Source organism: Oncorhynchus gorbuscha, linkage group LG12 (genome assembly GCF_021184085.1).
Source record: "Oncorhynchus gorbuscha isolate QuinsamMale2020 ecotype Even-year linkage group LG12, OgorEven_v1.0, whole genome shotgun sequence".
In the NCBI taxonomy this organism is placed as follows: Eukaryota; Metazoa; Chordata; class Actinopteri; order Salmoniformes; family Salmonidae; genus Oncorhynchus; species Oncorhynchus gorbuscha.
In genome coordinates this window covers 24,233,350-24,477,142 of record NC_060184.1, presented here as the reverse complement: position 1 = coordinate 24,477,142, position 243,793 = coordinate 24,233,350, and the positions used below count along the sequence as shown (strand labels likewise).

Genomic DNA, 243,793 nt, shown 5'->3' with positions numbered 1-243,793 from the left:
TCCCAGACAAGATTGTGTCAAGGCTCAGATCTGGGGAATGGTACCAAAACATTTCTGCAGCATTGAAGGTCCCCGAGAACACAGTGGCCTCCATCGTTCTTAAATGGAAGAAGTTTGGAACCACCAAGACTCTTCCTAGAGCTGGCCGCCCGGGCCAAACTGAGCAATCGAGGGTGAAGGGCCTTGGTCAGGGAGGTGACCAAGTACCCGATGGTCACTCTGAAAGAGCTCCAGAGTTCCTCTGTGGAGATGGGAGAACCATCCAGAAGAACAACCATCTCTGCAGTAATCCACCTATCAGGCCTTTTTGGTAGAGTGGCCAGACGGAACCCACTCCTCAGTAAAAGGCACACAGACAATAAAGACTCTCAGACAATGAGAAACAAGATTCTCTGGTCTGATGAAACAAAGATTGAACTCTGGTCTAAATGACAAGAGTCACTTCTGGAGGAAACATGGCACCATCCCTACATTGAAGCATGGTGGTGGCAGCATCATGCCGTTGGGATGTCTTTCAGCAGCAGTTACTGGGAGACTAGTCAGGATCGAGGGAAAGTTGAACAGAGCAAAGTACAGAGAGATCCTTGATGAAAGGTTCACCTTCCAACAGGACAACAACCCTAAGCACACAGCCAAGACAACGCAAGAGCGGCTTTGGGACAAGTCTCTGCATGTCCTTGAGTTGCCCACTCAGAGTCCGAACTCGATCGAACATCTCTGGAGAGACCTTAAAATAGCTGTGCAGCGACACTCTCCATCCAACCTGACAGAGCGTGAGAGGATCTGCAGAGAAGAATGGGAGAAACTCCCCAAATCAGGTGTGCCAAGCTTGTAGCGTCATACTCAAAAAGACTCGAGACTGTAATCGCTGCCAAAGGTGCTTCAACAAAGTACTGAGTAAAAGGTCGGAATACTTATGTGATATTTATAAAAACCTGTTTTTACTTTGTTATTATGGGGTATTGTGTGTAGATTGATGAGGGGGGAAACAATTTAATACATTTTAGAATACTTTCCGAATGCACTGTAGCAAAATGAGATGACGAGATACAGGTATGTGACAAGTACATTTGATTTGATGTGAGGCTTAGCTCAGGGACTCAAACCCATCAAGTAGTGTCCCTGTACTACCCATGCATCTTTAGTAGCCTGTATTTCTACTGCTGCCCCTCACTTCACTGATGACAGAGGCTGACCTCTCAGGGAGGTGAGGCGCCCAGCGCTGCTCCACTGCAGTGTTCAGATAACCTTGCCCTGTCATTGCATTCTCCTCTTATCAGAATCTTTTAGCAGCAGCAAATGCAATTTCCCAAGCTCTCCTGGGTGCCTGCTTCAAATCCACCACAGGCAATCTGGAGGTTTGATCTGACATCTTTAAGAGGGACTTGAACCGTACCAGTGTTCGTTTAAAAAAATAAATCTTCATAACTATTAGTCCAAAACTCAAAACAGATCATCAAAAAGGCAGTTGTTTCATTTTTTATTGACGAAGAACAACACACAAAATCACCTTTTCACTAAACTTAAATCAGTGATTCATCTAGAAATACATGCTTTAATTAACCCAATTACTCTTAATTGATGTTCACCTAACAGTTTGTTAAACCTGTTGATTTAACATGTAAACTGGCTTGTCTAGTACAGATTATGAGAACTACATCATGAAAATAGATGTCTAAAGTAGAAACATAAAAAGTATGATAAATACTTGAATGTACTACTATGATGACGACTACTATGATTTTACTTCACAGTAAGTGAATTGATCGCATACACAGATTAGCAGATGTTACAGCAGGTGCAGTGACATGCTTATGTTTTTAGTTCCTACAGTGCAGTAATACAATATCAATACAATACATTACCAACACGCAAACAATCCAGAATTAAATTGCTGGGCTCTATTTTGTGGGGGAACTCACACTGCTATACTAATATTGCATTGGCCAATACACTACTATAATACCATAATATCTGACATTTATGTAGCAGATACTTTTATCCAAACTGACAAAAATCCACACATTTTGGTATCTGACACCAGTGGGAATCGAACCAACAACTAGTACAGGTACACTGTACAATACAATATGATTACAATACAAGTGGAAAATTGATTGCCATCTCCATGAGCGTACCACACTCCTTCAGGCCATGGATGATGCATGCAATGATTTCAATTCTGTAATACGTATGTTGGATTTCTACCCCAGGTGCATGATATTTACTGCGATTTCGATGAGAACCTGTAGCCAAATGCTCAAGACAGGTTTCATGCAAACGGGTGCCTGCTAAACATGATGCTTTCATTTATTTTAATAAATTACACTGTGAAAGATGTCTTCAATGATCACACAATGGGATAGAAAGTATGTAAATGTGATGTTCAGTCAATATTAATGTCTAGTGCAAGTGTATTGCCTATTGTGAAAACGGTGTAATGTAAAGGGACATTTTGAAACATGTATCTGACATTTTTTCCTTTTTGGGTTAACTGGTTGTTAGAATAACTAAATGGGTAGATATCATGTTCTGTTTTGGTGATTAAACCAATGTACTTATATTTCACAGTAAACATATATTTTTGTTCAATGGTTGTGTGGTGAAAGATGTCTACAAACAAAATGAATACACAATGAAAGGCTTTGAATGGAAGACTGGCTGTGCTGCAAGCAATGTTCCTTGTGAAATGCGTGCAGGTGCACAGCCCCCCAGGACTGCAGCCCAGAAGAAGAATCAGCCAGTGAAGCACGAGATTGAACTTTACTCACCTTCCTAGTTTTAACATGAACTAATTTAACATTATCAATGTTTCCCTTTACTGTGGGAATTGTGATCAAATCAATTAAATATTAGACACTTTCAATGCAACATACAGAAACAAAACGAACTATGCAAGACTTAGTATGCAAAACTAACTATGCAAGAGATTTTGCTGTAGGCAATCGGAGTAGGATTCTATTGCTTTGACAGGTATGACTCAGGCCCATACTACACAGACCGGTGCACCATAACCAATCAGAGGTGCAGTAGGCCTATATGCAAATAGACCATTGCCATATATGGATCTGTGCCATTCCCTTTGAACAGGACTGTTTTTACATGAACAGTCGTGAGTAGATGTCTCCCTACATGTTGCGATGTGTGCATATTTGTTCATAATTTTGCTAGTTAGTGAGTTATTAGCCCAGTTATAGATCATTTTTAGTCAGCAATAGTGAAGTGATTGCTTCTTAAAAGAGCAGAAAACGTGTACATTTCGAGACATCTTTGAAAAGCTAGTCAGGTAAAGAGCTTTTTATTTTGTCTAAATGGGCAGTGTTGTATTTTGAGACAGGCTTGAATAAGATAAGTAGCCAATAGGAAGAGGGTAGCATCATTTGTCTGATTCTCTAATAATGGTATTGTGAATGGACCATTTCAGGTCATCAGTGATACGCACGCAGAGGAACTTGAAGCTTTTCACCCTCTCCACTACGGCCCCGTCGGTGTGGATGGGGGCATGCTCTCTGCTGTCTCCTCCTCTTCAGCTCCTTCGTTTTTTTGATGCTGAAGGAGGGATTGTTTTCCTGGCACCACACTGCCAATTCTCTGACCTCCTCCCTGTAGGCTGCCTTGTTGTTGTTGGTAATCAGGCCTACCACTGTTGTGTCGTCAGCAAACTTGATGATTGTTGGAGACGTATGTGGCCACGCAGTCATGGGTGAAGAGGAAGTACCGGAGGAGGCTGAGCACGCAATTCGGTGGGGCCCCTGTGTTGTGGATCTGCGTGGCGGAGGTGAAGTTGCCTACCTTCACCACCTGAGTTCAGCTCGTCAAGAAGTCCAGGATCCAGTTGCAGAGGGAGGTGTTCAGTCCCAGGGACCTTATCTCAGTGATGAGCTTCGAGAGGACTATGGTGTTGAATTCTGAGCTGTAGTCAATGAACAGTATTTTCACATGGGAAAAGAATAAACACCTCAGTGGGAAAGAGCAGTGTGGAGTGCAATAGAGATTGTGTCATCTGTGGATATGTTGGGGTGGTATGCCAATGGGAGTGGATCCAGGGTGTCTTGAGATATGGTCCTCTGTAGCTCAGTTGGCAGCGTATGGCGCTTGCAATGCCAGGATAGTGAGTTCGATTCCCACGACAAACCATATATAAATGGTACGCACAGTGACTAAGTCGCTTTGTGTAAAAGCATCTGCAAAATGGCATGCATTATTATAATGGTGGTGTTGATATGAGCCATGACTAGCCCTTCAAAGCATTTCATGGCTACATATGTGAGCGTTACAAACTCTCTACTGAACTGTACATTCATAATTTCAGTGGATTAGTTATATAGAATTGTTTTTAAAACATTGTAAATATTACTTATTTGCAATGCAAAAAAAGCCAAATGGAGATATCCAGTGGGGAACACCAAGCGATACCAATCAGGGACCTATTGTAATTGGCTTCCTTTCTCTCCCACATACATTCCCAGTCATTGTCTGGGAGGGAGAATGGAGTCCATGCGAGTCACTCCCCATCAGCCAGCAGTGTACCCCTCAGGCCATCTGAACACTGATGTTTCACCTTCATATGTATTCCTCTGCAGACGCGATGCAACGTCAAGTTGGAATGGGAGAAGGACAATTGTCTGCAGTGAGAAGACTTCACTATTTACCCCAGTCTACTGCTAGAATGAATCACTAAAGTGTCTGTGTGGTATCTGTTTAGCCTGTGTTCACTGGAGCAGAAATAGAAGGGCTATATGCACCTGTGTTTTGCTGGCAGGAGGACTGCAAAGTCAATTAAAACAGCCAGAGGTTGTTGGTGGATGGATGTACAAACAAGGAGAAACATGCAGGCCCTATTCAATCAAATAATTCAAATATCACCCATCCTCATGTCTCTCTCATCAGAACCTAATAGAACACTGATCCAATTTAGGACTTAGGATGTTTCAAATGAGAGTTGATCAAACCACTATGACAGTGCAGCTCAGAAGGCTGATATCCATATTTTATATATAATCACTCTCATTTACCATAGCATCAGACTGCTATCCTCCTCCCTATACACCCATACAGGCCTCTGGAGACAGAAAAAGAGAGGATCAGTGTAATTGTAATTATGAAAACTATTTTGGCAGCCGAGTGCACTCATAAAACGAGAAGGGAAGTTTACCTATCCACTAATTTTAATTAACTAAAGGTTTGCTATTCACTTAATGAAAGGGCTCATTGAGACCCAATGGAACTCATTTTGTCATGCTAATTGGGAAGGCCACAGCCAGCAAGCCTAATGCTGTGTACCCACTAATTTGAATTGTGCTGATCAGCCTGCTGCTTTGTAATTTCATAATTACATTTCCTGTAATGCAGAAATGCACTTGCCCGAGGATACGGCTAGGCAATGCATCATGAACCGACTTTGATTAAATATAGCGAGGGAATATAGGAGGTGGGAGGAGGAAATCCAGAAGTTAACTCCAGTAATGTGCTGCATGTAGCCTACATCCATTGTGCAGACATTGTTTAGTTTATATAACAAGTCTTCTCTTCAATCTGAGCATTACCCAACCAATTGACATTATCTCAGTTTAGAAAGTTGCTTGCTTTCCTTCTGAGACATATTGAATACAAAAGAGCATTAGATGTAATTTCCTTTCTGTGGCTTATGCACTTAACATATATAACTCCCCATTGGGCCCAGCAATCTGCATTTTCCAAAGCAGGAAATAGTAGAATTACGGGCTTTTTTTCTATACCGGGAGATTATTAATCCATAGGTTAGAATGAATATACTCTATTATATTGGGAGGTATGAGTTAAGGAGCACACAGCTTAATGCTGGGCCTTCACAATTATTTACCTTTATTTAACTAGGCAAGTCAGTTAAGAACAAATTCTTATTTTCAATGATGGCCTAGGAACAGTGGGTTAACTGCCTTGTTCAGGGGCAGAACGACAGATTTGTACCTTGTCTGCTCGGGGATTCGATCTCTGAGCATTCGGTTACAAATCCAACGCTCTAACCACTAGGCTACCTGCCTCCCCAATGAATAGATTACCTTCCCACATCTTGTACCTTCATCAATGTCTCTCTGTACTGCAAAGGAAATAACAAATTGAGAGGATGTTCTTTGACAATAATGACATCCAGGGGGTACAGAGAACAAGACAAGCCCACAGACACGGAGAAGTTGGCACTTTCTAATGAAGTGTAGATAATGGCATACTTTCTCTGCATATTGAATGGACCTGATAAATGCAACCTGATGCATATAAGGCCTTGTATTTATATGAACTATGGCATATGAAAGGAAAACAGCTAAAGACAACACTTAGTTTAAATACAATATACAGATACAAAAAACATAGAATGGATAAACATTCATGTCATCATTCCCCACATATTCACGGCAGATGCTTTATACTTTGAGTACAACTTTGTTTAACTCATCTGCATCAGGCCCAGGTGGGTGTGACGGTGTTGCAGGAACACAATATGGCAGATCTATTAGTTTACCAAATACTTTTTTTTCCCTTTATAAATGTGTACTTCGAGGATCATGACAAAAATAAAGAGGGCTTGATTGCTCTCTGAGGGGTTCCGGCTCACCACTTCAATTAGATTGTATTGAATTGTATTACATTTTCTCCAGGCTGTCACTTCATCGCGGTCGCCATCTGAGGATTATTATGTCTATTCCCGTCAAACTTGCATCTCCAGAAATCCCACAGAACCGAGACACTGCTCTGAGAGGGGAGTAGGGGAGCAGAGGGCGGTGTAAGAACTGACTGCTAATGGACACACTCCCTGGTGAAAGTTAAAACAATGTGTTCAACAACGTGGGACATTCTCACTTGGCAGACATTTCGAATTAGACTCCTAACACGCAGGGGCAGGGGGCTGGCTCTCAGAGGAGCGTGGGGAGTAGCATGTCTCTCTGCCATGTCAAGAACTTCGCTCTCTACTTAATGATGTCACTGACTGCGTGTCATGAAACAACATGTTTTGTCTTTTGAGTCTTCAAACAACTACTCCCAGTCTCTGCTGCTCCAAACAAGGTATGAGAGAACTGAACTGCAAAGCATTCTCATATATTGTCATACAGTGCATTTGGAAAGTATTCTGACCACTTCCCTTTTTCCACATTTTGTTACATTACAACCTTATTCTAAAATGTATTACATTTTTTTTAAATCATCATCAATCTACACACAATACCCCATAATGGCAAAGTGAAAACACTATTCACACCCCTTGCTGAGCCTCGAAATTGAGCTCAGGTGCATCCTGTTTCTATTGGTCATCCTTGAGATGTTTCTAAAACTTGATTGAAATGCACCTGTGGTAAACTCAATTGATTGGACATGATTTGGAAAAGTACACACCTGTCTATAAGGTCCCACAGTTGACAGTGCATGTCAGATCAAAAACCAAGCCATGAGGTCGAAGGAATTGTCCATAGAGCTCAGAGACAGGATTGTGTTGAGGCACAGATTTAGGGAAGGGTACCAAAACATTTCTGCAGCATTAAAAGGTCCTCAAGAGCACAGTGGCATCCATCATTCTTAAATGGAAGAAGTTTGGAACCACCAAGACTCTTCCTAGAGCTGGCCGCCCTGCCAAACTGAGCAATTGGGGTAGAAGAGCCTTAGTCAGGGAGGTTACCAAGAACCTGATGGTCATTCTGACAGAACTCCAGAATTCCTTGATGGAGATCCTTTCAGAAGGACAACCATCTCTGCAGCACTCAATCATTCAGACCTCTCTAGTAGAATGGCCAGACGAAAGCCACTCCTTGGTAAAAGTCACACGACAGCCTGCTTGGAGTTTGCCAAAAAGGCACCTAAAGGACTCTCAGACCATGAGAAACTAGATTCTCTGGTCTGGTGAAACCAAGATTGAACTCTTTGGCATGAATGCCAAGCGTCACATCTGGAGGAAGCCTGGTACCATCCCTACAGTGAAACATGATGGTGGCAGCATCATGCTGTGGGGATGTTTTTCAGCGGCAGGGACTGGGAGACTAGTCAGGATCGAGGGAAGATGAACAGAGTACAGAGAGATCCTTGATGAAAACTTTCTCCAGAGTGCTCAGGACCTCAAAATGGGGCAAAGGTTCACCTTCCAACAGGACAACGACCCTAAGCACACAGCCAAGACAACGAAGGAGTGGCTTCGGGACAAGTCTCTGAATGTCCTTGAGTGGCCCAGCCAGAGCCCGGACTTGAACCCGACCGAACATCTCTGGAGAGACCTGAAAATAGCTGTGCAGCGACACCTCCCATCCAACCTGACAGAGCTTGAGAGGATCTGCAGAGAAGATACAAGTGTGCCAAGCTTGCAGCATCATACCCAAGAAGACTCACGGCTGTAATCCCTACCAAAGGTGCTTCAACAAAGTACTGAGTAAAGAGTCTGAATACTTGTAAAATGTGATATTTCTGCTTTTATTTTTCATACATCTTGAAAATTTATAAAAACCTGTTTTGATTTGTTATTATGGGGTACTGTATGTAGATTGATGAAGGGAAAAAACAATTCAATACATTTTATATTTAAAGCTGTAACAACAAAATGTGGAAAAAATCTGAATACTTTCCGAATGCACTGTATATGTTCAGGTGGGTATTACGCCACGGTGCAAATTGCCAAGGCTAATGGTGTTTGTATTTAGGCAGGATGTATTCAAGGAAATTAATGAAATCAGACTGTCCAAGGTTAACTACTAGGCATCAACCCATTTCAGCGACTATATCTCACATTCATGATGAGGCCACAACTCCCAGTAGCACACAGAGTAATAGGAAAAGCAAAGATGGGTGTTAAAAACATTGTTTTATTTTTTAACTGCACTTCCATAGATGGGAAAACCCACCTGAATGGCCTAACCTGTTTCCCACAGAGCCCCAGCAGCAGCACTTCAGTTGAACAGAGTTAATCTGGTTCATGCCCCTTAAATAAAGCATGTCATGAGAAAAAAAATCTAAGTGCTGATATAGCTGTTAAAAGAGCTCAGAGGCCTGGATTGAGAAGGTAAATAGAGTGTGGTGACTTTAGAGAACCCAACAGTATGTCAGACAAAAATTGATGGAAGCTAGGGGATTTGCTGGCTGTATTATCTTACTCAGCAGCATGACCACAAAACAACATGATGGAAAATACTTCCCTGATATGACACGTCCATCCACATTACTTCCCTAGAAATCAACAACCTACAGCATTTCATAGAAGAGGAGCAAGCCTGCCATCTATGGGAAGGTCATAAACATTCCTGCCTATAGATAACCACAACATTCCCCTAGTCCTCAGAACAGTCAGACCATCTACCATTATTTCAAATTCTTTATTCTGCTTGTAGATTTACTTCAAAAAGCATCATTGATCACAGTTAACTGCCACACACTGTCATATAGTTCAATGTTACATTACTGCAACAGTAGTCATTAATGTTAGAACAACATTAATTCCACATCAAAAACACATACACATTGCACCCTACTGTACATGACAGAATGGTAGGGTAACATAGACATGTATACTTTGGCAGGAGACTAACAGTCATAGCATCTGCTGCACTTGGTAACAGAGATCATGGTCACATTCTTCATGTTTTTGTCAAATCCGCATTATAAACAGTCATATCAAAACAGTTCAGAAACATACTTCGGTCACAATAAACAAACCAGGAAGTATAGGAAAGGAGAAATTACGGTAAATCCTCAGTGGTCAGGTTACCTTTGTGATCTTAGGTCTTAAGATGTAACTGAGTATTCCACAATAGGCATCCTATATCAGAGTCACAATGATGCAGTTGGATATGTAGCGCTGCACATGTGTATAAAACAGATGTAAACAACATATGGCTCTCATGTTTGGATATTATACCATCAGCATATCTGATGAAATCCCAAACTCTTTGGCTTTGATCATGAGAGGGGGTGTTTCTACTCCAAATCCAAATATGATATAATAAAATAGTGTAAATACAATTTATTATCTACTCAGTGTTAACGTTGCATAAATAGGCTGGTATCCTCAATTCGGTCTGTAAACAACATGATGCGACCCCATTTTTGTAACAATGATTTCTCTGAAAAACACACAAAGGCAACGATCCCAGAGGAGGAGAAAGGGAGAGGTCCACACCAACACAAACACAATACAAACACTAACAGACTACACAAGCAGCAATACCACATCAGACGCCATAACACCAAAATAACAAATGAAGATATTAATGAGTCCAAGCAGTGTTAGAAAACAAACGGGATTGCACAAAACGTGTTAATTAAAATGGTTACTATTTAAATTACTTTGGCAACCTCGGAAATGTAAAACGTCTCTAGACAGACACGTAGTTAGTGTGAGCGAAGATCTAAAATAAGTATTTTGGTGTTATTTGTCATATAAAACAGTGTCCCAGATGGCAAACCAGTGAAGTTCCTTTTAAAAAAACTATGACAAACAACCTTTGTAGTCAGCAAAGCTATGCTCTCCTGGAAAATTTGGCATTATGGTAATGAAGGCAGAGTTTACTCTCCAGAGTTTTCATTGGCCCGCGAAGTGAGTGAACTACAGTCGAGCGAGGAGCGCTTTCTGTGTGGGAAGTTTGCCTCCTGAAGAAAGTAAAAACAAAATCAACCATCAGGACTGTGTAATGGAACATCCACTATAGGCTAGCTGTCATGCATGTGCCAGTGCCACATCATCCAAACTGGGTCATGACAACTGCTGTAACAAAAATTGTAAGTAGGCCAGCCCTCAGTACCTGATGCAGCCATTTGAAATGAAACAGCACTACACAAGCCTGTGAGACTTAAATAGAATTAAATATACCATCATCTTATATAACTTGGTGTCAACCCATCTCTATACAGATCTTCTGCTACAGCAACAAGAGAGAGACTTGGGCTGATCTGAATCTGATTGATATGACTGATCATTCTATTCTTACCCAGTATATCGTCTATAGAGTTCACAGCCATCTTGTTCACTATGAGAGTGACTTGATCAGCTCTGAAATTAAAGAACAAAGTATTCACAGTGAGAACAAACATTCCCACAGCAAAATGGGACTTCACAACCCAGATATAGGAGTAGTTGAACTGGACTTACACTTTGACCTTTCTTACAGCATCCATACGCAGCAAAGCGGCAAGAGCATTCTTCTGCATGTCTGACGATAGCACCTCATAGCACCTCAGGTTTCCTGTGAAAACACACAACACAGAATGCTCACTTCTAAGAGTTGGCAGTAGCATCTAAAGCCACTAGATGGCAGTTTTCATTTTGTCATATAAACCAAGAGCAAAGGTGTAGACATGAAGCTGCCCACTGGGCACACACTGGTTGAATCAACGTCGTTTCCACGGCATTTCAATTAAATTACGTTGAACCAATGTGTAATAGACAGATGTCCAGCTAAACCTACCCGCTGGGCATAGGCGTGGACATAAAGCTATGGTTATGACTAGGGTTAGTAGATAGTAAGTTAAAATGTTGTTGACAGACAGCTGAACATCTACAAACCATGGGACTATCCAAATAAATGTATACTGTTCCACTTGGCTGTAAAATACATTTGTTATCCTGCTGACTGAACCCAGACCACACTCAAAACATTTCAGAGAGTGAAGTGAAGGCACCTGCTAGGATGAGTTTGACAGCGAAGCTGCGGACAGCAGGGATGTACTGCTTCTCTGTCAGGCCCTCACTGGCCTCCTCACAGAGGTACCGACACACCACCTAGAGGAGGCCCACACAAGAATTCAACACCAGTCAACTCACACACAGCCACCGAAGACCACGGAGTGGCACTATCCAAAGGAATGTGCAGTGCTGATTTGTGGACACCCATCAAGTAACACCATAACGTGACAGTGCTCTGGTTATAGAGCTCCCTCTAGTGGAGACCGGTCATGAAAATTCATATTTCACTGAGGATTCTCCTGCAAGACAGTTGCCACTGTAAAAAAAAATACAACTTTTGGGAACTCCAATGTCCACAATACTGCTAAATCATCAGGCCACTGTTAAAGTCTCTTGAGTGCTTTGAGTAAAATGTAAGAAAAGTGTTTTAAGTTATGATAAAGTAATAAAGCTACTATAAAGCCATCAGGAAGTATCATGCTCAGATAAAAGGTTTACATTAGTGCTAGACTGAGGGCCAGTGTACCTGGTAGCCTTGTAGGAATGGTTCCAGCAGGCCATTGAAGAAGGAGAGGGTGGGCTGACCTATGTCTGTCATCACTATGTCCTGCTGCGGCATCTGGACAGCACCAGTCTTCACCAGCAGGTAACACGCCTCCTCAAAGTCCTGTATGGATATTCACCATAGGAATAAGTGCATACTAAGAACTTATTACGATTTTAAATTATTTTAAATTATTTGTCACTAAGCATTTAAGTATTACCTGGACAGTGTCCCCAGGACAGAGGATGAAGTCATTGGAGAACATGTCCCAAAGGAAGCTGAAGCAGTTGTACACTTCATCTGAAAGATGCAGCCTTCATTTAATTAAGTGGAAAAACACACATTCAAAAACCTCAGCCATGTATACTAGCTAGCACCCTATTGGGACGACATAAAAGCAGGAATATTGAGTGGAAACTTAAACTGGGGCTATAAACTATATTTCAACCCTAAGAAATTTGTTCTAATAAGCATTTTTGAGTCCATGAAGCACTATATAAAACCCATGAATGTACTATTATTATTAAATTAGATCAGAGTTGGCCTACAGCCAGGCCACTCACTCTTCTTAGAGGAGGCTGCAGTGTGCATGGCCACAGCCAGCATGGCGGGCCGGAGGAACACGTGAAGGACCTGGTTCCTGTAGGAGGCACAGGAGAGCACGCTGACGGCTCTGTTAAAGAGAGCCTCCTCTGGGGTCACCGGGCCCAGGGGCTCCCCTACCACCAGACTAACCCGGCCCCCTGAGACACACGCCAAGCCCCTGTGGAGAGCCAGGCTGGACGACACCACCTTCGCTGTGGGAGCATGGTCTGGAAGAGCGAGAGAAAAGAGACAGAAACAAAGAGTGAGACAGAGAAAAGAGAAGGAAGTAACAAGGTGACGAGGCCCAGCAGTGAGCTCTGTCTAGACGGCACACGCAGGGTGTCTGAGATGATCCTTCAGATCCTGTCACAACATCAGTGACTCATTAAGGATGGCAGGGGAAATCCCCAGAGCAGTGACAAGGGACTGATGTCTGAGGCCTGGAAGGGCCATGAGAGCATCATCTGGGTGTAGTTAGCAAGCCCAGAGGTTCACACAGAGCTAATTATAAAGCTAGATCAGTCACTCATACTCAAACATGTATTCTTTTGACATCAAAGGGAACTGGATATCAAACATCATATCGCATCAGGAGCAGTGGGTGTGGTAAATATTATAGGGCCTGTCAAAGTCAGTGAGTGAACAGATTCTGCACTTTCAGGTAGAGAATGTTTTTAGGGCTCATGAAACACTTTCGTCCAAGAAAGACCTTGGCGAGGAAATAACGTTTTTTTTTCACTGGGTCAATTCCAATACGACCATACCGCAATCAACCCCCGATTACATGTGGGGCAGTAAATACATTTTAAAAAATTACTTTGCCTTTGATTAAATTCCAATGCAATAAGTATGACATTCACTTGTTGCCTGGAGGTGAACCAAATGTGCTGCATTTATATTTGGCCAGCAACATACCACTGTGCATTCTACTGCTGGCTTGCCTCTGAAGCTTAGCAGGATATGTCCCTAGATGGGATATCAGATGCTGCTGGAAGTGGTGTTGGAGGGGCCAGTAGGTTTTTTAGTTTTTTATTTCAACGTTATTTAACTAGGCAAGTCAGTTAATAACAAATTCTTATTTACAATGACGGCCTAAGAACCGTGGGTTAACTGCCTTGTTCATGGTCAGAACAACAGAAGTCAACCTTGTCAACTCGGGGATTTGATCTTGCAACCTTTTGGTTACTGGCCAAGCAATCCTCTCACTGTCAACTGCGTTTATTTTCAGCAAACTTATCATGTGTAAATATTTGTATGAACATAACAAGATTCAACAACAGACATGTGTCCCTGAACAAAGGAGGGGTCAAAATCAAAAGTAACAGTCAGTATCTGGTGTGGCCACCAGCTACATTAAGTACTGCAGTGCATCTCCTCCTGATGGACTGCACCAGATTTACCAGTTCTTGATGTGAGATGTTAGTCCACTCTTCCACCAAGGCACCTGCAAGTTCCCGGACATTTATGGGGGGAATGGCCCTAGCCCTCACCCTCCGATCGAACAATGGAATTGAGATCCGGGCTCTTCGCTCGCCATTGGCAAAACAACGACATTCCTGACTTGCAGGAAATCACTCACAGAACGATCCCGCTCCAGAGTACAGGCCTCGGTGTAACGCTCATTCCTTCGACGATAAATGCAAATCCAACCATCGCCCCCTAGTGAGACAAAACCGCAACTCGTCAGTGAAGAGCACTTTTTGCCAGGCCTGTCTGGTCCGGCGACGTTGTTGCCGATTATGTCTGGTGAGGACCAGGCCTACAAGCCCTCAGTCCATCCTCTCTCAGCCTATTGCAGACAGTCTGAGCACTGATGGAGGGATTGTGCGTTCCTGGTGTAACTCAGGCAGTTGTTGTTGCCATCCTGTACCTGTCCCGCAGGTGTGATGTTCGGATGTACCGATCCTGTGCAGGTGTTGTTACACGTGGTCTGTCACTGCGAGGACAATCAGCTGTCCGTCCTGTCTCCCTATAGCACTGTCTTAGGCGTCTCACAGTACGGACATTGCAATTTATTGCCCTGGCCACATCTGCAGTCCTCATGCCTCCTTGCAGCATGCCTAAGGCACGTTCACGCAGATAATCAGGGACCCTGGGCATCTTTCTTTTGGTGTTTTTCAGAGTCAGTAGAAAGGCCTCTTTGGTGTCCTAAGTTTCCATAACTGTGACCATAATTGCCTACTGTCTGTAAGTTGTTAGTGTCTTAATGACTGTTCCACAGGTGCATGTTCATTAATTGTTTATGGTTCATTGAACAAGCATGGGAAACAGTGTTTAAACCCTTTACAATGAAGATCTGTGAAGTTATTTGGATTTTTACAAATTATCTTTAAAAGACAGGGTCCTGAAAAAGGGATGTTTTTTGTTGTTGTTGCTGAGTTTATATATATCCCAATACCCCAAAGCAGTGATTGGGGACATTTCCCTGTGTAAGGTGCTGTTAAACGGGTCTCGTGAGTAGCGGTGTTAATCCCGGAGTCCTGGCTATATTCCCAATCTGGCCAGTTAATCATCGCCAGCTTCCAATTGGCTCATTCTTCTCCCCTGTGACTATTCCCCAGGTTGTTGCTGTAAATGATCATGTGTTCTCAGTCAATTTACCTGGTAAAATAAGGTTTAAATAAATATTTAGGCCAAGTTGCACTGAGGCTACAAAAAAAAACTAAGCAACAGCATCAAGAGCTTACTGTATCATTTGAGGTCAACAAGAGTGTTAAAGCACAATCAATGGTGTGTTAAAGTTAAAGGTAAGAGTTACACTGGGATCAATGTGCATTGCCCATGGCTGGTGTGGATCCTACCAGGCCAGTCCAGGAAGGCAGCATAAGACAGGGCTAGGCCTCGGAGCCAGACGGTCTGCTCTGTCAGCACAGACAGCTCCAGGCCCTCCAGGTTCTGCAGGAGGAGGGAGGCCATCAGGACCCAGGGCTTCAGCACCATGTTGTCCTCCTGCAGACGCACTATCCTGTAGGCAGTGTCATTCACAAATGACTGAGTCTCCTCCATGGGCTTCCTAGGGATGTGTCTGTAACAGGATAAGACTCCAGTGATTACTGAAGAACATGACTAACCATCTCAAATTAAAACAGGGTCTCAACTGAATTGTATTCATTTTTTAATCTTAGAAAAAAAAAGCCACTTAAGTATTAGCTAGTGGGGAGAGTTATGAGTCAGACTTCAATGTTAATCCCTGAAAGGCACTTGCCCATCAGGCATGTCAGGAATATTTTTTTGGTTGCCTGAAGATCGAAAAAGTACATTTGCTATTTACATGCAAAAGTGCCATATATGGCCTGCCTTTCACCTACACATCAGAAAGATCAGTACTGAAGTTTTGTATCTTTGTTGTTATCATTTTTATTTTTTAAATCAGAGCAGTCTTAACATGTCCGATTGCCTGAAATTACACAAATTGACTGTTTTTGACTTAACATTGGGGACGAACCAGAAATATACGTTTTAGTGAAAATCTTCGCAGTTTGGTTGTTTTTTTCAACACCTGCCCAATAGGGCAACATACAAGCAGGCTCAACTTATTCCCCGGGGATTAAGGCAACACTTAATGTCAATCCGTGTAAACTATTGTAAATTATAACTAAGGTTTACCATAAATAGACAGCACAGTGTACCTTGGGAAAAGGTTGTACGTAGAGCGGTTGACCTTGCCCTGGGCCAGACTCCGTACTGACACTGGTTGGCCAAAGTACACATGAATGCTGCCATAGTCTTCACTGAGGATTCTCCTGGCTTTCAACAGTCCCTGAAAGGCAAAATAGCAGCCTATGTTTGAGTGTCAATATGCAATTGCCTGGCATTGTGCTGTGTTAACACAGGTGCATGATATCAACTAAGTGAGGTGAGATATCAATGTATGCAGGAAGTAAGTTATTTTCAATCAATACTGAAAAACCGATGAAATCAAGTGAATGTCTAATCCGATCCATCAATACAGTACAGGACTAGACACATAGTAGAGACTCACAGAGGTGGACTCCTTAGGCTTGGGCACTCCCAGGAGCTCCCTGGCATAGAGAGATTCCTCTAGTATCCTCTCATAACTGATGCTGACAGGCACTAGGTTGACATCAAACACTTCTCCTTTGAAGAATGGTTCAATCACGATATTCAGTAATCCTGAAATGATGAGAGCCATGGTCCAAAATGATTACAGTGGATTGGTTTCTCATACATCTGCAGACAAGAGCATTGTGTTGTTTTGAAATAATGCCACTGCAAAAAAATGACATTTATTGGGGTCAATTCTGGCACCTCTCCCTGGGTATATAACAGAAAATTTGGCAATGGTAGCAGAAAAGCTATTTCCTGTCACCTAAAGGTTTTTTGCTGAAAGAAGAAAATGTCATAAAACAAAACACTTAAATGCTACATACTGCACAACAAATGCAGAGCTCAGCAATAAGCTCAATCAAAAGCAAGGAGCCAAGTCAGATATATGAAAATAAGGATTTTGGTCAAGTCTCCAATCAAAACGGATGTTTATTTTATTTACCTAATTTAGGGGTGAGGGACTTGCATGTTCGGCTTCTTGTACCCTCTAAGAAGAACTCAATAGGTGCAAATCCATTCTAAAGAACAGATTCAGAGATCGACAGACATACAAATTAAACACTCAGCACTTGCTCTGTTACAGCAACAAAACACAATACAAGGACAGCAGAACAGAACAGTAGGTCATTGTACATACCCTCAGCATGGTCTTCACATACTCTGAGAACACAGCCCAGTACAGTTTGTCTCCTCCAAACGAGCGCCGGATAAAGAACGCTCCTGACATCCGGAGCATCTCACCAACAAACTTCATCCCCATGAAATCTAGATCACACAATAATATCCTCAATACTAAGGCGAGCAACAACAACAGAAACGGCCAAACAAAAGATAAAAGAACAAAGGAGAGAGTGTCTTTACACAGAGTGAACATTAAGGTGTTCAGAGAGACATTGGAGCAGATGCTTACCCATGCCTGCAGCGATGACAGGCAGGGCGAGGTCATAGGTGTATAGGATGTAGGACATCAACAGGAAGTCCATGTAACTACGGTGACTGGGGAGCAACACCACCGGATGCTCCTGGATGGCCTGTTGGAGCTGGGGAAATTAAGAATGTGTGGATATGAATTAACTTGTTAATAGGACAAATAGTTAATATCCCATATGTCCCATGCTCTTTAATCTACTACTTTGCATTACATTTCCAACATCACTCAGAATCAGAATGCTATTTGAAGAGGAAGTGAGCTACCGTTTTTTTATTGTCAGACTCAGAACACTCACTCTCTGGATGCCCTCCTCGTTGACACAGACATGTTGGAAGAGGGTTTTGAAGGCCTTACTAAGAGCGAAGGCAAAGAAGCGGACGGTGCTGATCTGGAGCCGGTGGGCCATCTCCTCCAGAATGACAGAGGCCTCTTCTTGGATGATGTCAGGGGCCTCGCCAGACTCTTGTGACACCTGGGCATGATCATCAACCAGAAGGCAGGGCTTATGAATAATACATGTTTACCATACCCCTAAAGACAGTTTCAGAGTATGTTGTCAATACATACGTCATTGGTAGTCAAACTAGTTTAAACACTGAAGGGATGGAATTAACCCTTTAGGTGACAAAGTCATGCAGGATAACCCTGCATGCATGCAAAGCAATGTCAATTACGTTCATGCACACATTGTATCAACACATTTTGTAATCTACATGTAGCCTAAAATTGTTGATCAGAGGGGTTGCGATGTCACTGTGGTGTGAGGCACAATAGAAGAACTGAGATGACAACCTATAACAACCAATGACAAACGTTGCACATGCGGGCTATGGCACTGATTACCTACTTGATTAATGACATAGTGTAGCTGATCAGATTGGAGAACGATATTCTTGAGCATGTTTGCTTTGCAGGGAGTGACTCCCTTGTAAAGAACCGGTGCATAGCACCTCAACGCGTACTTCAAGTCGCTGGAGTTCCTCCTCTCTTCTAAAATGTCTTCAAAGCCATCTCTCTTTAGCATTGGGTCCCTTTGCTGTAACGTTACAAACACATGATTGTTAAGACAGCTGTCACAAACAGTTGACATTTAGCTAAAGTGTCAAAAATGTGGGTGGGTTAAGCTAGCAATGTATAGCCTACGTACCGAATAAAGAGTTTTTGATGCCATTCCTTAGCAGGTATCATAAAAACATAGATGCTGCTTTGGCTGAAGAATCGTCAGCAGAGATTTAAGCTAGATATATATGTTTGACTCGCTGGATAATTCCCTGCTGTGAATGGCTACTTCCTTGTTTGTACATTAAACTACGGTGGCCAAGAAATGACATCCTGATCCTGTTGCTTTTCAGTTGCATAGGACACACACGTGTGTACATTGGTTTGTTATCAGTCGTCCACAATCGTGTTTTTTCTTTGTTTCCCTATTTTATTTCGTCTTGACATGGTATTAGTTTAGTCACTGCTTGAAATGGACAACAACGAAAATGGAAAGGAAGAAGACACGGATCAGTTTTTTCTTGACCATGTCCTGAATACGCTGTATGATTTCGGTAAGCAAAAGTTAGCAATTTAGCTTGCTAGTTAGAAAACAAAGCAAAGCTAGCGTGTTGGAATCTAGCTAGCATTAGCTATCCAGAGATGGATGTCTTACTAGTAGTGGTTGGACGTCATCTTTTATTTACCAGTTTAGCTCTGCTTTTTATACTTGCTAGCCATTAATTTAGCTAGTTAGCAGAAAAGCTAACGTTAGCTAGCTGTGTCTGTGACGTGTTGAAACAGGGCCAACCTCTTCCTGGAGAGTAATTGGGTGTGCAGGCTTTTGCTCCAGTACTGCATTAACATTTGTTATACTAATGAGCTGCTTTTTAGAAACGTGATTAGCATAATCAAGTGTATTTGAGCAGATTTGGAGCAACTAGCAGCTCTCCATGAGCCGTGGCCACCCCAGTTCAAGGAGAAAGGTAGCTTGTTGCTCATTTGTGTGGTTTGGTGCGGGTGGTCTTGAAGATTTTTCTAACAGCATGTTGTTACAGGTGATCGAACAGTATCAAAGAGAGAACACAAGTCACAGAAGAAGAGATCCCAAAGGAGTGAGGTGGAGGACGAAGACGCCGCTGCAGACGATTGCAGTGATACTAAAGAGAGTCTGGAAGTCAGACATTCAGATATCTCAGCGATTGACCTTCCTGGTGCTTCTGAAGTTGGAAACACAAGTTCAACCACTAAACAGGCACCACCAGTAGAGGTGGTCACATTCCAGGATCCTACAAAGAGACCGAGACAAGCCAGAAAGCCACCAGTGCCCGAGGTCAAGGACAAGGTACTATGCCTAACGGTATCTGTAAATGCCATGTTACGGTTTCACCTCAACCTGAGCCTCTTGTCAGAATCATTGCATCTCATACATTTTTCCTCCCTTCCAGCCTCCTCAAAAAAAAGAGAAAAAGGTGGACCCAGATGAATTCAGTCTAGAAAAGGTAAAAGTGAATGTTCTAGGATATTGAAATTCTACCCAAATATGATACAATCTTATATGAATGATCCAATTATTTTGTTGAAATACAATGTTTTCCTGTTTTATTTTGTTTGTTAGGCTCGGTTAGAAGTTCATAGATTTGGAATCACTGGATACCAGAAAGTGCAGCAGAGGGTTTTTGAACAGGAGCGAGCCATCATGCTTGGAGCAAGGGTAAACTGTGGTTGCATAAAGTAAACATGATATTTTATGCACATTCCAGAAAATGTCATCTCTCCTGCTATTTGCACACTTCCATCGTAATCTACAAACATGATCCTCGGACAAAGTTGTGTAAAGTGGGAGTTGGTTATGATGAAGCAGAGTAAATAGTCTGACAAAGTTTTATTTTTATCACAGCCCCCCGAAGAAGGAGTATGTAAACTACAAAGTGTTGCAGCAAAGGGTTAAGGACAAGAAGCAAAAGGCAAAGGATGAGATTCAGACGGTAAATTGAATGATATCCCCCTAATTTCACATTGAGTGTGATGTCATCTCAGTTCTGAATTTGTATACCAATTATTTTCCATTCTAGGACTTAAAGAAAAAGAAGATGACTAAACCAAGGTTAGTGATGTTAATCTAAGTTTAGCTTTTAAGTAGATTTCCAAATATGTGGACATTTTGCCACAATTGAATAGGTTTGAACCACTGTCAGTAACTGTTATGTAGTACATGTTTGCTCCATGCCTCCACTTATTATGAATTTCTGCTTCCCTTAAGTGTTAAATCTCCATGTTTCATACTGTGTTCACTGAATGTTTCATGCTGTACCATTTACTAGGGATGAGAAGAGGAAGTCGTCGTCCAGTAAAGCTCCAACAGGCCAGGTGGGACGCTTTAAAAATGGAATGCTGGTCCTGAGCACCAAAGAAATTCAGAAAATAAAAGCCTCCATCAAAAAAAAATAAGTTTAAAATAAATGCCACAAAAGTGATGAAGTGAAAACAATGATTAAGAGTTGCATTTTTGGGAGTTAAGAGACTTTTCACATGAAGATGCAGTAACGGACAATTGATGTCCAAGCCACAATTAACATAATCCCAGAAAGACTACAGAAAAGATATGAAGAGCACATTCATATTCCATCACCGTTTATTCATTATATAAAGGAAAGACAGCATTTTTATTATTTTAAACTGTATAATATGAAAACAATGCCAACTCATTTCATATACAAACCACTTAGAAGTACGAAACGTTTACATCGTATGATAACTAAAGAACATACGTAACAGAATTCTATAAAATAAAGCACAGCTTTTTGTGAACACACTGTACATTGATGCCAGTGTTCTAACGGACCAGGTGACATTCCCTATGAGGTTTGGTGGTGCACCCTGCCTAGTTTTCTGGTAGTGGTAGTGAGAGGGCACTAGCCACGACCCCAGGGCATGAGTTGCATGCCTGTGTTTAGAAGAGAGATGTCCCCCAGACACAGCAACAACCTTCCCCACATGGCATACTGAGAGTGGGAACAGTAAACATGGGCAAAATAAACCTCTGAACTGTATTATACATTTATAAATAAATAGATGAAATAAATGTGTCTACTGTCAGTCTCTTGAGGCAGAGTGTAGGATTCAAATCCAATTGTAATCTGACAGTCATGACTTTCTAGCACTATTTTCTTTTGGATGGGGTGTTCACATTCAGAAGCAGGCTGGTAAATGCATGCCAAACACTACAACATGACATTTATAGAGACGATAAGCTACTATGTGAATTTACTACAAAGATTCCTTTGATATTATGGTCTGTACCAGCAGTGTGTTTGTGAACACCATTTCCATGGTGATTGTTGAGAGGCTACATGGAGCCACTTTTGTTTGTAGGCCTCTGCAGTCATCCCTTTTGGGTACATGACACTTCACTATACTGTAGTTGCCAACACAAGCACTTATTGAGTTTTATAAGAATAGCTTCATAACAGAGATGATTCTCTCATTGACAACATTCACTTGGAGACACTCTATAATCAACTGTACATGCTGCAACCTGATGCATTGGCTTGTCTATACAAAATGGCTTTAGTCAATATAATTTATGTACCCTGGGAATGGTCACCTCCACATTTTAGCTTTGGATAACCTGTAGTTCTGTAATCAGACAGTCTGCTCTACATCATATCAACATGTTTAATGTACAAGGCATTGGCTCTGTTCAGAGAACATTAAACACAGCTAAATAAACCCAACATTAGATTCTGAGACCATTCAACAATGCATGACTATATTTGGTGTTTTTACAAAGCGAGGATACAAGAACAGTACAAATCATTTTCACCAAGGGTGTACCACCATGCTTCAACACAGACTCGGAGTAGAATTTGTATTCTAATAACAATAGCTTTATTCTTAATCCAAAAACCTATTACCATTTTGGATTAAGGGCACATCACTTTGAAGCAACACTTTTAGTAGCAGTCAGAGATTAAAATGTTCCAAAAATTAGAATTACAGAATATGATACAAAACAACTATCTGCATCTAATTATGATTAATGATATACCAGTATGTGAACTTTATGAGGACATGGTCAAATGTAAATGTGGGATAATAAGCCTGCCTAGTATCTACAATACCATTAAGGCTCCCTCAGACAAATCACAAACGCACTGCTTAACCCTCTAAATTAATTTTGTCATCTGACATTGTGCTTGAGCCCCATAAGATATTAAATTGTCACATAAATGATTAAACACTTCTTTTTTTAGGAAATTAAAGTGATGCTGTAATTTTGACTTCAAACTCTATGGGGCAAATGTATTTTACTGTACTAGGTAGTTTGAAAGGCTTCTGCATATCACTGTTTTAGGAATAGCTTTACTATGTACAGATGGAGTTTAGTAAACTAGTTTGCTTAGGATGCATGCTTAGGACACAGTCATATTTACAATTTCCTTACATATTATCTTGACCCTCTAGTGGTCTGTCAATACAATATTTCTAACTGCTTTACAATACCTTTAACAATACTTGTTTATTCACATGAGCATACACCCTCTTAATAAATATTTCAATAATGTAGTAAAACCCAATGCATATACAGTAAATCGATTGAAAAAAAAGATACATATTTGCATTTTAAATAGTTTGACAAAATATACATGGCTATGTTACATCTCAATGTCACAGTGGTTTGGCTTCACTTTGAACCAAGATTTGTCATCTAGTGACAGAATTGTAGGTACCGTTTGTCCTCTGATTAGTCCTTTACACAGATCTGACGATCTATGCTTGGGTGAATTCAATTTCATTAAATTAAATGTATAGTGTATAAAGGGTCATTTTCAATTGAGCAGATTTCAAGTTTAATTCATTCCAATTCTGGTATGGAAAGGCTTTGTAAAGTTGCAAAGACAGTATTTCACTGATAATGTGTCTAAGAAAAGCTCTATTATTCTCAACTTTTGAATGAGAAGGGAAGGGAAAGGAGGATAAATAGTCAGTTGTACAACTGAATGCATTCAACTGAAATGTGTCTTCCGCATTTAACCCATCTAGTGATTTCCTATAAATAAATTGGAGTATAGAAAGTCTCTATGAAGGAACCTGAGAGAAGAGAAGTAGAGGAATGGTACTGTAGGACATCTCATGACTTTATCCTCATGGGATTTTGTTCTTGTGATGCACTTCATTAAAGCACCCTGTGGCATTTTGACTGTAAACACAGAATCTGATTGTACGGCTTGAGATGCAATTAGGACTTGGAAAATTACAAAAACAACAGAATATTTTATATACAAAAGTCCCTCGTATATAAGACTCCTTCCAAGGGTAATATTGGATCGTAGGCATTAAACAGCATACGATATGCTGTAGTAGCAAGAACAGATGGGGATGGAGCAGGAGGAGTACATTTTGACATTGGTGGGACTGTGCCAGGACAGCTTAGGAGGCTACTGCTGCTTAAAATTCTTTGGCACCTCCATTCCTGTTAGTAGGGTAACCTGTGAAGGACAAACATTACAAAATGAGATCATGACAGACTAAGCTGCTGACTCGAGATCCAGGATTTGACTTTCAGGAGCCACAGAGTGTACTAACTCAACATAATGTATATTTTATGGTACGTATGAATTTAATACAAATATATGCATATGCAAATATTCCTAATTTGGAGATTAATTTAATTTCTAAATTAAGCCCATAATCCTTGAATTTCGAGACAAAACTACCCACATTTTTACAAAAAAACTATGTTTTCCCATCTAAGCAACTCTGTCTGACTGTCTGTTCACCTGGACATTCCTGTTGATGCTGACAGCAGGCATGAAGACTCCCTCCAGGTTCTCGAAGGCCACGGGGCCATGCTGCTGTTTGTTGATGAAGAACGTTACAGTGTGCTTGTTCAGGTCCAGCAGGATGCCCACAGTGGCACCCTTGCTGATGCCCCCCTCGGCCCTGCAGAACACACACACACACGCACACACACACACACACACACACACACACACACACACACACACACACACACACACACACACACACACACACACACACACACACACACACACACACACACACACACACACACACACACACACACACACACACTGAGTCTAGGCCTAATGGACCATATCAAACAGGCCCTTTGAGAGTGGTATGGGATCTCAGAGGGATAGAGGGTTGCCAATGACTCCAAACACAGTTTGCAGCAAATGGCTTTCAGCAGTTAATCGTTTCCTCTATTCAAAACATTAGATGTGACCTAATTGCAAAATAATGTGTGTTTTGTATGTAGGCTGTGTGTGAATTGATGTACCGTAAATCCGGATTACTTGTGGTTCAACAAATATATGAATATATGAAAAACGCCTCTCGAGCTTTTCCTTCAGGGTGTGTAGCTTACTCCATTCCAATGGCACAAAGTCAAATAAATACATCAGTATCCAAACATCTTAAATACTTTGGCAATGCAAAGCTGTATGTAAATAGTTAAACGCAATCCAGTCAACTCACCCAAAAAGACAGCAGATTTGTGGTTTTTGAGAGTGAGCAGCTCAAACAACAAAATGGTGGAAGTGTAAAAGCATCACCGTTGTCAAACAGCTATGTCACAAAGCTACAGGATTTCCTAGTGTATTTCCAGAGAAATCCACTAGGCGAAAGAAACAAACAAGCAGGATTGCAAGCAAAAATCTGCCTTTGATGATTACCTGACATTCATGTATACCTGGCACTTTAATGAGGGAAATGAGTGAGTCATTGTGGGTGATAGGCTCCAACGTGACAGCTGACAGGAAGAGAAATAATGAGGGTGAACAAACACGAAGATGATCACAGGGAAACTTTTGAATCAGCTACTGAAAATGGTAACTACTACTGCATTATTGTTCATTAAGGGGGAAGGAGGATTGTGCTTTGTGTATTCTTGTCCCTGGAGGTAGATTGCTAAGCCTGTGGAATTTGAATCTATGTATTTCATTACTCTATGCTACTCAGTAAGTATACAGTATAAGATAAGTAAAAATGGATTATCACAAAATAATAAGAGTATTGCCCTACAAATTATCTCTTCCATTTACAACTAACTGCCTGCCAATATTGTACGTGCATAAGTGGGCTATTTCTGACAGTATGACACACAATGAGGATGATGATTATTTCTAAACTCGGAAGCTGTGGAGGAGCAGGAGTCAGCCTTCCGCCCCTGAGAGAGATGTCCCACCTACCTGTTGGTGTGGGAGTTGTTGTGCATGAACCAGCTGCGGTTGTTGTCCACGTACATGGCCCAGGCCTTATCATCCTTCCCCAGCATCATGTCCTTCATCGTGTTGATCCTCGCCACCCCGAACGCTGGGTCCGGGTGGTTGTCATAGCGATCCACCATGAGCTCCCAGTAATGTACCCCCTTGGAGAAGGCGGCAGTCCCCAGCACCACGCGGTCATCATAGCTGTTGCAGCTCACCGTCTGGTTCTCATTGGTCAACACAATGTCCCTGTGAGCCGAGGCGGGGTCGAAGGTGAACCAGGCCACTGCAGGAGAGACAAAGTAGAGCAGTAGGATGAGTCGGAGAGAAAGGAGAACATTCTCTAGGCCATGGCTGCCTGAGTGAACCTTAGTGGAAGATGGAAAGAATGAAACATGATGCTATTATAGAACAGCACGATCAGCTAGGACCCTATGGTGGGCTGCATACCGGGAGATGACACAATATTCACAAAGTGCCACAATGAAAAATTCAACTTGATGTTCTCATTTAAATGTCAAGCACTGGATTAATTCTCATTCCACAGCACTTTGCCCATAAGGCACTGCTGTATGAAATCATTGCAATGTATTGCTTTAATTAGCCCCATTCCTCAGAGAGACACTGCTATTTTGGAATAAACAGTTATCTGGCACACGACAGGCACTTTCTAAGGCCTCCACATGCAGAGATCCATTGTTATTGCAATTGGCAGAGCCATAGCTGGAGCCGCCTGTACTCTAAGTCTAAACTCTCTCCCTGCCTCACCGCTCTGTCAGCCGTCAGCACATTGCCATGCTTTGCCTCCCAATCCCAGCCTTACACTCAATCAATGGCATCGACAGCCTATTCTCTCTCCCTCTGCTCTCTCTCTGTCTTCCCTCCAGAACTGACAAGCTAGAGTAATCACAGTCTGGCACGCACTCGCTGTCATGCTTTGCTAAACTGCAAAACCACTTCCACTGTCTGCCAGCACTATATCAGGACTGGACACCTCTTTAGTGGAGCTCCTTCAGCTCTGGTTCTGGCATGGTGCTGCCTGATGTTTACTGCTCTCAGCTTTGGGCAGATAAACCAGGAGGATCCTGGGGACTCAGTCCCGGCTAGCACCACCACACCCAGCCAGAACAGTGACAGATTGCACAAGTCAAATCAAACTTTATTTGTCACGTGCCGATTACAACAAGTGTAGACCTTACTGTGAAATGCTTACTTATAAGCCCTTAACCAACAGTGCAGTTCAAGAAGAGTTAAGAAAATATTTACCAAATAAGCTAAAGTAAGAAATAATAAAAAGTAACACAATAAAAGCACAATAACAAGGCTATATACAGGGGGTACCGGTATTGAGTCAGTGTGCAGGGGTACAGGTTAGTTGAGGTAATTAGGTACATGTAGGTAGGGGTGAAGTGACTATGCATAGATAATAAACAGCGAGTAGCAGCAGTGTCCAAAACAATGTAAATAGTCTGGGTGGCCATATAATTAATTGTTCAGCAGTCTTAAGGCTTGGGGGTAGAAGCTGTTAAGTAGCCTTTCGATCCTCGACTTGGTCCTCTGGTACCGCCTGCTGTGCGGTAGCAGAAAAACAGCCTATAACCTGGGTGACTGGAGCCTCTGACAATTTTATGGGCTTTCCTCTGACACTGCCTATTATATAGGTCCTGGATGGCAGGAAGCTTGGCCCCAGTGATGTACTGGGCCGTACACACTACCCTCTGTAGCGCCTTACGGTCAGATGCCGAGCAGTTGGCATTCTTCAGAGTCGCCTTCCATTAAAGTGGGATCGGGATGCCATTGCCATTAAGGACACAAACAATAGTGTTGCTGGTTGATGGAAGGGAGAGGCACTGCCGGCAAACAGCAGGCTCTGGATGTCCCAGAGGACTAGCTTGGCTCAGCAGTGCTGAATTCAGAGTATCATACCGCACCCCGGGTACTAATTAAGCCTGCCGTCCCCTGGTCCCCAGTCAGAGAGTGGTCTTCCCTTTCATGTCTACAGTTAGGTCCACAGAGGGAGAAGACAGAAAGAAGACCCACCGTCAGATGTCTTCAGCACCACAGTTTTGCTATAGGGCCCCACCCCGGTGGAGTTGTAGGCCTTGACTCTGGCGTTGTAGGAACTGTTGAAGTGGAGGCCGTCCACGGTGCACACGGTCTCCTTCCCTACATACACCTCCTAGGACATGCAGATATACAGTACAGAACAGGACCTTCTGGCGTTAGTTAGAGCTCTGACTCCAGCATAAGCACTATGAATAATAAAAGATTCCGTAGAGGTGACAACTGTTGTCTATAGGTGAAATTTACTCCACATATAATTACAGTGGAAATGTATTACACATATTGAAATAATCTTGGCTAAATAAAATATTTCCCATAGATTCCTTGCATTGCATAATGAGCATCAACTTTCTTTGATTAAAATATTCAATTCTTTGACTAAATCTACTGTTAAAACAGCAGAGCGTGAAGTGCTCCATCCTAGTGTCAGACTACATGGAGCGTCGGACATGACGACACACAACGTCTCTAATATATGAAGTATTATCTGACCCTGTATTGACCCCCGTTGCCGTCGTCCAGCTCCAGGACGTAGCCTTCAATGGGGTTGCTAGGGGACACACTGACCCTCCAGGCCAGGGTGGCACTGTTGTTGCGGGTGCAGCACTTCTCCAGCTGCAGCAGGGGGGCCGAGGGCACCGTGGCAGACTCCACTGGAATAAAAACGGATGGCAGGAACACCACAGAGGAGTTAACATCTATCACTTGCGTGGATAAGTAGCGGTGATAGTGGTTGTTGTCAGGCAGGTGTCAAATTTAAAAGGGAAGAGTGTAAAGGGTAAAACATGCACGGGAAGAGAGCACTGTCGGGACCACTCTATGCCCCTTAACGTGGTGGCCTGGTGTGGGCTGGCAGGTCTCAAGGAGGAAAAGGGGACAACTTGGATTTGGATGATCATATAGCAACTCTGAAATACCTCCTGAGCTCTCCGTGTCTTTCAGTCCACCTGCATGCATTTGTTTCAATAATGGAGTCTCCTGAATATCTGAAACACGATATTGGACATGGGTTGATGTGTGTTGCTTGAGTTATTTTGCAACATAGTGGAACTGATCAACTGCAGTGCTTTCTCAAGAGAATGCTGGTTCAACTCCCCATGGGTTCAAAATCACATTTGTTTTACATTACGTTTTATTTGGGCCAGACTGAGTTGGCAACTGGGTAAGGGAAAATCTTGTCCGCTTCAGTAAGTGTTGAAGCGAACTGAAATACATATTAGTTTATGAAAAAATATATCCTGGTATTCTAGGACATTGCCAGGGGATATACACTACAAATCTTCCTCAGATTTACTCAAGCATAATATTTTCGTTGCATGGTTAAATAGACTAATGGCAAAATAGCTGTGCACACATAGTATACTCAGAATATTGAACTTGGTCACATCAGCCAAGCATTTGGATTGTAAAACATGGACACCTTTCTGGTCCGTTTTGCAAAAAACATTTCTACCACTTTACCAAGCAATTAAGCACAGAATGAGTACAGATTATGCATTTCACAAGAGACAAGAGTATCTGCTCAACTGATGAACAGCCATACAAAAACACAGTACAGTCAGGCACACTTAAAAGATGAGTCCACTGAAATCTAAGGGACAGATTGAAATTCACTGGGGGGAGGTGTGGTCCAAAATAGGGGAGGGTTATTGAACTTTCTTGTTTTGTTTTGGGGAGGGTTGTGTGTTTTTTGAGGGGCATAGGGGAGGGTAGTGCCTTTAGTCCCTGGTTTACATTCACTCATCTGCTCGTATTTTTGCTATAAAGAACGGCTCGACTTACTTTTGATATTACCCTAATAAAGTTTAGAAACGTTTGTGAAGGTTTAGTATGGTGTGGCTTTTAAGCTCTCCAACTGACTCCGAAAGCTGAACTTGAGGTGAGGAAGACAGTTTCAGCCCTACCAGAGCTACTCCTATAATCTAACAATATAATGCTTCATCTTTATACAACATTAATGGATACATTTTTTACTAATTACCCTCCTTATGTAGGTCTATATCTGTATAGCAGACGCAGTAGCCATCTGACATAAAGAAATCACATCGGCGTCGAAGCATCGGCATATCTCTCTCTCTGGGGTTAGGCCTAAGCTTATTTGTTTAAATAGGAATATAATACAGTGGGCATGCAATGCCCTGATACATTTTGCACTAAAATCTCTGACAGCTGAACCGTGAGGTGAACAATGATTTTGTTTAGGAAAGTAGCCTAAACCCCCCTCAATAAAATAGGCTTTAAAGTTTTGCATATGCTATATGCTCTCTCAGAGAGAGAGATATTCCGGTGCTATGACACCGATGTGATTTCATCGAAACACAAGGAAAAGCTTGAGAGAATTGTACTTAAACTCCCCCTTCACACTCATCTGGAGGTTGAGCATTTTTTTGTCTATCTCTGCAATGTGTCTGTATTTATGTAATTGTATAGTATTTATGTAAACAAATAGGGACCACAATGGAAATAAGTTGCTGACTTTATTGTGAAATCCTGGTCACTTTAAAAAAATCTTTGTGTACAGTATATGTATTTTTTTAACTGACAAAATCTATCGATCAATCAATCCAAACTGCAGTGGCCAATTGATGAATGGAAAGAGACATCTGTTACAAAACATCAAAATGTTTAATGACATTCGGCTTTTGCCAAGCCAAGCCTTTAATACAGGGTAAGCCTAGAAGACAGGGAGGGATGTATTCTGTTTGCCTAGATTGATATAGTCTATTTATTGTGCTGTTCAAAACGGAAACCATGATATTGAAGTGCCCGAAGTCTGTATGCTTCGCTTATTGGTTGTGTGGTGCATTAGCACAGAAACCTAAGATTTGTTGCATATATTTTATAGAATTATAAATATGGCATCAAAATGTTGGAAATCAGATTTCCCCCTAGCTGATCATTGTCTGCACCAGGCTCTGATCGTTGTGTAATCAAACAAACAGGGAGAGGGAGCTCGTCTGTGGTGGTCGGCGAACCCGCAACATTCTGGCCCGTAGCCCTGCCTGGCATCGACTGTTCCACAAAAGCATGCTGAAGTGGTAAAGTAGATATCCACGTTTATAAATACATGGTTGCTACAGTTATTGTTATTTGTGGTCTTAAACATTATTTAGATTTTAGAATTCTATGCAGGGGGAGGGTGTTCAATTTACAGTACAAGGGGAGGGTCATGTGAAAATTTTGGGGAGGGGGTGCATTTGTTTTTCATGACAACTTGAGTTGGACCGGCCCCCCTCCCCCAGTAAATTTCGAACTGTCCTTAACAATGTAACAATATATTAAATGTGTATGAATAGACTCACACTATACAAACTGTAGCAAGTATATGAATATGACGTATAAATCGGATTACAACGTTAAATAGATTGGGTACCTTTGATCTGGACAAAGTCCAGCTGTATTATGGTCTGAAGCAGGGGGTCGGTGTTCAGGGTCAGGTCAAACTCAGGGCCCACCTTGGGCTCCAGAGCCCCTTTGACCCACTGGTCCTGAGACGATGTCACACGTTTGATCAGCGCATCGGAGATCTACACAGAGACACACACAGCAGGAGGGATCAGCATCAAAGAAGATACAGCTCCCCTAAAACTTGAATCTACATAGTAAATATACTATTACAGAGCGGAATATGGTTGGCTTTTTATGATTTATTCGAGGCTTTGTGCTTCTGGAAAAATGCCAGCAGGAAATGTGCTGCATTTAGGAATAACCCTGTAGGGTACTGGTTCCCAACCTTATTCAGTTACTACACCAACACCTGAATTTGGCTCTGCGCGAATTACCCCTGAAGTACCCCCTCATGTGCATTTTACCAGTAGCCCAGTGGACTCAGGAGTCTTCTCAAGTACCCCCTGTGGATGGGCCGAGTACCCCCTGGGGTTCTAGTACACCTGGTTGGGAATCACTGCTGTAGGGTACCAGCTTTCATGCTACCTGCAGAGCTTTTGTAAGAATTTATACAAGCTTTTATGTACAGAGCACAGATTTTGTTCCAAGGGGTATAAGAAACTGTACAATCAATACTTCATACAAATTTGAAGGGAGGAGATAAGCATAGATTCCCAGAAGATAGTCTTTCCACTCTATTTCATCTGATTCAGACCACTCCTATCAAAAGACCAGGAGAATCAATGGCTTCCGGCTAATGGTGTGGGGAACTAAATATGACAAGTCACCTAGATGAGGGTGTCACATACCAACATTCGGTATCACGTTAATCTGTATTAGTGCAAGCCAATGAGAAATGGTTTGGAATGACCTATCAAGTATCAATATCTTCATCCACACTTCGCCAACAACAAAAACATGTATTCACATCTTTCTACAAACTTATCATATGTACTCAATCAATATTTATTAGTATAGTAAAAGATATAAGCGGTTCTTCAAAGGTCTCCTCTATTTGGTCTTAGCATTTATAGCCCAGTAGGAGGCAGGGACATCTGAGGGAAGTTTTCTCTGCGTGAGAGGCAGACCGGCAGGCAGCAAGGATAGCCTCATCCATAACCTTCTACTAGCAGAGCTCCTGACCCATTCATCTATCCTTCCATACATCACTACTGTACCTGCAGGAAGCCGCTGGGGTCGTTCTCTTTGATCACCTCCAGACAGTACTCCATCATGCCTGTAGTCTGACGTAGCTTCATAGTGCAGTGAGTGATCTGGTCACGCACCACCTGAACACAACACATGAGAAGCCAAGGACACAGACAGGCACCCTTTAATGTCATTTTAACACTGGGCAGGCATTTCACACACACACACACACACACACACACACACACACACACACACACACACACACACACACACACACACACACACACACACACACACACACACACACACACACACACACACACACACACACACACACACACACACACACACACACACACACGGAGAGGAGGCTGGTGGGAGGAGCTATAGGAGGGCAGGCTCATTGTAATGTCTGGAATGGAATATATGGAGCGGTATCAAACGCATCAAACATATGGAAACCACATGTTTGACTCTGTGTGCTTCCCCCTCTCCACAGAGCACAGAGCACAGAGCACTGGGAAAAAGGGATTTGGGTGAGTGTCAAAGCCATTCATTCACAGCTAATTGAAATTCAGTGGACTGTCACCATTTTATGAGCCATTTTTTGGGTAGACCACTTATACCTGCTCATGTGTTCAACTCATCTTTGCATTCTTTGCATTTTCAGGAAAAAAATATGACTATCAGATTATAATGAAAAGGTCATACAAGGTAGATTAATTTCAAAGCAGTTAATCACTCTATTATCAAATTAAGCCTTACAATTCCAAACTTATCCTATAAATAATTAGATTAAGTCACTGACACATTCAGGCAATAAGCCCATAATTAATTAAATGCTCATAAACTATTCAACTGGATCTTAATTTAATAAAATAAGCATAAAATTAGCATTCCGAAAGGTTAGATTGAATAAAATATCACACAAATATAAACACACCAGAGGACAGTCAGGAACTGTCATATCTATCCAATGATAATGAATGGGCAGTAAGGTAAATAATTGTAACAACTCAGATTGAATTGACTGTATAATCCTCACATCACGCAACATTAAAACAATAACAATCCAGCATTCTATGGATTACGCCTGGACTAGACTGTCACGAATCACATGACATTACTCTCTCCTTGGGAATGTGTAGCGTGGCGAAAGAGGCCACTGATAAAAACACAGCCGACAGACTACTGGCTCGGAAGAAATGAATTAGAGGAGAAAATGACGTTCACCGACACAAACTAACACAACACTTGACGATTGAATAGCGGGAAACAAATGCCCTGATGTTGGGATTACATGATAAAAAATAAGATATTTGTGCCTTTGATGATAGAAACAGCTGCGTGATAGCCTAAATATTTTCAGGGATCATTGTCTTGTAGCTGATATAAAGTAGCTTACCGCTAATCACCAACCATCCATCTCCACCACACTGTAGGAGATCAAATGTAATGGACACCAAATGCTGTCACGACAGTAGTTTGGTAAAAGCCCAAGAACTGCTATTTACAGTCCAGTTACTGACTTTACCATATGGCCGTGAACTAAAGTCCATAAAACTCTTATTTTGTAATCTTCTGAAAAGGGCACATTAGTGTGACGGCCTTAATCAAAGTGAAATGAAAAAACCCTTTTTTCTGCTGTGTGATGCTGCAGCAGTCCTAGCTGCTCTTCAGCTCCAGCCCTGATAAACACAACAGCTGTCCTCTGAAGCCCCAATCCTCCAGCCGGGCACGTTGAGCCTGGGCATGGATCCATGTGACCCACTGAGAGCTTAACGCCAGCCAGCCTGCAGGCCAAGGCCCACCCCTCAGCTGGGGCTTCAGAAGGAGAGGACAGGGGAAGGAAAGGAGAGAGACCTGGGTCCAGATGCACCTCGACCTAGGCCAAAACAAGTGCACAACCCTGGATGCCCTTTCTAGAGAGAGCTGACAGCTGAGTCTATCACTACTCAGAGTTGTATTATGAATAACAGTTATCTATTGATCATATTTTTTAAGTGTGCAAAGTCATGTTAACATATTTGATGCAGAGAGAGTAGTCATTATTGTTATCAATAAACCATTCACCGAACTGAATGATGCCATCTGTACATTACAGCCAACATAACTTGGTCCCCAGGCTAATTGTGCACAGTATAATCCAAGCTTGGTCTGGTGTGTGAGACTGCAGTCAACATGACGTTCCCACCCATCAAGCTGTTGGAGTGTCCATCAGATCAGACCCACTGACCCACCTTGAGCTTGTACTCCCTCTCTTTGGTAACCTTGGTGAGGAGCTTGGCTTTCTGCCGCGTCAGAGCCTCAATAAGGGCGTCACACTGAGCCACCAGGCAGGCCTCGAACTCCACCCCATTCTCCTGCCAGGGACACAACACAACACATCGCTTAATGACAGAACAGGGAGGTACAGGGCGCTAGGGCGAGACACAGGGAGACAGGGGGCAAGGACACCACTGGACTGCATATTCTGACACCACGCTGACTCCTGTTAAATCATCCATCATCAACACTGTATATCAATCATTTATGTGAGAGTAGATGAGGCCTGAGATAGTGAATTCTAATCTAGAAACACTTTGCATTCAGTTCAAGGATGAGCAGAGCTGGGATTTTACTCAAATACAATCCTCTCAAACCGAGAATAAGAGTCTTAATAAATCAAATTTGATTTGTCACATGCACAAAATACAGTACATGCCACATGCACCAAACAGGTGTAGAACCTACTGTGAAATGCTTCCTTACAAGACATTAACTAACAACGCAGTTCAAGAAATAGTTAAGAATATATTTACTAAATAAATTGAAGTAAGAAATTATAAAAACTAACACAATAAAATAACAATAACAGGGCTATATACAGGGGGTACCAGTATTGAGTCAGTGTGCAGGGTACAGGTTAGTTGAGGTCATTTGTACATGTAGGTAGGGGTGAAGTGACTATGCATAGATAATAAACCACAAGTAGCAGCAGTGTAAAAACAGGGGGGGGGGGGCTCTTTGACAATACACAGCATTGCTGCGACTGATAAGACATGGAGGTGCAGTATAAAAGCTGTGATTGTCTGGGGCAGTCTCTGTGGACAGTGTTGCCGTGCTGATACCTTTGTACCCGCTGAGCGACAAGAAGTGCATTATATGTAGTGCCAGCCTAAAAATAAATAAAAACATTTTATAGTCCCCACAAGTTTCCTGCATAATAAAACAATTCCAGAAAGTGACATTGTATGAATCGGGGGATTATTTCTTCTTTCTTTTAAGTATTTGTTGAGCATCTGTATACTCTTGATCTACAAAGTTGACTACAAAGTTGACTAAGTAGTTTATGGGGAATACAAGTTAAATTGATATAGGACAGAAATAACAGTATTCTATTTCAATACATGTGGATGTTTTAATTGGATCTGCAAGACCCAATGTTACCTGTATCTGCTGAAGCATGTTCTTCAACTGCACCAGAAATTCCTTGGCATCCTTGGCTTTATCCGACACACCATTCAAAGCTTGGGACAGTTGACACTGTGAATCAAAAACACACAATTAATCATCCAAAATAAATAGAAAATACAATCTATGCAGACATTTCAATTGAATGAGTTTGAGAATGCAGCCACTTCTGAGCAATAACTCTCCATGTCACTTCTCTAACATGTTAAGACTAAAGCCTGGGGCAGTACCAGTGAGGAAATACTCAGTACAGTACCAGCGATGATGCAAACAACTAATAAACACTTCACTCAAGCCCACCCACATGACCTCTTTGGTCATAATAATCAAGGAGATTCAAACGACCACCTCAAAGCCATGTGTAGAACTCAAGCCCTCACCCTGTAGTCCTATAATCATTTATTTCTCTATCTTTCACCAGATCTGCTCTGTGCTGGGGCTCATGGCCCATGAGTGATGGGTAATCATGGTGTAAACCAACCCTGCTGTGATCAATCTGGCCAGGGCCCCCCCCACCCCCGCTCCTCCCACCTGCTCCTCCCACCTGCTCCTCTTCCTCTGGGCCTCCCTGTAGGGCTTCTCTGGGGCTGGGCCTGTGGGCTATGTGCGTAGGTTCAAGAGGGCCGCAAATCTAGCCATCTGGCAAAACAAGCTGTCTGTCTGCACCGCTAACAAGGGGATGAGTAATTCCCCTCCTCTTTGCTGTTTCTTTCCACCAGGACCCGAGTCACAGCCCCAGACAGATAGGACAAGACAAGGGGGCATTGCCAGGCCAGTGTATGTCTGCTAAGCCCTTTCTCTCTATACTGTGACACTGTGTCTGGGTGACCTCCGGGGGTCAGGGGGAGGGGTCCGGGGGCCCTCCTATGGGGACAGAGCCGGCCACACGGCAACCTCCTGCACAACACCAATTAATGTCCTTTCACTGGGTTGTGCTTGTTTATCCTGACAGTGTTGTATGGGAGAGATGGATTCAATATGGTAAGGAAGGATGCTACTGCTCAACATGAAGAAATGACCAAAGGAGCCATATCTTCAAGGTTTTATCGGTCTTGTCATGAGCCCCCATTGTAAGATCCAGTTTTTCTTTATGAGCTAATGCTAAACTTCATGTTATAATTAAGTTCTGGATATTGTCCTCATGTGGCTCAGAAGTGGTAGCGATCTCATTTGTAGAGATGGATTACAGCATCAGTGGTAGACGACCTACATAACCCCTTCACTGTCACTAAGGATGACAGGTGAGCTATGGCAGGAAGAAACACCTGTTGTGAAGTAATGATTAATACGGGCCATAAGATGAAAGGTGAGGCTCTATTCTTCAAAGAGGAATCCAATTAATCATTTTACAAATGTACCCTTAATCGTAATGTATTTCTTCCAGAAAAAAAGGGGGGAGAGACATCCTTTTTCCTGTCAACAAATCAAATCAAAGTGTATTTGTCACATGCGCCGAATACAACAGGTCTAGACCTTACAGTGAAATGCCTACTTACAGGCTCTAACCAATGGTGCAAAAAGAAAAAAAAGCACGTGTGTGTGTGTGTGTGTGTGTGGGGGGGGGGGGGGGGGTATGTAAAGAAATAAAACAACAGTAAAAAGACATTTGAAAAAAGAGTAGCAGGGCTATATACACCTGTTAGTGAGGCTTATTGAGGTAGTATGTACATGTAGGTATCATTAAAGTGACTATGCATATATGATGAACAGAGAGTAGCAGAAGCGTAAAAAGAGGGGTTGGAGGGTGGTGGGACACAATGCAGATAGCCCGGTTAGCCAATGTGCGGGAGCACTGGTTGGTCGGGCCAATTTAGGTAGTATGTACATGAATGTATAGTTAAAGTGACTGTGCATATATGATAAACAGAGAGTAGCAGCAGCAGCGTAAAAGAGGGGTTGGGGGGGTGCACACAATGCAAATAGTCCGGGTAATCATTGGTTACCTGTTCAGGAGCCTTATGGGGGTAAAAACTGTTGAGAAGCCTTTTTGTCCGAGACTTGGCAATCCAGTACCGCTTGCCATGCGGTAGTAGAGAGAACAGTCTATGACTGGGGTGGCTGGGGTCTTTGACAATTTTTAGTACCTTTTGCCTCTGACACCGCCTGGTGTAGTGGTCCTGGATGGCAGGCAGCTTTGCCCCAGTAATGTACTGGGCCGTACACACTACCCTTTGAAGTGCCTTGCGGTCGGAGGCCAAGCAATTGCCGTACCAGGCAGTGATGCAACCATGCAGTCATGCTCTTGATGTTGCAGCTGTAGAACCTTTTGAGGATCTCAGGACCCATGCAAAATCTTTTTAGTTTCCAGAGGGGGAATAGGCTTTGTTGTGCCCTCTTCACGACTGTCTTGGTGTGTTGTTGATGTGGACACAAAGGAATATGAAGCACTCAACCTGCTCCACTACAGCCCCGTCGATGAGAATGGGGACGTGCTCGGTGCTCCTTTTCCTGTAGTCCCCAATCATCTCCTTAGTCTTGGTTACATTGAGGGATGGGTTGTTATTCTGGCACCACCCGGCCAGGTCTCTGACCTCCTCCCTATAGGCCGTCTCGTCGTTGTCGGTGATCAGGAAAGGTTTCCTGTTTGCTGTTGTGTCGTCAGCAAACTTAATGATGGTGTTGGAGTCGTGCCTGGCCATGCAGTCGTGGGTGAACAGGGAGTACAGGAGGGGACTTAGCACGCTCCGCTGGGGAGCTCCAGTGTTGAGGATCAGCGTGGCAGATGTGTTGCTACCTACCCTCACCACCTGGGGGCGGCCTGTCAGGAAGTCCAGGATCCAGTTGCAGAGGGAGGTGTTTAGTCCCAGGATCCTTAGCTTGGTGATGAGCTTTGAGGGTACTATGGTGTTGAATGCTGAGCTGTAGTCAATGAACAGCATTCTCACATAGGTGTTCCTTTTGTCCAGGTGGGAAAGGGCAGTGTGGAGTGCAATAGAGATTACATCATCTGTGGATCTGTTTGGGCGGTATGCAAATTGGAGTGGGTCTAGGGTTTCTGAGATAATGGTGTTGATGTGAGCCATTACCAGCCTTTCAAAGCACTTCATGGCTACGGAGGTGAGGGCTACGGGTCTGTAGTCATTTAGGCAGGTTGCCTTTGTGTTCTTGGGCACAGGGACTATGGTGGTCTGCTTGAAGCATGTTGGTATTACAGACTCAATCAGGGACATGTTGAAAATGTCAGTGAAGACACCTGCCAGTTGGTCAGCACATGCCTGGAGCACACGTTCTGGTAATCCATCTGGCCTCACAGCCTTGTGAATGTTGACCTGTTTAAAGGTCTTACTCACGTCGGCTACGGAGAGCTTGATCACACAGTCGTCCGGAACAGCTGATGCTCTCATGCATGCCTCATTGTTGCTTGCCTCGAAGCGAGCATATAAGTGATTTAGCTTGTCTGGTAGGCTCGTGTCACTGGGCAGCTCGCGGCTGTGCTTCCCTATGTAGTCTGTAATAGTTTGCAAGCCCTGCCACATAAGACGAGCGTCGGAGCTGGTGTAGTATGACTCAATCTTAGCCCTGTATTGACACTTTGCCTGTTTGATGGTTCGTCGCAGGGCATAGCGGGATTTCTTGTAAGCTTCCGGGTTAGTGTCCCGCACCTTGAAAGCGGCAGCTCTACCCTTTAGCTCAGTGCGAATGTTGCCTGTAATCCATGGCTTCTGGTTGGGGTATGTACGTACAGTCACTGTGGGGCCGACGTCCTCAATGCACTTATTGACAAAGCCAGTGACTGATGTGGTGTATTCCTCAAAGTCATCGGAAGAATCCCGGAACATGTTCCAGTCTGTGATAGCAAAGCAGTCCTGTAGTTTAGCATCTGCTTCATCTTACCATTCTTTATAGACCGAGTCACTGGTGCTTTCTGCTTTAATTTTTGCTTGTAAGCAAGAATCAGGAGGATAGAGTTGTGGTCGGATTTACCAAATGGAGGGCGAGGGAGAGCTTTGTACGCGTCTCTGTGTGTGGAGTACAGATGATCTAGAATTTCTTTCCACTGGTTGCACATTTAACATGTTGATATAGATTTGGTAGAACTGATTTAAGTTTCCCTGCATTAAAGTCTCCGGCCACTAGGAGTGCCGCCTCTGGGTGAGTGGTTTCCTGTTTGCTTATTTCCTTGTACAGCTGACTGAGTGCGGTCTTAGTGCCAGCATCTGTCTGTGGTGGTAAATAAACAGCCACAAAATGTATAGCTGAGAACTCTCTAGGCAAGTAGTGTGGCCTGCAGTTTATCAAAACATACTCTACTTCAGGCGAGCAAAATTTAGAGACTTCCTTAGATTTCCTGCACCAGCTGTTGTTTCCAAATATGCACAGACCCGCCCCCCCCCCTCGTCTTACCGGGGTGTGCTGATCTATCCTGCCGGGGCAGCGTGTATCCCGCTAGCTGAACATCCATGTCGACATTCAGCCACAATTCCGTGAAGCATAGAGAGAGGGCAGCCAGCAGCATCCTTCCTCTCTTATTATCTGATGCAATGAATGTATTGAAGAGACCCAGTAATGTCATTAGAGGGAGAACTCTTAAGTAATGTGCATTACATTCAAGAGAAGAGGCTTTCAACAGTGGAGGAGCATAGCTATTCATTTCCAGCCCAGTGTTTGGGGATCTGGGTAAGACGATGCAAAGCTGCAGCGCTCATCTGCGGTGTTGGCCATGATTTCAAATTGGTCTTTAGGGACACTCCTGGAGGAATAGCTTAGATTCTTATCGCCTCCATTTCCTTTTTTGTTTCCCCTCTCTTTTTGTCTCCACCTCCTCCCTTTTCTCCCTCTCTCAGCAGCTGTGTCATTAGCGCTCCACATCTGGATGAGAGCGGAACCAATCTCCCTCCCCGGCTCAGCCTCACACAAATCCTCTGGCCGTATGGCACACTGCTGCTCCACGACCGACTAACGCTCAACAGCATGTCCACGACAGCCAGCACAGCACAGTACTGCACAGCACAGCCAGCTCAGTACAGCATCACAGAGAATGCACACAGTTTGTGTTTGCATTGCCACGTACTGTGTACAAACTCCCTGGAAGGACATGTATCATTCTTGAGGAAGCTTGGAATTACTGATGGCGACTTTCCTTTCCCGAAAGCCAGTACCTCAGCTTGGACCGAGGTACAGGAAGCAGAGACGGATTTGGTGGTGGGAGCAAATGTCATCTGCCTGCACCCAACCCGGCTCTTGTGCACTCTGATGCCAGTTATGGGAGGCTACTCGAAAAAGAGAGCGCAGCCAGGTTTGGTGTGTACCCCCCGCCACCTGTGTCTGCCTCGGTGAAGCACTGCTTGCTTCTCTTCCCAGACTTGTTGATGAAGGGTCCAGTCCCACCTCAGTGATACGGTCCTACGTGGACTTTCGAGACCGGACTAGCTAAATGAGCCCTGCATAGCGTGCTAGCCAGGTTGGCTAACTATCTGAGGCATGCTAGCTATTGCTAACTATTCCTGCCTCGCCACAGTGGTGTTGCTGGGTTAGCGCTCTTGTTTAGTATACAGTATGTAGTGTTAAATTGCTTGGTTATTCTAAACGGACCGCGCTGAGGTCAAAGACGCAAGCTAGCCTAGCTTATGCTAAAAAAAGCCTCCTGGTGAAAGTTGGCAAGCATGCTTAACTTCTGGCAAGTCAAATTTACTAGCTTTCCCCAGCATTATGGCAACCCCATTCCTATTTTCAGGTCCTAGAGTTGGAGGGAGTGAAGGAAACAGGTTTTGCGCGCACCTCCAATGAAAAAGTAGCCCCCTGAGCACTTGGCTGGGGTAACCCCCGGAGCAAGGGGCCATGACCAGTGCGCCCCTCCGCAAAAACATTACTGTGACAACAGTGCCCCCAAGCTTGGCAAACAGTCTCACGGAAGCACAGTCTTTCTGGCTTCCGAGTGGCGCAGGGGTCTAAGGCACTGCGTCATGGTGCTAGAGGGTCGTCACCACAGACCCTGGTTAAATTCCAGGCTGTATCACAACCGGCCGAGATTGGTAGTCCCAATGTCGTCTGAGTTAGGGTTTGGCCGGGGTAGACAGTCATTGTAAATATGGGAACAGTGACATCAAGCTACAATTTGTTGTGCATCCCCCACGCTTATGCAACGTCATCACATCGACCATTTCCGAGGCCTCAGAGCCCATTTTGAGGGAGGAAAAATCCTCCCATCTTCAGAAGCAGGCAATCCGAGTGGGTCCTATGCCCATAAGGCCGGTATTCCTGGTTACGAAAAGAGATGGGACTTTTGTTTCCATTGTAGACCTACAAGCCCTCAGCAAGCACCTCAGAGTCTATAAACTCATTTTCGTTCCGGTTGGAGCGAGTGGTCGCATCTGCACTTCGCTCCCGCGGGTAGTATAACTTTTTCATTACATTTTCATTACATTTCATTATATTTCATTATAGCACAACGGTTTGATTTGTCTAATCTTAGCAATTTCTTCTCGGCTAGCTACATAGCCGTCTTTGTATCAAAGATAATTGCGTAATTATCGTATTTCGCCGTCCTAACGTAGTCTTCACTAGCCAGCTAGCTAACGTCCACTGATTAGCTGCACTGGAGAAACTATTACACTCAACTGAACGACTTGATTAGTGTAGTGTTAGCTAGCTACATAGCTGTCTTTGCTGTCTTCGCATCATCGTATCCAAGATAATTGTGTTGTTTAGGTTTAGAGTGTGTAGTGTTAGAGTGATTATGTTAATTTACCGAGGTTAGCTAGCCAGCTATTTGTCGTCCTTAACGTAGGAGACTCTGCTAGCTAGCCAACGCTAGCCAACGTCTTCTGAATAGAACTCAACAACCCGGTCGCATTCACAGGTAGTATCACATTTTCACTTCATTTCATTACAGTACAACGGTTTGATTTGTTTGATCGTAGCTAGCTACATAGCTAGCTACATAGCCGTCTTTGTATCAAAGATAATTGTGTAGTCTAGAGCGATTTTCTAGGTTCGCTAGCCAGCTATTGTCATTCTTTTAACGCAACGTAACGTAAACAACACTGCTAGCTAGCCAGCTAGCCCCCGAATAGCAACACTGCAGAAACTATTACACTCAACGGAACGACTTGATTAGTGTAGTGTCAACAACGCACCCACTGCCAGCTGGCCTACTTCAGCAGTACTGTATCATTTTAATCATTTTAGTCAATAAGATTCTTGCTACGTAGCTTAACTTTCTGAACATTCGAGACGTGTAGTCCACTTGTCATTCCAATCTCCTTTGCATTAGCGTAGCCTCTTCTGTAGCCTGTCAACTATGTGTCTGTTTATCCCTGTTCTCTCCTCTCTGTACAGACCATACAAACGCTCCACACCGCGTGGCCGCGGCCACCCTACTCTGGTGGTCCCAGCGCGCACGACCCACGTGGAGTTCCAGGTCTCCGGTAGCCTCTGGAACTGCCAATCTGCGGTCAACAAGGCAGAGTTCATCTCAGCCTATGCCTCCCTCCAGTCCCTCGACTTCTTGGCACTGACGGAAACATGGATCACCACAGACAACACTGCTACTCCTACTGCTCTCTCTTCGTCCGCCCACGTGTTCTCGCACACCCCGAGAGCTTCTGGTCAGCGGGGTGGTGGCACCGGGATCCTCATCTCTCCCAAGTGGTCATTCTCTCTTTCTCCCCTTACCCATCTGTCTATCGCCTCCTTTGAATTCCATGCTGTCACAGTTACTAGCCCTTTCAAGCTTAACATCCTTATCATTTATCGCCCTCCAGGTTCCCTCGGAGAGTTCATCAATGAGCTTGATGCCTTGATAAGCTCCTTTCCTGAGGACGGCTCACCTCTCACAGTTCTGGGCGACTTTAACCTCCCCACGTCTACCTTTGACTCCTTCCTCTCTGCCTCCTTCTTTCCACTCCTCTCCTCTTTTGACCTCACCCTCTCACCTTCCCCCCTACTCACAAGGCAGGCAATACGCTCGACCTCATCTTTACTAGATGCTGTTCTTCCACTAACCTCATTGCAACTCCCCTCCAAGTCTCCGACCACTACCTTGTATCCTTTTCCCTCTCGCTCTCATCCAACACCTCCCACACTGCCCCTACTCGGATGGTATCGCGCCGTCCCAACCTTCGCTCTCTCTCCCCCGCTACTCTCTCCTCTTCCATCCTATCATCTCTTCCCTCCGCTCAAACCTTCTCCCACCTATCTCCTGATTCTGCCTCCTCAACCCTCCTCTCCTCCCTCTCTGCATCCCTTGACTCTCTATGTCCCCTATCCTCCAGGCCGGCTCGGTCCTCCCCTCCCGCTCCGTGGCTCGATGACTCATTGCGAGCTCACAGAACAGGGCTCCGGGCAGCCGAGCGGAAATGGAGGAAAACTCGCCTCCCTGCGGACCTGGCATCCTTTCACTCCCTCCTCTCTACATTTTCCTCCTCTGTCTCTGCTGCTAAAGCCACTTTCTACCACGCTAAATTCCAAGCATCTGCCTCTAACCCTAGGAAGCTCTTTGCCACCTTCTCCTCCCTCCTGAATCCCCCCCCCTCCTCCCTCTCTGCAGATGACTTCGTCAACCATTTTGAAAAGAAGGTCAACGACATCCGATCCTCGTTTGCTAAGTCAAACGACACCGCTGGTTCTGCTCACACTGCCCTACCCTGTGCTCTGACCTCTTTCTCCCCTCTCTCTCCAGATGAAATCTCGCGTCTTGTGACGGCCGGCCGCCCAACAACCTGCCCGCTTGACCCTATCCCCTCCTCTCTTCTCCAGACCATTTACGGAGACCTTCTCCCTTACCTCACCTCGCTCATCAACTCATCCCTGACCGCTGGCTACGTCCCCTCCGTCTTCAAGAGAGCGAGAGTTGCACCCCTTCTGAAAAAACCTACACTCGATCCCTCCGATGTCAACAATTACAGACCAGTATCCCTTCTTTCTTTTCTCTCCAAAACTCTTGAACGTGCCGTCCTTGGCCAGCTCTCCCGCTATCTCACAAGCAACAAGCTTTCACAGCAATTGGCTGGTAGCGGCGGAGATGGAAACTCGATTCGGGGGGCATGGACACTTGTGCAGAGCGCACTGCATGTCAATTACCCAGAGTATCTGGCACTCAGGCGATTCCCCCAGTTTTTGTTGGGCTGGCTTGTGTTGGTCAGAACCGACAATATCTCAGTGGTGGCGTGCATCAACAGATGGGAAGAGACTGTCTCTCTCCCGCCTAACCTTTACTCACTCCCTATTGCTGGGGAAAAGTGTGCACATTCTTTTGCTTTGGGTGACGCATGTCCCCAGTTGCCTTTACTCGGGTGCAGATATTTTATCTAGGTGGGACCCTCTCTCCCAGGTATGGGACATTTTCAGGATTTTTCTCTCGATGAAGGACCCAAGTGCCCCATTGGGAATGGACAGTCTGATGCACCAGTGGCCTTGGAACCTCCTTTACACGTTTCCGCCAGTGGTTCTGATTCACCTCACGTTGGAGTGTGTGCACCAGGACTGCTTACCATTGTTTCTTGTGGCTCTCCAGTGGCCCAGGCAGAGACATTCATATTTTAGGCGGGGACCCGTGGAAACTCCCGTAGCACAGGGACCAGTTGTCCAAGGCACAAGGCCAGAGATTTGGTTCATATGGGCCTGGCACCTAAGAGGGCCAATTTCATGGCTAGAGAATTACTTCAGAATGTTATTGTTACCATTCAGTCTGCAAGGGTGCCCTCCATGAGAGGGCTGTATGCGTATAAGTGGCATGCATTTGAGCTCTGGTGCCAAGATAAAGGACTTGTTCCTTTTCAGTGCTCTTTTAGGGACATCCTGATGTTCCTACAGGAGCTTTTCAAGCATTCGCCACTTTAAAAGTGTACATGGCCGCTGTCTCAGCGTGTCATGTGGGAATTGACGGAACCTCACTGGGAGCAACCTGGTGGTGCAGTTCCTGAAAGAGAGAACCGGTCTCTAAAGACCGCTCTCTAAACCTATTGCGCCCACATGGGACTTGGCGCTGGTTTTGGACGCACTGTGTGCATCCCCTTTGAGCCTCTGGAATTGGTTGATCTGAAAATCCTCTCCTGCTCATGGCTTTGCCTAAACATGTTGGGGACCTCCATGCATTTTCCGTACACCCTTCCTGTACTCAGTTCGCCTCGGGAAACTCTAAGTTGGCGTTGCGTCCAAATGCCTCCTTCGCTCTGAAAGTCATGGCTATGTCCTACAGGTCCTTAGCTTTTGAGCTATTTCCCTTTTTGCTTCTGAAGAGCAACAAAGGTTGCATGCCCTGTGTCCGGTGTGAGCTTTATGCACGTAACCAGGATATCCGCTTATGTGACCAACTTTTTGTCTGTTTTTGCTAATCCAGCTCGCGGCAGGGCCCTCTCTATGCAGCGTCTCTCCCACTGGATTTTCTGGATCTCCCTGGCATATACCAGTAAGGAGCCAGGTTTACATATGGGTGTACACGCCCACTCCATCAGGGCTGTGGCAGCTTCTTGAGCGTTGTTTAAAGGGTTGATTATAGGAGATATTTGTGCTGCGGGAGGTTGGGCATCACCACACACTTTTGTGAGGTTTTATCGCTTGGATCTCACTGCTCCCAGTATAGCACACAGTGTGCTAATGGCTGGGATAGGGAAAAGTCACCAGGCAGTGTGCCGTGTGCGCAATACCCAGACTGCCGCATTTGGCGGGGTCAGAAGTCGCAAGAGTGCGACTCCCCGTACTATTTTTTACCTCATTTCCCTTAGTTATAGTAATAACGTTATGGTATATACTTAAAAGGAAGCGCCTTAACAAGATATCAAATATTGATAGGATTTGCTACATTAATATATGTATGAACGTGCAGAATATGGACAATTTCCATGACATAAAGCCCAGTTCAAATTACTTGCAAGGAATAATTCATTAATTATTTTTTCATACTATGGGTTAGTCAGCTTTCAGCTGTGTAGCTAAATACATCGAAAAGCATTGATCATAAATTATTCCTGCTATTTGAGATATTACACGTTGTAAAACCTGTTACATACACTTACAAAGTTAGGATATATTAATCCCAATTTTTTCCAACATTCTGGTAACTTGCCACTGTGTAGCCATGGTAACACTTGCAGTATTTGCGCACAGCACTACAATCTCATGTCCACACACTTCACAAAGGTCTTGCCCAAGCACTCTTTCTCTCCTCTAAAAATAGCTCAAAAAATTATCCTGTTCCTATGCCTTTGGTTACAGTAGTTGCACACATAAAGTATACGCACTCATCCTTTTACCCCTGGCTCCCCCATCACCAAACGTTTATTCATCACAGCATTTACCAAGTCTAGTGTATCAGGAACTATGCAGCACACATATTCAATGGGATGGGAGATATTGTACTTTACATGACCTACATTCTGGAGCCAATGCCATTGCTGGGTCTGGGAGAGGGGCTCCCTTTTTCTGTATGCCTGAGGTAGCATAGCAAGCTGTCTCCAGCTGCAGTATCATCTGTATCTACAAAGAGGAACCATGGTTTCTCTAATCTCCTAAAAGAGTCTTTGTGGCTATTTATAATGTGCAGTATTTGGGAATTCAGGACAAAACAAAGTTGGTTTTAACAATCGGCGAGCTGCCCTTCTGGACTTGGGCCCGATTGCGCATGTCTGCCTGCTGGTGCCAAGTAAGCAATGCCCTGGAATTGTGCATGCAGGTACAGAGGGGGGAGGCGGGGACTTTAGATGCCTGTGCTTGGCTGCCCACAGGACATTCACAGGAAACTACACCCCTGTGACTTACCATCCAATCCATCATCTGTGGTTTATCCTCTAGTAAATACATATTCATGATGTATTCCTGGCAATATTTTTTTTCACTAACTCACAGTGGCACTGTAAAAGGAGAGAAAAAATATAATTGATACCCTAAGGCAGTCCCCTGTGTTCCGTTGTTTCATTTGACATACTGTAAATAACATAAACATAACGATGTCCTTCTTTACATTACTTTCAAATCATGTTTGTAAAAGCATCCCCATATAGAAAGATAAGATTGACAACTGAAGGTCCAACAAAAACTAATGGGGGTTTATTGTTATTCTCACTAGCAAGCCAAGTGCAATACAACAGCTTGAGCACTGTAATAAGAGACACACCCCACCACACAAGAGCTCTCACACACACACAGTCTCTTATTCCCAGTGGACGTGGGTCAGATATGAGGAGTGAGACAGCAGCAGTACGGCAGAGGTGTGTGTGTGTGTGTGTGTGTGTGTGTGTGTGTGTGTGTGTGTGTGTGTGTGTGTGTGTGTGTGTGTGTGTGTGTGTGTGTGTGTGTGTGTGTGTGTGTGTGTGTGTGTGTGTGTGTGTGTGTGTGTGTGTGTGTGTGTGTGTGTGTGTGTGTGTGTGTGTGTGTGTGTGTGTGTGTGTGTGTGTGTAGTTGGACTTTCAGTGCTGATTATGCTCTCCACAGACGGTCAGCACACACATGCCTCTCCATTATCAGCATGAAGGATCTCTGCAGCATGAAGGATGACAATTGCCTCTGGGCCACATGCCACAATCCATCTGTGGTCATAAAAGAAACCTTGGACGAGCAGCCTTTCTCTCTCTCTCCTATCAACACTGCAATCTCCAGGCCTTCCTACCCTAACTAACAGACTGGTTGTTGAGTCTGTTCAATTGAGTTTTCTGTCAGCTCCTAGAGGAGGACAAATGATAAAGCATGTCAGAGCATGAGGGTGGATCTGGAGCTGTGGATGAGAATGTGAGTAACAGATGTGAATTAGTCCCCTATGTCACAACAGAATTACATCATAGTGACAGTGACATGAAGGGCTGCCTGGTATAGTGGACTCATTCATACATTTGGTCTCGTTTACATTTGGGCTCAGTTGGTGGAGCATGGTGCTTGCAACGCCAAGGCTGTGGGTTCAATTCCCATGGGGGACCAGTATGAAAATGTATGCACTCACTAAAGTATGTTGCTCTGCATAACAGCATATGCTAAATTCCCTCAATGTAAATGTGCAGTGACATGGGGAGCTGTCTGGTCACTGATGTGATCATCCTGTCTGGGTTGGCGCCCCCCCTTGGGTTGTGCCGTGGCACAGATCTTTGTGGGCTATACTCGGCCTTGTCTCAGGATGATAAGTTGGTGGTTGAAGATATCCCTCTAGTGGTGTGGGGGCTGTGCTTTGGCAAAGTGGGTGGGGTTATATCCTTCCTCTTTGGCCCTGTCTGGGGGTGTCCTCGGATGGGGCCACAGTGTCTCCTGACCCCTCCTGTCTCAGCCTCCAGTATTTATGCTGCAGTAGTTTATGTGTCGGGGGGCTAGGGTCAGTTTGTTATATCTGGAGTACTTCTCCTGTCCTATTCGGTGTCCTGTGTGAATTTAAGTGTGCTCTCTCTAATTCTCTCTTTCTCTCTTTCTTTCTCTCTCTCGGAGGACCTGAGCCCTAGGACCATGCCTCAGGACTACCTGACATGATGACTCCTTATGTCCCCAGTCCAACTGGCCGTGCTGCTGCTCCAGTTTCAACTGTTCTGCCTTATTGTTATTATTGGACCATGCTGGTCATTTATGAACATTTGAACATCTTGGCCATGTTCTGTTATAATCTCCACCCGGCACAGCAAGAAGAGGACTGGCCACCCCACATAGCCTGGTTCCTCTCTAGGTTTCTTCCTAGATTTTGGCCTTTCTAGGGAGTTTTTCCTAGCCACTGTGATTCTACACCTGAATTGCTTGCTGTTTGGGGTTTTAGGCTGGGTTTCTGTACAGTACTTTGAGAAATCAGCTGATGTACGAAGGGCTATATAAATAAATTTCATTTGATTTGGTGCAGTGGACTCATTCAAGAAGAGGTGTGAAGAGTGATAGTGCAACTTCAACAGTACAGAGATAATTTGCCACAATAGCAGACCAATACATCATGTCCTCCCCCTCTTCATCAACACATACTCCCATTCCATCTCTCTCTCTCTCGTTCGCTCACACACACACACACACACACACACACACACACACACACACACACACACACACACACACACACACACACACACACACACACACACACACACACACACACACACACACACACACACACACACACACACACAACCTGAGAAGAGCTCATTTGACCATCCCATTCTTGACAATACAGAATGTTGGCCATAAAAACACAAAATGGACAATGTACTGGTGTGTAATTGAACTCACTCAACCCCAGGAAATATATGAACTAAGCGCTTCTGCATCTTTTATTTATAGGGCTCATTACTTATACATGCTGCTTCACACTTATGTGATTTTCACAGTCCTTTTGTGGGACAGTAGGCTAGTGTGATAAAAGTGAACTGAACTCAGAGCAACCCTTCTAAACATTGAGAGTGAGTGGGAAGACGGATGCATGCTGTTTGATAAATGATGGATGGAAGGAAGGTCGCGGGGCATACAGACAGTCCCAATCATGCAAAATGTGAGATTAGTGACCCAGTTTGCTCTGAGGGTGATAAAGGCATTTCATTTAATTTGTGATAGCTGTGTAATAGCTCAATGTAATGTGTGTGTGATTGGGTACTACTCTACTATCTCTCAGTCCACATTCTGCCTTTAGAAATGCTATGCCTGGGAGGAGCAGAGCCCAGCTCTGAGTCACAGCCTCCTACTCCTCTTCACCATGTAGTGGGAGCTGAGAAAACCATGGGGAATGTTACACAGCACTGGTGACCTTTTCACAAACCAAGAGCTGTACTGTAGGCAGGGAAAATCTGGCCTAGAAACTGGAGTTTAGTAAACTGACACTAGTGAGTCAGACTTGTGGGCTCCAATTATTTATTCATCTGTGATTAGGCTATAATGTTGCTGGCTGGCTAGGCCTACTATAGGTTACCACGGATGAATTGTCCCTTACAGTAAATTGTTGGTATGATTTAAATGGCACTGATGACATCGGTGATATGATGCTGCACAGAGCAGCGGATTATGGCCAAGGCATCCCCACCACCTCCATCCTTACCTTGTGCTGTTTCCACATGGCCGCTAAAGGTTTTACATCGTGACTCCCATGCTTGCCACCCTCCAGACACTTCATGCACACTGGAGTCTTGCAGTTGATGCAGTACATGCTAAAGTTCACCGTGTCATGGTCTGCACATGTTCCCTGTTTGCGCAAGGTGGCGGTGGGCATCTGCTGTCCTCCTGCAACTGGCGATTGGGTCGGTGGCACTAATCGATGTTTGGCCAGCGGTCCACGGGAAGGGTGGCATCGCTGCTGGCAAGGTGTGCAGTAAAACACGTCACACTGCTCGCACATCACAGTGGCATCGACAGGGTTGCGGTCACATAGCTGACATTTCACGTTGGCAGAGCGGCTCTGTTGATACCGAGACACGATCGCCTCCAGTAGCCGGTTACGTGGAAAGCCCCTCAGCCCCCGCTCATCCAGAGAGACACTACGGTGACAGAGAGGACACGTTATGGAGCAGTGGCGGTGCACCAGAGTCGGAGGAAACACCCTCACCCCATTTGGAGACTTGAGGCACGGCGTGTATGATCCATAACCGCTGTCCGTTTCACTATACATGCTCATTTTGTCCATATCCAAATAATCGTAGTCCGAGTTGGAGGCACGGTTATGCGGTGGTGTTTCGCCTTCTGGGGTCTGTACAATGATATTTCGGGCGCACGCCAAACACACATTGTGCGAGCAAGGTAAAAGAATAGGATCCTTGAAAAGAGAACCGCAAACGGGGCATTTTAATTCTTCATCCATCGCGTCTTCTATTCAACGCTCCTCACACAGAACGCAAGAGCAGCAAGCACTATTTAATACTGGCAGCTCCCTTGCCCGTTTTACGCAGGCGCGCGCGAGTGGGAATTGTTGGCGTTGTAGTCCGAGTGGATCAGTTCTGCAACTGCAGCTTCACAATAAGAATTTCACGTTTATGAATAACAAAAAACTACAAACCCCCTTAATCACAGTGAGGAGCCCCAGCGTTTGTGAAAAATATGGTCATTGTAGGCTATTTACACATCGGTGATACTAAATTTGTTATTAACCAGTAGGCTGTCTTAAACCATATGGGTAGCAGATGCACCTGCCTGCACATTTCATAGGCTATTGAATGTGCAATGCATGTTGGTGGTGATTTAATTTCATTTAGATTTTCAACCTAACCGTTTAATGAAATGCTGGATACATATTCTGAAAATGTGGCACATTTTCCCAGAACGTTTCCCTTTACCTACTGATATGTAGGTCAAGCTATATCTATTCATGATTCACATGTTTTGCATATGGACCCATTGTCCTTGACAAATTGGTTGGCATCCCTGTGAGCACACTGTCAATGAAATGTCCTGTCAGGCATAATTAACTAGTCAGGACAATGTGTTCACTGGCCCTGATGTGTGCAATGCAGCAGGCTTGGAATAATTTACATCCATTGTGGCATTTTATAAATCAATTGGTCTCAGATGATCTGAGATCCAGTCAAGGAGCTGTCATTTCAAGAGTATAATTGCTTCATACAATGGGAAAAACGCCACAACATGAACAATTTATAACTAATGCTTTGTATGACACAATCCCAAATTAGACTATCAAAAAATGTACTATAGGCTCTTTGATTTAATGATGAAACATGTATTCCAATGATGCAGGAAATATGGTAGCTGTCAAGACTGTACGCCAGAATTTCTTTCTCCCCAAAATTGTCAATCATATCCATAGCAGTTATTTCAAATGGAAAATAATTGCCTATCGAAGAGCTTGTCACACAACATAATATTTATCACCTTACCCTCTGTTGTCTTTACTATGTGAATTGAGTTTGTTACAACAATAATTGAAATATTTTGAATATCCAATCCATTATCCATTTCAAAAATCCTGAGACTTACTACATGAATTTTGATGCCATGTTAGAAGAATATAATCAGTTATGATGGAAAACATTGAATATAAAACCCCTATTTTATCCAGAAATAACAAAAGGTCTTTATGAGGCTTTGTTCTGAAAATCTTCACTAGGGATATGAAAAAGATTGTATAAGAAGATTATTGTGTCAAAACAATTCCCTGCCCTCTTGATATTTTGAAAATCATAACACTCAATCGTAGGGTCAACATCCTTTTTCACCATTTGGTTCAGTAATCCTTAGAATTTCCATTGTCTTGCAGAAAGTTAATCAAACAGTAAATTAACAAATAGTTTTTTTTCATTAATTGGACAAAATTGTTATAAAGCATACACTTTTTATTTTGAAAGATCATTTTTGGGATACCATAGCGATTTTCAGAGGCGCATTCATTCAAATCAATAACATTCCTAACTGCATTAAGTTAATACATGGCGTTATGAATCAGTCATCTTATTCCAGTTAGCCTACTAATCATAATGCTATATCATCAAGCACAGGAAAAATGAGTGAAATTCTAAAACCACAAACTATATCGATGTCATTGTCTTCAACATCACATTCAACAGAAAGAATCATCACGGAATAGCCTATATGACATAGCAGAATACAGATTTCATCAGTTCTGGCCAAAGATTTGAAGTTCAACAGTGGCATCAATACAACAAAAAGTGCTGTTCACAACAGGTTATCATCCACACACTAGACCTGAGACATAGTGCTATCAGGATTGACACGAATGTGCCGTGCACTTTTTCTCAAGTCCTGTAATTGCTTAGCAGGTTTCCCCACTCCTTCCTCAAACCTCTTTTCCACCACAGGGAGGACAGTATCGTGCAGGAAGGAGGCATTTTGGAGAATGAAGGCTTTCTTCTCTGCCTCCTGTTCACACCGCAGGCTGTAATCGACATGCTGCACAGCCACAAGGATGATCTCCCTCAAGCTCTCCAGCAGGACCATGTGCAACTCTGGGAAGTAGAGCTTCAGCCCCTCCTCCAGGAAAACCATCATCTGTTTGGTGAAGGCCACGATGGTGTAGCTGAGGTTGACCCAGCAGTCATCTCCTGTATACTGATTGAAGCTGCTCATGCCACAGCTGCGCATTTCCTCCTTCAGCTTGGTCAGAGCCTCTGGAGTCATCAGGTTCATCTTCCTCCACATCTCCTCAGAGTTTCGGTGCTTAGTGGCCTCAATGATGATCTCCTTGTAGCTCTGCAGGGCTGCCTTGATGTCTTTCACCAGGAGGGACTGCAACGTGAAGGTGAGGTCCAGGCCAATTTCACTGAGCTGCTTGCAGTGCTCCTTGGCCACCTTGACACACTCAGCAGCAGTGGAGAGGCTCTCCTTGCTGTCAAACACCTGCCCACTGAAGGCATCCACAAACGTCTTCATGGATGAGCGCGACCAGACCACAAATGCAGAATAGCAGCCTGTGTTACCGGCAAAGTCCATCTCAAACTCTTTGGCCGTCTCCAGCAGGCTAGTGAAAAAGATGTTGCAGAGCTTGTGTATGTAGAGCAGAGTAGCCCCCTCAATGCGCAGCTGGCGGATGGCGGTCTGCACAGCAGCGGCTCGGTTCTTCAGGAAGAGTTCACAGGCCTTGGTGGACTGCCCCAGCCGGATTAACTGAGACACTGCCCGACGGGTCGCTTTGGGTCCCCCACGAAGGGAACGGTCAGGAGAGAGCTCAAACACCAGCACCTCCGTCAGCTGTCGGACACGCTCATCCACCTTCACCCTGAGCTCCTTCACCCTCATATTGACAGGCTGGTCCTTCAGGTACTCGTTCAGCTTGTCCAGGAGGTCCACGGCACCTTCAAAGTCCCGTTGGGCAATGCACACATCCAGGTCCTCGGGAAGCTCCTGGATCCACTCCAATCCCAGATCCACTGCCTCCTCTGAGTCAAAAGGGTTGGTCTCTTCGTCATCAAAAGGGTTGGTCGAGACCAAGACCTCTGGTCTCACAGGTGAATTTGGCAGCTCTACCTCTTCCGTCTTGTGTTTTTCCTTCGTCACTTTATTTTTCTTTGTCTCATCGAGGATCTCCAGCCACTCCTTTTTAATCTTGCTGTTCTCTGCCTGAAATATGCGGCTTTCGGGGAACATCAGGATTTTGAACATGTCCTTCATTGGGGGGTGGTCTTTCACGTTGACGATTGCAAAGCTCTCCAGATCATACAGTGCATTGTATTTGTACTTCACTGTACCGTGGCGATTCGCTAACCAGGTGGCAATAAGAAGGCAATCATTCATCAGGAAGGCATGCACTTTTTGAAGTTGTGCCATGTTGTCCACATCATATTCAACCAGGTCGCCATTGTACACTAAATACCTGCCTGGGGTGTCCATAATGTTTTTGCACCCCTCTACTTTCTCAAGCAGTGTAGTCAGTGTTCTCTGTTTCACTTCCTCTGTCTCTTTGGGGAATGCTGCCAGCATCTCCTTTGCCGTTTCATCCTTATCTGTTGAGAGCAAAGACTGGGTAATACTCTCCATGATACTCTTCTGCTCTGTCAAAATATGACTCAGTTGGTACATCTCACTCTCCAGGTACGAAATCTCTTTGGCAGTTTCGATGAACTGTCTGTAATTCTTGTAGACATTTTTCTTCAGGTTTTGAGCCGTTTCATCTGCTAGGGTCTGTATTTTTTGACGATGTTCCTGCAAATCTCTGTCGCCATCAGACTGTTGTGAGAGATGCTTGACATAATTTTGGGGGTCGAAATTAGCTGATTCCAATTGCTTGCGCAGTTTGTTCGCCTGGTCTGTCATCTCCAACGTTTTAAGGTATATTCTTCAGATTACAAAAATGTGCTAGAACAATAATAATATACTGAAATTAGGTGAGAACGACTGCTGACCAGTTTGTTCTTTTTTTAAAATTTTAGCTGCACAGTGCTAACAGTCAGGAAGATGGAAATAGGTTAACACCCAAAACGTCACGAGGCGTCCGGTGACTAGGTGGCCAACAAAATGTGTATTATGGTCAAAGACTTTCGATTATAATGGCAAGATAATCGAGTGACCACTAACAATCGAAATACATGTCGTTAAAGATGGAAGGCAGACAGAAGGTTGTGAGATCAGGTGTAACCATTATAGCCAATAAGAGGGCAGATCCTCACGTGTACAACAGGCACAATCCGATATAAATACAACACTCTTTTTGACCGCCATAGAAAATTCCTCACTTGGTCTTATTTTCGTGGACAGATTTTGGGCAGAGTAAACCCTCCCGCCTCTCCTCTCTGGTATGGTTTTAAAAATAAATGGATTGAATCAGAAAATGCATGGTGTGCTCAGTCATCGAAGTTGTATTGATATTGAGAGATCAAAATGACAGTAGAGTGTCATCACTAGTTACTTCAGCCACAAAGTCATAAACTCAGCCTATTTCTACAATTTATTTTTATTGAAATGTGATTTGTATTGATATTGAGAGATCAAAATGACAGTCAATATTAGTTTAAAAATTGTATTTTATTTCAGTGTAAGTGTTACACAAAATCCCGAGTAAATGTTTAGTTGGACAACATTTATTCGCGAGTGCTACTGTAGAGTGTCATCACTAGTTACTTCAGCCACAAAGTCATAAACTCAGCCTATTTCTACAATTTATTTTTATTGAAATGTGATTTTTAAACATAACCATAACCTCGGCCACACTGCTAACTTTATGCCTAACCCTAAATGAATGTCTGTAAAAAATAATATATATAGCCATTTTTACTTTGTGGCTGTGGTAACTAGTGAAATCTCAGTGGAAGACAACGTATCCCAGAATTCCCAAAAGCACCATAGACTGAAATTACACATATTTTGAACAAGCGAGAATTTTATGTAGTTTGTGCTGTTATCTACCTAAAAATCACCAACATTAATCTATATTTAACTTAAACTGGATATTGAGGTAAGCTTACGTAGATAACAATAATATTTATCAGACCACGATGACAGTCATCTATCTGAGTGTTGGTAAAGTAAAGCGCATTCATTAGCTCGCTAACGTTATCTAGCTAGTTAACGTTATAGGTCAACGATATTTTAGTCAGTACTACCAATCTAGCTCTACTATACTGAACAAAAATATAAACGCAACATGTAAAGTGTTGGTTCCATGTTTCATGAGCGGAAATAAAAAGATCCCCGACATTTTCCACACGCACAAAAATGTGAATTTTGTGCACAAATTTGTTTACATTTCTAATAGTGAGCATTTATCTTTTGCCGAGATAATCCATCTACCTGACAGGTGTGGCATATCAAGAAGCTAATTAAACATGATCATTACACAGGTGCACTTCGTGCTGGGGACAACTCTAAAATGTGCTTTTTTGTCACACATCACAATGCCTGCAGACGTCTCAACTTTTGAGGAAGCATGCAATTGGCATGCTGACCACAGGAATGTCCACCAGAGCTGTTGCCAGATAATTGAATGTACATTTGTCTACCATAAGATGCCTCCAATTTCGTTTTAGAGATTTTTGAAGTACTTCCAACCACAGACCACGTGTATGGGGTTGTGTGGGCAAGCAGTTTGTTGATGTCAACATTGTGAACAAGAGTGCCCCGTGGTGGTGGGTTTATGGTATGGGCAGGCATTAGCTACGGACATCGAACACAATTGCATTTTATCTTTGGCAATTTGAATGAGATACCGTGACAAGCTCCTGAAACCCATTGACTTGCCATTCATCTTACGCCAGTACCTCATGTTTCAGCATAATAATGCACTGCCCCATGTTGCAGGGATCTGTACACAATTCCGGGAAGCTGAAAATGTTTAGGATGCTCTGGATCGACATGTACCACAGCCTGTCCCAATTCCCAACAATATGTCAACTGGGCTCCCGAGTGGTGCAGCGGTCTAAGACACTGCATCTCAGTGCAAGAGGTGTCACTACAGTCCGTGGTTCGATTCCAGGCTGTATCACATCCGGCCGTGATTGGGATAGGGCGGAGCACAATTGGCCCAGCATCGTCCAGGTTTGGCCAGGGTAGGCCGTCGTTGTAAATAAGAAGTTATTGTTGTAAATAAGAAGTTGCCTAGTTCAATAAAGGTTTTAAAAAATCGATATAATATCCAGCAACTTCACACAGCCATTGAAGAGGAGTGGGACAACATTCCACAGGCCACAATCAACAGCCTGATCAACTCTATGCGAAAAAGATGTTTCGACTGCATGATGCAAATGGTGGTCAATACCAGGTACGGACTGGTTTTCTGATCCACACCCCCAACTCTTTTTTTAAAGGTATCTGTGACCAACAGATGCATATCTGTATTCCCAGTCATGTGAAATCCATAGATTAGTGCCTAATTTATTTATTTCAATTGAATGATTTCCTTCTATGAACTCTAACTCTGTAAAATCTTTGAAATTGTTGCATGTTGTGTTAATTTTTGTTCATTGTAGCTATCCATCTAACTTGAATTATCTTTTCAACACCAGTAGTTAGCTAGTTGAACATGGACAAAGATGTTGTGCTTGCCATTCAACTGCAGGAGCAGTTTGACTTCGAGGCATCCTCATACACACCAACTGATGATAACTATGGCCAAACCAGCAAAAAAATGAAAGTTGAGTCTAGCAGCAACGATGTCATTCCCTATTTATGTCCATCTTGACCTAAGTCCAGATGTGAGGGCAATGCTTCTGGAGTTCGATGACACGTTCTTCGGGGGAAAGCTCAGTGGTGTAGAAGTCAAATGGAGCCCCTGAATGATACTGTAAGTCTGAACGATTCACAGTGTTGTATCAACCATCTGATATGATAAATGTGTCTATGATTATATCTCATACATTAGATTAATGGCTGCCCATCAACTGTCAGAATTTAAAGCATGTGGGAACGTTGTCTGTCATGGCTATAACTGGTCCATGTGATTGTTTTCCTGTGGTTCATTTTCCATTATTCAATACCTGTCTCTTTATACAATCTTCAATTGTAAGTATGCAGGTGTGTGTTCTTACGAAGGAAGAGGTGGACTGTGTTTTATTTGACTCAGTGAGCCTTTACTGAAACTTAGACCCCGTTGGGATCATGCACAGGTACTTTGACTAACCAACCTGAACCTTTTCAGATGGATGGCAATTGTATAAAATACAGTTGAAGTCGGAAGTTTATATACACTTAGGTTGGAGTCATTAAAACTTGTTTTTCAACCTCCACAAATGTATTGTTAACAAACTATAGTTTTGGCAAGTTGGTTAGGACATCTACTTCGTGCATGACTCAAGTAATTTTTCCAACAATTGTTTATAGAAAGATGATTTCACTTCTAATTCACTATATCACAGTTCCAGTGGGTCAGAAGTTTACATACACTAAGTTGACTGTGCCTTTAAACAGCTTGGAAAATTCCCTAAAATTATGTCATGGCTTTAGAAGCTTCTGATAGTCTAATTGACATAATTTGAGTCAATTGGAGGTGTACCTCCCTTTGCTTGACTTCATGGGGAAATGAAGAGAAATCACCCAAGACCTCAGAAAAAATTGTAGACCTCCACAAGTCTGCTTCATCCTTGGGAGCAATTTCCAAACACTTGAAGGTACCACATTCAACTGTACAAACAATAGTACGCAAATAGTACAGGCGCATTCTGTCTCCTAGAGATGAACGTACTTTGGTGCGAAAAGTGCATATCAAACCCAGAACAACAGCAAAGGACCTTGTGAAGATGCTGGTAGAAACAGGTACAAAATTATCTATATTCACACTAAATATCGAGTCCTATATTGACATAACCTGAAAGGCCACTCAGCAAGGAAGAAGCCACTGCTCCAAAACCACAATATAAAAGCCAGACTACAGTTTGCAACTGCACATGGGGACAAAGATCGTACTTTTTGGAGAAATGTCCTCTGGTCTGATGAAACAAAAAATTTAACTGTTTGGCCATAATGACCATCGTTATGTTTGGAGGAAAAAGGGGGAGGCTTGCAAGCCGAAGAACACCATTCCAACCGTGAAGCACGGGGGTGGCAGCATCATGTTGTGGGGGTGCTTTGCTTCAGGAGGGACTGGTGCACTTCACAAAATAGATGGCATCATGAGGTAGGAAAATTATATGGATATATAGAAGCAACATCTCAAGACATCAGTCAGGAATGTAAAGCTTGGTCGCAAATTGGTCTTCCAAATGGACAATGATCACAAGCATACTTCCAATTTGTAAGTCGCTCTGGATAAGAGCGTCTGCTAAATGACTTAAATGTAATGTAAATGTCCAAAGTTGTTGCAAAATGGCTTAAGGACAACAAAGTCAAGGTATTGGAGTGGCCATCACAAAGCCCTGACCTCAATCCTATAGACAATGTGTGAGCATAACGGAAAAAGCATGTGCGAATAAGGAGGCCTAGAAACCTGACTCAGTTACACCAGCTCTGTCAGGGTGAATGAGCCAAAATTCACTCAACTTATTGTGGGAAGCTTGTGGAAGGCTACCCGAAATGTTTGACCCAAGTTAAACAATTTAAAGGCAATGCTACCAAATACTAATTGTGACCAACAGATGCATATCTGTATTCCCAGTCATGTGAAATCCATAGATTAGGGCCTAATTTATTTATTTCAATTAAATTATTTCCTTATATGAACTCTAACTCTGTAAAATGTGATGGAAGAAATAAAAGCTGAAATAAATAATTCTCTCTACTATTATTCTGACATTTCACATTCTTAAAATAAGGTGGTGATCCTAACTGACCTAAGACAGGGCATTTTTACTATGATTAAATGTCAGGAATTGTGAAAACTGAGTTTAAATGTAGTTGGCTAAGGTCTATGTAAACTTCCGACTTCAACTGTATAACGTAAGCAAAGTAGCTGATGTAATTTCTTCAGTATAACATAACGTGGAAATAACCTGTTATTCCAGACACTTCTGCATGAGATAATCCATGCACTGCTCTTCGTGACTTAGAACAACAGAGGTCATGATGGGCATGGACCTGAGTTCTGCAAGCACATGGAAAGAATCAACCATACCGCTGGAACTGAAATCGCAGTAAGTTATGCTGGGTGTCCCATCAATGTCAACTGTCAGTGTACTTTGTGTTAATATGTCTCTGAATCCTGAATCAACTGTGTTCCACCAGGTCTATCACACTTTCCATGATGAAGTGGATCTCTACCGTCCGCACTGATGACGGTGTGATGGGCCCTGTCAGACTCGTAAGCCCTACTTTGGATATGTGAAGAGGGTAATGAACCGTGCCCCCTCAGCCCAAGACACATTGTGGGGGGGGGGGGTCACCTATGCTCCTGTGGGGGCACCTATACAAAGGTCAAGTAGCCAGAGGGTTATGGAAAGAAAGTAAAAAAGACAGACAACAGCCAAGGCAAGACAGACACCAGCAAAGACAAGAAGCCTACAGACAAGCCCACAAGCAAGTGCAAAGCTTCCAGCACATCTACTGTAGGTAATAATGTATTTTAATCTTTTAATGAGTGCTGAGAGCAGTAATATTATTTGCAATTCAAAATATGGCTTTGTTAATGTGTCTTCGTGAATCTATGAACCCTATGTTTTGGTCTCAGGCTCTGGATTACAGGATATAAGGAATATCATTCCATTCAGTGACAAAGGTTTTTTGCTTGGAGGGAGTTCACAGCCACCATCATCAACTCAAAAACCTCTTGTCAACAGTCCCACAAAACCTCTCAATACTCCTGTGTCTCCCAGACCTGTACTGTCTCCTACACCTCAGGCATCAGCTAAAGGAATCAACTCACCTGAACGGCCAGGTCTGATTATCCCACAGAAGAAGGGGAGCACCACAACCTACATAGCAGGGGTAGCCCATGGTTCCTTCAGAGGACAGAAACCACCAAAAATGTCAGCAAAACCAAGGCATTTTTAAACATCAATGGTTCACCTGCTAGGGTTTACAAACCCAACAGCACTGTGACCAAGCCACATAGTGACTCCTCAGATGCTTTAAAGACCAAACAAAGTTTTGTCCAAGGCCTTGTTAATGCCAGTGGCTGGAAGTCTGGAACTGCAGCTAGTGCTAGTACCTCCACGGTCTCAAAACCAGCAGCTGAGACCAAAATGGCATCTTCATCTGTGGGTGGTTTGAACTTTGGGAAACCAGCCAAAAACTGCCATTTCCTCAGATACCAGACAGCCATTTCTCTGGTGTCCCGGCCGCATCAAAACCTGGGTCCCCCGAGCCTTACCATTCCAACTATTTTGAAGGCCCTGAAAATCCTAGTAGAGTCAACATTCCAGTTTCTAGGAAGAGGCCTTGGGAAGATTAAACTTCTGCTCACATCTTTGACCATCAACGTCTAGGTGTACAACGGAGGACAAAGCAGCCCCTTCTGCAGTTCAGAACAGCACTGCCAGCTCTGCAAGCCTTAATGTGACCGTCAGCGGCCCAGTATGCCAAGCCAAGGTGCAAGAGTCAATAATCAATGCACATTTAGATTCCTGTCTCTCATGAGAACGGAAACGTGAGCTGAAATCCCAGCAACCATTTTATATTGCAAAGCTTTTAACAAATCTCAGCATAGGTGAAGTTTTAGAGTTTGTTTCCTTGAATTCAAAGCCAATTTTGCTTATAAGTTTAAATGTACTTTCTATCTCATGTAGGACTGCTGTAAGAGATACAGGTTTGAAGTTTTCCAGTTTGACTTTTGCTTGCATCTACTATGTCTTGTAGCCCATTGTTCAATTGTGAAATTCTAACTCAAACTATCCAAATGTTTTAGCGTTGGAAATGTCCTCTCTTAGGAAGAATTGATTTAATTGGTACCACTTCTACTTGATGGCTCAAGGCAATATTGCTATGACATAGGCAATTTATATAGTTGCTGCGGTCTTGAATTTGGAATATGTCTGTCTGGTATGCTGATCTGGTATTATAACATTTCACACATGCTTGCTATTCACTGGTATTAATTTTATTTAAATAATAAAATGTTCTTACAATACCCTAAGTATCATCTGGCTGAATGTGCCTTTTCATAGTCCTCCTCAATGTCCGACTACAATGGTAGACTAATGGAAATCAATAAGAGTCTCAAGTACCCTTTCATCATATCACTAAACTAATTCAATTGACTTAAAAATGACATAATTCTCGGACACATATACTTCAACACCCATACATGCTCAGATGCTTTTGAATAGATTTCCTGCCTCCCCAAGGGTGTTGACCACCGATGAGAAATGTCTGTTGATTCACATTCAAAGAGTGCAGGATGGTTTCATGAGGACGTAACTAAGAGAGCAATGACAGTTTCCGTAAAGACAAACTTATTGTGCAATTTAATACCGATAGTGCTCTTTTCAACTATTTGAGTCTGGTATCACATGCATCGAGGAATGTTTATCCTAGAATAAAACCAAGGAATATGTTATTTAGGGAAGGAAAGTGCAGGGGCAGTGGGGTGAGCTAAATGTCATAGAAGAGAGGAAGGCAGCGGAGTTCAAGGAGTCAGACCAACAATAAGACTGTGTCACAACTTCTGCTCCTCCTGACCTGCAAGATACTGAGAACCCTGTTTTCTCTAGTCTGTATTTAATGTTTCCTCAGGGGTAAACTGACAATCCTTTCAGCTTGAGTGCAGTGAAAAGGCACCAGCACTCATGATGATTATGAAGGCTGTATGAGGTAGTCACTAACTGTCCTTGTCTTGACTACACAATTTAAAAACTAATTTTGAGTTCATTTCAACTCATATTAATGCAATGCCAATTCATATAAAATAATATGTTTTAACTGAGGGAATACATGCATTCTTTAGTTTTTCACATTTAAAGTTACGCATGTCAGTTGTTGAGACCTTGCTTTTTCAATTACATCTGCCATTTTTTAGGTCCTATGTGCCTCTGTGGGTTGGGCTTCATCTCTTTGTTGAGGGTCTGTTGTTAGTGAAGAAGGACCATGGATGGAAAGCCCACCATCTGTCCTTCATACTGACACCTTTGTTCTGCAGACACATACTTGTCATGATGACCTCACCCACACTCAGTAATGCCTGTTGTACTATTCTCAGTCAATGGTATTCATGTTGCACATGTCAAGTTTGTTTCTTTTCCAAGTGTTCCTTTATCCTAAAGAAAATAAGCTTGAGAATTTCAATTTGATAAAATGGTGAATGATGGCTATTTGGTTCATTATAACTGTCTTCATAATAAATCATCCCACTTAATGTAGAGCTGTTATTTACTTCAGGAATAATGCCGCGTTCATGCGCGAGTCTGAACTAGGAAATTCGGACATTTCCGACTTGCTAACTGGTTGAATGCTGCACGTAACGACAACCAGTTTGTAAATCGTACTTTTCCAGGTTTCCTAGTTCCGACTAGTTCTTCAACGCAGCATACGCCGCATGGATTAGATAGGACCGTCACTCGAACGAACGAAAAACACTGGTATTTAGGTTATGAATATTCAACCTCCCTTTCCTGTCCGTCACTGCGGGTAACGCCCAATCAGCCTCGAACTGTGTTAAAGGGACAGGAAGTGCGAGTTAGCCAGAGCTCGAAAGGAGAAGATTACTGCTGTCTGGTGTCAACGACTGTTGCATGTTGTTTGTCGGAGATGTGCTTTTCATTCCCGAATGTGGTGATTTATAACGACTAAAACTGAAAGTACTGTATTTGTTTGAGTGAGAGGGGGAAAAAAAAGTTTAACGATGAACGGTAAATCTGCGAATGGCACAGCGGGCGGAACACTGGCCTCCATTGAGGGGCTACCCCCACTGCCAAAGAGCCTAAGCGGCTTGCTGAATTCAAGTGGCGGGTCTTGGAGAGAGATGGAGAGGATGTATGCAAAGAAAACCATGATCCAAGACGACCTTAGCCGTGGGCGAAACAATTCCGACAATCTGCTTGCAAATAAACCGGCCAATCTTGATGCGGCTTTAGCACTCCTCCGAAAAGAAATGGTAAGAAGTGAAGGGGAGGTGAACAATATATGATCGCAAACAGAATCGTGGGGGGTTCCTTTATGAGGTGAAATGAGAGTAACAGCTGTTCTGACAATCAAGAAATCACTTCGTTACTGTTAATTACTTCATGGTCTAATTAGTATCCCAGCTCTTATGGTCGGCGTTAACACGTAAACCAACAATTTTACGCTGGCAGTTGCCAATGTATGTGTTAACATTTGCAACGTTAGCTAGTAACGGTGCCACAACAATGGCACATTTATACATTGTTGCTTGTAGAATTTGATAGCCTACATTTATACCATGGCAGTTCTGCCAGTTTGGTTTAATTTGAAAGCCTACACAAGCTATACTCCATTGATTTGTGTGAAGAGGATTATGAGTATCTCTTTAAAAGTTTACAAATCAAACTTTTTCAGCCTCACTGTAGGCCTATCCTCCGTTGGGATTAATATTTGAACCCATAAAATGTTTCTGCTTAATTAAGAGAGAAAGAAATTATAGTTAAAGGCATGAAGCACCTCTGCCAATGTTTGTCTAATTGCTAACGGTTAGGCATAAGTATAGTATCAAGCACCTGTTTGGGAGGTCTTAAAATAATTCTGGGGTCATTTTTATCTTTCCAGGTGGGATTGCGTCAGCAGGATATGTCTTTGCTGTGTCAGCTCTGGTCCCTCCATGAGTCAATCCAAGAGTACAAAGGCAGTTGCCAGGATCTCAGCGCCGGGCATGGGATAGAGAACGGCTACTTTGACGAAGATGATGAATACTACCAGGAGACCAGCACAACACCAACTGACCAACCGGAGGGAAGTGAGGCAACATCTCCCAAAAATGGGACAAGCAAGGATTCCTGGCTACAAGACTCTTTTCACATCACCATTTGAGTGACCCAAGAGCTGAGCTGTTTGCTCCTCAGCTTGACTCTACACGTTTGAGGCAATATCAAATCAAATCAAATCAAATCAAATTTATTTATATAGCCCTTTGTACATCAGCTGATATCTCAAAGTGCTGTACAGAAACCCAGCCTAAAACCCCAAACAGCAAACAATGCAGGTGTAAAAGCACGTAAAATATGCTTTTTTATAAAGAACTGTGCCATGCATTGAGTTTTGCTGGCTTATAGTCCTTTTTCAGCAGACTTTTTTTTCATATAAATATATACAGAAATTAATTATTTATTATGAATGTTTTTTCCCTTATTACTATGGACATTTAGAGTTTTCTATGATTGGGTAGTATGTACTTCCAAGCTCCTTGTCATCTTCACAATGTTTACAGGGTTGAAATCCCAGACACCGGGACAGTCTTGATAAACAAAATGGATGGGATTCCTGTCCCTGCAATCAGGGGAGGAAATCAACTTTTAGATGGCATGTAGTGGCAGCTGTGACTGGTTTGTGTTGTTGCATAGGCTGGACAAAAGTATAAAATGCTGGAAATTGCTTACTTCTGGAAGGGTTTAAAAAAACAGGGGTAAGTAAAGCATGTGCTTCTCAGAAGCCCTGTTTATGGTGTGCAGACACCAGACTGTGCTTCCTTTCATAATGTGCTGTGGCTCCATACCTTTTCAGTTAATAGTTGTTCAATGAGACTGGGAAGTCTGCATTGTTGAATTAAGTACAGTTGCTTCCATAAACCTTGTTTTCAATTAACTCAATACAGGGTACCCATTATGAAGTCCAAGTATGTTGACCCCACTATGACATGCATTTAGTGCACGTATGGCAATGTTGACTAGTCTCCCATAGCCAACTGACCCCTATCTTGAGTTTCTATGCGCACTCAACATTTAATAGCATAGACCGTATCAAAATTATTTAAGCTAGAAATGCATTCTTTAACTTTGACAATTTTGTGTGTAAACTGGTCCACAATTCATGTGCTTCTGGTACGTAAAACCAAAGAGTATATTTGATGCTCATTTGCTGTAATGTATTTGGTTTTAGGTAAGATGCTGTAAAATGCAATGCTCTTCCTGATGCATCTAGTCTGTTTACTCTCCGAACAATATATCAAGAATGTTTGGTAATACAGGTGGTTGATCTGTTAAGTGTTTTCTTCACTGATTTAATGCAATTGAACAATATACACATCAGAGGACGATTGGAGGTCATTAACAGCATGCTTTCAAAATGGGGAGTTGAAAGAATGTTCACGGTACCTTCTATGCCTCAATGTGAGTGATCATGTACTGAGTTTCTACCTCCAGCTTCACTGTAAATGTATAAAACCGCCACCAGCTGCAAATTGAAAATCTGTATTTAAACAGAATACTTAATCTCCATTTAGTGCCTTTTTTGGTCTCAGACCTTGGTTATTGTTGTCTGTCCCTTCAACTCACAGCACTTTTCTCAACCTGGTCATGTCTTTTTGACAGTCTCATGGCAAACATGTTGTGCACTGCATATGTAACTCCAGTTACTAGTTCAATTCCCACCTAAAAGGAAACCTTATGTTCACCAGTGTCAATCCAAATATGAAATGTACATGAGCATCCTGATTACTTCCTTTTTCATGTGGCAATATCCAGATGGATATTGTCTTGATTTCATCCAATCAGAAAGCTGTGTTCTTGTACCACAGTTCATCTCAAGTTGTCTCTGAATTGAAATCTACAGACCTAAAGGAGTCAATATAGGCATCAAGGCAGGAAAATTAAACATTGATTTCAGTCTAGTGGCAAGGTCAAGGTAGATGAATCTGTCATCAAAGGAATAATATATGAATTTCATCTATGAATCTGGAGGATTTAAAAATATATTGTGTTCCTTCAGATACAAAACTCTGTGTATTTTGTATCCATTCCTCACGTTATTTTTCAGCGAATGACCATACTACTGTTTTTGGAAGATTGTTGTTATGCTCATGTGATAGCTATACTTATGGATTTAATAAAATGACTCGATACTCCGATTTGTGTGTTATTCCTGCATGAAACTCATTCAATGAGGCAGCTGAACACAACTCTACTGTGTAGCTCTAAAATTAGCTTTGGCTTTACGGGTCAGCACTCACCACTTTTAAAGTGTATTGATCAACTTTAGATCATTGCACTTCCTAATAGTAAATTTAAATAGTTTAGTTTTATAGCTGCTATAGAGACATCCTTTGTGTTTTGGAGAATTGTTCACAACTTATGCTGTTCATTTTAATCTCTTATTCAAAAGAGGCATCCCTGAAGTTGCTATATAATTTACATCTAAACTCGTGAAAAAAGCGTCTCTTTTTCAGGACCATGTCTTTCAAAGATAGTTTGTAAAAATCCAAATAACTTCACAGATCTTCATTGCAGAGAGTTTAAACACTGCTTCCCATGCTTGTTCAATGAACCATAAACAATTAATGAACATGCACCTGTGGAACGGTCGTTAAGACACTAACAGCTTACAGGTCACAGTTATGAAAACTTAGGACACTAAAGAGGCCTTTCTGCTGAGTGAAAAATACCAAAAGAAAGATGCCCAGGGTCCCTGCTCATCTGCGTGAACGTGCCTTAGGCATGATGCAAGGAGGCATGAGGACTGCAGATGTGGCCAGGGCAATAAATAGCAATGTCTGTACGGTGAGATCCCTAAGACAGCGCTACAGGGAGACAGGACGGACAGCTGATTGTCCTCGCAGTGGCAGACCACGTGTAACAACTGTACAGGATCGGTACATCCGAACAACAACTGCCCGAGTTACACCAAGAATGCATAATCCATTCATCAGTCCTCAGACTGTCCGCAATAGGCTAAAAGAGGCTGGACTGAGGGCTTGTAGGCCTGTTGTAAAGGCAGGTCCACCGGCAACAACGTTGCCTATGGGCACAAGCCCACCATAGCTGGACTAGACAGGACTGGCAAAAAGTGCTCTTACTGACGAGTTGCGGTTCTGTCTCACCAGGGGTGATGGTCGGATTCGCGTTTATTGTCGAAGGAATGAGCGTTACACCGAGGCCTGTACTCTGGAGCGGGATCGATTTGGAGGTGGAGGGTCCGTCATGGTCTGGAGCGGTGTGTCACAGCATCATCAGTCTGAGTTTGTTGTCATTGCAGGCAATCTCAATGCTGTGCGTTACAGGGAAGACATCCTCCTCCCTCATGTGATACCCTTCCTGCAGGCTCATCCTGACTGCTCCAGACTGCTCGTTCTGTGCGTGATTTCCTGCAAGACAGGAATGTCAGTGTTCTGCCATGGCCAGCGAAGAGCCCGGATCTCAATCCCATTGAGCACATCTGGAACCTGTTGGATCAGAATGTGAGGGCTAGGGCCATTCCCCCCAGAAATGTCTGGGAACTTGCAGGTGCCTTGGTGGAAGAGTGGGGTAACATCTCACAGCAAGAACTGGCAAATCTGGTGCAGTCCATGAGGAGATGCACTGCAGTACTTAATGCAGCTGTTGGCCACACCAGTTACTGACTATTACTTTTGATTTCACTCCCCCTTTGTTCAGGGACGCATTATTCAATTTTTGTTAGTCACTGTCTGTGGAACTTGTTCAGTTTATGCCTCAGTTGTTGAATCTTGTTATGTTCATTCAAATATTTATACATTTGCTGAAAATAAATGCAGTTGACAGTGAGAGGATGTTTATTTTTTTGCTGAGTTTATATGTACAGCTGAAGGTAACATTGTTATTGTCTCATACTGAAAACTAAGAAGCAAAGCTTCTGGAATTTGCAGTTTAGGTGAAGTAGAGAGCTATTGCACAATATGGCTATGTAAGTGTTTTCTTATCAGGTCAAGGCTCCGTAGACAAGTCATGTGATCAACACTGGTGGACCCTCAGATAGTTACCCTGTTACTGTATCTTCTCACAGACAGAGAGCAACGGTCAACCATCATTATAAAGCAACCAATCCGGCTGGGCAGCTAAAATTAAGGCAGATCTGAATGAATCCCCTCTTCACACACTCACACTTCATACACCAGCGTGTGTCCCTTAGAGTACAATATGAGCTACTTGTATTCAAAGGAGAAGTAGGGGTAAATATTGACTAGCATGAAGTGCCCTTTTGGCAGTGGTGGAAAAAGTACCCAGTTTTCCTACTTGAGTAAAAGTAAAGATACCCTAATTGAAAATGACTCAAGTAAAAGTGAAAGTCACCCAGTAAAATCCTACTTGAGTAAAAGTTTTAAAGTATTTGGTTTTAAATATTTAAGTATCAAAAGTAAATGTAATTGCTCAAATATACTTAAGTATCAAAAGGAAAAGTATAAATCATTTCAAATTCCTTATATTAAGTAAACCAGACAGCACCATTTCTTATTTTTTAAAGTTACGGATAGCCAGGGTCACGCTCCAACAGTCAGACATAATTTACAAACGAAGCATTTTTGTTTAGTGAGTCCGCCAGATCAGAGGCAGTAGGGATGACCAGGGATGTTCTCGTGATAAGTGTGTGAATTAAACAATTTTCCTGTCCTGCTAAGCATTCAAAATGTATCAAGTACTTTTGGGTTTCAGGAAAATGTATGGACTAGAAAGTAGGTAATTTTCTTTAGGAATGTAGTGAAGTGAAAGTAAAAGTTGTCAAAAATATAAATAGTAAAGTAAAGTACAGATACCCCAAAAATAGACTTCAGTAATACTTTCAAGTATTTTTACTTAAGTACTTTACACCACTGCCTTTTGGAATGCAGCCTGTAGTGAACATGCCTCTGTGCTGGGCTGAGCACCTGTTTAAGAGATTGTGGTAGATTAACATAATCTTGATTGAAAGCAAATCCAAGGTATGTGTAATTCTGCCGCTGGGGTGGGACAGTTTACAACACAAGCAATGGGCTATGTACAACTGGGCTGTGCCAACATTCATAGACCACAAACACACTGCTCACCACAAATCTTGAGCAATTAATGGGAAATAACACCAATAAATTCCCTTGGTTCTGCTAACGCCAGAAAACTAATACAGCTCAGGAATTTTCAGATGTATCCTTGAAGTTTGGTTTTATTCAGAAATATGATGAACACAAAACTAAAAACATCAAACAATTGTTGATGAACACTTACATTACTGGCAATCAAATATGGTGTGATTAGAAGCACATATGACCTTTATTGTGTCAACAGATGTGCTGTCTGAAACCTTGGTTAACTTGTCCAGAGGGTTTTGAAAAGCTGATTGAGAGTTTACAGCCCAGCTTTGGCACAGAACAGTCAGCCCTCCTTCAGTGATCCTGGACCTGGCTGGCACTATCCTCATGAGCTTACACTAAGCTCTTCTTCATCTCCTTCACGGAGATAGAGAATTACAACTGCAAATTCACTATTCTTCATGACATCTTTTGTCCCAATGACTCAAATGTTGTTTCCCTTTAACAGCACATTTATGCACTGGTCTCAACATTCTAATAGCTCTGATGTGATTCTTGTTATACTAAACTGATTATCCAGGCTCATGATCTACCACTAAACCAGGTTGAATAATGCTGCACTCACTACACGCTTGCTGGAACACTTTCAGCATGTGTGCTTAAAATCAAATCAAATGTATTTATATAGCCCTTCTTACATCAGCTGATATCTCAAAGTGCTGTACAGAAACCCAGCCTAAAACCCCAAACAGCAAGCAATGCAGGTGTAGAAGCACGGTGGCTAGGAAAACCTCCCTAGAAAGGCCAAAACCTAGGAAGAAACCAGGCTATGAGGGGTGGCCAGTCCTCTTCTGGCTGTGCCGGGTGGAGATTATAACAGAACATGGGCAAGATGTTCAAATATTCATAAATGACCAGCATGGTGAAATAATAATAATCACAGTAGTTGTCGAGGGTGCAGCAAGTCAGCACCTCAGGAGTAAATGTCAGTTGGCTTTTCAAAGCCGATCATTTAGAGTATCTCTACCGCTCCTGCTGTCTCTAGAGAGTTGAAAACAGCAGGTCTGGGACAGGTAGCACGTCCGGTGAACGGGTCAGGGTTCCATAGCCACAGGCAGAACAGTTGAAACTGCAGCAGCAGCACGGCCAGGTGGACTGGGGACAGCAAGGAGTCATCATGCCAGGTAGTCCTGAGGCATGGTCCTAGGGCTCAGGTCCTCCTAGAGAAAGAAAGAGAGAATTAGAGAGAGCATACTTCAATTCACACAGGACACCGGATAAGACAGGAGAAGTACTCCAAATATAACAAACTGACCCTAGCCCCCCCCCAACACATAAACTACTGCAGCATAAATACTGGAGGCTGAGACAGGAGGGGTCAGGAGACACTGTGGCCACATCCAAAGATACCCCCGGACAGGGTCAAACAGGAAGGATATAACCCCACCCACTTTGCCAAAGCACAGCCCCCACACCACTAGAGTGATATCTTCAACCACCAACTTACCATCCTGAGACAAGGCCGAGTATAGCCCACAAAGATCTCTGCTACGGCACAACCCAAGGGGGGGCGCCAACCCAGACAGGAAGATCACGTCAGTGACTCAACCCACTCAAGTGACACACCCCTCCCGGGACGGCATGAAAGAGCACCAGTAAGCCAATGACTCAGCCCCTGTAATAGGGTTAGAGGCAGAGAATCCCAGTGGAGAAGGGGGAACCGGCCAGGCAGAGACAGCTGCCTGTCTCCAAGGCTTACTACAGGGGTTGAAACCAGTTTGATTTCACAAGCAGTGGAATGTCTTTCAAAACATGAATCTACACATTCCCCCTGTTTGAAGGCACCGGGCTGGGTCAGCACGTCAGGCATTAGAGATGATTTATTTGAGATGACACATTTCCCATAAGTGACCGCCACTGCTCTTTAGAATACACATCGCCAATTTACTTGTTATATTAGCGTACAGTATGTGTCCGAGGAACATGTGGTGTTTAATCTCTGTTCTAGCATTGTTGTTTACATTTCCATCCACTTGACATGCCTTGTTGTTTGGATAAGGTACCGATTCTCACTATTCATTCAAGATACTCCTCTTACTATTTTCTCCCCTTATTCCACGTGCTTGCAAGGCAAGCAGTCTAAAAACAATGACTATTTGTCATCCTGGACCATCCACGGACAGATGCTCAGATCCACTTGAGGTATCCTTGTAAGGATACCAAACAAAACATTTCAAAGCATAGTTCACTCAACGATGTAAAGGCTTGTTACAACTTGTGAGCACAACATGAATCCTGAACCGAGTTATGGCAGGAATGACAAAAATTAAGCATTAAACATTTGATCACTGTACAAAAAGGAGAAACAAAAGATAAGACCAGTTCGAAAAATCTCTAAGCACAAAACAATGAGTAATCAAAAATATTATTTTATTCACACTGACTTCAGGCTCTGTCTGCATACAATAATAGCATTTTTGGAGGACATTAGTGTGCTTCATACAGTTAAGAAACGCCAACAAAGCAACTGGCTTTGGTCAGAAAATATAAAGGCTCTGTGTATACACTACTTAACCAATAAGGTCTCAAGGGACCTTAGCATATACATTGCCTTCAGAAAGTATACCCCTTGACTTCTTCCATATTTTGTTGTGTTACAGCCAGTATTTTGTTTTTCAGTCATTTACACACAATACACCATAATGACAAACTGAAAACATGTTTTTAGAAATGTTTTCTAATTTATTGAAAATGAAATACAGAAATATTTAATTTACATAAGTATGCAAACCCCTTAATCAATACTCTGCAGAAGCACAACCATTCTCAGGTCTTGTCATAGATTTTCAAGCAGATTTAAGTCAAAACTGTAACTCGGCCACTCGGGAACATTCGAGGTCTTCTTGGTAAGCTACTCCAGTATAGTTTCGGCCATCTCCCAGTGTCTGGTGGAACGCAGACAGAACCAGGTTTTCCTCTAGGATGTGCCTGTGCTTAGCTCCATTATATTTATTTTTTATACTGAAAAACTCCCCAATCCTTAACAATTACAAGCATACCCATAATCTGATGCAGCCACCACTATGCTTGAAAATATGGAGAGTGATACACTGTAATGTGTTGTATTGGATTTGTCCCAAACATAACACTTTTTATTCAGGACAAAAAGTGAATTGCTTTGCCACATTTTTTGCAGTATTACTTTAATGCCTTGTTGCAAACAGGATGCATGTCTTGGAATATTTGTATTCTGTTCGGGCTTCCTTCTTTTCACTCTGTCAATTAAGTTAGTATTGTGGAGTGGCTACAATTTTGTTGATCCATCCTCAGCTTTCTAATATCACAGCCATTAAACCCTGTAACAATTTTAAAGTCACAATTGGATTCATGGTGAAATCCCTGAGCCTTTTTTTCTCTCCGGTAACTGAGTTAGGAAGGACACTTGTAGTGACTGGGTGTATTGATACACTATCAAAAGTGTAATTAATAACTTCACCATGCTCAAAGAGATATTCAATGTGTGCTTTTTAAAAATTGTACCCATCTACCAATAGGTGCCTTTATTTTGGAAAACCTCCCTGGTCTTTGTGGTTGAATCTGTGCTTGAAATTCTCTGCTCGACTGAGGGACCTTATAGATAATTGTATGTGTGGGGTACAGAGATGAGGTAGTCATTCAAAAATCATGTTTAACACTATTATTGAACACAGAGTCCTGAACTTATTTAGGCTTGCCATAACAAAGTGGTTGAATACTTACTAACTCTATATATTCAGATTTTCATTTTTGATGAATTCCACTTTGACATTATGAGGTATTATGTGTAGGTCAGTGACAAAAATATCTTAATTTAATCCATTTTAAATTCAGGCTGTAACACAAGAAAATGTGGAAAAAGTCAAGGGGTGTGAATACTTTCTGAAGGCACTGTAAAGCCACCCTCTGTGAACATGTGTGTCAAATGCTTATTATTCCACAGCTCCTATACTTAATCATATAGGCTGCATCACCAAGAGAGTATTGCTCTCTTTTACTGTACAACTTCAATGAAATAAGGCATTCAAGGCAATACGTTTGATTGCTGTCTCTCTCATCTGTTCCATATCAAAATATTTGTTGCTTATACACAGCCTGTGGGTTTTGGCATCGCACAGATTAAAGAATATGTTCAATATGTCCCTTCTAAGGTGGTAGGTATTTCACAAATAGCCTCAGGAATGCCCAGTATCCTTATTAACTCCAATACCAACAGAGAGGTTTTTGTCAGTGTTTGACTATATGACTAGGCACACTCCACACAGCACTGATAGTTCCCCTCACCGCTCTCTGGTCCCGGGTATAATAGGCGCCATTGTAACAGTGTGTTCTTTAGGACCGGCCTGAAACAGGTCACTGGAACGGCAGGATGTCCGGTATGCTCCATGGAAGTGTCTGAAATGCCTGGGCTATGCACGTCTCCAATAGCAGACCCACACACACAGCCAGCGGGGAGAGCCTTCTGCTGCAGTATAGAATGACTGGAGAAGAGAGGAAATGATCAGAACACAAACATGACAATATGCAGGAAAAGTACTTGTTTTGAACAACTTCACATCATGTTAATCTCCTACTTGCTGTAGAATTGAGAAATACTGCCATCAGTACAATAAACTATGAATTCTACAGAAATCCAATATCAATAAAATGTATTCATAAAGCCCTTTTTACATCAGCAGTTGTCACAGCGTGCTTAAACAGAAACCCAGCGTAAAACCCAAAGAGCAAACAATGCAGATGTAGAAACACAGTGGCTAGGAAAAACTCCCTAGAAAGGCAGGAACCTAGGAAAAAACCTTGAGAGGAACAAGGCTCTGAGGGGTGGCCAGTCCTCTTCTGGCTGTGCCGGGTGGAGAATATAGTACATGGCCATTAAAGCCAGATCGTTCTTCAAGATGTTCAAACATTCATAGATGACCAACAGGGTCAAATAATAATCATGGCGGTTATAGAGGGTGCAACAGATCAGCACCTCATGAGTAAATGTCAGTTGGCTTTCCATAGCCGAGCATTTAGAGGTTGAGACAGTATGTGCAGTAGAGAGAGCGAGAGGGGGAGTGAGAGAGGGGGGAAGGGTGGGAACCGCAGGTCCAGAACAAGGTAGCACAACTGTCGAAGAGGTCAGGGTTCCATAGCCGCAGGCAGAAATGCAAAAACTGGACCAGCAGCACGACAAGGTCCATTACCCTGTGTATTATGAAAAACCACAGGGGCCACACAGAGACTAGTGCTTGCTTTGGGGGCCTGATTGTTGGGTGAAAAAAAAACATAAAGCATAATGGTAATGCAGTTTTAGTGAATGAATGTATTCGTTTTGGACAAATTTGGGACCATTTATAACTATTTAGTAACTAGAGAATAACATAATTCATTTTCGAACATGGATTTTCAAGCTAGGAGTAAGAGCTGCCATCTGCTGGTGCGCATCAATGCTCCTGCTCCTAATCATTACCCTGTGAGCTGATGGTTTCTATTTGAATAAAACATGACTGATGTGAAAAGTAGATAGATATGGGGCTCGATGTGTGAAGTAGGTTATTTACTAGTATCAATAATGAGTTATGAGAACTTTTCAATCCAATTCATTCGCTGAATTAACAGGAACAGAGATGGCGCTAAATGTGAGTGACTCTAATGGGAGAATTGATACACTGAGGGAGGAGTTGGCTAATGTACCTCTGATAGCCTGAGAGTTGGGCGTGAGCACAAACAGTTTGATGAGGCTGAAACAGAGCGGGGAATAGTCATGCTCCCATATGACTATAGGGATGAGCAGAATGTTGCCATAGCTGGACAGCAGTATGGCTTTCAGCATTAAGCTCAGTTCAAAGTCCTAGCCAAGCAGCATCTAAACCAGTTAAAGGAAGGACAGCACTCCGAAAGAGAACGCACCCAATTCTGTAGACAAATGAACATGAAATCAGTACCAACCAGCAGAAGACTGTCATTTGTATGGAATCATTGTGAAAAGAAAGCAGAATTTGTCACTTCAACCAGACTTGGAAACATTGTTATAACATTGATATTAACATTGTCATATGCATGTTTGTTGATGAGTGCATGAGTTGTTATAGTAATAATGTGCTTTTTCCATGAGCAATACACCAAGAGCTGCCATCCCAAACATTCCCATTCGTTGGTGTATCTAATGATGTCTGCAGGGTCATTGTTCTGTTCAAATCCCTGCATTTGTGACCACCTCAGGTAGGACTCACACAGCAGGCAAAACACACACAGCTTCTAGTGAATCTATAGAGGAAACCATCGATAAGACATACCATCATGGTACCATCACGTCTTGTGTCTCTCAGCAGAGAAAATGAAAATTCAACGCAACGTGCATCAAGTCTCATCCATTTTTGAAAGCATGCACTGTAATCTGACTCTGGTGAATCTTTATTTGAGTGTCTTACTGTACATACATTCAATGTAATGCTGAACAGAATGTGTGTGAAGGCTTGAGTTTAGCATAAAATGGCACCAATCAGAATAATGACTGATCAGATTCAATGTACTTGTCCACAGGCCTTTGGAAGGATTCCTGAAAGAAGTAGAGACATTTACCCATTTCAGACAGAAGATGTGGTATGTTACCTGTAAAAAAATATAAGGCCATGTTTATATGACCCCTATTCGAACAGTCCCTGATTTACAGGTATAATCCTTTTACATATCAGTGGGTACCTGGCAAATTGGGAGGGGTGTTGTTAAACCATGGGGGCTGTTTGCAGTTCAAATTTGGGAGGTGTTAAACAATGGAAGTGTTAATGAATTTACCTGCAAAAAGCAGAGAACCATTCACACAGACCCGACACCTGTATTTTGGTTACATGGTATTTCCAGGAATCATGTCGATGTCTTTTGGTGGCTTTATTTTCCACGTTTTTTACTCCGTACCCCTTTCAGATATACGAAATGGCTGTTATAAAAATGCAGGCATGGTAAATTAGTGGGATTTTGTTCTGTGCATGAAAGAGATAAAACAGGCACTCCACACCAAGCATTTCTCTAGCTTCTATGGCTAAACTAGTTAGACAGTTTACTGTTTAATCTGTTATAAGGTTAGAGACCCAACCTCTTACCAGAAATGTCAGCTAATAACTTGAATAGAAAAAAAACAAAACCCCAGCTAACTACACCGCTGGCAGTGACAGCTCCCTTCATTTCTAGCTAGCCTAGCATCATCAGTTAGGTAATATCTAAACCAGGAAATTGATATGGGCCAGCTAGTTAACTCACACATATTATTATCTTCAAGATCCCATTACTGTAACCTTTGCGAAGCTCGTGCGCGTCCTTAATGCATTCAAAACATCTAAAGAACCCATTTGCCATTCTGTTTTATGTTGGCAACTTGGCATCGATAAACAACCAGCTTGAGGAATCTGACTTCCTGGATTTCTGCATGATTGGTCGGGAAATGTAGTCGTTTGCAGTTTGGCTAGCGGTTTGGGTCAAAAGGGGGCGTAGGTACCCGGGAACTACATTACCAATGCTCCCGCGCTCCTCATCTCACATGAAACACAACATGGCACCTGCTTGCCGGGGTGTTGTTGTGGTATGCCTCTCATTTCTGTATTTATCCCGTGCTATATTTTCCACTGAACACTTCTCTACACTTGCTTTCTTTAGTAGCGAACTTCATAAACATGGTTGCAGCTCCCCGTCAGAGTGGGAGGAATACGCAAGTGATTGCGGTAAGTTTTGCCACGTCCTCGTAACTTACTGTGTAAATGTAGCTAGCTAGCAAAAACTCTTTTTCCGCACCCGTTGACAGGAGGTTGGCTACTGTACGAGCTAGCAAGCGAGGGATATTACCCGCTCTCTCGTAGAGGTTAGGGTTTGATGGTAAAGGTCAGGGTAGAATCAGAGGCTCCTCAACTGATACTTCAAGATTTAATAGTACTAACAATACGTCGACAAGGTCCTCAGTTCCCCTAATAATACGGTGTTATGATGTCCTCACCTAAATACATTTTTTACACAATGTCAGCTAGTACATGCTGCGCGTCTTTCCTGCGCGTGAACGTAACCCAGAGCGCAACTCAAAGCACGCGGTTGTCTTGCTTGCACAGGTTCTATATTGGAATGTGTAATCAATGTATTCAAATAAAATCTAATTACATTGCAACTCTGACTGAATCAAAAGATTTGGGATAATGAATGAAATATGAATGACTTTCCCACTGAATAATCACAAAGCTTGTGATTAAGGCTTTTATGAATCAATCAACAATAAAATATGAGTATTTGATGTGACCAGTCCCTTCATTGTAGATCAGGTAAGAAGCCTGCAAATGTTTGATCCTTCTCTATCCCCATAATGACCAAGTTGGCAGCAGTCGGGTTGCTGTGTTGTGTCTGATGCTGTATATTTCCCCACAGAGTCCTCCATTCTACAGTTGGACAGCCCAGACTGTGAGGAAGGAAGCAACCCGCCATGCGAGTCTGTCTTCTCTCTCAACGCAGAGAAAATCCTGGTGAAATGCACAGAATTCACTAAGATCTCAATGCTTTTGCCTTGGCATTTTTGTTTGACTGACTCATCATTGTAGTGGAATATGACCCTTTTGTTTTCACAGTGGAGACTGAATGTGTACCTAACTACAATGATCTTCTTTCAATCAGAGCCAAGCCAAATTGTTCATAGAGCAGAAAAGATTCCCGTTTGCAGTGGACAACCACAACACAAATGAGGAGCTTGGTAAGTTAATCCTGTAAGAGTTTGGCTAAGAGTTTCTGCTATCAATGCCCTTTTGCTTGACTCTCATTTTCTTTTCATTGCAGCTATAGGATATGTTCTTATTGGCAATGGACTCTACGATGAGGCCATTAAACACTTCTCCTTGTTACTACAGGTTGGTTAACATTCATCGATGCATGAATTTCAACACACATCTGTAGATATGTCTTGGGCTGGCTTACTTGGGAGTTTGATTAATGCATATTATTTTATTTAGTCATATACATGAATAGTAGAGAGACACAGACTTAATTTACATTACCTTTTATCTTTCTCCTTGCTTTGAATATGTTGTGTGGTTTGCATTTGCAATAAAGGGCACATTTCTTATCAGTGTTTGTTGTGCTCTGGTGTAGGGGGATCCAGAGGTGGTCAGCGCCATCTACGGGAGAGGGATAGCATACGGGAAAAAGAGTCTGCAGGTAAGTGATCACATTCGCATGATACTGGAGTTCACAGAATATTGATACCAGAAGTTTTATTCAGTTAGCCAATATTTTCATTGTGACACATAAAAATCTAATTTGTGCAGCCTTTTGGTTATGAGAGTGCCTCCCCTGGGGACCCTACTCAGCAGTTAGCATGTGTGCGTATCAGTGGATGTGATTGATAAAGGCTGAGAGTGGTGCTTTTTTGTCCTAGTGTGTCCAATGGAGGTGACACTGTCTCTTTTCTTCTATGGAAGGACATCAAGAATGCAGACTTGGCGCTGTTCGAGTTAAGCCGAGTTATCACTCTGGAGCCCAACCGTCCTGAGGTGTACGAACAGCGAGCAGAGGTGAGGATAATGCTAAGCCTGTTATGGGTTAACCCTCTGTTGTGTTAGACCTTGTGTTAGGGTATTGGCTTTTTGGGGGGTTCACTATCATGCTTGAATTGTATTTCTCTTTGAATGGAGCAGGTTTCTATGTCACCACATGCAAAATTGTTACAAATGAGTGAGAGTGGTGGTATTCACTCAAACAGGCATTAAAATAACTCTTCCACAGGAGGAAACCACTGTTCTATTAACAGTATGCCTTAACATAGCCTAGTTACTAGAACATTGAACCCCCCCACACAAGTAAAATGATGGGAAAGTATATTAGCCTCTGACTTTCAAGTTCTACTTGTATAATGTGCTTGCAGATTCTTTCTCCTCTTGGAAGGATCAGTGAGGCTCTGAGTGATCTCTCCAAAGCCATCCAGCTCCAGCCCTCCGCCCGCCTCTACAGACACAGAGGAACTCTGCTCTTCATTTCCGAGGTCAGACTGGCAATGTATTCAAGTTTCTGATGAGTGTTGATATAGAGTTCAGTTCACACAGTGGGTTTTATAGGCTTTTGTTTTCTCTAAATAGGATTATGTGGCAGCTATGGAGGATTTTCAACAGTCTTTGGATCTGAAGAAAAACCAGCCCATTGCCATGCTATACAGAGGTCTAACCTTCTTCCACAGAGGAATGCTCAAGGTATAGACAGTTTTGTAGAAAACTATAGTTGCTTAACTTTGAGTACTGCCAGTATAACCAGTTTTTGGTTATATCCCTTCACGTTTACGATACAGTTTTGTCTCCGATCCAGGAAGCCATTGAAACATTCAAGGAGGCCCTGAAATTAAAATCTGACTTCATAGATGCGTACAAAAGTCTCGGACAGGCCTACAGGTACAGTGGGGATGCTCTATGACTTGCTTTGGTTTCAACCAATGTGCCTCAATGTTCGGGCCCTGAGTTCTTCCTAGTCAGGAAAAACTCAGGGCCTTTGCACTCATGGGCTAGTGCAGTGATTGATCCCTTTTGTGTGTCTGTAGGGAGCTGGGGGACTTTGAGGCAGCCATGGAGAGCTTCCAGAAAGCCCTGATGCTCAACCAGAACCACATCCAGTCTCTGCAGCTGAGAGGCATGATGCTATACCACCACGGTAGCCTCCAGGAGGCCATCGGCAACTTCAAGGTAATGGCTGTGTAACACACAGCTTCTTTCTCCTGACACAATCAGTCGACCACACATTACAAGTGATAACTAAAAATAGTTTTTATGTAGTTTAGTCTTAGTCATTTTGACCAAAATATCAAAGTTTTAGTCACATTATTGTAATTTGAATAATTATTTAGTCTAGTTATTGTCAAAAGGACAAAGACAGTGGGCCATTTTAGTCATATTTTAGTTACATCACATTTTTATTGCCTCATCAACCTATAGTAAACATAAATCACTGACTTCCATGTGCACAAACATAGCCTTGTCCTACCAACATATTTTTCTGCATAACATCCTATAACATGATTCTCTTTCCAACAGCCCAATTGGCAGCAGAACACATTACTCAGCAGCTGATTAAAAATCACATCTCTTGACAGGGCTCCAGATGAGCATTTTCCTCTGGTGGCACTGGTGCCCCTAACTCTTTCAGTTGACTTGGTAGCACCAATTTTGTCCTGTGGCATCACACAATAGAACAAATTATGAATCACCTTATAAAGTCATTCACAGTGCTTTAGACGGTGTAATAGACTACTGAGATGATAGGCTATTCAATAACTAAATTGTTTCATCTAACATGTCCAAGCAGGAAGGCATGATTCAAGATATTTTGATGTGCAACCTAATCCAGTAATTGTCATGAATTGTGGGTTGACAATTAGGCATTGTTATATTTTACTGTTAAAATAGGGCTCCACAATATTCTGCATTTTGTGGTTCAATATAGATGAACTTGCCTACATCTTTATGTGTACTAATATCATAGGCTAATTTATTTTGGGGATAATTCACCACCCGAAGTGAAAACTCAAAACACACTACTAGTTGTCATGTACAATGGTGTAAAGCACTTATGTAAAAATACTTGAAAGTACTACTTAAGTAGTTTTTTGGGGTGTCTGTACTTTATATTTTTCTCAACTTTTACTTTTACTCCACTACATTCCTAAAGAGAATATTGTACTTTTTACTCCTTACATTTTCGTGACACCCAAAAGTACTCGTAACATTTTGGATGCTTAGCAGGACAGGAATGTGTGTTATGTAGGCCACACTCTGACTGTCATCACCTTCCATATCCTCTGTCTCCATGATGGCCTATTTGCCTACTGTCCCATCGGAGGCCCCTCTGTGGTGACTCCGTAGGCCACATGCATTGATGTGGCCTTACTTTGACAGCTACTACCAGGATGGCAGTTAGCCTAGCGGATAGGAGTGTTGGGCCAGTTACTGAAATCTGCCGATATGCCCTTGAGCAAGGTACTTAACCTTAATTCACCTTTTTATAATGGCTGACCATGCCGTGACCCCACTCTCCGAGGGTGTCTTGGGGAGTTGGGATATGCAAAAAACACCAATATAGGCAACCACCAAATTAATATTATTATTAACTCTAATTGCTCCTGTAAGTTGCTCTGGATAAGAGTGTCTGTTAAATGACAAAAATGTATACACTACCGGTCAAATTTAGAACACCAACTCATTCACAGGTTTTTCTTTATTTTTACTATTTTCTACATTTGTAGAATAATAGTGAAAACATCAAAACTATGAAATAACACATGGAAACATGTAGTAACCAAAAAAGTGTTAAACTAATTAAAATATATTTTAGATTCTTCAAAGTAGCCACCCTTTGCCTTGATGACAGCTTTGCACACTCTTGGCATTCTCTCAACCAGCTTCATGAGATAGTCACCTGGAATGCATTTCAATTAACAGTTGTGCCTTCTTAAAAATTAATTTGTGGAAATTCTTTCCTTCTTAATGCATTTGAGTCAATCAGTTGTGTTGTGACAAGGTAGGGGTGGTATACAGAAGCCCTATTTGGTAAAAGAGCGTCCATATTATGGCAAGAATTCTAATAAGCAAAGGAAACGACAGTCCATCATTACTTTAACTTCTCTAGGGTAGGGGGCAGCATTCGTAATTTTGGATGAAAAGCATGCCCAAATTAAATGGCTTGCTACTCGGGCCCAGGAGATATGACATCTATATTGGATAGAAAACACTCTAAAGTTTCCAAAACTGTTCAAATAGTGTCTGTGAGTATAACAGAACTGATTTGGCAGGTGAAAACCTGAGAAAAACTACTTCCTGATTGGATTCAATGCCATTACTATTCAATGCCATAACTTCTATTCAATGCCATTACAGTATCCATTGACTTAGGACTCAAATTGCAGTTCCTATGCCTTCCATTAGATGTCAACAGTCTTTAGAAATTGTTTCAGGCTTGTAATTCTGATAAATGAGAGAGTGAGACCAGTCTGAATGAGTGGACCCTACTGTGTCACAGAGCTTTTTCATGCGCAGTCCCGAGAGAGTGCCTTTCTTGTTTACATTTTATATTGACAACGTTATTGTCCGGTTGAAATATTATATATCATTTAGGCTAAAAGCAACCTGAGGTTTGAATATAAAGATCGTTTGACATGTTTGTATGAACTTTGCGGATACAATTTGGATTTTTTTGTCTGCCTTTTTTGACTGCTTTTGAGCCTGTGGATTACTGAAGAAAACGAGCAAACAAAACCAGAGGTTTTTGGATATAAAGAGACTTTATCGAACAAAAGGAACATTTATTGAGTAAATGAATATATGAAGATCATCAAAGGTAAGGGATTAATTTTATCTCTATTTCTGACTTGTGTAACTTCTATTTAGCTGGTTACTGTTTGTAATGATTTGTCTGCTGGGCTATGTTCTCAAATAATCTTAAAGTATGCTTTTGCCGTAAAGCATTTTTTAAATCTGACACCGTGGTTGGATTCACAAGAAGTTCATATTTTACCCAAGTTTAAAGATTTTTTTGTATTTTGTATATTATTTTTTGAGTATTTCTGTATTTGGCGCTATGCAATCTCACTGGATGTTGGCCAGGTGGGACGCTAGTGTTCCACATACCCTAGAGAGGTTAATTTATTTATCAGTTATTTTACCAGGTAAGTTGACTGAGAACACGTTCTCATTTGCAGCAATGACCTGGGGAATAGTTACAGGGGAGAGGAGGGGGATGAATGAGCCAATTGTAAACTGGGGATTATTAGGTGACCGTGATGGTTTGAGGGCCAGATTAGGAATTTAGCCAGGACACCAGGGTTAATACCCCTACTCTTACGATAAGTGCCATGGGCTCTTTAATGACCTCAGAGAGTCAGGACACCCGTTTAACGTCCCATCCGAAAGACGGCACCCTACACAGGGCAGTGTCCCCAATCACTGCCCTGGGGCATTGGGATATTTGTTTAGACCAGAGGAAAGAGTGCCTCCTACTGGCCCTCCAACACCACTTCCAGCAGCATCTGGTCTCCCATCCAGGAACTGACCAGGACAACCCTGCTTAGCTTCAGAAGCAAGCCAGCAGTGGTATGCTGCTGGTTCTAAGACATGAAGGTCAGCCAATACGGAACATTTCAAGACCTTTGAATGTTTCTTCAAGTGCAATCGCAAAAACCATCAAGCGCTATGATGAAACTGGCTCTCATGAGGACTGCCACAGGAAGACCCAGAGTTACCTCTGCTGCAGAGGATAAGTTCATTATAGTTACCAGACTCAGAAATTGCAGTCCAAATAAATGCCTCACAGAGTTCAAGTACACACATCTCAACATCAATTGTTCAGAGGAAACTGTGTGAATCAGGCCTTCATGGTCAAATTACTGCTGACCCACTGGAATTGTGATACAGTAATTAATTAATAATAATTATGCCATTTAGCAGATGCTTTTATCCAAAGCGACTTACAGTCATGTGTGCATACAGTGAATTATAAGTGAAATAATCTGTAAACAATTAAAAAATGACTTGTGTCATGCACAAAGTAGATGTCATAACCGACTTGCCAAAACTAGTTTGTTAACAAGAAATTTGTGGAGTGTTTGAAAAATGAGTTTTAATGACTCCAACCCAAGTGCATGTCCACTTTCCACTTCAAGTGTGTGTGTGATGAGGCGTCACTGCAGTATCTGATTCGAATCCAGGCTGTATTACATCCGGCCGTGACTGGGAGTCCCATATGGCGGCGCACAATTGGTCCGGGTTTGGCCGGGGTAGACCATCATTGTAAATAAGAATTTGTTCTTCACTGACTTGCCTAGTTAAATAAAACACATCAGCTAACAGGACCGTGCCACATGCTTCCCACACTACCTGTGGAGAATGTGGTTTGGTGGGGTCATGATTAATCAGTGTGTATGTGTGAATTTGAGGTTCCCTCCCTTTTTTTGTTATTACACCTATGTGCGTCATTGGACTTGATGTGCAACACTTTCATGTTGAATTGTGTTTTGCAGAGATGTCTACAGCTGGAGCCCTACAACGAGGTATGTCAGTACATGAAGGGTCTGAGCCACGTGGCTATGGGGCAGTTCTATGAAGGCATCAAGGCTCAGACGAAAGTCATGTTGAACGACCCTCTGCTGGGCCAGAAAGCAAGCTCGGAGTATCTCAAAGTGAAATACCTCAGAGGTGAGTGCAGCATTCATGACCTCTCAGCTAACATTTCAACCTGAAGCTGAATGTTTTATCTTTGATCGTTTCTTGCCTCTGGAGATTGATGGTTTGAATCTCTCATGCCCCCCCCCCACACACAGAATACTCTCGCTACTTGCACTCACATCTTGACATACCTGTGGCAGAATACAATGTTGATCAGGATCTTCCAGGAAACTTCAAAAACCACTGGGCAAAAAACCTCCCTTTTCTAATAGAAGACTATGAGGAGCAGCCAGGACTGCAGCCTCATATTAAGTGAGTTCTAAGGGATATAAACCTGCTTCTGACTGAACACAGTTCTATATATTCTGCCAGCATTGCGGTATAGGCTAACTGATAAGTTATAGAGTAGGCTCAGTTACTGTAGTTGACATGGACCTACTGAGTGTTTGTGCTATTCAACCCATTTGTAACTGATCTTGTTTCATGCCTTGTCATTGTAGGGATGTTCTACCTCAGAACTTTGAAAGCTACAACACTGAAGTTCAGAAGCTCATTTGCACAGCTGATCACCTTGGTGCACTTATGCAATACAATACACCAGGATTTCTTCCAAATCACAGAATACACAGAGGTGGGTGAGTCACCTAGACACATTAGAATTCATACTAAAATCTGTTGTCCTCTTGTGTACCTTCTCGGCTGAAATCAGATTAAGTAACTCTATAACTTTAATGTACTAGTATCAGCCCTGAACTTGTTAAAAAACCCTATGCATGCTGGTATGAAAGTTTTTGTTTTTTCTTTCTGGAATACATCATCTCTGACCCCATCCTATGTCTTAAGTCCGGTAGCTCCATAACAGTATATTTCAAAGTTCTGAAATGTAACATGTTCTGTGTTTCACTTCAAAAGCTATGGGTCTGGCGACCCTAGAGGTCATGCAGGCTATGCAGCGCACCTGGAGCAACTCAAAGGTGCGAGTCAATGGCAAAACCAGGCAGATGCAGTGGAGAGACATGTTCGATATAGCTGTCAAATGGAGGAGGTGAGGTTTGGGTGTGAGACTGTTTGAGAAAGTTACTATACAATAATGCTATTACAACAATGCACATCTGCAGTATCGATCAACACCCTGTCTGCAGTTTCTTTATTGTCAGTCTGAGGTTTGATACATGTTTCATGTCAAGTCATTTTGTTGTTCTGTCCCTGTGAAGGATCGCTGATCCAGACCAGCCTGTTCTTTGGCTGGACCAGATGCCTGCCAGAAGTCTCAGCCGAGGGTTCAATAACCATATCAACCTCATCAGGTAACCTAAAGGAAAACGACATATCATCTCAAAGATAGATTTACACAGAGACTAACAGATAACAAACTGTCAACTCTGTGAGTCAAGTTGTATTTTTAGATATCCCTTTTGATAATGTGGTTTTCCTGTTTTTTGCCTCACAGAGGACAGATCATCAACATAAGATATTTGGCGTATTTTGAGAAAATACTCAACTTCATCAAAGATCGAATATTGGTTTACCATGGGTGGGTCTTTTACAGAAAATACAGATGGCTTTCTATTGGAGAAATATATTGGCTTACTTATGCATTGTCCTCAGGGCATACAACCCAAGAGGCCTACTGGAAGTCAGACTAGCACTGGAAAATGTGGACAAGGTGGAAGACCTTCTCCCCATAATGAAGGTAGTAATAAGGAACAATGCCCAGATAAGAAAATATTGACTCTTCGAAATAGTATGATATAGTGTTTTCAGATTCTGGACCCGGGGGGCATAGCTCTGAGGCCTGATATATTAATGGACATATAGGTCCTAGGAATGACTAAGTGGGGTGTGCTAGATACGATATAATGTGCTAAAAGGTCTATTGCAAAAACATCCAAATTGAGATATCAACTTGGCATGAGATTCACAACTGTCTTTTCATTTTTATCCTGAAGCAGTTTAACAGTAAAACAAGGGATGGCTTCACAGTGAACTCCAAGGTGCCTAGTCTAAAAGATCCCGGGAAAGAATATGATGGTTTCACGATCACCATAACAGGAGACAGGTCAGTTTATTTTGTTCTAATAAATTAATAACGAACTCCTCTCTTGACATTATAGTTTCCATCAGTGGTTTGCCTAAGCTTTTCCAATCGTACAGAAATTTGAGACACATTTTCTCATCACTGAACATAATTTAACGTGGATAAACATCACAGTTTATGTCAACTCAGCTCAGTTGAAAGCAGTTAAGTACTTCAATGCATTGTATATTTTTGTTCATTCGAATTCAGCGCTCAGGGGTTTCTGTTAGGGAACCTCTATGGATTTCACATGACTGGGAATACAGATATGCATCTGTTGGTCACAGATACCGTTAAAGAAAAGGTAGGGGCATAGATCAGAAAACCAGTCAGTATCTGGTGAGACCACCATTTGGCTCATGCAGAGCTACATTTCCTTTGCATGAAGTTGATTGTGGCCTGTGGAATGTTTTCTCACTACTCTTCAATGGCTGTGTGAAGTTTCTGGATATTGTCGGGAACCAGAACACGCTATCGTGCACGTCGATCCAGAGTATCCCAAACATGCTCAATGCGTGACATGTCTAGTAAGTATGTGGACCATGGAAGAACTGGGATATTTTCAACTTCCAGGAATTGTGTACAGATACTTGCGACATGGGGCTGTGCATTATTATGTTGAAACATGAGGTGATGGCAGCTGATGAATGGCACGACAATGGGCCTCAGGACCTCGTCACAGTATTTCTGTGCATTCAAATTGCCATCGCTAAAATGCAATTGTGCTCATTGTCCGTAGCTTATGCCTGGCCATACCATAACCCCACCGCCCCCATGGGGCACTCTGTTCACATTGTTGACATCAGCAAACCCACAGTTTCATCAGCTGTCTGGGTGGCTGGCCTCAGACGATCTCGAAGGTGAAGAAGCCACATGTGGAGGTCCTGGGCTGGAGTGGTTACACGTGCTATGCGGTTGTGAGGCCGGTTGGACGTACTGCCTAATTATCTAAAATGACATTGGAGGCGGCTTATGGTAGAGAAATGAACATTACATTACCTGGCAACAGCTCTGGTAGACATTCATGCAGTCAGCATGCCAATTACACGCTCCCTTAACTTGAGACATCTGTGTGTTGTGTGACAACTTCACATTTTAGAGTGGCCTTTTATTGTCCCCAGCGCAAGGTGCACCTGTGTAATGATCATGCCATTTAATCCACTTTTTGATTTGCCACACCTGTTATGTGGATGGATTATTTTAGCAAAGGATAAATGCTCACTAACGGATGTGACATTTGTGCACAAAATTTGAGAGAAATAAGCTTTTTGTTGGATGGAAAATTTCAGGATTTTTTTATTTCAGCTCATGAAACATGGGACTGACATTTTTTCCTGATGCGATTTATATTTTTGATCAGTATTGAAACAGCCAATACCCTATTTGAACCTATTGAATTCTTTGTCATTCAGTTCGGACATGAAATACAAAGCTTGAAATATGATTCAGCTTGTTATTCTACCTCTAACCCTACAGCTTTCACCAAAGTGTGCCTTATCTGTCCGATGAATGTTGATGTATGTACAGTTGATGTCCATAGAGACCAAGGTGTTTGTTCAGACGCTGTGTATTTGTGTTACCTTAGAGTGGGGAACATGCTGTTCTCAGTGGAGACCCAGACCACAGAGGAGCGCACTCAGCAGTACCAGTCTGAGATTGAGTCCATCTACAAAGACCTGACTGCCAAAGGCAAGGCTCTAATGCTGTCCACTGAACTTGGGGTATACTCTCTCTCTTCCCCTCTCTTCTTCACTATTCCCTCTGTTTTATTTTCTATGACTGTCCGTGTTTGCTTCCAGTTATGCGATTTTTAAATGCCATCTCAACAATCTGATCCATACTGTTGCTTTCCTATCTGATGTAACACACATGTTTTTCTATTGTCGTGTTGATAGATTTATTCTCTACCATTGAAAATGTGGAGCAGTTTGTTTCATATGAGGCTACCTAACCTGTTAAAGGGAAAATCCACTCAAACATATATAAACTCAGCAACCACAAAAAAACGTTCCTTTTTCAGGACCCTGTCTTTCAAAGATAATTCGTAAAAATCCAAATAACTTCACAGATCTTCATTGTAAAGGGTTTAAACACTGTTTTCCCATGCTTGTTAAACGAACCATAAACAATTAATGACCTTTCTACTGACTCTGGAAAAACACCAAAAGAAAGATGCCCAGGATCCCTGCTCATTTGCGTGAATGTGCCTTAGGCATTTTTTTTCTCACTTTTATTTAACCAGGTAGGCTAGTTGAGAACAAGTTCTCATTTACAACTGCGACCTGGCAAAGATAAAGCAAAGCAGTGCAACACAAACAACAACACAGAGTTACACGTGGTATAAACAAACATACAGTTGAAAAAGTTTATATGCAGTGTGTGAAAATGAGGTAGGATAACGGATGTAAGGCAATAAATAGGCCATAGTGGCAAAATAATTGTATAGCAATTAAACACTGGAGTGATAGATATGCAGAAGATGAGTGTACAAGTAGAGATACTGGGGTGCAAAGGAGGAAAAATAGATAACAGTATGGGGATGAGGTAGTTAGGCTATGTATAGGTGCAGTAATCTGTGAGCTGCTCTGACAGCTGGTGCTTAAAGCTAGTGAGGGAGATGTGAGTCTCCAACTTCAGTAAGTTTTTTTTACAGTTCCTTCCAGTTATTGGCAGCAGAGAACTGGAAGGAAAGGTGGCCGATAAGAATTGGCTTTGGGGGTGACCACTGACATACCTGCTGGAGCGCGTGCTACGGGTGGGTGCTGCTATGGTGACCAGTGAGCTGAGATAAGGTGGGGCTTTACCTAGTAAAGACTTATAGATGACCTGGAGCCAGTGGGTTTGGTGACGAATATGAAGCGAGGGCCAGCCAACGAGTGCATATAGGTCGCAATGGTGGGTAGTATATGGGGCTTTGGTGACAAAACGGATGGCACTGTGATAGACTGCATCCAATTTGCTGAGTAGAGTGTTGGAGGCTATTTTGTAAATGACATCACCGAAGTCAAGGATCGGTAGGATAGCCTTGTAAAAAACTGACTGTTTGCAAGGAGGCATGAGGACTGCAGATGTGGCCAGCACAATAAATTGCAATGTCCGTACTGTGACACGCCTAAGACAGCGCTACAGGAAGACCGGATGAACAGCTGATCGTCCTCGCAGTGGCAGACCACGTGTAACAACACCTGCACAGGATCGGTACATCCGAACATCACACCTGCGGGACAGGTACAGGATGGCAACAACAACTGCCCGAGTTACACCAGGAATGCACAATCCCTCCATCAGTGCTCATACTGTCCGCAATAGGCTGAGAGAGGCTGGACTGAGGGCTTGTAGGCCTCTTGTCTGGTGAGGACCTGCCTTACATCACCAGCAATAACGTTGCCTATGGGCACAAACCCACCATTGCTGGACCAGACAGGACTGGTAAAAAGTGCTCTTCACTGACGAGCCGCGGTTTTGTCTCACCAGGAGTGATGGTCGGATTCGCGTTCAGTGCGAAGGACTGAGCGTTAAACCGAGGCCTGTACTCTTGACTATTCTACCGATCAATTTGGAGGTGGAGGGTCTGTCATGGTCTGGGGCGGTGTGTCACAGCATCATCGGACTGAGCTTGTTGTCATTGCAGACAATCTCAACGTTAAAATAAGTCCTCCCTCATGTGGTACCCTTCCTGCAGACTAATCCTGACATGACCCTCTGGTATGACAATGCCACCAGCCGTTCTGTGCGCGATTTCCTGCAAGACAGGAATATCAGTGTTCTGCCATAACCAGCGAAGAGCCCGCATCTCAATCCCATTGAGCACGTCTGGGACCTGGATCGGAGGGTGAGGGCTAGGGCCTTGCAGATGCCTTGGTGGAAGAATGGGGTAACATCTCGCTTCAAGAACTGGCAAATCTGGTTCATGAGGAGGAGATGCACTACGGTACTTAATGCAGCTGGTTGCCACACCAGATACTGACTGTTACTTTTGATTTTACCCCCCCCCCCCCTGTTCAGTTTGTCTCAGTTGAATATTATGTACATAGAAATATTTACACATGCTAAGTTTGCTGAATATAAACACAGTTGACAGTGAGAGGATGTTTATTTTTTTGCTGAGTTTTATTTTTTTCTTGATAAAGTCCCAAAAGGTTTGGAGGTCAGCGGTCAAGCCTTCAAGATATTGGACTGTCAAGAAGCAATGTGTCACTGGCCACATCATCATTGATGATATTACCTCTAAGTGGACCCTGTAGCATGAATTGTGGTGTTTTTGTTTCTATCTTTTAGGATGCAGATGCAGTGTGTAATTTAATCCTCTCCCTGGTTTACTACTTCTGTAACCTTATGCCCCTCTCCAGAGGGTCTAGGTAAGTTTTGTCCAAATTATATTTTCTGCTATAACCATCAATACATGTTAAGGCATGTGCTTCTCTAGAATGGTGATTTTAATTTTGTGAAGCGGTTTTTAGTTATGAAATCAGTCCCATTTCCCCCCCAATTTGTTTGTTGTTGTTGTTGTCTCTATTTCCCTTTTCAGTGTTGTGGCTTACTCTGTTGTCATGGGAGCACTGATGGCCAGTGGAAAGGAGGTGATAGGCAGAATCCCCAAAGGGAAGGTAATAGTGGCATTTTGCTTTACTTTACACTACTTCATTCTAATACGTTACATTTCCCAGTGGTGGTATCAATGTGCCTGGTTTAAGTATTTTTCTTGTTTTTTTTCAGTTGGTTGATTTTGAAGCCATGACAACACACAGTCCTGACAGCTTTAGTAAAACAGCTAAAAACTGGATGAATTTAAAGAGGTGAGTAGCTCGGTGTGCCCACTTATCAACTTTAACCACATCATAAGTTGGCCAATTATTGTGTTGATAACCTTGTTTTTTACCTCAGCCTACCATTGTGGTACCAGAGTCTTCCATCGGTAGCAGAAACGTTCCAGACGACTAGAACCATGATAGAGGTCCTCAACACGGACTCAACATCACACTGTCCAAAGAAGTCCTAACACCACTTCTCCTGATGAGAACAAGGGCCACTTTCCCTGTCCACTCTCTCTGCTCATAGTCTCTCCGGGCAAGCTCAACCCCCAAAGCACAACGTCTGTCTAAACATGATTTATGGGAACTCCATGTTGTTCAGATATGTATGCAATACCAGCAAAACTCTAGTAGGGTCTAGTATGTAAAAGCTAAGAAGCATAATTGATTTGAATGGGAGGTAATCTCGATTGTGATTGGCTCTAAAATTCAAACTATTTCTTTTTAAAAACTCTGTCTATAAGCAGAGAAAGTGGGGGAGGAGATTCTAAGATATAAACTTTCCTTCAGGGCTATTCTATTCCACTTGGGATACTTGAAAATTTTAGAAAACTCAAGCAATCTTTTTATTTAGTCTTGTCGATGGTGCGATTGTGGAGAATGTCACTCTTTGGCATTGCCTTTTTCAGTAATTTATTTTAACTTGACCAATAAAGGGCATGAGGCAGGGTTGGTTTTAGGTTAGGTCAAACTTGTTTTGGGGAAAGCACACAACAATAGTCCTCTGGTCTTATTTTGAGACATCTGTTTCTGTCTTGTTGCTGTTCTCTGTTCATTTGTTCCTTAAAATGTTTTTAAATAATTAATAATGGTATATAATGGTCTTACCCACACACATTTGAACAAATGTTCAGGGATACATTAAGGGGAGTTTGTTCAACTGCTCTGAAGAACATCTTCATGTGAGGACAAGCTTTGGTGTTCAGTTTGTATGTTCCCCACTTACCCTTAAAATTAAACCTCTTCAGGATCGGACCCTTTTTTTCCCAATTTTCGCCTGAAATGACATACCCAAATCTAACTGCCTGTACCTCAGGCCCTGAAGCAAGGATATGCATATTATTGGTACCTTTTGAAAGGAAAAACTTTGACGTTTTTGAAAATGTGAAATGAATGTAGGAGAATATAACACAATAGATCTGGTAAAATATAATACAAAAAATGTTTTTTTTTCTTTGTATTATTTGAAATGCAAGAGAAAGGCCATCATGTATTATTCCAGCCCAGCTGCAATGTAGATTTTAGCCCCTAGATGACAGTGTATGTGCAAAGTTTTAGATTGATCCAATGAACCATTGCATTTCTGTTAATTTTTGTATCAAGACTGCCAAAATGTGCCTAATTGGTTTATTAATAACTTTTCATGTTCAAAACTGCACTCTCAAACAATAACATGGTATTCTTTCCCTGTAATATCTACTGTAAATTGGACAGTGCAGTTAGATTAACAAGAATTTAAGCTTTCTGACTATCAGAATGTCTATGTTCTTGTTACTTTCAACCTCATGCTAATTGCATTAGCCTACGTTAGCTTAATGTCCCGCAAGGGGCCCACCAATCATGAAGAAGTTTGTGAATGACAGAATAAATTATGCATTGCCTGCCTGAGTCCTTACGTAATGAGCTCCAGAGGATCAAAAGAAATAACCAACAATTTTCAGTTCTCTGCTTAACTTTTACATTTTTGGGCAGAACTGTTTTATCATAATGTTTCCAAATCAATGTTAGTGCTGAATGGCTGGGAGATTTGTTTTAATCTTTTTTTGCACTGGGTGAATTGGCTGTTTATTGAAGCGCTAAGGTGGATTTTTAAGCATATGTCCCAGCTTGAAGTTTAAACTTGAAGGAAAGAAATCTGTGGAGATTTTAGGGAATTGGGATGTTCAATGGTCAATACAATTGGTTGACAAATGAGTTGTTTGTTTCTTGTTATTTCAATTCAACCAGGAGTGATACTGTGAGGGTTATCTAAAGTTATACCAGATCACCCACTAAGACATTAATTCATGAGCTTTCTTGCTACCCCTTTCAAACACACCTTGCTTGTACTTTCATTCAGGTCAGCAGATGTCGCACAAGTGCTCCTCAATACTGTAAACCACCAAGACTTTAGCCAAATCATGTGATGTTTCTGATAAGCCAAATAGGATATGGTTTGCTTGCTAACAGTACAGTTGCAGCTAACACTACTGTTTCTGTTTTGCTGGAGGAGGCTGACAGTTCCCAGAGATGGCTGAAGATATCACTGAGGCAGGGGATACTCTTATTTATGGCTTAACAGGCTTGTATACTATGGGAAGAAAGAAGCAGCGGTTACAGTATACTACTGATATTTCTGTAACTATCTTGTGGCGCTAGCTACTGTCACATATAACCTATGCAGTAGTGATGGGTCGTTCTCGAACGAGTCGGCTCTAAGAGCCGGTTCACATATCAGGAGAGCCTAACTATTTATAAAAGATATGCAAAAAAAATATTTATGAATAAGCAAAAGATTAAAATGAATATAATTAATTCAAAGAACAAAAAATAATATAAATATATGCCTAAATGCTCAAGCGCACGCACATTCGTTCTGACTGTCTGCTCAGACTAACAGCCTCTCCTGTTGTTCCTGTCAATCAGACACGCAGTCTCAACCAATGAACCAACGATGCGCGAGGGAGGGCTGAGCAAACTGGCAATAAAGAAGCAGCGTTTACAGTATGCTACTGATATTTCTGTAGCTATCTTGGCTAAAATAATTACCAGCCATTTTCGATTGTGGAGGACCGAGGTTTTAGAAATTATAGCAATAGTCTTAAGTCCAATGTACACAATTCCAAGCAGGAAAACACTTTCAAAATCACTTATTCCACAACTGTACGAGAGCACACAGGCTTCAGTGTGGGAAAGAGTCCAAAAAGCTACTGCAGTTTGCCTTACCACTGACAGCTGGACATCAAGAGTAACCACTTCTTACATGTTGATTACATGTCACTTCATTGAAGAACTTTCGATGTCATGCTGTCTTCTGGACTGCTTTGAGTTCAGTGACGGACACACCTTAGAGAACTTGGCAGAGGAACTGTTGAGAGTGGCCTGAGAATGGCAAGTAGATGGAAAAGTGGTCTGTTGTGTTAGCGACAATGCAGCTAACATAACCAAAGCCATGAAAATGTTCAAATGGACCCATCATCCATGTCTTGCCCACACAATCAACCTGATTGTAAGAGATGCTCTGAAGGTGATGAAGCCACTGTGGACAAAGTGAAAGTAGCTGTGGAATACTTCCACAGGAGCCCCTTAGGTGCTGAAAAACTAAAGTCTACACAACGCCAGATGGGGATGCCTGAGCTGAGGCCTAAACAAGACTGCCTTGTTCTTCCACCAGCTCAGAGGATCTACAGATCCTCCAAATAGGATTTGACTTCCATTATGGCATCTGCTGAGGGATTCCTTCGTGCTGCATCCCCAGTTGCTCTCTCGTCAAACAGCAGACGTTTGTGGCACTACTGCTGGTGCTTCTGCTCCATCTGATCCCTCTTCTTCCTGTTGCCCTGGTGCCTGAGCCAGCTGACTGCTGGGGCTGTCCCTCCCTGCTGCTGAGATTATTATTTGAAGAGCATCAATCGCTCTGGCATCACTGACCTACCCACGGCGCACTAAAGTCATGACAGGGAGACTCTACATAGTGGCCACATCCGTTACCTCAGAGGGTCTTCTCGAAAACGGGACAAATAATTACTGAGAGAAGAAACTGCATCAGCCCCTTGAAAGTGAGGCAGCTTGCATTTCTTAATGCAAATCTCTCATAAAAGCAAAATATGGTAAGCATTGCTGTGTGCTGCTGGTTATAACATGGCAATACAGAAGAGAGAGAAATGAGGGACCAGTTTAATGTTTTAAGTGGGATGCTGCAGTTTTGCACATTGTTATTTATTTTTCTTTGATATGGTGCAATATTCTATTATTATGTTGTTCAGATTGTATTTGTTTTTAATTGTTACATTTATATGCACTTTGTTTATATACATTAAAAAGTTATACTTTAAATGCAAATGTTTATTAGCATTCTTTTTCATAACAAACCAATGCATTTTTAAATACATTGTGGTTAAGGTAGAGTATGATTTCATTTAATAATTTAATTAGAATTGTTTTAGCACCAATTCAGGTCAAATTATTTCAAAATGTTTGACTTGAAAAAATGCAAAACTTTTTTTTTTGAAGCGCCGTTTTGGAGCTGAAAGAGCTGGCTCTTTTTGGTGAGCTGAGCCGAAAGAGCCGGAATGCCCATCACTACTATGCAGAGGGAGCCAACAATAGCAATAGACAGGGAATAGCTATGAATATTAAAATAATATTGACTATGATCTGTAATCCCGAGAGTGAATTGCATGTCCTGTAGAATACAGCAGGCTTTTCAAACTGGGACGGAGGCAGCCTACCTGTCACGACTTCTGCTGAAGTCGGTTCCTCTCCTCCTTGTTCGGGTGGCGTTCAGAGGTTGACGTCGCCGGTCTTCTAGCCATCGCCGATCCACCTTTCATTTTCCATTTGTTTTGTCTTGTCTTCCTGCACACCTGGTTTACATCTCCTACTAATTTACATGTGTATTTAACCCTCTGTTCCCTCCATGTCTGTGTGGGGTATTGTTTATTGTCAAGGTTGGCACTCTTCCGGCTGGTTTGCGCCGGGTTTTGTTTTACCCATGCTTTGTGGCAGCCGGTACTTTGTACTTTTGTTGCCTCACTTGTTCTGTGGGCATTTGTTTTTGTGAAGCGGTTGTGTTCTGTATTATGATTGCCTAAGTAAAGTGCGTTGTCCATTCATCTGTCTTCTCCTGCCCCTGACTTCCATGCACCAGCTACTGGCTGGTGTGTTTCCGGACATATTCAATCAATCCTTATCCCAGTCTGCTGTTCCCACATGCTTCAAGAGGGCCACCATTGTTCCTGTTCCCAAGAAAGCTAAGGTAACTGAGCTAAACGACTACCGCCCTGTAGCACTCACTTCAGTCATCATGAAGTGCTTTGAGAGACTAGTCAAGGACTATATCACCTCCACCCTACCTGACACCCTAGACCCATTCCAATTTGCTTACCGCCCCAATAGGTCCACAGACGACACAATCGTAACCACACTGCACACTGCCCTAACCCATCTGGACAAGAGGAATATTTGTGATAATGCTGCATTTAACACCATAGTATCCTCCAAAGTGCCCTCCATAGTACCCCCCCCCCCCCCCCCCCCTCGACCCCCCCGCCCTTCGCAACTGGGTCCTGGACTTCCTGATGGGCCGCCCCCAGGTGGTGAGGGTAGGTAACAACATCTCCACCCCGCTGATCCTCAACACTGGGGCCCCACAAGGGTGCGTTCTGAGCCCTCTTCTGTACTCCCTGTTCACCCACGACTGCGTGGCCATGCACGCCTCCAACTCAATCATCAAGTTTGCGGACGACACTACAGTGGTAGGCTTGATTACCAACAACGACGAGACGGCCTACAGGGAGGAGGTGAGAGCCCTCGGAGTGTGGTATCAGGAAAATAACCTCACATCAACAAAACAAAGGAGATTATTGTGGACTTCAGGAAACAGCAGAGGGAGCACCCCCCTATCCACATCAACAGGACAGTAGTGGAGAGGGTAGTAAGTTTTAACTTCCTCGGCGTACACATCACGGACAAACTGTTCCCCCTGCTATCATCCAGAAGTACAGGTGCATCAAAGCAGGGATGAGAGACTGAAAAACAGCTTCTATCTCAAGGCCATCAGACTGTTAAACAGCCACCACTAATATTGAGTGGCTGCTGCCAACATACTGACTCAACTCTAGCCACTTTAATAATGGAAATTGATGGAAAGAAATGTATCACTAGCCACTTTAAACAATGCCACTTAATATCATGTTTACATACCCTACATTACTCATCTCATTACTCATCTCATGACTGGAAGTCTACTGGAACATTAGCATGCTAGCTGTTCCTCTTCATCTGACTCTGGGGAACTAGATAAAAGGCTTCATTGCAAAATCTCGAACTATCCCTTTAATATAGTGTAAATTACAAGGTTTTTTTTAGGCGTGCTGTCTGTCTCAGTGATAACTTTCCGGATGGAAAACTGTTTCAGTGTCAATTTGAAGGAAAACAACCAAATAGAAGGCAGTAAAGATATTGAACTATATATATATTTTTAATCATAATCCTTGAGAACTAACAATCAAATAAAAACTAGACAGTCAGCAAGGTTCCCCCACCCAAAAAAAGAAACAGGCATTCAGGCCACATGCCATTGATTTTGTTAAAATGTTTGAGCAGAAGAACACATCATTAGCCATGGATAAAATGGCAGGAAATTAGCTTTAAAACTGAATAAAATCTCAGCTCAATGCCAAACTATGTAAAATTCATGGAAATGTGCTTCAAAAGTGCAACATTTTCTCTCAGCTCAAGAAAAAAAATATTGCAGAAAATTTGCTGTACAACAGCAATGTATTTTTCTAGCTAATAGACTATGTTTGAGTTTATGCTTCCTCTTCCAATGAACTGTGAGAAGATCAAAATAATGAAACTGTCCACCAAATCTATTCATTTTAAAATGTTGATTACTTCCACTTGCCATTATCAACCACCTTTTCTAACCTATGATGGGGGATCCCTGGGTAGCCAGTTTTCCTGGGAAAGAAAAGTTTGAAAACCCCTGGCCTACAGAACATGTTCTAAAAGTAGAACAATGTGATCATGGATGAATCATTTAGCAATAGGGGATCTAAACTCTGTCATGCATTCGCCAGGAATGTCATTTGCACAATCAGCTACATTGTTTATTTGTTATTCTGCAGGTTGCATTGACGATTGTGTCCGAAATAAAATTACAACTTTTATTTGGATTAATGACCTCCTACTTAAGATACAGTGTACATTAAATACACAAAATAATATTTCCTCTTTCTATGAAGAAAATTATTTATACAATGCCCAATTATTTTGGGATAGGTTTCTATAATCCATGTCTTCATTATAATTCAGTTTTTGATGTGATTTCAGATGGGCGCTAACTTTGTCCTGAATGAAGGCGGGAAAGTGATCCTCTCTCATCCCTGCAAGAATCCAATGGACAAGCCTGAAGTAACACAGATGGTGGCTACCCTCTCGTCTGGTGGCCATCCAACTAGCTTATAATGTAGTAATGACTCACTTCATCTGAGTGGACATGGCACTGACCCCTCATTGGAAGGGCACCTCCTTGGCTTGTGTGGATGAAGACACGGCTCAAGCGTATGACCTCCTGAAGAGCAGTGTCTGAATGGAACTCACAAGCCAAGAACAATCACCATTCCTGCTGCGGGATCAGTGCTGCGCTAGTGCTATTATTCCTGACTGAATTCTATAATTGTCAATTCTAATGTTCTAACTTTTTATTAAATTAATTCAGATCTCAAGGATTTTTGAAGGTCCATTGCAGCCATTTTTATCTCAATATTAAATCATTTCTGGGTAACAATTAAGTAATTTACTGTGATTATTTTTGACCATTTTAATTGAAAACAAAATAGCTTCTTAGCAAACTGCAATTTCTCAAGCAAGAATTTAGCTAGGACTGTCTGGGAGTGGTCTGAGAGAGGGGCCTAATTGGAGGAGCCTAATGGGAGTTGTAAATAAGAATTTGTTCTTAACTGACTTGCATGATTAAAGGTTAAATAACATTTTTATTTTTTAAAGAACTTTGCCAGCCAGTATGGCAATGGAACATTTAGAACGAACGACTGAGTTGCGTCCATAGGTACAGAACAAAAGATTGAACGACTGGGTCGCATCTCTGGCAACCGAACCAATAGAACGAACGACCAACCGGCCGCTTGAAGCTGGTGTTTTGGATTATATATTGGCACGGTTCGTCTCAGGCCTGACAACACCCGAGCCATTATCACATTATCACGGGCATTATCACTTAATTAACTTATACCACCTGGTGATGTCACAATTTCAAAGTATTATTCCAACCTCATAGTGTGGAAATATAAACTGAGTGTACAAAGCATTATGCTCTTTCCATGATAGACTGACCAGGTGAATTCAGGTGAAAGCTATGATCCATTATTGATGTCACTTGTTAAATCCACCTCAATCAGTGTAGATGAAGGGGAGGAGAAAGGTTAAAGAATGGATTTTAAGCCTTAAGACAATTGAGTTTAACTCAATATTTGGACAGTGTTCTTAATGTTTTGTACACTGTGTAAAAAAAAACACTGGACATCACATTTTTGACTGCACTGGCCCTTTAAGGATAATCACTGACTTTATGAGTAAAACAAATCTGATCATGATACTGTGACCGAGCATTTTCAAATATTTTATTGCCAAATATTTGTCCTGGAACTATGCTGTTTACATTAACTGTGAAAAAGTACAGTAATAACATTGTATGCTTTTAATCATGATAAACTGAATAAATATTTTGATCATCCAATTTTAGATTAAATATTCGATCCAAAGTATTCCGTATTCAGCTGAAGAGATTTGCGTATCTTAGAGTGAGTAATAAATTACGTATATATTTATTTGTTCAGTGTGGACTAAGATGAGCACTGTCTGTGCAGTTTCCTTTTTTTTAACAGTATGTTAAATGTGTTATGGATTATTATTCAACACAAGCTCAATCAGCTAGTAAACTAAAATGTTCTTGAGTATTGAACAGTATGATATATAGATTACAACCCACTTCTTTGTGGATCAATGACATCCCCTATTGCTTTTTAAACAAACAAACAAAAAAACTAAAGATTTTACTATATAACAAGATAGACAACTACTCATGATAGATAATCTACTAGGTACATTTCTCAAGCTTGGCTGGATTTGTGTTTCTGAAATGTCAGATACTCGTCAATAGTTTGAAGAAAAGGATTAGGCATCAAACTCACAGAGGTAAGACATGTTCCTGTCACAATAGTTGTCCCACCAGTCCCCATCATCTGACGCCATGGCCACACAGTTCTCCCGCTTGCCTCCGTCCGGCTGGCTGGAGAGGAAGTGCTTGCGCCACTGGAAGTAGGTGACGCGTGTGTTGTCCTCAAACAGGTAGAGTCCCTCAGAGCGCAGGTCATTGATGCCCAGCCACACAGGCCAGTTCCCTGGCTGAAAGAAAGCCTTGACGTAGTCTGCCAGGGCTTCCTGTTCCTTCCTGTCCCGAGGCATGGCCATCCTTCCACCACGCTCCAGGCACTTCTGGGCTGCCCCTGCATACGAGACGTATGTGCGGTAGACCAGATAGCACTTATACCCTACCCGTCGGCCCTTATGACATCCTAGGAAGTGGAGGAAACATTTCACCTTTAGTTTTTCATGATTTTATCATGCTTTTTCATCCTTCCATTTTAAAACATTTGAACCATTGAGAGCAAAATGTTCAAAGGAGGTATGCAGAGTGCAGACATACCCTCCAAGCGGCCAATCTCCTTGCGGTTCTCTTTCGTGAGGAGCGATATCTGTTGCATGGTCTCCTCTACCTCCCCGAGGGTGCCGTCCAGCCGGGACACTCTGTCCAACAGTTGGGTCACCTTCACGTCCAGGGTGTAGTGGCCGACATTCAGTCTGTGGATGGCCTGATCCATTGTTGCCAGCCTGGACACTGTTTAAGAGAAAACCTCAGAAGTTATGTCTGTCAATTCAGCAATAATTTGCATAGTGTGTAGTGTATAACTTTTGTTGAGTCTGTGCAGACATACAAATATAGTTGTATGTGTTGTCAAAGTCTGAGACAGGACTGGGCTCTTGCTCATCCGGTGAGTCTTCTCTCGCCTGTTTCCCCTGAGTCTCTGGGTTCTGAAGGGAACAGTGAGGGTAAAACATTTGCAACCAATACTCCAGCTCCTCCACTGATTTCTATTATAGTGTACTGTTACACTAAATACCTTCACTAAAAATACACTAGAGTTAAAAAGACAAAACTAGTCTAGGGGTTTCCATGCAATAAGGACAACATAATGAAAATGTTACAGTACTCTATTTGAGTTTATGTGCATCTGGAGAATTCATTCCATTCTTACTGCGCTAACAATGTGCTACTATACTGCCTTAACTGATTTTATGTCTTAGCTCAAAATCTTCAAGCGAGTACAAGTCCTCACCTCAGATGGTGTTGCATCGAAAGGATCTCCATCTTTGGTGCCGCTGTCCAGATCAGTCAAGCTGAGTGAACACATACACAAGACGATGACTAGGATGGCTGCTATTCCCATTTTACCCTGTATCGGTATCCCTCTGTCGTGCCCCCTCTCTCTCAATCTCACTCTCTCCTGTCGTTCTGACTCCCCAACAACAGGAAACCTGCTTTTCCTATCACCTCCCACTTCCACGCTTTGTGTTAACAGTGCATTTTTAGAGGTGGACCTTTGGTGGCACACATGTTCCTTATTAATACAGTCCACTTTTATAACGGCGAACATGAGGATTTGCCAGTGTAAATAAATCACAGTAGTAGAGGCAATGATTGTGGTGAGTAAATGTGCAGGGGAAAGGAGAGAGTCAATGTATCCCTATGTGCTGAAGTCATGGCAGACAGGAGGAATGCCAGTTAAAATGCCACAAAAATCATACTTTCCATTCCACAGAACTTGGACATGAGCAAGCTAGGTCTGCTAGGATGTTTGGGTGTGGCTACTGCCAGACACTGAAAGGGGTGAGTGTGAGGCAAAACTGAAATTTTCATACAGATTGATGAGGATAACTGTACAACGCAAAAATAAGATGTCCAGTATCCTCCATAAGCATGTTTTTTTTACATTTACATTTACATTTAAGTCATTTAGCAGACGCTCTTATCCAGAGCGACTTACAAATTGGTGCATTCACCTTATGACATCCAGTAGAACAGTAACTTTACAATAGTGCATCTAAATCTTAAAGGGGGGTGAGAAGGATTACTTATCCTATCCTAGGTATTCCTTAAAGAGGTGGGGTTTCAGGTGTCTCCGGAAGGTGGTGATTGACTCCGCTGTCCTGGCGTCGTGAGGGAGTTTGTTCCACCATTGGGGGGCCAGAGCAGCGAACAGTTTTGACTGGGCTGAGCGGGAACTGTACTTCCTCAGTGGTAGGGAGGCGAGCAGGCCAGAGGTGGATGAACGCAGTGCCCTTGTTTGGGTGTAGGGCCTGATCAGAGCCTGGAGGTACTGAGGTGCCGTTCCCCTCACAGCTCCGTAGGCAAGCACCATGGTCTTGTAGCGGATGCGAGCTTCAACTGGAAGCCAGTGGAGAGAGCGGAGGAGCGGGGTGACGTGAGAGAACTTGGGAAGGTTGAACACCAGACGGGCTGCGGCGTTCTGGATGAGTTGTAGGGGTTTAATGGCACAGGCAGAGAGCCCAGCCAACAGCGAGTTGCAGTAATCCAGACGGGAGATGACAAGTGCCTGGATTAGGACTTGCGCCGCTTCCTGTGTGAGGCAGGGTCGTACTCTGCGGATGTTGTAGAGCATGAGCGACCTGTCAGGTAGGACGCAATCCAAGCGTGGGCCGCGCCGGAGATGCCCAACTCGGAGGGTGGAGAGGAGGATCTGATGGTTCACAGTATCGAAGGCAGCCGATAGGTCTAGAAGGATGAGAGCAGAAGAGAGAGAGTTAGCTTTAGCAGTGCGGAGCGCCTCCGTGATACAGAGAAGAGCAGTCTCAGTTGAATGACTAGTCTTGAAACCTGACTGATTTGGATCAAGAAGGTCATTCAGAGAGAGATAACGGGAGAGCTGGCCAAGGACGGCACGTTCAAGAGTTTTGGAGAGAAAAGAAAGAAGGGATACTGGTCTGTAGTTGTTGACATCGGAGGGATCGAGTGTAGGTTTTTTGAGAAGGGGTGCAACTCTCGCTCTCTTGAAGACGGAAGGGACGTAGCCAGCGGTCAGGGATGAGTTGATGAGCGAGGTGAGGTAAGGGAGAAGGTCTCCGGAAATGGTCTGGAGAAGAGAGGAGGGGATAGGGTCAAGCGGGCAGGTTGTTGGGCGGCCGGCCGTCACAAGACGCGAGATTTCATCTGGAGAGAGAGAGGAGAAAGAGGTCAGAGCACAGGGTAGGGCAGTGTGAGCAGAACCAGCGGTGCCGTTTGACTTAGCAAACGAGGATCGGATGTCGTCGACCTTCTTTTCAAAATGGTTGACGAAGTCATCTGCAGAGAGGGAGGAGGGGGGAGGATTCAGGAGGGAGGAGAAGGTGGCAAAGAGCTTCCTAGGGTTAGAGGCAGATGCTTGGAATTTAGAGTGGTAGAAAATGGCTTTAGCAGCAGAGACAGAGGAGGAAAATGTAGAGAGGAGGGAGTGAAAGGATGCCAGGTCCGCAGGGAGGCGAGTTTTCCTCCATTTCTGCTCGGCTGCCCGGAGCCCTGTTCTGTGAGCTCGCAATGAGTCGTCGAGCCACGGGGCGGGAGGGGAGGACCGAGCCGGCCTGGAGGATAGGGGACATAGAGAGTCAAAGGAATTTTTACAGTACACTTGGAGTAACTTAACCAATACAGACATATGTCTGATGCTTTGCTGGTTTTACCTTTCCATTTTATCAGGGTCTGCTCAGACAGTTCATTCTCTATTTGTATATTTGTGAGATGTTCTCAATTGAACCAAGATCTCTGCTGCCACATTGTGGACTGATATTGTCACTGAATCAAAACAAATGTACAATCCCAGAACAGACTTCCTTCTCTATAATTTATTTGCTTTGAATCCAGATTTTCAAAATCTATGAGTGCAATATAGCATACAGTAAATATAATTTACATACAAAATTCTGTAAAATAGCACTCTTGTAATGTAAAATGGTTGTAGATCTATATTGCAAGTGGTATAAATCACTTAACATGCTGGCTTTCTAAACATACCGCTTTGAGTGCTTCTCATTAGTGTACACTACAGTAATGCTTAGCACTAGTACGAGGTCAGAGTAAAAAAGGTAAAGGTAACAGCTGGAGGATGCGGGTTCTGGCAGTGGGGAATCAAAAGCACACGTAGTGAGATATGCCATAAAAAGACATTTAGGATGAATAGACATCGTCAGTTCAATTGTTGGCTTTCCTTAATACATGTATTAAAATGGTCATCAAAATGGTCCTTCGAGTGTTGAGTTGATCCAGTCACTCAATGTTGTTACTTGAAGCCGCTGTTACCAGTTGTCAAGAAAGTCAAATCCGGTCTTCAGGACGTTGCTGCTGGTATTAAACTGGTAGGAGAAAAAAAAGAACATTCAAGTAAATGTACTATGTAACATGTAATACAGAGTAATTAGACTGTTACTACACAGGTAAATGCTGTTGCCAATTGATCAGTATCAAACCACAATGGGTTGTTCACCTGAGCGAAGGTGGGACTGGTGGCCAGTTGCGACTCAGACTGAGCAGCAGCCTTGTCCTCTCTCTCTCTGGCAGTGTTGCCTGAGTGGGCAGGGGAATTGGTGGGCAGCCCCGGGGATTTCTTGGCCAGCCCTGGAGTGAAGACGTCCTCCACTGTGTTGCTGACTGAGGGGAGGGTGCTCTGAGCGTGCTCCCAGCCAGCCACAGTGGACGACACACTGATAAGAGCAGGGGTAGGAGTCATGCTCATAGGGGTCACACTTATGGCTGCTGGGGGGGGGACACCGATGGGCACAGGGGGAGGAGGTGCAGGCGGCCTGGGGGATCTCTGCGAGGTCACCCGTACCGGGGGTGGGCTCTCCTCTGCCTCCTTGGGGGTGGGCTCCTGACGAAGGTAGGAGGGCAGTGGCTTCTCCCCCTTCTCCAAGGACTTGATTTGGCTGGGGGTTAGGGATTGGAAGTCTGCCTGTTCACCCTCCAGCCTGGATCTCTCAGCACTGATCTTCCAGAAGGAGGAGGACTCCTCTTTCCTGCCCAGGCCGAGGCTCTCGCCATTGGACACCTTGCTCAGCTGGCTGCTCTGGGTGACATTAGTTGGCTTGTAGTTAGCGATTGAAGAGGAGATGCCCTGCACAGATTCACCTGTTGTCATGCTGATGTCCAACTGGCTCTGTAAAGAGAGAGGATATACTGTGTTGACCAAAAATAAAATGTGTACTGTAGCTACATCAATATAAGGTAATCTTGTGAATGGTAGAATACAACATGGGCACAGTCATACACACCTTGGTCTCCCAGGAAAATGGGGCAGAGTGCTCATCTTGCCAAGTTATGTCCTGAAATTGAAAACAAACAGATGTTTTCATAAAAGTGTGATGATTAGTGACAAACCACTACTCGCTTCACATGCAGAAACACTACCAGTCAGGTTAATGGACTATAGCTAGCTGGCTGAGTGTTTTGATAATCGAGGGAATCAATTGACAGCAAAACAAAAATAGCTAGTTTCCCAGATTTTCCAAATCAGACAGAGCATGTTATCATAACAAATGCCCATCCGTATATACCACGGGGAAGACCATGTTGAAAAGTGCCATCTGATCCATCTCGATCTCTTGCATGGTTTTGTTACTGGTATGATGTTTACCAGCCAAAATCTCTGTCGTGGCTAACCAAATTCGTGTGTTAGCCATTTTAGCTAGCTGGAATCATGCGAGAAAACGTAGATCATTCTATATGAAATAGATATGTGGCTACCAATGCAAATCGGGTAAAAGTCCATACCTCAACACCAAAATGGACAATTTTCTGTCCGGTCTGAATGAGCAATTTAGGATAACAAATGACTTCTTCTCGGTCAACCCTATGCATAGCATATCGAGCACGAATATGTGGGTCCATCATTCCATTGTCGATGGCGCTGTCTTGTTCATTCGGTGTCATTTTCTCCCAATCGGGTCCATGTCTCTCCTTGATGTTTTCCCTTTCTTGCATTATTTTCCTGGCCATGGAGTTGATGGAGGAGAAATACTCCAACTTTTTCTGCTCCATCCTATGGGCATCGGCCCCTGCCATAGTCGCAGCAGCCATTTTCCGACCAGCTGTACAGCATTCCTAAGCGTTGAAAGGGAGCGGTCATTGATGACGTACGAATGAGCGCGTTCCTCTGCCTTGCTGATGCATGCCAAATATTACAACACCTGAATAGGTAGCTATTTTAAGAATCAGCTAACACCATAGAATTTATAGCAACCTTGGTACTTTCAAGATAACGGGGAACTCACCGAAAAAGAATGTGGTCAAATGATGACGTCAGTCATCTTTCAGGTCGGAAAGTTGGAGCTCTAGAAAGATGCCTGAGTTTCCAACTTGGAATTCCCAGTTGGGGTGGCCGTTAAAAAAAAAATCCCAGTCGGAGCTAAAAAATTTTCCCGAGTTCCCATTTGTCTTGAACAAACTAAAGTCTGATACGTCTGAGATTTCAGAGTTCCCAAATGATTTGAACGCGACAACTGTCAGTCTATGACACAGTCGACGACTTAGCCGTAATAATTGGTGCAACAACGTCTGAGCAGGGGAACGCGACCACTCATTTGCAGCCATATCATTAGAATAGGCTACTATAATGTTCATGAACCTTCTTATGATGGGATAAAAGTCAGACATTTTCGTCAGGGAGTTGGTCAAGCACAATGATTTATATAAACCCTGGATTGTTGATGCTATGTATTGGCCACCGAGAGGCTTTGAAGCCACTGATCGACCACGTAAGCACTCCCTAGTATGAGCAGTCCTCCATAGGAATTAATGGAAATCTACAGTATTTAAATGTTTCAAGGACAAAATTCCATGTATTTAAGTATTTTTGTTGTAGTGGGGACAGTAACATTAGTAATCTCAAAAATATATACTTTAAATAAAATGTTTTTGTATATTTATTCATTTTAAATGTGTTTAGCTAACATAATATCACGTAAAAGTATGCATTAAGTGCCTGTAAAAGAATAAACGTGTCAAAAACGAATGTAGACAATAAGAGCACGTCGTTTTCAATACAGCTCCCCCTCTTAGTCATCAAGGGTTTACACACACCACTTGTCAACCATGGTTTGCCAGTGCTATGATAAGATTACCCAAAGTCCCACAGATGGCGATATTGAGTTATTTCATTATACCGTCCAAATGAAATGTATGCAGCCGGCTCTACACCCCTATCATCCGTTAAAGCTGCAAAGGAGTCGATTTCCTCCTTAACTCGATTTAATGGCTCACAGTTGGGGAAAAACAGGGAAAATGCTTACTTCTTAATAAAACAAAGATTTCCACCACCATTTTCTGACAACTTACGGATGTTGCACACCAACAGTGTTTTGGTACACCAGCAGTACATTCATTTCCAATGCAACGCTGCGTTTGCCTTGCAGCATTGCGTTGCATAAATTTGATTTATCGAACGTATGCAAACTGTATGCTTAGATGGCTTGACAGAAATGGTAGTAGAGGGTTAATGTTGAAATTTTGTTGCACGTATATCCAGATAATGTTGTGTACTATTCTGCGCAAATACACTGTCGGTGTGCTCAAGGCGTAACCCTGACTGAAGTGCACTACAACATCAGGTAGTAGCATTAGCCACCCTAGCATGGTGGTGGAAAAATCCAAGTGAACACTCCTCCAACTCATAATTATGACTAGGAAACTCGGGTGTGATCTCTGGACCCTGATATTTCACACATTCTGAAATCTGACATCACCTACCAGGGCGGCAGGAAGCCCATCAAACGAAAGTCAATGTTGCAGTTGATAATGGCAAACCCTGGCCATGACCACACTATCTGAGGTGTCTCTGGGAGAGTGGGCTATGCAACAAAGTCGATTTCCAATAGGAGAAATATAAGCACCCACTAAATTATTATTTGGTAGAGTGGTTATTGCGTTCCATTCGTGCTCCGAGGCACTTGAACGCTCCAAGTCGTTCCTCTGAAGTAGACAAATCGTTTCTCCAATCACTCCGTCATAACGTGAACGCGCTGTTCACGATGACCCGTGGAAGGTCATACCACGTGACGTCTTCTATCATGTGTTCAGTTTGTCATGTGATTCACCCAGTTCCTGCTGAAGACTACCAGCGGACTTTTGCTGTATCATGTCGGACATAATGCTCTAGTTTATAATACTGGATACAAAACATGCACTCGCTTTGCAATTGTAACAAGGCTGTGCCTTGGAAAATAGTAATGTTACTTGTTTCAATCACAACGGTCCTGGTTACATTTCCCTCCGGCACAGCGGGTTCTGATGTCAGCCTCTGGTACCAAGACCTCTGCAGGTAAAGTATGGAGGCACCGCTCACTGGCGCATTCTCATGACAGTAAAGAAGAGGGTATAAAGCTTCTTCAGAAATGGGAAGGGTATTTAGCAACAAACGCAGCTTATACAGTTCATTTAGAGTGGCACAGAACAATGATATACATATGAGGATGGAAACAGCATTGTGTCTCCATTGTCAGATGCTCCTCATCTGGCGTAGCCCCTGAACCTGGTTTTGCAAGGCAGTTGTTTGGATAGAAAGGTGGTGTGTAGTCAGTTGGCTGACCACGGTCTTTATTATGAGACTCTACTTGTGAGAACATACGGCTTAAAATAGAACTGGCATCTGGAAGAGGTCGGTGGATAGACAGAAGCGTCACGAGTTGTTTATTTGGAAAGAAAATTGTAGGCTAATGTTATGTACTAGGTTAATTAATAGCCATATATGGTGATTGATTTCTGAATCATGAAAACGTTGCTGTGATCATATTTGGAACTGCATATTAATGTATTTTTTTACTATGTTTTCTGAGGACGCATAGATAAAACATAAACAGTGTAATGTTTAGTTATGTTAACATTGAGCTGGTGTGAATGATTGCAAATGTATTTCAACAACTATTATAATTTTTTTCCTTCTGTCTCCTTGTCCTACAGTTACAAATGGGAGGCTATAGACCAAGACAACAAAGTAAAATACACACTGAAGCTCTGTGACTCCTCACCTCACACTGGATGTGGGGCCGGCAGTGCTGTCTGTGCCAACAACCTCACCAGTCAAAATAACCAGTCAGTGGGTGAGTATAGGGACAAGTGTTTTCCCTGACAATGTGACCTGGTCAGTACCAGGTTGTCCCTTGTAACCTATTACAAGGCTCTGGAGTTTTTCCCGGTCTGGTAACTTACGCTCAGGGAAAACTATTGGCTCTAATTCCAGCACAGGGCCCTGCCGCTGTTAGGAGGATGTGCTAAGGGTTCATTAAGTGAGGTTGGCATCTGATTATCTGGCCTGCTGATTAGGCAGAACGTTTTGCTGCTGTAGAATAGATCACTGTAGTATATGCTGCTGCCAGGACACAGTGGGAGTCAGCAATAACACCATGAGCACCCCGAAGTAAGGATGGGCCTGAAAGGATTCCAGTTAGATGCCAGTCAAGTCGATGTCCATTGATTCAGTTGATTTGTTTCAGTGAGGTGCTGGTTTAATGCAGTTTTGTGAAGAGACACAATTTGTTATAAAATACAAAGTTTGCATTATGATTTGGTGAAAGGTCAATTATTAGGGTCTGTTCAACCAAACAAAACTTAAAAGGTAGGCAAACTTTTACTGGGAGTTTTATCTTATCAAACTGTTCCTCAATGATGACACATTTTCCAGTACTATTTGGTAATGGATGTCATTAAAATCCCCCAACTGAAAAAATGGGAGCCTTATCCTCAGCTTTTGCTGTAAACAGAGGAAGCACTGATATCAAACTAATTGAATCACACTTAATACTTTGCTTTGCTTCACTTTAGTGCTGACGTAGCTAAGCATTTCAGAGAAGTGGTTTTCCTTGACAAATATAGGCTAGCTGTTTTGGCTATACATGTTTTGTGGTTTACCTGGACTTACTCATCATTTTTTCAGCTCAAATTAATGTGCTCAAATGAATCTGCGTTGTAAGGAGGCCATGACAGAGAACAGGGTTACTGGACTAGACTATTCCATAACATGATCATCACAATAAGTCCCGGCCTGGGACACTTGACTGCGCTCAGGGTGAAACAAAGTCGGGTCATGATTAAAGTCTACATGAGAAAAATGCCTGCAGCTGGTATTACACACTCGGCTCAACTCAACAAGCTCCGAGTGTCAGAGTAGGATAGGAAGGGGCTCTTGTGACGGACCAAATGCCGATAACGAGTGACTAACCAATGTCTTTTGTGTTGGAATAATCAAAGGAGGTTAAAGGTGAACCAGAGGAGTTGCCTGTTCACATGACTGTGCCTTTACGCTATGATAAGCATGGAACAGACAATTTGCAAGCATAGATTTGCTCACACAGCTTTCCTCTGAATTCAACCAGGCTGCTTGCATGCAGGCAATTGACCTTGCATAATATGCAATTGAATCTTCCAGGTCACCTCTATTGTTTAGTAATTTATGTTACTGGGTCAGCTGAGTAGCAATATATCAGCTCCAGGTTCTGCTGAATAGCTTTCATTTAGGCCATATATGTATATATATTATATGCACCATTTAGCAGATGCTTTTATCCAAAGCGACTTAGTCATGCATGCATACTGAAGATATCTAATGATATAAGAGCGATAAAGCATGGTGCATGAAGGGAATTAAAATAGGACTTGTAAGTGTGACAGTGTTCACTAACACAGCAGTGGATTCAGTCTCTGTGGTCAAAATACAGTAAAATCAATGAAAGCTAATAGCACTGTATAAACAGACACTGCTATCTGGACAAACGATAGTAAAATATAAATGCCCTACTTATCATTACATAAAACTTTGCTGTTGGTGTTGCACCCTAAACCTTTTTACCTCACTCTGAGAAGGTGTTTTCTGCTGTGCAAAGCAGTTCGTCCGTTCTGGATTCTGCCCCTTCAAAACACAATAACAGAAACCCTATCCAATGTGGTTAGAGGGGAAAATACAGTGTCTTTGAGGTAATAACTGGTCAAAAAGTTTGTTCTCAATCTCTCTGGTTGGAGTTTAGCTGTAACGGTAAGTATGGAGCCTGCCCAGACGCCAGGCTGTTGGCAGAGCAGACAGAGACGGGCAGTGTTGTCCAGTAGGTCATACTCCCATGCTGTTTTTGTCTGGACTGTACATGGCCAGACAGCTCAGCAGAAAAATGGCCTCAACTACTAACCCTTCCAGACCCTGTGGCGTAATGCTTTGACCCCACCGCTGTAGGGACTGGGAGAATTGGTGGAGGCTTCAGATTCAGTTGAAACCTGTATTAATCATCCACAAGAAACCACTGGGAAAGTTTAAGGTTTTAATGAATTGTTGAGTTTGTTTTGCAGGGAGTACATGGTTCGGCATAGAGTACTGAAACAAATTCTTAAACAATTCTGTTACTTGTCTCTGCCTCTTAAACATGCAAATGCTTACTTCTCACTCCTCCACTTCTATTTCCAGGTGATCTGTCCTTAAAGAAGGTGACTGGGAGCAGCGTGATAGATTTCAACAGCACTGAGAAGTGCCCAGGCAGTAGCGATACTAATGTCCAGAGCAGCATCAGTTTCCAGTGTGGGAAGACTATGGTTAGTCACCAGTAGCACCTGTCATTACAAATGAAGTGTAGTCATGGGGAAATGTATGTATTGGAAGCTGATTATGAATTTCCTGTCAAACCACACTTGTGGGTTTTAGTTAGAGAATAATTTCATCACTAGGCATTGTTCTTTGTCAGTCTGGTGGTGTAATGAAACTGCAACCACTCTGTGGTAGTTTCTTTATTTGAACATTTGAAGTTCTATTGAGAAACATATTAACTATGATACAGTGCTCTCCTATCTTTTATTTTTTTAAACAATACCAGGCCTGCTTGTTGATAAGTGTGACCATGTGATTGCAGGAGCTTTGCTGCTGAACAAACACAGTAATCATGCTGCCAGTCCAGTTCCTCAAGTAGTGACTTCCTTGTAGGCCGTCACAGCCACGTCTACTGTAGCAGTTCTAAGATTGAGTAAACGGTCAGGTCATACAGTATGTCAACTTGAACTATATTTGTGCTCTTACCCCCAGGGAACACCAGAGTTTGTGACTGTGGCCCAGTGTGTTCATTATTTTGAATGGAGAACATATGCAGCCTGCAAAAAGGATAAATACAAGCCCAATAAAGAGGTATGTCTGAATTGTGGTCTACAGCTGTCAGGGCAGGATGTGTGTATGTCACCCATTTGTGATGTGTGTGCAGACGCGTGTGACTCCGTGGCAGTGTGTAAGGCATCGGTGATCCCACTGTGTGTGGGGGGAGGTGAGTATGTGATGAGCACATTCACACTGTGGAAAATCACGAGTTCTCAGCAAGTCCTTTGCTGTCTCTTGTTTAAAGAAAAAAAATGAATAGAATAAAGGAAATGTTTAATTTAAATGTAAAGTCATTCCAATATTACACTGAGTAAAGAAAACAAAACATGCTCTTTCCATGACAACCCTTATGTCAATTGTTAAATCCACTTCAAATCATTGTAGATGAAAGGGAGGACATGGGTTAAAGAAGGATCTTTAAGACTTCAGACAATTGAGACATGGATTGTGTATGTGTGCCGTTTGAGTGTGAAAAGACAAAATGTTTAAGTGCCTTTGAACGGGGTACGGTAGTAGATGCAAGGGGCACCGGTTTGTGTCAAGAACTGCAACACATCTGGGTTTTTCACTCTCAACGGTTTCCTGTGTGTATCAAGAATGGTCCACCACCCAAAGGACATCCAATCTGACACAACAGTGGGAAGCATTTTAGTCAACATTAGCCAGCATCCCTAGGGTGGCAGAGAGCCTAGCATTGGACCAGTAACTGAATGGTTGCTGGTTCGAATCCCAGAGCCAAATAGTTGAACAATTGGTCAATGTGCCCTTGAGCAAGGCACTTAACTTTAATTGGTCCTCTAAGTTGCTCTGGATAAGAGTCTGCTAAATAACTAAATGGAAAATGGAAATGAAGGCTTTCGACACCATGTAGAGTCCATGCTCTGAATTGAGGCTTTTCTGAGGACAAAAGGGGGTTGCAATTCAATATTAGGAAGGTGTTCCTAATGTTTGGTATACTCGGTGTATTCAGTTACAGTAGGTACCAGTCCAGAACAAACTGAAAATAGAAGACGATCAATCCTGGGATTTTGTAATTCTTTCACTCTGTGTCTAGGTCCCTTGCTATGTCTTTGACACGGATGGGAAAAAGCATGACCTGAACCCACTCATCAAACTCACAGATGGTTACCTGGTGGATGACTGGGATGATGAAGTTGACTTTTATATTAACATATGCAGAAGCCTAAGTGAGTTTCTTTACTGTGCTCAATTGTTTTATGATTAAGAAATTATACTGTATCAGTTCAGTGATACTGATTACTCTTCTGTGAAAGTAGGGTATAACAATTTTAAATCATGAATCTATATCAGTGGCCTTTATGTATGTATGTATGTATGTATGTATGTATGTATGTATGTATGTATGTATGTATGTATGTATGTATGTATGTATGTATGTATGTATGTATGTATGTATGTATGTATGTATGTATGTATGTATGTATGTATGTATGTATGTATGTATGTATGTATGTATGTATGTATGTATGTATGTATGTATGTATGTACTTCATTTCACATTCTTAAAATAAAGAATGTGTGTGTATATATAGACAAGACACAGTTGAAGTCAGAAGTTTACATACACCTTAGCCAAATACATCTAAACTCAGTTTTTCACAATTCTTGACATTTAATCCTAGTAAACATTCCCTGTCTTAGGTCAGTTAGGATCACCATTTTATTTTAATAATGTTAAATGTCAGAATAATAATAGAGATACTTATTTCAGCTTTTATTTCTTTCATCACATTCCCAGTGGGTCAGAAGTTTACATACACTCAATTAGTATTTGCTAGCATTGCCTTTAAATTGTTTAACTTGGGTCAAACGTTTCGAGTAGCCTTCAACAAGCTTCCCACAATACGTTGGGTGAATTTGGCCCATTCCTCCTGACAGAGCTGGTGTAACTGAGTCAGGTTTGGAGGCCTCCTTGCTCGCACACGCTTTTTCAGTTCTGCCCACACATTTTCTATAGGATTGAGGTCAGGGCTTTGTGATGGCCACTCCAATACCTTGACTTTGTTGTCCTTAAGCCATTTTGCCACAATTTTGGAAGTATGCTTGTGATCATTGTCCATTTGGAAGACCCATTTGCGACCAAGCTTTAACTTCCTGACTGATGTCTGGAGATGTTGCTTCAATATATCCACGTAATTTCCATCCCTCATGATGCCATCTATTTTGTGAAGTGCACCAGTCTCTCTTGCAGCAAAGCACCCCCACAACATGATGCTGCCATCCCCGTGCTTCACGGTTGGGATGGTGTTCTTCTGCTTGCAAGCCTCCCCCTTTTCCTCCAAACATAACGATGGTCATTATGGCCAAATAGTTATATTTTTGTTACATCAGACCAGAGGACAATGTTTGTCCAAAAAGTACAATGTTTGTCCCCATGTCCGGTTGCAAACTGTAGTCTGGCTTTTTTATGGTGGTTTTGGAGCAGTGGCTCGATATAGGACTCGTTTTACTGTGGATATAGATACTTTTCTACCTGTTCCCTCCAGCATCTTCATAAGGTTCTTTCCTGCTGTTCTGGGATTGACTTACACTTTTCGCACCAAAGTACGTTAATCTCTAGGAGACAGAACGCGTCTCCTTCCTGAGCGGTATGATGGCTGCATGGTCCCATGGTGTTTATACTTGCGCACTATTGTTTGTACAGATGAACGTGGTACCTTCAGGCGTTTGGAAATTGCTGCTAAGGATGAACCAGACTTGTTGAGTTCTACAATTGTATTTCTGATTTTCTTTTGATTTTCCCATGATCTCAAACAAAGACACTGCGTTTGAAGGTAGGCCTTGAAATACATCCACAGGTACACCTCCAATAGGCTAATTTACGTAATTTTAGTCAATCAGAAGCTTCTAAAGCCATGACATCATTTTCTGGAATTTTCCAAGCTGTTTAAAGGCACAGTCAACTTAGTGTATGTAAACTTCTCACCCACTGAAATTGTGATACAGTGAATTAGAAGTGAAGTAATTTGTCTGTAAACAATTGTTGGAAAAATGACTTGCGTCATTGCACAAAGTAGATGTCCTAACAGAGTTGCCAAAACTATAGTTTGTTAACAAGAAATTTGTGGAGTGGTTGAAAAAACTAGTTTTAATGACTCCAACCTAAGTGCTTGTAATTGCTCAAGGGAATATTGACAAATTTTTCACCTTGTTAACTCAGGGAATCGAACCAGAAACCTTTTCGGTTACTGGCACAACACTCTTAATACCTAGGCTAATTCATCTCACCTCTGCCACCTCTACAGACCGACCAGAGAGCCCCTGCCCCACAGGCTCTGCTGCCTGCTTGACCACCAGCAATGGCTCCTTCAGCATGGGCCTACCAACTACCCAGCTAGAGCTGATCTTCAAGGACCGGTACAGCCACGCTAAAGCCATACATAAACACAGGCAATGCTAATTGCTAGCTAGCAGCCTCTGTCTCTACTCTGCCTCAGTCTTAGTATTTGCTTAATTTTGACCTCTTGGCTATCGACCAGCTCCACAGATGCGTTGCCTTACTGAGCTGCTGACTTCTCTCTTTCTTACTGTGTCAGATTGAGGCTGCGATATGAGGGAGCTTCAGTCAGCCCGCCGGACTTCTGCAGTGGCCATAACCCTGCTGTCACCATCACTTTTATCTGCCCCTCACGCAGGCAGGAGGTAGGACAGAAGCCTGGGTGTCTGTCCCGTGGATCCCCTATTGATCACACTATTCGTCATATTACAGAAAGTATTAATACATAGAATAGTGTATTTCATAAAATAGAAGTATGCTTCACATGTCAACCTAAATTTAAACACTTTAAACAACACCCTTAAACAACACCCTTAAGCAGTTAGATGTCATTTTAGTCATGTGTGACCTTTGACCTTGCCATTACAGGGTAGTGACCCCAAGATGACAGCCAAATCCAACTGCAGGTATGAGGTAGAGTGGGTGACTGAGTATGCCTGCCACAGAGACTACCTGGAGAGTCACAACTGCACCCTGACCAGCAAGCAGCACGACATCAACATAGACCTCACCCACCTCACCCTCGGCCGTGAGTCTGCCATTCCCAGAGCATGCCAGGCTTTGAGAAACAAAGCCTTGGGCAATGCATCTTTTTTTTGCGTAATAAAAGGAAGTAATGCTATGAATACTCATGACTGTCCAAATTCCCCACTGACTTTATGATAGTTCCTCTAACAGTGAATGACGTGTTGAAATATATCACCAATATCACTGTGTCACGTTCTGTGTGTGTAGCTACAGACGACCCCTATATGGCAGAGGACAAGAGCAGCGATGGGAAGGACAACTATTTCTACTACCTGAATGTGTGTGGGGAGACCAAGGCAGGAGAGTGTGGTGACGACCAGCACTATGTGTCCACCTGCCAAGTCAAAGCAACGGGAGATGTCAAAAAGATTGCCGGGAGATACATGAATCAAACACTAAGGTTTTTAAAATATTAATAAACATCTTTTCTTGCCAGATTTCTTGTCTTCATATTTCTCCATCTCAGCTTCTCTCTCCTTCTTTTCCCCTTATTTGTAACAATTGTCCCTTTTTATTGTTCTCTATTCCAGGTACTCTGATGGAGATCTGACTCTGATCTATCCAGATGGGAGCAGGTGTAGCTCGGGCTTTCAGCGCATGACCATCATCAACTTTGAGTGCAACAAAACAGCAGGTGAGCATAACCCATAGCATGTCCAAGGAGAATGCAAGGACCTTTTAAATGAACAATGTTTTCTGCTGTAGAGGACTCTCCCCAATGGCAGGTTAAAGTATTTTCCATTACATTCCAGCTTATTCCTTATTTGTGTGTTTCTCAGGAAACGGTGGCCGTGGCTCACCTGTGTTTGCTGGTGAGACAGACTGCACCTACTACTTTGACTGGCAGACGGCTTACGCCTGTGTCAAGGAGACGGAGGATCTACTCTGCATGGTCACAGACAACAAGACTATACACCATAAGCATTATGACCTGTCCACCTTAACACGTTTCCCTGGTAAGATGGAGTCCTGGATCATCTCCAGTTGCAGAGAGCTTGAATACTGCCTTCAGCTTCCATCCCAGTTGACGATCAGCATGTATCAATGTAAATGACCAGCCCCTTGACTTCCAGTTTTATACTTAAAGTAAAAGGGATCAGAAAGATGAGTATGAGCCCTAATACCTTTTATATGTACATTTAAGGTTTGGCGGGTCATGTTTCGGAGGACGCATAACTCGACCTTCGTCTCTCCCAAACCTGTTGGGGATTTGCAGCAATGAGACAAGTTTGTAATTAGATCGCAATTGGATATCACAAAATTGGGGCGAAAAAGGATGTAAAATGCACAAAAAATATATATATATATACTGCTCAAAAAAATAAAGGGAACACTTAAACAACACAATGTAACTCCAAGTCAATCACACTTCTGTGAAATCAAACTGTCCACTTAGGAAGCAACACTGATTGACAATACATTTCACATGCTGTTATGCAAATGGATAGAGACAACAGGTGGAAATTATAGGCACCTAGCAAGACACCCCCGATAAAGGAGTGGTTCTGCAGGTGGGGACCACAGACCACTTCTCAGTTCCTATGCTTCCTGGCTAATGTTTTGGTCACTTTTGAATGCTGGCGGTGCTTTCACTCTAGTGGTAGCATGAGATGGAGTCTACAACCCACACACGTGGCTCAGGTAGTGCAGCTCATCCAGGATGGCACATCAATGCGAGCTGTGGCAAGACTGTTTGCTGTGTCTGTCAGCGTAGTGTCCAGAGCATGGAGGCGCTACCAGGAGACAGGCCAGTACATCAGGAGACGTGGAGGAGGCCGTAGGAGGTCAACAACCCAGCAGCAGGACCGCTACCTCCGGTTGGGGGTTGTGCTTACAGCCCAACACCGTGCAGGACGTTTGGCATTTGCCAGAGAACACCAAGATTGGCAAATTCGCCACTGGCACCCTGTGCTCTTCACAGATGAAAGCAGGTTCACACTGAGCACGTGACACTCTGGAGACGTCGTGGAGAACATTCTGCGGCCTGCAACATCCTCCAGCATGACCGGTTTGGCGGTGGGTCAGTCATGGTGTAGGGTGGTATTTCTTTGGGGGGCCGCACAGCCCTCCATATGCTCGCCAGAGGTAGCCTGACTGCCATTAGGTACCGAGATGAGATCCTCAGACCCCTTGTGAGACCATATGCTAGTGCGGTTGGCCCTGGGTTCCTCCTAATGCAAGACAATGCTAGACCTCATGTGGCTGGAGTGTGTCAGCAGTTCCTGCAAGAGGAAGGCATTGATGCTATGGACTGGCCCGCCCGTTCCCCAGACCTGAATCCAATTGAGCACATCTGGGACATCATGTCTCGCTCCATCCACCAACAGACTGCACCACAGACTGTCCAGGAGTTGGCGGATGCTTTAGTCCAGGTCTGGGAGGAGATCCCTCAGGAGACCATCCGCCACCTCATCAGGAGCATGCCCAGGCGTTGTAGGGAGGTCATACAGGCACGTGGAGGCCACACCCACTACTGAGCCCCATTTTGACGTTTTAAGGAAAGTTGGATCATCCTGTAGTGTGGATTTCCACTTTAATTTTGAGTGTGACTCCAAATCCAGACCTCCATTGGTTGATAAATTTGATTTCCATTTGATCAATTTTGTGTGGTTTTGTTGTCAGCACATTCAACTATGTAAAGAAAAAAGTATTTAATAAGAATATTTCATTCGTTCAGATCTAGGATATATTATTTTAGTGTTCCCTTTATTTTTTTGAGCTGTGTATATACTGTACACTGAGTATACCAAACTTTAGGAACACCTTCCTAACATTGAGTTGCACCCCACTCTTTTGCCCTCAGAACAGCCTCAATTCATCGGGGCATGGACTCTACGAAGTGTTGAAAGCATTCCACAGGGTTGCTGGCCCATGTTGACTCCAATGCTTCCCACAGTCGTGTCAAGTTGGCTGGATGTCCTTTTGGTGGTGGACCATTCTTGAGACATATGGGAAACTGTTGAGCGTGAAAAACCCAGCAGCGTTGCAGTTCTTGACACAAACCGGTGTACCTGGCACTGACCTTACCCTGTTTAAAGGATCTTAAATCTTTTGTCTTGTCCATTCACCCTCTGAATGGCACACATACACAATCCATGTCTCAAGGGTTCAAGATACTTCTTTAACCTGTCTCCTCTTCATCTACACTGATTTGAAGTGGATTTAACAAGTGACATCGATAAGGGATCATAGTTTTCATCTTGATTCACCTGGTCAGTCCCATGGAAAGAGCATGTTTTGTATAGTCATTGTATATGCTAAACCACATAACTTATCTTGTGCCTTTCAGAGTCTGAGTCGGCCCAGAACTGGGAGGCTGTGGATGCCAATGCCCCCAAGTCAGACAGGATGCGCTACTACGTCAATGTGTGTCACAAAGTCCTCCAGCAGGGGGCCACCAGCAGCTGCCCCGAGGACACTGCCATCTGTGCAGTGGGTACGTCTGGAGAAGATCTGGGCCTGTTTTCATAAAGCGTCTGAGTAGGAGTGCTGTTCTAGGATCAGGTCCCCCATGTTCATTATGATCTAAAATGCACAACTGAGTCTAGACCTACTCTGAGACGCTTTCTGAATACAGGCCCTGACTCTTATCTGTACACGGACAACATGCTGTCAAATCTGAGAGACCAAGATGGCTTATAGTTTGTAGCTTGTTTGTTGCAATTCAAAAATGTATTCCATCCTCTCCTTTAGGAAAGGAAAAAGTCATCAGCTTGGGCAAATTTCTCACCTCCCCTACCAAGACTGACAGCAACGACATACAGCTGGTATACACTGAGGGAGGAGAATGCAGGAAGCACACAAAAATCAAGACCATCATGATTCTGAAGTGCAAGCCAGGTGAGTGTTAGAAATAGTTAGTTGCAGAGTCCAAGGTGAACAACTGTTCGCCTGAAAGTAGTGTTGCATTTTATACCGAAATGTTGTTCCTTTTTTATAATTGAACATGAAAAACGGTTCGATACTAGAATTTTTGTTACTTTCGGTACTTCTGTCAAATGTCTCATGTCGTCTACTGATTTGATAGAGGATCAAGTCTGTATCAGCGCTGCCAATGTCCCCTTTTAGCATGAGAGCACCGTGCCTGCTCCACTTCCTCATTGCTAGCTCTAGCTTGTCCTGAGAAACCACTGCACTCACTAGGAGCCTGGGCTGCATCACCACTTATGCTGTACAGAAGTTAAAACACTTGAATGATTCAACACGGCACATAAAATGTTGAAACGGTTAATTACTGTTTGCAAAACAATGTCCATTACAGGCTAAAATACTTTCCAATGTAGCCTAGGAAGCCGATAGTGGGTGTTAGATCTGCGATATCATCTAAGCTTGATGTGCCCAGCCGGTAATACACTTGTGGATTTGTTTTTTTACCAACGTAAATTGATTGTATAATTGATTCATTAATATATACATTCAAAAATCCCAAATCTGTAACGATATTGAACTCAAAAGATCTGTCTGGAACAAGTGCCATTCTGTGACTATTGCTGATACGCCGCCTTTTTTGCTGCGGTATCATTTTGATATCTAGTATCGTGATACTAAACCTAGTATCGAAGTCAACATTTTTGTATCGTGGCAAGACTACCTGAAAGTGGAGCTAGCTAGCATTTTGTCCTACCTTGATGTTGTCTTTAAAATCTAGCTGTTCAACTCCTCCTGACTTTCTGTGTCCCCCCCCCCCCCCCCTGTCCTACCCAGGTGACCTAGAGAGTGCCCCCATCATGCGCAGTGTGTCCAGTGACGGCTGTGTGTATGAGTTTGAGTGGTACACGGCTGCAGCCTGCGTCATGTCCAGGACAGAGGGGGACAACTGCAAGGTGGAAGACCCTCAAGCTGGTAGGTCACATGGAACCAGATGCCTACCAGAAATTTGTGTCCAGAACTTTAATATTGTTTCATGTGGAAGCAGGGAGACAAGGACAGGAGGTTTAGATTATGGAGATGTAATATAGCTGTTTGATTTGTTACTATAATTTTCTCTTGTCTTCTCTCTCCAGGGTTCTCATTTGATCTGTCCCCCCTGTCTAAACCTGGAGGAGGCTTCTACAACATGTCCAATGGAGATTATGACTACTTAATTAACATCTGTGGCTCTGTCACTGCAGCCAAATGCCCTCTGAAGGCTGGGGCCTGCCAAGTGGACCAAAGGCATGTATTAACCATTTCAAGAAACCCTTCTTGTCATACTAAATCCCTGTGGATGTACAATAGGTGGAAGTGCCCTATTACAGTGGTAGGAAAATAGGATCAAGCTTATACCTGGGGTCCGTACATGTGCTTTAGAGTTCAGAGGTTAGAGGAGGACTGAATGGACTGACTGTTTAGTCTGAAGTAATGGATGGATATACTGTAGCTTCTGTTCTTATGTTTGGTGTGTCTGTCTGCTACAGTGGCTCTAATTCATGGAGCCTGGGGGAGTTTAACTCTCAGCTGTCCTACTATGACGGGATGATCAAGTTGTCCTACAATAACGGCTCTCAGTACAACAACATGCAGCACACCCTTCGCTCCACTATGATCTCCTTCCTCTGTGACCGAGAGGCCGGCGCTGGAAAGCCAGAGTTTCAGGTACTGACTGGGTCCTAGAGGCGAAAGTAACGCATACCTATTTAGGTGAGGTGCTGGCTAGCGGAGTGGAACAGTTCAAAAATAAAGGAGAGCCACACACTCTAGGAGTTCAGATGCAAAAATATTTATGTCCAATGTTTCGACAGACAAGCTGTCTTGATCAGGGTATATGTCCTGCTGACAGATCTCATCCAATCTCTAATATGTAGTTCCTCATATGGTTCACATATGCACTGTTTCCACCTGTAGTATTTATACCATGAACATACCATCATTCATAACCATGTTGATCCTCACAGGTAGAAGACAAGTACACCTATAACTTCAGGTGGTATACGTCCTATGCCTGTCCAGAGAGGCCACAGGAGTGTGTGGTAACAGACCCCAACAGTCTGGACCAGTACGACCTCTCCAGGTGAGAATTCCCTGCACAAGGTTATGTTATGACTAGGGCAAAGGAGTTTTCCCAGGCCACAAAACTTCCTTTGTCATGGGGTCAAGAAAAATTATTTGTCCTATTTCTGTCCAATGAAGGCAGACAAGAAACAATATATGAAGAATGTGTGTAACCCTCCGCTCTCTGTCCTCTCTCTCAGTCTTTCCCGGTCTAGTTTAGGGAGGAACTGGCAGGCCATGGACCTGTCTGACCCTAACAACCTGAGGAAGTACTACATCAATGTGTGTCGTCCTCTGAATGCCGTGCAGGGCTGTGACCGCCAGGCCTCCGTCTGCCAGATGAAATACGAGCCTCAGCAGGTTAGTGTAAAAGCTCCAGGATGACCTACAGGAGGAGGTTTACACACTATGATGTGTGTTAAACACTGTTTGGGTCATGGAACTTACACTTCAGTTTCCTTCTATCACCAGAGTACAGTATTTATCCAATGGCATCATCTGGAAAACAGCGCATTAAACAGCATTAAAAAGTTGAGACTTTTCTACAAATTATATTAATCTTTTTTTTGTTATTGATATCAATTGAAGGTAAGACTGTTAGTATCCCTCTTCTAGTCCTGGTAGCCATCCCTGTGGGTCTGTCTTAGTACTGAACTGTAGCCCAATGTGATTCTGGTCTTTCTGTGTGTTGTCTTCAGGGCATTCTGTCTGAAACAGTGTCTGTCAATAACATGGGCCTGGCTAAGAGAGGTCCAGTGATTGAGGAGAAGGACCGCCTGCTGCTGGAGTACACGGGCGGCTCCAAGTGCATCTCAGATGGACTGAAACTCACCTACACTACACGTATCCACCTGGTCTGCTCCAGAGGGTCTGTGGTAAGTGGAATGGCATATTTATAGAGCACTGTGTCAAAAAAATCTATATCATAACGTCTGTCTAGGATTTTAAGAGTGAGATTAACCTGTATTTATCTGTATCTACAGTCATCCGGCCCTCGTTTCCTTAGTTATGGAAACTGCACTGCCAACTTCATGTGGGAGACCGGGGCAGCTTGTGCCATCAGTACTGCTGATGACAAGAACAAGGTGAGTTTTTGAGTTCCACATCAACTCGAAGCGAAAGTTTATCTCTAAAGTCTTTAGATCTTCTGTTATAGATTTGGTGAGGTGTCGTCAATGATTTTAAATGTTTATTTGTTCTATTCTATGGCAGACCTGCTCTGTGAGGGATCCCAACACCGGCTTTGAGTTCAATCTGCATCCTCTGTCCTCCAAGACTGGCTACAAGGCTGAGGGGAATGGGAAAACGTTTGTGGTAAGTCACTAGGGATGTTCACCTGTCCCTTTCAAGATGATTCGATATGTTTCGATCTAGATGCATGGGCACAGGAACGATACGTTTTAGTTTGAAACTATTCAGTTTGATTAGAAGTACATATCAATGAGATACTATTTGATGCATTTGTTATATAAACGCATTCATTTTCCATTCTAAATTCGGTCTCTGTGCTGACCTCTCTCTCTGTGTGTGGTTGTGATGAAACTGGGCATCTATCAACCCAAAATCACCAATCACCATCACCAACAAAATCATTTTTGCAGATTAAAAGGGTTTAAGCTAGTAATGTATCAATATGTCTCTTTACAAATTAGCTATGACATGGCCAATGAATATATAGTAAAACTTTGGGTTTCGCCCCTGTTTCAAAATCAGATGGCAGACCGTTTGGAAGTTTTCTTTTCCCCGCATGGACCACGCAGTGCGTGTAGAAAAAGTGATGTCCTCGTTATGAAATTATCAACTTTACCCTGTATGTCTAAAATTGACCATGTACAGTACCAGTCAAAAGGTTGGACACGCCTACTAATTCCAGGGTTTTTCTTTCTATTTTTGTTACTATTTTCTACATTGTTGAGTAATAGTGAAGACAAACTATGAAATAACACATATGGAATCATGTAGTAACCACTTTTTTTTTTTAACAAATCAAAATCTATTTGAGATTTGAGATTCTTCAAAGTTGCCACCCTTTGCCTTGACAGCTTTGCACACTCTTGGCATTCTCTCAACCAGCTTCATGAGGTAGTCACCTGAAATGCATTTAAACTAACAGGTGTCCCTTGTTAATTTGTGGAATTTCTTTCTTTCCTTAATGCGTTTGAGCCAATCAGTTGTGTTGTGACAAGCTAGGGTTGGTAAACAGAAGATGGCTCTATTTGGTAAAAGACCAAGTCCATATTATGACAAGAACAACTCAAATAAGCAAAGAGAAATGACAAAGGACAAGAAGGTCAGTCAATGCGGAACATTTCAAGAAGTTTTAAAGTTTCTTCAAGTGCAGCTGCAAAAACCATCAAGCTCTATGATGAAACTGGCTCTCGTGAGGATTGCCACAGGAATGGAAGACAGAGTTACCTCTGCTGCAGAGGATAAGTTCATTAGAGTTCACTGCACCTCAGATTGCAGCCCAAAATACTTCACAGAGTTAAATTAACAGACACATCTCAACATCAACTATGTTCACTACTTAAGAACACCAATAAGAAGAAGAGACTTGCTTGAGCCAAGAAACACAAGCTGTCTTTTGGTCTGATGAGTCCAAATGTTTGATTTTTGTTTCCGAACGCCGTATCTTTGTGAGACGCAGAGTAGGTGAATGGATGATCTCCACATGTGGTCCCCACTGTGAAGCACGGAGGAGGTGGTGTAATGGTGTGGGGGTGCTTTGCTGGTGACACTGTCAGTGATTTATTTAGAATTCAAAGCACACTTAACCAGCATGGCTACCACAGCATTCTGCAGCGATACACCATCCCATCTGGTTTGCTCTTAGTGGGACTAGAATTCGTTTTTCAACAGGACAATGACCCAACACACTTCCTGGCTGTGTAAGGGCTATTTGACCAAGAAAGAGAGTGATGGAGTGCTTCATCAGATGACCTGGCTTCCACAATCACCCAACCTCAACTCAATTGAGGTGGTTTTGGATTAGTTGGACCACAGAGTGAAGGAAAAGCAGCCACCAAGTGCTCAGCACTTGAAACAGTGCGCAGTTTGACGAGGCTACTGATATTGCCTGTGTTTGGCATGCAAATTTACTTGTAGATCAATGACTGTCAACACAGTTACACGCTTAGTTCAACACTGTTGGAGAGGACATATCATTTGTCACAAAAACAATTGTGCATTTTCGGGATGTAGAAAAAGTAATGAGCTAAAAAAAAAAAAAAGTGAAACTCCAATTCGTAACGTTTGAACCGATTTTTATAACAGATTTGGATCGGTTTGGGGTCCGCGTCAAAAATTGCCCAAGGGATCAATGTATATCCAAGCAGTTTTAGTCCTGTTTCCTCTTAACTTCTCCACACAGTGGCAGGTTGTAGCCTCTGGCCTGCATAGCAGAAATGGCACATTCCCAGAAATGTTGACTACTGTCCATCGTCCCTGTCAAATAAATGTCATAAAATCAACTAAAGTGAATCCATTTCCCAGACTAGCTCTGGTTTCCAGTTCCTGACTTGACTTCTGTTGCAATGAAATGTACACATGCACATTGTTTGTGTAGCAGTGTTTTGGGGCACTGTGCCTGACGATATGACCCCCCCCCCCCCCAGGTGAATATCTGTGACGAGGTGGCAGAGTGTAGTAAGGACCAGGGGGAAGCCTGTAGCTGGCTGTGAGCTGGACCATGGCCTGGTTGTTGGTCCTGTGGGAGTGGAGAGATCTCTACAGTACTCTACTGACGGCCTGCTCACACTCACATACAAAGGAGACCTGGACAGGCCTACAGGTACAGTCAATGGACCCAGCTATCTTCAATCATCACAGCTGCTCCCTTCGACATAAATGCATCATTTGCAAAAATAATTGTCGTACACACAGTCTTATATAATAGAGTTGCACATTACAGATCTCAAGTTGGGATACATACTATGGCAATATTAGCATGGCTGCCTAAGAAATGGAATCCACATTTTTTTGCATGCTATATCCTGCATTTCTCAAACATTTTTGACTTAGAGATTTGCCAGAAGTTTTGTGTAATTTCCCCCAGTAGTTTTGAAAGTAGCGCTCATGAGCCAAAACAGGCCAAAATGGTGTACAATTGTGTACAACGTCATTGTTCTCGAGCCTCTGTAACGTGTACCCAAAGAGTAAGAAAACAAACAATGTGGTGTTGAGCTCACCCTGCAACCTCAATAGACAATACTGGGCCGACCTGAACCCTCCTTCCATTTGAATCCTTGCAACCTCATTGGACATCATTCCACCTGCCAATCAACATTGTCCATCACGTTTGGGATCGGTTGACAATTATCTTTTAAATGTATTTGTGTGGCTACAATTCCATCTTCAAAAAACATGAGCTGGCGCACACCCAGAATTTTTTTTTTGTGTGGAGGTGCTGACTAACGGCGAAGGAAAGTCGCACACTCCATATATAAACTCCCAGCAATTTAGTGGGTATTTACCAACATTTCAGCATCACTGTGCCTTCCTCAGGGTGATGTCATGAATACTTGAATCAGGTTATATAGACAAACAGTGCAATTAGTGCAACCAATGACAATTGTGAGGGATGTGTATTAATGAATTAGTGAAACTGTTAAAAAATATATATATATAGTTTATGGCATATTAAATATATTACGCTATTGTTATATAGAAACATAATTGAATATTTTACATCATATTAGCATCAAGATACATTATTGTTTAATTCAATTTCACATAATTGATTCGTATTTCATATTTGTAACATGTAATCTTTTGGTTCAACCTTAATGTATAATGAGCGTCATCAACAGGGGGAACATATTAGGTGTTCGCTAATAAGCTGTAGCAAGAATATATCTATTTATAAGACTTGTTCATAAAAGAAAGATTTGTTCATAAGAGCCTGAGATCAAAGTCAATATTCAGACCAATAGGGGTCAATGTTTTTAGATAGGATATCCAGTAAGCCTCCTTTTTTGTAGTAGTAGGATCTCAATGTCTTCTTGTGAATTCTATGGTTTTTACTAGATTACTTGTAGTTTTTCGTCTAATTTTTGTAATGACTTGGTGCTGCCTATCTTGGCCAGGACACTTTTTATTTTAAATCTCAATGAGCCCTTCCTGGTTAAATAAAAATAATATAAATAAATGAATCAATTATGTGAAATTGAATTAAAGAATAATGTATCTTGATGCTAATATGATCTACAATATTCAATTATGTTTCTATATGATAACAATATCGTACTATATTTAATTTGCCATAAACTATATATATTTTTAACAGTTTCACTAATTCATTTAAATTAATTCATCATTATGACACACTACTCACTATTTTCATTGGTTGCACTAATTGCACTGTTTGTCTACATAATCTGATTCAAGTATTCATGACATTACCCTGAGAAAGGCAGAGTGATCCCGAAACATTGGCTAAATACCCATTAAATTGCTGGGGGTTTATATATATGGAGTGTGCGACTTGTGAGTTCACAATTCCATCTTTAACACAACATTTTCTCGTTTGCAGAGAAAATGTATTGGGAGAGAGAAATTAAACTACTACCAGGGTCTAATAAATCTACCTTCTAATTTCAGATGTTTTCTAGCTTCTGATGCATGGATTTGATCAATTTATTTTTGCTCTTATCAAAAGAACAAATTGTAAAGCGCATGTAACCACTCATCCCACTTGCTTCAGAGCGCATGTTCATTACATGACAGGAACGAGCACGTAGATCTCATGCACTAAATGAGGTTAGAATGTAAGAATTCTTTGCCTTTTTCCGCTGGGAGAGGACTGTATATCGCTTATTATGCATGTATGAGCTACACATTGACGTGTTGAGTCCAAAACAAGAGGTTTAAAACAAAAAACGTAGTTTTCAATCCTCTGGAAAATCTATTTTTAATTAGTCAGTTCATAAACATTTGGTCTGATAACTGTCCTGATTCCTCCCTTCTCCCCCAGGCACCAGGGACACCTTCACCATTAGTTTTGTGTGTGACCCGGACGCCCACCCTGGCACTCTGAAACTGGTCCGAGAAGAGCTCAGCTCGTCTACACACGTCACCCATGATGTCCTCTTTGAGTTCTCCACAGCCCTGGCATGCATCCCTGCCCCTGTGGACTGTCAAATCACTGGTAGGAACAACACTGTCAATGTCTTCAAAACAGTGTGGATGTCTTCAGTACGTCTCTAACGAAGCATATATCACTTTATCCACCTTAACAAACTCTGGTCATAGAAATGGGTATTTTCAAAAATTGAAAGATGTTGTTTGTCCTTCCATTTTAGATTCCCATGGTAATGAGTATGACCTGAGTCATCTGAGCAGGGACAGTGAAGACAGTCCCTGGGTGGCCATCGACACGGCTGAACAGGCTAAGAAACGCAGCTTCTTCATCAACGTGTGTAAACCTCTGCCTCCGGTCCAGGGCTGCCCGGGTGAGTCACGCCATGTTGATATGCCAGCCAATGAGGAGGAATACCTCTGGTGCTGTACCATCAGTTTTGCATTACTCTTTTTATTATATAAAAATATATATATATAATACATTTTATCCCCAATTTCGTGGTGTCCAATTGTTGTTAGTAATTACTATCTTGTCTCATCGCTACAACTCCTGTATGGGCTCGGGAGAGACGGGTTGAAAGCCATGCATCCTCCGAAACACAACCCAACCAAGCCGCACTGCTTCTTAACACAGCGCGCATCCAACCCGGAAGCCAGCCGCACCAATGTGTCGGAGGAAACACCCTGCACCTGGCTACCTTGATTAGCGCGCACTGCGCCCGGCCCGCCACAGGAGTCGCTGGTGCGCGATGAGACAAGGATATCCCTACCGGCCAAACCCTCCCTAATCCGGAAGACGCTAGACCAATTGTGCGTCACCTCACGGACCTCCTGATCGCGGCCAGCTGCGACAGATCCTGGGCGTTGCAGTGCCCTGGACCACTGCTTTGTGTTTTAACTACTGTACATGCATCTATGTGTGCATCTGCAGCGGGCCTCTTGGGTGCATGCGGCACCATGGAGGGTAAAGGTGTGAACCTGGGCTACGTCCAGTCCAGCCCCCAGGTGGCCTCTGACGGCTCCATCAGCATCGTCTACCTCAACGGGGACCGCTGTGACACAGACCACTACTCCACACGTATCATCTTCCAGTGTGACGACAACCCTGTGAGTAAAATACACACATCTTGTTCTCTATGGGAATGCTCTTCTATGTTATGGCCATATAGTTGGTGTACATATCAATGGCAGGAATCTGTGAAATTGTACTTATTGATGTTACTGATCCTAATACCATATATTTCCCTCTTAATACCTATATTTTTCTTGGTTGGTTCCTTTACTTATAGGGTTCTCCTGTATTTGACCGCCAAGACGGCTGTGAATATGTGTTCATCTGGAGAACCTCCGAGGCGTGCCCTCTCACCAGTGCTCAGGGTAGGCTTGAAAGAGGAGGCTGCCATGTTTAATATTGTGGCTCTGACTAAGACTGTTACTTCTCTCCACTAGTGTCATCATCATGCTCAAGTTAACTCTCCTCTCCCTGACTCCTGCAGGTGAAAACTGTAAAGTCAAGGACCCCAGAAGTGGCTACATGTTTGACATGAGCTCCCTGTCAGGGAAGGACTACATGGTGAAGAGTGGCCAGTACCAGTACCACTTCTCTGTCTGTGGGGGGCTTCAGCGAGGGATCTGCACACACAAAGACACAGGCAGTGACCAGGTGTCAGTCTGTCAGGTGGAAGGCAGCACCCACAGAATTGCCGGTATGTAAACCTGTATAAACTATTTGGTCTTTAAGAAAGCTTTGATTTTGGTTGGTTAGTAACTGATCAAACACTTCAGGCATGTTGCTTTTGTTTTATAATGTATTAGGCATGGCCTCACAGACTCTGAGCTATGTTGGAGAACAGCTGGTACTCAACTACACTGGTGGGGAGACCTGCCATAGGATCTATCAGAGATCCACAGCGATCTACTTCTCCTGTCATCCTAAAATGAACCCTGTGAGTCTGAGCGAAGCGAAAGCGTGAACCTCTAATGCAATTTCTCTGCTTGTCCCAATGTGTGCTTGGATGTGGTAGTTACTGGGGTTGTTTTGTGTTGTTTCTGCCTATAGGGGGTGCCAGAATTTATCAAGGAGACTGCAGAGTGTACCTACCTCTTTACCTGGCGAACAGCTCTCGCCTGTATCCCTGTGAAAACTACCAGCTGCTCATACCAGTACGCATAGTCATGTGTTATTGTATTCTGGGAGCCCTCTTCCAACCACAACCTTCTCTTTCTCCCAGACAATGACTGGTTTCCCCTTTGTCTCCTATCTTTCTGACTACTTTTTATTCTTCCTCTCACAGAGATTCTAATGGAAACTCGTACGACCTCTCCTCTCTGGCCCTGAACTCCAGAAACTGGGTGGTGGAGCCCAGCACTGGGAAGCAGGAGCGCTACTACATCAACGTCTGCAAGTCTCTGGTGCAACAGGGGGGTAAAGTGCCTATCCTCAACACCAGCATCCGTTATATGAAGGACACTGGTGGCGCCTATATCCTTATATATTTCCCCATTTGTGTGAACAAATATCAACATTCTCAAGTCTTCATTCACAGTTTGAATGTGGTGCAATTATGCTCACCTTCTGAACCATGGGACTGTTGTAGGCTCCTGGAAGTGTCCGTCCAACGCAGCGTCCTGTCTGAAGAGTGGGGAGCATTATGTGAGTCTGGGAGAGGCCGAGTCGGCCCCACAGTGGGACCAGAACATCCTTGTACTCAGGTACACCAACGGAGAGATGTGTTCCGGTGGACAAAGGAATAAGAGCACCATCATACGCTTCAAATGTGACCGTGACAAAGTGGTAAGGGATTATAGACATCGCCCACATGCAGATACACACACACATGCATAACCACACACAGATATGCACACACACAATAGGTAGAGCATGGCGTTTGCAATGCCAGGGTTGTGGGTTCGATTCTCACGGGGGACCAGTATGAAAATGAATGCACTCACTACATGACTCAAATGTAACTGAGTAGACGGACTGTGTTTCTGCCCCAGGACTCAAGACCAACCCTGATCATGGCCATAGAGGACTGTGTCTATACCTTTGTGTGGTTCACTGCAGCCGCCTGCCCCCTCAACAGCAGCCAGCATGGCGACTGCAGAGTCACCAATCCAGTCACCGGTGAGTGCCATTCCTACGCACAGCCACTGAAAACTGAAAGACCGCTGCCTGCACTAGACCATATAAAAAAATCTGAGAAAGTATTTGCAGTTAGTATGATTATCATTGAAAAATACCATCATTCTCATAGAATCTCCGTGCAGTAGTTAAACACACAACTGCAAAGAGTTACTGAGAAACTCCTCCATGTGCTATAGTTAAAAAAAAAAAAAATTGGACACGTGTATGTATGTACTGTGTTGCCCTCCTGAACCCAGGCCACCTCTTTGACCTGAATGGACTAAGCCAGGAGGGAGGCTACACTGTGTATGACAACCTGGACCCTAGGAAGATGTTCCGGCTCAACGTGTGTGGGGAAGTGGCCAACGCAGGTTGTGGACCAGACGCAGGTAAGACCATATTCTATCTCACAAGCTCTGGGTTGGCTGGGAAAGCTCTAATACTGGTTAAAGCCACATCCCCTCAGGAATCCATCAACAGGCCTGCCATCCAGCAGTGATCAGCTTACTGAGCCATGGACCACACAGGGGTCCCAAGACCACTGTGTAGAAATTAAGCAGACCCTTCAAGGCAATGTTGGTTTGTTCAGTGGTATTTTGTAATGGATCTGTGGCTCTGCTTTAGACTGTGAGGCTGGTTCTCCAGTATGTTACGTTCCTGGATGAAGAGAACTAGATATTCAAAGACATTCAAACATTCACATGAGACATTTTGAAATGAAAAAAGCTAACAAAAAATGTGGCGCAGCGGTCTAAGGCACTGCATCACGTGCTTTAGACCCGGACATCACTACAGACCCGGGTTCGATCCCGGGCTGTATCGGGAGTCCCATAGGGTGCAGAGCACAATTGGCCCAGCGTCACCTGGGTTAGGGGAGGGTTTGGCCAGGGGGGGGTTGGCTGGGGGGGTTTTACTTGGCTCATCGCGCTCTAGCGACTCTGGCAGGCCGGGCGCCTGCAGGCTGACCTCTGTCGTCAGTTGAACGGTGTTTCCTCCTCTGGCTTCCGGGTTAAGTGGGTGGGTGTTAAGAAGCGAGGTTTGGCAGGTTATGTTTAAGAGGACGTATTACTCGACCTTCGCCTCACGAGCCTGTCGGAGTTGCAGTGATGAGACAAGATCGAAAGTAGGGAGAAAAAGGGGGTGAAATACAAAATAAACAATTCTTTTTTTTTTTAAACTGAATCCTTGTGCAAAATTTCTAGAAATGGAGTGCTTAGACTTGAGATTGATCAACGTAAACAGTCTGCTCAGTTGCTTATGGTAATGTAGTTGTTTGTGCGTGAAGGTGCAGGTGTGTGTATCAAGGAGACCAAGAGTGCTCTGAGTGGCGGGCGGGCCAGCAGGAAGCTGTCATACCTGGACCAGGTGGTGGAACTGACCTATGAGGGCGGGGCTGTGTGTGCAGCCAACCCCGCCATCACACACAAAAGCATCATCAGCTTTGTATGCAAGGCCCACGCTGACGCCAGCACGGGTCCAGTACTGGTGTACTCAGACAAGAACACGTGCACACACTTCTTCTCCTGGCACACGCCCCTGGTGTGCGAACAGCAGGTAATTACAAGCTTTTATTCCCAATTCCAAAACAACCCGTAGCCTCATACTGAGTATAACTGAAAAGTTTAGATAAACGTAAGTAATATGGCAATTTGCATTACCTAGCCCCTGATTGATAGGCGGAATTCCTTCAATAGTGCTTACCAGTCATGCCATACATATCTGGCAACCAGTGAGCCCTTGATGTAAATTCATTTCAAACAAGTCAATGTACTGGTCATCTATTGTTACTGATGTTAACTGACTGTCTTTGTTGAATAACCAAACTACATGCATGTTGCTTTACACAGGTGACTGAAAGATTTTCTTAATACATAACGTTTAGTCTGCTGAATTACCTCGACTGACATCCTATTGAGGTGTTCAGATATCAACCAACAGCTGTCAACTTTCTATTCAAATTTGGTGTACTGTATTGGGTGTATTATATCTAATAGGCCATTTAATATGTAAACATCTGTGCTAGCCTCCATCGTCTCTCTTTCATGATGTTTCCGTAGGTGAAGTGTTCAGTCCTGAACGGCTCTACCCTCATCGACCTGACTCCTCTGATCCATGTGACGGGCTACTACATGGCCACAGACGAGGACCTGGTGGACAAGGACCAGTCCCCTGACTTCTACATCAACATCTGCCAGCCCCTCAACCCCATCCCTGGGGTCACCTGTCCCCCAGGGGCCGCTGTCTGCATGGACCCTGACGATGGGCCCCCTGTCGTGAGTCACACGCAGAGAAATGCATGCGCACCACAACACACACACAGAAGAAATAAAGACATGAAGACTTTTGAATAGTATTCCCTCTGTGTTTATGTTAAAGCAATTTGATTCCTATTTATTCATCAACCAATTCAATTAAAACACTAATTTCTAAGAATTTGTAAGATACTTATTTGCATAAAATGGACAGAGACCAGTCTCAAAATCAACCAATGGTGTTTATTCTCGAGAGTACTGATTTTAGTACAATTTACATCAGGTTATATACTAAAAATGACGCCATAGGTTTTATTCTGTCCTTCCTCCACTCCGATACAATGGCAGTATAGTTCACAAGCCTTCCCACATTGTCCACCAACTGTTAAGTAATCTACTACTAGCCCAAGGTATCTCCTCTCCCTGTGTAGAGACAGGATGTCCTGTAAGGAACACAGCCTTCCAGCCAGTCTGATGATAACTTCATTCGTTTCTAACAAGGAACAGACCGTCCGTGTTCTACTTCTTGATTAAAATTACACATATTGCTTTCAGTATTATGATTATAATAAGATACATACATACATCATACAGTAACATAATAGTATTCTGTTTAGTCATAGTTCTGATTGAAATGTATACATAATTTAGTCATTCATAAAAATCCCTTAACAGTTTACAAACCAGCATGCTCAAGGATTTCTCTCTCTGTGTCTCTCTCCTGCTTACAGGACATTGGTCGAATCACTTCCACCCTGGAGTTCAACAGCATGACCAATGAGGTGTCAATCACTTTCAACAGCACCACCACCTGCCCCTCTGACTCCACCCAGAACTACACTTCCACCATCCTGTTCACCTGCCAGAGAGGCCTGGAGCTGGTCAGTACCACACGTTTCACAGATGGAGTGTCTATATATTATAGACCTTTTCTCACTGATGGTTCTTGTGTTGAAAGATGGCAAAAATATAAGTAATGTCTTTGCAGAATGAAAGCCTCTTTCCTGTCCCCCCAGGGCTCACCCCAGATGATCAGGAAGCAGGACTGTATGTATGTGTTTGAGTGGGCCACTCCGCTGGTCTGTCCTGATGCCACACAGACCAGTGTCTGTAACCTAACTGACTCACAGCTGCAGTTCACCTTTGACCTCTCACCCCTCTCTGGGGAGATCCAGGTGGGTTGACCTTTCATACGTGGCCTCTTACCCTCGATATACCTACTTCTATTATAGCTACTTAGCTATATTTCTTATCTATGCATTAACACACAGTTGTCCATTTATTAGGTGGACAGGGCTTTCTTTCTAAGTAGTTATTGTCTTTCTCTTCCAGGTGCCCGGCGTCGGTTCAGAGACCTATAAGATCAATGTGTGTGGGGCGGTGACGGACCCCAAATGTAAGAACAGTGCAGTGTGTGTGCAGTCGCCAGGCGGATCAGCATTCTCCTATGGCATCAGCCAGGCCATGACTATGGACTACAAACACGAGGAGCAGGCTGTCATCATGCAGTACGGAGGAGGAGACATCTGCCCAGCAGGTTAGACTGTTCTTAGTCAGTCCTGCCTCTGAGTCTATGATCAAGTCGCTAATGATATATATATATGGTGTTATTTGTGATGTAGTGTTGTATCCCAAAGTGATACATTTGAGACAAAATATAGTGCTGTTTTTTTATTGCTGTACATGTTTTCCTTTTCAGTGACTGAGAATGAGGAGGTGTGCGTGTTTCCCTTCAACTTCCTGAAGAAGTCGTACACAGCATGTACAACCGAGGGCAGGATGGATGGGAGACTCTGGTGTGCCACCACCAGCGACTTTAACAAGGACAGGAAATGGGGATTCTGCGCTAATGGTAATTACTGGTCGAAGCAATGCTTTTAGGCGATCTTGTATAATGTGGAACAGAGTTGGCTCTGGGCTTAACTGCTCAATACTGCTGTGTGTGTCGTCTCCCTCTCAGTGACAGGGAAGAGGCAGTCGTCCATCCTGTTCACATGTGACCAGTCAGCCGGCCATGGCACCCCAGAGCTTCTCAGTGAGACAGGAGGCTGCGCTGCCACCTTCCAGTGGAGAACCATGACTGTATGCCCACCCAAGAAGATGGAGTGTAAGCTGGTGAACCAGCACCAAACGTACGACCTGCGCACCCTCTCCTCTCTCACAGAGCCCTGGAAGTTCAGCCACAACAAAATGGCGTATGTTTAGCTTTTCCCTACTCCTTCTCTGTATCTTCCTCTCTCCCTCCTACTCCTCTCCCATTCTGTCTTTCTCTCCCTCTGTACAACTTGATGATGAGTGAAAATGCACAGTAGTGGCAAGCTGTTAGAAAAAAACCTATTTGAACTTTAGCTTGGCTGTGCTGTCTCCAGGTACTATATCAACCTGTGCCAGGGGATCCATGGGGGCCTGCCAGACTGCCCCGAGGGAGCCACGGTGTGCCGGAGGACCAGCGAGGGGAAGACCCAGACCCTGGGCCGTGTCTACACCCAGAAGATGGCTGTCTCTGGTGGGTCTTACAGCTCCCTCACACCCACAACTTAGCAGGACTGGAGGAAACTCTTTCAAAATTGGAATGTCATGTGTTATGTTTCACATTGTTCTTGGGCTTGTGTGTTTGTGTCTCAACCCACTAAAATAAGCTGTGATAGATTTATTGCCTTAACCAACCCTCCCTCTCCCAGATAAGAAGATCCTAGTGAGCTACACCATGGGAGACACTGTGTGTGGGAACGGCCTCAAGGCCAAGACAGTGGTTCAGCTGACCTGTGGTCCTAATATAGGCCAGCCAAAGCTGCTGAGGTGAGTGGGCTGTAAAGCAGTTAGTTTGGGAGAGCCTTCTTGCCTGTAGCCTTGTCCCAGATCTGTTTGTGACATATAACCAACTGCTATGGTTGTTGGCTATACAGCACAAACAGATCTTGGACCTGGCCTTCTCTCCTACAGAGGAAAGCCTGCTGGCCTCCAGTCAGCAACTTATATGTGGACCTGTGGGCAAAACAAACTTATTCAACTCAACAACACTAGGAAAAGTTACTGAATGATCAAGTTGAAGAGGCACTTTAACCTCCTTCGTAGTTGAAAATTGACCATTTAAATGTACTTTTCAAGTCTTGAACGTCATGTTTATTTTTCTAGTTCAACTTTTCCATCGTTAGCGGTTTCATTTGTCGCTCTTTCAAGGATTCCTGGTAACGCTCACACAGACACATACTGTACACACACTCTCTGACAAAATGTCTGTCTCTGCTTAGCGTCGATGAAGCTTTGTGTGAGTTTGTGCTGGGCTGGGAGACTCGTGCTGCATGCGCTGCTCAACAACGTGAGGTGCTGATGGTCAACGGAACCTTCAAAGTCCCCGATACAGGTGCCAACTTCAGCCTGGGGGCCCTCTACTACAGGTGACACCTCTCACCACCAACACAGTTCAATCAACCAACTTTATTGTCACAACAACTCAGGCCACCTCTCCATTCTAGTCACGTGTAGCTCAGTTGGTACAGCATGGTGCTTGCAACGCCAAGGTTGTAGGTTTGATTCCCATGGGGGACCAGTGTAGAAAGAAATCTGCAATCTTTTTTTGTAACGGTTAAACAGCTAGAGTTAAACAATTAACCCTGACAATATTATATTGAAACCTGTTATGAGTCAAGTTCATGTGCTGAGCCGAAAACATGTATTATTTTTTACATTTAAAAAAGAAATAAATGACATGTTATCTTCCAGGTCATTGAGATCATAGGTCAAAGCATAGAATTAGGAATTAGAATACTAGAATGGAGATTAACCTTCTTATGATTGTCCAAAGATCAGCCATGTTTGTCAGGGAGCTGGTCAACTATGGTTTTGCCAGTGCTGTGATAAGTGATTGTGTGAATAATTTATTTTCACAGTATGTGTATTAACTATCTTGCTAGCCAGCCAACCTGTTTTAGAGGAATGATTCTGTAAATGTTTCAAATTTAACTCTCAATAAGCCAACATTCCATTCAAACAATGCAGTCAATTCACAGCAATACACACTGGCTCAAATCAGTTGATGATAGGACTTTGACAAGTTGTAAATGCAACAAATAATCATATAATAGCACTCACGACTTTCTAAGAAAACAAAATCTGTGATATTTATGGTTTGTTTACATATATTCTAGAAGGTATTCATACAAAAGTTGTGAATAAAACCTGTATAAACTACACTGCTCAAAAACATAAAGGGAACACTTGTAACACAATGTAACTCCAAGTCAATCACACTTCTGTGAAATCAAACTCTCCACTTAGAAAGCAACACTGATTGACAATAGGTTTCACATGCTGTTGTGCAAATGGAATAGACAACAGGTGGAAATTATAGGCAATTAGCAAGACACCCGAAATAAAGGAGTGGTTCTGCAGGTGGGGACCACAGACCACTTCTCAGTTCCTATGCTTCCTGGCTGATGTTTTGGTCACTTTTGAATGCTGGCGGTGCTTTCACTCTAGTGGTAGCATGAGACGGAGTCTACAACCCACACAAGTGGCTCAGGTAGTGTAGCTCATCCTGGATGGCACACCAATGCGAGATGTGGCAAGAAGGTTTGCTGTGTCTTTCAGCGTAGTGTCCAGTGCATGGAGGCGCTACCAGGAGACAGTTCAGTACATCAGGAGATGTGGAGGAGGCTGTAGGAGGGCAACAACCCAGCAGCAGGACCGCTACCTCCGCCTTTGTACAAGGAGGAGCAGGAGGAGCACTGCCAGAGCCCTGCAGTCTGGAGACGCTGTGGAGAACGTTCTGCTGCCTGCAACATCCTCCAGCATGACTGGTTTGGCGGTGGGTCAGTCATGGTGTGGGGTGGCATTTCTTTGGGGGGCCGCACAGCACTCATGTGCTCGCCAGAGGTAGGTAGCCTGACTGCCATTAGGTACCGAGATGAGATCCTCAGACCCCTTGTGAGACCATATGCTGGTGCGGTTGGCCCTGGGTTCCTCCTAATGCAAGACAATGCGAGACCTCATGTGGCTGGAGTGTGTCAGCAGTTCCTGCAAGAGGAAGGCATTGACTCTATGGACTGGCCAGCCCGTTCCCCAGACCTGAATCCAATTGAGCACATCTGGGACATCATGTCCCGCTCCATCCACCAACGCCACGTTGCACCACAGACTGTCCAGGAGTTGGCGGATGCTTTAGTCCAGGTCTGGGAGGAGATCCCTCAGGAGACCATCCGCCACCTCATCAGGAGCATGGCTAGGCGTTGTAGGGAGGTCATACAGGCACGTGGAGGCCACACACACTACTGAGCCCCATTTTGACTTGTTTTAAGGACATTACATCAAAGTTGGATCAGCCTGTAGTGTGGATTTCCACTTTAATTTTGAGTGCGACTCCAAATTAATCTTAATCTTCCGGCGCCGACAGAGATGGCCGCCTCGCTTCGCGTTCCTAGGAAACTGTGCAGTTTTTTTTTTTTTACGTGTTATTTCTTACATTAGTACCCCAGGTCATCTTAGGTTTCATTACATACAGTCGAGAAGAACTACTGAATATAAGATCAGCGTCAACTCACCATCAGTACGACCAAGAATATGTTTTCCGCGACGCGGATCCTGTGTTCTGCCTTACAAACAGGACAACGGAATGGATCGCATGCAGCGACCTAAGAAAACGACTCCGAAAAAGAGGGAAACGAGGCGGTCTTCTGGTCAGACTCCGAACAAGGGCACATCGCGCACCACTCCCCAGCATTCTTCTTGCCAATGTCCAGTCTCTTGACAACAAGGTTGACGAAATCCGAGCAAGGGTGGCATTCCAGAGGGACATCAGAGACTGCAACGTTCTCTGCTTCACGGAAACATGGCTCACTGGGAAGACGCTATCCAATGCGGTGCAGCCAACGGGTTTCTCCATGCATCGCGCCGACAGAAACAAACATCTTTCTGGTAAGAAGAGTGGCGGGGGCGTATGCCTCATGACTAACGAGACACGGTGTGATGAAGGAAACATACAGGAACTCAAATCCTTCTGTTCACCTGATTTAGAATTCCTCACAATCAAATGTAGACCGCATTATCTTCCAAGAGAATTCTCTTCGATTATAATCACAGCCGTATATATCCCCCCCAAGCAGACACATCGATGGCTCTGAACGAACTTTATTTAACTCTTTGCAAACTGGAAACCATTTATCCGGGGGGCTGCATTCATTGTAGCTGGGGATTTTGTAAGTCGCTCTGGATAAGAGCGTCTGCTAAATGACTTAAATGTAAATGTAAATTTTAACAAAGCTAATCTGAAAACAAGACTCCCTAAATTTTATCAGCATATCGATTTGCGCAACCAGGGGTGGTAAAACCTTGGATCATTGTTACTCTAACTTCCGCGACGCATATAAGGCCCTGCCCCGCCCCCCCTTTCGGAAAAGCTGACCACGACTCCATTTTGCTGATCCCTGCCTACAGGCAGAAACTCAAACAAGAGGCTCCCACGCTGAGGTCTGTCCAACGCTGGTCAGACCAAGCTGACTCCACACACCAAGACTGCTTCCATCACGTGGACTGGGACATGTTTCGTATTGCGTCAGATAAAAATATTGACGAATACGCTGATTCGGTGTGCGAGTTCATTAGAACATGCGTCGAAGATGTCGTTCCCATAGCAACGATAAAAACATTCCCTAACCAGAAACCGTGGATTGATGGCAGCATTCGTGTGAAACTGAAAGCGCGAACCACTGCTTTTAATCAGGGCAAGGTGTCTGGCAACATGACCGAATACAAACAGTGCAGCTATTCCCTCCGCAAGGCTATTAAACAAGCTAAGCGTCAGTACAGAGACAAAGTGGAATCTCAAGTCAATGGCTCAGACACGAGGCATGTGGCAGGGTCTACAGTCAATCACGGACTACAAAAAGAAACCCAGCCCAGTCACGGACCAGGATGTCTTGCTCCCAGGCAGACTAAATAACTTTTTTGCCCGCTTTGAGGACAATACAGTGCCACTGACACGGCCTGCAATGAAAACATGTGGTCTCTCCTTCACTGCAGCCGAGGTGAGTAAGACATTTAAACGTGTTAACCCTCGCAAGGCTGCAGGCCCAGACGGCATCCCCAGCTGCGCCCTCAGAGCATGCGCAGACCAGCTGGCCGGTGTGTTTACGGACATATTCAATCAATCCCTATACCAGTCTGCTGTTCCCACATGTTTCAAGAGGGCCACCATTGTTCCTGTTCCCAAGAAAGCTAAGGTAACTGAGCTAAACGACTACCACCCCGTAGCACTCACTTCCGTCATCATGAAGTGCTTTGAGAGACTAGTCAAGGACCATATCACCTCCACCCTACCTGACACCCTAGACCCACTCCAGTTTGCTTACCGCCCAAATAGGTCCACAGACGATGCAATCTCAACCACACTGCACACTGCCCTAACCCACCTGGACAAGAGGAATATTTGTGATAATGCTGCATTTAACACCAATGTGAGAAGACCTATGTGAGAATGCTGTTCATCGACTACAGCTCGGCATTCAACACCATAGTACCCTCCAAGCTCGTCATCAAGCTCGAGACCCGGGGTCTCGACCCCGCCCTGTGCAACTGGGTACTGGACTTCCTGACGGGCCGCCCCCAGGTGGTGAGGGTAGGCAACAACATCTCCTCCCCGCTGATCCTCAACACGGGGGCCCCACAAGGGTGCGTTCTGAGCCCTCTCCTGTACTCCCTGTTCACCCACGACTGCGTGGCCATGCACGCCTCCAACTCAATCATCAAGTTTGCGGACGACACAACAGTGGTAGGCTTGATTACCAACAACGACGAGATGGCCTACAGGTAGGAGGTGAGGGCCCTCGGAGTGTGGTGTCAGGAAAATAACCTCACACTCAACGTCAACAAAACTAAGGAGATGATTGTGGACTTCAGGAAACAGCAGAGGGAACACCCCCCTATCCACATCGATGGAACAGTAGTGGGGAGGGTAGCTAGTTTTAAGTTCCTCGGCATACACATCACAGACAAACTGAATTGGTCCACTCACACTGACAGCGTCGTGAAGAAGGCGCAGCAGCGCCTCTTCAACCTCAGGAGGCTGAAGAAATTCGGCTTGTCACCAAAAGCACTCACAAACTTCTACAGATGCACAATCGAGAGCATCCTGGCGGGCTGTATCACCGCCTGGTACGGCAACTGCTCCGCCCTCAACCGTAAGGCTCTCCAGAGGGTAGTGAGGTCTGCACAACGCATCACCGGGGGCAAACTACCTGCCCTCCAGGACACCTACACCACCCGATGTTACAGGAAGGCCATAAAGATCATCAAGGACATCAACCACCCGAACCACTGCCTGTTCACCCCGCTATCATCCAGAAGGCGAGGTCCGTACAGGTGCATCAAAGCTGGGACCGAGAGACTGAAAAACAGCTTCTATCTCAAGGCCATCAGACTGTTACAGCCACCACTAACATTGAGTCTCCGCTGCCAACACACTGTCATTGACACTGACCCAACTCCAGCCACTTTAATAATGGGAATTGATGGGAAATGATGTAAATATATCACTAGCCACTTTAAACAATGCTACCTTATATAATGTTACTTACCCTACATTATTCATCTCATATGCATACGTATATACTGTACTCTACATCATCGACTGCATCCTTATGTAATACATGTATCACTAGCCACTTTAACTATGCCACTTTGTTTAATTTGTCTACATACTCATCTCATATGTATATACTGTACTCTATACCATCTACTGTATGCTGCTCTGTACCATCACTCATTCATATATCCTTATGTACATATTCTTTATCCCCTTACACTGTGTATAAGACAGTAGTTTTGGAATTGTTAGTTAGAATACTTGTTGGTTATCACTGCATTGTCGGAACTAGAAGCACAAGCATTTCGCTACACTCGCATTAACATCTGCTAACCATGTGTATGTGACAAATAAAATTCGATTTGATTTGAAATTCAGGCCTCCATGGGTTGATAAATTTGATTTCCATTTGATAATTTTTGTGTGATTTTGTTGTCAGCACATTCAACTATGTAAAGAAAAAAGTATTTAATAAGAATATTTCATTCATTCAGAGCTAGGATGTGTTATTTTAGTGTTCCCTTTATTTTTTTGAGCAGTGTATATTTATAATTCCATTACACAATTTCTGATACATCACATGCCTTACTTTTATTTTCCTGCATAAGTAAAAGCAGGAAATGCATCACCTATCACCACTGCCATTCATTCCAATTAGACTGGTTTTGGATATCTCCCTGACTAAGATGGCTGCCATTTTGGCCTCATTGTGGAACTTTGAGGGTTTATGACAACCCCTCTAGTAATTGAATATGATCTCTATGGGTCAAAGCCTCTTATGTCATAAACGGTCAAATGTTGCTCTGGCCTCTTAACTGCCTGAATGCCTATTACAACACCAGTGGGCCTCTGATGCAATTGAACCTCTCTACAGTTGCAGCAGGGAACATAAAATAAATGTTTAGAAATGTAGTAGAGGGAAGATAAGCCTTTTATGTATGTACTCAGGCCAGGTTTTTTTGTCCGTCTGTCCACTCTGTAGGCTCCACCAGGCCTCTGGGGACATTCGCTCCAATGGGGACAAGTACATCTATGACATTCAGTTGTCCGGCATCACCGACAGCTCCTTCTCCATGTGTCTCGGGGCCAACATCTGCCAGGTGAAGATCAACGGAGACTACAGTAGAAAGATCGGCTCCTCCAGCAAGGCCAAGTACTACATCAAAGGTAAGACGCAAAGCAAGACACAGGTTTACTCCAAAGTGGTCTGGGCCTTTGGAGAATAGAGTATGGGTGGGTTTGGATTGTGGTGTTGAACATCCTCAGTGCCCCACCTTGCAAACATCCTCAGTGCCTCACCTTGTACTCATTAAAGATGAGACGGATGTCAAAATCACTCACAAGATACAGTAATTGGTAATCAAGTATACTTAAATTGACGTCAATGACTCAACGAGCTCACTCCATTAAGCTGCTTGTGATTGACAAATGGACTATTTCTCCTCAGGTGGTAACCTGGACGTGCTGGTCCCATCGGAGTCTGTGTGTATGCGGGACAATTCCAATACGGTGTCGTCGGCCATCTTGTTCCAATGTAACCCCTCGGCCGGGGAGGGCATCCCAGAGTTTCTGTTGGAGACGGACGGATGCCAGTACCTCTTCATCTGGCACACCTCTACTGTCTGTGGCCTAGTGTGAGTGAACAACTCGACACAGACATCAGGATAGTGTTCAGTTGTTTCAAAAAAGGAGACAATGCTTTGAAACAGGAAGTACTACCTGAAGTTGGCCTATAAAAAGGCTTTTCAACTTCAGCTTTAAAGCGCATTCTTCCATTTGTGTCGATTGAAAGCGACCCAGAGCTGTTAATTCTAGTACCAGTCCATACATCGAATTGGACTTTGAATTTGAATGAAAGATGCTGTATGAAGTAGAAGTGTGACATTTTGTCTGGTGTGCCGTACAGAACTGTGGATACCTCCGAGTCCAAGCAGACTGATGATGACGGAGGGGAGGACCATAGGGCCTTGTCTGGGAGGAGCCAGGCTGTGGGGGCGGTCCTGAGTGTGCTATTGATTGTGCTGACCATCTGTCTGCTGGTTCTGCTACTGCACAAACGAGAGAGGAGGTAGAGACATCTCGCATAGGGGCTATAGATACTAATTTGTGAATACAGCTTCAGTGTGTTTTGGTCATATGGTACATGCATCCTATTTCTTTTCATCTTTTCCTAAATATTGTCTATTTCCAGGGAGCTGGTTATACAGAAAGTGATTGGATGTTGCAGGAGAGGAAACCCTGTTTCTTATAAATACTCCAAGGTAGTGACACCAATAAACCCTATACTACAGTACAGATCCAACCAACCAGCTACAGTATATAGTCTCTTTAATTCTGCTTATATTTTAAAGTAATTGATTCCATGTCAATGATGGTGTGGTGAGTTCCCAGTGCTGAATCTTCTCCCCTGTCTGCCTGTTTGTCCCTGCAGGTGACCATGGATGATGAGGGAGGGGAAGATGAAATGGAGTGGCTGATGGAGGAGATGGAGGCCCCAGCCATGTCCTCTCGCCTCGGAAAGGAGGGCCAGGAGAACGGCCACATCACCACCAAGCCAGTCAATGGCGACGCCCTGCGCTCCTTCTCCCTGGACGAGCAGGAGGACAGTGAGGACGAGGTCCTATCTGTCCCCGGGGTGCGTGTCCATGGTGGTCGGACCACTCTACGGCCCTCGAGCTCCAGGACCCGCACTTCAGGACCCCTCCGCAGCGCCCTGCTGGAGGAGGAGAGTGATGAGGACCTGGTGGGGCTCCTGGAGGATAGGGGGAGGAGGGGAAGGGCCAAGCCTCACCGTGACGACAGACCCCCCCACAGGAAACAACAAGAGCCCCAGGATGACAGCGATGAGGACCTGCTGAGAGTGTGAGGGACTCCCCATTCTCCCGTCCACCTGAACTAATATCTCTCTTACTCTTTCTCTCTCTTTCTCCGAATGTCTCCGCACAATGACGACAACGCAAGAAAGCAGAAACCCTTAGAGGCATTTTGTTTATTTTGTAAAGGGAACGATGCAGAATGTCTGTTGGCTGTTTACAGTTTTAAAGAGCAGATTTTTTTGGGGGGGCCCTCTTGGAAAGAAAGTCGATGCCTGCCTGATGAGTGTTTTCATCAATTAATTGTTTTTTTGTACTGTTTGATTTTGATTTAATTTATGTACATCGGTAATGGAGTTCTATTTTGTCACTTGCATCTTCCTGAGAATTGCTTATTCAAGTTTTGTATTATTTAATTTTGTGGACTGATTTGCTCTGTAAAACTCTATACTGTCAACCTTGCCAGGATTGGACATGATTGGCCTCTGTGTGAATGGATTGTTGTGAAAATGGAAAATAAGTTATTGGGAAAACAGGGACTTGAAACTGTGTTGCTCAAACCATGACTCATTGGTACATGAGATTCTTAGTTTTTTTTTTTTTTTTGAGTTCCCTATATCGTATTTATTCAACAACAGTATATCAAATCATCATGTGGTTTTGTACTTGCACTCCATATGTACCATATGTATCACAGGCACAGCTAGTTGCCGTATCTGTTCAATGCTATAAATTAACTCTGCTTCTAGATGTTGCCGTGTCAAAGTCATGACCTAAGTTTATTTGAAAATTGACGTTTTCTGTAGAGCTGAAACTCACTTTTTGCCAAATTGCATGTGCTATCCCTCATAAACGGAAGTGATGAAAGTTGTAGCTAGTGCCATTTAAAGATGCAATGTATTTGTGACCTTGAGATCCCCTTTTTGGTCTTACTCAGCCATATCTATCCCTTGTATTACCTTTCTGGGAAAATATGGATTACTTGAAATTAATTTAGCATTTATCAGTTGGCACACACAAGTACACAAATCACATGTACACAGGCAGTGACTTATTCCACTCTCATGTATCTGTAGTTGGGACAATGGCTCATATTAATGTCAGTGGTACAGAAGAGTAATTAGAAAAAGCTTTTGAAGTGGAACTTGCCTCACTAACCGGTCTGGCTACAGGATTCTTGTTACCGTTGTCTCTCTTCAGACTTCAAATTGGAGAGTTTCTTTGTTATGCCAGTGTTTATCACCAGTGTTGAAGCTAATGTTCACACACTTAGCAAGCCGCTAGCCATAGTGAACTTATCCAAAAAATAAAGGTTCACCTTTCAGGGTATTTATTACGGTTTGTAGCTGCACATGTTATTAATAGGAGAAATGTTTTGGAAAAACAGCAGAAAAAAACTTCAATGTTGTGCAAGGTTATAAAATATCTAATTTTGCATTTATTTTCCTAAGTTTCCACACCTCCCAAGATCATGAATTGAAATTCTGACATACCTGCGCAAAGGCTAATATTTAAAACAGACATTACTGTAGAAGTCAGATGAAAAGAAAAAAAACTAAGACTGCAAACCATTGCAAGGCAGTGTTTGAGTTTGGTCCCTGAGAAAAAATTTGATGTTTTCAGGTACTTTGATATGGGGAAAGAGCACTTGCTACCTTCAGGAGCGATGGAAAGTAATCCTGCGTGGTAGTAATTTGAAGGAAATCCTTGCTCGTTGTGTAATGTCTAGGTCTGCTGTAAGCACCAAAGCATGTCTGCTTGGTTCATCTGTGTGGGTATGAATCTTTGGATAAGGAGCTCCATTCTGATGAGTTGGTACTTTTGGAGGTGATTTGGTTCTTGTATGTTATTTTCTCAAACATGTTTTAGTGCTTTTTGTCTGTTCATGTTTAAATTTTGATGTAAAAATGTTGCATTATTTGAATAAAAAAAGAGCTCAGCTGTCCGTGACTGTTTCTATTAAAGAGTAACATCATTTAGCACTTCCAGGTTTGAGGAGATTTGACTAAGGTTGCTCTGAAAGGCCAACCGGTTGATGCATTTATTGAACAGAACCTCCGAAGTCTCAGTACTGTATGTTTCCCTAGTCATAAATCACTGAGGCTTCAAAAGGAAAATATGAGGTAGACCGACATTTCTGTAAGATCAGTCATTCTTTTGACCGTGTTGACTTTCCACTAAACTTTTTAAAAAGTGACAAAAACACAGTTGAGATGTATTCCGTTTTTACAATACAGTAAATATTGACTGAAATGGACATAGTGGCCTGATTTAAATAACATGTAATTGAGTGGGCAATGCATCTGAAACTAACCAAGATCAGGTAAAATCACGATAAATATAATGTATACTGTAACAATGAACATTTTGTGGTTTGGAATGGACCATCAATGAATGTGCTATTGGATTTGACCTTTTATCAAACCAGACAGATTATTAAAGAATTCTGTAGCGTTCAATTGCAAGATCCCCATGACGTCTGAAGCCTGCTCTAGTGAACGTGTCTAAATGCATCGTCAGTCACTGATAGGTCGAAGGTCAACCTCTGTTGGACCTTTGATTGTTTTCACACCGTTGAAAAACCATGGTCAGGTCTTTCTGCAGTCACAAATGTCTTCGTGACTGAAAACTGCAATCATGTACTTGTACACTGTTGATGACAACCTAGAGGAGGCGGGCAAGCTGGGGCAATCCCAGAAGTGAATAATTTTCCTGCTCTGCATGGTCTCCATGCCATGGGTCTATGTAGGCATTGTGTTCCAGGGTTTCACCCCAGGACATTAGTGCCGGTATTCAGGGGTGAGTCAGATCTGGCAGAGCTGTGGCTGGAACCTGATGGATGCCAGAAAGATCACCGTCCCTCTGGTCAACACCTCAGGAGTGCTGGTCCACAGTCTGTGAGCAATATGACCTGGACTGGAACAATACGGGTCTGACCTGTGACAACCCAGAGTCTGACCTCACCGACGCCCAACGCAGCAAAGCTCCCATGACCTCCTGCAAGGAAGGCTGGGTGTCACGACTAGTCAAGGTGGGTGGAATCAGGCGCAGAGAGCAAATAATGAATAGAGGTTTATTCTCCGGTGAACAACAATAAACACGGACAACCCAAAATACAAACAGGGTGAAAAATATCCAAAACAGGAAATAACAGACAAACCGGAGAAATAAAACACAAAAACACCGACAGCCGAAACGAAAATGACAAAAACAAACAATCCCGCACAAAACAAGGGCGGGACAACCTACATTATATACAGATACTAATTAACTAACACACAGGTGAAAACAATCAGACAAAACCAACAGATAACCGAAAAGGGATCGGTAGTGGCTAATAGGACGGTGACGACGACCGCCGAGCACAGCCCGAACGGGCAGGAGAGCCAACCTCGGCGGAAGTCGTGACACTGGGAGTATGACTACGAAGTCAGACAGTCCTTTGTGACTGAGGTGAGAACTTTATGAAATATGAATTAAATATATGTTCAATTTTAATTGAATGTCATGACAAAGAACCAATTAAAATGTCAGTGAATGATAAGGTATTTGTGAATTTCAGTTTGACCAGGTGGGGCACAGAAAACAACAATATAGAAATAAATAGCACATTTACATTTACATTTAAGTCATTTAGCAGACGCTCTTATCCAGAGCGACTTACAAATTGGTGCATTCACCTTATGACATCCAGTGGAACAGTCACTTTACAATAGTGCATCTAAAGCACCACATGGTTGCATCACACAACATTGACAATTGGCATAACAAAAAGTTCAGTTTAAAGCTAAAATTCCAGACAGTGATAGTATTGTTTCTCTCCTACGGAACATGGATATGTCACCGTGCTCCACTCTGTGTGACATCGGATGCATCGTGGCCACATTCATTCTCTACAGGCTGGCTGTCATCTGGCTGGAGCTGCCACTCATCATCTTCGGTACCTAATTGCAATGTTAGAACATGATTATACACAAGCATTATTAACTTGTAACACATCAATGCTGTATGAAGATGGAATCTTACTGTACCAGTATCTGAATATCTTGAGTTTGAAACTACTCCCAGTTTAACCCACTAAAATCTAGCATAATTTGGTCAGATGCTTGATTAAGATGCTACCAATTACCAAAGACATTGATTGTCTATCCACAAGAGATTAGCTTGAAACTAATACTTTTGGCTGATAAAGCCTCAAGCACAGCTACTTAGGGAATGTTTTCTAGAGACAGGCAGGCACTTATATGCTAATGGTGATACGTCTTTGTGACAAGGGGCCCTTGTGTTTGTGGCTGGTGCTTTGGTCTTTCTGTTGCCTGAGACCAAAGGTTTACAACTTCCTGACACCATTGAGTTTGCAGAAAAGTAAGATTTCTATACATCAATTTCTTTTTTCTCTTTAATTGTACCCCATTTTATCCCTGATTTCATGGTATCCAATTGGTAGTTACAGTCTTGTCTCATCACTACAACTCCCGAAGGTCGAGAGCCATGCGTCCTCCGAAATACGACCCAACCAAGCCACACTGCTTCTTGACACAATGCCCGCTTAACCCGGAAGCCAGCCACACGAATGTCAAACACCGTACAACTGGCATCCATGTCAGCGTGCATGCGCACAGCCCACCATAGGAGTCGCTAGAGCGCGATGGGACAAGGACATCCCTGCCGGCCAAACCCTCCCCTAACCCAGACGACGCTGGGACAATTGTGCCCCCATGGGTCTCCCGGTCGCGAGTCTGGACTTGAACCAGGATCTCTAGTGGCACAGCTAGCAACTGTGATGCAGTTCCTTAAACCACCTCGCCACTCTGGAGGCTCTTATATATGTTTCTATTCTTTTTATAAGCGAATGCGCTGAAATATCATGCTTTCAAACAAAAAGATTATTGTATTGATAATGTCTGAGGTGAAAATCTATTCATTGTGTGTGTATGTGTTCCTCAAATCAAATCAAATAGAATTGTATTGGTCACATACACATGGTTAGCAGATGTTAATGCGAATGTAGCGAAATGCTTGTGCTTCTAGTTCCAACAGTGCAGTAACATCTAATATCTAAGTAATCTAACAATTTGCCAACAACTACCTAATACACACAAATCTAAAGGGATGGAATAAGAATATGTACATATAAATATATGGATGAGCGATGGCCGAGCGACATAGGCAAGATGCAGTAGATGGTATAAGATAGAGTATATACATATGAGATTAATAATGTTTACATATCTTACATTGCTCAAGTAGCATTGTTTAAAGTGACTTTTGAGTCTCTATGTCAGCAGCAGCCTCTCTGAGTTAGTGATTGCTGTTGAACAGTCTGATGGCCTTGAGATAGAAGTTGTTTTTCAGTCTCTCGGTCCCAGGTTTGATGCACCTGTACAGACCTCGCCATCTGGATGGTAGCGGGGTGAACAGGCCCCGCTGTGACATCGGGTGCTGTAGGTATCCTAGAGGGCAGATAGTTTACCTCTGGTGATCCATTGTGCAGACTGCACCACCCTCTGGAGAGCCTTGCGGTTGAGGGCGGTGCACTTGCCATACCAGGTGTTGATACAGCTCGACAGGATGCCCTCAATTGTGCATCTGTAAATGTTTGTCATGGTTTTAGGTGACAAGCAAAAATTATTCAGCCTCCTGAGGTTGAAGAGGTGCTGTTGCGCCTTCTTCACCACACTATCTGTGTGGGTGGACCATTTCAGTTTATCTGTGATGTGTTCGCCGAGGAACTTAAAACTTTCCACCTTCTCCACTATTGTCCCTTCGATGTGGATGAGGGTGTGCTCCCTCTGCTGTTTCCTGAAGTCCACTATCATCTCCTTTGTTTTGTTGACGTTGAGTGATAGGTTGTTTTCCTGACACCACACTCTGAGTGCCCTCAACTCATCAAGCCCACTACTGTTGTGTCTTCTGCAAACTTGATGATTGAGTTGGAGGCGTGCATGGCCACGCAGTCACGGGTGAACAGGGAGTACAGGAGGGGACTGAGCATGTAGCCTTGTGGGGCCCCAGTGTTGAGGGTCAGCAAAGTGGAGATGTTGTTTCCTTCCTTCACCACCTGGGGGTGGCCCGTCAAAAATTCCAGGACCCAATTGCACAGGGTGGGGTTGAGACCCAGGGCCTCCAGCTTAATAATGAGCTTGGATGGTATTATGGTGTTGAATGCTGAGCTGCAGTCAATGAACAGCATACTTACATAGGTATTCCTCTTGTCCAGATGGGATAGGGCAGCGTGCAGTGTGATGGTGATTACATCGTCTGTGGACCTGTCGGGGCGGTATGCAAACTGAAGTGGGTCTAGGGTGGCAGGTAAGTTGGAGGTGATATGATCCTTGACTAGTCTCTCAAAGCACTTCATGATGACAGAAGTGAGTGATACAGGGCGATAATCATTTAGTTCAGTTATGTCACACCCTGACCATAGTTTGCTTTGAATGTTTCTATGTTTTGGTTGGTCAGGGTGTGAGCTGAGTGGACATTCTATGTTACATGTCTAGTTCTATGTTTGGCCTGATATGGTTCTCAATCAGAGGCAGGTGTTCGTCATTGTCTCTGATTGGGAACCATATTTAGGTAGCCTGTTTGGTGTTGGGTTTTGTGGGTGATTGTCCTTGTTACTGTCTCTGTGTTATTTTGCACCAGTATTAGGCTGTTTCGGTTCTCGTGTTACGGTTATTGTTTTTGTATTTGATTCGTGTTTACTTTGTTTCATTAAACATGGATCGCAATAGCCACGCCGCATTTTGGTCTGACTCTCCTTCACATACAGAAAACCGTTACAAGTTATCTTTGCCTTCTTGGGTACAGGAATAATGGTGGCCCTCTTGAAGCATGTGGGGACAGCAGACTGGGATAGGGAGCGATTGAATATGTCTGTAAACACACCAGCCAGCTGGTCTGCGCATGCTCTGAGGATGCGGCTAGGGATGCCGTCTGGACCAGCAGACTTGCGAGGGTTAACACGTTTAAATGTCTTACTCACATCTGCCACAGAGAAGTAGAGGGGGGCACGCAGTCCTTGTTAGCAGGTCGCGTCGGTGGCACTGTATTATCCTCAAAGCGGGCAAATAATTCGTTTAGTTTGTCTGGAAGCAATACGATGGTGTCCGTGACGTGGCTGGAATTATTTTTGTAGTCCGTAATTGCCTGTAGACCCTGCCACATACGTCTTGTGTCTGAGCTGTTGAACTGCGACTCCACTTTGTCAATATATTTACATTTCACTTGTTTGATTTCCTTGCTGAAGGAATAACCACACGGTTTATATTTGGCCATATTCCCAGTCAGCTTTCCATGGTTAAATGTGGTTGTTCGCACTTTCAGTTTAGGTTTTTGGTTAGGGTAGGTTTTAATAGTCACAGTGGGTACAACATCTCCAATGCATTTCCTTATAAACTCACTGTGTCAGCGTATAGATCAATGTTATTCTCTAAGGCTGCCCGGAACCTTTCCCAGTCTGGGTGATCGAAACAATCTTGAAGCGTGGATTTGTCAGACCAGCATTGAATGGTTCCAGGCTATGTGGGGTGGCCAGTCCTCTTCTGGCTGTGCCGGGCGGAGATTATAACAGAACATGGCCAAGATGTTCAAATGTTCATAAATGACCAGCATGGTCAAATAATAATAATCACAGGCAGAACAGTTGAAACTGGAGCAGCAGCACGGCCAGGTGGACTGGGGACAGCAAGGAGTCATCATGCCAGGTAGTCCTGAGGCATGGTCCTAGGGCTCAGGTCCTCCGAGAGGGAGAAAGAAAGAGAGAGAGAGAGCATACTTAAATTCACACAGGACCCTGGATAGGACAGGAGAGGTACTCCAGATATAACAAACTGACCCTAGCCCCCCCGACACATAAACTATTGCAGCATAAATACTGGAGGCTGAGACAGGAGGGGTCAGGAGACACTGTGGCCCCATCCGATGATACCCCCGGACAGGGCCAAACAGGAAGGATATAACCCCACCCACTTTGCCAAAGCACAGCCCCCACACCACTAGAGGGATATCTTCAACCACCAACTTACCATCCTGAGACAAGGCCGAGTATAGCCCACAAAGATCTCCGCCACGGCACAACCCAAGGGGGGGGGCGCCAACCCAGACAGGAAGATCACGTCAGTGACTCAACCCACTCAAGTGACGCACCCCTCCTAGGGACGGTATGAAAGAGCCCTAGTAAGCCAGTGACTCAGCCCCTGTAATAGGGTTAGAGGCAGAGAATCCCAGTGGAAAAAGGGGAACCGGCCAGGCAGAGACAGCAAGGGTGGTTCGTTGCTCCAGAGCCTTTCCGTTCACCTGCACACTCCTGGGCCAGACTTCACTCAATCATATGACCCACTGAAGAGATGAGTCTTCAGTAAAGACTGAAAGGTTGAGACCGAGTTTGCGTCTCTCACATGGGTACCACTAATCGTACGTGTAGGTATGTACGGCAGGACCAAATCAGAGAGATAGGTAGGAGCAAGCCCATGTAATGCTTTGTCGGTTAGCAGTAAAATCTTGAAATCAGCCCTTGCCTTGACAGGAAGCCAGTGTAGGGAGGCTAGCACGAGAGTAATATGATAAAAAAAATGTTGGTTCTAGTCAGGATTCTAGCATCCGTATTTAGCACTAACTGAAGTTTATTTAGTGCTTTATCCGGGTAGCCGGAAAGTAGAGCATTGTTGCAGTAGTCTAACCTAGAAGTGACAAAAGCATGGATTAAATTTTATGCATCATTTTTGGACAGAAAGTGTCTGATTTTTGCAATGTTACGTAGATGGAAAATAGCTGTCTTTGAAACAGTCTTGATATGTTCTTCAAAAGAGAGATCAGGGTCCAGAGTAACGCCGGGGTCCTTCACAGTTTTATTTGAGACGACTGTACAACCATTAAGATTAATGGTCAGATTCAACAGAAGATATCTTTGTTTCTTGGGACCTAGAACAAGCATCTCTGTTTTGTCTGAGTTTAAAAGTAGAAAGTTTGCAGCCATCCACTTCCTTATGTCTGAAACACATGCTTCTAGCGAGGGCTTCACCATGTTTTGGGCCTTCACCATGTTTCATTGAAATGTACAGTTGATTTGTCAGACGTCAAACCATTCACAGAGACAAACTGATATCTTTCTGACAGATAAGATCTAAACCAGGCCAGAACTTGTCCGTGTAGACCAATTTGGGTTTCCAATCTTTCCAAAAGAATGTGGTGATCGATGGTATCAAAAGCAGCACTAAGGTCTAGGGGAACAAGGACAGATGCAGGGCCTCGGTCTGATGCCATTAAAAGGTAATTTACCGACTTCACAAGTGCAGTCTCAGTGCTATGATGGGGTCTAAAACCAGACTGAAGCATTTCGTATACATTGTTTGTCTTCAGGAAGGCAGTGAGTTGCTGCGCAACAGCCTTTTCTAAAATCTTTGAGAGGAATGGAAGATATTTTCTGGGTCAAGGTTGGGCTTTTTCAAGAGAGGCTTTATTACTGCCACTTTTAGTGAGTTTGGTACACATCCGGTGGATAGGGAGCCGTTTATTATGTTCAACATAGGAGGGCCAAGCACAGGAAGCAGCTCTTTCAGTTGGAACAGGGTCCAGTATGCAGCCTGAAGGTTTAGAGGCCATGATTATTTTCATCATTGTGTCAAGAGATATAGTACTAAAACACTCGAGTGTCTCTCTTGATTCTAGGTCTTGGCAGAGTTGTGCAGACTCAGGACAACTGAACTTTGAAGGAATATGCAGATTTAAAGAGGAGTCCGTAATTTGCTTTCTAATAATCATGATCTTTTCCTCAAAGAAGTTCATGAATTTATTACTGCTCAAGTGAAAGCCATCCTCTCTTGGGGAATGCTGCTTTTTAGTTAGCTTTGCGACAGTATCAAAAAGGAATTTCGGATTGTTCTTATTTTCCTTAATTAAGTTGGAAAAATAGGATGATCGAGCAGCAGTGAGGGCTCTTCGATACTGCACGGTACTGTCTTTCCAAACTAGTCGGAAGACTTCCAGTTTGGTGTGGCGCCATTTCCGTTCCAATTTTCTGGAAGCTTGCTTCAGAGCTCGGGTATTTTCTGTATACCAGGGAGCTAGTTTCTTATGAGAAGGGGTGCAACTGCATCTAGGGTATTGCACAAGGTTAAATTGAGTTCCTCAATTAGGTGGTTAACTGATTTTTGTCCTCTGGCGTCCTTGGGTAGACAGAGGGAGTCTGGAAGGACATCAAGGAATCTTTGTGTTGTCTGTGAATTTATAGAACGACTTTGATGTTCCTTGGTTGGGGTCTGAGCAGATTATTTGTTGCAATTGCAAACGTAATAAAATGGTGGTCCGATAGTCCAGGATCATGAGGAAAAACATTAAGATCCACAACATTTATTCCATGGGACAAAAGGTCCAGAGTATGACTGTGACAGTGGGTAGATCCAGAGACATGTTGGACAAAACCCACTGAGTCGATGATGGTTCCGAAAGTCTTTTGGAGTGGGTCTGTGTACTTTTCCATGTGAATATTAAAGTCACCAAATATTAGCATATTATCTGCTATGACTACAAGGTCCGATAGGAATTCAGGGAACTTAATGAGGAACGCTGTATATGGCCCAGGAGGCCTGTAAACAGTAGCTATAAAAAGTGATTGAGTAGGCTGCAAATATTTCATGACTAGAAGCTCAAAAGACGAAAACTGCATTTATTTTTTTGTAAATTGAAATTCGTTATCGTAAATGTTAGCAACACCTCCACCTTTGCGGGATGCACATGGGATATGGTCACTATTGTAGCCAGGAAGTGAGGCCTCATTTAACACAGTAAATTCATCAGGCTTAAGCCATGTTTCAGTCAGGCCAATCACATCAAGATTATGATCAGTGATTAGTTCATTGACTATAATTGCCTTTGAAGTAAGGGATCTAACATTAAGTAGCCCTATTTTGAGATGTGAGGTATCATTATCTCTTTCAATAATGACAGGATTGGAGGAGGTCTTTATTCTAGTGAGATTGCTAAGGCGAACACCGCCATGTTTAGTTTTGCCCAACCTAGGTCCAGGCACAGACACGGTCTCAATGGGGATAGCTGAGCTGACTACACTGACTGTGCTAGTGGCAGACTCGACTATGCTGGCAGGCTGGCTAACAGCCTACTGCCTGGCCTGCACCCTTGCCCTAATTCCGTCCACCTTGTTGTCTAGAGACTGGACATTGGAGAGTAGTATACTTGGAAGCGGTGGGCAGCGTGCACACCTTTGAAGCCTGACCAGGAGGCCGCTCCGTCTACCTCTTCTGCGGTGACACTGTTTTGGGTTGCCTACTGGGATCCGATCCATTGTCCTGGGTTTTTGGACCGAACAAATGATCCGCTTCGGGAAAGTCGTATTCCTGGTTGTAATGTTGTTAAGTTGACGTCGCTCTTATATCCAATGGTTCTTCTCGGCTGTATGTAATAACACTTACGATTTTCTGGGCTTACAATGTAAGAAATAATGCATAAAAAAAATACTGTATAGTTTCCTAAGGACTCGAAGTGAGGCGACCATCTCTGCCGGTGCCATCTTGCCCCTCTTGCTATCTCAGATGCAAAGAACAGGCTCTGAGGAGTATGTGCTGTAGCTGAAGAGGAAACAGATAAGTCTCTTGCTCACCATCATCGACGTGACGACCAACAAAGAACCTGAGACTGTCTGATTCCGTCCTGGACCTCTTAGAGGTTGTGTGATAAAAGTATGAGAAGGTGGTGAAGAGCAGTATTTATTATTTCATGTTATTTTATGTTAACATTACCTGTCTGTTTAATTTGTTGTCTCTAATACAATAAGAATTGTTTGTATTGGTATTTGCAAAGTTTAATGTTTGATGTTCACTGTACTTATATTGAATATCCTGTATGTTGACTATGTTGACTGTGTGTCTGTCACGAACCTCGCCGAAGAGGGTGCCTCTTCCTGTTCGGGCGGTGCTCGGCGGTCGTCGTCGCCGGCCTATTAGCTGCCATCGATTCCCTTTCTGTTTCTGAAGGTGCGGGCTTCTGTTCTTTACACGTTTTAGATTTACGATCTCTTACAGACCAGGTTCCCTCAACACTAAGGCCGACGCGCTGTCCCGTCTCTATGACACCGAGGACCGGTCCATCGAACCCACTCCCATCCGTCCAGCCTCTCGGCTGGTGGCCCCAGTGGTATGGGAGGTGGACGCGGGCATTGAGGGTTGAACCTGCGCCTACACAGTGTCCGACTGGTAGAAGTTACGTACCGCTTGGTGTCCGTGATAAGTTGATTCGGTGGGCTCACACACTACTGTCTGCGGGTCATCCGGGGATTGATAGGACGGTGCGGGGTCTTAGGGGGGAAATACTGGTGGCCCACCTTGTGAGGCTCTATGTCTCTTCCTGTTCGGTATGCGCCCAGAGTAAGGCTCCTAGGCACCTTCCTAGAGGGAAGTTACAGCCCCTCCCGGTTCCACAACGGCCATGGTCCCATCTCTCGGTAGATTTCCTTACTGATCTTCCCCCATCTCAGAGGAACACTACCGTTCTGGTCGTTGTGAATCGGTTCTCTAAGTCCTGCCGTCTCCTCCCATTGCCTGGTCTCCCTACGGCCCTACAGACTGCAGAGGCTCTATTTACCCACGTCTTCCGGCACTATGGGGTTCCAGAGGATATCGTCTCCGATTGGGGTCCCCAGTTCACGTCTCGGGTTTGGAAGGCGTTTATGGAGCGTCTGGGTATCGTGGCAGTCTGTGGTCAGTCTAGTTATTCCCTCTACAGACTAGAGGATTTTTGTTATTCCCTGTTTTGGATTTAAATAAACTCTCTGTTTCTGTTAAGTCGCTTTTGGGTCCCTCTTTCACCTTCATGACAGAAGGAACCGACCAAGGAATGGACCCAGCGACTACAGACGCTCGTTACACTGCCGTCAGGATCCAAGGCCTCCAGAACCTAGGGTTAATAACCCACCTTGCTACTCCGGGCAGCCCACTGAGTGTCGCTCCTTTCTCACGCAGTCGGGTAGGGAGGCTTCTAGGGCCCTGGCTTCCTTATGCCAAGGTGAACGGTCCATAACGGATTATTCTATTGAGTTTCGCACTCTTGCTGCCTCTAGTGAGTGGAACGAGCCGGCGCTGCTCGCTCGTTTTCTGGAGGGACTCCACGCAGTGGTTAAGGATGAGATTCTCTCCGGGAGGTTCCATCAGATGTGGATTCTTTGATTGCTCAGCCTTACCTCTGGTTATCACCCCAAAAGTAATGGGCAGGTGGAGAGAGTAAACCAGGAAGTGGGCAGGTTTCTGAGGTCGTCTTGTATTGCCAGGACCGGCCAGGAGAATGGGCGAGGTACGTCCCGTGGGCAGAGTTAGCCCAGAACTCTCTTCGGCATTCGTCCACGAATATGTCGCCATTCGAATGCGTACTGGGCTACCGGCCGGTCCTGGCTCCGTGGCATCAGAGTCAGACCGAGGCTCCTGCGGTGGAGGAGTGGGTACAGCGCTCTAGAGAGACCTGGCGGGCAGTCCAGGATTCTCTCAGGCAGGCCAGTGAACGGCAGAAGAGAGACGCTGACCGCCACCGCAGCGAGGCCCCGGTGTTCGCACCAGGGGACAGGGTCTGGCTCTCGACCCGAAACCTGCCCCTCCGCCTGCCCTGCCGGAAGCTGGGGCCGCAGTGTGTGGGGCCATTTAATGTCCTGAGGAGGATAAACGAGGTGTGTTATAGATTGCAACTTCCCTCTTATTATCGTATTAACCCCTCATTTCATGTGTCTCTCCTCAGGCCGGTGGTAGCTGGTCCCCTGCAAGACAGTGAGGTACCGGAGGTCCCTCCACCCCCTCTGGACATCGAGGGGTCCCCGGCGTACACAGTACGAGCTATTCTGGACTCGAGACGCCGGGTGAGGGGCCTGCAGTACCTCGTGGACTGGGAGGGGTACGGTCCGGAGGAGAGGTGCTGGGTACCGGGGAGGGACATTTTAGATCCTTCCCTCTTGAGGGATTTCCATCGCCTCCACTCGGATCACCCTGCGCCTCGTCCTCCGGGTTGTCTTCGAGGGCAGGGTCGGCTCGCTGCGGGAGCCTCGCTTCAGGGGGCGCGGGTACTGTCACGAACCTCGCCGAAGAGGGTGCCTCTTCCTGTTCGGGCGGTGCTCGGCGGTCGTCGTCGCCGGCCTATTAGCTGCCATCGATTCCCTTTCCGTTTGTTTTGGGTTATTGGGTAATTGGGTACACCTGTTTTGTGTTAGGGTTGTTTGTAGGGTATTTAAGGGCACTAGGCCCGCTGGGTATTTGTGCGGGCTTGTTTTTGTTACTCTGTGTTTGATGGTGTGAGTTATTTGTGTATTTATTCTCCGGACTATTTTGTCCTGTTGTTTGGACTGGCAACTTATATACGCCCTGTGTGTTGGCGTGACTGTTTTGTTGCGCTGGGGAATAAATTTGAAAAGAAGACTGAACCCTGCTCTCTGCGCCTGATTCCACCCACCACTCCTAGTTGATCGTAACAGTGTCTGTATTCTGTTTGTACATTGTCTGTTGCTGGCAGCACCTATTCACTAAGTCAAATTCTGGGTATGTGTATGTTTAATTGGGGAATTAAGTGATTCTGAAGTGATTCGGAAGATATTTTGAATTCTTTCTCCTCTACCATGTGTGCATCGGTTACAGTAAGATCTCCCTCTCAGATGATGTGCTTTGTGTCATGTTTATTTTTTATTGTGTTTGAAGTAATTTACTGAAATAGTTTGTTGTTGCCCTAGCTTTGTTATTATAAGTGTTTGACAGTTACTTACCTGCCATTGTTGAGAAGTGGATGGATTGTGTTGTTTCTGTGAATTGACAATATGCTGTGCGAGCAGAAAATATGTGAGAGAACATGTCTATGGTTATACAACCCTACTCCCGCAAGCACACAAACTTGTAATAAATGTGACATTAAACTACAATTATAATTATGTGAGTATCATGCAGGAGTATACAATTATGTAATTATCTTCCAGGAGTATAGCAAAAAAAAATCCACATGGTCTAATTAGCATAATACGCATAATACACAGTAGAATTGCACTCTGTACAGCCAGCGCTATTAAAAAGTAACATGCTGCCTCTGTTGGCGAGTCAACACTGTAGGTCAACAATTGGACTTTTGATCTGCTCTTTGCTTTTAAAACCCCTGCACAAATCCCACTGCAGTCTCACATATAGTATCTCTGCTTCTTACACCCAACTCTGCAACCATGACCACTTTCGATGAAATCCTAGAGGAGGCAGGGAATTTTGGTCGTTGCCAAAAGCGCATTTTTGCTCTGCTATGTATGGTGTCGTTGCCTTTTTCTGGGGTCTATGTGGGCATTGTGTTCCAGGGGTTCACCCCAGAGCATTGGTGCCGGGACTCAGTGGTGAGTCAGATCCGGCAGAGCTGTGGCTGGAACCTGATGGATGCCAGAAAGATCACCGTCCCTCTGGTCAACACCTCAGGAGTGCTGGTCCACAGTCAGTGTGAGCAGTATGACCTGGACTGGAACAATACAGGTCTGACCTGTGACAACCCAGAGTCTGACCTCACCGACGCCCATCGCAGCAAAGCTCCCGTGACCTCCTGCAAGGAAGGCTGGGAGTATGACTACGAAGGCAGGCAGTCCTTTGTGACCGAGGTGAGAACGTTCTCTTTTTTTATTAGACAATAACTTGTATTGTTACGTAACACTAAACAAGTTCACGTTTTAAGACATTAAAGGGATACTTTGAGATTTTGTCAAAGAGCCCCTTTATTTACTTCCCCAGAGTCAGATTAACTTGTGCATATAATTTTTTAATGTCTCTGCGTGCAGTTTGAAGGACGTTGCTAACAAGCACTAGCACAATTGCTTACTAGCTTTAGCGCAATACCTGGAAGTCTATGGGTATCTACTAGCGGGTATCTACTAGCGGGTATCTGCTAGCGGGTATCTGCTAGCGGGTATCTACTAGCGGGTATCTACTAGCAAAACTACCTCTAACTTCATTCTTACTGGATACAGAGACATAAAAATAGTATTCACAAGTTTATCTGACTCTGGGGAAGTAGATCAAGGTCCTCATTGCCAAAATCCGAAAGTGTCCCTATAATATGGCAGTAAATTATGAGGTATTTCTTAATTTCAGTTTGACTTGGTATGTAATGATGCCTGGGTGGTGGACATGTACCAGGCTACACTGAATGTGGGCTTCCTTGTTGGAAGCATAACTTTTGGATACCTGGCTGACAGGTAAGTTTACTCAGCAAACACAGATGAAAGATTCTCTTTTCAATATTAGATGCTGTTTTTACATTCTCTTTCTTTCTTCTTGTTTGAAGGTTCGGCAGAAAAATGAGCTTCTTGATGTCCAACCTCTTAAATGGGGTTGCTGGAATACTTGTAGCAGTGGCTCCAAACTATATATCCATGCTTGTATTTCGCACAATCTTTGGCTTTGCTGTTAAAGGAGGCTGGATGTCTGTATATGTGCTTAGTATGAAAAAACATACCTTGTCCCACAAAAGTTGATATATTAACTACATGATCATTTGCAGCAAATTAGTCTATGGTTAAGCAAATAGGAAGTTAGTTTATTTCCTATGCAACTTTCAACTGAGGAGGATGGTCAAATTATGTTTCAGTAATAACTCTTTGCTTTACTTAAGGTTACATGCTTTATTATACAGTATGTCTTATGTGCAGTGTTAGGGAAGCTAGTCTGAAAATATAATTGATCAAGCTACTGATTGCTTCATACTGGAAGAAGTTAAGCCGCAATAGCTACCTTTAAGAAACATATAGTTGACTTAACTAAAGTTACTTTGAAAAAGTAGTTCACTACATCCAAACTACTTTGTGATATATTATATGTAAATTTGAAATGTCATAGACTACAAATTGCAAGAACAGATCACTCTGGAGTCAGATTTTTACAGAAGGTGTAATTTAGTCTATTTAACACAACAACTGTTTCAAGTTGGAATTAGGCAGGTCTAATGCCTAAAAATGTCATTTTTGCCTACCAATATTTTATTTTTGCACAAAATGTAGTGTAGTTCCAGCAGTTACTTTTGCCATGTAGTGGTGTAGCTAACTACTGAAAACACTACCTAGATTTCAAACTACCACCAAGCTACTGCAAAATGTAGTTAAATTACTAGTTGAACTACATGTAGTTCACTACTCCCTAACACTGCTGACCTGTCTCCTCAGTCACCGAGCTAGTGGGAGTTGAGTACAGAAGGATGGTGGGCGTGCTTTTACAGATGTTCTTCAGTGTAGGCATTCTCATTTTGACCCTCATCGCCTACCTCATCACTGACTGGCGCTGGCTGCAGGTGACCTTCGCTGTTCCTTATTTCATATTTCTAACCTACTTCTGGTAAGACCTGTGATCACCTCAGATATTGTACAAGCCTGTTGTAGGATCACCGTATCCAATGCCCTTCCACACTGCATGTCTGCAGGGTTCTAAAAACCTGATGTTGCGTCTCACATTTTGGCTTTCAGGTTGATCCCAGAGTCTCCAAGATGGCTTCTTTCTCAGAACAACTCAACCAAAGCTAAGGAGATCATTGAGGCAATAGCGAAGGAAAACAAGAAAACCCTCTACAAGAACATTGAGGTAAGAAATGTTTCAGGACATACATCATTAAAAAGGCACTACTAAACTAGATTTGATGATAGCTTCCATAGCCTAACCTGTCTTACAGACGCTGAGAGACGACAATGCACAGACCTCAACTGCCTCGTTCCTAGATCTGGTCAGAACTCCAAAGATGAGAAAACACACCTTCATCCTCATGTTCAACTGGTAAAACCCATGCTGCAAACAATAGCTAGACATCTATTGACCCATGTTTTAAGCTAAAATTACAACAGCACAAAAGCTATATGTAACGTGGGAGATTATACCATAAATACTCTTTCCTGTAGCTGATACTACTCTACCTTTTTTATACGTGAGGTCCTCGGGACTAAACTAAACATACAGGTTCTTTAACAGCAGGGGTGGAGCATTTGAATAAACAGGCCAGGTAGAATGCAACATTAGATGTTATTCACAATAGGACCAACAGAAAGCTTAGACTGGGACATCTTCAGTGCCTAGCATTCTCTGTGCAGAAACTGCTGACCAACAAATCATTTAGTCACTGTATATCATCATCTCAATAATCATCATCACCAGTATTCAATAATCATGGTTTCGCTTCAGAATGTTCTGTTTAACTCTGGGCAACATACAATACATCATACATACCAACAAGCCTGGAGAACATGCCAAGGGGGAAGGAGAGTGGCAGCAATGGGAACAGGCACTCTTGCCATAGAACATAGAACTCCCGATTAAACCTGTCTTCCAACGGAATGCCAGACTTTACAATTTTTTGTGGATCCCCTGAAACATCTTCTTCGGTGGAGTTTAATGGCTGTTGGCATCCAATATGTTGCATTACTACCCCCAATTCAACTATAGTATAAATCCATTACATTTTGTGATACAAAATGAGAAAATGGGGAAATAAGATAAAGATACAAATACATTTTGAATTACCCTACCAACTAACCCTATACTCATTCAAACCAATCACCTTATTCCACTACTTTAACCCTCTCTGATCTTACTCCAGGCCAATGGCCAGATAGGACAGGACACTACCACTCAACACACCCTGTAACACTTCTGAAGTCAAATCTTGTAGCCCCAAGTACTTCTCTGCAGCTGCGATCACATCGATTTTCTGTGACTTACGTTTCATCTCTGCTGTTTAGTTGATAAGCATTGCTATGACCGCTAAGAAGCCAACCTTACTGAAACATATATCAATCATTGGCCTACCCTCTGTTCTGGCACATATTTACTATTCACAGAGATTCTCAGAATATCCCCTGAAACAAGGGAAAAGCTCAGCTTTTATACAAAAAGCCACACCCTTAATTAGAGGTGCACCTGTGATTGGCAGAGACAAGAGGGTGTGTTCAAGAACCACAAATAACTTCAACCCGTTACATATACATTTATGACAGGGTCCCTTTCTCTTTTCCTGGCCTAATTGGATGTTGTACCATCATCTTCACAGGTTCACTAGTGCTATTGTCTACCAGGGTCTTATCATGCGTGTGGGAATCGCAGGAGGAAACGTCTACATTGACTTCCTGATCTCTGGACTGGTAGAGTTCCCTGCTGCCTTCCTAATCCTCTTCACCATCGATCGTATTGGACGTCGTCTTCCCTTTGCCACGGCCAACATTGTAGCTGGAGTATCCTGCTTCATCACTGCTATGATCCCAGATAGTAAGTGTGCAATATCTGAAAGAAAACTTGTTAGAAAATGGTAGTATCCCGTCTTATTTAATGTGCATAGTACATACAGTACAGTAATGTCTCTCTCTCCTGCAGGTCACTTCTGGGTCAAAACAGTTGTGGCCTGCATTGGCCGGTTGGGCATCACCATGGCATTTGAGATGGTGGTGTTTGTGAACACTGAATTATACCCCACCTTTGTCAGGTAAGGTTTACCAGGGGGGAACATCTCAAAATTGAGAACTAATAACAAAGCAGGGGGAAAATTATGGAAAAAATACTACAACTGTTTCTTCCCTCAGGAACCTAGGTGTGTCAGTCTGCTCTACTCTGTGTGACATCGGAGGCATCGTGGCCCCATTCCTGCTCTACAGACTGGCTACCATCTGGCTGGAGCTGCCACTCATCATATTTGGTACATGATGATTAAAACACTAATTAACCTGTTATAAGATACTTATACACTGGAGACCATTTCTGTCTGAGGAGTCCATTTCTGTCTGACACTCAATGTGGTAATATGTTTTGTCGTACCCCACAGGGGCGATAGCGTGCATAGCTGGAGGTTTAGTCTTGCTGTTGCCTGAGACCAGAGGTGTAAGACTTCCTGAGACCGTCGATGACATTGAGTTCCCAAACAGGTATGATTTTATGTATCACTTCAAACTAAACTAAATTGCACTGTATTGTGTTAGAGGATTTGTTTGGGGAATATGGATTTATTGTACATATTCCGTTGACAACAGACACAAAGAAAACCATCCGAAGAGTCAACAGCTGACAAATCTCTTGCCCACTGACATGACGACCAACAAAGAAGCTACAATCGTCTGATCGATCTTGCTCCGCCTCTTCACAAGATTGACAGCATATTGAACTCACAACTTTATGTAACTTAGCCTATATGTTTTTTTGCATTTGTTGTTTCCCAACACTAGCTGATGTGAATCTTTCATGTTTTTGAGGTGCTGCTATTTATATGTATTACTGTACAGGACATCATTTTAGATAATAATAATTATCATAATAATAATTTAGCTGTTAAAATACACAATGTGGATTTCTATTATTGAAAATAAATATTTCAGTTGGAAATCCCCAAATGATATCCCTTATCATTCCTCCACTAGTTTTATGGTAGAAATTGCCAGAAATGTCATCTTCTCTAGTGTGTTTTGAGAAGTTTCTTATTCTACACTGTCTGTAGTTATCCCAAATGTGAATATACCCCAGTCATATTAAATATTATATATTTATTTTTGACTGACCTGACCGAAATTAAGAAAAAGGATTCCCAGCAAAGAACCTAATGACACAAGCTCTTACAAAATGTCAGCCTTTGTTCCCTTTTTTTAACATGTGGTCAAAAACCATGGTTGTGTACCAGGCTAGAACATAATTGGATTACTTATCAATAGAATTATTTTATTTTCTTTTCTAAACAAAAACAATGAACCTTGCAATTTCGGAAGAAATCACTGACGACAGGTATTTAATTTGTACGTTCAAGTCTTACACGTCTTAATAAAACTACATTTAGGGCTCAAATGATCCATTCCTCGAGATTATGGATGTATAGTAGAGGGTTAAGAATTCATCTTTATCTGACTGTTAATCCAATCCGTAAACTTCGATACTCTGACGTACACTCCTGGCTTCATGGCGTTAGCACAGCCCAGACCCCAAGATGTCACTCCCTGGAGAACAAAGGTGTTCTGAGCATGGCACACCAAAGGGCCACCACTGTCACCCTGGAAGAAGTCAAAAACATCATCACCAACATTATCATCATCACTCCAATGCAGTCAACTTAAACTCATTGTGGAAAATGCAGTATACAACCAATCACACAGTCCTTACTGAAATCAAATGATTACTAGTTGTTGCTGAGCATGTACACTATAGGTCAAAAGTTTTAGAACATTTTTCCAGTTGAATTTATTTTTTAAGCAGTTCAAGTCCAGTGAATAACCTGAAATGGTACAAAAGGTAAGCGGTAAACTGCCAGAGGCTAAGAATAAAAGTTTCAGTTAAAAAAAACTGAAAAAGAATGTACATTTCAGAGTAAATAAAAAAGGTATTTCTCAGGGAACAAGTAATGGGTTAACAATTTACAGCTGTTCTGCAGCAATGGAAGTAATTTCAGCCTTGAAAGTTGATGCTAACAATTCCTACAGGTGTCACAACTTTTGTTGATTAATTACAATCCTTCTGTCTGTATAAAAGCAGTGTTGGAACAACTTCAACTGTGACAGACAAAACAAGATTTTTTTCTCCAGAAAATCACATTGTGAGAGCTAGAAATCTTGCTTGTTTGTAGGTGACCAAATACTTATTTTCCACAATAATTTGCAAATCAATTTTTTTAAATCCTACAATGTGATTTTCTGGATTTTTTTTCTCATTTTGTCTGTCATAGTTGAAGTGTACCTACGATGAAAATTACAGGCCTTTCTCATCTTTTTAAGTGGGAGAACTTGCACAATTGGTGGCTGACTAAATACTTTTTTGCCCCACTGAATATTGCTATCATAGTGGTGAGAAAAAGGCAATTAAAGGAAGACAGACCACTATAACCCTTAAAAGTGTAAGTCTTTCCTTTAGAGAAATTGCAACGAAAGCCAAGGTGTCAGTGAGTACAGTTTCCTACACCATCAAAAGGCACTTGGAAACTGACAGGAAGAGGTCTGGCAGACAAAGCCACAACACAATCAGAAGACAAGTTTCTGAGAGAAAAGCTTGCATGTGAGGCGGCTCACAAGACAACAGATTCAAGCACAGCTTAACACTGGTCGAAGCAAGTCTTAGTTTCAACTGTGAAGCGAAGACTTCGAGCTGTAGGTTTGACAGGTCAAAGACTGGAAGAAGGTCTTATTGTAACTATCATGTTTTAAGGTATGACCCAGGTGCAGACAGTGCAGACAGTGTTGAATAAACAAAAGTTTATTCCTCAATCAGGGGCAGGCAAACGACAGGTCAAAGCAAGCAGGGGTTAATAATCCAGAGAGGGTGTAAGGTACAGGACAGCAGGCAGGCTCAGGGTCAGGTCAGGTCAGGCAGAGGTCGGTAATCCAGAGTAGTGGGGCAAAGGTACAGGACAACAGGCAGGTAGAACGGTCAGAACCGGGAAACTAGAAAACAGGAGCAAGGAACAGGCGAGAGCAGGGAAACAAAATGCTGGTAGGTTCTACGAACAAAACAAACTGGCAACAGACAAACAGAGAACACAGGTATAAATACACAGGGGATAATGGGGAAGATGGGCAACACCTGTAGGGGGGGTGGAGACAAAAGACAAGTGAAACACAAAGACAGGTGAAACCGATCAGGGTGTAACAGGAAAGGCCTTGAGACGACAGACGCTGGGAATTGGGAAGCAAGTACAGGGTGAGGGTTTAATAAAAATAAACATGAAACTAAACAAAAACAGCATCTGGACAAGAGAAACACAACATCAATGCATACCTGGCAACTGTCTGCTCCCCCTTCAATGTTCCCAGCACACATCTCATGGTCCTTGATTCTGTTGTTCAGGTAGGCTGGACGATTACACACTTTATTTTCTATAACAGGGAAACCCGTCTCCTTGAGGAGCCCTTCTCCACCAGTTCCTACAAACACAAAGATCAATGTTTCATGTCGGAAAATATACAAACATTATTGGTATATTTGCATCAACAAAGTAATGGATTCCTGGACAGAAGAATAACTTAATTTTGTATCATGTTATGAGAGCAACCATGAGGGGATAAAACATGCATGACTCTTGAACCTTGTGTCTCTCCCCATCCTGTCACATAGCACTCTGTTCCAGGTGGTACCACATAATCCTTCTCAGGTAAGCATGCTGGTAAAACCTTGTCATTTATGATTGCAGGGCTGCAAATCAATCACACAAGTCTTTTTACAGCTTCGGACCTCCAAACAGCAAGAAACATATAAAACATTATTTTGTGGGGTTTTTTAAGACAATGAAATGGCTTCACTCACCTCTCTAGCTTCAGAAGTGCAATGTCTGTTTCGCCAGGTCCCAGGATCAGTTTCTCCAGTTTACGCTCCTGCTTGGACGGTTCATTTGCTCCCTCTGTATGCGTTCCCAATACCACCATGTAGGCAGATGGCCTCTTTGAGCTGATATACACACACACACACAGACAGATGTACTTGCATGTAATCCATAATTAGGCCTCGCAGTAAACATGACTAAACATTAGTGCTGTTTTTCTTCTGTGTAGGAGGCTAACACTCACACAATATTGGCCACTTTCAATGTAACATACCGAAACAAAATGAACTATGCAAACAAACTGTGTAATATATTTTATCGTAGGCAAAGCACATTGGCATAGGATTCTATTGCACTGACATGCACGACTCAAAGCCAATTTATGCTTGATCCGACAATGTGGTCGGAGGCTCCATATGGATGGTGTGACGCAATAGCGGAGCCTCCTGAGGCACGCAGATGCCAAATGTATTTTTATTTATTTAACCTTTATTTAACTAGGCAAGTCTGTTAGGACAAATTCATATTTACAATGGCGGCCTACCCCGGAAAAACCCTAACCCGGACGATGCTGGGCCCATAGTGCGCATCCCTATGGGACTCTCAATTACGTCCGGTTGTGATATAGCCTGGAATCAAACCAGGGTATGTAATGACGCCTCTAGCACTGAGATGCAGTGCCTTAGACCGCTGCGCCACTCGGGAGCCCTTGATCTCTGTACCACATTGCAGTGGGGCTCCATATAGCTCCACATTGACATTATTGGTTGACGGTACTGTAGGTGAGGGTGGGAGGTCCTGCATAAACACAAACTCACTTCCTTGAAAACTTCTTTCACAGCTCTGGACTGCTCGGCAAAGCGCAAGAAGTATAAATGACCTGACTTCTGCTGAGGCAATATCACCGTAAATACTGTATGGCCAATGCAGACATCGGATTGACCATGCAGACATCGGATTGACCATGCAACACCTGTCAGACCCATACTATAGTCTACACAGACCGGTACACCATAACCAATCAGATCTGCAGGAGGCCTTTATGCAGGAGGCCTTTATGCAAATAGCCATGGCCATATATGGATCGGTGCCATTCCCTTTGAATTGGACAGCATGAGCTGTCACTTGTTCTGAGATCAAGCGAGAGCTATATGTAGCCACCTGTACACATTTGTTCATACTATTTGCTAGTTAGTGAGTTATTACGCCGGATAAAGCTAATTTCTTGTCAACAATGGGGGATTGGTTGCTTCCTACAAGAGCACAAAACGTGTGCATTTCTAGACATCTTTGAAAAGCAACTCAGGTAAAGAGATTGTTTTATGTCTTAAAGGGGCAGTGTTGTAATTTCAGACAGACTTGAATAAGATAAGTAGCCAGGAGGCAGAGGGTTACATCATTTGTCTGATTCTCTGTAATAATGCTATGGGAATAATACAAATTTAAACAATTGTAAAGTGGTTTCTTGCATCAAACACAACATTTTCAGTCACCTTCTTGTCTAAATGACAAGTGAATAAACAGGTTAATGTCAAGCCCTTCATGTTTTTGTTCTCCCAAAAGTCCGATGGAATGTAGGCCTACATTGAACACCACACATAGGCTGCTACTGTAGGCTGAACGATAGAACAACTATTTCCATCTTAAAATGTTATGTGATGCATTTTTCGCCATTGTTTTTGATGGTAGGCCACTCTGGTAGGTCTACATTATAATCAAATAGCCACAGTAGCCTACTTGGCCACAGTTAAAACTGTAACTTAAAGCAGTTACAGCGTCCGTGTCAGCACAGGATTTTCACAATGTTCATGTTTGCACTCAGCAGACATTAAATTTGCTTAGAGTCAAAAATAATTTGAGGAAACATTGGCGACTACTACACAGTATGTATAACTGCCCTTCTGGTTGGTATAGGTTTAGTGAGTAGTAAGCCTCATATGGGCACTGATGAGGGCTGCTCTCTCACCTCTCCAGGCAGTGGACAGCAGTGAGGACCCACTGAGGGGCAATCAGAGTTCCTCCACAGAAATGGACGCCAGTGCTGCAGAGGGACAGACAGAAGGGTTAAGTGAGTAAGTTCTCTGTGAGATATTGTTTTGTCTTATTGTATGTAATTATCAATATGTTAATGAGATTCATGAAAGGGAATGGGATGCTATCCTCCATACTTAGTCCTGAGGCTGATCTGCCAGGGCCATGAGTGAGGCTTGGATATACAACCTCCAACGATGCGACCGAAACACCTCCTGGGCTTTGTAACAGGCTGCCCACATGTCAAGCCAGCTGGAGACCAAAAATGCACTTTTATTTGTGAATTCTACAAATGTAGACCAGATAGAATGCAGGCAGATATACATACAGTGACCACATACAGTACATCTGGTTAAAGCAACTGTGTTAAAACAACACCCATTTGTATAATTATTAACAGAAACTGTCACTCACAATCAGAGTGCGAATTACACCGTGACATTCTGGGTGGGGGGTAGGGGGGTTATTGGGTGCACAATATTTTTTTATGGGTCTATAATAAAGAAGTAATTTAAGGTAAAAATGTATTAGCTTTAAATGTGTCATGAACACAACCATTAATGATGCTTTAATCTGATTGTCAAACAAATCACTTCAAAATGATGGCTACCTGTGCATGTTCCTCCACTCCAAAATAATAGAAACGGAAATACACATCTGTTTACAAAACACCAAAAGTTGTGCCTAATGACATTCAGTGATTGCCAATGAGTAGGCCGACATTAATTGAATGGCTTGCTGGCAAATGTACTTTTTTGGTAGCCTGAAAAGTCGGGGCTCCTGAAATGGGGCTGAAACTGTCCCAGGAAAAACTGGATGGTCAGCCTAACACACAGGGTCAATTTACTAGACGAGGCTACAATGTGTAGGCCTAGTACTATGCACTTCAAATAGGCCTTTCTGTAGCCAGTGGTGTAGTGGTAAAAAGAATACTTGGTGGGTAAACTCTGATTTCCAGTCACGTGAAAACAAATAATGCTCCCTATACTTTCACTGCATTTTTCTGAAAAAGGTGGTTAAACTGCATTTAGCTGCACATACATTCCACTAGGCCTACACCACTGCTGGTAGCCTGCCCTCTCAGCCGAGGCAATTTTACACACATGAACACAAGAGTTAAATCAAAACATGATTACGTCTTAGTTCATGAGCTGGTCATAATTCACGAGTTGAATGCTTGGAGTCTTCATAGACCGTGTGACATAAAACACTAAATTTCTTTCCTTTCATGAATGACATTTATGACAGTGTTATTTGTAACTATTAAGCATTTAACAATTGAATTAGAGCATTGAACTTAAATCCAGTACGATTCCTGGATCTTGGAGATCTCGGAAAATGCACTGTAAGTATAACTATGCCTACGTAAAATGTAATTATGTTTTGCCATGAAAACCGTTCTCATGGGCACACAAATCCAAAATAATGCAGGCCTATGCCATTGCAAAATGTAATGCTTCTAACCAAAAGAATCAACTATAGGTCTACTGTCATTAATGTTGGATGGGTTGGATGCAGATTGGTGTCTAGCTGTAGGCTAGTTGTCTAGTAATATTGGCAACCATCATCAGCTGATCCAGGAAAGAAAACAAATATTGATAGAAAAGAATAAAGCTAAATAAATGGTCTACTTCTTCTGGCCAGCATGGCTCAGAGAACACCGCAATGAGTGCTCTAAACAGCTGACTGACAAAACCAAACGGATAAACAACGGATAAATCTAATGCATTGGAATAAAGGCATTGGTCTTTTTTTATCAAGGGCACATGGCAAACAAATGGCGAAAATGAGCAAGTGCAAAGGAAGATCTATGCTTTTATAAGGAGCTCAGCAATGGCCAAAATGCAGCACTACTGAGTGAACAGTGCTGTGGACAGGGAGGTTTGTGCAGCCACTAGAAATAAATGGTTTAAACCATGACAGAGAGGTGGGGGTGTTTGTTTCATTTGAAAGCTTTTATTTTCATATTTACCACTGTAAAACATACACTGCTCAAAAAAACAAAGGGAACACTAAAATAACACATCCTAGATCTGAATGAATGAAATATTCTTATTAAATACTTTTTTCTTTACATAGTTGAATGTGCTGACAACAAAATCACACAAAAATTATCAATGGAAATCAAATGTATCAACCCATGGAGGTCTGGGTTTTGGAGTGACACTCAAAATTAAAGTGGAAAACCACACTACAGGCTGATCCTGTCATGTTTTGTCTTAGATTGTCTTGTCATTTTGCTTTTCCTTCTGTTCGTTTTCCCCCTGCTGGTCTTTTTAGGTTCGTTCCCCTTTTTCTCTCTCCCTTCCTCTCTCTCTTCTCTCTATCGTTCCGTTCCTGCTCCCAGCTGTTCCTATTCCCCTAATCAATCATTTAGTCTTCCCACACCTGTTCCATATCTTTTTCCCTGATTAGAGTCCCTATTTCTCCCCTTGTTTTCCGTTCCTGCCCTGTCGGATCCTTGTCTATTGTTCACCGTGCTGTGTTTGTGTATCGCCCTGTCGTGTCGTGTTTCCATTTACATTTACATTTAAGTCATTTAGCAGACGCTCTTATCCAGAGCGACTTACAAATTGGTGCATTCACCTTATGACATCCAGTGGGACAGTCACTTAACAATAGTGCATCTAAAACTTAGGGGGGGGGTGGGGTGAGAGGGATTACTTAACCTATCCTAGGTATTCCTTAAAGAGGTGGGGTTTCAGGTGTCTCCGGAAGGTGGTGATTGACTCCGCTGTCCTGGCGTCGTGAGGGAGTTTGTTCCACCATTGGGGGGGCCAGGGCAGCGAACAGTTTTGACTGGGCTGAGCGGGAGCTGTACTTCCTCAGTGGTAGGGAGGCGACTTGTTGCATAAAATTGAGCACACAGCCATGCACTCTCCATTTCCCTCAGATGCTGCGTGGTGAGCAGGTGTCTGAGTCTGCTAAGTTCAAGTGCCTTCCCGAGGCAACCTGCAGTTCTTGATCGAGTCTCCAGTCTGTTCTCGTCATTACGAGTGGAATTATGCCTTATGATTGTAAATTTACTTTACTGGATTAAAGACTCTGTTTTCGCCAAGTCGCTTTTGGGTCCTCATTCACCTGCATAACAGATCCAACTTTGATGTAATGTCCTTAAAACAAGTCAAAATGAGGCTCAGTAGTGGGTGTGGCCTCCACGTGCCTGTATGACCTCCCTACAACGCCTGGGCATGCTCCTGATGAGGTGGCGGATGGTCTCCTGAGGGATCTCCTCCCAGACCTGGACTAAAGCATCCGCCAACTCCTGGACAGTCTGTGGTGCAACGTGGCATTGGTGGATGGAGTGAGACATGATGTCCCAGATGTGCTCAATTGGATTCAGGTCTGGGAAACGGGTGGGCCAGTCCATAGCATCAATGCCTTCCTCTTGCAGGAACTGCTGACACACTCCAGCCACATTAGGTCTAGCATTGTCTTGCATTAGGAGGAACCCAAGGCCAAACGCACCAGCATATGGTCTCACAAGAGGTCTGAGGACCTCATCTCGGTACCTAATGGCAGTCAGGCTACCTTTGGCGAGCACATGGAGGGCTGTGCGGCCCCCCAAAGAAATGCCACCCACCGCCGAACTGGTCATGCTGGAGGATGTTGCAGGCAGCAGAACGTTCTCCACGGCGTCTCCAGACTCTGTCACGTCTGTCACGTGCTCAGTGTGAACCTGCTTTAATCTGTGAAGAGCACAGGGCGCCAGTGGTGAATTTGCCAATCTTGGTGTTCTCTGGCAAATGCCAAACGTCCTGCACGGTGTTGGGCTGTAAGCACAACCCCCACCTGTGGATGTCGGGCCCTCATACCACCCTCATGGAGTCTGTTTCTGACCGTTTGAGCAGACACATGCACATTTGTGGCCTGCTGGAGGTCATCCTACGGCCTCCTCCACGTCTCCTGATGTACTGGCCTTTCTCCTGGTAGCGCCTCCATGCTCTGGACACTACGCTGACAGACACAGCAAACCTTCTTGCCACAGCTTGTATTGATGTGCCATCCTGGATGAGCTGCACTACCTGAGCCACTTGTGTGAGTTGTAGACTCCGTCTCATGCTACCACTAGAGTGAAAGCACCGCCAGCATTCAAAAGTGACCAAAACATCAGCCAGGAAGCATAGGAACTGAGAAGTGGTCTGTGGTCCCCACCTGCAGAACCACTCCTTTATTGGGGGTGTCTTGCTAATTGCCTATAATTTCCACCTGTATTCTATTCCTTTTGCACAACAGCATGTGAAATTTATTGTCAATCAGTGTTGCTTCCTAAGTGGACAGTTTGATTTCACAGAAGTGTGATTGACTTGGAGTTACATTGTGTTGTTTAAGTGTTCCCTTTATTTTTTTGAGCAGTGTATTTACAACTGCATTTAAAAAAGGATAATGGTTAAATTAGCATTATTTAGACACCCCCCAAATATAGACTTTTGTTGTATTTAGTAGAGCTAATGTTTCATTCAGGGGAGCTGAGCCCCCCTGGCTCCCCAACAATTTGCACCCTGGTCACAGTAGTCCACATACCACAATCTGGGATTTGGCAGTAGTCCCATTTCTGGTTTCTGTCTGTGGTGTAGCACCATGGTCCATTCACATCATTGTCAGGGTTTCTACAATTCTAAAAGTGAAGAGGGGCGCAGAATAAATGTAAGTACATCTTCCCAAATGTCCGTCATATGCAATACATTTGCAGCATCATCTGACATGATTTAAATATGTCTTATAAGAAGACTCTTTGAACTTACATTGGACTCCATGCCTTTGTCAGGGTGGGATTCAGGGGTGAAGCTGGCGTGCTGATGGGGGCTCTGGGCGCTCCAACTCTGACAGGTGACACCCAACATGGTCATGGAAGTAGGACCCCTGTATGTCCCCCCGTTGCCCACCTTGCAATCTGAAAGCCAGTCAACAGAAAACAATATCAGGGATAACATTTCTACCCTCAACATTGACAATGTAGGGTGAATGAATGAATGTTGAACTGAATTCTAATCTAGGTAGTGTTTTCAGTAATGAATTACTATATGTTTATGTAGAGGTGTAGCTAACTACTGGAACTACACACACTTATTTTTTTTTGTCTAAAATAAAATGTGGGTAAAGTAAGCAATACTTTCCTTTCTTTTTCGGCATCAGCCCTGCCTAATTCTCACTTGAAACATAGTTTTTGTGTTAAATAGGCTAAATTTGTCATGTTTTGTCATTTATTATCTTGTCTTGTCCCTGTGCTTCCCATTCTATTCGTTTCCCTCTGCTGGTCTTATTAGGTTCTTTCCCTCTTTCTATCCCTCTCTCTCCCCCTCCCTCTCTCACTCTCTCGCTCTCTCTTCTCTCTATCGTTCCGTTCCTGCTCCCAGCTGTTCCTATTCCCCTAATCAATCATTTAGTCTTCCCACACCTGTTCCCGATCCTTTCCCCTGATTAGAGTCCCTATTTCTTCCTTTGTGTTCCGTTCCTGTCCTGTCGGTTCCTTGTCTAGAATTCACCGTGCTGTGTTTGTGTATCGCCCTGTCGTGTCGTGTTTTCCTCAGATGCTGCGTGGTGAGCAGGTGTCTGAGTCTGTCTGGTTCAAGTGCCTTCCCGAGGCAACCTGCTGTTCCCCTGCTGTTCAAGATCGAGTCTCCAGTTTGTCCTCGTCATTTCGAGTGAAAGTTGTGTTTTTTGTTTGTATTTACTTTACTGGATTAAAGACTCTGTTTTCGCCAAGTCGCTTTTGGGTCCTCTTTCACCTGCATGACAGAAGGAACCGACCAAGGAATGGACCCAGCGACTTCAGACGCTCGTTACACTGCCGTCGAGATCCAAGGAGCCATGCTCGGCAGACACGAGCAGGAATTGTCTGCTGCTCGCCATGCCGTGGAGAACCTGGCCGCTCAGGTTTCCGACCTCTCTGGACAGTTCCAGAGTCTACGTCTCGTGCCACCTGTTACTTCCTGGCCTGCCGAGCCTCCAGAACCTAGGGTTAATAACCCACCTTGCTACTCCGGGCAGCCCACTGAGTGCCGCTCCTTTCTCACGCAGTGTGAGATTGTGTTCTCTCTCCAACCCAACACATACTCTAGAGAGAGAGCTCGGGTTGCTTACGTCATTTCACTCCTTACTGGCCGGGCTCGAGAATGGGGCACAGCTATCTGGGAGGCAAGGGCTGATTGCTCTAACAAGTTCCAGAACTTTAAAGAGGAGATGATTCGGGTTTTTGACCGTTCAGTTTTTGGTAGGGAGGCTTCTAGGGCCCTGGCTTCCTTATGCCAAGGTGAACGGTCCATAACGGATTATTCTATTGAGTTTCGCACTCTTGCTGCCTCTAGTGAGTGGAACGAGCCGGCGCTGCTCGCTCGTTTTCTAGAGGGACTCCACGCAGTGGTTAAGGATGAGATTCTCTCCCGGGAGGTTCCTTCAGATGTGGACTCTTTGATTGCTCTCGCCATCCGCATAGAACGACGGGTAGATCTTCGTCACCGGGCTCGTGGAAGAGAGCTCGCATCAACGGTGTTTCCCTGCTCCGCATCGCAACCATCTCCCTCCTCTGGCTCAGAGTCTGAGCCCATGCAGCTGGGAGGGATTCGCATCTCGACTAAGGAGAGGGAACGGAGGATCACCAACCGCCTGTGCCTCTATTGCGGAGTTGCTGGACATTTTGTTAATTCATGTCCAGTAAAAGCCAGAGCTCATCTGTAAGCGGAGGGCTACAGGTGAGCGCAACTACTCAAGTCTCTCCATCAAAATCCTGTACTACTTTGTCGGTCCATCTACGCTGGACCGGTTCGGGTGCTACATGTAGTGCCTTGATAGACTCTGGGGCTGAGGGTTGTTTCATGGACGAAGCATGGGTTCGGAAACATGACATTCCTTTCAGAGAGTTAGAGAAGCCTACGCCCATGTTCGCCTTAGATGGTAGTCATCTTCCCAGTATCAGATTTGAGACACTACCTTTAACCCTCACAGTATCTGGTAACCACAGTGAGACTATTTCTTTTTTGATTTTTCGTTCACCGTTTACACCTGTTGTTTTGGGTCATCCCTGGCTAGTATGTCATAATCCTTCTATTAATTGGTCTAGTAATTCTATCCTATCCTGGAACGTTTCTTGTCATGTGAAGTGTTTAATGTCTGCCATCCCTCCCGTTTCTTCTGTCCCTACTTCTCAGGAGGAACCTGGCGATTTGACAGGAGTGCCGGAGGAATATCATGATCTGCGCACGGTCTTCAGTCGGTCCCGAGCCAACTCCCTTCCTCCTCACCGGTCGTATGATTGTAGTATTGATCTCCTTCCGGGGACCACTCCTCCTCGGGGTAGACTATACTCTCTGTCGGCTCCCGAACGTAAGGCTCTCGAGGATTATTTGTCTGTGTCTCTTGACGCCGGTACCATAGTGCCTTCTTCCTCTCCGGCCGGGGCGGGGTTCTTTTTGTTAAGAAGAAGGACGGTACTCTGCGCCCCTGCGTGGATTATCGAGGCTGAATGACATAACGGTTAAGAATCGTTATCCGCTTCCCCTTATGTCATCAGCCTTCGAGATTCTGCAGGGAGCCAGGTGCTTTACTAAGTTGGACCTTCGTAACGCTTACCATCTCGTGCGCATCAGAGAGGGGGACGAGTGGAAAAAGGCGTTTAACACTCCGTTAGGGCATTTTGAGTACCGGGTTCTGCCGTTTGGTCTCGCCAATGCGCCAGCTGTTTTTCAGGCATTAGTTAATGATGTTCTGAGAGACATGCTGAACATCTTTGTTTTTGTCTATCTTGACGATATCCTGATTTTTTCTCCGTCACTCGAGATTCATGTTCAGCACGTTCGACGTGTTCTACAGCGCCTTTTAGAGAATTGTCTCTACGTAAAGTCTGAGAAGTGCTCTTTTCATGTCTCCTCCGTTACTTTTCTCGGTTCCGTTATTTCCGCTGAAGGCATTCAGATGGATTCCGCTAAGGTCCAAGCTGTCAGTGATTGGCCCGTTCCAAGGTCACGTGTCGAGTTGCAGCGCTTTTTAGGTTTCGCTAATTTCTATCGGCGTTTCATTCGTAATTTCGGTCAAGTTGCTGCCCCTCTCACAGCTCTTACTTCTGTCAAGACGTGTTTTAAGTGGTCCGGTTCCGCCCAGGGAGCTTTTGATCTTCTAAAAGAACGTTTTACGTCCGCTCCTATCCTCGTTACTCCTGACGTCACTAGACAATTCATTGTCGAGGTTGACGCTTCAGAGGTAGGCGTGGGAGCCATTCTATCCCAGCGCTTCCAGTCTGACGATAAGGTTCATCCTTGCGCTTATTTTTCTCATCGCCTGTCGCCATCTGAGCGCAACTATGATGTGGGTAACCGTGAACTGCTCGCCATCCGCTTAGCCCTAGGCGAATGGCGACAGTGGTTGGAGGGGGCGACCGTTCCTTTTGTCGTTTGGACAGACCATAAGAACCTTGAGTACATCCGTTCTGCCAAACGACTTAATGCCCGTCAAGCTCGTTGGGCGTTGTTTTTCGCTCGTTTCGAGTTTGTGATTTCTTACCGTCCGGGTAGCAAGAACACCAAGCCTGATGCCTTATCCCGTCTGTTTAGTTCTTCTGTGGCTTCTACTGATCCCGAGGGGATTCTTCCTTATGGGCGTGTTGTCGGGTTAACAGTCTGGGGAATTGAAAGACAGGTTAAGCAAGCACTCACGCACACTGCGTCGCCGCGCGCTTGTCCTAGTAACCTCCTTTTCGTTCCTGTTTCCACTCGTCTGGCTGTTCTTCAGTGGGCTCACTCTGCCAAGTTAGCTGGTCATCCCGGTGTTCGAGGCACTCTTGCGTCTATTCGCCAGCGCTTTTGGTGGCCGACTCAGGAGCGTGACACGCGCCGTTTCGTGGCTGCTTGTTCGGACTGCGCGCAGACTAAGTCGGGTAACTCTCCTCCTGCCGGTCGTCTCAGACCGCTCCCCATTCCTTCTCGACCATGGTCTCACATCGCCCTAGACTTCATTACCGGTCTGCCTTTGTCTGCGGGGAAGACTGTGATTCTTACGGTTGTCGATAGGTTCTCTAAGGCGGCACATTTCATTCCCCTCGCTAAACTTCCTTCCGCTAAGGAGACGGCACAAATCATTATCGAGAATGTATTCAGAATTCATGGCCTCCCGTTAGACGCCGTTTCAGACAGAGGCCCGCAATTCACGTCACAGTTTTGGAGGGAGTTCTGTCGTTTGATTGGTGCGTCCGTCAGTCTCTCTTCCGGGTTTCATCCCCAGTCTAACGGTCAAGCAGAGAGGGCCAATCAGACGATTGGTCGCATACTACGCAGCCTTTCTTTCAGAAACCCTGCGTCTTGGGCAGAACAGCTCCCCTGGGCAGAATACGCTCACAATTCGCTTCCTTCGTCTGCTACCGGGTTATCTCCGTTTCAGAGTAGTCTGGGTTACCAGCCTCCTCTGTTCTCATCCCAGCTTGCCGAGTCCAGCGTTCCCTCCGCTCAAGCGTTTGTCCAACGTTGTGAGCGCACCTGGAGGAGGGTGAGGTCTGCACTTTGCCGTTACAGGGCACAGACTGTGAGAGCCGCCAATAAACGCAGGATTAAGAGTCCAAGGTATTGTTGCGGCCAGAGAGTGTGGCTTTCCACTCGCAACCTTCCTCTTACGACAGCTTCTCGTAAGTTGACTCCATGTTCATTGGTCCGTTCCGTGTCTCCCAGGTCGTCAATCCTGTCGCTGTGCGACTGCTTCTTCCGCGACATCTTCGTCGCGTCCATCCTGTCTTCCATGTCTCCTGTGTCAAGCCCTTTCTTCGCACCCCCGTTCGTCTTCCCTCCCCCCTCCCGTCCTTGTCGAGAGCGCACCTATTTACAAGGTACATAAGATCATGGACATGCGTTCTCGGGGACGGGGTCACCAATACTTAGTGGATTGGGAGGGTTACGGTCCTGAGGAGAGGAGTTGGGTTCCGTCTCGGGACGTGCTGGACCGTTCACTCATTGATGATTTCCTCCGTTGCCGCCAGGATTCCTCCTCGAGTGCGCCAGGAGGCGCTCGGTGAGTGGGGGGTACTGTCATGTTTTGTCATTTATTATCTTGTCTTGTCCCTGTGCTTCCCATTCTATTCGTTTCCCTCTGCTGGTCTTATTAGGTTCTTTCCCTCTTTCTATCCCTCTCTCTCCCCCTCCCTCTCTCACTCTCTCGCTCTCTCTTCTCTCTATCGTTCCGTTCCTGCTCCCAGCTGTTCCTATTCCCCTAATCAATCATTTAGTCTTCCCACACCTGTTCCCGATCCTTTCCCCTGATTAGAGTCCCTATTTCTTCCTTTGTGTTCCGTTCCTGTCCTGTCGGTTCCTTGTCTAGAATTCACCGTGCTGTGTTTGTGTATCGCCCTGTCGTGTCGTGTTTTCCTCAGATGCTGCGTGGTGAGCAGGTGTCTGAGTCTGTCTGGTTCAAGTGCCTTCCCGAGGCAACCTGCTGTTCCCCTGCTGTTCAAGATCGAGTCTCCAGTTTGTCCTCGTCATTTCGAGTGAAAGTTGTGTTTTTTGTTTGTATTTACTTTACTGGATTAAAGACTCTGTTTTCGCCAAGTCGCTTTTGGGTCCTCTTTCACCTGCATGACAAAATTACACATTCTGGTAGCAAATTAACCTAAAATGAATTGTAGTCTATGGCATTTCAGATTTGCAGTGCCTAAAGTATTCATACCCCTTGACTTCTTCCACAATTTGTTGTGTTACAGCCTGTATTCAAAATGAATATGTTTTTAGACATTGAAAATATTTATTTAGACATTTTAGCCATTTTTGCAAATGTATTGAAAATTAAATACAGAAATATCTCATCTCCATAAGTATTCACACACCTGAGTTAATACATGTTAGAATCACCTTTGCCAGCAATTACAGCTGTGAGTCTTTCAGGGTAAATCTCTAAGAGCTTTGCACCCCTGAGTTGTACAATATTTGTTCATTATTATTTTCAAAATGATCTGTCAAATTGGTTGTTGCTAGACAACAATTTTCAAGTCTTACCAGACAACAATTTTCAAGTCTTACCATAGATTTTCAAGCAGCTTTAAGTCTAAACTGTAACTTGGCCACTCAGGAACATTTACTGTCTTTTTGGTTACCAACTCCAGTGTAGAATTGTCCTCCTGTTTTAGGTTATTGTCCTGCTGAAAGGTAAATTCATCTCCCAGTGTCTGGTAAAAAGCAGACTGAACCAAGTTTTCCACTAGGATTTTGCCTGTGCTTAGCTCCATTCTGTAATTGTTTTTATCCCCAGTCCTTAACAATTACAAGCATACCCATAACATGATGCAGCCACCACTATGCTTGAAAATATGGAGAGTGGTACTCAGTAATGTATTCTATTTGATTTGCCCCAAACATAACACTTTGTATTCAGGACAAAAAGTGAATTGCCTTGCCAAATATTTTGCAGTATTACTTTAGTGCCTTGTTGCAAACAGGATGCATGTTTTGGAATATTTTTCTTCTGTACAGACCTTCGTTTCACTGTCAATTAGGTTAGTTTTGTGGAGAAACAACAATGTTGTTGATCCATCCTCAGTTTTCTCTTATCACAGCCATTAAACTCTGTAACTGTTTTAAAGTCATGGTGAAATCGCTGAGTATCGATACACCATTTAAAGTGTAACTTCACCATGCTCAACGGGGTATTAATAGTCTGCTTTTTATATTTTTACCCATGTACCAATAGGTGACCATTGCGAGGCATTGGAAAATCTCCCTGGTCTTTGTGGTTGAATCTGTGTTTGAAATTCACTGCTCGACTGAGGGACCTAACAGGTTATTGTATGTGTGTGGTACAGAGATGAGGTAGTCATTCAAAAATCATGTTAAACACTATTATTGCACACAGAGTGAGTCCAAGCAATTTATTATGAGACTTGTTAAATATGCACTATGCAGAAATTGCACCAGCATTTCCTGGTTGCTAAAATTCTAATAGTTAAGCCTAATTTTTGTTGATTTGACAAAATAAGCAAGTATAGTGTAAATAATCATTGTACCATCTAAACTGCTGTGAAATATATTTTCCAAAAGCAAACATATTATATTGTTCAGCTGTTTGAAGCTGGTGTACAAAACCGAAGGTAAAAGAAGCAAAAACTAAATGTAAGAACGGGAAGCATAGAAATAGCGCACATAGAACATATATACCGCTTCTTAGACTTGCTTTCAATGACAATGACAGATCTATAACTCATATTTGTTTTGAATTTGTTTGGATCGCCCAAAAACTGACATATTGCAGCTTTAAGCACATTGTTACTTCTGAACTGATTTAGGCTTGCCATAACAAAGGGGTTGAATACTTATTTACTCAAGACGTTTCAACTTTTTCTTGTTAATTAATTCATGTGGATGCTACTATGATTATGGATAATGCTGAATGAATCGTGAATAATGATGAGTGAGAAGGTTACAGAGGTATAAATATCATACCCCCCCAAAAAATGCTTACCTCTTCTGTTATCGTAATGGTGAGAGGTTAGCATGTCTTGGAGGTTAGCAAGATTCTTGTCTGACTTTCTTGCTCATCATTATTCATGATTCATTCAGGATTATCTTTTATAATGGTAGCATCCACATTAATGTAGAAGTGTTTAGAAACATATTCTATTCGTATTTACAATAAAAGTGACTTCAAAATGACACAATATATTTTTTAGCATTAATTAATATTGGGCACAAAATAATCGTAAACACAACCAAAATAAACAGCAAATGCATCTAACAAGTTTGTATAGTCACAAGCTTAATGTAGTCATTGCATGCTAGGAATACGGGACCAAATACTTGACATTTTACTACTTTAATACACACATAAGTGAATACGTTTGGTCGCCAAAAATGGGGGGACTATGTACAAAAAGTGCTGTAATTTCTAAACGGTTCACCAAATATCGATGAAAATACCCTCAAATCAAAGCTGACAGTCTGCACTTTAACCTCACAATCATTGTATCATATCAAATCCAAATTGCTGGAGTACAGAGCCAAAACAACAAAATATGTGTCACCGACGCAATATTTTTGGAGATCACTGTATATTTTCAAAATAGCTTCCCAAGCACTGATGAAAGGATGGAGAGATTACCTCTGCTGTCGTCTGAGGGTGCCTGGGAGGGTTTTGGTTCGGGCTGGTCATGTTTGTCAGGTTTAGGAGTAGGCTTGGGAGCAGTTGGGCATCTATTCACACTGCAGAACTCCCAACGAACAGAGGGGTCAGCGGTGTAGCACCATGGTGCACGGTCGCCATCAGGGTTCCTACACAGGTTTCTTCTCAAATCGCTGTGAAGCACATATTTAAGACATAATGTCCTCAGACACTGAAGATGACATATTACATTGTTTGGCTTTTAATGACTAGGTAGTAGACGACAGAGATAAAGCTAGAGATATTACATTACCCACTTGACACAGACATCAGTTCAACATCTAGTTTTGATTTACATTTGATTTACACAAGTTCTAAATGCCCTTACGCTGATGACTTTTTGCAAATCTAATCAGTTTTCCACATTGATTCAGTGTCATCACATAGATTGTGTAGTTTGAAATTACGTGGAAACAACGTAGATTCAACCAGTTTTTGCCCAGTGGTTAGAGATTCTTTGACTATGCTCTAGACCTCACGCTTTAGGGAAGACCTGCGGTGTCTTATTGTGACTGTGAGGTGTCATCGAGCTCCAGGACTGGCATCTCTTCCCACTGATGGTCTCTGTCACCATGCCACGATAGTCTGTCCCGTCGCCCACATAGCAGTCTTCCTCAGCTGGAGGGGGAGCTGCGTAATCTGAGGTTTAAAAACAATATGAGCCACATCAACCAAATTAAATCTGAATTTTGGTGAAAAATGTAGGCTGTATGGATTGCTAGTGGATGACATGAGTTTCGCTATGTAGTTAGTATATAGCGATTTTAGCATTTGGGAAAGCTATATAAATCCAATGCATTAACATCATCAATGTAATCTTCATTATCATCATCATCATGATGCAGTGTCAAGCGACCTGGTCCAGGAACATCTCCACAGCTAGGCACCTTGCAGTACTCCCAGCGCGTCTCTGGGTCTGTAGTAAAGCACCAGGGCATCTTCTCATGGTCTGGGTTCCTGCAGTAGTTCAGTTCCAGGCCTCTGACAGGAACACAAACAACCACACATATTGGTTAAATCACAGTCAGCCTGTATCTATAAGACATTAAAACACTGAGTTTGGTTCTTGCTTGAGTAAAAACAAGTTACCCAATCTCATGGGTCAATCTTACTTGCATGGGTAGTTGTCTGGAGTTCTGTTGTGCTGTTGGGGCGTCTGAGTTGCCCAGACCTGACAGGCTTTCCCAGATGCTGTCACTCCGATGGTTCCCCTGTAGGCACTGCCGTCGCCTGTGGCACAGGTGAGCTCCTCCACCTCCCTGGGAGGCTCAGAGGCTAGGGGAGAGGGAACGAGTGAGGAAAACTCCCTGGGATTAAATTGTTTATATTTATGTGAAAGAGCAGGGGAAACAGGGGTCATGGGAGACAAAAGAGATACAAGATGAAAATAATACATGGGGTGACAGAGTCGCTAGTAGGGAGTAGAAAGGGTCCAGGTTACGAAAGCCATAGACAATATACTAGTAATAGTGTTGTATATCTATGATAGCTCACTGCAGCGAGGGATAGAGCAGAAGTCCCAGCGTTTGGAGGGGCTGGTGGTGAAACACCAGGGTCTGGGGTCTCCGTCTGGGTTCCTACAGTAATTTTCCTCCAGGTACTTCTCAAGAAGACTGGAGAGACAGGGAGGGTGGGGAGAGAACGAGATGAAGGAGCACATGGTTAGACATATACAGTGAGCCCAAAAGTATTGGGACAGTGACACATTTTTTGTTTTTTGTACTCCAGCACTTTGGATTTTAAATTATGAGGTTCAAGTACAGATGATAAACTTAAATTTGAGGGTATTTTCATCCTTAACAGGTGAAATTAAAGCAGTTTAGAAATTAAAGCAGTTTCTGTAAATTTTTATTGAACTAGGCAAGTCAGTTAAGACATGCTAATATTTATGCATCTGTAACTTTGCTCACTTATCATTATTCACAATTAATTCAGGATTATCCATAATTATAATAGCATCCACATGAATGAATAAGTGTTTAGAAACATTATATTCTTATTTACAATACAAGTGACTCCAAAATGACACAGTACATTATTTAGCATTCTTTTCAATTAGACACAAAATAATCTGAAACACAACCAAAACAAACGGCAAATGCATCCAACACATTTGTAAAGTCACAAGATTGATTTAGTCATTGCATGGTATGAATATAGGACCAAAGACTTTTGACTACATTAATTAATACACAATACTTTTGGTCCCCTAAAATGGGGGACTATGTACAAAAAGTGCTGTAATTTCTAAACGGTTCACCCGATATTGATGGAAATACCCTCATAGTCGTTGTATAATTTCAAAATCCAATACGTTTGGAGCTCACAGTTATTACACAGATATTACTGAGAGAGAGAGAGTGAGAGAGGGAGAGGGAGAGGGAGAGAGAGAGAGAGAGAGAGAGAGAGAGAGAGAGAGAGAGAGAGAGAGAGAGAGAGAGAGAGAGAGAGAGAGAGAGAGAGAGAGAGAGAGAGAGAGAGAGAGAGAGAGAGAGAGAGAGAGAGAGAGAGAGAGAGAGAGAGAGAGAGAGAGAGGGAGGGAGAGAGAGAGAGAGAGAGAGAGAGAGAGAGAGAGAGAGAGAGAGAGAGAGAGAGGGAGAGAGAGAGAGAGAGAGAGAGAGAGAGAGAGAGAGAGAGAGAGAGAGAGAGAGAGAGAGAGAGGGAGAGGGAGAGAGAGGGAGAGAGAGAGAGAGAAGGAGAGAGAGAGAGAGAGAGAGAGGGAGAGAGAGAGAGAGAGAGAGAGAGAGAGAGAGAGGAGAGAGAGAGAGAGGGAGAGAGAGAGAGAGAGAGAGAGAGAGAGAGAGAGAGAGAGAGAGAGAGAGAGAGAGAGAGAGAGAGAGAGAGAGAGAGGGAGAGAGAGAGAGAGAGCGAGAGAGAGAGAGAGAGAGAGAGAGAGAGAGAGAGAGAGAGAGAGAGAGAGAGAGAGAGAGAGAGAGAGAGAGAGAGAGAGAGAGAGAGAGAGAGAGAGAGAGAGAGAGAGAGAGAGAGAGAGAGAGAGAGAGAGAGAGAGAGAGAGAGAGAGAGAGAGAGAGAGAGAGAGAGAGAGAGAGAGAGAGGAGAGAGAGAGAGAGAGAGAGAGGGAGAGAGAGAGAGAGAGGGAGAGAGAGAGAGAAAGAGAGAGAGAGAGAGAGAGAGAGAGAGAGAGAGAGAGAGAGAGAGAGAGAGAGAGAGAGAGAGAGAGAGAGAGAGAGAGAGAGAGACTATTACGCGCTGGGAATGTAGCCATGGTTGTGAGGTTTCTGGGCGTTCCAGTGCTGGCAGGTGTAGCCATTCTCAGTGGTGGAGATCTTTCCCCTGTAGTTCTTACCACTGCAGTGCATGCATTCATCTATGGACCAAACCACAGCAGAAATAAAGAAATAAAACACTTCCATATTACATTACCAAATTACCCACTGCATTTTTTAAATTGCACTGTCATGATGAGCGAGTGACTAAAAAAAAGTAGTCAACTCTTTGTTAAATATAGATAGTAATTTAGTGGTTTTGAATTCTTAACTTGTGCCAACATGACACCAGCTGTTTCATTAGCTTATTGGGACATAACAAGATATTGAGGGTACCGCTGCAGTTCTGGACATTGCAGGTCTCCCATCTGATGTCAGGGTCTGTTGTGTAGCACCATGGACCTTTGCTGTCCCCATCAGGGTTTCTGCAGAAGTTGGACTCCAGGTCAGCTTTGGGGTGTGTTGATGGAGTCATGCTGTAAGAGACATTCACAAAGATAACGTGGATTTAATTTAGGTGTTAAGAAATCTAGCGTCACAAGTTACTTAAGAGATTGAACAGGATTTTAAGCACTTACAAATTCATAACATATTGTATGAATTCAATTTTTTTATTGTTGCAGGATGTGCGTGATTTTATTTGGCCCTCCAAGTTCTCTGAGCAAAATATTTTTTCTATTGTTGGACATAACAGACTAAAAACACCAGCAAATCAGCTCCAAGTGATTTTAATTTTGGAAATCTGTTCTACAGTATTCTCGTGAATAGTAAAGTGATATACTGTATGTAGGGTGGCAAGGCTATCGGTAATTTATCAAAGTTAACTTGAGTAACTTCAAAAATGTGTATTTATATAGAGTATTCATTTAATTAATATTTTTTTTTTTACATCTGTGTATATCTGTCTACGAGTTTCTAGTAGACAGCCCATATGGTTCAAGAGAAAATAGCATAATTAATGGAACAAAGCATCTAATCAACAATGGCATTATTTTCCATTTTCAATTACCTCTTCCAACTATTTACTGCCACCAGTCTGACTCCAAAACATTGACAACAAATACATTTTTGACATAGTAAAATAAATCAAAGTGTGTTAAGGGTATTTAATGCTGAAACCCTCATATTAAACTATTATATTAATAATTATAATAATTATATTCACTAAGTTGATGGTTTATATGTAAGATAATGTTTTACAGCTTTGTCATTCTATATACAATAAAAGTTTGGACACACCTACTAATTCAAGGGTTTTTCTTCATTTTTACAATTCAAAGTAACCACCCTTTGCCTTGATGAAAGCTTTGCACACTCTTGGCATTCTCTCATTTTTTTATCTTCGGGTTGTCCATATTTTGTAAATAAAATACTTAATAGGAATATGAGAAATATTGTACAAGTCAGAGACAGCTATGGATGGCCTGGCCCAATCTAACGTACCCCCTTGCCCGTCCAAATAAAAATATTATATAGAAATGTTGAAATATTGATCATTTATTTGACCGAAACGCGCCCCAACAGGAAGATTCATCAATCTCAGTTAAAGCACCCGAGCGAGCGAAACAGCGCCCCTCTGTCAAAGTATGTGTTGACCATTCATCCGATGCTGTCTGGATTATGTTATCCCCCCGCACCTCTCTGATTCAGAGGGGTTGGGTTAAATACGGAAGACACATTTCAGTTGAATGCAATTCAGTAGTACAACTGACTAGGTATCCCCCTTTCCCATTGTTGGGGTGGAGACATCAGTGAGCATAGCCTTGCTATTGAGAAAGGCCGCCGTAGGCAGACATGGCTCTCAAGAGAAGACAGGCTATGTGCTCACTGCCCACAAAATGAAGTGGAAACTGAGCTGCACTTCCTAACCTCCTGCCCAATGTATGACCATATTAGAGAGACATATTTCCCCCAGATTACACAGATCCACAAAGAATTCGAAAACAAATCCAATTTTGAAAAACTCCCATATCTTTTGGGTGAAATTCCACAGTGTGCCATCACAGCAGCAAGATTTGTGACCTGTTGCCACGAGAAAAGGGCAACCAGTGAAGAACAAACACCATTGTAAATACAACCCATATTTATGCTTATTCATTTTATCTTGTGTCCTTTAACTATTTGTACATTGTATATATACATTTAACATTACATTACATTTAAGTCATTTAGCAGACGCTCTTATCCAGAGCGACTTACAAATTACACCTTATGACATCCAGTGGAACAGTCACTTTACAATAGTGCATCTAAATCTTAAAGGGGGGGGGGGTGAGAAGGATCACTTATCCTATCCTAGGTATGTCATTAGTCCAATGTGGTTCCCGCTTCTTCATCTGCACTGGTCTACTGTAACCACTCAGGACAAAGTGAGCACCTTGTTTCTTGTCAGAATCTTGAGCCTCATTTTGTTAAAGGTGGGGTAATGACCGATGGAATAATGTGCTTGTATCCTTTTATTTATTTATATATATATATATATATATATATATATATATATATATATATATATATATATATATATATATATATATATATATATATATATATATGACATTTGTAATGTCTTTACTGTTTTTAAACTTCTGTATGTGTAATGTTTACTGTTAATTTTTGTTGTTTTTCACTTTATATATTCACTTTGTATGTTGTCTACCTCACTTGCTTTGGCAATGTTAACACATGTTTCCCATGCCAATAAAGCCCTTGAATTGAATTGAATTGACATGATTATCTCGTCATTATATAGAACTCTCTGGTTTCAGTATTTTGTGACTTGGAAACAGTGTTGCCAATGTTCGCGGTTTTTTACCTAATTGGGCTACTTTGACAACGATGTTGCAGGCTTTTGGGCTATTTCTAAATTGCACCGCGCCCGCCAAGGCATTTCTCTTAAATATATATATATTTCGACCGCGACCGGGAGGCGGCGCACAATTAGCCCAGCGTCGTCCGGGTAGGGGAGGGTTTGGCCGGCAGTGCTTTATGCATGCTCAGTCGTTGGTCTCGGGGGCTCCCCGATTGGAAATTTGAAATGGAAGTTATGGAACTCCCACTTGTGGTTATTTTTTAATAGGAAAAAGACCCCATTGAAACTGACATTAGGCCAAATGTGGAGAATTATACGTTTGCCTCTGTTGCCCATCAAGTAGCCTATTCATGTATATGTCACTGTAGGCTATCATTTGATACAATATATATGTTGAAATGATGATATCACTGGAGTCATTGCAAATCAATGTGTGCCACTTATGTAGCCTACCTGGAGCTGTCAAACCAATTTATTAAATAGCCTATACCTTCAGTTTATTGTTGTTGTAGCCTTGTGTTATTATCAACGCATTAGATTGACGGTAAATCAATTACACAAATAAACACTGGCTGTTGTTAACAAACAAATTCAGTTCATATACATATTATACATTTTAAATTCAGAAATTGAAATTATGACCCCATCTTCAGTATCCTATTCAAGCAGGCTACTAGGGAAACAAGCACTTCTTATTGCGAAATCGCCTCGCTATTTATGTTGAATAAATTAGTCTGTTAATTTGAACTGAGCAAGCGGCTAAATTGTTCAGTTTACATCTTGTCTACATCTTGTCTAGGCTACTGAAAACTATCTGAAATGAGATATAGCTCTATCAGGGGCTATAGGCTACCTGCTTTTATTTTAGCAAACTATGGCAAAAAAATATTAGATTTTAGTCTGTAGCTCATACCCATGGGCGCTGCCAGGGATTTTGTGCCCTATGAAAATACATCACATTAGGCCCCACCACCACAGGCCCCACCAACCCTGCAGCTACACCAATTGCTGCTGTAGGCACACACTTCCAGAACCCAATCAACCCATTCAAAGCTTTAAATAACTCTACCTTTGCAGGCTTGGAACTCTGTTGTAGTCCAATATTTACTGTACGATATTTACTGACAGTGAGCTGTGAAAATATAACCCTGTGCACACATGCATGCAACATTCTGCATACAGTGGAATTCACTATTTGATGCAAAACTGATACCCTCTATAAGAAATGTGCTAAAGGTAATCTTTTACAGTCTAAATGTGATTGTAATGGTCAAATTCTTGAATAGAAAATTCTCATAACCTTAATGAATAACTTAAAATAAATCTAACTTAAGAATAACTTAAAATAAATCTAATGTACCTCTTCAATTAAAATGAATTAACATGATCATCTATAGAATGATATAACAAACAATATAATAAAATCAGCAGCAGATTTTTGAACTAAGTATACGTACATACCAAATAGAAAATAAGCAGCTGTAAAAGTGGAAATGGAAAACAAAATGGAAATGGAAACGAAAGGGCCTGATAGTGGCGCTAGAGGAAAGGTCAAGTCGTCACCAAATCAATAGGTTTCTTCCACTTGGGGTCTTGATTGTGCACACATTTTATGGCAATCCAGCCATTACTTTGAGATATATCTTGTTCTCAGTCTGTTCTCAGCAATACAGAGGCTCTCTGGATGTTTAATTTTGCCAACAAATGTTTTTTTTATTTTTATAAACCGTTAGTTTTATTAGTACATTGTAAATAAAATACTATATTAATGATGATAGGTTGATAATTTAATATAGATTTGTTTTTACATACGGCGCCCCTGCCTATACCTATTGAAATGACAAGTCATTCTTCCAAATGGGCCATTTATAACAGCCAGAAAATAGCCTAACATTTAGTTTTTTTTTATTCATCCAAGTTTTTCTTGATCAGAGATTTCGAGATCCTCTGTCCAACTTTCATCACTCGAACTCTCCTGTCAGATTTATCTATAATCATGCACATGCGCAAAGTGATTTATTTAAATTATAATCCTGGTTCAAGCCCTGAATGCTGATTAGTTGAAGGCCGTGGTATATCAGACCATATAGCACGTGTATGAAAATACATTACTTTTTACTGTTCTAATTACATTGTTAACCAGTTTATAATAGCAATATGTCACCCTGGGGGTTTGTGGTATATGGCCAATATATCCAGGCACTCTGTGTTGCGTCGTGTTAAGATCAGCCCTTAGCCGTGGTGTATTGGCCATATACTATACTCCCTTCCCTTTCAATCGACAACCATTGATGGGAAATGATCTTGCGAGTTTATTAAGGGTGAATCATCTTTTCTCTTGTCACATATTAAAATTCCTAAATTAAGTCTTGTCATAGCTTGCAATAATTATTATTTTGAGGAAACCTGAATTTTGCTTCTAACATTACAAGTTACTATGATATTCCTTCTAAATTGTCTCGATAACGTTATGTAAAATTGGTTTATTGTGTAGATATGGCAACTACTCTCTTGCTGTAAAATGTTTTCAGGCCTTTTTAGCATGTTATGAGTTGTCATTGTTTTAGAAATTTGAACTTGACCTGGCAACCCTGGTTGGAAACCAAAGTCGACGGGTGCACAGTGCACTGTTAGGATGCTAGTGTAACAGGGTTATATTGGTGATTCCCCTTGCCACTTTATTGTTAAGCCAATGGGTTTTTGGTTTAAGTTTGTCTTGCCTTCACCTACACAACATGGGGTCATGTTTTGTCATTTATTATCATGTCTTGTCTCTGTGCTTCCCTTCTATTTGTTTCCCTCTGCTGGTCTTATTAGGTTCTTTCCCTCTTTCTATCCCTCTCTCTCTCCCTCCCTCTCTCCCTCTCTCGCTCTCTCTCTCTACCGTTCCGTTCCTGCTCCCAGCTGTTCCTCATTCTCCTAACTACCTCATTTACTCTTTTCACACCTGTCCCCTATTTTGCCCTCTGATTAGAGTCCCTATTTCTCCCTCTGTTTCCCGCTTCTGTCCTTGTCGGATCCTTGCTTGATGTTCGCTGTTCTGTGTCCTTGTTCCGCCCTGTCGTGTTTTACCTTCTTCAGATGCTGCGTGTGAGCAGGTGTCAATGTCAGCTACGGCCGGTGCCTACCCGAAGCGACCTGCAGTCTGTGGTCGCGTCTCCAGTCATTCCTCTCTACTGACGAGTGGATTTCAGTTTTCCTGTTTTGCTTTTACCTAGATAATATCCAGGATTATCGCTTTTGTTTAAAACTGGAATAAAGACTCTGTTTCCGTTAAGTCGCTTTTGGGTCCTCATTCACCAGCATAACAGAAGGATCCGACCAAGAATGGACCCAGCGACTACGGATTCTCGCAACACTGCCGTCGAGATCCAGGGAGCAATGCTCGGCAGACACGAGCAGGAATTGTTTGCTGCTCGTCATGCCGTTGAGACCCTGGCCGCTCAGGTTTCCGACCTCTCAGGACAGTTTCAGAGTCTTCGTCTCGTGCCACCAGCTACTTCCTGGTCTTCCGAGTCTCCGGAACCTAGGGTTAATAACCCACCATGTTACTCTGGGCAGCCCACTGAGTGCCGCTCCTTTCTCACCCAGTGTGATATTGTGTTCTCTCTCAACCCAACACATACTCAAGAGAGAGCTCGGATCGCTTACGTCATTTCACTCCTTACTGGTCGGGCTCGGGAGTGGGGCACAGCTATCTGGGAGGCAAGGGCTGAGTGTTCTAACAATTATCTGAACTTTAAAGAGGAGATGATACGGGTTTTTGATCGTTCAGTTTTTGGTAAGGAGGCTTCCAGGGCCCTGGCTTCTCTATGTCAAGGTGATCGATCCATAACGGATTACTCTATAGAGTTTCGCACTCTTGCTGCCTCCAGTGACTGGAACGAGCCGGCGTTGCTCGCTCGTTTTCTGGAGGGACTCCACGCTGAGGTTAAAGATGAGATTCTCTCCCGGGAGGTTCCTTCCAGCGTGGACTCTTTGATTGCACTCGCCATCCGCATAGAACGACGGGTAGATCTTCGTCACCGAGCTCGTGGAAGAGAGCTCGCGTTAACGGTGTTCCCCCTCTCCGCATCTCAACCATCTCCTCCCTCCGGCTCAGAGACTGAGCCCATGCAGCTGGGAGGTATTCGCATCTCGACTAAGGAGAGGGAACGGAGGATCACCAACCGCCTTTGCCTCTATTGCAGTTCTGCTGGACATTTTGTCATTTCATGTCCAGTAAAAGCCAGAGCTCATCAGTAAGCGGAGGGCTACTGGTGAGCGCTACTACTCAGGTCTCTCCATCAAGATCCTGTACTACTTTGTCGGTCCATCTACGCTGGACCGGTTCGGCTGCTTCCTGCAGTGCCTTGATAGACTCTGGGGCTGAGGGTTGTTTTATGGACGAAGCATGGGCTCGGAAACATGACATTCCTCTCAGACAGTTAGGGAAGCCCACGCCCATGTTCGCCTTAGATGGTAGTCTTCTCCCCAGTATCAGATGTGAGACACTACCTTTAACCCTCACAGTATCTGGTAACCACAGTGAGACCATTTCCTTTTTGATTTTTCGTTCACCTTTTACACCTGTTGTTTTGGGTCATCCCTGGCTAGTATGTCATAATCCTTCTATTAATTGGTCTAGTAATTCTATCCTATCCTGGAACGTTTCTTGTCATGTGAAGTGTTTAATGTCTGCTATCCCTCCTGTTTCTTCTGTCCCCTCTTCTCAGGAGGAACCTGGTGATTTGACAGGAGTGCCGGAGGAATATCATGATCTGCGCACGGTCTTCAGTCGGTTCAGAGCCAACTCCCTTCCTCCTCACCGGTTGTATGATTGTTGTATTGATCTCCTTCCGGGGACCACTCCCCCTCGGGGTAGACTATACTCTCTGTCGGCTCCCGAACGTAAGGCTCTCGAGGATTATTTGTCTGTTTCTCTCGACGCCGGTACCGTGGTGCCTTCTTCCTCTCCCGCCGGAGCGGGGGTTTTTTTTTAAGAAGAAGGACGGTACTCTGCGCCCCTGCGTGGATTATCGAGGGCTGAATGACATAACGGTTAAGAATCGTTATCCGCTTCCCCTTATGTCGTCAGCCTTCGAGATTCTGTAGGGAGCCAGGTTCTTTACTAAGTTGGACCTTCGTAACGCTTACCATCTCGTGCGCATCAGAGAGGGGGACGAGTGGAAAACGGCGTTTAACACTCCGTTAGGGCATTTTGAATACCGGGTTCTGCCGTTCGGTCTCGCTAATGCTCCAGCTGTCTTTCAGGCATTAGTTAATGATGTACTGAGAGACATGCTGAACATCTTTGTTTTCGTCTACCTTGACGATATCCTGATTTTTCACCGTCACTCGAGATTCATGTTCAGCACGTTCGACGTGTACTCCAGCGCCTTTTAGAGAATTGTCTCTACGTGAAGGCTGAGAAGTGCGCCTTTCATGTCTCCTCTGTCACATTTCTCGGTTCTGTTATTTCCGCTGAAGGCATTCAGATGGATCCCGCTAAGGTCCAGGCTGTCAGTGATTGGCCCGTTCCTAAGTCACGTGTCGAGTTGCAGCGCTTTCTAGGTTTCGCTAATTTCTATCGGCGTTTCATTCGTAATTTCGGTCAAGTTGCTGCCCCTCTCACAGCTCTTACTTCTGTCAAGACGTGCTTTAAGTGGTCCGGTTCCGCCCAGGGAGCTTTTGATCTCCTCAAGAAGCGTTTTACATCCGCTCCTATCCTTGTTACTCCTGACGTCACTAAACAATTCATTGTCGAGGTTGACGCTTCAGCGGTGGGCGTGGGAGCCATTCTATCCCAGCGCTTCCATTCTGACGATAAGGTCCATCCTTGCGCTTATTTTTCTCATCGCCTGTCGCCATCGGAACGCAACTATGATGTGGGTAACCGCGAAATGCTCGCCGTCCGCTTAGCCCTAGGCGAATGGCGACAGTGGTTGGAGGGGGCGACCGTTCCTTTTGTCGTTTGGACTGATCATAAGAACCTTGAGTACATCCGTTCTGCCAAACGACTTAATGCACGTCAAGCTCGTTGGGCGTTGTTTTTCGCTCGTTTCGAGTTCGTGATTTCTTATCGCCCGGGTACTAAGAACACCAAGCCTGATGCCTTATCCCGTCTCTTTAGTTCTTCTGTGGCTTCTACCGACCCCGAGGGGATTCTCCCTGAAGGGCGTGTTGTCGGGTTGACTGTCTGGGGAATTGAGAGACAGGTAAAGCAAGCACTCACTCACACTGCGTCGCCGCGCCGCTTGTCCTAGTAACCTTCTTTTCGTTCCTGTCTCTACTCGTCTGGCTGTTCTTCAGTGGGCTCACTCTGCCAAGTTAGCTGGCCACCCCGGCGTTCGGGGTACGCTTGCTTCTATTCGCCAGCGGTTTTGGTGGCCTACTCAGGAGCGTGACACGCGCCATTTCGTGGCTGCTTGTTCGGACTGCGCGCAGACTAAGTCAGGTAACTCTCCTCCTGCCGGTCGTCTCAGACCGCTTCCCATTCCTTCTCGACCATGGTCTCACATCGCCTTAGACTTTATTACCGGTCTGCCTTCGTCTGCGGGGAAGACTGTGATTCTTACGGTTGTCGATAGGTTCTCTAAGGCGGCACATTTCATTCCCCTCGCTAAGCTTCCTTCCGCTAAGGAGACGGCACAAATCATCATTGAGAATGTGTTCAGAATTCATGGCCTCCCGTTAGACGCCGTTTCAGACAGAGGCCCGCAATTCACGTCACAGTTTTGGAGGGAGTTCTGTCGTTTGATTGGTGCTTCCGTCAGTCTCTCTTCCGGTTTTCATCCCCAGTCTAACGGTCAAGCAGAAAGGGCCAATCAGACGATTGGTCGCATATTACGCAGCCTTTCTTTTCGAAACCCTGCGTCTTGGGCAGAACAGCTCCCCTGGGCAGAATACGCTCACAACTCGCTTCCTTCGTCTGCTACCGGGCTATCTCCGTTTCAGAGTTGTCTGGGGTACCAGCCTCCTCTGTTCTCATCCCAGCTCGCCGAGTCCAGCGTTCCCTCCGCTCAGGCTTTTGTCCAACGTTGTGAGCGCACCTGGAGGAGGGTCAGGTCTGCACTTTGCCGTTACAGGGCGCAGACTGTGAGAGCCGCCAATAAACGTAGGATTAAGAGTCCTAGGTATTATCGCGGTCAGAGAGTGTGGCTTTCCACTCGTAACCTTCCCCTTACGACAGCTTCTCGCAAGTTGACTCCGCGGTTCATTGGTCCGTTCCGTGTCTCTCAGGTCGTCAATCCTGTCGCTGTGCGACTGCTTCTTCCGCGACATCTTCGTCGCGTCCACCCTGTCTTCCATGTCTCCTGTGTCAAACCTTTTCTTCGCGCCCCGTTCGTCTTCCCCCCCCCGTCCTTGTCGAGGGCGCACCTATTTACAAGGTACGGAAGATCATGGACATGCGTTCTCGGGGACGTGGTCACCAGTACTTAGTGGATTGGGAGGGTTACGGTCCTGAGGAGAGGAGTTGGGTTCCATCTCGGGACGTGCTGGACCGTTCGTTGATTGATGATTTCCTCCGTTGCCGCCAGGGTTCCTCCTCGAGTGCGCCAGGAGGCGCTCGGTGAGTGGGGGGGTACTGTCATGTTTTGTCATTTATTATCATGTCTTGTCTCTGTGCTTCCCTTCTATTCGTTTCCCTCTGCTGGTCTTATTAGGTTCTTTCCCTCTTTCAATCCCTCTCTCTCCCCCTCCCTCTCTCCCTCTCTCGCTCTCTCTCTCTACCGTTCCGTTCCTGCTCCCAGCTGTTCCTCATTCTCCTAACTACCTCATTTACTCTTTTCACACCTGTCCCCTATTTTGCCCTCTGATTAGAGTCCCTATTTCTCCCTCTGTTTTCCGCTTCTGTCCTTGTCGGATCCTTGCTTGATGTTCGCTGTTCTGTGTCCTTGTTCCGCCCTGTCGTGTTTTACCTTCTTCAGATGCTGCGTGTGAGCAGGTGTCAATGTCAGCTACGGCCGGTGCCTACCCGAAGCGACCTGCAGTCTGTGGTCGCGTCTCCAGTCATTCCTCTCTACTGACGAGTGGATTTCAGTTTTCCTGTTTTGCTTTTACCTAGATAATATCCAGGATTATCGCTTCTGTTTAAAACTGGAATAAAGACTCTGTTTCCGTTAAGTCGCTTTTGGGTCCTCATTCACCAGCATAACACATGGCATCTTATTGGCTGGTTTGCGTAGCTTGCTTACGAGGGGGGATGTTCCAGTTAGAATCGTCCCAGCGAACAAGCACCAAACCAGCGGTAAATTGTTGTTTGCAAAGCACCGTACGTCAAAAGTGATTTTATGCTCCCAAGTGATGATTTAAATGTACAATTTATATAAAATTGTTTGTAAATGTTCACACACAAGATGCAGCGGTTTTTGGATAATATTTGTTGTGCATTTTGTTGTAAAGAATTCCCGCGAGTACTAGCTAGCAACTTACTGTGTCTGGTGGGGGGGGGTTCATATATTTTGTACAGTTTGTGAGTTCAGAGTTGGATGGTGAGACGTGCATTGCATGACGTGCATTTTACATGGTTGACGATGGAAGTTCTAGACCTACTGCGGCATCTCTGAGCTCTATGCTCTTGTTTCTTTAGCCGCCAATGGATCACAGAGTATCAATGTGTCGAAATGGCAGAGGCTAGTGCTCTCGCCATAATTGAATTTGAACTTTTAGATTTTTATGATTTTACTTCATATTTTTATGATTAACCACGTGACAATGATTTTGAGAAAGTAAAACGTTATTATTGAAATGAAACGGTTCCACGAAAATGCGCATATATACATATACATTACTGGCATGCAGATTGGTAGAAATTGTAGGATAAGTTGTACATTTCCCTAAACTCACGAGTTGCCTATGGTCGTTACTATTACAGCAATTAAAGACAATTTTGAACGCGCAGGTCCCGTTTAAAAACGTGCCAGTTTATTGAAATCAAAGGCCTGTCCAACTGATTCGTTCTGGCGCCGGATCTGGTGCAAGTTGTGGCAGAGCATACTTAGGCTTGTGTGGATATTTTGATGCCCATCTCTGGCAAGTCTTCCCTGAGTTTGTTTTGGACTTTGTTCCTCTGTAGTCCATACCGATTCCATTTACACACTCCATCAAGTACTCTGTAAAGACAGAGAATAAGATGTCTCAACAGTAGTTGATATATTCATATATCTTTATGTACATATTCTTTATCCCCTTACACATGTCTATAAGGTAGTAGTTTTGGAATTGTTAGCTTGATTACTTGTTGGTTATTACTGCATTGTCGGAACTGGAAGCACAAGCATTTCGCTACACTCGCACTAACATCTGCTAACCATGTGTACGTGACAAATACAATTTGATTTGATTTAGTAGGTGGGTTGATTGGTTAGTAATATTTGACTTTTTATTGAGCAAGTTCAGTAGTGTACCAAATGCCCCCCTTGGGTAATTAAAAAGCATCATCGGGCTTTTACTATCTGAGATGTTGTCATATGGTCAGTATGGAATTTTATATACCCTATGTGCCTCCCACTGAAGGTCTGATTGGACTCTCTTGTTTAGATAATCTGCTTCAACTGTTTACTGACACAGTCCAAACCTCTTTCTGGACATTCCACACAAGTTAGCTAAATATTAACCAAAAATAATGTTGACCAATACAGTCGCATGAAACTCATTTGTATTCTAATATTTGTAATACATGAATGGACATTTTTGTATGGGTTGATACATTTTTAACAAGGGAAAATCTGTAGCTACTTATCAAGAAAAATCAGAAAAACATTAGTACTTGCCTTTCTTTTCATATAGAGAAGTGCTGGTTCTTCTCAGAACAGACTCTATTTTGCCATTTGCTGGTATTGTCAAACATTCTTGATCCTTTTCAATGTACATGAAGGACCTACCAAGAAACATTTCAGAATTCATTTTGACTATGAAATAATTTCCCCAAAATGAATTCATTATTACTATTAATGACCATAAGCATAATGATACCTGCAAGTGAAAGCTGTTTCAATGTTACACTTGATAGCACATTCTAGGACTGTGCCTACTGAATACTCCCTCTTCACCAAAGAGAGAATCCAGGCTCCCTCTGTTTTTGCATATTCGTCCAGGACAACCGCACTGACTAAAAGGACAAACAGATAACAAACACTGTGTATGACTGAAAAAATGACCGGGCCCTGTTTGCCTACACTTTCTCTGTGATGCAATGCTTAAACCCAATGGTTCCAGGTATAAACTGCTGTTACAGACCACTAACATAGAGGTTACAACATGAAGGTCTATTGACAGATGAGTCATTTCTGGAGTGGACATACACTACAGACAAAAAAAACAACAAGTTATTTCAAAACAATTCACAAGTAAGAAAAATACATAGAAGTGTTAATGTGATAAACAGTGTTTCAACACTTTACATTGTTCTTATTACTGTGTACAGTGTAACAAATATTGTAGTTACTCATTCTTCCACTGTAGTGTACATCCACTACAGCAGTAAACCTAGCCCTAAATAAAGGCTAATAGATAAGTAATTGCAATACACTGTAATACATTGTAACTAAGAACAATACATCCAATGTAATTAAACTAACTGCTTCAGTTATAAGGTTTGACAGAAGATAATCTTACAAAATGATTATGTTGAAGAACTAAGCACACGTGAAGTAACTTCGTAGACACAGGTACCTAGCAAAGAACTTAAGGGAACAGATAGAAGGACTAATTTGTGAATAAATGTTTAATTTGCAAGTATAAACACTATGTGGGAATCCTTCAGTTCACTTCAACTTCCAACACGTAAAATGATGCCAGCTATATCTTACCTGCAGATAAAAGAGTGCCTAGCAAGAACGTTGTTTTGTACAGGTCCATGATGAGCACTGTCAAGCAGCGTATACAAACTCACCAGTTCGATACGTTTTGTGTCTTTTTAGCCATATCAGTAAGACAAATAGATTTCACTCGTCAGTCAATCATTGGCCTAACAAGGACATGGAGCAGAGGTCAGGCTGTGTATGTCAATGGGATTTTAGTACATTCACATACATAGTTCTTTCTTGATGTATTGTACAGTAGGCTACAGCTCTTCCCCACCGCACTCACCTGGTGGTAGAATTTTTCATCCATAACTCCTTTTTATACTGTATGAGGCATTTGTATTCTAATCAATGATGTTTTGTGATGTCACATCACTCTGTATGCATAAACAGACACATCTCAAAAACCTTACTAGAAATTAAAGGCAGAGACAGAAGTGTCGAGTAACATGTTTATAAAAGTAGATGAAAATGTTTCAGATTTTTTGTTTCAGAGCATTTTTATGACAAATGATCTGTGCGATGTAGCGCTGTCTAAAATCGATATTTGTGGTTAATTATCAGCTAATAGAGACCCATGTCCTCTTTTGCAAACTTTACAAAACTACCTACTTTTGTTGTAGAGCAATCAAATCATCTCTTTTCAGTTACTTACAATTTACTGTTGCAAGAATTACAGCAATGGCTCCTTCACTCATTCATTTTGCCTCAGATATGATTGACAGGTAAGGTGTTCTGAGAGGGGAAATTACAAGATTAGGTTACCTAGTGCATGACAGATAAACTCGGCAAAAGTTTATTTTCAGCAAACTTAACATGTGTAAATATTTGTATGAACATAACAAGATTCAACAACTGAGACAGAAAGTAAACAAGTTCCACAGACATGTGACTAACAGAAATGGAATAATGTGTCCCTGAACAAAGGGGTGGGTCAAAATCGAAAGTAACAGTCAGTATCTGGTGTGGCCACCAGCTGCATTAAGTACTGCAGTGCATCTCCTCCTCATGGACTGCACAAGATTAGCCAGTTCTTGCTGTGAGATGTTACCCCACTCTTCCACCAAGGCACCTGCAAGTTCCTGGACATTTCTGGTGGGAATAGCCCTAGCCCTAGCCCTTACCCTCCGATCCAACAGGTCCTAGACGTACTCAATGGGATTGAGATACGGGCTCTTCTCTGGTCATGGCAGAACACTGACATTCCTGTCTTGCAGGAAATCACACACAGAACGAGCAGTATGGCTGGTGGCATTGTCATGCTGGAGGGTCATGTCAGGATGATCCTACAGGATGGGTAACACATGAGGGAGGAGGAAGTCTTCCCTGTAACGCACAGCGTTGAGATTGCCTGCAATGACAACAAGCTCTGTCCGATGATGCTGTGACACACCGCCCTAGACCATGACGGACCCTCCACCTCCAAATCGATCCCGCTCCAGAGTACAGGCCTCGGTGTAATGCTCATTCCTTCGACGATAAACGCAAATCCGACCATCACCCCTGGTGAAACAAGACCATGACTCGACAGTGAAGAGCACTTTTTGCTAGTCCTGTCTGGTCCAGCGATGGTTGGTTTGTGCCCATAGGCGACGTCGTTGCCGGTGATGTCTGGTGAGGACCTGCCTTACTACAACAGGCCTACAAGCCCTCAGTCCAGCTTCTCTCAGCCTATTGCGGACAATCTGAGCACTGATGGAGTGATTATGCGTTCCTGGTGTAACTCGGGCAGTTGTTGTGGCCATCCTGTACCTGTCCCGAAGGTGTGATGTTCGGATCAGCTGTTCGTCCTGTCTCCCTGTAGCACTGTTTTAGGCGTCTCACAGTACAGACATTGCAATATATTGCAGTCCTCATGCCTCCTTGCAGCCTGCCTAAGGCACGTTCATGCAGATCAAATCAAATCAAATTTGATTTGCCACATACACATGGTTAGCAGATGTTAAAGTGAGTGTAGCGAAATGCTTGTGCTTCTAGTTCCGACAATGCAGTAATATCCAACGAGTCATCTAACCCAACAATTTCACAACAATTACAAATTACAATTACAACAATTTACAAGTGTAAAGGAATGAATAAGAATATGTACATTAAAAAATATATGAATGAGTGATGGCCGAATGGCATAGGCAAGATGCAGTAGATGGTATAGAGTACAGTATATACATATGAGATGAGTAATGTAGGGTATGTAAACATATAAAAGTGGCATCGTTAAAAGTGGCTAGTGATACATTACATAAAAATTTCAGTCTCTCGGTCCCAGCATTGATGCACCTGTACTGACCTCGCCTTCTGGATAATAGGGGGGTGAACAGCCAGTGGCTCGGGTGGTTGTTGTCCTTGATGATCGTTTTGGCCTTCCTGTGACATCGAGTGGTGTAGGTGTCCTGGAGGGCAGATAGTTTGCCCCCGGTGATGCGTTGTGCAGACCTCACTACCCTCTGGAGAGTCTTGCGGTTATGGGCGGAACAGTTGCCGTACCAGGCGGTGATATAGCCCGACAGGATGCTCTCGATTGTGCACCTGTAAAAGTTTGTGAGTGTTTATGGTGTCAAGCCAAATTTCTTCCGCCTCCTGAGGTTGAAGAGGCGCTACTGCGCCTTCTTCACCACGCTGTCTGTGTGGTTGGATCGTTTAAGTTTGTCCGTGATGTGTACACAGAGGAACTTAAAACTTTCTACCCTCTCCACTACTGTCCCGTCGATGTGGATAGGGTGGTGCTCCCTCTGCTTTTTCCTGAAGTTCATCTCCTTTGTTTTGTTGACATTGAGTGTGAGGTTATTTTCCTGACACCACACTCCGAGGGCCCTCACCTCCTCCCTGTAGGCCATCTCGTTGTTGTTGGTAATCAAGCCTACCACTGTAGTGTCTGCAAACTTGATGATTGAGTTGGAGGGGTGCATGGCCACGCAGTCGTGGGTGAACAGGGAGCAGGAGAGGGCTGAGAACGCACCCTTGTGGGGCCCCAGTGTTGAGGATCAGCAGGGTGGAGATGTTGTTACCTACCCTCACCATCTGGGGGCGGCCTGTCAGCAAGTCCAGGACCCAGTTGCACAGGGCGGGGTCGAGACCCAGGGTGGATGACGAGTTTGGAGGGTACTATGGTGTTAAATGCTGAACTGTAGTCGATGAACAGCATTCTCACGTAGGTATTCCTCTTGTCCAGATGGGTTAGGGCAGTGTGCAGTGTGATTGTGATTGCGTCAATTGTGGACCTATTGGGGCGGTAGACTACGCAATCTTAATCACACTGAGCAGGAACCCTGGGCATCTTTCTTTGGTGTTTTTCAGAGTCAGTAAAAAGGCCTCTTTAGTGTCCTAAGTTTTCATAACTGTGACCTTAATTGCCTACCGTCTGTAAGCTGTTAGTGTCTTAACAACAGTTCCACAGGTGCATGTTCATTAATTGTTTATGGTTCATTGAACAAGCATGGGAAACAGTGTTTAAACCCTTTACAGTAAAAATCTGTGCAGTTATTTGAATTTTTAGGAATTATCTTTGAATGACAGGGTCATAAAGAGGCCTTTCTACAGACTCTGAAAAACACCAAAAGAAAGATGCCAGGGTCCCTGCTCATCTGCGTGAACATGCCTTAGGCGTGCTGCAAGGAGGCATGAGGACAGGATAATAAATTGCCATGTCCGTACTGTGAGACCTAAGAGAGGGAGACAGGATGGACAGCTGATCGTCCTCGCAGTGGCAGACCACGTGTAACAACAACTGCACCGGATTGGTACATCCGAACACCACACCTTCGGGACAGGTAGAGGATGGCCACAACAACTGCCCGAGTTACACCAGGAATGCACAATCCCTCCATCAGTGCTCAGACTGTCCGCAATAGGCTGAGAGAGGTTGGAATGAGGGCTTGTAGGCCTTTTGTAAGGCAGATCCTCACCAGACATCACCGGCAACAACGTCGCCTATGGGCACAAACCCACCGTCACTGGACCAGACAGGACTGGCAAAAGTGCTATTCACTGGCGAGTTGCAGTTTTGTCTCACCAGGGGTGATGGTCGGATTCGCGTTTATCGTCACCAAGGCCTGTACTCTGGAGCGGGATCGATTTTGGGGTGCAGGGTCCGTCATGGTCTGGGGTGGTGTGTCACAGCATCATCGGACTGAGCTTGATGTCATTGCAGGCAATCTCAACGCTGTGCGTTACAGGGAAGACATCCTCCTCCCTCATGTGTTTATCATCCTTCAGGCTCATCCTGACATGACCCTCCAGCATGACAATGCCACCAGCCATACTGCTCATTCTGTGCGTGATTTCCTGCAAGACAGGAATGTCAGTGTTCTGCCATGGCCAGCAAAGAGCCCGGAGCTCAATTTCATTGAGCACGTCTGGGACCTGTTGGATCGGAGGGTGAGGGCTAGGGCCATTCCTACCAGAAATGTCCAGGAACTTGCAGGTGCTTTGGTGGAAGACTGGGGTAACATCTCACAGCAAGAACTGGCAAATCTTGTGCAGTCCATGAGGAGGAGATGCACTGCAGTACTTAATGCAGCTGGTGGCCACACCAGATACTGACTGTTACTGTTACTTTTGATTTTGGCCCCCCCCCTTTGTTCAGGGACACATTATTCAATTTATGTTAGTCACATGTCTGTGGAACTTGTTCAGTTTGTCTCAGTTGTTGAATCTTGTTATGTTCATACAAATATTTACACATGTTAAGTTTGCTGAAAATAAACACAGTTGATAGTGAGAGGACGTTTCTTTTTTTGCCTAGTTTTTACTGCAGCTAAGAAAGTAATACTAAGTGTATGTTGTGTAGGTCGCTCATGGAAAACCAGCCATGTCCTGGACACCAACGTCTCGCTACCCGGACAAGTTAACCACCTTCTTCTCCCGCTTTGAGGATAACCCAGTGCCATTGACACGGCCCGCTCCCAAGGACTGTGGGCAAGTAGTGGTAGTAGAACTAATAACAACAATAGCCACCCACTTTTTATGGATCATAAGAGTCATATTTATTTGACCCAGACAATTAGTAACAACAGAGTCATTATGAGCTTTTTAACATGAAGGATGACATCACAGGTGAAAGAAACCAGATGACTGATGATAACAGAAACAAGTAGTGAATCACAGTCTGGCTTGGAAAACTAACATGAATGTCTCATCATGAGAACAAATAGTCATAATGCAGTAATAAAACATGTCCTCTATTTGAGAAAATCAGTCTACTATGCTACACTGTCATAGAAAACGGTACATTTCCCTTTAACATATATGTCACAGTGTGTTAAACACTTTGTAACTGTCTGTAGTACTCAATCAATAAATAACATGAAACCTCTACCTTCAAGAAGATTTCCTAATAAACACCTTTGGCTCTGTCTGATGGCCGATCTTTGTAATTACACTATGATTGGCGCTGTAAATAGTGGTTAACACGGAAGGTTTGCTCCCCCCGGAGTCCAGAAACGCCTGAGTAAATGTTCTAAAAATAATATAAATTTTGGCCGTAAGTTTACTAACTTGAAATGTTCTAGTGATATGCGACATCGGGCATTAAAAGTGATGCAAACCACACATTTTATAATGTTTTTTATATAAATGTATTGTTTTATTTATTTTTTGAAATAGTTCCATTTGGGGTCTCTCGGGGCAGTCCTAATCACGGCTTAATTTTCATGCAAGGAAAACTGGGTCCGGGTATTACTGCAGCATACTGTAAATTATGGTGCATTGTTGGAAAGTGTTCTGGGCAGGGAAAGAATTGCTGTATTTCAAATGGTACTGTAATTACACCCCACAGAACACAGTACCATACCATATCTTTGGAGTGCCAAAAACCTTTTGACCACTAGTTGGTGAATGGTATTGTTGTTAAATAAAAACATTTAATTAAGAAAAACATGTTTTGAGGCTGCCTTGTAAGAGGCTATATTTGGCTGCACCCGTGAGTGAGAACGCTGTTTCAATTGAACTCCTATGTGGTTATGTTGCCCCATCACATTTAAAACAGATTGGAGTGGCAGCAGGCATTTTGCCATGTCCTTTTGGTCTGTTTTGTCCTGTAGTCACTGCCAGTTTGGAAGCCTTTGTTAAGTGTAAGTGATATAAAGCACCAAATATTCATTACAATGGTGTAATGTGTAAACAATTTTTGCCTAGCAGCCAACCTGCTTGCACCAATCCCTTGTAAATATAGTACAATCCTGTGAAATACAAACCCATCCCCTCATTGAATTTCATGAATTAATTCTGATTACGGTAGCATTTACTTTTTTACAGTAGAATACAGTCAATTTTACGGTATTGTACTGTGTGTCATAACACAGTACTTGCTTTGATGCCACATTTATATTACATTAGGTTAACTGTATTATGAAATACAGAATTCTGCTTTCCACTGAGCTTCCTGTAAGTTACTGTCAAATTCAGGGCAACCCCTTTACAGTGTACAGTGCATTGTTATTGCATTTTTTAATTTGAGTTGTTTCCAGTCAAGTTAGGGCTTTCAGCTGATTCTGCATCTTTGTTCAGTAGACAGGGGCAATATGTTGTCAGGTAGAGGCTTTTGAACTTAGTGCTGCTTAAGCAGTACACAATTGGGTCCACTAAACAATCCATGTAGGACAAAACCATGAGACCGTCAAAGACTTGAACAACTATATTCTCTGCATCCTGTAGATCCTTGATTCTGAAAATCAACAGAACCATTCTAGCTATGGTACAAGGCAAGAAACAGAAAGAAAAGACCAACATTACTGAGGTGACCAGAAACACTGCTCGACGCAGCTTGGTACTATCCCCTACGGTCTTCTTTTTTAGTCTGTTAACAATGCGGACCGTGCAGTAGACCAACACAAAGAAAGGGATGAGAATCTGGGTGAAAAACACAACCTCTCTCAGAGTGTCAGTGACGTCCTCGACTAGAGTGTCATCTTCACGCCCATAACTATTACAGCACTCAAAGGACTTCAGCATGGTGGGGATAGTCAGGGGGAGCAGCAGTAGCCAGATGAGGAAAGAGATATGAGGAGACCTTTTAAAAGCCTTGGCAAAGTTCTTTTTCCCAGGATGAACCACATTGAAATAGCGATCAACTGAAATCACAGTCAGGAAGGCGATACTGGCACCTCGGTTCAGAAACAGCATGAAGAGCATGGCTTTGCAGATCGCTCCCTCTGTACTCCGCCGATTCCCATTAAGAAACTGATATGCCTTTACTGGCAAACATATAAGCAGAAGAACGTCAGCCAAGACGAGATTGAACAGGAAAATGTTGTTGGTTTTAGATTTCCAGAACTTCAGCTTGAAGATTAATAGATAAAGCACTGAGAGGTTGAGCGGCAGAGCCAGGGTGAATTCCATGATCATCACAGAGGCGTAAAATTTGTACAGTGGCAGATTCTCTGCTGTGCAGTTATCACTTGGATGGCCATTCTCCATTGTTTTCATCATTGAAAGCTGTCTCCTTTACAGTCAGAAAAAGTCAGTCAGATCTTGTCAGAATCCTTAACAAGAAGTAAAAACAGTCCTCGAAAGTACTCAACTCCAAATTAGTTCCTCACTTTACAAAACAAGTGAGCCTGTTTAAGGGAAGCGAAGCAAGCTCCTAATCCGTGTGTAGACTTGGTGAAACTGAAGGACTGCACTTCAGTCTCTGGAAGTAATTCTCCCCAGCACGCAGGCAGCATACAGTACCCCTCAGTTGTAAATTGTTCAGACTTGTTGGCTGAGCAACACCTCCCAAGCCTGATGAGGCAAGTCACCACAGAATGAATAGATAAGCAGCTGGTCACACGAGAAAATGAGGACATAGTGGAAAACATTGCATTGACTCAGACAATAACAACCTTTCCCATATTTGTCAACTGTTTATGAGAAGTGACCTCTTTTCTTTGGTAAACACGTCCTTGTATTTCATTGTGGAATTCCTATATGGAGCAAGTAAGTGCATAGTCATGCTTCCAGTTGCACAACATCCATGGGAATGAAAATGTAGTTGAGGTTGTCATAAAAAACACATTTGACTGATTAAACAGACAAAGAGTAACAATGTGAAGCAACAGGCAGTTAGTTCCTAGCTGAAAATATCTCAGATGAGCAGGAATGTTAACAATGCTACAAAATGGTTGTGATGTTTTCAAGAAGAGGAGTGTATCCTAGGGAATTGGATAGATTTACTAGCAGATTAACTTGCTTTTACCACATGGAAATTGGTGTCCTGAGGGACGCCAGTTTTTTGGGGTGTATACCCAACATGATTTAAACCCATGGCAGTTAGTAGCCAGTTCAGAGAAGTCTGAGATGACAGACACATTTTTCAGGGTATTTTTTTCAAAACCATATGAAGAAAGGTAAGTGTACCTACCTATTAAGCCCACATACCCATTAAGCCCACATACCCATTAAGCCCCCATACCTATTAAGCCCACATACCTATTAAGCCCACATACCTATTAAGCCCACACACCCATTAAGCCCACATACCTATTAAGCCCACTTTCATCTTTGGGTTAAAAAATAAAAAATATTTAAAAAATTATGCTATTTTATGTTTAAACCAGTTACTGTGGTTGTTGGTATCTATACCGTTTTTTATGGATACAAGCAAAACAGATGTTTTATTCATGTTATTGACAGCTTTGTGTAAATTCCTGCTAGTGGACAATTTCAAAGCTGCAAAAAAACTTTGGTGTGGAGGCGACTCTCAGAGAAACACATTTTTCATGGGAGGTATGGGAATGTATGGGAGGTAGGAAGAAAAGGAAAAAGCATGGTGGCCTGTGCAACCCAACCCCCACCATGAGAGGTGTCGGACCCGGAGGAGGGAGACGACCCCACTCCGGCAAGCAAGCCACCATGCGAGGAAGACCTCAGGCTCCCCTTAATGGAGGTGGAGGCCCTAGACGGACCTCCCGACACGGGAATCCTCACGGGTCAGTTCGGGATGGCCCAGTTAGAACACCCCAATCTCCAGAATAATAGGGGCCAGGTGATTGTGGTGGATGGCGTACTGTTACCTGGGATAAGTGATTGGCCCTACCCCCACTTCGCAATCAAGCATAATTTATTGTATCAGGTAGTAAAGCATAATGGGGAGACAAAAGACTTGTTCCTCATACCCAGCCAGTATGTTAGGACTGTGTTGCAGCTTGCCCACACCCACCTGCTTGTGGCACACCAGGGGAAAACCAGGGAGTGGATCGAGAACCGGTTCCACTGGCCCAGAGTCTAGCGCGCTGTCACGTAGAGTAGGCCAGAAGGCTATACTGGAAAACCTAACCTCTATCAAAATAAAAAAAAGATGGCGGAGCCGCAAAAGTTCTTCTTTGCAAGGGTGCTTTTTTACAAAGTGATTCCGGAACAAAACCAGCAATACTGCCATCAAACGTATACCTTATGGGACAGCTAAAAACAATACTGCCCCATTCAAAGCTCAATCCAAAATGCCTCTCCATGAACTAAAAGAGAGGCTCCTTTTGTAGGGCTAGCCCCTCCCCTCAGAACAATTAAAAGCAATTACCTCGTCAAAACTACATTTTCCATTAACTAAACATACTAAAGGATATACATTGCAACACGTTTTTAAAACAATATCACAACATAACATTTACAAAATTACATTACTACTGACAGTGTCTTTCAATATGCACATTTACATTAATTAATGAGCCTTTTGGGACAGGCAATACAAAGTCAGCCCAATTCCCTTTGCTCGGGTCCTTATCCAGCATCCAGCATACCCGGAAGCTACAGAGATGGAGAGAGAGAGGAACAGAACAAACAAACGCGCTCGTCCATAACATCGATAAGTAAAGTACATATTGCTTATATTAAATATGAACATTGACATAAGTGTGAAATGTATGTACTAAGACAGAGAAGTTAACTTGTGTGTCGACCCACATTTTTACCTTATCTGTTAATGGAGCAGGGAGGAGTGATGAATGTGTGCGTGCGTTAAAGAACCAAATGCTGCCCACAGCCAATGACGGACTTCTACGTCACACATGCCGTGGAGGGCTACTGCTGTAGTTGCCCGGAATGCCAGATCACAGCTCTGAGTGTGCACAATAGAAACCCTTTGGTTCCCTTGCCCATTATAGGAGTGCCATTTGAGTGGGTGGCAATGGATCTGGTGGGTCCGTTGATGAAGACCGCGAGGGGACACCGATACATCCTGGTAATCGTGGTTTACGCCACCCAGTATCCTGAGGCAATCCCGCTACGCACGGCGGCAGCAAAAGGTATTGCATGGGAGCTCTTCATTTATTTAGCCGGGTGGGTATTCCGCAGGAAATCCTGACGGACCAGGGCACCGCGTTCATGTCTGGTGTGATGAAAGATGTCTGCAATCTGTTACGAATAATACAAGTGAGGACCAGTGTGTACCATCCAGAAATGGACGGGCTGGTGGAACGCTTTAATAAGACCCTAAAACAGATGCTGAAGAAGGTCATGTAAATGTAAATGTCATTGAGAGCGACGGGAGGAACTAGGACAAGCTGCTGCCCCATCTGATGTTTTATGGTAAGAGAGCACATGGCCCCAGGCGTAACGTGCCCAGGAGCGTGTCTACAATCGAGGGGCCCAACGACGAGAGTTCTAACCAGGGGAGAAGGTCTTGGTGCTGATCCCTACAACAGAGAGTAAATTCCTGGCTATGTGGCATGGGCCCTATAACATTGTTGAGCGGGTAGGCGACGTCAACTATAAGATCCGCCAACTGGGGCGGAGAAAACCCCTACAGCTTTACCATGTGAACTTACTGAAGAAATGGCACGCACGCGAGGCACTGTGCATAACGTGGACCCGGCCACAGCAGTGCCCGCCCTCGATCGAAGTTTCAATGAGGGAAGACCTCAGCCCGACCCAACGACAAGAGCTCAGAGAGTTGGTCCAGCGGAATACGGCCGTGTTCTCCGAGGTGCCGGGGCGCACAGATCTCGTGGAACATCATATCCACAAATGTCCGGGATAAAAAATGCACAAATGGCCATACCGGATACCAGAAGCCCGAAGGGTGGCGGTCCAGCGGGAAGTGACGACAATGCTAGGGGCTAGACCACTCACACAGTGAGTGGTCTAGCCCCGTAGTACTGGTTCCGAAACTGGGCAGAACCCGTGTGCTTCTGTAATGACTTCTGGGGCCTGAACGAGGTCCCTTGTTTGATGCCTACCCCATGCCCCAGGTGGACGAACTAATCAACCGCTTGGGGATGGCAAGATACGGCAGCACCTTGGACCTGACAAAGGGGTACTGGCAGGTGCCACTGATAGCGGCCTCCCGGGAGAAGACTGCCTTCTCCACCCCGGGTGGGGGGGGCTATACCACTACCGGGTTCTGCCTTTCAGGCTCCACGGGGCACCAGCAACCTTTCAGCGGCTCATGGAGCGCGTCCTGCGGCTTCACAGTGAGTACGCAGCTGCTTATCTGGATATGACATAATTGTGGACAGTGATAGTTGGGAGTCACATCTTTGTAGGTTACAGGCAGTGGTTGATGCGCTAAGGGATGCAGGTCTGACCGCGAACTCCCACAAGTGCAAGCTGTGCTACACCGAGGTGGAGTACCTGGGATATCAGATCGGGAGGGGAAATGTGAAACCCCAAGAAGAATAACGCTGCCATTAGGTGATGGCCGGTCCCCCGAACCAAGAGGCAGGTGAAGTCATTCCTGGGGTTTGCAGGGTACTACAGTAGATTGTACCTAACTTTGCTGCAATAGCTTCTCCCCTCACAGACTTAATGAAGGCACGACTACCCCAGACGGTGCGATGGACAGAGGACACAGAGTTCCAGGCCCTGAAGGATGCACTATGTTTGCACCTGGTACTTGTCACCCCGTTCTTCTCAAGAAACCTCTTGGTCCAGACAGACGTGTCTGAAACAGGGGTAGGGGCCGTTTTGTCCCAAGAGCACACCGCGAGGGAGAACGGGGAGAGACCGACACCAAGCAAAGGTAGAGGAGAAGGACTGCGCCAAACCTTTGTTATGTTTATTTTCTGTCCTAGTAAAGTTGTTTTGCGGACTAAAACCTCCTTGTCTCTGTGTCAATCTCTACAAACTCAACCCACCACACCACGGTTTACCACACTGTCTACACTCTTAGTCATAAAGCTGCTATCTAGAACCTAAAAGGGTTCTTCGGGTGTCCCCATAGTATAACCCTTTGAAGAACCCTTTTGAGTTCTATGTAGAACCATTTCCACAGAGGGTTCTACATGGAACCCAAAATAGTTCTACCTGGTACCAAACAGAGTTCTACCTGGACCAAAAAGGGTTCTCCTATGGGGACAGCTGAATAAATCATTTTTTTCTGAGAGTGTACGTAGCCTGTAATGTTTTTGAAAAGGGAAATGTTTTAATGTTTTTAAATAGGTAGTGAATTTAAATTCCTTTTATTTACTGTTCGGAGATATGAAGCTATCAATTAGTTGATGTTGTGATCTATTCATTCTACAATGTGTTTTTGAAGTACTCAGTTATGCAATATTATCGTGTACATTTTTGTGAAACTTTTCAATGTTTGTACTTAACATTTTTGTGTGCTTGAAATGCTACATTTATGTAGATTTGAAATGAATAACTGACTTACAGTATGTTGGGTCTGTCTTCACATGCTTCACAGCATATCCCCCTTAGTGTAAGGTTAACTTTACATTATGGCATTCAGTCACAACACAGTGCTTTTTCCGGCATGCTGGTAAGTAGCTTGCTAGCGAACAGTCACACCACAGATGAACCACAGATGAAAGGTTACCAGTATCTTTGGTCATACATTCTGCTTGAGCTAGCTACAAACTAAAACCATTCCTCTTAACTCCCAGGCGTTTTCCGGGGTCCAGATTCAGCTATGATGATATGTTTGTTCAGGACATTTAGAAGTGAATATTTTTCTAATTTATACTGAACAAAAATATAAACGCGACATGCAACAGTTTCAACGATTTTACTGAGTCACAGTTCATATTTGGAAATCAGTCAATCTATGGATTTCAAATGACTGGAAATATAGATATGCATCTGTTGTTAACAGATACTGTACCTCTGTACCCGTGCTTCTACACCTGCATTGCTTGCTGTTTGGGGTTTTAGGCTGGGTTTCTGTACAGCACATTGAGATATCAGCTGATGTACGAAGGGCTATATAAATAAATGTGATTTGATTTTGATTTGATTTGTACCTTAACAAAAGGTAGGGGCGTGGATCAGAAAGCCAGTCAGTATCTGGTGTGACCACCATTTTCTCCATGCAGCACAACACATCTCCTTTGCATACAGTTGATCAGACAGTTTATTTTGGCCTGTGGAATGTTGTCCCATTCCTGGATATTGGCGGGAACTGTAACACACTGTCGTACACGTCGATCCAGAGAATCCTAAACATGCTCAATGGGTGACATGTCTGGTGAGTATGCAGGCCATGGAAAAACAGAGCCATTTTCAACTTCCCGGAATTGTGTACAGATCCTTGTGACATGGGACCGTGCATAATCATGCTGAAACATGAGATGATGGCGGTGGATGAATGGCACGGCAATGGGCCTAAGGATCTCGTTACGATATCTCTGTGCATTCAAATTGCCATCAATATAATGCAATTGTGTTTGTTGTCCATACCTTATGCCTGCCCATACCATAACCCCACGGCCTCCATGGGGCACTCTGTTCACAATGTTGACATCAGAAAACCGCTCGCCCACACAACACCATACACGCTGTTTGACATCTGCCCGGTACAGTTGAAACCGGGATTAATCTGTGAAGATCACACTTCTCCAGTGTCCCATTGGCCATCGAAGGTGAGTGTTTTCCCACTGAAGTCGGTTACGACACTAAACTGCAGTCAGGTCAAGACCCCAGTGAGGGCGATGAACACATAGATGACCTTTCCCTTAGACGGTTTCTGACAGTTTGTGCAGAGATTTTGAGGTTGTGTAACCCACAGTTTCATCAGCTGTCCGGGTGGCTGGTCATAGATGATACCGGAGGTGAAGAAGTAGGATGTGGAGGTCCTGGACTGGCATGGTTACACGTGGTCTGCGGTTGTGAGGCGGTATGCAACGTCACGTGAAGCCGGAAATGTAATATACCAATGGTAGCATCTTATCATCTTAACTAATTTAAATATGCACCGGCTTAAAACCATCATCACATGCTAACCCTAACCCTAAACAAAAATATTAACGTAACATGTCAAGTGTTGGCTCAGCACCGGTAGGCATCCACACTATAGCTATAATAATAATAATAATATAATATATGCCATTTAGCAGACGCTTTTATCCAAAGCGACTTACAGTCATGTGTGCATACATTCTACGTATGGGTGGTCCCGGGGATCGCACCCACTACCCTGGCGTTACAAGCGCCATGCTCTACCAACTGAGCTACAGAAGGACCATATATATATATATATATATATAACTTATCAATATTTAAAGACATTTTGCCAGCAAGATTCATCTGTTAGAATGTCTCATTTTAATTAGGGAAGATGGACAAGCGATACGTGGAAATGCATTATAACAAAGGCAGGTAGGCTACTTGTAGGGATTAAGGATTCTGGCAGACGATGAAGTAGGCTTACAGCAATAAGTTTTAAAAAGTTAGGTAGGTAATCAAACTAGGCAATCATTAATGATTTTCATGATCTCAATTATCATTGTGTCACTGCATTACAATTTGTTAGAGCCTACAATTTTTATTGTCTTTGAAGCCAAAAACAGGACATGTAGGAAATACATTGGCAAGAAAAAGTATGTGAAACCTTTGGAATTACCTGGATTTCTGCATAAATTGGTCAAAAAAGTCGATCTGATCTTCATCTAAGTCACAGCAATAGACAAACACAGTGTGCTTGAACTAATAACACACAAAGTATTGTATTTTTATTGTTTATATTGAATACAGCATTTAAACATTCACATTGGAGGTTGGAAAATGCATGTGAACCCCTAGGCTAATCACTTCTACAAAAGATAATTGGAGTCAAGAGTCAGCTAACTTGGTGTCAAATCAATGAGAAAAGATTGGAGATGTTGGTAAGAGCTGCCCTGCCCTATAAAAAACAAACACAATTTGAGTATGCTATTCACAAGAAGCGTTGCCTGATGAGAACCATGCCTCAAGCAAAAGAGATCTCAGAAGAATTGTTGACTTGCATAAAGCTGGAAAGGGTTACAAAGGTATCTCTAAAAGCCTTGATGTTCATCAGTCCATGGTAAGACAAATTATCTATAAATGGAGAAAGTTCAGCACTGTTGCTACTCTCCCTAGGAGTGGGCGTCCTGCAAAGATGACGGCAAGGGTACGAAGCAGAATGCTCAATGAGGTTAAGAAGAATCTCAGAATGTCAGCTAAAGACATACATAAATCTCTGGAACATTCTAGCATCTCTGTTGACGAGTCTACGATGCGTAAAACACTAAACAAGAATGAAGTTTGTAGGAGGATACCATGGAAGAAGCCACTGCTGTCCAAAAAAAACATTGCTGCATATCTGAAGTTCATAAAGGAGCACCTGGATGTTCCAATCTGTGGACAGATTAAACTAACGTTGAGATCTTTGGAAGGAACACACAAAAATATGTGGAGGAAAAAAAACACAGCACACCAACATGAAAACCTCATCCCAATTGGAAAGTATGGTGGAGGGAGCATCATGGTTTGGGACTGGTTTATTGCCTTAGGGCCTGGACAGCTTGCTATCATCGACAGAAAAATGAATTCCCAAGTTTATCAAGACACTTTGCAGTTGAATGTAAGGCTATCTGTCCGCCAATTGAAGCTCAACAGAAGTTGGGTCATAAAACAGGAAAACGACCCAAAACACAGAAGTAAATCAACAACAAAATGGCTTCAACAGAAAAAAATATGCCTTCTGGATTGGCCCAGTCAAAGTCCTGACCTCAATCCGATTGAGATGCTGTGGCATGACATCGAGAGCGGTTCACAGCAGACATCTCTAGAATATTGCTGATCTGAAAGTTTTGTAAAGAGAAATTGTCCAAAATTCCTCCTGACCATTGTGCAGGTCTGATCCGCAACTACAGAAAACATTTGGTTGAGGTTATTGCTGCCAAAGGAGGGTCAACCAGTTATTAAATCCAGGGTTCACATACTTTTTTGACCCTGAACTGTGAATGTTTACACGGTGTGTTCAATTAAGACATGAAAACGTATAATTGTTGGTGTGTTATTAGTATAAGCAGAAGTTCCCCAAGTACACAGTGGCCTCCATCATTCTTAAATGGAAGAGGTTTGGATCCACCAAGACCCTTCCTAGAGCTGGCTGCCCGGCCAAACTTAGCAATTGGGGAAGAAGGGCCTTGGTCAGGGAGGTGACCAAGAACCAGATGGTCACTCTGACTGAGCTCCAGAGTTCCTCTGTGGAAATTATGGAACCTTCCAGAAGGACAACCATCACTGCAGCACTTCACCAATCAGGCCTTAGTAGTCTGATTGGTGAAGTCAGGCGGAAGCTACTCCTCAGTAAAAGGTTCATGACAGCCTGCTTGGAGTTTGCCAAAAGGCACCATGGCCAAGCAGCCGCACACTAGCCTAAGATCACCACAAGCAATGACAAGTGGCGGCTGGAGTGGTGTAAAGCTCGCCGCCATTGGACTCTGGAGCAGTGGAAATGCATTCTCTGGAGTGATGAATCACACTTCACCATCTGGCAGTCCAATGGAATAATGTGGGTTTGGCTGATGCCAGGAGAACTCTACCTGCCCGAATGCATAGTGCCAACTGTAAAGTTTGGTAGAGGAGGAATAATGGTCTTGGGCTGTTTTTCATGGTGCGGGCTAGGCCCCATAGTTCCAGTGAAATCAACATGACAATTCCCCTGTGCACAAAGCGAGGTCCATACAGAAATGGTTTGTTGAGATTGGTGTGGAAGAACATGACTGGCCTGCACAGAGCCCTGACCTCAACCCGATCGAACATCTTTGGGATGAATTGGAACACTGACTGCGAGCCAGGCCTAATCACCCAATATCAATGCTCGACCTCACTAACGTTCTTGTGGCTGAATGGAAGCAAGTCCCCGCAGCAATGTTACAACATCTAGTGGAAAGCCTTCCCAAAAGAGGGGACAATTGACAATTGATACCGGAGCTCCGATGCAGTTTTCAAAGCACTACTGATCTGATACAACGTACCAATGCTCATTTCAAAATAGCAATATCAGTGATCAATGATGTTCGACACTTCGTTTGATCAGGTGCTTTTTCAAACCGTGTGTTGCAAAATGAGAGATCCCACTGATTTCACCATGGTTCCGGTGCTTTCTTCGATTCCAAGTTGCTTTTAAACATTGTCCTCTACTGTACACCTTACTTAGAAATCTTAGAAGTATTTTTTTTAAATTACTGCTCTTGAATGGTAGCGCAGCAGGTAGATTTGGGAACCATGGAACTCTCATAGCTGAAAGGGTATGTATCACGTTCTGACCATAGTTCTGTTATTTTATTCTTTGTTTTAGCATGGTCAGGGCATGAGTTGGGGTGGGCAGTCTATGTTTGTCTTTCTATGTTGGTTTTTGTGTTCAGCCAATGTAACTGACAGTTAGACTTACAGGTTATGTCGTTGTCTTTTGTTTGAATTGTTTATGTGTCCGCTGTGCGGGGGAAATGATAATACAAGCGGAACTATGTAGCTAATACTGTTGTAACGAGGATCCTTATTGTAGCAACACACTTTTGGAGGGAAGGCAATCCTGCGCTGCGTTAGCTAAGTTTTCATGTCATCGGGTGTAGTTCATAAAGGTTGAAGAGCGTATGTTAGGATGAAGTGTGAATTCATGCAAGGAATAATAAGTGTGAAGTTTGATTTCCTCCCTTCTGTAATAAGCAGCCAATGAGGTATTTGTTCCTTTATTCATGTGTTAATCTGAACCTGTTATAACGCCGGTTAAACTGTTATGTATGTAAGCACTTCAGAGTTATACCAAGCTAATAAGTCACTCGTAAGATAAGGTTGTAAGAGTGTGCTTAACTGTATTTTTCATTTACTTTATAGTTCTCACGGAAGGTGATAATTCTGAATAAAACTACAGAATAAAGCCGCCAGTTAAAATCAAGGAACGGTTGTGCTCGTGGTTACTGAAGGGAGCTATAGTGAGAACTCAATGCTCTTCACGAGCAAGAGAGAAAGAAGAATCACATCCAGCTGTAAAAGGTCTACAAGATTCCCAAATCCTGGTAGACCCTGTCATCTGCCAGATAAGAGTTTTGCACCTACCTGCAAACTAAGAAGAAAATCTCCACATAAGGAAGCATCGTGAGGCAACATAAGGTCAAGACTAACAGGAAAGTCAGACACGCAAGTACAAGTCAAGGTGTTTGAAGGTGGTCCTAGCCTTGTGAACAGCTAATAAGAGACTTTAAGATTACAATTCGTAAGGACTGGAGATAGTTGTCTACTTCATAAAGACTCTGGTATTATGCATTTGCTCTTTCTATCTTAATGTATCACTGGTATGTGTATTACTGAAAAATATTATTTGATACTTACTAAAAATATATATATAGTCACAAACATTAAGGGTCAGCATACACCTATTAATTATATATTCACCTGTAAGTTAATAGTGTAATTGTTTGGTAAGGTGTTTGTTCAAGCCTTTGTTACAAGCATTATACATGTTTATACCACGTACTGAGTTTTAAATTACAGTGAATTAGAGTATAAATTACCTACTCACTTATCCAAACCTTAGCTAGAATTGATTTGACTTGATTTAGAATGTCAGAAAGAGGTAGTTTCACTAAAGGTGATAGAGATGTGGTGGGTCAAGTTGAGCAGCTGCAGCAACACCTCGCAAACTTTGAGCCTTCATCAGAACAAACAGAACAGCAGGAAGAGGCCCAGACTGGTGTGGAGTCACTTCGGCCAGTGAATGATGATACAGAGGCTGCTAATGAGATAGCACAACAAGAGCCACGAAAAGGTGAGAGGGTCCGCAGGTTAACTGAAAAGGGCAGAGAACTGCGCAACGAAAGGTGGAGACAGCTCGAACATCGTTTCAGGGTCAGCTATGAGAAGTGGAAGGCTCTGGTAAAGGAAGCAAAACTGTCACTGACAGGCTGTTGCTCTGAAGACCTACTAGAAGACCTCTTAAACAAGATTAGCCATACCTCTACAGAGCTAAACCTTGTCTATGTAAATTTGCGTCAAATCGACATTCCCGACAACGATATACGACGCAGAGTTGATACTTGTGAAGCAGTTACAATGTCTATTATCAAGACTGTAAGGTGTCATTTAAAAGGCAGGGAAGAAGGTCAAAGTAACCAGATAGAGTTGCACTGGAAGGACAGCAATTCCTTGTGCATGTCTGAACTCTCACATAAGTCAAGTCTCAACTATCAGCCCTCAAGTGCTTCCTCCCAGTCTCAAAGCAACTCAAAGGTCAACTCCAGACGCTCAAGCGTGTCATCTGTCAAGAGACAAGAGGCTTCGGCGGAAGTTGCTGCTAACCAAGCAGCTTTAGAAGTAATGGTTAAGCAAGAACGCCAACTAGAAGAGCTTCAGCGACTCGAAGATGAAGATAAAAAGAGGACAGCGGAGCAAGAAGCTGAGGCTGTGAAACGTAGCTTAGAAGAAGCTAGGCTGCGAGTCAAGTTAGAGGTAGAAAATGCTGCCAGACGAAGGACACTAGAAGACAAGCGTAGAGAGTTAGAGCGCCTAGAAGTGCTCAAGAAACTAAATGCTGCCAAGGCGCGAATGCAAGTGTATGAGCAAGATGAAAACTCAGAGGACGAGAAGAGAGAACTACTCTCTAACTGCAAATCTGTGAAAGAAGTCACGCACAGAAGTGGCTCATTTCACAGTCTCTCACCACAACATGTTGTGACAAGCACACAGCAAGAAGATGGCACCAAGACCATGTTCAGGTTACTAGCGGAATCAATCAGTGAAAGCCGCCTCCCCATACCAGAACCAGTAACATTCAATGGAGAGCCTCTCTCGTACACTGACTGGAAGGTCTCTTTTCAGACTCTGATAGACAGGAAGAACATACCAACAACTGAGAAGATATATTACTTAAGAAAATATGTCGGTGGGCCTGCCAAGAAAGCCATCGAAAGTTACTTTATGTTAGGAACAGAATCAGCCTACCATGCTGCTTGGACCATTCTTGAAGAAAGGTACGGAAACAAATTCTTCATCGCCAAGTCTTTCAGAGATAAGCTCAATGCATGGCCTACGATAGGATCCAAGGACAGTCTTGAACTTAGAGACCTTGTAGACTTTCTTCGCAGCTGTGAAGCTGCTATGTCTCAGAATAAGGGCCTGGAGGTGCTTAATGACTGTAATGACAACCAAAATATCCTCGCTAAACTTCCAGATTGGCTAACTTCAAGATGGAATAGAAAGGTCACAGACATCTTAGAAGAAACAGAGATCTTTCCTAGCTTCAGTCAGTTTGTGAAGTTTCTCACGAGAGAAGCCAAGATTGCTTGCAATCCTGTAACATCCCTTCATGCTTTGAAACCAAGTGAAGATGGGAAACTTAAGACGCCAAGGATTCAAAACCCCGGAGCAAGGGTATTAGCAACTAACTCTGATGAGAAAGATACTGTTACTAGTTGTGTCTTCTGTGAGAAGTCAGGTCACAGTCTCCAGAAATGCTGGAAGTTCATGGATAAGCCCACCGCAGAGCGACAGAAGTTTGTTCAAGAGAATAAATTGTGCTTTGGCTGTTTAAGGCCTGGGCATCGATCGAAAGATTGTGATAACAGGAACACCTGCGACACGTGTCAGAGGAGGCATTCATCCTGCCTGCACGAAGATCGTAGTAAAGAAAGGTTAAGGGATAGGAAGACAGAGCCCCCACGAGATAAGGGGACAAGAGCGTCAAGTGAGGCCATATCTAACAGTCATAAGGGACATTACACCACTCACACGTCCACAATCATTCCAGTATGGGTGTCAACCACAAGTGAGCCAGATCGTGAAGTTCTTGTGTATGCACTTCTTGACACCCAGAGCGACACCACTTTTATCCTTGAAGAGACAACAAAGGCTCTCAATACAAGGAAGGAGCCAGTCCAACTGAAACTCTCTACAATGGCTTCAAGAAATACCACTGTGCCCTGCCAGAAGCTGTCTGGTTTGCAGGTTAGAGGGTTTTATTTGGAGAAGAAAATCCCTCTGCCAACGACCTACTCGAGAGAGTTTATTCCTGCAAACAGAGATCATATTCCTACTCCAGAGACTGCAAGAGCATGGTCTCATCTTGAACACATTGCAGAGGAGATTGCTCCTCAACAGAGCTGAAATTGAGCTCAACATTACTGAAAAATATTATTTGATACTTACTAAAAATATATATATAGTCACAAACATTAAGGGTCAGCATATACCTATTAATTATATATTCACCTGTAAGTTAATAGTGTAATTGTTTGGTAAGGTGTTTGTTCAAGCCTTTGTTACAAGCATGTGTGCTTAACTGTATTTTTCATTTACTTTATAGTTCTCACGGAAGGTGATAATTCTGACTAAAACTACAGAATAAAGCCGCCAGTTAAAATCAAGGAACGGTTGTGCTCGTGGTTACTGAAGGGAGCTATAGCCAAGTATGGTTCTCAATCAGAGGCAGGTGTCGTTAGTTGTCTCTGATTGAGAATCATACTTAGGTAGCCTGGGTTTCATTGTTGGTTTGTGGGTGTTTGTTTTTCGTGTGTGTGTTTGTCGCCACACGGTACTGTTTCGGTTTTGTAAATTCACGTCATTGTTTATTGTTTTTGTTCTAGTGTTCATTTGTCTTTATTAAAATACATTATGGACACTTACCACGCTGCACCTTGGTCCGATCCTTACTCCTCTTCAGACGAAGAGGAAATCTGACGTTACAGAAACACCCACCACAAAAGAACCAAGCGGCGTGGTAACGGGCACCAGCAGCAGCAGCGAACACAAGACTCCTGGACTTGGGAGGAGATTATGGACGGTAAAGGACCCTGGGCACAGCCAGGGGAATATCGCCATCCCAAGGCGTTTATTGTTTTTGTTCTAGTGTTCATTTGTCTTTATTAAAATACATTATGGACACTTACCACGCTGCGCTTTGGTCCTCCTCTCCTTCACCAGAAGAAAGCCGTTACAGTATGGGTCAAATCCAAGCTAAGGCAAAATTGTTGTATGTGAAATCACACTTTTTAAGCTTCTGTCTTGAAGGTAGACTCAGAAATATGACACAAATGCAGAAAGTAAACAGCACAGTGGCTGAAGCGCGATTGCTCAACTTCTCCGCTGTTTTGGTCTCTGTCTACCGTGCTCTAACTGCAGAAAGCAAACCTGTGCACATGCTCAGATACTGTGTGAAGTCTTGCATCTTCGCTCATCTTAATATCTGCAGTGCTCCTCGTTGCAACATCATTTCGCAGTCTACCTTTAAGCAACCTAAATAATGCCATAGATTTACCGTTATTTAAAAATGGTAAACTTGATGGCAAAAACTGGAAGCATCATGTAAAATGCCATCCTGTTCTAACTGATTGTAGGCTACAGGCAGCCCGATTCAGGTCCTTTTTTCACTAATTGGTCTTTTGACCAATCAGATCAGCTCTGGAAAAGATCTGATGTGAAAATCTCTAATGTGATTATTTTGTATTATTATTGGTCAAAGACCAATTTAGTGGAAAAAAAGATAGGCTTTGTTTACACAGGCAGCCCAATTCTTAAGGCAGATGACTAACCACTGCCACTGAGTTTGATTAATATTATGGGTAAAAAAAACATGTGAACATCAAATTCTGATATTTATTGCTGACCACCAGATGTTACTACTCTGCATTGTGTTAAAAGCTCAGAGTAATGAACCATTTTTCAGCACAATTAGGTGAAGCCCAAAGGAGGCCTGAGTTTCCGATCACTACGTTTAACAATAAATGATTGCTGAATCTTCTCTTCGCTTTAATAAGGTAACGTCAGTGGCCGTTGGCCTATGGCGGTCACAGTGTTAAGCCCAGTCCAGACTATTTGTTTTTATCTCACATAGAAAAATTGGTGTAAGTAAAGCCATACAACATCCCATGAGAGATTAATCTTACATTTTGTCTCCAAAATTGGGTCTGTAAACAATATAAATGCCTACTTAGATTTTGGGTTTAATACAGTACATTCGGAAAGTACTCACACTGCTTGCCTTTTACCAGATTTTGTTGTGTTACAGCCTGATTTGAAAATGGATTCAATTGAGATTTTTGGTCACAGGCCTACACACAATACCCCTTAATGTCAAAGTGGAATTATGTTTTTAGACATGTTTACAAATTAATAAAAAATGAAAATCTGAAATGTCTCGAGTCAATAAGTATTCATCCCCTTTGTTATGGCAAGACAAAATACGTTCAGGTGCAAAATTGTGCTTAACAAGTGATATAATAAGATGCATGGACTCACTCTGTTTGCAATAGTAGTGTTTAACTTGAATTTTGAATGACTACCTCATCGCTGTACCCCACACATACAACTAACTCTAAGGTCCCTCAGTCGAGTAGTGAATTTCAAATACAGATTTAACCACAAAGACGAGGGAGGTTTCTCAATGCCTCGCAAAGAAGAGCACCTATTGGTAGATGGGTAGAAATATAAAAAGCAGACACTGATTAATGCTTTGAGCAAGGTGAAGTTATTAATTGCACTTTGGATAGTGTATCAATACACCCAGTCACTACAAAGATACATGCGTTCTTCCTAATTCAGTTGCCAGAGAGGAAGGAAACTGCTCAGGGAGGAGTTGAATGGTTGTGATAGGAGAAAACTGAGGCTTCCGTCTGGCCACTCTGACATAAAGGCCTGATTGGTGGAGTGCTGCAGAGCTTCTTCCATTTTAGAAGGATGGAGGCCACTGTGTTCTTGGGGACCTTCAATGCTGCAGACATTTTTTGGTACACTTCCTCAGACCTGTACCTCGACACAATCCTGTCGAGGCAGGATTGGTTTTTGCTCTGGTTTTTGCTCTGACAACTGTGTGACCATATACATGTGTGTGCCTTTCCAAATCATGTTCAATCAATTTAATTTACCACAGGTGGACTCCAATCAAGTTGTAGAAACATCTAAAGGATGATCAATGGAAACAGCTGCACCTGAGCTCAATTCCGAGTCTCATAGCAAAGGTTCGGAAAAGTTATGTAAATAAGGTATTTCTGTGTTTTTCTATCCATACATTTGCAAAAATGTCAAATGTATGGATAAAGTAACAAAATGTGGAAAAAGGGAAGGGGTCTGAATACTTTCCGAATGCACTATATAGGCTATAGGCTATATGAAATGCATGCTCGGAGAAGCAGAGAGCATACATTTCTAAGAAAATGTACTTTCTTCCAGAGTCTTTAGCGCTGCTGTGATGGTGTAAATAAAACTAGGCTGCATTATACACAACAATGGATATTCCAACCCTGAGCCCCACCCTGTTCTGCTCAAAACATTTTGTTAATCAATGGCTTCTTCCACAAAATAATTTTAGATTGGTTCTAGTCCCAAAACAGTCTATGGTGTGCATGCGGACGAGCCTATGTGTTTTATTCAGTTTGAGAAGGAGAGCGTGAAGATAAGGAGGACCAGAGGTCAACTTTCATAGCTTGCTATTACTATAATTGATTTGAAATAAAAAACAATATGTTTCTTTCCCATTATGTATTTATCAGAGTTATTGACCTCACAATAAGACAGATTATAGTAATTTACATTGTGGTGCTGAAACTTGAAGTAGCAGCACAATCACTCGGACATGGACAGCTCATGGTGCTGAAAGCAGGCAACTTCGAGTATCCATAATTAATTTCATCTGTCTTCATTTTAATTCGACTTTACAAACAGACTTTGTGTTGGAGCCTATTTCTTAGTATTTAAGAAAAAAGAGGTAGGCCTACCTGTTTGACAGATGAACGTAGACTATAGAATGCTATCCATAGATTTGTCGGCCAATTCCTCCACCCACCAAGCACTCTAAATAGCCTGGCTCTGTGTCAATGAAGGGTTGTTTAGTTAAAACCAGGACTTGAATTGAGGGGGTATGAGAAGGTATGCCATGGACCTACTCTTTATTAACAGAAAATGGCAAAAAAGCATAGGCTTACCCCTTGCTATCTTAAGATTTTTAAGAAAATAAAACGAATCTGATTACAGTGCCTTCAGAATGTATTCACACCCATTGACTTTTTCCATATTTTGTTGTGTTTTTGTCACTTGTCTACACACAATACCCCATAATGTCAAAGTGGGATTCTGTTTTTCAAATGTTTTTCAAATTAACAAAAAATTAAAAGCTGAACTGTTTAACACCTTACCATGTCGTAACAGTCATAACACTGTCATGACCCATATATTTACACCTGTTGTCACATGTATTACATTATTTTATGGCTGGTTATGACACCTACATAAGGGTGTCAAACCCCACAAAACCTACCACACAAGGCAAAACATTCCATTACACCATAGCCTACTTGTCAACAGTATGGTTATGTTATATAACATTTTCAGAAGTTGACCATGTTATATTATCTTTGTAATTATGCACACATTGATGTCATACATGCAGCCCCCCCCCGGCAGCTACTCGCCCAAGCCTCCCCAGCCTCTTCTTTACCCAAATCCAGATAGCAGATGTTCTGAAAGAGCTGCAAAACCTGGACCCGTACAAATCAGCTGGTCTTGACAATCTGGACCCTCTATTTCTGAAACTATCCACCGCCATTGTCGCAACCCCTATTACCAGCCTGCCCTGCCTATCTAAGGTCTTCGAAAGCCTAGTCAACAAACAGATCACTGACCATCTCGAATGCCACCGTACCTTCTCCGCTGTGCAATCTGGTTTCCGAGCCGGTCACGGGTGCACCTCAGCCACACTCAAGGTACTAAACAATATCATATCCGCCATCGATAAAAGACAGTACTGTGCAGCCGTCTTCATCGACCTGGCCAATGCTTTCGACTCTGTCAATCACCATATTCTTATCGACAGACTCAGTAGCCTTGGTTTTTCTAATGACTGCCTTGCCTGGTTCACCAACTAATTTGCAGACAGAGTTCAGTTTGTCAAATCGGAGGGCATGTTGTCCGGTCCTCTGGCAGTCTCTATGGGGGTGCCACAGGGTTCAATTCTTGGGTCGACTCCTTTATCTGTATATATCAATGATGTTGCTCTTGCTGCAGGCGATTCCCTGATCCACCTCTACGCAGACGACACCATTCTGTATACTTCTGGCCCTTCCTTGGACACTGTGCTATCTAACCTCCAAACGAGCTTCAATGCCATACAACACTCCTGCCGTGGCCTCCAACTGCTCTTAAACGCTAGTAAAACCAAATGCATGCTTTTCAACCGTTCGCTGCCTGCACCCGCACGCCCGACAATTATCACCACCCTGGATGGTTCCGACCTAGAATATGTGGACATCTATAAGTACCTAGGTATCTGGCTAGACTATAAACTCTCCTTCCAGACTCATATCAAACATCTCCAATCTAAAATCAAATCTAGAGTCGGCTTTCTATTCCGCAACAAAGCCTCCTTCACTCATGCCGCCAAACTTACCCTAGTAAAACTGACTATCCTACCGATCCTCGACTTCGGCGATGTCATCTACAAAATAGCTTCCAATACTCTACTCAGCAAACTGGATGCAAATTTATCACAGTGCCATCCATTTTGTTACTAAAGCACCTTATACCACCCACCACTGCGACCTGTATGCTCTAGTCGGCTGATCCTCGCTACATATTCGTCGCCAGACCCACTGGCTCCAGGTCATCTACAAGTCCATGCTAGGTAAAGCTCCGCCTTATCTCAGTTCACTGGTCACGATGGCAACACCCACCCGTAGCACGCGCTCCAGCAGGTGTATCTCACTGACCATCCCTAAAGCCAACACCTCATTTGGCCGCCTTTCCTTCCAGTTCTCTGCTGCCTGTGACTAGAACCAATTGCAAAAATCGCTGAAGTTGGAGACTTTTATCTCCCTCACCAACTTTAAACATCTGCTATCTGAGCAGCTAACCGATCGCTGCAGCTGTACATAGTCCATCGGTAAATAGCCCACCCAATTTACCTACCTCATCCCCATACTGTTTTTATTTATTTACTTTTCTGCTCTTTTGCACACCAGTATCTCTACCTGCACATGACCATTTGATCATTTATCACTCCAGTGTTAATCTGCTAAATTGTAATTATTTGCCTACCTCCTCATGCCTTTTGCACACAATGTATATAGACTAATTTTTCTTTTTTCTAATGTGTTATTGACTTGTTTACTTTGTGTTGTTGTCTGTTCACACTGCTATGCTTTATCTTGGCCAGGTCGCAGTTGTAAATGAGAACTTGTTCTCAACTAGCCTACCTGGTTAAATAAAGGTGAAATAAAAAATAAAAAAATAAAAACATTCTCCAATGCTCTGTTGCTGATGACTGGAATGAATACAGGAGCAGATTTCAAGAGCAGGACAAGCCCCCCTCTGTTTGACTGATGACTGACATAAGGGCATATACGTGACAGGCCAGATATATGATAATGACTGTCATAATGCTTCTTGACTGTGTCATAAAGTGCATGTTCTTAGTCCAAGTAACACAGGATGGTCATAATGCTTCATGACAGTGTCATGAAGTCTATTTTCTACAAGTTATTTAAAATATTACGAAAAAATTAACATGACTGTATATACAATTCATTACAATCAGGCAAGTGCACAGATAATGGCTCTACCTGTGCCCCTTTGCCTTTTCCAGACTCCAAAGTGCCCTTTTCAAAAAGTTGTGTGTCTTGATTGTTGACCATCAGCATTGGTGAGCAAAGGTGGGCCCACATATTCAAATTAGTGACTTGTTTCAGTTCCTTCAGTTTGGCCTGGCAAAAAGTTTATCATCCATATAAAATATAATTTTGCAATCTACTGAATCATCTTTGCCAGAACATTAGGCTACCTGGCGATTTGATGATTTTCATATTTCAGATAGGTCTAGTTTGGGTGGCTACTGGCTATATGTCTAAAGTAGGCAGATGTAATATTATGGGATGAAGATGTAATATATTCTGGGGAATTTATTATGATGTTTGTGAGGAAGAACAGGGCTACTTGGTTGGCAATGAGCACTCTAGAGGCCGGCTGCCCTCCAAATGTGATGACGCGGTGCAGACATAACATGGTTTCCATCCGCTCCTTCAACTTCTGCTACAAGTAGGCTGTATGATTTTGCTTGCTCTGGGCAACAGAGAAGTGACATGATCGAATCAAATTTTATTTTTCACATGCACAGAATACAACAGGTGTAGACATTACTGTGAAATGCTTACTTACAAGCTCTTAACCAACAATGCAGTTCAAGAAGTGGAGTTAATAAAATATTTACTAAATAAACAAAAGTTTTTTTTTAAATCAAATCAATCTAAAGAATTACAAGAAATGTACATAACAATAACATACATAACAATAAATGTACATAACAATAAATGTACATAACAATAAATGTACATAGCTATATACAGAAATATCCATAGTTGATATTGGCCACTAACATGAAAGTCTTTCAGCTCCAAATGCAGGTGTAAAACGTAGTTTATTTCTGTAGCACATCTTCAGTTTGAAAAATGCATCACCGTGTGCACATGCGCATTTGCGTGAACAGGGTTTCCTGTTTTCTACCACTCTGTTTTGGAGATTGCAGGTCAAAAAGTTTGAAAACCACTTGGATACATGATAATGGCAACAAATGGATTTGGGTTGGGTATAGTAATGGTAGGCTACAGAATGTCTTACAATCTATTTTGACTAGAATTGTGTTGGTCATTGTTAATAAGTGCAGCATTTATTCCAGTTCAAAATAGTTTTGCCAAATACTCATCAGATTGGTCGGTTTTCTTCTGCTCTGTAATAATGGCTCAATGAGTCTTGTGGGTGCCTTTTTTTTTACCGTGGTAGGTTTTGTGCATTTTCACACCCTCATATAGGTTTCATAACCAGCCATAAAATAACACAATATATGTGACTATATTGGTCATGACAGTGTTATGAACCTATTAGGACAGTTTATGACATGGTTAAGACTGTGCCATTACGTGTTATGACGCTGGGTGTCAAGTCAAGTGTTAACCTGAAATGTCTTGAGTCAAGAAGTATTCAACCCCTGACATAATAAGATAAATGGACGAATGGCCAGAGAGACAGCTTTAAAAACAACAGCAATGACACATCTTTGTTATTTGACCCAGACAATTAGTAACAACACAGTCATTATGAGCTGTTTAACATGCTGATGGTACCATAAACACGTCTGGTTTGGCAAACTAACATGAGTGTCTTACCATGAGAACAGTCATGAAGTCAGTAATAAAACAGTCATTTTCATGTCCTCTTTTTACATGCTATGCAACAATATATTGTTGTTGCGTTTTGGGCTTGAGTTGTTTCCTTTTGAGATTGTGCTCTCAGTTATTTCTGCATTTTCGCTCAGTAGACAGCGGCAATATGTTGTCAGGTAGAGGCTTTTGAACTTAGTGCTGCTTAAGCAGTACACAATTGGGTCCACTAAACAATCCATGTAGGACAAAACCATGAGACCGTCAAAGACTTGAACAACTATAGCTTCTGCTCCGGGTAAATTCTCAACTCTCACAATCAACAGAACCATTCTAGCTATGGTACAAGGCAGGAAACAGAAAGAAAAGACCAACATTACTGAGGTGACCAGAAACACTGCTCGACGCAGCTTGGTACTATCCCCTACGGTCTTCTTTTTTAGTCTGTTAACAATGCGGACCGTGCAGTAGACCAACACAAAGAAAGGGATGAGAATCTGGGTGAAAAACACAACCTCTCTCAGAGTGTCAGTGACGTCCTCGACTAGAGTGTCATCTTCACGCCCATAACTATTACAGCACTCAAAGGACTTCAGCATGGTGGGGATAGTCAGGGGGAGCAGCAGTAGCCAGATGAGGAAAGAGATATGAGGAGACCTTTTAAAAGCCTTGGCAAAGTTCTTTTTCCCAGGATGAACCACATTGAAATAGCGATCAACTGAAATCACAGTCAGGAAGGCGATACTGGCACCTCGGTTCAGAAACAGCATGAAGAGCATGGCTTTGCAGGTCGCTCCCTCTGTACTCCGCCGATTCCCATTAAGAAACTGATATGCCTTTACTGGCAAACATATAAGCAGAAGAACGTCAGCCAAGACGAGATTGAACAGGAAAATGTTGTTGGTTTTAGATTTCCAGAACTTCAGCTTGAAGATGAATAGATAAAGCACTGAGAGGTTGAGCGGCAGACCCAGGGTGAATTCCATTATCATCACAGAGGCGTAAAATTTGTACAGTGGCAGATTCTCTGCTGTGCAGTTATCACTTGGATGGCCGTTCTTCATTGTTTTCTTTATCGAAAGCTGTCTCCTTTACAGTCAGACTCTGTCCGAATCCTTAATGAGAAAGACAAACAGTCCTCGAAAGTACTCAGCTCCTAAGATTTCCTTACTTTACATGAAAATCAGGTATGTTTGATGGTAGTCAAGCAAGGTCCTAGTCCGTATGCAGACTTGTTGAAACTGAAGGACTGCATTTCAGTCTGGAAGTAATTCCCCCCAGCACGCAGACAGCATAGCACTCAGTTCAGACTTGTCGGTTAAGCACCTCCCATGCCTGAGTAGACCAGTCACCACGGATCAAATAAATAAGCAGCTAAATCCCACGAGAGATTCTGTACATAGCCGAAAACATTGCATTGTGAAAAAGAGGCCCGAGGGCTTCTCACATTAAATCTTCTTCTTGAAAAGGCAGGAGATTTCATGAAAACTTTGTTTTTTATTATAATAGATAGAGCAAGTTAAACAGATACATAATGAACGGAGTAAAAGAGGATCAAGTTAAACACCAGGAGCAAGCCAATGTGCAAACTGCTCCTAGTTACCTCTTCCTCTGATCAACTAACACTAGACTTTAAAGTAACTGTCCAGTGTTTCCAGAAGTCTATGAAATGTGACCTATAATTAAGTACTATCTGAGTGGAAAAGTTTTCCTTCCAAAAAAATGGTAATTTAGTATGTTAAAAATCAGCTTTTCTGTGGTTTGAATGGTGTGTGTAACGTGTACGCTGGGAGTAGGGAAGCAAGTTCAGAGAGTAAAATAAATGAACATAGAAGAAAACAAAAAACACGAGTAGCGTACAGACATGAAACAATGGAACAGAAACAATAACACCTAGGGAGAGAACTAAAGGGAGCGATATATGTTGGGAAGGTAATCAGGCAGTTGATGGAGTCCAGGTGAGTTTGATGAGGCGCTGCTGCGCGTAACGATGGTGACGGGTGTGCGTAATAATGTGCAGCCTGGTGACCTCCAGCACCGGAGAGGGACTCTACGTGACAGTGTGGGCATACCCCAATAACAGAAATGGTGTGGGCGTATACCCGTCATTAAAAATATTCATTTAAGTAGACCACTGATTGGCCAGCTCAGGCAATGAGCCAACATGACATCATGTTCTATGACGAAATGGCAAGCAATTTTGAAAAGGTCTTTTTGAGATAGTTTTGAGTTTTGTTTTTTTCTCTCAAATGTATGCTTTGGCCACAAATACGAGTATGGGATGAGTCAACAACGTTATTTGGGTGTGAGTTAACAGAATATTAACTTTTAAATGTGAGATTTAGGACTTAATGAGGGGTGTGGCCTATTACCACCAACAACATCCTATTGCCTCTTCTAAACCCAAACATACATACTGTAGCTAGAAACAATTCATACATTGTAGAGATGTAGATTATGAAATAAGCTTTGGATATTGTAGGGAATATGTCATGAAAAATAAAAACAAAAATGTATGTTTTACGTGAGATGTATTGGTCTGAAGTAAATCAATTCACGAGCACCACAATGCCTACTCCAACCATGTCTACCAAGGTTTTCCAGCACACAGCTTTGACCTACTACAGTAGCTATGTTGGTCTATTGTATTTCAAACAATGTGTATGCAGTTGCTTAGGGTTTAAACCTTCTCAAACAGCCTAATTCATACTCGTAGAGGAGGTGCTCCCACAATAATGTGATTTGTTAAAGTATTGGATCCCATGCCACTAACTTTTCAAGCCTTTTAAATGATATGTAAGCAAGCTGTGCTATTATGTTTACAAGGCCATCATTCTTGAGCGAGTGGTTTTGTCTTGTAGTAATGTGGTGCCTGCCTGTATTTCCTTAAACCTTAGCAATATATGTCATTGAGAAAATATATATTTCATAACATATTCTTTGGGGGTCAGTAGATGCCCAACATAACAACAGGTGGTGGTGTGTTGGACACAGTCACTCATATATTAAGGTCTATAGAGCCTGTCTCCATTCCTGATTTCTGGAACCATTAGCTTATCTGTGTAATGTTGATATAAGCTCAGAAACACTTGTTTTGCAAACATGGTCCTGTTTTATCAATTGGTGTGCTGATCAATGGGCAGTTCATTACCCCTGTCAAATGACTGTGTAGCTTTAAGTTGTGTGTATTTGTATTTAGTTTTGCAATAAAGATGGTGATGCTACAATAATACACATTTACAATAGGCCTACATTTAAAAACACATACAGCCTATATACTGTACATATACACTATTTTAAAGCATGACACTGTACAGTCCATTATTCCTCTGAAGAGTATGAATTAGGCTGTTCGAGATGTTTTGAACCCTAAGCAACCTGCATTGTTGGAAGTACAATAGACCAACATAGCTACTGTATTAGGTCAAAGCTGTGTGGTGTAAAACCTTGGTAGAGCATGGGTGGAGTCATTGTGGTGCTCATAGGAATGTCTTTTATTTTTCAGCTTCAGACCAATGCCTCCTTCTTACTTAAAACATGTCTTTTTTTGAATTCCATGGTTTTTAACACCAGAAGGTGATTTTATGTTAAAGGTGCATTATACAACATTTCCACATGCAAAGTCATATTTTCTTCTAGCAACCAAGTCTGCCATTGGCAGTGCTATTGTAACCTTTCATTTGGCCTCTGCCAAAAGATCTGGGCCTCACAGGGATACTTTGGGATTTTGGCAATGCCCTTGATCTACTTCCCCAGAGTTGCTCGACCCAGTTAGATAGAACTCTGAGATTCGGTTGAAAAGATGTTACAGAAAGGTAGCACATCATTGGTTCTTAATGGACAGAAATGTGCATGTGACTGCAATAATTTATACATTTAATAAAAACTGTTGCATCTGCAAATTTAGTCAATCTGAAATGTTTTCATTCCAATGGTCACTTTATGGATGCTATAGTCTCATTTGAATCCGACATCTAGAATTTGAGCTCAGTAGGCACAGAAAATACTTGGAAAACCAAATAGCTAACCAGCCTGTTTAACGTGTTCATCGACATTGGTGTCATATTGGCTTAGATTTGATGGTAGGGAGATTTGAATTTAACATTGTTTTAAGCAATGCATACTAGAGAGGCACCAACCAACTTTAGGGACCTTGAAACAAACAATGCAGTCAAACATAAAGTTATACATTTGAGAAGTGAATGTTTGAAGATCTGCATCAACACATGCATCAACTCACACATTGAAAAAACTGTCCCCTATTTGTCATCTGTGTATGAGACGTGACCTTTTTCTATGCTACATATTTCCTTGTAGCTCCCTGCAGAATTCTTATAAAGGAAAAGTAAACAGGTGAGCTGGAATTTGGCATCCTGAGGGATATTTCTGTTTGTGTATAACCGAATGCTTAAACTCATTCGGCAGTTCCCTTTCAGTCGGTCACTCGGTGTAACATACTATGGGCAGTTAACGACAAACTGAAATCCTGCCAAACGAGCCAATGGATGCCGAGCCCCCCCTCGGAAGCCCCATTTCCTCGATTCTTCAGTCTTCAGCTCACCTGAAGTAAGAACGTGTATCACACAATTTACAAACTTTTCAAGCACTTGAAGGCTATGAGATTTGGCTCCGACTTAGATGTCTGTTAGTGGAGAGAGAGTACTCGTCCTCCTAGGTGTTGCAAGTTTTGGGTCTTGGTATCATTTTTATGTGTTTGCTAAAAACCCACATCTTTCTGCTCTGCTTGTGTAGCCAGTGCTCCTTGTTTCAGTCAGATGGCCAGAGGTAAGAGTCAGTTCAAAAAGACTAACCAGCCGAATTTGAACCATTGACCGTCCCCTAGTGCATGTGGTTTCACAATGAAAAATATACTCATGGGTGCTGTCCTGTTGCCTCGGGTGGAAACACGTTTAGGAGGCCTTGGCTCTGACCAGTTCGTGGGACCATTGTCTCCATTGTTTCCGGCTGGGTTCAACGTCCATTGAGAGTTGTGCTGACTTTGTGGGGAGTTAATAGGGGTGTCATGCCAGCCAAGTGAGGCTCATTCTGATTTCTCTAGCAGTGTTCATAGCAATGTTCCCTGAAAATATTTTTGCCACTGAGAAAATTTCAGGTCTGCTGAGTGCAAACTTTAATGTTTTGAAAATTCTGTGCAACTTCCAGCGCAAGTTTACTATGAACACTGAGGTTGTACCCGCTGTTAGTTACAGTTTTAAGAGTGGCCAGGTAGGTTACAGTGGCTATTTGATCATAATGTAGGCCTACCAAAGTGGCCTACCATCAGAAACAATGGAGAAAACGAATCCCATAACATTTTAACATAGAAATATCTGTTCTATCATTTAGCCTACAGTAGTAGCCAATATATACTTACATTCCATCAGACTTTTGAAAAAAATATGCAGGGCTTGGCATTAATAACCGGTTTATCCACTTGTCCTTCAGACAAGGTGACTGAAAATGTTGTTGTGTTATTTGATGCAAGAAGCCACTTTACAAAATAAAATGCATTATTATTCCCATACCATATTACAGAGAATCAGACAAATGATGTTACCCTCTTCCTATTGGCTACTTAGCTTATTCAAGACTGTCTCAAAATGCAACACTGCCCCTTTAAGACAAAAAAAAGCTCTTTACAAGACTTGCTTTCCAAAGATGTCTATGAATGTGCTCTTGTAGGAAGCAATCACTCCCCTAAAGGGGATTACAAATGATCTATAACTGGGCTAATAACTCACTAACTAAAAGGGAAACGTTGATAGTGTTAACAGGAAAACTCTAGAACAGTGGTCACCAACCTTTTCAAGATCACTTTTTGAGTCAAAATGCAAGCTGAGATCTATCACAGATTTTTATATAAAGTCGGTGTGTGCACCCTCTACGAGAAGGTTGTAATCATATAAGCGGCACGTATCTGAGGGTTGGTGTCAGGTTGAGGGAGTTTATCCTTTTCAGAGCTCTTTGCTGGACTTCTTTTTTCACTGGGCCTTTCTTTTTCCACGTTGAAGGTTTATATGGCAGCCATTTGGCGTGTCATGTAGGGATGGACGGCTCTACCTCAGGGTCTCTTCCTCTGGTGGTGCGGTTCCTGAAAGGCATGTGTTGGCTCGGACCAGGGTCTTGGCCTATGGCACTGACCTGGGACCTGGCATTGGTCCTGCACGCTCTGTGTGAGCCTCCATTTGAACCATTGGAGTCTGTGGAACTGAAGGTCCTTTCCTACAAGACAGCCTTGCTCATGGCCTTTGCGTCGGCCAAGCGCGTTGGATCTCCACGAGCTATCAGTAAACCCTTTCTGTTTGGAGTTCGAAGCCTTGCGAAGCTCCCAAGGTTATGCCTATGTCTTACAGGTCTCTGGCTTTCCAGCTTTCCTTTACTCACCTCCTCTGTTTGCTTCCAGTGAACAACGGCGGTTGCATGGCCTGTGTTTGTGAGAAAGGTGTGGTTGCTTCTTTAGCATTATTCAGGGGCATAATGATTGGTGATATCTGTGCTGCAGTGAGTTGAGGTTCCCCACATACCTTTGTGAGGTTTTATCGCTTGGATGTAATTGCTCCCAGATTGCGCATTTATCCAAGTTACCACAGTTTCCCTGTGGGTTAGAGCCTTGGGCTGCCATGGTTCGTCCATGAGGTGGCGTGCAAAAGTGCATTATCAAGTCATTATCAATTCGATGTTAGGCAGCGTTTTGTCTGGGTTATCACAGTTCCCCTGTGGGTTTGAGCTTTGGCTACCCTGTTGGGCGGAAGTGCACAGAGTGCGCATTATCAGGGTTATCCGTTTCCTGTAGGGTTGAGCCTTAGGCTGCCGTGGCAGTGAGCAAGTACATAGTTTCCAGGTTGCTTAAGGTGAGTTTGAGCCTCTGGCTGCGTCGGTTCATCAACTCTGGTAAATGCGATGCAGCGCGAGTATGAGCTTTACCATGTCATGACAGGTGTTCTGTTGTTTTGGACTTGCAGTTTCTTGCACGAGTTCTGACATTTCAGGCTCGTAAGGTAAGTGTTGTTATTGGAACTGTGGGGTCTATGGATTGCAGTGGCAGCATGTCAGTGCGCATATGGGGCTTTGCTGTGTATGGGGCTCTGATCGTCGTGTGTGATAGAAGGCCTCTAATTGAAATAATTTGAGTCAATTGGAGGTGTACCGGTGGATGTATTCCAAGGCCTACCTTCAAACTCAGTGCCTCTTTGCTTGACATCATGGGAAATCTAAATAAATCAGCCAAGACCTCAGAAAAAAATGTAGACCTCCACAAGTCTGGTTCATCCTTGGGAGCAATTTCCAAACACCTGAAGGTACCACGCTCATCTGTACAAACAATAGTGCACAAGTATAAACACCATGGAACCATGCAGCCATCATACCGCTCAGGAAGGAGACGCGTTCTGTCTCCTAGAGATGAATGTACTTTGGTGCAAAAAGTGCAAATCAATCCCACAACAACAGCAAAGTACCCTGTGAAGATGCTGGACGCAACTGGTACAAAAGTATCAATATCCATAGTAAAACTAGTCCTCTATCAATATAACCTGAAAGGCCGCTCAGCAAGGAAGAAGCCACAAAAAGCCAGACTACAGTTTGCAATTGCACATGGGGACAAAGATCGTACTTTTTGGAGAAATGTCCTCTGGTCTGATGATACAAAAATAGAACTGAAAATGACAATTTTTATGTTTGGAGGAAAAAAGGGGAGGCTTGCAGGCCGAAGAACACCATCCCAACCGTGAAGCACGTGGGTGGCAGCATCATGTTGTGGGGGTGCTTTGTTGCAGGAGGGACCGGTGCACTTCACAAAGTAGATGACATAATGAGGTAGGAAAAGTATGTGAATATATTGAAGCAACATCTCAAGACATCAGTCAGGAAGTTAAAGCTTGGTCGCAAATGGGTCTTTCAAATGGACAATGACCCCAAGCATACTTCCAGAGTTGTGGCAAAAAGGCTTAAGGACAACAAAGTCAAGGTATTGGAGTGACCATCACAAACCCTGACCTCAATCCCATAGGGATTGTTGCGGGCAGATCTGAAAAAGCATGTGCGAGTAAGGAGGCCTACAAACCTGACTCAGCTCTGTCAGGAGGAATGGGCCAAAATTGTGGGAAGCTTGTGGAAGGCTACCTGAAACGTTTGACCCAAGATAAACAATTTAAAAGCAAAGCTACCAAATACTAATTGAGTGGATGTAAACTTCTGACCCACTGGGAATGTGATGAAAGAAATAAAAGCTGAAATAAATGATTCCCTCTACTATTATCTACTATTATTCTGACATTTCACATTCTTAAAATAAATTGGTGATCCTGACGGACCTAAGACAGGGAATTTTACTTTGATTTTGTGAAAAAACAGAGTTTAAATGTATTTGGCTAAGGTGTATGTAAACTTCCTACTTGAACTGTAGGTTTCACAAGATTATTAAAAGGAAATTTCAAACAATTTCAACCTCTTATTTATCATCTCGAACAACAACATACTGTATGTGAAAACTGCGCGTTTCTATGTTTTGTAGTAAGAAATAGAGGAAGATAAATATTTCCAATGTAATCAACCAATTAGTAGACAATTAGTACGCAATGCCTACTCATAAATGGTTAAAATCACACAATGCACACCTATGATGTAATTGAAAACATTTATCTTCCTCTATATTTTTTACTACAAAACATGGAAACACAATTTTCACATATGTTGATGTTGCGGTGGTGCTCAAGAATATGAATATGAAGTTGAAACGTTGACATTTCTCTTTAAGAGTTTGAGCACTTCCTGAATTGCAATATCAGAAGTGTATCACGTTCTTTTCTTTTTTTTCTTTAACTTCCACTGAAATGTGAGTTTCACACAGAAAGAGAATGGACCAAATGGAGTGTGGTGACAGAGATTGGCCTCCACAGCAGTCACGGATCCCCATTCGCCTATACGGAAGACCAGGTGTTGAAGAATCAACCATTTCTTCCTAACTTAGACGTTGGTGAGGCTCAGGTAAAGTCATTATGTCAATCTGATCTTCATAGCCCTTCGTAAATATGTCCTTCAGAATCTCATTAAACCTTGAGGCCTAAAACAAATTACATATTTAGCAGACACTATCCAGAGCGACTTACAGTAGTGAGTGCATACATTTTCGTACTGGTCCTCCTTGGGAATGGAATCCACAACCCTGGCTTTGCATGTGCCATGCTCTACCAACTGAGCCACACAGGACCTCTACTGTATGTCGCCCAACTGGTATTAATATGTCATACTTGGTAAGTGTGAAACAGTCAGACGTGTACCCATTTATGGATGAAATGAAATGCATCTTCTTTGCTTATTGTGAACTGATGATAACAGTTTATAGCATTACAGAAACTTCCCTACAGCTGTATAAACAAACCCCCACTCATCCCACTCAAACTGTGAACATGAGTCAAATATGCACTGTCTTACTGGGTCTCATCCTGTGTGTGTGTGTGTGTGTGTGTGTGTGTGTGTGTGTGTGTGTGTGTGTGTGTGTGTGTGTGTGTGTGTGTGTGTGTGTGTGTGTGTGTGTGTGTGTGTGTGTGTGTGTGTGTGTGTGTGTGTGTGTGTGTGTGTGTGTGTGTGTGTGTGTGTGTGTGTGTGTGTGTGTGTGTGTGTGTGTGTGTGTGTGTGTGTGTGTGTGTGTGTGTGTGTGTGTGTGTGTGTGTGTGAAGGATCTCAGGAAGCAGATTCAAACTCTTCAGGAGCAGTTCTCTAAGAGGGAGTCCCACTTGTCCCAGGTTCATGGCCTGCTGCAGACCTAGGTGGAAGCTCTGACCAGAGAGAATGTGGAGCTCTGTGACAAGCTTGGTGCTCCTGCACAACACTACCAGATGGAAGACACAATCACTGCATCTTACAGAGGCAGAGAGCACTGTAGGAAGACACATACTGTACCTGAGTAATAACCCAATCAAATCCAGCTTTATTTATACAGCACATTTCAGATATGGAATGCCATGCAATGTGCTTTACAGGGAAAAACTATGAAAATAAAAGCTGAAATACTTACTACACTACAAACACAACATAAAACAATAAGAATGACAAACTGAACGACTGAAAAGCACCCTAAGGAAAAGTAAAGCAAAAAAGGTGTGTTTTAAGACCTCTTTTAAATATGTCCACAGTTTTGTCCCCCTCAAGTTCTCTGGCAGGCTATTCCAGAGTCTGGGAGCATAATAACTAAAGGCTGTTTCTTCATGCCTCTTGGTCCTAGGCTTTGGGATAGTTAAAAGGCCAGTGCCAGAGGACCTGAGGGACCTACTAGGTATTAAAATCATGTCTGACTTAAAAACCAATAGAAGAATATTAAAATGAATTCTAAAAATCAGGCTACTAGTGCAGAGACCTTAATAGTTAAAAGGCCAGTGCCAGAGGACCTGAGGGACCTACTAGGTATTAAAATCATGTCTGACTTAAAAACCAATAGAAGAATATTAAAATGAATTCTAAAAATCAGGCTACTAGTGCAGAGACCTTAAAACCGGTGTAATGTGTGCTCTGTCTGATCTTGGTCAATACCGGTGCTGCAGCATTCTGTATGTTTTGCAGTTGACCAATGGCTTTCTTGGGTAGACCAGACAGGAGAGCATTACAGTAGTCAAGCCTGCTCGTAACAAAGGCATGGATGAGTCTCTCTGTATCAGCCTGAGAGAGAAACAGCAGCACCTTGGCAATGTTTCTCAGGTGGTAAAAAGCTATTTTGTTTGTATTTCTAATTTGTGATTCAAAATTTTGTTCGGAATCTAAGTTAACACCTAGTTTTTTTACCTGGTGTTTAATCTGTATTGCCTGTGGATTCAAATGTGCGGCTAGATTCTCTCTCTAGAGAGAATAGAGTTGGCACAAAAAATAAAGCTGTTTAAAAACAATTTCTCAAGAAATTTGCTTAACAATGGAAGGTTGGAGATAATTGGCCAATAATTGCTAAGAGCTGAAGAATCTAGAAAACTTTTCTTCAGAAGGGGTTTCACCACAGGAGTTTTTAGTGCAGTGGGGAAAGTGCCTGTGAACAGGGAGTTATAAACAATAGCTTGCACTTCTTCAGATATGCAATTAAAAACTGTTTTGAAGAAGGTGGTAGGGATAGGATCGAGAAGGCAGATAGAAGGCTTAAGTTGTGATATCATTTTCCTGAGCATTTCCAGGGGAAATCAATCCATAGTGCCTTTGAGTGGTAGGCTAGGTCACTGTCATGACGCTAGCCCGTTCAGTGAATTGGCTAGCAGAGATGTGAACAAACCCCCCTAACAGGAGGGGGCATTTTTACGACCTTACAACCACTTCGTAAATACCACAGAGACTCCTCTCTCCATAACCATGCGGTATAGAGAGAGAGAGTTTCACAATAAGACAAAAGGATTCTCCCGCCCAATTCTACTACATCGCAGAATTTGATAATTGAACAATATTCCATTTTTGGAGAATGTGCAAACGGTCGGTGGAGAAGCCAGCTACGACCCGGTCCATTTTGTTTCATGCTTGTGACCTCATGAAAGACAATACAGCCACATTACCCTAACTCTGTTCATACGTGTCCCTCAGTTATGAGGCTTGTATCTAATTCTTGTATAACATGAATGCGTAAAAATTAAACTATTTGCGAAATGATATAATGTGATATTATGATTTGTCCTCATGTTTAAAAGGGCGGATTCTAATGTCAACCATACAGGCCAGGAAACGTGGGAGCTTGCTCTACACGTGAAATGGTCTGAACTCTGAACTATTGATCACCCAAGAAGAAGTAAGTCCTAACATACTGCAGCTGGAAAGGTAGCACTAACCGACGTGGACAAATCTCCAGAGTGAGATGAACCTCTCAGACCACGTGAACTTCTCACACGACAACCCAGAAGATTCCACAAAGGACAGGGCAACATCGACTGGGCAAACCAGAGCCTCACATCACCAGCTTCACGTAAATACAATGCATTGCTTTTCCGAATGAGCGATCGTTAGTGGCATTTGTATTTATGTGAGAATAGCTTCCCAGGTCCGATAAAAACCAATGTTCCTTAGTCTTCCTTCCAAAACCCCTTCTCTTCTCGCTGAATCTATTGTGTTATAACCAAACTGATTCTGTTTAGTCCACTAGGGACGGTATAACGTTATTATGTATTGTATATTCTGTAATTGTTCAATTTGTTAGTAAGTAAATAATTAAGCCAATTGGTGTATGTCACGACTTCCGCCGAGGTTGGCTCTCCTGCCCGTTCGGGCTGTGCTCGGCGGTCGTCGTCACCGTCCTATTAGCCACTACCGATCCCTTTTCGGTTATCTGTTGGTTTTGTCTGATTGTTTTCACCTGTGTGTTAGTTAATTAGTATCTGTATATAATGTAGGTTGTCCCGCCCGTGTTTTGTGCGGGATTGTTTGTTTTTGACATTTCGGTTCGGCTGTCGGTGTTTTTGTGTTTTATTTCTCCGGTTTGTCTGGTTATTTCCTGTTTTGGATATTTTCACCCTGTTTGTATTTTTGGGTTGTCCGTGTTTATTGTTGTTCACCGGAGAATAAACCTTTATTCATTATTTGCTCTCTGCCCCTGATTCCACCCACCTTGACTAGTCGTTACAGTGTATGGATGATTTATAGTAAAGGCCGGGTTCGTGCAGATAACCAACCATTTACAATGTTCAGATGAGACTGATGAAGGTAATAATAATTCATTAATAGAAGACTAATTGATCAGATATTAAAATATCTGAAGAGTTATATTCGGAAAATTATAACTTTGTACTCTGAACATTTTCCGTGGTGCCCTGACTTCCTAGTTAATGAAATTGACATGATTAGTTTGATCAGG

At 43.2% G+C, this 243,793-nt stretch overlaps 13 protein-coding genes, 1 long non-coding RNA gene and 1 pseudogene across 24 annotated transcripts; 6 read left to right on the top strand and 9 right to left on the bottom strand.

The window, feature by feature from the left end:
- Positions 1–9,311: 9,311 nt before the first annotated feature.
- gnpat (glyceronephosphate O-acyltransferase) lies at positions 9,312–19,349 on the bottom strand. The gene is made up of 16 exons (XM_046291574.1): positions 18,908–19,349; positions 18,608–18,796; positions 18,056–18,232; positions 17,740–17,869; positions 17,467–17,594; positions 17,272–17,347; positions 16,744–16,895; positions 16,391–16,521; positions 15,563–15,786; positions 12,740–12,988; positions 12,397–12,476; positions 12,159–12,299; positions 11,629–11,728; positions 11,099–11,192; positions 10,938–10,999; positions 9,312–10,599 (listed from the first exon to the last, which is right to left on the bottom strand). The coding sequence occupies exons 1-16, from the start codon at positions 18,929–18,931 to the stop codon at positions 10,556–10,558; spliced, it is 2,001 nt and encodes a 666-aa protein (XP_046147530.1). The 5' UTR covers positions 18,932–19,349; the 3' UTR covers positions 9,312–10,555.
- Positions 19,086–21,810, top strand: lg12h1orf131 (linkage group 12 C1orf131 homolog). The gene is made up of 7 exons (XM_046291575.1): positions 19,086–19,313; positions 19,797–20,083; positions 20,187–20,240; positions 20,357–20,452; positions 20,640–20,726; positions 20,814–20,845; positions 21,063–21,810. The coding sequence occupies exons 1-7, from the start codon at positions 19,232–19,234 to the stop codon at positions 21,187–21,189; spliced, it is 765 nt and encodes a 254-aa protein (XP_046147531.1). The 5' UTR covers positions 19,086–19,231; the 3' UTR covers positions 21,190–21,810.
- Positions 21,356–51,761, bottom strand: LOC123990746 (E3 ubiquitin-protein ligase TRIM9-like). 5 transcript variants are annotated; one of them, XM_046291569.1, is made up of 11 exons: positions 50,950–51,761; positions 36,006–36,101; positions 34,817–34,939; positions 32,603–32,713; positions 31,411–31,564; positions 28,955–29,023; positions 28,530–28,690; positions 28,014–28,152; positions 25,956–26,259; positions 24,522–24,684; positions 21,356–24,230 (listed from the first exon to the last, which is right to left on the bottom strand). In XM_046291569.1, exons 1-11 carry the CDS (start codon positions 51,703–51,705, stop codon positions 24,180–24,182), a joined length of 2,127 nt encoding a protein of 708 aa, XP_046147525.1. In that variant the 5' UTR covers positions 51,706–51,761; the 3' UTR covers positions 21,356–24,179. The 5 variants fall into 5 exon arrangements, with proteins under 5 accessions (XP_046147525.1, XP_046147526.1, XP_046147527.1 ...); XM_046291572.1 differs by lacking the exon at positions 21,356–24,230 and adding an exon at positions 25,440–25,516 and having other exon boundaries at positions 24,560–24,684; XM_046291573.1 differs by lacking the exon at positions 21,356–24,230 and adding an exon at positions 25,457–25,516 and having other exon boundaries at positions 24,564–24,684.
- Positions 51,762–53,173: 1,412 nt separating this feature from the next.
- On the bottom strand, positions 53,174–55,813 carry LOC123991617 (exocyst complex component 8-like). The gene has a single exon (XM_046293244.1). The coding sequence runs from the start codon at positions 55,623–55,625 to the stop codon at positions 53,556–53,558; it is 2,070 nt and encodes a 689-aa protein (XP_046149200.1). The 5' UTR covers positions 55,626–55,813; the 3' UTR covers positions 53,174–53,555.
- Positions 55,814–57,911: 2,098 nt separating this feature from the next.
- Positions 57,912–63,015, top strand: LOC123991616. Of its 3 annotated transcripts, none has more exons than XR_006830825.1 (5): positions 57,912–58,065; positions 58,363–58,587; positions 60,740–60,868; positions 60,960–61,283; positions 61,402–63,015. It is a non-coding gene; the product is annotated as an uncharacterized LOC123991616 (long non-coding RNA). The 3 variants fall into 3 exon arrangements; XR_006830824.1 differs by having other exon boundaries at positions 58,310–58,587; XR_006830823.1 differs by having other exon boundaries at positions 57,912–58,587.
- A 1,315-nt stretch (positions 63,016–64,330) lies between these two features.
- On the top strand, positions 64,331–67,681 carry fam89a (family with sequence similarity 89 member A). The gene is made up of 3 exons (XM_046293243.1): positions 64,331–64,761; positions 65,391–65,706; positions 65,841–67,681. Exons 1-2 carry the CDS (start codon positions 64,510–64,512, stop codon positions 65,649–65,651), a joined length of 513 nt encoding a protein of 170 aa, XP_046149199.1. The 5' UTR covers positions 64,331–64,509; the 3' UTR covers positions 65,652–65,706; positions 65,841–67,681.
- Positions 67,682–74,235: 6,554 nt separating this feature from the next.
- On the bottom strand, positions 74,236–78,277 carry LOC123990348 (annotated as a pseudogene).
- LOC123990744 (tetratricopeptide repeat protein 13-like) lies at positions 78,118–94,553 on the top strand. 5 transcript variants are annotated; one of them, XM_046291567.1, is made up of 23 exons: positions 78,118–78,302; positions 78,991–79,085; positions 79,234–79,309; positions 79,393–79,463; positions 79,705–79,770; positions 80,034–80,126; positions 80,477–80,593; positions 80,688–80,798; positions 80,911–80,993; positions 81,140–81,281; positions 85,607–85,781; positions 85,907–86,063; positions 86,252–86,382; positions 86,664–86,796; positions 86,966–87,058; positions 87,202–87,285; positions 87,375–87,444; positions 87,701–87,810; positions 89,414–89,549; positions 92,107–92,186; positions 92,357–92,435; positions 92,545–92,624; positions 92,713–94,553. In XM_046291567.1, the coding sequence occupies exons 1-23, from the start codon at positions 78,122–78,124 to the stop codon at positions 92,825–92,827; spliced, it is 2,478 nt and encodes an 825-aa protein (XP_046147523.1). In that variant the 5' UTR covers positions 78,118–78,121; the 3' UTR covers positions 92,828–94,553. The 5 variants fall into 5 exon arrangements, 3 of the variants coding, with proteins under 3 accessions (XP_046147523.1, XP_046147521.1, XP_046147520.1); XM_046291565.1 differs by having other exon boundaries at positions 87,360–87,444; positions 87,704–87,810; XM_046291564.1 differs by having other exon boundaries at positions 87,360–87,444.
- A 6,409-nt stretch (positions 94,554–100,962) lies between these two features.
- Positions 100,963–103,370, bottom strand: LOC123990745 (C-type lectin domain family 11 member A-like). Its single transcript, XM_046291568.1, has 4 exons — positions 102,758–103,370; positions 102,356–102,452; positions 102,067–102,258; positions 100,963–101,935 (listed from the first exon to the last, which is right to left on the bottom strand). The coding sequence occupies exons 1-4, from the start codon at positions 103,073–103,075 to the stop codon at positions 101,535–101,537; spliced, it is 1,008 nt and encodes a 335-aa protein (XP_046147524.1). The 5' UTR covers positions 103,076–103,370; the 3' UTR covers positions 100,963–101,534.
- Positions 103,371–105,295: 1,925 nt separating this feature from the next.
- Positions 105,296–107,613, bottom strand: LOC123990743 (uncharacterized protein C1orf198 homolog). Its single transcript, XM_046291563.1, has 4 exons — positions 107,239–107,613; positions 106,740–106,790; positions 105,956–106,624; positions 105,296–105,824 (listed from the first exon to the last, which is right to left on the bottom strand). The coding sequence occupies exons 1-4, from the start codon at positions 107,542–107,544 to the stop codon at positions 105,768–105,770; spliced, it is 1,083 nt and encodes a 360-aa protein (XP_046147519.1). The 5' UTR covers positions 107,545–107,613; the 3' UTR covers positions 105,296–105,767.
- Positions 107,614–109,546: 1,933 nt separating this feature from the next.
- LOC123990742 (cation-independent mannose-6-phosphate receptor-like) lies at positions 109,547–148,392 on the top strand. The gene is given in 49 exon segments (XM_046291562.1): positions 109,547–109,783; positions 110,422–110,561; positions 112,910–113,034; positions 113,519–113,617; positions 114,639–114,771; positions 116,851–116,962; positions 117,142–117,247; positions 117,471–117,630; positions 117,837–118,029; positions 118,160–118,263; positions 118,409–118,585; positions 120,919–121,065; positions 121,323–121,469; positions 122,334–122,471; positions 122,633–122,783; positions 123,026–123,203; positions 123,503–123,618; positions 123,800–123,959; positions 124,298–124,474; positions 124,583–124,684; positions 124,812–124,913; positions 127,214–127,255; positions 127,257–127,389; positions 129,571–129,744; positions 129,899–130,048; positions 130,609–130,784; positions 130,967–131,054; positions 131,174–131,383; positions 131,493–131,623; positions 131,737–131,840; positions 131,972–132,102; positions 132,275–132,471; positions 132,678–132,804; positions 133,062–133,193; positions 134,090–134,358; positions 134,862–135,077; positions 135,788–135,937; positions 136,073–136,231; positions 136,389–136,593; positions 136,756–136,908; positions 137,017–137,251; positions 137,426–137,562; positions 137,738–137,855; positions 138,308–138,454; positions 144,617–144,801; positions 145,082–145,268; positions 145,541–145,702; positions 145,826–145,895; positions 146,066–148,392. Coding segments are annotated over 49 exon segments (7,530 nt in total). The 5' UTR covers positions 109,547–109,643; the 3' UTR covers positions 146,501–148,392.
- Positions 148,393–160,893: 12,501 nt separating this feature from the next.
- Positions 160,894–166,809, top strand: LOC123990740 (solute carrier family 22 member 2-like). Its single transcript, XM_046291561.1, has 11 exons — positions 160,894–162,057; positions 162,548–162,651; positions 162,741–162,895; positions 163,615–163,783; positions 163,912–164,026; positions 164,115–164,215; positions 165,483–165,697; positions 165,803–165,911; positions 166,009–166,121; positions 166,248–166,347; positions 166,453–166,809. The coding sequence occupies exons 1-11, from the start codon at positions 161,641–161,643 to the stop codon at positions 166,538–166,540; spliced, it is 1,686 nt and encodes a 561-aa protein (XP_046147517.1). The 5' UTR covers positions 160,894–161,640; the 3' UTR covers positions 166,541–166,809.
- A 308-nt stretch (positions 166,810–167,117) lies between these two features.
- Positions 167,118–201,852, bottom strand: LOC123990739 (plasminogen-like). Its single transcript, XM_046291560.1, has 19 exons — positions 201,695–201,852; positions 200,859–200,994; positions 200,657–200,763; positions 199,882–199,996; positions 188,429–188,568; positions 188,073–188,193; positions 186,360–186,478; positions 185,978–186,140; positions 185,722–185,846; positions 185,345–185,504; positions 184,806–184,999; positions 176,489–176,637; positions 176,268–176,361; positions 171,881–171,995; positions 171,679–171,753; positions 169,697–169,837; positions 169,479–169,585; positions 169,172–169,317; positions 167,118–167,457 (listed from the first exon to the last, which is right to left on the bottom strand). Exons 1-19 carry the CDS (start codon positions 201,741–201,743, stop codon positions 167,293–167,295), a joined length of 2,421 nt encoding a protein of 806 aa, XP_046147516.1. The 5' UTR covers positions 201,744–201,852; the 3' UTR covers positions 167,118–167,292.
- Positions 201,853–206,628: 4,776 nt separating this feature from the next.
- Positions 206,629–209,353, bottom strand: LOC123991614 (12-(S)-hydroxy-5,8,10,14-eicosatetraenoic acid receptor-like). Its single transcript, XM_046293242.1, has one exon. The coding sequence runs from the start codon at positions 209,111–209,113 to the stop codon at positions 208,133–208,135; it is 981 nt and encodes a 326-aa protein (XP_046149198.1). The 5' UTR covers positions 209,114–209,353; the 3' UTR covers positions 206,629–208,132.
- A 20,690-nt stretch (positions 209,354–230,043) lies between these two features.
- Positions 230,044–232,243, bottom strand: LOC123991613 (12-(S)-hydroxy-5,8,10,14-eicosatetraenoic acid receptor-like). Its single transcript, XM_046293241.1, has one exon. It carries the CDS (start codon positions 232,044–232,046, stop codon positions 231,042–231,044), a length of 1,005 nt encoding a protein of 334 aa, XP_046149197.1. The 5' UTR covers positions 232,047–232,243; the 3' UTR covers positions 230,044–231,041.
- Positions 232,244–243,793: the final 11,550 nt, after the last annotated feature.

Coding starts and splice junctions, on each gene's coding strand:
- LOC123991617 (XM_046293244.1), bottom strand. CDS start 55,625: ATGACAGACCAGGCGAACAAACTGCGCAAGCAATTGGAATCAGCTAAT.
- gnpat (XM_046291574.1), bottom strand. CDS start 18,931: ATGGCATCAAAAACTCTTTATTCG. Junction 12,989..15,562: donor TGCCTTCCTGGACTGGCCTG/GTAGGATCCACA, acceptor TCGCTCTTCCAG/ACCATGCTCCCACAGCGAAG. Junction 11,729..12,158: donor CATTCCTACAAGGCTACCAG/GTACACTGGCCC, acceptor GGCCTCCTCTAG/GTGGTGTGTCGGTACCTCTG.
- LOC123990743 (XM_046291563.1), bottom strand. CDS start 107,544: ATGGCTGCTGCGACTATGGCAGGGGCCGATGCCCATAGGATGGAGCAG. Junction 106,791..107,238: donor TTGTCCATTTTGGTGTTGAG/GTATGGACTTTT, acceptor TTTCAATTTCAG/GACATAACTTGGCAAGATGA. Junction 105,825..105,955: donor CCAGTCCCACCTTCGCTCAG/GTGAACAACCCA, acceptor TTCTCCTACCAG/TTTAATACCAGCAGCAACGT.
- LOC123990740 (XM_046291561.1), top strand. CDS start 161,641: ATGACCACTTTCGATGAAATCCTAGAGGAGGCAGGGAATTTTGGTCGT. Junction 163,784..163,911: donor ATATTTCTAACCTACTTCTG/GTAAGACCTGTG, acceptor TTTGGCTTTCAG/GTTGATCCCAGAGTCTCCAA. Junction 165,698..165,802: donor CACTGCTATGATCCCAGATA/GTAAGTGTGCAA, acceptor TCTCTCCTGCAG/GTCACTTCTGGGTCAAAACA.
- LOC123991613 (XM_046293241.1), bottom strand. CDS start 232,046: ATGAAGAACGGCCATCCAAGTGATAACTGCACAGCAGAGAATCTGCCA.
- LOC123990745 (XM_046291568.1), bottom strand. CDS start 103,075: ATGTTCGCCGTTATAAAAGTGGACTGTATTAATAAGGAACATGTGTGC. Junction 102,259..102,355: donor CAACACATACAACTATATTT/GTATGTCTGCAC, acceptor TCTCTTAAACAG/TGTCCAGGCTGGCAACAATG. Junction 101,936..102,066: donor GGAGATTGGCCGCTTGGAGG/GTATGTCTGCAC, acceptor TCCACTTCCTAG/GATGTCATAAGGGCCGACGG.
- LOC123991614 (XM_046293242.1), bottom strand. CDS start 209,113: ATGATGAAAACAATGGAGAATGGCCATCCAAGTGATAACTGCACAGCA.
- lg12h1orf131 (XM_046291575.1), top strand. CDS start 19,232: ATGGACAACAACGAAAATGGAAAGGAAGAAGACACGGATCAGTTTTTT. Junction 19,314..19,796: donor GAATACGCTGTATGATTTCG/GTAAGCAAAAGT, acceptor ATGTTGTTACAG/GTGATCGAACAGTATCAAAG. Junction 20,084..20,186: donor TGCCCGAGGTCAAGGACAAG/GTACTATGCCTA, acceptor CCTCCCTTCCAG/CCTCCTCAAAAAAAAGAGAA.
- fam89a (XM_046293243.1), top strand. CDS start 64,510: ATGAACGGTAAATCTGCGAATGGCACAGCGGGCGGAACACTGGCCTCC. Junction 64,762..65,390: donor CACTCCTCCGAAAAGAAATG/GTAAGAAGTGAA, acceptor TTATCTTTCCAG/GTGGGATTGCGTCAGCAGGA.
- LOC123990744 (XM_046291564.1), top strand. CDS start 78,122: ATGAAACACAACATGGCACCTGCTTGCCGGGGTGTTGTTGTGGTATGC. Junction 80,127..80,476: donor TGTACGAACAGCGAGCAGAG/GTGAGGATAATG, acceptor ATGTGCTTGCAG/ATTCTTTCTCCTCTTGGAAG. Junction 87,445..87,700: donor ACCTTCTCCCCATAATGAAG/GTAGTAATAAGG, acceptor TTTATCCTGAAG/CAGTTTAACAGTAAAACAAG.
- LOC123990739 (XM_046291560.1), bottom strand. CDS start 201,743: ATGGACCTGTACAAAACAACGTTCTTGCTAGGCACTCTTTTATCTGCA. Junction 171,754..171,880: donor CAGATCAGCCTCAGGACTAA/GTATGGAGGATA, acceptor GTCCCTCTGCAG/CACTGGCGTCCATTTCTGTG. Junction 169,586..169,696: donor GCACTTCTGAAGCTAGAGAG/GTGAGTGAAGCC, acceptor ATTGATTTGCAG/CCCTGCAATCATAAATGACA.
- LOC123990746 (XM_046291569.1), bottom strand. CDS start 51,705: ATGGATGAAGAATTAAAATGCCCCGTTTGCGGTTCTCTTTTCAAGGAT. Junction 29,024..31,410: donor GGACTTTGTCCAGATCAAAG/GTACCCAATCTA, acceptor ATCGTGTTTCAG/ATATTCAGGAGACTCCATTA. Junction 28,691..28,954: donor AGACACGGAGAGCTCAGGAG/GTATTTCAGAGT, acceptor TTTTTATTCCAG/TGGAGTCTGCCACGGTGCCC.